The sequence below is a fragment of the Mercenaria mercenaria genome, chromosome 8 (genome assembly GCF_021730395.1).
Source record: "Mercenaria mercenaria strain notata chromosome 8, MADL_Memer_1, whole genome shotgun sequence".
In the NCBI taxonomy this organism is placed as follows: domain Eukaryota; kingdom Metazoa; phylum Mollusca; class Bivalvia; order Venerida; family Veneridae; genus Mercenaria; species Mercenaria mercenaria.
The window spans coordinates 28,715,668-29,004,025 of record NC_069368.1 but is presented as its reverse complement, the minus strand read 5'-3'; the positions used below and the strand labels follow the sequence as shown (position 1 = coordinate 29,004,025).

The 288,358-nt window shown below is 34.1% G+C and overlaps 4 protein-coding genes and 1 long non-coding RNA gene across 5 annotated transcripts; all 5 read right to left on the bottom strand.

The window, feature by feature from the left end:
- Positions 1-13,611: 13,611 nt before the first annotated feature.
- Positions 13,612-18,340, bottom strand: LOC128558866 (uncharacterized). Its single transcript, XM_053549095.1, has 3 exons — positions 18,122-18,340; positions 15,683-16,982; positions 13,612-14,078 (listed from the first exon to the last, which is right to left on the bottom strand). The coding sequence occupies exons 2-3, from the start codon at positions 16,758-16,760 to the stop codon at positions 13,612-13,614; spliced, it is 1,545 nt and encodes a 514-aa protein (XP_053405070.1). The 5' UTR covers positions 16,761-16,982; positions 18,122-18,340.
- LOC123566670 (uncharacterized) lies at positions 18,113-70,680 on the bottom strand. Its single transcript, XM_053549094.1, has 5 exons — positions 70,526-70,680; positions 38,246-38,807; positions 35,352-35,508; positions 21,714-22,040; positions 18,113-18,240 (listed from the first exon to the last, which is right to left on the bottom strand). Exons 2-5 carry the CDS (start codon positions 38,792-38,794, stop codon positions 18,113-18,115), a joined length of 1,161 nt encoding a protein of 386 aa, XP_053405069.1. The 5' UTR covers positions 38,795-38,807; positions 70,526-70,680.
- Positions 70,681-98,338: 27,658 nt separating this feature from the next.
- Positions 98,339-119,193, bottom strand: LOC128558995 (uncharacterized). Its single transcript, XR_008372011.1, has 6 exons — positions 118,996-119,193; positions 118,336-118,426; positions 117,688-117,758; positions 116,596-116,650; positions 116,026-116,241; positions 98,339-98,560 (listed from the first exon to the last, which is right to left on the bottom strand). It is a non-coding gene; the product is annotated as an uncharacterized LOC128558995 (long non-coding RNA).
- A 45,223-nt stretch (positions 119,194-164,416) lies between these two features.
- LOC123564723 (uncharacterized) lies at positions 164,417-198,670 on the bottom strand. The gene is made up of 8 exons (XM_053549634.1): positions 198,537-198,670; positions 188,216-188,789; positions 185,511-185,669; positions 176,571-176,804; positions 176,212-176,299; positions 173,542-173,675; positions 169,242-170,540; positions 164,417-167,965 (listed from the first exon to the last, which is right to left on the bottom strand). Exons 1-7 carry the CDS (start codon positions 198,542-198,544, stop codon positions 169,974-169,976), a joined length of 1,764 nt encoding a protein of 587 aa, XP_053405609.1. The 5' UTR covers positions 198,545-198,670; the 3' UTR covers positions 164,417-167,965; positions 169,242-169,973.
- Positions 198,671-223,947: 25,277 nt separating this feature from the next.
- Positions 223,948-266,405, bottom strand: LOC128558994 (uncharacterized). Its single transcript, XM_053549633.1, has 13 exons — positions 266,378-266,405; positions 265,054-265,317; positions 262,123-262,218; positions 247,127-247,237; positions 246,148-246,233; positions 241,019-241,244; positions 239,239-239,345; positions 236,198-236,440; positions 233,152-233,273; positions 229,466-229,626; positions 228,801-228,922; positions 227,568-228,165; positions 223,948-226,759 (listed from the first exon to the last, which is right to left on the bottom strand). The coding sequence occupies exons 2-13, from the start codon at positions 265,289-265,291 to the stop codon at positions 226,491-226,493; spliced, it is 2,379 nt and encodes a 792-aa protein (XP_053405608.1). The 5' UTR covers positions 265,292-265,317; positions 266,378-266,405; the 3' UTR covers positions 223,948-226,490.
- Positions 266,406-288,358: the final 21,953 nt, after the last annotated feature.

The following is a 288,358-nucleotide window of genomic DNA, read 5'->3' as shown; positions in this document are numbered from 1 at the left end:
ATCATCTCAACTTCAGTTTTATGAAATAAACTAATAATAATGTATATTCAATATTGATCTGTAAATTAAAATTTTATAACGTACAATGTTTGAATTAAATTTGCATATATCATATAAATTTACAGTTGTTAATTTCTAAAAACATCTATAATATAGTTCATATAAAATATTTTAATAGCTCTTTATTTTTATTAGTTGGGAAAATGAGAGAAAATAAGAGTGATCTTGGCGCCCACCATTGAACCATTTTTGAATGCTCTAAATTTCAAGACTAGCTCAAGGTCGAAATCTAGGTCAGAGTTCATTTTGGTACACAAAACTGTGAAAATTTGAACGCTGTAGATTGGGAAATGGGAAAGTAGGTCACTAGATCAATTACAAGGTCAAAATTCAATTCGGTACACAAAACTATGCATGCACTTCCTATTTGAAGGCTGTAGTTTGAGAAATGTGAAAGTAAGTACTAGGTAAAAATCAAGGTCAAATTTCAATCAGAACACAAAACTATGCATGTGGTCTAAATTTGAAGCCTGCAGCTTGAGAAATGTGAAAGTAGATCACTATGTCAATTTCAAGGTCAAATTTCAGTTCAGAACACAGAAGTATGCATGTGGTCCAAAGTTGAAGCTTGTACCTTCAAAAATGTGCAAGTAGGTCACTAGGTCAATGTAAAGGTCAAAGTTTATTTCGGTACACAAAATATGCATGTGGTCCAAATTTGAAGGCTGTAGCTACAGAAATGTGAAAGTATGTCATTGTTCATCTAGCCACTCAAAACTATACATGTAGTCTAAATTGAATGTTGTAGGCTATGGACAAGAAGATATTTAAAGTTTTTCCCTATATAAGTCTATATAAACCATGTGACCCCCGGTGCGGGGCCATATTTGACCCTAGGGGGAAAATTTGAACAAACCTGATAGAAAACCACTAGATGATGCTACATTACAAATATCAAAGCCCAAGGCTTTGTGCTTTTGGATAAGAAGACATTCGATGTTTTCCCTAAATAGGTCTATGTAAACCATGTGACCTCCAGAGCGGGGCCATATTTGACCCTAGGGGAATAATTTGTGAAATCTTAGTAGAGGACTACTAGATGATGCCACATACAATATATCAAAGACCTAGGCCCTGTGGTTTTGGACAAGAAGATTTCAAAGTTTTTCCCTATATAAGTGTATATAAACCATGTGACCTTCTTCGGGGTGGAGTCATATTTGACCCTAGGGAAATCTGAAAACTCTTTGTAGAGGATCACTAGATGATGCTACAGGCCAAATATCAAAGCCCTAGGCCCTATGGTTTTTGACAGGAAGATTTTCAAAGTAAATTATAAATATAAACAAAGGGCCCTAACTCACACAAAATTTGTTAAACCAGTCTGATTTTAGGGAACACAACTTGGGTACCAATACATCATTCTGACAAAGTTTTGTACCCCTACTCCTTACCCGCCCAATAGTTTCTGAGGAGATGCGATCACGAAAAATTGTTTACGGACGAAAGGACTGACGGACGGAAGGACGACGGATCACGGACCACGGACGCAGAGTGATTTTAATAGCCCACCATCTGGTGATGGTGGGCTAAAAATGTAATGAAAAGCTTTATCATATGATATAGTTTAAAAAAAATACTCCTAAAAATGTTCTGTTGGGTCCAGTTGGTTATGTTAAATATTTACACAAAGTTAAAATGTAATCTATGTCAACTTTTGACATACAAGTGTGACCTTGACCTTTCAGGCTAGGAATTTGGATAATGTGCTTAACAACGTATCTGATTATGGTGAATATTTGTGCCAAGTAATACTATCTAAATCCTTTTATGGATTTCAGAGGTATGGACTGGACATGAAAATTGTTAACTTCACCCTTCCAACGTAACCTTGACCTTTTAGCTAGGAGACTGTGTCTTGCGCATGGCATGACTTATGGTTATGGAAAATATTTGTACAAAAATATTAAATTCCCTTAATAAAATGACAAAATATTTGATCGGACAGGAAAAACCCCTCCAAGTTTAGCCTCGACCTTTGAGCTAGTGGGACTGGTGTTGCACATGACAGATCATTATGGGAACCAATTGTGCCAAGTGATATCATTATCCCTTAATGGATGACAGACCCTGTAAATACCATGTAAACTTTTGACAACCAAGTGTGACCTTGACCTTAAACTAAGGATCTGAAAGTTGTACTTGACACATTTTCTAATTATGGGGAACATTTGTGTCAAGTTAAACAAGGCAGTCCAAAAAGACAGCTATATACCCCGCCGCTCTTATGGATAGTGAAAGGGTTGACGGTACTGGCTGGAAGCATTGACGGATGTTGAGCTTACATGAACGCAAATGCTCAGATCTTTCAGCTTAAGTTAGGACTTTGACCCTGAGCCTGCCTGGCTGATTTATGGGTTTTGCAAACCATCTCAGTAAGGTAAATACTTGACCAAAGTTGCAAAAAAATCTTTCAAACTGTTTAGCAGAAGGAGGGGTGTGGGGGGGGGGGGGGTGGAGTAGAGGAAATGGAAGGCTCAAACTTTTGAGTTGTGACCTTGAACTTGGGCTAGCATGAGTGAATTTCGGGTTCTGCACATTGTCTTGATAAGGGGGATATCACAGCCAAATCATATTAAAATTCAAGGGGTTTAGGCGATACAGAACGGACATAAAACGGAAGGCTCAAAACTTTGAGCTTGATTAGTAACCTTGACCTTAAACCGACATGGCTGACTCATACGTTCTACGCATTGTCTTGATGAGATGATCATTTGACCAAAGTTTCATGAGAATCCTTTAAGGGGTTAAGGAGATACAGAGCTGACACAATATAGAAAACTCAACATTTGACCTTGAGTTGTGACCTTGACTTTCTGTCGACATGGCTGACAGTTGTTTTACATATTGTCGTGATGTGGAGATCATTTGATCCAAGTTTCTTGTAAATCCTTCAAATGGGTTAGGAGGTACACAGCGGACACGGAATGGAAGGCTCAAACCTTTTACGTTAAGTTGTCACCTTGTCCTTGAGCCGACAAGGCTGAGTCATAAGTTTTGCACATCGTCTTGATAGGGTGATCATTTGACCCAAGTCTCAAGAAAATCCTTCAAAAGGCTTAAGTTATATGAAGCGGGCACAATTGTCACGAACGGACGGACGGGCGGACGGATGGAAACCATTCATATAACCCCGCACCACTCGAGGCGGGGTATTTATTAAAATCCCTTCAGGGATGTTCAATTCAAAGACTATACAGAAACAACTATTCGGATCTCTGGCCTCCAAATTTGACCTTGATATCAGAACTAAGTGTCAGGTGTCAGGTGTTGCGCACGACACACCGCCTTAAAATAGGAAACATTTGTGCCAAGTAATAACAAAATCCTTTAATGGATGATAATTTTATGGACCGGTAACGAAAGTATCTGGTTCATAATTCTGAATGGTACAGAATGACGGATGGAAAAGCACAGTCCTATAGTTCCTGACACTGGTTTTAAACCAGTAGGAGACTAATAATAGTATATATCTAAATAAGTCAAGATATTTAAATGCGAAGTTGTTTATCCATATTCAAGCAAACATATAATACTACACAACATTTAATCAATAATTAATAAGTAATTAAGGTTTTTTGCATTTTATATTGGCATATGTACAGCAAAAGTTAAATCATATATTCTCTAGACCGTGACTCTCTGTAGACCTGGAGCGCCTGAGTGTAGAAATTACAGACTCCGGTATATGCCGGATTCCAGCAATTTGAATCTTTAAATTGATAATGTATATATTTTGTTATCTTGGTAATACTAACCCTAATTATAGTCAGTGTATTATACATATTATACACTAAATGCTTGCGAACATGCAATAATTTGCATTTTTTGCCGTCCGCTTCAACTGATATTCACTTTCGGACATGCACAGAAAACCGCTCAAGCTCTGCAATGAGCAACATCGTATTCAGTAACGTTCATCTATACCTGCAACAACTTTGTACATGTCCGTAGGAATGCTGATGTAACAAAACACATTCCTGTCTTTAAGGTATTAGATCACTAATAGAGAACCTCCTTTTTGAAGAGTATTCAATTCCTACCATAAACCTACTTTTACTGCAATTCTTAGGGGTGCGTAGGTTCAAGCCCTACTGGGACCAAATTGTTTTCCCCTTACTTTTCTTTTTTACTAGTAAGTTTTTACTTCTTTCAAGACTTATTATTGATTTGTTGTACAGAAATGGAAAAAGATGAATCTTATAAGCGATTTATTGGTGTTCAAAGTAAACTTACTACTTAAACAGAAGGGGTAGAGTTACACATCTCTAAAAATATTGAGTTACACGCGGTGAAAGTTCTCTTTTTTGCTTTCGCTCTTAGATTATATATTGTGGAAGAAATCTAGATAGGTTTTACATCTTCCCTAAGGTTATTTTTAAATGGAGTAAGCAAAATTCAAAACAAAAACACATCAGTCGGCCTTATGTTTTCAATGCTGAAGTATGAATTCTGTCCCATTAAATTTGTTTACTTGAGGCGCCATAGGAAAAATAATATCGACATTTTTTATTTTGTGTTTTAAAATTGTTTACCAATAGTTTGAAGCTTCTTCTATTGAAATTAATGGTAAAATGAGTTCTCTGCAAACGTTTTGGATGTTGGCTATCACTTTGAAATTTGTCTCTACTTGAGCTTAAGGAGATACCACAAGTTATTCAAAATTTATAAAAAATGACACGGTAAAAGTTGTTTAAAATTTGCAAAATAGTGCAAAACACGGTTACCTTTCAGAATATACCAAGCAAAGGCCATTTTGTAAACATTACTATTAGTGACCTAATACCTTAAATCAAATATTTACAATTTAAATAAAGTTAAATATAGTAAAAAGGGAAGGAATTGATTGTATGAGACACAAATTTCTTTATCTAATAATTAGATGTAGTACTTATTTTCTTTAACAAAGGCAAACATATTAAGAAACTGTAAACTCATTCAATATTATATTCAATGATTTTGGAACTTGAAGAAACAATATTTGCCATTATCTGTAAAAATAACAGACATGTAACAATATACAAAACAAATTAAAGCCAGGACTTCAAGATATTCTTGCATAAAAACTACTTTTTTTCACTGGATCCGCCCATGTATTAACGGGAGAAAAATCGTGTGCAAACAAGGCAATTCACGTGCTGTTAATACCCGATTTTTATTTTTGAAATGCTTTCCCAGGGCCGTATATGTATTTCTGCGCAGATTGACATCTAGTATCTGCGTCTTGTTTCTTTCATTAAAATCTCATCTTGAAGCATAAAAGATGCAATCTAAACCACATAGAATGTTTTGCTGTATCAGTAACTAACGCCAAGTACGCTGTTCCCAACAATGTTCGTACTCGTTTCTATCCTTGTTTACTCCCCTTTTAAAACTCGGCGTCGATTCAGATTTTGTAGACAACCGTGGATGTTAAAGAATCGCGTGTAACCTGCGCGATTCTTTGTTTTTAGGAATCATATTTATGATTTTGGTAAGTATCAGTCGGTATGTTTTTATCTAATTTCTCGAAGAGTTTATATAAACAGCTTGGAAGCTTGACACTACGTTGGTACACATCCGTACTCAAACTGTCTCGAAGAATTTATATAAACAGCTTGGAAGCTTGACACTACGTTCATACACATCCGTACTCAAACTGTGTCCGTACTCAATATAACTCAAAATTAAAGTTATTATTCTTGAAATTGTGCTCGAGTGCACCAAATTGTGAAGTGATATGAACAATTATTGGTAATTGTTTATTTTTGTAATAACGAGAGATAAAAAATGGTTTAAAAACCTTCAGGATGCGCTTTTGATAGTGTTGTTTATTTCTGGGCCCTGGATACGGATATTTAAAACATGTTTACCGTTTCCAATAACAACAAGAATTGGTAAATAAAAATGTACCGGAATCGCCAAGTCATCACATATGAAAACAATACACAAAGTCGTTGTGTAATTTTTTATGCAAGAATAGCTACAATACACGTTTGTTTTGTGTATTAACGTCTGCAGAAGCCCTTGGGGTATGTTTGTGACCTCGACCTTCGGTCTCGATCACAAACAATCCCGCGTGCTTCTGCACACGTTAATACACAGAAAAACGTATATTATCCCTACAAATGAACATGAACTTTCAACATCTATACAGTGTATAAGGTATTGCAATCTGAAAATTAATCAAAGTTTGTCAATTGGTTGTAAAAGAATTACACGAAATGTATATTTATTTCATTTTCACCTAGGATACAATTTTTTCAGCTGATTACATTACTCTAGTTTTGATGTGATATATGTGAATACCTGATCGTGAACTTTAAAGGAGATTAATCAGATTTTGGTCAACCAATTGATTTGTTCAAAACTTAATCATTTATATTTACTTGTGAATGTAAAATCAAAAATTATATTGCAGACAAAAGAAAAAATCCACCTTCTGGATACCTTGATATTAAGGGGAAGTAATTACAAAAAGTCATAAAAGTGATAGAATAAACACTTCCGGTAGGGATCTAACTCTATGTAATGGGTCTTTATAATCCTTAAATCAATATCCCAAACAGAATACAATGTATATAAAAACTGAACAAATGCCATGAAATGTTGCTAAAGTGTAATTGACCACCTTTAAGTAGAAATAAGACAAAAATTTCTTTCCATAAACTATAAGATTTGTTTACAGACAGTTTACTGAAAACTTATATGTGGGATTGTATTTTCTATTTGCTATAATGTTCTAACAGTAAGCCGATAAAGAATTTGAAATTTTATCTTTAAAACAACGCTACATTTTAAGCAACAACAACAACAACATATATTAGCATAATTGACATATACATGTCTTTGACTAATGAACAGTATACAGTACTTTCACAACAGACGTATAAATAATTCGTAAGCAAGATTTCAAACCCTTAACAAAAAGACTTCCTTCAAATATTTACATATATTCAATTGGATTTTTTTCTTTGTAGATGAAATTGTCAAACATTTTCAGATTTGGCCACGATATTTTTTGCAGATAATTTTAACGTAAGGTTTTATATTTAGGACACGTCAATAACACATGATACTCAGAGTCTACATCATTTAAATAACAATTTTGACATATTCTTTGATCCCTAGCTATACCACTATACCTTACAGTTTCGATAGCTAAGCAATGTGAAGACATTCTAAAACAACTGTATAATTTTCTTAAGTAGTCATTATCAGCATTTTATGAGATACCAGTTTGTACATCTGAGAGAATTGACATTGTTACACTGGTCTCTAAAATCATCAGTCATAATAGAATCAGCATTATTTACAAGCTTCAATCAGTATTTACATTTTAAAAATGATTTCAAAGATAATCAAAGATTAAAATGATACCAACGACTGTAAAAATCATATATATAATTTGATTCAAACAGTATTTAATGACATAATTGCAGTTGTTACAATTTTACAAATATATAAATATAAAAGATTGAATAGGAAGCTATAAGCTTTTTAAAAACTCTCTCCCTATACATAATGTAATTCTAACGGTAACAAAGTAAATATTCCATTGTACATGTTCTGCTTGCAGATTCTTCGTTTATCTATATGGTATATGACATAGATATGTCAATCTGTAATTTCCAAAATAGGTTGAAAGCAAACTTATTTTGGATAAAAAAATAAACTGTTAATATAACCTAAAATCTAAACTGTAAAAACGTTATTATGTAATGATATCTGAGGAAAAAGGAAAGGAAAAAACATAATAGACGAAATAAGGTTGACAGGTCAGGAATGCCACTATAGAACTTTGGGTTTTAGGACTTTCGTTGAAGCTATTTAGAAGCTAGAGCTAAAATACTAGTTGCAAAGAACCTGGGATACAAAACTATTATCAGAGTTGTAAATGTTCTAAAAATTGAAAACTATGTATCAAATTTCTTTGTTTCTGGATATATTTATGTTCATATTGAAATATTTAGAGTGCTTGTATTTGAGTTATCACAATGTAACAGTGCATGGTTACTGGCCTATTGTTATTTAGGAGACTTATGCGCTCTCTTGGGACAGCTGAAAAAGAAATGATATGTATTTTCTACCTTCACTACATACACGCAATGGACACTTTACAGTATTTTTATATATTTTTTGAAAATAAATGTTCATTAAGAGATCTGCCATGAAGAATTTGGAATTTACGTTTACCTGTATGATAATAACACGGGACTTTCTGCCTTTTGAGAGAGAATTTCTGTTTTCTAACGTTAAAGTTAGAATCATCAGCAAGTCTGATAGTTGAACTAAAGACAATCAATGAAAAGATGGGGACCAAGAATAGGACCTTGTGGCACACCCGAGATATAAAGGGTTTGAGAAGAACCTCCAGAAAGACCCATCTTCTGCTTTCTCTGAGACAAATAGTCAAGAAACCAATCTAATAGGCATCCAGGTATACCGCCAGATTCCAATTTGAACAAAAGACTTTAGCTGCAGAATAGCTGTTGATCATTTTCCTTAAAAACAGCATGTACACGTGCTAATTTCAATTTGGATTGCATTCGAACAGTGCTAATGAATATGTTTAAAAGGTGATAAACTGGTCTTGCAACCTCCTGTAAGAGTTCCTTCAGGATTCTGTTATTCACGTTATCAGGCCCTGCAGCTTTACCTACTGATGAGTGTTTCTGATGCTTCTTCCTCTGTGATGATAAATGAGTCAAGTTTTGGAGGGGTTGTATTTGTTTGCATATATGGTAGTGTTTTGTTATTGTCGTTTGATTATTTTTGAGACTGAAATAAATTGTTAAGTTACTATATGTGTAGGTTGGCAGCTCTTATAACAAGTGTTTTTGCCACTTTTATCCATTGAAATGAACAACATAAAGCTGTATATAAGGTAATGAATGAACTAGCACGCAGAAAAAAATGCTGTTTAGATATTCCAAATTAAATGAATCCACCGTGTCTGAACGTTCAAATGAAGTATGGATAATTGTATTTAAGTTGAGAACAACCATCCTCATGCACCAAGCATCACCACAATCCACAATTCTTCATGCAAAATTTCATTCAGAATTAACAGCTGCATTAAGACTGTATTTACTATATTCTAAAAGACTTCTTAAAAGTGTATTGAAATCTTTGAAAAAATATTTAAAGATGTATCATGCTTGAAACATAGTGTTATGTCCTTTTACTAGAAGATTTTTACCTTAACGTTATTTTAAGGTAGCTGTTTTATCTTTAAGGGAGTAGACGAAAGACAGCGATTTGTACATATTTTCAAAAGTATCAGTTTTAATAGAAAACGAAAATAAAGTAAAATAAGATGGCATACAGCCCTAGTCAGCACTACAGTCACTATCTGTTAAAATGTCTTTTAGAATACAGTAATACAGACTAAATAGAACTGTTAATTTTGAATGAAATTGTGTATGTAGAATTGTCGACTGTGGTGATGCGTGGTGCATGGGTGTGGTTGTGGTCAACTTAAATGAAATAACCCATACTTCATTTGAACATTCGACACGTTGACTTGTGGTGACATTTAAGTTTGAATATTTGAATAGCATTTTTTTGCGTGCTAGTTCATTCATTTCATTATATAAAGCTTGATGTTGTGTGATTCATAAATAATAATATCTGTCATGTGTATACGAATCGGATAGAAATATCCGTCCCGAGGGCACCTGCTCATTGGGCGGTAACGAGGCTTGCCGGGTTATATATTTCTATCCAATTCGTAAACACATGAAGGATATTTTTTCTTGCACATCGTACACATATAAGCTTTTTACATAAACAAGATATAATGATTGCATGAATCGAATCGCTAGTTGTCATTAACAGCACGAGAATCGTCTGACATGGGGGTGGGGGGGGGGGGGGGGGGGAAGGCAGATGGGTTTAGCCAGCATGGTTAAAATCACCGGAAACGCCAGTCCGGTGTGTAAGAAAACAGTGGCAAGAGCACTTGTTATGAGGGCTGCCAATCAACAATGCAAGAATTGTTAATATATATATTAGCATTTTCTATTAGTCGGACGTTTTAAGGTTTCCATTCTGTAGGTTTTTGACAGTTTTTATGAAAGTTGTGTTTTTGCATTTCATAATAAGCGTGGTTTTGTTTCTAAGTGTTCCAATGGTGCTCATTTTTGGTTTGTTTGGCATTGTCATATGCTGTCTTCTCTTTCTTAAATGTTTTAATATGTCGTTATGCGTCTGGGGAGGGTCTTATTGTCTTATTCTTACTATTTTGTTTGGAATGTGCTTTTCATCTATAGATGGGATTGTATCAACATATGTATCAATATCATCATCAGCTATGTGGTCCCAATTAATACAGGCTGCTTTTCATCTCAGATTATCCTAACACCCCTGGTCGAATTTCTATATATTGCGCATAATACGTTTTTCGAGCAATCGAGGCAACAATAGACGGGGCAGTTAAATCTAAAATTTTTGTCAAGAAAGGGGTTTCCTTCTCCAGATGTGTAAACATTACATGCAGAGGATACGAGAAAAAGGTCGATAAGAGAGTGAAATGGTTCAGTGAAATTAGTTGTCTCATTATGATCTTGTTCATGTTTTAATGTGAAGCTACGTCGTTTAGTTTCCTTTGTGTTACGGTTTAACACGTCTAAATTATACAATGATGATTATACTATTTATGTTTGTGTCAAAGGCAACGTCGATAGGGTTTTCTATATTTGACAAATGAAGAGGGGGAGTTTCGAAGATGATAGAAAGTATCATAAAGAACTTTTACGCATGATTCTAAGCACTATCCATATACACTCGACTCCATCAAACTCTAGATCAGACCTCCTAATAGCTGGTATATGACTTTTAACATAAACCAGAACGTCACCATGGTTGTCAGCATAAGTATCAACAGTGCTAGTGTTAGACTCAGTATCATTACCTAACCAAGTTTCAGTAAATGAGAAGATATCAAAACGCTGGAGTTCTCCTTGTAATATATCTTGTTTGTGAAAACAAAACTCTAACATTATAATGTACGAAAGATCATTTCTTACAATTTCTTTAAGCCGTCTACGAGATCAAAAATAGACGAGAAAGAAGATGACGACGAAGAAGAAAAAAGGTAGACTTCTGTCTGTGCCAGGTTCTGGGTTTCCGTGGACATTTTCCGCTAGAAAAAGAATCAAAGCCATCCAGGTTATCAGCTTAGATGTTATAAAGCGTCTTAGAACCTTTATCTACATAAAACCCTACCCTCGCCCTCTACAGACATTAAGTAATATCTGGGCTGAATAAACTGTGGGGTGAGGTAACTCAGAGTCAAAAGTGACCTATGGAAAGGAAAGAAAAAGGTAGGAGTAAATGTTTGAAAAGAAAAGTAATTAGTAAAAAAATTGTATCGCAAGTGAACATTTTATTGTGATGTAAACTTCACGACAAGACTGGCATTTACTTTACACCAGTAAGTACCTACGGTGAAACACAGCGAATTCTAATTGGTAATATAATGGGGTAGACCAAAATAACAAAATGGAAGCGCTTGGATAGTTATTGGTAACAAAACACGTTTCTAAATGGAATAGTTTACTATAGTGTAATTATGACTTAATTGTGACTTAGAAATGTGTTTGAAAGGTATTATGCTTGAATTTTAAGTGGACAGTCTGTACTAGCCCTGCTGTTACAAAATGAATATTCGAGATATAATTTGTGCATTCACATTAACAGTGCTTAAAATATTAAAATATCGGTGTTTTTCACTTGGGTGAAAGGATGTGAGGATATAAAGTGAGGATGCATTAGGAACTGGATATATAGACTAGAAGAGATACATATTGTGGAAGAATGACAAGGTGTTCGCCGATCAAGTACATGTAAGCTACAGTATATAATGTTCAGTAAGTAAAATCGTTTGAACATTATCATACTTGTTATCTTCCAAATATTTAATTTGTTTTGTTTGTTTGTTTTGGGTTTAACGCCGTTTTTCAACAGTATTTCAGTCATGTAACGGCGGGCAGTTAACCTAACCAGTATTCCTGGATTCTGCACCAGTACAAACCTGTTCTCCGCAAGTAACTGCCAACTTCCCCTCATAAATCAGAGGTGGAGGACTAATGATTTCAGACACAATGTCGTTTATCAAATAGTCACGGAGAACATACGCCCCGCCCGAGGATCGAACTCGCGACCCAGAGATCCGTAGACCAACGCTCTTACCTACTGAGCTAAGCGGGCGGGCCAAATATTTAATTTAGTTGCAAGTACTAATGTAATTATTAAGACTGCATGTGTAACATGTATTTTAATTACTTTTAAATCTTACAACCATTTAAAATGAACAAATTGCAAGCACAACCATTGTTTGTGATCCATATATTGATAGCTTTAAATTTAGTTTTTAATATTCTGCAAAATTCTAGTCTCTCAGAATATAACCTGAGACTACTATTTAGAATATAAGGCTAGTATGAATATTATCATAATTTCATGTGTATTAAGTACTTACATAATTAAAATATATACAAAAATAATATTGTGCATGTAACTGTATATAGTACAGAAGTGGAATGGTCCTATTACAAAATAAAAACAAGAATTTGTAACAGAGTTACCAACGTCCCCCGCCTAAGGGCATTTTTTCACAAAACATACTGCATGCCAATACAGCATCTTGGCATGAACAAAAAATAACAAGAGTGCCAGAATGTCGCATTATACACCCGTCATGCAGATGTTACAGTAAAACAGTAAGTTTTGTTTTTCTAAGACCACAAAAAAGTCCCTACCAGGAAGAGATACCTTAAAATACACATAAAATTTAAAAGTAACATCTATGTTGTACCACAGAAAAATGGTCTTGATGACAACTGTTTTTAACAAGTGTGACAAAGTAACGTATTACAATTTCCCTTACAGAGAAATGACTTGCTCACCAACAAGAAGACATCAGCAAAACTCTTCTTGAGTAAAGAACGTTAAAAAATGAATATATACTTAAACTAAATAACTTTTTAAATCTACAATTGAACTTCTACTTAAAAGAAATCATAGTGTACTTTTTGTGATAACGTAGAAAATGTCTGTTACGGACAAACAACCCAACGTTCAGATCTTAGAAAACAGTAAGCTTCACTACAGACAAAGTGTCTTTCAAAAATGGTTATGTAGAAAATTACCTATGGTTTGGGGAGGAGGGCTATTGGTGGCCTATAGCCTCTAGTTAGTTTTATGATGTCGTTCAAATGAGAAACTGCAAATGTCGAGTGTTGGCTCTACGTGCAAATGTCACAATAAGAGAGATCTAATGCAAAAAAGAGACCCGAAAAAGTAATCGTTTGACAGGTAGTTTGTTATGCAGAATAATTATGAGCGAGGTTTGTGTGTATGGTTAGGCTCCTGCTCTCTCCTAACTTTTTGATATTAGTCATAATACGGTCACCGTTATAATTTGGAAAATTGGCTCAAACTTCAATCAGTTATATATTTGATTTGAACGTCTGATATATATATATATATATATATATATATATATATATATATATATATATATATATATATATATATATATATATATATATATATATATAGGACGACCTATCCCTGCATTTTCTCAAATTTAAACTCTTTAAGTCGTAACTTCTCTCCACACTTGTTTTGCAAGACAGAAAGAATATTTTGTATAGGTGTGATCACGCCTGCACAGTCGTTTTCGATATTTCCAATTACCATGCCTATACATTTCAAGGAATTGTTCGCATCATCTTCAACTAAAAATACTGCTGAACCTGAATCTCCCTTTTGACAAAATATTTTTGTGTAGTAAGAGTCAACACACAACAGATTGTTTATAATAATTGGATATCTCCGACCATTGTAATCATACATCATTTCTTTCGCTCTCTCCCTAACAGCTCCATCCGTAGTTGATAGCGTACCTTTCGTTAGACCAGTAGCACTTCCAATTTTGATGATTCTTCTTGTAGCCATATCCTCTGTAGTTAGTGTTCTTGCATCAGTAGTTGCACCATCATCAAAAGTGAGTTGATGATTACTTCGGAAACCTTTAACAGCAGAAGAAGTACATACTGAGGAGATATTGTTGACATAACATGTAAGATTTAAATTATACACAGCCACAAACAAAATAAATTATATACATTGAAAATTTAAACGTTTGATGGTGCTTTAACTTTAGACGTATCGTAAAATATTGAAGAATCTGAACAATTATTATAATTGATAATTAAGAATATTTCTGTTCTAACATACTAATTCATTGCAATAAATTAGTACGAAAGTTATGCTTAAAATCATTTACATTTGTATTGAAGTAGTTAGACAAATGCTTCTATAAGTACAGTATGTTAAAATAAAAATAGACAAGGCCTACTCATGGTTTATCGTCTGATATTTATATGATTCATTGTTCAACATTTTGGTTATTACCAACTCCTGCGAATCTGAAAACGAACCTCTGAACAACGCTAAAGCTTAAGTGTTCTACGAACTACATTATAGCGACCAGGATTTAAGATATTTTTGAAATATACATGAAATTCTCAACGTTGATAATTTTCTATTTCCAAAACATGAATGAGAAAACCTGTTTGTAATTTCGTTGTACAGCAAGCAATCGGCAACGATACTCTTCAAAATTAAAAGAAAATCAAAATACAAAAGTCAGATGGCGAGTAGAAATTAGCGAGAAATAACGTAAACATATTTATTAACATTAACATATTTGTGGATATGTGTGCTTTTAGAATTCAGATTTCAGGCCACTAAACAAACAATATGGAACACAAGAAATTGATAGAGGAAACAGCATGAAAAATAAAACAATGCTACGGGAAGGATAGCACTGACGGCAGCTCGAAAAAAAATCAAACATAGAAGGGAAAATGCCATTGAAAACTTGTGCAGACTTTGTGTGAGAGTGTGTCAGGCAGTAGTATGTAATGCGAGGGTAGGGGTGTACTAAGCGGCATTATGAAGAAACACAAGCAATTGAAAAAGAAAGCGGCATGAAAACAGAATGAAATTTATCAATGGTGAAAAGATAACTTCTGTTGATGGAAAAAGTAGTGTATATAGGGATATCGAAATAAATATAAGGCAACATAAGGAAAGTGGGAGCGTTATATAAGCTTGAATAAACATCATAACAAAATATGCCTCCAGTGGCATTGATTTCTGGCATGCCTGACTCTTAATCAAATGGTGTCTGTCGTTTACCATAACCAAGCCTTACATTAATTTTGAAAATGATAGTTGTTTTAAATTGGTGAGCTTACCATAAACCTTACCTAATACTTCTATATCTGACCACATTGACTTTGATCTTTGCTTTACAGTGCTCATGTACATAAACGATCACATATAACATCATAAATGTGTTTCTAACAATCTGGAAACAAGTTTACAAAGAAAGCTAATATAAAGGCATCTTCGTAAATCCTTCTTGACCTCTAGGACACTTAACCCTCAACTTTTCTGTCACATACCAACAACTCTTTTTTATGTCAGGCTTGATAATTTTAGGGGCATCAGTTAACAAAATAAAATAAAAAAGCGTGTACAATCAAAATTAAATATGGAAGCTACGCGGACGATGAGACTGACGTCAGCTCTTTCCAATATAGAAATGGACCTATAAGCCACATACCAGCAAAGTTCAGATCATCTTCATCGACACTGATAAATTTTCCCCTCTGTGGAATTCTATCAGGGTAGATCCGTATAAGCGCGGCATCTGTTTCGCCTCCAACGTTACTAGTGACAACTATCCCGCATATTCTGTCATCACTGCTAGAACTGGGTGATATAACATCACCATCTGAGGGCTGAACAACTTCCGTACCTTGGATATGATTGTCAGGTTTAGTAATGGGTTCGAATAGATGTCTTACTGTCAGGAACCCCATATCGCCGTTTTTGACGAATTCAACCAGTGGCCCGAGTGTACCACAGGCGTTCACTCCCTTTTCTCCAATGCTACAGCCCATAGCTAGCTCCTGATGTCTTAATGTAGCCTCATTCAGGCAAGTTGTAAAATATCCTTCGCGAACATCTGTTTTAAAAGTCCTGTATGTTTTCGGGTGCTGTAGGGAAACAGGAAATAAATCTTCACCATATGGTACTAACGTTTTGCCCAAACAATATAACACGATACATGGCTCGGAATAGTCATAGCCTGTTTTTGTGGAACGAACAAAACTCACTCTAGCTGCTTCTAAGTTACTATGTCTTTCCATAAGTCTTAATACATGATGAGACAATGTTTCATTGACCTCAATGCCATACCGTCTAATCAAATCTTTTACATTTTCATCATCTTTATCAAGAACGTTTTCTGCCTCCAGCGATTCTGTCGATGTACCATCAAATGATATTTCTCTTGTACTGAATCGTTTGTACTCTGATAGGCAAGTTCTTTGTTTTGAAACACAAATGATCAATAGCTCGCCCTTGCTCTCTTCCAAAGCAGGATAAGCTTCTTCAATATCGACGTTTTCCATCACGCACTTACGACAAATCATATCTAAAACAATGTACGATGCGAATGACCTTGATTTTCCTTCCTCAATTCGAAAATCGTCTTTATCAAAACAAACATGTTCTGCATGTTTTGCTAAAATCATTGAACCCATTTTTCGAAATTCACTATCTGAATTTAATTCTTTCAGACAAGCTATATCTTTTTCTGTAATTGACATCGAAAATTTATGTCTCCCAATGATCATGTCCGTCAGTGTAAGATATTTAAGTTTTGGTAATTCCCGCGTTCTTCTTATAATTGTATCGAAAATACCATAATAGAAAATATGTTCAGGAGCACCATGCAATGTAGAGGTGCAATTGATATACCACGTTTCCACGTCTTGGTCATTTGCAGGAAAGGGAATATTTCTTGAGTCTTCGATTTCATGTAGCTTTGTGTATAGGGCTCGTTCGTGCTGTTTCAACTGAAATGTGCAAAAGCAACTGTAAAAGAAACGAACCGGTTTTCTTCAGTGGGTTATAAGTTGTCTTTCGTTAAGGTAATTCTGTACGTTTGATTACATGAAGTGACGGTGTTATCTGCCGTTATTCGGAAACCCTAGAATAATGTCTGGTAGCCGTCATACGTGAAGCATAAAATTTAATGTTGCCAGGAATCTATCCGAGACATTAAGCACATATATTGGTAATAAAATTTACCAATATATTACCTATTATGTATAAGTGTTGCATATTTTGCTTTAAATGGATCGTCTTATAGATTTATTTCATGTAAATGAAGAAGAAAATGATGACTTTTGAGAGTATTAACACTTTTTCATGACATGATCTGGTGACCTTGTGTTTGGCCCAATATGACCCAGTTTCAAATCTGAACTAAAAAGTTTTGATACCTACCGTATAGAAAATGTTGGCATCTGGAACTCTCACGAGACGGATCAGACGTTATGACCTCGATTTTGACCTATTATGTCCTTATTTCACACTTGAGTTCGTAAAGACACATATTCTGTTCAGGTGTCTTGTAGTTCAAATAAATTCGGCCACAGGAGTATATTAATATAATTCTGCACATTCGAATCAACATTGGTTCTAAAATTTAGATTTTGATTCATTCTGACCAGACTTCAGCTAGATCAAATAACCATCAGAAGGTTAACACTGTTTTCTATTAACCTAGTTTAAGATCTAAGCTAACCTAGTTTTAAACTGATCCTCGATTATGAGACAACGTTAAAACATAGAGTTTAAAGTTTTCACATGGTTTTTCTATGGTTTGACCTGATTACCTAGTTTATACTGCAAATGACCCAATTTCAAACTCGTTCAAGATTCTGTTCTGTACAAATGCAATGGCGTTTTTTCCCTTACCAGTGTTTCTAGATTCTGTACCAGTACTAACATGTTCTCCACATGTTACTGCCAACTTCTCTATATGCATACGAGGTCTTCTGTCATATCGTCACAGAGTACATACGCTTCATCACGACCCCGCGATCCGTATATCCCTATTAAGCGGAGTGGGTGGGCCTGAACATTTGTTTCAGGTGAGCTAAACATATAGATAAAATTTCTAAGATGTAAATATTTGATATTAGCTAACCTCTTCTGATTTGTCTTTATCTTTTAATTCCGGTCTGTTGACACCTGTTCTACCATCGCTGTCGTATTCAGAGACTATCGATTGCTCTGTATCATCTCTTGAAGTCTGTGTCGCTTTGTCTGCATATATAAATATACAGCTGCGTTAACTTATTATTATATCCGAAGTGATAACTTCCCAACAAATAATAGAAACTAGGATTTAACTGCTGTGTCGTTATGTCTGCATATATAAATGTACAGCTGCGTTAACTTATTATTATACCACAACTGTCATTTTCTAAGAGCGATAACTTTCCAAGGAGTAACAGAAAGTATCAAAACATGATTAAACAATATAACCCTTTTTGTAATAATATTTAATAGTTTTAATATGATAAAGAGGCTAGCAAAACACACTGTTTTATAACCTTAAACAAAACAAAAAAATGTATTGAACTTTAGGCTCTTGGCTGGATATGTATGACAAAAATGTATTATCTATTTTCTATAATATCTAAACTATTAACACCATTGATACCCAATTTGTTTATCCATTTTTCATTCTAGAATCGAGGATTGGACAGTTTGTATGTTTTCATGAATTATTTGCAATTTCAGCGTTTATTACGTTTTTGGTGTGTGGATTTATATATTAAATTGATTTTGTTTGTTCATTATAAGCCGGGACACAATTTCATTTAATGAGATGTCGGGACGTCCAAGTACTGTAATGATCGGGATTAGAGATTCATCTACCGGCTCCGTGAAACATTTTTGGTGAGATTTAAAAACCAATGAGTCTGCCTCTTACGGAGAGTCTCCCAGACCTTGCCGCTGGATTCGCACGTAATTAATTGATTGATTAGTATTCTACAATATCTCTTATTGCTTATCTGTGTTTTTGCATAATCAGTTAATACAATGCATCAATAGTACAAACTTCGATTGATGGTGCAAAATTACTTAGATATATAAATTGTAAAATAAATCCAATAATAAATAAATTTAGATATCAGAAAATGATTGCTTTTTTTCAAGAAGGCTTTGAAACTTAGAAACTGACTAATATGTTTCTGAAAATATAGCTGAAAAAAGATTAGTCTCATACTGGTCGCGATAAAATGCTGAGTCCGTTACCACCCCCAATGTAATCGGTAGTCTAGCCAACTTTTCTTTATTATCTCGCCTTAAACCCCCCACTTTGTTTACTAAAAAATGCTTGGAGCTGTCAATCTTATCCAACATTTTGCATTGATAACTGAGAGCGCAAATATACGATCGGACAGTATTAAAACTTAGTTTCTGAATGGACAAGTATGACAAAAACAGCATTACTTGGTCCAGTGAAGGTGGCCAAATAACCGGCATAAGAGAATTAGACCTGAAATAAGTGAATCGTGACAACCCTACCCTATTTGCATTGGTTGTGTTAACTGACGCCGCTCCCCTTAACAATCTGTAAGCTTCATCTCGGAGACCAGTAATAGGTATAACCGGGGAACCATTTTTGGTGTTTCTCAGTTCCTAGAACTATCTGCAAAAAACGTGACCACTGTTGGCGGGAAATAGCATCAGCAATTGCATTATTTTGTTATGAAATGTGTACAGCTTTAAACAAGATATAATATTTCTTTGCAAGCATGACAAATGATCGGATTTACTGCATGACTCTTTTTGAATTAGCAGGCTGTTTATTTAGGAATAACACAAGAGCTTCGTTATCTATTCTAAATGTAATAATTTTGTTCATCAACTCTCTATCCCATTAAAACATGGCTAAAACCATGGAAACCATTTCCAGAAAAGTTTAATCACCAAGGACGTCCTCATACTTCCAAGACTCAGGCCATGAAAAAAATGACCATCTGCCCTCAAAATAACATGCCGTCCCCATATCAGCCGAACCAGCACTATCCGAAAACAACTGTAATTGTTCACTTGTGTACCGATTTTTTTCCGGGATATATATTAAACTCCGTTAAACTCTTTCAAAAATGTCAAGAAGACCTCTATGTTCTCCTTAATTTCTCTTGTAACCCTTAACAGCTTAACTTGTTTGCTTTGGCCAGACATAATCATAAAACCGCCTAGTAAACGGCCTGCTAGATCTAATAGCCTGACCAAAAATATTCAGCTTACCAACCAGACTTTATAGCACTTTCAAACTGATTTTCGTTTTATTCATTATCCCCTCGGGCAAGCCAGCCAATTCTTCAACCTTATGTATTGGAATTAACACTAGCATTTCACTATTTCATTAGTGTCAATTTCCAACACAAAAATACCATAAATGTGTTCGACCTACTGATTTATTAATCCTCTGCAATAGGGACATCTAGGGTAGTGCATAACTCTGTAAATGGTGGTATTAAGGTATGACAGTCATTAGTCACTTTACTGCCAGCAAAAATAAAATTACCTAACATATGATCAAAGGTATCCATTTGAATTGTAGCACACAATGGCAAATGCAAAAAATGTTGAAAACTTTTCAAAAACGTTAGCACTCTGACTTATACCCATAGGCAAATATTTATCGACATATAAACATTCCGCTACTTTCAAAGTAAACAGCGGGGAATCACTTACAGCAAATAGCAGGATTCAAATCGAGCTTCGCGATTAACGCTAATTTCCCTAACTTCAATATCATATTAGTTACTTAATCAAGAGATTTATAGTGAACACAACATAGAGACTAAACAATCCCATCGTTTGCACTAGTGCCTCTGGGGAAAGGGAGGTGAGTTATCAATCTCCATTCCCCATTCGATTTTGGGACCAGACCGACTAAGTAAGTCCTAAGATTTGGCAGTGGTGGGTCCACGACTGGCCTGCTATACGTCCTAAAGCTACTTCCCCATCCATTTTCTCTTGAAGAGCTACGGGGTGAGCATATGCCGATTCTAAATTATTGCATACCATGGCAATCCTAGGGCCAGTGTAACCTATATTTAAAACTATACAAACTCATTCTTTAAAACATTGGCATCATTGTATCATCGTATAATTCTATGTATTGTACTACCTTTTAACGTTAACGGTAGAAACCCCAAATTGTAAAGATTTAGAATCTACTGCGGGGGTCTGAAACCTGCTCAAGGATGGAATGGACGGACTTTATTGAATTTCCGTGGTGCGCCCTGAGGGAATGCAGTGGCTCGCACATGGCCCGGGAATATATTGCCGCTGTCTGGTCTTCTAAACAACTTTGCAGGATGGTTAGCCCTTCAATATAAGCATACATGTCTTAAAGTACAGAAATGTTTACAACAAGACCTATGATTGCAGTCAAAACATTTTTTTTTCTGATTGATAGCGTTACTAGTCGTTTAGGACTGCACAATCAACAGAAAGCCATAACTCCTGATCTATGTAACCAAAAGACTGGGTTTGCAGCCATACGTAGCCTAAATTGCACGTCCTAGCTCTTCCACCCAGAGCCAAGATGCCTTTTGCTGCCGTGCGAATGCTATTAAAATATTCAAGAATTTTTTCCCATTATTTGATCTGAGTGGGCGGCCAAATATAGACTGGTTAATAAAAAGAAGACCGCGCTGGATGCTGCAGTAAGCTAGCGAGTCTGACATATTGACCCTCTATAATTTTACTTTTGATTGGTGTAGACACATGCAGCCCCATCCCGGCCCGAGCAGTCGGTACCATTTGTAGTTGGTCATTAGACATTGCATCAAAACTTAGTAACCGAAAACCTGTACCCTGATCAAGCACACATTGTAGATGTTCAATACCAACTGGAACAACTGGTGCTGGTACCACTTCTGCTGGATCTGGTTGGGGTGCTAGCGCTCGTTTGGGCGTCATCTGAGCCTGCTGGGGAACAGGTGCATGCTGGGGTACTGGTGCCGGTTGAGGTACTGGTCCTGGTGCCGGTTGGGGTGGCACCACCGCTGCATATTGGTCAAAGTTAGCGGGCGCTGTTGAAAGACGCACGCCGAGTACGAAAAAGTTAAAAAAAATAAAAAACAAAATTGACAAGGATAACCATATCTGTGTTCTTTCCGCAAACGTCACTTTTTTCAGATCCATATAAACTTCACTCACCATCCTCCATCCCTAAATTAATGACATGAGATTTGATGCTAACAATAATTGACACTTAAATTGACATTTATAGAGCCAGCCCAACAAGGGCCTATACGAATTAATTATTTGAGACATTACTTAATAAATAAGGCTACAGTGTAATGAAATTAATGTGGAATAAGGTACTGTAAATCAACACAAGTTAAAACTTTTGTAGCGAAAACAAATTTTGCCGTTGCTTAATTAGACGCTATTCACTTAGGTTATAAAATATAATACATTCTATCATGAAAATACAGTACTAATGTACAAAACCTATGCAATAACGTTCGGAAACACGAAACCTCCACCAGTCAGAAACACTGAAAGTTCTGATTTAACACTACTATTACACGACCAACAAGCCACCAGACAGCGTAGCTACCTGTTCGCAAAATTACGCAAGTCTGAGGGACATCCCAAATATGAAATAAGACCAATACACATTGAAGTGTGGTACGGCTTCAACAATACCATTGTTGGTAAAACTAATTCTAGCTGTAAATCGCGACTTCATCTACAATATTATGCGTGAGTAATAATAAAGGTACTTTTACAGCTCCCAGCTCCACCAGAAACAATTTAGAAAATGAAATTAATAAACACTGGGGATGGGTATGTCCCCTGATCACAATACAACTTGTATGCCCTAGAAAACCCAGACGTGGCGTGCAAGCAACCCCGGCCCGCCACTCATCATCCGGTCGTTATATTTGCAAAACCCACAACTAACTTATCTGATGTAATACATTTCTGAATACTGTTAATACATACATTGCTTTACACCGACGCATCCGCATCAAATGTACTTTTCTACTGTTACACCAGTTATGATTATGAATACTAAAGTTTGTTTCTCTTTGGAATTGTCAAAGGACAATCCGTTTATTGATAAACTAAGTGCATAACAATTGTAAAGACATGTATAACATAGAAAAATGTTTTCAGAAATATAAAGTGCATAATAATGTTTGTCATTCTTTCACACATGTATTACATGTATGTTGTTCTCAACATAAATTGGTCAAAGTACTAATACATTTTTTAGATGTAGGTTCTTTGATGTTGATATTCTTACTATTCTCGAGGTACATGCTTACAACAAGTAAATCAAAATATAATGTTCTAGTCATATTTAGACATTTCCTTCTTCGATCAGTCATAAATTAAGTTTATATATACAATAGGTTATATACTAAGTATTATGTTCATACTTTGATGTTCTTCTTCTTCCTTTTTGTATCCGATAACTAAATGTTCTAGAATTTTAAAAGATTTCGAGATATTATTTTTTAAGGCATCAGATATCTTTAGACAAAAATCAGTTAAGGAAGAATTGCTCATAGTCTTCTACATTATTAAAGTGGTAACATAAAGGGTTATCACTAACTTTCCAAGTAAAAAGGTTGAAGTTTGTACGATAATGCAATTGATAAGGTTATACTTAAATTGCTTGATTTTAGGGTCAATGGTACTTTTGTTCAGGACATAATAAAAAGAATCCCACTTAAGCATGTCTAAACCGCTGTTCCCAAAAACTACCTCGAAAATTCTTTTCAGAAAAGTATTATATATAACTTTATTTCTAATACCTTTCAACAACTTATTTCCTTCAAAAATCAATTAATTCTGTTTTTACATGTGTGTTGCCTGACCCGTGAGATTGTTTATTTAATTATTTTGTTTGGTTTTACGTCGCACCGACTAAATTATAGGTTATATGGCGACTTTCCAGCTTTGATGGGGAAGGAAGACCAAAGTCGTCCCTAAGTGCATTATTTCATCACAAACGGGCACCTGGGTAGAACTGTGGACCTTCCTAAGCCAGTTGGATGGTTTCCTAACATGAAGAATTTAACGGTCCGAATGAGGCTCGAACCCACATTGATGAGGGGCAAGTAATTTGAAGTTAACAATCTTAAGAACTCGTCCACGGAGGCCTCTGAATTTAATATTGTTTTCTATCTTTTGGATATTGTTTGTTTTAATTATGTTAGATTCAACTATCCAACTATCTTTACATTTCAAATTTCGAAATAATCGGTTGATATCGAGTTCCCCAGATTCAGACAACAGATCACCGATAAAGAGAATTTCAGAATCCATCCAGTCTTTAAATATTAAGCATTTTCCCATATCTTTAATGTAATGATTTGTTTTTAATTACTTGCTTCCTTATTTCACGGAAAGACTATATAATTTGATATTTTTTTATCGTTTTACCCTTTGAAGTTCAATCAATGTATCTATTAGAGTTTTATAAAAGGAAGGTAACGAATATTTAGTAGATAGAAGGGATTTGAAAGAATCTAAATTCATGTTGAAGATCAACAATTTTTTCTATATTGAGCTAAGGTAAATTCTGCACGTTTGATAAACCGGAAGTGATGGCGTAACTTCATTTATCCGGAAAACGTAGAATAACGCCTGGATTCGGCGTACGGAATTGAAAATCATTTTTTGAATTAATTGAAATCTGTGAGTAAATTTATTACAATGGCAATGTTGCTATATTTCTAAAGTCAAACTATGATATTAAAACATATCAAGAGTTAAAATAATCAAAGTAATGTCTTAAAATTAGCGTGAAATTTCCGGTTCACTTTAATCATGGTCAAATATCTCAAAAAGAAGCACACAGACATATACATTTTATTTCACCAAATTATAGGCCATATGTATATTTACAACTGTGAGAAGTTTCATCAAAATCTACATTGTAGAAAAAGTTCTATACGCGAAAATGTTATGAAAGTAATGATTTTCCCATACGCTCCCATTATGAAATATTGCGTGAGGTCTACATGTTACTAATGTATCTCTTGCTCCATTTCCACAGTCGCATTGAAATTCTATTATTTTATTATCCCAATTTCTGTTTGTTATTTCCAAAGAAAACGCATAACCACATGCGGTTATAAATAATAATGTACCACCAGACTACGTACCTGCCAGGCGTTAGACATAATCGTTAATGAAGATAGTTAGATTGGCTTTCAAACGAAAATAAAACAAAAAGACCTTAAAGTCATTTTCCCGTTGAAGATATAGCTGTATAAATTATGACCCTGATGTATCCAATTAACTCATCCATTTAGCCTCTTAATCGACTGCACTCCGTTTAACACATGAATTAAAACAACCTAGTTTAAAATTTCAATATGATATTTTTATTAAAAACATCTCTACAAAAATTGTACTTTGTTCGAAGTGGGTGCACGTAACTTTTACCAATCGTGATAAAACATTTAATAGCTTACACGACACTAATAAACGGGTATAGCCGCCAAACAACCAGCCCCGTTCTTTCGTGAATGTCACCCATTACTGAAACACATGGAAAGTAGAGATTGTTTTTTACATCAAACGTGTGTCTCCCACCACCTACCACACAGAAATTGCAAAATATAACAGTTTACAATCACTGAACCATTACATTCCAACTTTAGGTATAGGATATAAGACGAAAACGATCCAATATGTAAAATACTGGACTGTCCGTAGCGCGTTAGCGCTGACAACCGTCAAGTATTTAACATATTGGATCGTTTAAGGCTTTTATCTAATACTTAAAATATTATGATACAACCAATAAAGAAGTACGTATAAACAATTGACATGAAATATTCAGATATTAATTCGGTTTATATTTACTTTACCGCATTTAATTACAGTTGCTGTATGATTTTGCAATACTCTATAGATCCTGTTCTTCGCAAAACAATGATATTTTTTCACATTTTCATAGATTTAAACTAATGATAAATGTGTATTGAAATTCCGGCATAGAAATGGACACTGACTTTACATTAGTGATTACTGCGGTGTTGACGGCGGAAGCATCGGTCCAGTACTAAGCCTGTCTACGAAACCAAGGATAACGAGTTCTTTATCTGAAAATTACAAACATTAGGATCAGTGTTCAGTATACAGCTGAAAATAATAGATTTGCTATTTGCCGATAGACTGGCTTCCGTCCCTATGTTTGTTCTTATTTACATATATCAGTTTTCTTCATTAAGAGGGAAGTAACTCCAGAGGGTTGTTTCTACATTGACATTTTTTATTGCCCCTGGCTCCATCAGATAAAATTGTGCTATTTTAGAGGCTTAAAATTTTTTAATAAAATGTTTCCTGTATTTATATAAAAAATAACCATGCAGCCAGGGAGCCAGGCTCATTTGCCGAGTGCACACTTGTTTTCTATCGTCGTTAATATAAAGTAGACTACTAAATATTCGTACATATGCATAATCTCATAAACACTTATTTAATGTATGTTCTCTGAAATTAACAAATAACTGGCTCAACTGAGACACCATACTTTAAAGTAAATTCAGTTTATTCACCACGAGGTTCAAAATGCACGGGAGTCTCGTGATAGTACATGCCATTAATTTCACATGGTTGAAGTGTAAACAAATAGTTAAATTTGCTTCGTTTTATTTCTCACGGAAAAACTCCAACTTCTTTAAATTTTGCTCCAATCCTCTGATGTAAACTTTCGGGCGTATATTGCTCCGCTTGGCTGAGCTCTTGTTTTAATTGAATTACTTCCCTTTTATGCTACTATAAATAGCACATTTTGTTACTTTTTATTACTAATAGGGTTAAACACTCGGTTTTGCAGTAACTCTATGATTCCAGCAGGTATGCAAATTTTGATTCCACACCTCATGCTTTTATTTCAATGTAAATAAGATGTGGAACCAAAATTTGTAGTCCTGTTTGGCGCCATATAACCTATACTGTGTTGGTGCGCCATAAAACCCGAAAAAATAAATAAATTATGATTGATCGTAGGGAAAAAACGAGACCACTTTCCAGTGATAAAACATGGATGGTACGAGGGCTCTTCAAAAATAACGTAGACTTTTTCTTTGGCTTTTATATACTTGAATGAAGCCAAACAAAAATGATACCATCATAACTTGCGATCTTTCTTCTTACTTCAAGGCAAATTTGACGTGATTATGGCCATCAATTTAGAAGTTGAACCTCCTCGAAAACTTACACGGACCCGGCGCACGGCGATTATATTTAAACGACGTTAACGACGTCGTGCTTTCCTGATGATGCTTTCATTAAGTTTGCATTAATTCATATTTTTAAATTTATTTTATAAATTTTGATGAGTACTAAGAAATAAGAATTTGTTTGGTAAGAATACTAAAATTTTATGAACTTTTATGACGAGCATCTCGGACAGGGGATTCAACGTGAGAACTTGGTCTTTATCTACGGCGTCACACATTGGCATTTACAACCATTCGTAGTATTTCGCTGTCTTTAAGCAATTCTGGACCATTTGAGAATCATTTGTACCATTTGAAGATAAAGACTGCACATCGTTGTGGCATTTATTTCATTATTTTATGAATTTCAGTTGCTGTTCGCAAAACTTCTTCATAACTGAGCAGTTGTCTTAGTATCCGTGCGAGTCGATGACGACATTACATGCATTGGACACAGTAACACTCGCTTTGTTTAAACGTTGCTTTTTTCCGCCTCCCAAATCGGAATGACACCCTACTCTAGGTACATGTCGCCCTGACGTGTTGCTGCAGTTCTGAATATATTTGAGCAAAAAGAGTATTATTAGTTCGAACATTAGCGATCGAATTCAAATCACCACAGATCAAAAAGCGACTGCGTCGGTTATAGGTAGCTATGGTAATAAAAACGTTCGACGAGCTTCCTCTATCGGCAAAAATGTTACAAAAATATATGACAAAATCACAGAAAGATTCCGAATTACAACGATATATGTCACATCATTATTTACACAATATGCAACATTTGACAGAAAAAGTCTACGTTATTTTTGAACAGCCCTCGTACACGGATGGTAAACGCGCAATCCAATTTCCGCCGGGATTACGCTTTAAATGGGTTGCGCAACGTCCGCTGCTGGTGTTGAGCGTAAAAAAAGACGAAATTGAGGTATGTGAAGTTATGATTTTTCTAAGTACGAGACAAGAATAAATTTTCTCGAAAAAAGCAAAATGCTATTCGACACAAATATGATACTACATCATATGTATGTAAAATATCTGGTTTGTAATTTATGATTCGGCTCTATTATCACAAAAACTCAGGCGACACGAAGCGTGGAAAAAGTATGAAATCAACAAAAATGGGAGTTTCTGTCCTCATATGCCTAATCTGAGGACATCTGATGCTTTTGTGATAATTCAACTGTTATAAAGTAACGAATACCAAAATCATTTGCTTCAAATCCTACTTACGGGGACATAACTGACAAAAAAATCATCGGGAATAGGGTTGCGCACCGGGAATGGAGTTGCTCGTATACATCATAATGTATTGAATATATACGCACAGCTCGAGCCAACAGAGTTTTCGTGATTCTTAAATTAATAAGTTGGTATTTCACACATATGATCTTTATTCATTTTTGTGTCGAATAGCATTTTGCTTTTTTTCGAAAGCACTCGTAAATGTGTCATTATTTACAAAAACAAAAACCCACCTACCTCGATTTTGTATATATTGATGCGCAACACCAGCACCGGAAGTCGCGCAACCAATTTTTACCGTATTCCCAGTGAGAATTGGATTGTGGACTTAAAAGTTCTTTAAATTTTGCTCAGATCCTCCTCTGATATAACCATTCGGGCGTATATTGCCCTGCTTGGCGGTGTTTTTGTTTTTAGCTCACCTGTCACATAGTGACAAGATGAACTTTTGTGATCACCCTTCGTCCGTCATCTGTGCATCCGTGCGTGCGTCAACAATTTCTTGTCTGCACGATGGAGGTTTCATTTATAATTTTATTTAAACCAAACTTGCATACAACTTGTATCACCATAAGATCTTGGTTCCTTTCTTGAACTGGCCGGATCCCATTATGGGTTCCAGAGTTATGGCCCCTGAAAGGGCCAAAATGAGCTATGTTGACGTTGACTGCACAATAGCAGCTTTATTTATGATTTGATTTTTACCAAACTTGCACACAACTTGTATCACTATAAGATCTTGGTTCCATTTTTGGCTTTTGCAGCCATATTGAGACTTCATTTATGGTTTGATTTGATACAAACTTCCAAAATATCTTCAACAACAATAGATCTTGGATTTCTTGATGAATCTGTTAGATCCAATAGTAGGTTCCAGAGTTATTTTATGTCTGATTAACTCCCCTGATTGTAATTAAAATGGATTTATATCAGTAAGTACTACAGGACTTATTTGAAATTTCATTATTGTCATAAGTTGGACTGAGACAATCAGGGTAGATAACTATGGACTGATTTTATGTCAAATTACCCCCTTTATTTCAAATTAAAATAGGTATATCTCCGTAACTAAAGAAGATACTGATCTGAAATTAGCTGGACTTGGACAATCGGCGAAGATACATATTGGCTGAATTTATGACAAATTACCTCCCTTTATTTTTTATCTAAATGAATACACCTTAGCAGCTTCTAATGAGATTGGATTGAAAAGTTATTTATGTCTTCCATGGTAAGAAATAGTCATATTAGGTAACTCTTGATTGAACATTTATCAATATAAATACTTAACTTATATATTGTTGTATAGGCTTGTAATTTGTACCTTCTGCATGCATATACCAATGCATGAGTACCTCCCCTAATTTTAATAAAAATGGATTTATTTCGGTAAATATTTATATAACTCATTTGAAATTTCATATTGTCTTTTAGTTGAACTGAGGCAATTAGGGTAGACTGCTGTGGACTGATTTATGTCAAATTACCTCCCTTTGTTTCAAATTAAAATGGGTGTATCTCAGTAACCAATGAAGATACTGATTTGAAATGTCATTTGTGGTATTAGATGGACTCTAACAATCAGGGTAGATAACTTTTGACTGAATTTATGACAAATTTCTTCCCTTTATTTTATGTAAACAAATATATATCAGCAGCATTTAAAAATTAGTTTTAAATGTTATCTAAGTCTTTCAGGGTAAGGAATAGTCATGTTAGTAAAAAAATGCAGCATTTGAACCTAGGACGCTCAAACTCGGTATGGAAATTGGCCCTGACTAGGTCAAAAGGGACTGTTACAAGAAAATGTTTATCCTGATGATATTTTATGTGTAAGCCTATGTACTGTATGTCAAAACTTGATCATATCATTTTGAGCAATGGTACTCAGGTGAGCGATTTGTTTTTGTGTGCATACAATTGTAGCATACTTGGGGAGAGGTGGGGCACATTTGTCACCAACAGCTCTTGTCAATGACAGCTATTGTTTCATTTATGTTAGACTTTGTGTTATATTTGTTATGTTCATAAGTATTTTTTGGTATATTTATAAATAAATAGATTAAAATATTTGTTGAAACTTTTAGTGATTGTTGTATTTTTGAAATTGTATTAAGTGGCATTTGTTCGTACGTACGAACAATATTCCAAATGCATACAGATTCTTTCTCAGTTCTCACATTTGTTCATATTTGGATATTTTTCAAATGCATACAGTTCACAGATTTGTTCTGAAAAGTACTCTCTTGCATACAGTGCCTGGATTTGTTTGTACGTACGAACAAAATTCCAAAAAGCATTTTTTTCAAATACTTCTTCAGTTTTCTCATTTGTTCGTACGTATGAACAAATGATTATGAGAAATGAAACGGAAATTTGTTCGTACGTATAAACAAATCTGGGCTGTTTAAACAAAATGTCAGAACTGGAAAATTCATCTCTTGCATACAGACACTGGATTTGTTCGTACGTACGAACAAAATTCCAAATTGCATTTTTAAAATTAATTCTATTTCTGTTCTCCCATTTGTTCTTACGTACGAACAAAATGAGGGTGTTCATAGGTACGAATAAATGATTGTGAGAAATGTAAAAAGAATTTTTAAATCAATTTGGAAATTTGTTCGTACGTATGAACAAGTCTGGGCTGTTTAAGCAAAATGTCAGAACTGAAAATTTATCACTTGCATACAGTCCTGAATTTGTTCGTACGTACGAACAAAATCCAAATTACAATTTTTTAAAACTTAATTCTTTTTTCCGGTCTCGCATTTGTTCGTACGTACAAACAATTGATTGTGAGAAATAAAAAAAAATCAATGCAATTTGGAAATTTGTTTGTACGTATGAACAAATCTGGGCTGTTCAAACAAAATGTCAGAACTGAAAATTTATCGCTTGCATACAGACCCTGGATTTGTTCATACGTACGAACAAAATTCCAAACTGCATGTTTTTTAGAACTAATTCTTTTTCTGTTCTCTCACTTGTTCGTACGTACGAACAAATCCAGGCTGTTCGTACGTATGAACAAATGATTGTGAGAAATGAACAAGAATTCTTAAATGCAACTTGAAAATTTGTTCGTACGTATGAACAAATCTTGGCTGTTTAAACAAAATGTCAGAACTGGAAAAGTCATCTCTTGTATACAGACACTGGATTTGTTCGTACGTACGAAAAAAATGCCAAATTGCATTTTTAAAATTAATTCTATTTCTGTTCTCTCATTTGTTCTTACGTACGAACAAATTGAGGCTGTTCATACGTACGAATAAATGATTATGAGAAATGAAAAAGAGTTTTTAAATCAATTTGGAATTTTTTTCGAACGTATGAACAAGTCTGGGCTGTTGAAACAAAATGTCTGAACTAAAAAATTATCACTTGCATACAGCCTTGAATTTGTTCGTACGTACGAACAAAATCCAAATTGCATTTTTTTAAAACTTAATTCTTTTTCCGGTCTCTCATTTGTTCGTACGTACGAACAAATGATTGTGAGAAATGAAAAAAAAATGCAATTTGGAAATTTGTTTGTACGTATGAACAAATCTGGGCTGTATAAACAAAATGTCAGAACTGAAAATTTATCTCTTGCATGCAGACCCTGGATTTGTTCGTACGTACGAAAAAAAATCAAAATTGCATGTTTTTTTTAGAATTAATTCTTTTTCTGTTCTCTCATTTGTTCGCACGTACGAACAAATCCAGGCTGTTCGTACGTATGAACAAATGATTGTGAGAAATGAACAAGAATTTTTAAATGCAACTTGAAAATTTGTCCGTACGTACGATCAAATCTGGGCTGTTTAAACAAAATGTCAGAACTGGAAAATTCATCTCTTGCACACAGACCCTGGATTTGTTCGTACGTACGGACAAAATTCCAAATTGCATATTTAAAATTAATTCTATCTCTGTTCTCTCATTTGTTTGCATATACGAACATATTAAGGCTGTTCATACGTACGAATAAATGATTGTGAGATGGAAACAATTTTTTTTAAATCAATTTGGAAATTTGTTCGTACGTATGAACAAGTCTGGGCTGTTTAAACAAAATGTCAGAACTGAAAATTTATCTCTTGCATACAGTCCCTGGATTTGTTCGTACGTACGAACAAAATTCCAAATTCCAATTTTTTAAAACTTAATTCTTTTTCTGTTCTCTCATTTGTTCTTACGTACGAACAAAATTGTGAAATGAAAAAAATAATAAATGGAATTTGGAAATTTGTTTGTACGTATGAACAAATCTGGGCTGTTCAAACAAAATTTCAGAACTGAAAATTTATCTCTTGCATACAGACCCTGGATTTGTTCGTACGTACGAACAAAATTCAAAATTGCATGTTTATTAGAATTAATTCTTTTTCTGTTCTCTCAATTGTTCGTACGTACGAACAAATCCAGACTGTTCGAACGTATGAACAAATGATTGTGAGAAATGAAAAAGAATTTTTAAATGCAACTTGAAAATTGGTTCCTACGTACGAACAAATCTGGCCTGTTCAAACAAAATGTCAGAACTGAAAATTAATCTTTTGCATACAGTCCCTAGATTCGTTCGTGCGTACGAACAAAATTCCAAATTGCATTTTTTAAAATTAAATTTCTTTTTCTTTTCTCTCATTGGTTCGTACGTATGATCAAATTCAGGCTGTTCGTACGTACGAACAAATAATTGTGAGAAATGAAAAAGAAATTTTAAATGCAATTTGTAAATTCGTTCGTACGTACGAACAAATCTGGGCTGTTCAAACAAAATGTCAGAACTGAAAATTAATCTTTTGCATACAGACCCTGGATTTGTTCGTACGTACGAGCAAAATTGAAATTGCTTTTTTTAAAATTAATTCTATTTCTGTTCTCTCATTTGTTGATACGTACGAACAAATTAAGGCTGTTCATACGTGCGAATAAATGATTGTGAGAAATGAAAAATTATTTTCAAATGCTATTTGGAAATTTGTTCGGACGTATGAACAAGTCTGGGCTGTTTACACAAAATGTCAGAACTGAAAATTTATCCCTTGCATACAGTCCCTGGATTTCTCGTACGTACGAACAAAATTCCAAATTGCATCTTTTTTAGAATTAATTATTTTTCGGTTCTCTTATTTGTTCGTATGTACGAACAAATCCTGGCTGTTTATACATATTAAGTATTGATTGTGAGAAATGAAAAAGAATTTTTAAATGCAACTTGAAAATTTGTTCGTACGTACGAACAAATCTGGGCTGTTCAAACAAAATCTCAGAACTGGAAAATTAATATTTTGCATACAGTCCCTGGATTTGTTCGTACGTACATGTACGAACAAAATTCCAAATGCATTTTTTTGAATTAAATTTCTTTTTCTGTTCTGTCATTTGTTCGTACGTATGAACAAATTCAGGCTGTTCGTACGTACGAACAAATAATTATGAGAAATGAAAAATAATTTTTAAATGCAATTTGTAAATTTGTTCGTACGTACGAACGAATCTGGGCTGTTTTAACAAAATGTCAGAACTGAAAATTAATCTTTTGCATACAGACCCTGGATTTGTTCGTACGTACGAGCACAATTCAATTTGCATCTTTTAAAAATCTATTCTTTCAGTTCTCTCATTTGTTCGTACGTACGAACAAATACAGGCTGTTCATACGTACGAACAAATGAGTGTGAGAAATGAAAAAGAATTTTTAAAGCAGTTTGGAATTTTGTTCGTACATATCAACAAATCTGGGCTGTTCGAACAGAATGTCAGAGCTGAAAAATGATACGGAATATGGATTATTGTTTTACGTAGGAACAAACAGGTTTTGTTCGTACGTTCGAACAAATTCCAAATTGCATTTTTTTTAAAAATCAATTCTTTTTCAGTTCTCTCATTTATTAGTACGTACAAACAAATCCAGGCTGTTCGTACGTACGAACAAATGATAGTGAGAAATTAAAAATAATTTTTAAAGCAATTTGGAATTTTGTTGGGTAGTAGGAACAAATCTGAGCTGTTTGACGTACGAACAAATTCTGATTTTCTTTTGCTGTGGTCTGCGATTTCTTCAATTTTTGCTCTGATTTTCACCGGTAAAAATTCCATATAGCGGCAAAAAAGAGGGACAGTCCGGAAGATCCTCTTTTATTCCGGAAGCAGATTTGAGTATTATTTCATGCACGAAAGGGCACCATAGTAGAACCATCGACCTTCCATAAGCTATGGTCGGCTTCCTTACATGAATGAATTCTACACCGCGAGGGGTGTTTTAAACCTACAAAGATAAAAGGCAAGAAATTAGAAATCAGTACCTTAACCACTCGGTCACGGAGCCCACCCCCTCCCCACTTACTCCCAAATTTTAAACATGTAGTGTTGTATCTAAATTGATCTTTTCTCTTTTTTTTCCCACGGAATTTAAGCCAACCATCTTAGGCCGCTTGTACTTAGTGGGAGTGTAAGAATATAAAAAATAATTTAGTAATGGTAATCTTGGCTTTGAAATCGAAACTTAAGCTTTTCCAATGCTATCTATAGGCATTTTCATTTCTAAGGTTTTTGAGCGGGGAAACATTATGCTAATTTTATTTAAGGTGACCCTGACCTTACATCCACTGGTCCCACGTTATATTCTTGGACTGATTAAGAAGACTATAGGTCAAGGTTCAATATCTCATTCAGAGCTAAAGCTATAGAGCAAAACATGGTGAGTCAGATGCCGTCGGACCATTTTATAAATAGATATCGATTTGCCTATATTAGACCGATATTGGTAGTTTATGCTAACTATCAGCTAATTTTTATTCTAAAAAGGTCTGACAGCAAACAAATACAAATCCTCAATTTTATCCATTTATTTAGTACAAATCCTCAATTTTATCCATTGAGTAAATATAAACAGTGACAGTATTGTACCAACCTCTTGAAGTTTCTTTACAGCCTCTTTGGCGTCTTTTCGGTAGATCAGTTCCTTGCCATCTTGCAGCACAGCAATCATATCATCTATATACGTATTTGCATTTTCTAGTTCCATGGTGCTCGAGCGGAATATCTCGCTTCTGTATTTTCTCACCTGTTTCATTTATTAAAAAATACATTTATCTCTACCGAAGGCAGAAGACTAAGTCTGATTTATGTGATTTATGCCCTGACATATTAGATATAGAAGTAACAGACAACCGGGATATTGTGCCAGATTCTTAGGTTTTATACAAAACCAATAAAAGCAATAACAGAGACTTACACGTATACTGCTTGTTAAATTTAGTAATAACCTGTGGCCACTATCGGGAACTTACATTACGTCTTGCGATTTTCGTAAACGGTCATTAAATAAAGGTATTTGTACCAGATATTGCTTGTATCTCAGACGTCTTGTTAGTTACGACACTTTGTAAATTTCCTCAAAAGTTAAGGTTAAAAGTTCTCAAACCTAAAGTTTTCTTGTCTTATATTTCTACTCCTGTTAAAGTGAATGTGTTAGATAATTTCTCACTGTGTCACGCCGAAGCTGGCTTGAATATAGTTTTGAAGATGTCCATCCGTTCGTACTTTTCAACCGCCATGAACGAGCATGAATTTAGGATGAATGTCTGTTATATATAGATAAAATCTCGCAACACCTAAGCAGCGAAACAGATACATTTTTAAATACATTAACACATTACCATTTTGTCGAGGCCATGCAAGATTTATGCTGAATTGCTACCTACTTTCAAAGAGGGTGTTTAATTGACACAAAAATATAGAAATAGGATCAATAATTTGGTCGAAAAAGTCCAAAGTAAATAGATCCTATTTTCCCTCTTTTTGCGTAAATTCGTGTAAAACGAGTGTTTTTATTACACGTTTTAAATGCTAGGATACATTCTGCATGAAATGAGACAGTTTCCATGTTTATACACCCCATTTTGTAAGTTTTGCAAATCGAAACCGGAAATAGGGGTTTATTGAGCGGACAAGAGCAAAATAGCGCCATTTTCAGGGTAGCAGACCACAACTGGCTGGCATTTCACTAGGAACTATTCAACCTATTTTCTTTTCATTTTCCGTTAATTTATGATAGAACTTTCATGAAAAATAGGTAAAAATGATGTTCTATATAGAAAAATACAACCTAAAGCTGTATAGAAAATAAATGAGAAACTTAATATTTTCAAACCGGTTTCGTTTATTACTCATCAGGGCAAATAATACAATATGGCATCACAAAATGTGTAATTGCTAATTGAATATTCAAAGTACATATGTTATAGCACTTAAGGTACTCATATCACCATAAAGACTTAAAATGACTATTTTAGCATAACTGAAAACTTGCAAGTTTACCCAAAAATTTAACTGCATTAAGTAAAAGTAACCGTTTTTGCACTGACAAACAGATAAAAATTCAACAAGAATGGAAAACTTACAAACAGAAAATATCGACAAGAATGGAAATAACAACAATGTATATTGTATATTAAAAAAGAATCACTTTCACTATTAACTTTTTCGTGAATAAGTATTTCATACAAGGAAAAGAATCACGGTAAGGTTCATAAAAGCAAGAGCTATCACTATCAGTGACAAATGCCCGCGAAGCATGCCCAAGAATGCTACAATTGTCTGCGCAAAATATGCCAGAACAGTTTCGTTATGAATCATTTTGTAACATTAACACTAGAGACCCGGGGCATAAGCGCGACACCCGTTCCTAATATGGTAAATATTTGTGTCAAACTATTTTCAAATCCTTTGATAAATGGCAGAGTTATGGACCAGACAAGAAAAAGACAATGCTAACCTTTGACTTCTTAGTGTCACCTTTACCTTAGAGCTTAGACTCTGGGTCTTGCGCATGACATGTCATCTCACTATATGGAATATTTTTGCTAAGTAATGTTAAGATCCCTTCATCGATAACAGAGTGATTGACTAGACAAGAAACAGACCATGTTAAACTTTAACCTCTAAGTGTGACCTTGACCTTAGAGTTAGAGGTCTGCATTTTGCACATGACACGTTGTCTCTTATTATTATTAGTAATCTCAAAATCCCTTGATGAATGACAGAGTTACGAGCTGGACCCCTGTTAACCTTAAAACACTTCTAAGTTTGATATTTACCTTGGAGCTAGGGGTCTGGGTCTGGGTCTGGATCTGGGTCGCATTGCCTTATTATGGTTTACTTTTCCGCCAAGTTATTTCAAAATACCTTCATAGTTGCAGAGTTCGACTCTTTATTGTGAACATTTAGGCCAAGTTATTCAAAATCCATTTATGCTTGACAGAGTTACAACTCGGACGGGCGCATAAAAATATCACAATTTAGAAAAAGATGAAAATGTTTTAACATATTTAAAAACTATTAATGTTTTAATCCACAAAGCTCAGTTATTGATACGAACAGCTTTTCAAATATACTCTTCTAGGGTATCACGAACACTGAAGATGATAATTTTTGGCCTAAGACTTGAAAATTAAATAAGTCCGAATGGCGTTCCTCTTTAAACATATTTAGCTATGTAAAATGTATGTAATATTAAGCGTAATTGTGGCAATTTCTGTTACATTTGATAGTAGACAAGCAAAAATTATAAATATGGAATTCAGAAAGTACACGGGAACTTTTTAGTTACAACGCATGTATAAAACAGTTTTCGTACCTACACCATTTACATGTATGTTTAATATAGTAAATTTTTGCCATGAAACCAGTTCAGAATGCATGTATATTTTTTACCAATCTTGTGTAACAGAGCTAACCAACGTTTTATTTAAAACAGGCAGAGGTTTATGCAGAACTGCGTAACCATTGTAGAAGTTTACCTTTGAGAACACATCTGTTCCAGTGATGTGGTTATGAAAATATTTATTGTTGATAATCACATGCAGTAATCCCGTGCAGTCAATGTCGGCTGCTGATGTCTTCAGGTCATATCCAGAGACGTTGATGAAACATTTAGCTATACTCCACGGATCTACAGTCCACTGCTGAGACTGAGTGTTTTTCCAATTAGGAGCTGGTGGTACGGACGCATGATTAGTTATAATGTTGTCATAAATGGCGCCACATACGTTGTTTGGACAAGCAATTTTACCACCCTTACAACAGCAGTTACAATTAGCTTGACCTAAAGGACATTTATTCTTTCCTATTTTTACATGGTCTGGTTTGAGAGTTCTCACAGCACATTGACCACATGTCACAGTCGGTAGTATCTTTGTCTGTTTAATGTTATCTAAGATGTCTTTATGCTGTTGCTTGGCAACGTCCTCACAGAAAGGCGCTAGTCCTTCTTTCAAGTATCTTAAGCCAAGTCCGGCCTTCAACCATTGTCTGTACTTTTCATTCGATAAATAAAGTGGATGTGCCATCCCAATATTGAACCTAAACGAAACAAGTTGTGGTTATTAACTAGTTACATCATACGTAGTGTTAAAGTGTAGATTACATATTATGAATGTCAGTGTAGACTTTTCTATTACACTAAACTTTTGTAATTTTTGGATCACTTAATGCACAGTGTAGAATTAATTCCGCAATGGCACTGTAAAACGTCTGATTTTAGCACACGTTGTGTTGGCTTCGGAATACATAATGTGCAGAGTAAACTTCAAACTGTCATATGTCGGTGTAAAATGCGCATAACTATGCGGTAGTGCAAGCTTCAGATATTAGCTTGCATAGTGTTAAACTTTCGATGATTATATATGCAGTGTAAACTTCGGATTACAGCATACGCAGTGTATCACATCAGATTACAGCATGCGCGGCGTAGGCTTCAAATTATGTACAGCATATGCATTGTGAGTTTTGGATTACAACATATACAATGTAAGTTTCAGATTACAACGTCCATTCGGGATACACAGGCAGTGTAAGTTTCAGATAACAACACCTGAATAGAACCATACAGATTTTAGTATGTACATTGTAATTTTCAGATTACAGCATGCACTGTGTAATTTTCGAATTACATCATGCGAAGCGTAAGCCTTGGATTACATCATGTACAGTGTAAGCGTCGGATTTTAGTATGCGCAGTCGATGTTTCCGTTCACAGCATGCACAGCGTAAGCTTCTAATTACAGCATACGCAGTGCAAACTTCGGATTACGGCATGTGCAGTGTTCGTAAGGTAATAAAATACGAATAGTGTAAGTTTGAAATACGCAGTATAAATTCCTGGATTTAGTTTGCGCAGTGTAACTTTAGATTTAGCATGCACAGTGTAAGCTTCGAATTACAGAATGAACAGCGTAAGCTTCTGTTTACATCATGCACTATGTGTAAACTTTGGCCTATGCATGCCGAGTCTAAGCTTCGGATTACAGCCTGCATAGAGTAAACTTCGGATTACAGCTTAGTGTAAGCTTTGGATAACAGCCTGCACAGTTTGAACTTTTGATTACATCATTTACAGTCCAACCTACGTTAAAGACTACACCTGAACAGAGACCACCTGGCTCTAAAGCCCACATGTTTTGTTTCCCATTTTAACATTTACAGCGTATTTCAACCTATGAATAAAGACTACCTCCTGACAAGGGCCACATTTTTTGGCTCTCCTTAGGGTTATTTTTATAGACAGGTTTGACTGTTCAGTGTTACTTCGGATCATAGAATGTTCATTGAAAGATTCGGATTACAGGATGCACACTGTAAATTTTCAGAATACAGCATGCGTATTGTAAGCTTTTGATTACAACATACACGTTATGAGCTTCGATTTACAGCCTATGCAGTGTAAAACTTCGGATTACATTATACACAGTGGAAGCTTCTAATTACCACATGCACATTGTAAATCCGGGTTACAGCATACGCAGTGTTAAACTTCGGATTACAGCCGGCGTTTTGTTAGCTTCGGATTACAGCATGCACATTGTTTGCCTCTGATAAAAGCCTATACAGTGTAAGCTTCTGCAGCATGCACAAAGAAAAAACTCGGATTACAGTATTCGAGATGTAATATTCGAAATAAGCAAGCGCACTGTAAGCTTCGGATTGCAAAATAAGCAGAGTAAAACTTCAAAATATAGCTTGCACAGTTTAAGCTTTAGATTACACCATGCATGTATATTCAGACTACAATATATGCAGAGAAATGCTTTTGATTACAGTATGCATAGTGTAAGCTTCGAATTACTGCACGTACAGTAAGAACTTCGAATTACAGCATACGCAGTATAAGCTTCGGATTACAGCATTTGCAGTATAAGCGTCGGATTACAGCATATGCAGTGTAAGCTTCAGACTACAGCATGTGCAGCGTAAGATTTGGATTGCATAATGCGCAGTGAAAGCTTCAGTTTAGAGTATCCACAGTGATAACATCGGACATTATGCACTCTGTAAGCTTTGGACTACAGCATACACAGTATAAGCTTTGGGTGACAGTATGCTAAGTGTAAGCTTCGCATAACAGCATGCACAGTTTTAAGCTTCGGATTACAGCATGCGCAGTGTTATCCTTGGGTTACTGCTTGACAGAGTTAGCTTGGAATTACAGCATACGCAGTGTAAGCTTTGGATTACAGCATACGCAGCCTAAATTTTGGATTACGGAATATTTAGTGCAAGCTTTGAATACCAGCATGCATTTTGTAAGATTTTGATCACAGCATATGCGGTGTAACCTTGGGATTACAGCATACGCAGTGTAAGCTTTGGATAACAGTATACGCAGTGTAAGCTTTGGATAACAGTATACGCAGTGTAACCTTGGGATTACAGCATACGCAGTGTAAGCTTTGGATAACAGTATACGCAGTGTAAGCTTTGGACCACAGCATAAGCAGCGTAAATGTTGGGTTACAGAATATTCAGTGTAAACTTCGGATTACAGCATGTTCTTTGTAAGCTTGGATAACAGCATGCGCATTGCAAGCTTTGAATTACAACATACGAACATTGTATGCTTTGGATTACAGCATACACTGTGTAAGCTTCAAATTACACCATGTACAATGTAAGCTTTGGATTACAGTATAAGGTGTGTAATCCTTGGATTACAGCATACACTGTGTAAGCCTCGGATTATAGCACACACTGTGTAAGCTTCGGATTATAGCATACACATTATTAGCTTCTTATAGCAGTAAAAAGTACGCAGTATACAGAATGTAGTTTTGATATCTCAAAACAAGTAGTGAATTTTAAGAAGAATGGACATGAAGTTCTTTATAACATGTACATGTCCACACCATGTTGAAGATTCACAACATTTCAAATGAATGAGCTGAAATTGCTTTAGTTGTTGACTACATATGGTATATATGCAGCTGTAATTAGTAAAGTCCAAAATCGGTCATAAGTCAAGAACATATCGGGCATGAAATCCCTGTAAATGCTGGCTTGCCCACTTCGTGCTTATGCCACATTCCATTTGAATTTGATGGAAACTGTTGAAGGGATTAAGTACACGTGAGCGTGTGACAGTCGTTCAAACCGATGACAAGAAGGACGGACGGCTGAATGAAAGTAAGTGATCCTATATATACCCCGTAACCAGAATTAGTCCCCGGAATTAGTTGGAGGACCGGTAGTGTATTGAAAATATTCACTTAATCGTTATTGGATGAAGGACTATATTTAGGTCTTCTAACAGCTGTATCCTTCATAAAATATTAAGACAACAATTATAATATTATTATAATATTATTATAATTATGACTGCTTCATGATTAACTTTAATGATTCTGGTAACAAAAACAACAACAGCAAGAAAACAAGCATTAGCAAATAGCAACAAGAAGAAGAAAAACAAAAGCAGCAAGAAAGACAGTTGCAACAAATAGCAACAAGAAAAACAACAGCAACAACTAGCGACAAGAGAAACAACAGCAACAGTCATTAGCAGCAAGAAAAGCAACAACAACAAGTAACAACAATTAAAACTGCAGCAACAAGAAGCAACAACAAGAAACTGAAGCAAAAAGAATCAACAGCAGCAACATGAAGCAACGTGAAAAACAACAACCACAAGAAGTAACATGAAACAACCAACAGCAAGAAGAAGTATCATGAAATGCAGCAGCAAGAAAAACAGCAGCAACAAGAAGCAACAAGAAAAAAGAAGCAACGAGAAAAACCACAGCAACAAGAAGCAACAAGTAAAACAGCAGCAACAAGAAAATAAGAAGAATAAAGAATCAACAAGAAAAACAGCAGCAACAAAATGAAAAACAACCGCGGAAACAAGTAGCATGATAAACCTTTAGCAACAAGATATAACAATAAATACAGTAGCAGCAAGAAAAACAGCAGTAACAAGAAACAATTAAAACATCAGCAACAAGAAAAAACAGCAATAAAAAGCAAAAAAGTAGCAACAAGAAGCATCAAAAAACAGCAGCATCGAGAATCAACAAGAAAAAGAGCAGTAACAAGAAACAACAAGTAACAACAAGTAAAACAGCAGCAACAAGAAAAACATTAGCTACAAGTTGCATCAAGAAAAAAAAAAGCAACAAATATCAACAAGAGAAACAGCAGCAACAAGAAGCAACAAGACGCAACAAGAAATAAAGCAGCAACAAGAAGAAAAGTCGTGGGGGCTTTGTCTCACTTTGTCCCTCTGGGCAGATCGCTCTATGACTGTACTAGTAGAGGATTAATTATGCGCCCTGTGTGGCTGCATTTGAACTATGTTAAGCGCATTTGAACGTGAAATTGATCATGAAAAGGGCGCTATATAAATCTGGTATAATAATAATAATAATAATGAAAAGTGAAAAAAACAGCGACCAAAACCGACAGGAAAAATAAAAGCAAGAAGAAGAAACAAGAAATACAACAACAACCATAAAAACAGAAGAAATAAAAAAATCAACAAAAAAAAGACAGTAGCAACATAAAGCAACGTGAAAAACATCAGCAACAACAAGTAACAAGAAATACAGCAGCAACGAGAATCAACAGGTAAAACGCTATAAAAACCAGCAACAAGAAGCAACTAAAATGTAACAATAAGAAAATGAACGGCAACAAGAAGCAATAAGAAAAACAGAAGCAAGAACAATCAACAAGAAAAACAGCAGCAATATAAAGTAAAATGGAAAACAACAGTGACATGAAGTAACACGGAAAACAACAGGATCAAGAAGTAAAAGGAAAACAGCAGCAACAAGAAGCAACATAAAAACAGGAACAACAAGATTTTTTTTTTAAAAGCAGCAACAAAATGAAACATGAAGAACAACAACAAAAAGTAACCAGAAGTACCCCAGCAACAAGAAAACAGCATCATCAATAATTATAAGAAAAATAGCAGTTACATAAAAAACAAGTCCATTTCAACAAGCTAATTTTATTATTGTCCGAAAGATAGATAGACCTTACTTTGAACAAACACGTAGCGCTAACTACGAATATGAATTGTACCAAAATAACTTATCTTTTCTGCAATCATTTTTCACTAAAGTACTAAACATTTTTAAATTATAATCTATCATAAAATATAACACATGTTTCTATAACAATCAATTTTAGTTCCTTTGTATTCAAATTCTCAGACATGCCTAAAACTATATTCAAGAACCCCTATTAATTTATAAATGACCAGTTGGGTATCACAAGCAAATTCATGAGAAAAGCTAATCTGACAGTCATTCACTTCTACTATTTGTATATGTAGCAAACTGAAGGCAGCAAGAATTCGAAATATCTCTACTCTATTAACAGACGCACAAACATTGATCTCTGAGTCAACGCCAATGCACAGTATTTGTACAGATTTTACTTTTATTACGTTGAATACAGATTGAAGAAAATTGGCAGCTTTTATTTACTCATTTTCTTACATTTAGCATTTACAATAATGACCACTCCTGATGGCCACTTAAGGTCACCAAAGTTCAAGTTAATATATTACTCCGTTATTGAGATATGGCAATAAACATACCCCAAACATTTCCAGTGCTGTCTTACTTCGATAAATTGTATTTTTAAACTGAAATTAATGTATTTTCTCATAGAGATGAGCATCTGTCAGAGTCTAAAATGTCCTTAGACATTTAAAAACTAAAGTTTTAAGTCCCAGTGATTCCCAAGGTATGTATAAACGTATCTGAAGCATTACTTATCATATTAATTAGTGTCTGTAACCCAAAACATGCATTTTCCTGTTTCCCAGTATTCAAAAAATATCCACATGAATTACATAAAATATGTTTGCTTTGTTGTAACATGCAAGATGAAGAATATGACCTGAAAAGGGTTTACACAGAAAAGACCTATTGAGTTTGATGCACAATTTATATTGTGAAAGGCTTTTACAGGGCTGATATAAAAACAGTTCTTGTATCCCACTTATTTACTAAAATCTGTTCCCATTATTACGTTTGACTCGATTCTGAGTTGTCCGTGTCGGTGAAGTTGTCCAAAAACATTTTATATACCGTACCTAAATATCTCTAGACCATTTTAACATTTTAATAAAGTTTATTTTAAAGAAATAGTCTCACGTTTTTCTTTTTTCCCCATAGATCGTAATGCTAAATGACGTTACGTCGACTTTCTAATATGGCGTCGCGCTAAGCGCAATAAACTAGAGGTCAACTAATAATTAAGATGCCTCAGTTGTGTGCGGAGTCGATAGAAGGGGCATTTAATTGACACAGTACACGCCTGTGGTATGGAAAGCTTCTACATTTTTGTATATTTTGTTGTACTGTCAGTGAGATTATGGACACTATAGATTACAGAAAAGACTGCCTTAGCGATCACTTGCTTTCAGTGACTTTCTGTCTACAACGACCTTTTTATTTCCTCCCGATCCAATCACACATTAAATAGACTTGTTTCTAGCGACCCCTGTCTGATGTGTACAGCGACAAAGATTATTTTGGCCCTAAACCGAGACAGACTTCATACCTTCATAACGACTTTTTGACCCCTCCTCGTAAAGAAAGAAAACCTTGCTAATACAAATCATGGAGCGTGGTTCTTGTTTTTTATAACTGCATCACGTCTTATCGATGAAAATTAAGTGAAGCAGACTGAAAATTCATTAAAAATATTCCATGTTTAAAGGTCCTTTGATAAAACATGAAGTGTTTAAAGGTCCTTAATAAAATGTTAACTAGAACATAAATGTAGTATTTAAGGTTGTTCGAAATTAATTTATTATCAGAAGAACAACTCCGTTGCAGAAGAGAGCAGAAAATCATCACTGCGACTCAATAAATCTAAATTATTTTATGACAAAGATGCTGAAAAAGATGATGACAATGTAAAGAAGCAAAATGAGAAAAGCTGCTAAGACAATCTTGCGGACAAAGTTGTCAAAGCGAAGCAGGCTATAAATGGCATAAGTAAGGAAAGTAAACATGGTAAATATGGTAGAAGTCCTTGATGGGTGTGCAGCCCTGTACAAAGGGAAAAGGCTTTTGCAGATATCAGTCCTAGAAAGCAACCAAAAGTGGCACGAAATTACTTTGAAACATCTCATGACAAAAATGTATGCGATGGCTTGGGTGCCACAGTAAAGAATGATTGTTATCGCGCTGTTATAAGTAACAGAAAAGGTATTGGAAATACTGACAATGTGTAAAAATTTTGCCAAGAAAACTCAAAATGGAAGAAGCCGATAATGAGCGAAACACTGTGTCTAGAAGAGATTGAATTCATTGCAATGTAAACAGAAACAGACCAGAGACCAATGTTCAGGTATTAACAGGAACACGAAAACTGCACCTTGTTTAGTCCTTGAGCAAGGACTTTAGGCTGTACAAACAAAATCTTAGCTGCTAATGTGACGCTTGACTGTGTATATTGACAACATTTTGAATGTGAGAATGTTGATATTATTAGCAACTGGGAGTAAAGAAACCTTGACATTATGGGTAAACTCAAATAATGCAAAAGTAAAAGAAACAACATGAAAACATCTCAACAGTCAGCACGTGCAGATTACAAACCTGGTGATTTTGTAAATGTGGGACTGAAACCTAGAAAGAGGCCAATCTGTGTTTATATAGCAGAAGTTATACATATCAATAAAACAGAGTGTGGGCTACTCAAATATATGGAGAGATCTTGAAATGTTTACATATGGCCTGAGAAGCACGACCTGTCTCCGGTGTGTACAAAAATATCATTTCAAACTTGTTAACGAAAGGGGTCTTTTTGAAATTCAAAAGAGAAAAAATAAATAACATAAACGTTGATCTCAAAAAGATACACAGACACGGGTACGTTAAAGCGACTAACCCACAATTATGAATTGTAATTTTTAAATAAAAGTATCACCGAAAGTCAAAAAGACGCCACTATTTCACATATGTACATGAAACCAAGTGGTTAAAAAGTTTCTAGTTTCCAGATTTACGGGAACATTCGAGTTGGCGCAGTTTTTCTCACGCATTTTATAAACAGTTAAAACGCTTTATTTTGTAAACATTGGCTTTATTTTGTAAACATTGATGTTTGCGCAGCTACTTGCACATGCGATATAAGTTAAATTATACAGTAATTTATCACGCAACTACTTTGTAAACTGCAAAGTGCCTGATATCACTTGCCTGATATTCTATTTTGATATCAGGTCATTAAACTGATATCAAAATTAAGTTCCTCCCATATTGATGGACTAATTTTTACATCAGCTTTCTTCCACATCAAATTTAAATACAGATCCAGTTTTGATGTTGCATGACTTAAAAAATCTGTTATCCCAACTCATTTCCTTAAATATGCTTGTCTCCACATTTATCACACAGACAATATCACTTAATGACGTCAATGTGGAGCGTTCATCATGACATCACAATGTTTACATTTGCCATATTCTTTTCCATTGAAACTTTTGACGTTCATTTCGTACAAACAGCAAAAGGAAAGACGTGAATGTTACGTCATAGCTACTTAGAGATAACCGGCCGCTGTTTTGACAACGTCCGCGTATAGTCTGGGGGAACGTTCCTTAGATGACGTCGCAGTTGTTCCGTCTGGCGAACAGAATGGCTGGGAAGCTGATTTTAATGCTAAATGCTACAATATACAATTCATAATATTATATAGTTTATAAATGGAAAGGAAATATAATGTAAATATAAGAAATGAAATAATTTTTTTCGGTGTTCATGTGAAATGAACGACAGAATAGGATCGGCTAATTAAACATGAATCGCTAGTAGCAAAAATGTTTGTGTTATTATTATTTCTGGGATCTGTGTAAATTTAGAGATTACATTTTTAAGAATCTCTGAATGTTCAAAATCCGTATAATATAAATTATTTAATTTCCACTTCAGAAGTAAACCTTTACGAAATAAGAGATGAGAACATATGTTTTTCTAGGTAGGTTGTATGAGTTTCATGATACATTTTGTAAATAGAATAACATACAACTGTCTTTTGATATCAATGTTATCAGGCTCGGCAGATTTGGGCGGAAAGGATTCGATTCCCTCACCCCTTCCAGGTCAATACTAAGCATGCGCGAATCCAAGGGGGACCCCTGGAAAATCCAAAAAAGAAAATAAGAAAAAAAGAGAAGAAAGGGAAGAAAATGTTTTTTCAAAAAGGCAACAATAGGACAGCATTCAAAGTGTATGTCACTGCTGTTAAATATGACCACGACGTAATTCATATTTAGTCAATTATCTCAAAGAAACAAAGAAGTTTACCTTTAAGAAAACTTAATCTTGTTATTTTTCCCAAATGTAACTGGTGAGTTTATAAAAACGTGAAAATAAGGGGCATATTTTTATAACATTACAGTGGAAAATGTGTTCTTAAAAGCTCTAAAAATGCCTCAGAATGCAGGAAATGAAGCGCTGAATTTCAAAATTTTCAAAGGGGGTTGGGGGCATGCCCCCGGACCCCATAGCTGTTCAAGAAAAACTTATTGGCAACCCTGTACTTGTAAACGGCTAGCATCCGAACAAGTCACATCAAATTATTAAGTGTATAAAGACACATGTTTTTCATAAGTGGCAGTTCGGTCGGATCCCCTCTGAGAAAATTGGCTGGATCCTCGCATGCTAAGAACAACAGTGTGCTGACTTCACTTTATATTATTGTATTATTTATTTACATTTTCAAAACGTCATTACACTACGCGATATCTATACTTGTACGCTCTATTGATTATCGTGTTATCACTGTCACCTGATGGTTGCAAGATGCTCGATGAAGGCCGGGGATTCCGTTCTTTTATAAACCGGAAAACTCTTTATCAGAAATGGTAGACGAATGATTTTATTTGTGGTTCATTAGGAAAACACGATTTTGGACAAAATTCGATGAAAATTACATTGTTAGAAAATTAAATATGCCACTTAAAGATCAATATAGGTAAACGTTTGATTTTATAAATTTTCACACCACGATGTGTGGGTTAGTCGCTTTAAGTAGAAAATAAGTGGGACATGTATTGAGAGTTTTCTGGTGTAGTGTACATATAACCACAGACATTTCTTTTAGGTAGAAAAAGGTTAATAACATCCTGTGAACTGTAAAGGGTGACTGTAGTTTAATAATAGTATTTTTACCTGACAAAATACGTATTGAACATCGAGATACGTGGATGAAAAATGTTTTACTTGAAGCTGAATATTTAAGTCTTCTTATAAGGAAAGTCAACAAACATTTTGTTTGGAATATTTCTCAAGTGAGTACCTTTCATTACATGTATTTTGTTTGTATTACATATGTTGACATTTCTTTGTAAACGTGAATTCAAGAGTCGTGTTTCAAAACAAATGTAGTGGTGACCTGTACTTAAAAAGCTCCAAGAAAATGTAAATCTATCTGTAAAAGAAATGAAGAATTTACCTTTTGATAGTCTTACATGAATGTTTATTTTTTCACCCTGGTGAGACAGTTTTGTGCACAAATGCTGTGTTTTGCTGCTGTAGGTCGGACTAAAGAAGATCGATATTTGATAATATACTATGCCTCACAGAAAATGAAGCCACTAACCTTAGTTTGTCTGTTTTTCGTACAAAACAGTGTCGTAATTCTATAGGAGCGGAGGATCGACGGTGCTCGAATTGTCCGATTAGCAGCCGTGTATATATGAATTCCTGATAGTGACGATGAATTATGGCCAGCAGATATTTTTTACCTCATGCAACATAAGATATTCTAATTCTGTTCTATTATATACGAATTATTTCAACGCCAAAAGGTAGTAAACTATAATTATGATACCAAGAGGGTCGTCGCTCCCAAAGCGCTCACATGTGTAAAAGGCTTCAAGTGTGTTAGTATAATATGATTTTCTACAAGTATAGAACTTGATTTATATAAAAATCAAGGCTCAAGCTGAAAAAATATATTCGAAGGTTTTGAATTATATTAGTCTATGTTATATACATGACACAAACAAGTGAATGGTCATCTTTGAACCTATGCCAATAATTTGAACAATTACGGAAAACAGTAAGACATCTCACGCCAAATATCCAAGAAACGTTTGCATAGAATTGTTTTAAAATTGGACCTGCCGTTTCTGACAAGAACAGTTTTAAAGTTTCCAGTATATACATATAGGAAAAAAGTAACATCTCTCCCTTGTGGCCATGTATTATGAAAATTCCAAAAAAAAAAAATGAACAGTCTAGGTAGAAGGCCACACAAGGACCATTTGTGTAAACTTATGAAACTCATACAAGGAGCTTTTTCATATAATTTGCACTAAACACATGTGAATAAAGGGAGAAGTTACCATGCCCTCTGGCGGCCAAAAAAGCTTGAAAGTCGCAATATAACCTGTAATTGTGTCGGTGCGACGTTAAACCTAACAAAATGAATAAAAATCTGGTGGCCATTTTTTTCTGAATGAATCGGAATAATTGAAAAAACTTTGTAGAGGGTCACACAAGTACCACTTATGTAAAATTACAAATGTATTTTAAAATCATGTCAGTACTTCAACACAAGAAGATTTTTAACGCTTCCACTATATGAATATGGGGAAATTTGACCATTACCTCTGGTGGCCATTTTTTGACGTATAAAAATACATGTAATATGTACAGTTTTGATAGAAGGTTACATTGCCATAAGGACCATTGTGTAAAATTATTCAATATCAGACCCGCGGTTTAGGTGGAAATGTCGTTTAAGGATGTATTCTATTTTCATATATGGCGGCCCCTATGTGCCTTTGGTATAGGATCACCCAACGCAACTGTTGATAAGCCTTATTTGAAAATTCGATAATCTTGCAGCTTTGATCGTTATCTTCTGTACATTTAAGTTCATCTTCAAACAATTAACAAAGCGGGGGCCATAAACCATGTTATTCAATGAAATCGACATTTGAATTGCCTTTACTGGCTCAATCTTGTTTCTACAATGGAATCACGGTGGGGAAACCACGTGACTAAATCGGATAACGTGCACGCAAAAGTGCTAAAAATAGGCCCGCTTCAGGTATGTTTTTTCACTATAACTTTTTTGATCCGCAATTGTTTTAAACGAGATAACGTGCATAAACCCCACAATAAAAAGCTCTTTCAGCGGATATATGTAACTTGATGAAACTCCCTTCCGTTTTTACGTAATCCTTGCCCAGCCGATTCGAAAGATGCAAAATATTTTGGTAACGAACACGTCTGTTCACAAGTTACGCACCTATCACAGATTCTGCAGAGAATTTTCGCTGGAATGTAGATTTAAAATAAAGATTGTCATTGTCCAAAGTCCTGTACCAAATATTTAACATGGCTATTCAGGAATATTAAAGATATCGTAGACAAAGGGTGCGGTAACGTACACGTTGCGGGTTTTCAGGAGGTGACGTACATGTCATTTTTCCCCAGAGGGTAACGTACACGTCAAAGACTATTTATCACGCATGTAGAACATCTTTGTCTTTGAATGACTGAACTGTAAACATTTTGATATTGTTAAAAAAGGATGCAGATGCTGGGAATAGGCTATTTTTCATTCGGTAGGGTAGTATATCCAGAAATGCTACAGTGAAAATGAGTAGCGTCAGTCCTCATCCTAACTTGGAAATAATTACACGTTTACTGCTCTTTAAACGTTTCTTGTATATCTATACATAAAAAAGGTAAAATGATAAAATTTTGAAATTATTTTGCTCTAAATCCATCATATGCGCAACCGACCATGTATCTTTGAGGGAAGAAGTTGATAAATGCTTACGGGGAATGGAAGCCTAGTACTTGTTCTTTCGAGTAACAATGGTTAGCTTAGTTATCCGCACCATAAGATTCTGACTTTTGAAAGAGGTCGTAAATCAAAGACAAACAAAAAGAAGTTTTAAATACGCACACAGGTATCATTGTTGCACTCAGAGTAACAGCAGTAAAACTATCATATTATCTATTTATAGCATGGAGAATGAATACATGTGCCAGGAGTGCGGAAAGTCTTTTCGGAGAAAAAGTAATTTAAAGGAGCACGAGAAGAGACATTACCACTGTTGTGGGAAAGCTACTCTTCAAAGGCCCATCTAACCAGACATCGGTAAGTTCAGATATATTCAATTCATCAAAATCTGTTTTTAATTTATCAGTCTAAATCTAAGATCATAATGTATGGGTAGGGCGTTGGACTTGTAGCCCGGAGGCCGCGGGTTCGAATTACATCCGCAGAATGTGACTGCTACCATCACAATGCATTCGTTCCTCGCGAGTACTGGCAGAACTCCAGGAAACACTTATCGAGAGTGGACGATATAATGTGTAATTTTACTCTACAATCGATATAAAATTATACACTATTTAAGAAACCTATACACTTTGTGCTTTTTTTCTATCACGAATCGACTAAAATACCACAGTAAGTATTAGACCCATTTTACATAAGCAACTCAACTTTCCCACATAACGTTTGAACGTGGCAACATTGCATGGAAAGTCTTACAGCGCTTGTAATGTTATGATTTATCCTTAGCGTTGGAGTTCTGAAATTATGCTTGCAGTATCTAACTGATAAAATATAGGAACAGATCTAGATCTATTATTTCTTATTTAAACAATAAGCTGCGTTTTAAAGAAACATGTTGGTTTTAAGATGTGAAATTTAATGGCGAAGATCATATAATGGTCAAGGTTCATATATATCAGTCAGTCTGTAGGTCTTGCCACAAAGTTTGACGGGTGTGAGTATGAACTAAATTTGGCCATTTATGTGGGCTGTTGAATTAAACCTGTTGTTTAAAATGTTTCAAGTTTGTAGGTGAAGGTGATGTGAGGATGGAGGTCATTTGAATATGACCAAATATTTTGCTTTTTTAGGTTTTAAGTTTAAAGGAGGAGATCATGTGAATGTCAAGTCAAGGTTGTTTAAATATAGGTCAGTTTGCAGGTCTTGGCACAATGTTTGTTTTGCGTTAGTGTGACCTAAATTGAATCATTCGTGTGGACTGTGGGACCAGAAATGTTGTTCATTAAGGTTCTAAGTTTGATGGTGGAGGCCATATAAAGGTCATTTTTATTTGTATATAGGTCAATTTGTAGTTTTTGACACAAGGGTTGTTGTGTGTGAGTATGAACTTAATCGGTCATTAATAAAGGCTGCTGGTAATACGGTAGAATATCCCGCATGTCATTATTTTATACGTAAGACATCATAACATTCATTATGCTATTTTCACTGTCAAGTACACCTTTAAAGATTAGATGAATAGTTCGGTCAAATTGCCATGTGCGTTGATAAAGATCATTATTTTGAAATACAGTGTAAAATGAATAAGGTTAGCGTTTTGTAAAGCTAGTAAGCGGCGTGTTTGTTATGCTCAACAAACTGAGACTGAAACACAATACTGGTAATACCATCGAGCAGTTACACAATAAAATGAAAGCAGTTTTTCATGTAAAAATTGGGTTTATGTATTGCAATGATTGATTCGGAGCTTGCCAATGCGATTGCAAATTAGGCAATTTTATTGTCTTAACATTTCTCCCGCTTTAAAATCAAATTGATCTCGTTTTGTTTCGCCTCCTCTAAATGGCAACAGTTTTTGTTTAAATCTATTTGTCTTAATGTACTTGATTTTGATAGGTGTATTTCTGTAATTCCAGTTTTAATTTATACCCCAGTCACACATACGGCGCAGATAGCTACATCTAACTACGGATAGAAACGTAATAATCCGTATCGATGCGTACCTGGGTAAGGATTGATACGGATTACTACTTTAAGGTACGGCTCAGGTACGGATCGCTACGGATCGATACGGATTACTACGTTTATATCCGTGGCTAGACGTAGCTATCCGCGCCGTATGTGTGACTGGGGCATCAGCAAGGTATGTTCTTTCTGTACTTTTCCTTCGTCTTCTTAATTCAGAAAAACAATTGTTTCGTTCAAATATTACATTCGGTTTTTAGAGTTTATTGAAATCATGCAGAAACTGTCGAGTATTTTTAAAAACATATTGGTCGGTATTACATATTATGTTATTGTTAAAAATGTAAATGCATGATGTCTTATTACGAAAATAAAAATATAAAGTCGGTAGACTGTAAAACATACTTATAAACAAGTAAACGCCGGTGGATTTGAAAGTTGCAAAAGTATTTCGCACAGAAAATCTCAAAGGGATTCGACGGCTTCTGTCTTTTTGTTTCTTTAACACGAAAATCCTATCTTAATACTGACAAGTCGAGACGGATCGGAATAAGAATAACCTGGGTCAACTTTGTTCATGAAAAGCAATTTGATAAGAAAATGCATGTCTTTGTTCGTGTGTGTAAACTGAATTTCAATATATATATAATAAGATTACAAGCTAACAATTATTTATATAGATTATGCTCAAGCATATTTTTTTCTCTTAACTTCATCAAACTTTAAAAGACTATTTACGTCGGTATCTTGTGTTCTATTCCATAACACCAATAGTATTTCATTAATATAGATACTCTGGGCAAAGAGGGGATGCCTTGCTTAAATATGATTTTCTTCCACATTTGATATGTAACATACTAAAATGAAGGTAAAAAATTATGCTATACCATGATACTATTTGATAAGATTTTATGCATGAAGATTACGTAAAAATAAGCTCTATTGATATATTCAAACAGATTCAACTCTCCCATCGATATTTCAAAAGAACTAAAACGTTGTGTGCTGTGTGGCAGTCCCATACACAACCAAAGAGTATCTCAAATTCTCAATAAATTGTCAGAAAAGAGATACACAGAAAACAATTTTTTCAGGTCTTCAATTCCATCCCCACTGAATTAAAAGATATATAATTCAAGACGGGTTAATTTATTGCAAAACTGTGATACACTTTTATAGATCAATCTTTTTTATGCAATTTCCTTTATAAATAAAGGATTTTAATCATCTCAAACACTTCGCAAAGTTTAGAATTTCTGTATTGAGAAAAAGACGAAAATATGTTATACTTAGGCTCCTCCTTCATCAAACACTTATTTCCTTCAAGACGACGTGGAGTGTCGATCGTTTTCCGAGGGGGGCACCTCAGTATAATTTGAATATATTATGTGCGCCTATAACGGTTATTGGTAGGTATATATATGGAACAGAATTAGGGCAAAAACTGCATTGTGCTTTCGTACATCCAATCTTGCGATTTACATATATGCAGTTGTGATTCTGATGTTCATATGCATCCTTCTGATATCTCATTTTGCATTGTGACATGACCGTTTGTGCATCTTACGTTTACGTGTTCCTTTCTGACATTCATACATGCTTAATTGTTTCATTTTAATAACAATGTTAATTCTTCATTAGCCTATGACATTATCTTGCTTTCGGTCATGCTGCAATGTGATATGCATCCGGTGTATTAGCTTGTGGTTAACCCAGACACTCATTTCCCATGTGTTTATATTGTGTATGTGCTGGTGATATGGACAGAAATGTTACCGAACGGGATGAATGTGCTTACTCGTACGCATGAACAGCCAACAAAGTTTAAGACATGCATAATCCCCCTTGTCATTATGCAGAATGCAGCATAGCACTTAAGCATAATGAAATATTTCATCACGAACGGACACCTGGATAGAACCACCGAAATTCCCTAAGCCAGCTTAATGTCTTCCTCACATGAAGAATTCAATGCCCTGATTGAGGTGAGGGACAAGCGATTTGAAGTCAGCGACCTTAACCACTCGGCTACGGAGGCATTTTAAGACCTATTGAGTTACAGGGCAGACATCATAACCAACAGTCCAATATGCTACTTATTACTTCACATGTCATTTAATACAGAACATTTACATAGCAAAAACGGAGAAAAAAACTAAGAAATTTTGGGACAAGGTTGTTAAAATGCAGCATGCCATAAAAGACATAAGTATGGAAACTAAACATGATGCTGATATAGTTGTGGTCTTTGAAAATTGAGCCTTGGAGATACTAGAAAGCAAGGAGGTAAATATTGAGGAAGTTCATGAATGAGCAGACGGGTGCGCAACTCGGGTGTACAAAGGGAAAAGGCTTTTGCAGATATCAGGCCTAGAAAGCAGCCAACAGTGACACGAGTACATTGAAATATCTCACGGCCAAAATGTATGCGAGGGTCCTGGGTGTTGCGCATGACATGTCGTCTCATCATGGGGAACATTTACTAGTATGTCAAGTAATATTGTAACCCCTTGATGTATGACAGAGTTCTAGACCGGACATGAAACAGACCCTGTTCATGCCATGTTAACATTTGACTGCAAAGTGTGACTGTGAGACTAAAAGTGGTGCTCGACACATAATCTTATTATGGGGTATATTTGTACCAAGTAATATTAAAATCCTTTAATTGAGTTACGGACCGGACTAAAAAATACTTTTTGACCTTTGACCTCTCATAGTGACTTGAACTTTAAGCTATGTGTCCAGGTTTAGCTCAAGGCACGTCGTCTTATCATGGTGAACATTTCTACCAAGTAAAATGAAACACCCTTATTGAATGAGTTATGGACTGGACACGAAATGCCATGTTAACATTAGACTGCCAAGTGTGACCTTGACCTTTAAGCTAGGGGGTCTAAAAGTAATGCATAACACATCTCTTATTATGGGGTACATTTTCGCCAAGTTATATTAAAATCCCTTCATTGTAGGCAGAGTTACAGATCGGACATGAAAAACCCTGCTGACCTTTGACCTCCAATTGTGACCTTGACCTTTAAACTAAGGGTCCGGGTTTTGCGCATGACACGTCGTTTCATTATGAGGAGCATATGAAAAATCCTTGATGAATGGCAGAGTTATGGACAGGACATGAAATTGCGGACGGACGGACGGAATGACAGAATGACGGTCGGACGGAAAAGCGCAATCCTATAGTCTCCAAAACTGGTTTCCAACCAGTAGGGGACAAATAAAGATCATCGGATTTTGATTCTCCAGGAACTTAAAAATGAATTAAATTAGTTTAATGTCTGCCATTTTTACATATAGATGACATTTGAAATAAATCATAGACTCTCTAAGCATAATTAAACGGTTAAGTTGATAGTGATAAACGATCGTTAAACATATACGAACAAAAAGCTGATATTTTCGTAAAAGATATTTACGCATGCTGGTATAATTCACAGACACCAGTATCGGACCTGGGACAAAGAATATTGCCTTGTTTTCATCCTAAATGAGTTCAAAATGAAACATTTGTAATGAAATATGGGCCCCCTTCAGAAGATACATAAGTCTACTGAAGGCCAGAAACTCGAGAATCGAGCCTTTGAGCAATGGGTTCACTTCTCGGGCGGTTGTGAAATAAATTCTCTAGACAATTAAACAAACTACCTATCACTTTTCACCCGGATACATTTAGCTACAAAATGAGACCAACCCGAAGTCTCTAGCCCTTCCCATTCATGAAATATCTATCAGAAAAAGAGTGATTTCCTGCTGAAAGTCCCGTGTAGATAAAAATGCGGCACAAAGAGTTGGTACGTAAACATAGACTAAAGTATGGTTGTCCGTCGAGTACGGCTCAAATTCAATAAAAAAAACTAAATAGTATAAATAAATATATAAACTAAGGCCACTCACAATCGTCAGATGCATCTCAAACACGCGGTATTGGCGTTTTAAACTTTTCCACGGTCTTTCAATTGAATGCTACGCCATTAAACAGAATTCATTAGGTATTTTTAAACGCAATTTCTGATTGGCCAATGGCAACACACTTCCGACAGAATCGCAACGTGTCGTACAAAATTACTCGAATACTATCGTATTGGTTTCAATGGTGTAGAATACAATTGAAAGACCGACGGAAAAAAGTAAATATCACGTGTAGCAGATGCTACTGACGGTGGTGAGTGGCCATGATTTACATATTTAGTAATACTTGTTGTTAATGGCAAATGAATTTGACCCTTGCTACGCTGACAAACATTTTTAGTCCGTGATTTCGTACCGGTCTGTTATGCCACATTTCTATCTACCTAGAACTTGCAGCAGAAAGTCACTCGTTTTCTGATAGATATTTCATGAACGGGGAGGGCTGGAGACTTCGGATCGGTCTCATGTTGTAGCTAAATGTACAGGTAAAATAGTGAAAGGCAGTTTGTTCAAATGTCTAGAGAATTTATTTCACAACCGCCCGGGAAGTGAACCCATTGCTCGCAGGCTCGATTTTCGAGATTCTGGCCTTCAGTAGACATATATATTTATTTATTAGACCACATTTATATAGCACTCTTTTCATGCACATGTACACGTTCAAAAGTGCTTCACAGAAAAATTGCAAAAATACTAACAGATACGCATACAAAAATAATGCATTCCATATTAACAAAATTCATTAATGTAAAATGTATAGATTAAACAAGATAAACATACATACATATTTAAAACTATTTAAGTTACCTTAGGATGAAATACTGTTCTATGCCGTTTTAAAAAGCGTCAATTAAATCAGTTAACAAAATATTGTACAAAGAAGTGAGTTTTAGCAGGCTTTTTAAAGCAGCAAGCGTGTCAGCTTCCCTGATCTTGACAGGTAGGGAGTTCCAAAGCTTTGGAGCAGTGTAAGAAAAACTTCGATTGCCATATATCATGGTTTTAGTTTTTGGTATAATCAGTGACAGCGTGTCTTGTGATCTTAGGTTTCTGACCGCTCAAGACGCACATCTACTACCTTTTCTAAGATTTCTGAAATGAAAGGGAGGTTAAGCAGGGGTCTTATACTAGCACGTTTAAACCCTTTTGGTACATAACCTAATTCCATTGATGTATTTATGATGTTTGTTATCAACGGCAAGAGCTCATCGAGACATTTCTTCGAAAGCCATGTTGGTAAAGGGTCAAGTTCACAGGATTTGTTTGGAGATTTGTGTATAATTTGTTTTACCTCTTCTATCGTTGTAGGAGCCAAATCAATAAGACAGTTTGCTACTTCCTGGTGTTCTGGACAATGCAAGTCAACTGAATCACAATCAGTTAGGCTGTGCGAAATAATGTCATTACTAATGTTTTCAATTTTCTCGATGAAAAAGTCACTAGACTTCTGCGCAAGTTCCCTTGATGATGAGTTAGAGGGACGGGAAACATCATGGCTGTCTCCTAGTAGATTTTTGGTTATCTTTGCCAAACTTAAAGTTGATGGTCGATTGTTAGTTTAGATTTACGCCATTTCCGATAAAGCTTGAGTTTTAAGTGTTTAGCCTCATGAAGTTCGTCTGTGAACTACGGACAGCTAGGTCGAAGAACGTAAGGGGGCATGTTTATCTATCAGTAATGATAATCCTTTTGAATATGCATTTACTATCTGATCCACGTCAGGTCCGATACTGGTGCCTGGGGTATAATTATCAAGGAATAGGTTTGCGAACAATTATGAGACAAATTGCCAAGTCGTTTAATTTTGAGACAAACATTATACATATACTACAAACGTTAAAGGCTAATCATTTATTATCATGACTCTTAGAAAGATTGATTTCTTAACATACAAAAAAATTTAAATCATATATTTATATTATCAATACGCATAGCTACTTGACATTTAGCATTTGGCATTAAGCATTAAGTATTATACTTGGAGTAAAGAATTTGATTTGTAGCATATAGCATTTAATAATTGGCATCTAACATTAAATAATAGGCATTAAGCATTTGATATATGGCATTTGGCAATTAGCATGAAGAACCGGCCTTCCATAGATAAGACATTTGTTAAATGTTATTTGCCAATTACTATTTGCTAATTTCTATTCGCCCATTGGTCATTTACTAAATTCTATTTGCAATTTGAACTCGCAGCAAGGAAATAATTATTAGCTATTAGCAAATGGCAATTAGCAAATTGCAAATAACATTTAGCAAATAGCATTTAGCAGGTAACAGTTAGCAAATGGCAATTAACAAAGGAAAATTGCCATGTCCCAATCCGCATTCCATATTAACATATTATAAACAGCCACCAGGATATCTTTGCAAAACCAGAATTTTGGCAAACTTCACTACCATTTCTAAGTGACTTAGAAACTTCTGTTTTAGCTTGGATTGTAGTTTAATTAAACGCGCCAAATAGAGTTAAAACAAAAACAAAACAAAAACAATACGGAACAACTCGGTAATGTCCATGACCTGTCATCCTATTACAAATCGATGAATTTCTTAATATTTAAGTTAAGTAGTATTCTACATGATGATTGACATTAAGACCATTTCCTCATATTTCCGTGAATACTATGTCAGGATTAATTTTGACGAATTTGCGTGTGAATTAAAACCTGCACTAAGTTAAGTGGCAGGGGCCAATTTTGTGTTATGGTCTAGTACGATTTTTATACTACGATAGGTAGATGTTCAGTAAAAGCATTTATATTCAACTGGTTATTAATAATGTTTATAGAACTAAAACTCCTGCGTACGAGTAATTATTGTGTATAATTAACTAATGCTTAAAGCGCCATGTAGATGTCCGGGTCTAAAATCTTACCTGAGACATCGGAACTCAGATAAAATGGAAATGGTCATCTATCCATCCAGATTTAGCTCAAATTTGTGGAAAAGGTGCACGATTACAAGATTTTTGTCTGGTCGCACGCTTTATATGTATACATATGTTTTAGGCCAGTCATTTGCTGATGATAAGCTACAGGCCGCACAATGAGTGTATTTTGTGACATTTAGTCTCAAAATTTAGTGTACTGAAATTGATGTTTACTCGTCTTTATCATAGAAACAACAGAATCCATTCTACAGGCTGAACATGTCAAATGATGAAGCGCAACTACACAATTTATTTCTTCATATGATAAACAATTGTTGCGCTATAGCATAAAACGGAAAAAAGTTATATTTAGTCTCAATCTTGGAATAATTATTGGTTATTATATTTGTATAATAATTGAAAAAAAAAACGCTGGAAATATGCTCCAGAAATATTCGGCGACGTAATAAGCGGTACAAATTCCAGTTTTAAATTATAAAAACATTTAAACGCAATGCTGATAAAACTGGCGTCACAAATAATGTCGCATGCCCTATACGATATTTGGACGTCAACATAGAAAAATAGCTTTTAATAGAGACAAAGTTATATAACAAAGGCAGGTCAATGTCTATTCAAATGATGCATTCACACATTGATATATATTCAGCTCTTTTTAATAAGCACTTAGCAATATGCATTTAGCATTTATTGTTTCTCAATTATCAATACACAGTTAGCATATATCGCTTGACAAGTACCGTAGGGCAATCAATATCTAACATTAAGCATTTGGCAAATAGCTTTTTGCATTAACTATTTGTCATTTAGCATTTGGCAATGAGCATGGCGCGCGGCCTTCCATACATATCTGAACAGCTCGTAGTCAGTAAATAATTTTAGCCATTAAACACATAGCATATAGCATTCAGTAAATAGCAACTGGCACGTCCCAAGCCGTATACCATACATATACTTCCTGCAGGTATTAAACATCTATGATACCTTAAAATACTTTTTTTTATTTGTACAGATGTAAAGCGTTTTGCTTCTTGATAAACTGATTTACTTGCTTTGTGATAGGTAAGTTATAAACAGATTTACGGCTGTGTTGATTTATTTGATATTTAATCACGTGCGATTTTATTTGCAGTCCATCAAATAAACAAACGTGTTTGTAAACATGGATATATCCAAACGGAAAGGGAAAAAGCATTTTATAGAAATATTCCGATGGCAAAATATAATACATATTCATAGATAGCCGTGACCAAGCTATAAACCGGACAAGTCTATCTTACAAGTACATCAACACGGCTGACCCATTTGAACGAGCTGTAAGTATGTCAATATTTCGAAATACAACCCAGTGAAACACGAGCCAAATAATACAGATAAAGTATGGAAGGTCGGCATGCCATGCTAACTGCCAAATGCTTACTGACAAAAGGTTAATCCAAAATATTTGTCAAATGCTCAATCTCAAATATTGACTGTCTTACGGCAATTGTCAAATGTAAAATATAAATGTTAATTGCAAAATGCGAATCATATATAAATAATTGATAAATATTTAATTATTTAATAAATACATGTATATATAAATAGATAAATAATAAACTCTGTGAAAATATTGTCACTGATAACCAGTTTTCTGGTTTTAATACAAACGAGTCATTTCCTTTAAAATGCTCTACAGACTGTACTTATCATATATGCCAAATTCTTATTGCTAAGTGCTGATTCAAATAGAAAAATAAATATATCAGTGGATGAATGTGCATCCTTTGAATGCACTGACCTTCGTTACATAATTTTGTTTCTGTTTAAAACTTTTTTGAACATTTGAAACTAAAGCGTTTTGTACTCACGGTCCCATTGCCTACACAACGTGTTATTGCTTCAAATTGAACTAGTATAACATTATATGTTTCGAAGTATGTAAAAGTTACAATAATTCGTTGAAAAGCTACAGGTCATTGACTCATTAAGTTAAAATAAATTGACGATTAGCATTTTTCATTTGGCAATTGGTATAAGGGTTCGGCATTTGGCATTATGCATATAGCGTGTGGTAGTTCTACATAGCATTTAGAATTTGTCGCAATTACCATGGCGCACCGGCCTTCCATAATACAGAGAAGTTTTGCCAATTTTCAAGAGAAACCTTTTTAATCCCTTTAAATTATATTGCAGCAAAATACCAACTTAAAGAGAGCACCACGTCTCCACGCCTCGGTACTCCCCCTACACTAATCATTTAACATATATAATATTGTTTGGTACACTTACACTTTTTTCGCCAACAATACTGTCCTAATTTTATGATAACTAAAACTATGAGTTATCTTTATGTAGGAATGAACATATTTTGAAGTTTGGGGACATTCTGAACCCTTTCCTGATCAAAACACATGAATAAATTTTAAAAGAAATGTTAATGTGTTAAATATGGGCTCGTTTAATCATTGTCATTTCTTTTTGAAATTTTATCTAAGTCTCTTTCATGCTACCTTTACCAAAGTGCTTTACCTATCCAACAACAAAGAATTCAAATGTTCATATATATACCTCTATAATATGATTGTTTTGATCAAGAAAAAGAAGTAGCAAGATTTTAACAATATTCTTCTACATCCACCACCCTTACATTCCTACAAAAAGTTACCATCACGTTTTAAATGGAAATAGTGGGCCTATCTTTTTTATTACGGAGTTAAACGCGCGAGTAAATGTTAAATTTTATGTATTCAGTTTTAAGTAATCGAGGTTTGTCATTCTGAAAACAGCAGAAAGATCCGCTTTCAGAAAGTGACGCATACGTCCATCCAGAAAGAACTGAAAGAAAGAACTGAAAAAAAGGACCAAAAGGATACACACATGATTGGGGTAACCGTCAGATAGGAAGCACGCACCTTAGTTCGTATTTATTATTCCGCCAGTTAATTACACATGTATTCAATTTGGATAAACTATAGATGATGTTTATTTGTTATTATTGGCTCTTTGTCACCGTATTTGCCTACGAGAAATATAACAGATATGTATATTTGCTGCGCATGCGTTAAACCTGCTAAATAACATGTCGAGTGTGGCTCAAGACTGGCACTCCGAAAAAAATGAATATTACAAAAATGTTGATATTACATAAATGTTGAAGTTAAATACAGGCAGAACAAATGTATAACTGTAACGTCATGGTAAGCTGTTTTTAAAGTGATAATGATGAACTTTTATGACGTCATAGATTTACGACGTGAGGCGTAGATACTCAAACTGGATCTAGAAAACATCCATATTAAACAAGTAGAAAAACAAACTCATAAATAGGCACTATTCATTAGTAGCGATGACAATATTATATGAAGCCTTTTGAGATCGAATTAATTCAAAATGATTTCGTAAAGCCTGAATCGCACTGCCCCGGATGGGTTTACGGATGAGTTCCAGATTCACATCCCCCGGTTGCTCCGCGAATGTGTTAGAAAAAAAAGGTTTTACGAATTTGTTATGGTCTGTTAAGGCTGCATTTAGGATCTGATACGGATTACTGAGTTGAGAAGACGTAGGGAGGCTAATTGAGTACGCGGGTCTTAGGGATTGTTGCGGTCCACTGCGAGTCTTTACAATTGCAATACTGGTAGCTATAGATTAGATGAGGATTAGTTGCGATTTTCCCCATGTCTGCCGGATGTCAATGAAAATGCCTGCGGATCCTTAAGTGCCGCTGCAATTTCTTCCGATCTCTTACGATTGAGTTACGTTCTGCTGCGATCTATTACTGACGTTAGCTGAACATTTTCAGACATTACACACTTGGAACGCTGGTACTTCCAGTACCCGTTATCATTTAGCCAGAGTTCTTCAAACAGTACATCTGTTTACCAAACATTATTTAAATCAAATCTTACATGAGTTATTGTACGGAAACCACGAGATTGGCAAATTTTAAGTTGGAGAGGGCCCATAACTACGTCAAAAAAAATGGTGGTTTGTTGGCATAGCCGAAATTTCTACCTTTATTTTATAATGTTACGCCTGTGTACCAAAATTTATTTACATCTGCCAAGTATTTCATGAGTTATTGTCCGAAAACCATGAAAATTAACGGACCGACCGACCGACAAGCTCACGCCTATATAAAACCTCTAAACTTCGTTTGTTGGGGTATTAATATCAAAAGTATTAATAGCATTCTTTCCCTATTTAAATTTTACAAGAAAATGTTTCTAGTAACCGCCCCGTTTTGGAAACCGAATACTAAGATGACCTCTTGCATTGTGTGGGTAATAGTCAGGAAATGCACTCCTCGATTTTAAACAAACTAAATGTAATCGGACGGACAAACAACGACCCCAAAATAACTCACGACGAGCCTTTGACTCAGACGAGCTAGATCTTTTAATAAATAACGTCAAATGTGTTTAGTAAAACATAGAGTTTTATTTAGTTCTAACTGCCCCTCATTAAATAACAATAATAATATCAAGCAACATGATTTGCAAGATTCTTCTGTGAGTATATGGATTGCCCTTTGAAAGACATTTTTATTTTTGAAGTTCCAAAGTTCATACAAACATCCGGTCTTGCCAAGGTACTTTACCCACAGGTCTATTCAAGTAGTGCATGAGGTAGAGCTTCACCACTTTCGCCTACCTCGTGTTCAAATTTACGCCAATTGGCTGCAGGTCTTCCATGTCTACATTACTCCTCCAGGCTCCAGGGACAATGTTGTGCTCCTCATCCCCGTCATCAAATAGATAGTTGTGATGTCTTGGATACCGGAACCTCACGAGTTTGCAGAGACAGACGCACGCCTTGACAATCTTGGCTACTGTGTCAGGGTCTTTTGGGAGAGTGGTGCGCAAACATCTTAATCTCTGGATCACAATAAGCATTCTCACAACCCTTCTGTTTTGGGAGAGGCGGTAGTTGAAAATCCACTCCTCCCCGGTGAGGCCCCGCTTGGCGAATGGTTGAGGAGATAGGTCTTCATCCCACACGCATCAGCACCATTGACCCAGTACGATATTGGCCTGTAATCTTGGGGGAAAGAGTGCTGCAGGAGGATGTCCATCAATCTCTCTTCAACACACTGCTTGAGTTCACCCACAGGAATTTGTAGTCGGCAACCGCAAAGGCCATCAAAATATAGAAAACTAATCCACTACCTGGAGGCCATTCAATGGCCACGTGCTTCCGATCCAAAGGGTATGTGGGAACCTTCACCTGGTTTTCAACGTCTCAGCAACTGCCGACCATTGTTCTTGTGTCATGACAGTCTGTACCACCTCTGCAATAAAATGGTCGATGATGGCTTGACAGACCTCTTGGATGATAATTGATAATTGACACGGTGTTGGGTGTTGCCTGTCACCCTGAATCCATACATCACTGACTTGTAGCTTTCACCGGAAGCCAGGTAGCACAGTGTAAACGACAGTCTGACAGCCGGCTCCAGTGCCAGCCTAAAATTGGTATGATTCTTCTTAATTCTGGGACTCAGTCTGTGCAGGAGTTCATCAAACATTTGTGGGTCGAACATCATAAAATTTCTTAAGTCCCCTGGCTTCTTCCATTTTAGTTCATGCATGAGTGCCTCATACTGGCCATGAAAAAAAAAATGCGTCTGCGAAGGAACTTCCTGGTCAACTCAGTCCTTGTTAAAGGCCGGGCCTCTTTCTGAAGTCGCCGTCGGATACGCATCATTTGGATTATCACACGCGCGTGCTTCATCTGGAGGACAAGGAACTCCAGGATGATCTCTTCAGGAGTCAGGGAAGTCGTCCATGTCTCAGCAGCGTCCGTCATCTCAAGAATATCTTTATTGAATGTAACTACTGCTGTAACAGAACGAGAATGAGGGTTGACCTTGGGGCACGCCTATATATAGTCACGTCGAAAGTTGACAACTTGATTCTTAACCGCAGTGCATCCGCATCTAATTCTTTCTGTCCTTAACAAATCACAAGAAACCGTAAAATCCGGAGCGAAACTAATTTTAAAAAACCTTGATGTAATCGTAAATAACTGTGCAAATCCGCAAGAAACCTTTATAAAGCTTTATTGCAATTGTAACAGAACCATTATTGACCTTATTCGAACCAAAAGAAAGCCGTAATAGCTAGTATTGTTTACCACAATGATTGTCTTCAGAACTGTTACGATCTTTTAACATCTGTTAGGATCTTTTCAGAACTGTTACGGATTTATTACATATTATCCGTGGAAAAATTTTGAGCATGTTCAAAACTTTGCACCCTTGCCTCCAGATGCCCTCGATTTCTGAACGGATACACCGGATGACTTACGGATGCGTTACAGATGCTATCCGGAGCTCATCCGCAAGCCCGTCCGGGACAGTGTGATTATAGCGTAAGATATAACTATATTATTTAAATCGTAATTCGTAGCTTGTCTGTAGACAACGAACCGGTATGACTTTTAACAGCTCGTACGAACAGAATCTTGAAAACAAGAACAACAATGATTACAAAACTCGTTAAGCGCGGCAAGTAATTGAGATTAAAACTATAACAAAGATTGTCTCTAATTTTGACAGGACCGCAAGTCATTGTATTCTGTGTGTATCACTTGCATATGAATAACAACGACACATAAGGATTTTGTAAGACCTTTACCTTATAATATACCTTTACAAATCTCAACGAACTACGCACCTGAACTGAGCTGTAATTTTATACGTAGGTATGTGACCTTGCTTTGTTGTAAATACCTAAATACTCAAATTACTTCCTTGTTAAACCAATCATATCTGACATTCATAACGCTTGAAACAGTTTTTGTATTCGGGTTTAAAGTCTTTTTTAACATTTATTTTTCAGTCATATAAACAACGATGTCTATTTGTATCAGTGAGCACAGTTTCCAACTTTACAGTGCTACCTCACTGGAATATCAAGCCGTAGACACGTTACATGATACCGCACCCAGTTTTTTGAGTCGGTTTAATGCTAAACTATTGTTCAAACATAATACTTGTACTCTTTATTTTCTCCTTTTTCCAGGGCTCGTTCAGAACTGTGCGCATGCTTGGTGTTATATGTCATGACAATTGTTTCTATTTTGAAACAAGCCTGTGATGGATAATTCCGTATGTTTTATGAAATATTTTAATTTCGTCCTTGTTGTATTACCGTATTTCAAAAATATTTAACTATGTAACGTAAGATCGGCATCTGCAATAAGTATATCTTCATTGTAAAATTATATTAGTATTTTTCGTATTATTAAGAAATCATAGCAGTTCTATATTGCCAAATATTACATCATGTTGCTATTAAAACTGAAACTCATTTCGTGGCTAATTTTACATACATTTGTATACATGTATGTAATAGATACAACCGATTCTTAGGCCAATATTTACAACAAAGTTAAAGTACCTGTATCCACAATGAAAATAAGACTGATAAAAACAAATGGACTTTCTGTCATTTCAACTTCCTATTTGAAAGCTTTCGTGACACCGTACCATTTAGCATTGTCTGTAAAGGTTGAGTACGATTATGTAAAGACACTTGAATAAATTTATATATTAGGTAATTTATTTTCATACTTTATGAATTGTTAGATCTTATATCTTTAAGGAAATCCGGCCAGAATTGTTATTATTCAAAAATATTTATGATACAAATCAACAAAAAATTGTTAACAAATATATTTCTCATTTTTGTATTATGCGCGTATGCAACAAAAGACCACATGCTCCTTTAAACCTTTAAAAGTTTGATGCAACGACGTCAGATATTGCATTTCGCATTAAACACGATGATATCCCCTACTCAAATATGTCATTGCGGCCTATTGTAAAACTGCTTTTGATTGTAGACCAATATATAGTATATAATAATTGAATTATTTGCCAGTCAATTATTTAATAAAAACTATTTGCCCTCACTTAATAATAAGCAACTCTAGTCTAAGGAAGGATTTTATATTTAAGTATTTTTCCTCGGTCAAATGGTAAGACTTTCATCATAAATAAATGTTCAATGTTTGCTTTTCAAGTTTTGATAAATGTGTTGAATATATACCGATTAAATAACAAAAACTTATACAAGAATTCGTGCAATAGTGTAAGCAATTGCTGCAAAATTTAAAAATAAAGAAGACCATGTTTCATTTTACCGAAATCCTTATGCTTTTTACTTATGCATTTTTAAAATATAATGACGGAAACTTGCATCGTAATTATTTCAATATCGACATTCCCTCTGCTTTCAAAGACAATATTGGTGCCAGATGAGGAGGTAAAACAACGGACATAGCGGGATTTAAACTTGCAAACCACCGTTGACCTAGTCCGCAAAAACACTTCTCATAGCCGTTAGTTATTCCTTAAACTGGCAATTATTAAACCGTGTATTCCACTTGTTAATTGTATTATTACAGACTACTTGCGTTTTTTTCAGTAATTACTTATTTCAAACTAAACACTTGCATCGAATATACAAACAGTTTAAACATACGATGGCTTTAGCATTATAAAGTCAAAACTTATTTTTCAAAATAAGATATTTTTTGATAGTCATATTCTTTTCACCATTTCAAGAAGACATTATCTAGCAGTGTCTCTAGAGATGGGCAAACACGTGTGACTTAATACCAATGTTATCAGTGTAAAATTTATGGAGAAATTCGTAGTTTAATAAGTATAATATTTCTATATTTCAAAATTTTGAATCGCACAATTCGTACCATCTCTACTTATTATATTTCATTTATGTTATGTGGTAATGAAATTTGTTCTAGATATATGTCACTGCACATTCAATTATTGTAAATTTGGAGAGGGATATATTTAGAAAAGAAATTCTGCATTTTCGAAAACTCAGTTGTTGAATCATTTACTGAATAGAAAATTATTCTTCCTCTAACGGTTTTGATACGAAGTATCATATTATTTGTTATTGGGTTTGTTGCTGACACTCTACGGAAATATTTTGTAGGTCAGATAAACACTACCAGGTGGTAAGTGTCGGTCGCACAATTTCGAAAGATGTCAGAAACAAAATTTGATATGGGGATTTTATCTATAAGCCCTCCTTTTTAATAAAGTTATTTGTTGACAGTTACTACATACCTTATAATAGAACTTTTGACACCTTCTTGTGCCCTGAGGAAAACTAGCACATGCAGGAATATTAGTTTTTGCCATTCATTTACTTGTGGTGAAATAGAAAACATGGTAGGGGTGGTATTTTAAAGTTCCTTCCTTTTTATAACTTACTCCTACAAGAAGGCAGTCCGCATATTTACGTCCACTATTGGTCAACATTCAATCGAACACATTTCAGTACAATAGAAATTAATCGGTTAAAAATGTTTTGACTATAATTATACTTTCATGTGTTTTTGTGCCATTTGACTTGACTTCATACACTTCGGACATTTCAAATCAGTATGCTGATATAGTATGCTGATACGACAGGGTATGTATGTTAAGCCTGCTATATAAAAGTCTCTATTTTTTAGAATTTAGTATAATTATAGGATTATTTCTTTTCCCAGTCCCAGATATATTCTGTTATGATGTAGCACGACTGGAAATCTATTTATGATAAACTTTCTTATAATACACGACAGTTTACCAAAATAGTTGTACATTATGAGAAGTGAGTAAAATAATTTCGTTCAGAAAAGCTTAAAAAACAATGAGGACAGGACTTTTAACGATTCTATAATAGTGTAAGTAGCAACATTTCGCTCGAACAACAAAAGCGCGAGTCGAGTTTCGATTATTTACAATCGGTTTGCACATTTCAGCAGTGCAACTTTTTTACACTTCGTGAAATTCGTAATTAAGGGAAGGTTAAAATACCAATTATTAGGTAACACTGTTATTTACAACTTTAAAATCAGTTACCGTCTTAATTTATTTATTGAAACGTATACGAAAGGTTAAAATTTATTAAATTAAAAACACATCCACGATTTTCTTCTTTTGATAAATGTATTTCCGTATTCTAAACATGTTTACCTACATTTCTATGTTGGCTTGATCTACCTAGGGCCAGAACAAATCTTAACGGGCTCCGCGAGTTCGAGCGAATGAAGTTGAATTACAAATAACACCCTTAAGATAATTTGATTTAACGCGCAATTATTTCATACATGGGGTAGACACGATTTAAAAGATACATGGTAAATTACTTTGAGGCTAATATGCCCAGTTTATTGTATAACATTTCTAAAAGATACATTTTTAAAAAATGGTACCTACCCTTAGTTTCTCTTTATTCGCCTATATATCCAAGGCTCATTTCCGCCACGTTAACTTGTAGATTGAATGCGCTTGTATGAATGAAGTGTTTGGTGTGATTCGTCCTGCTTATATGTAAATGTCCATGACGTTATTGTTTACTGCGCATGTGTAAATATTCTTTCACTGCGCATTCGTGGGTGGGCATGATGTTACTGTCCGCACTTGACAGACTTTATAAATATATTTAGACATATTTTGACGGAGGGGAAATTAATACGCCTGCATCGTAAATTTTAGAAGATAGATGAAACAGGTACAGAAAAATTATTGTAGTTTATTCATGTTGTCTATTAAGATAACAATAATTATCGGCGCACATTTTGAAAAAGAGGGCACTTATCAACAGAACTCTGTAGTATGAAGTATACATTTACTGGATCATTGCTATTCTTGCTGAATCTTTTTCCTTTTCATAATTTTTGGACCGTACTTAATTTTGAGGTTATAGATGCCGGTGGGAATATCCGGCTCTAGAGTACTTTTTGGCAAAGCCTCGTTACCGTCAGAACAGTTACCCCCGAAACGGATATTCTCATATGCATCTTTAGCTACAATCTTACATGGCAACATAACGTGATAAAAGAAGACACTGCAATTTGTTTGATACGTATTTTGTCTAATGTTTGCGAAAATCGTGACAAAATATCTACTTCTGCATCGTATAATTGTTTTTTTTTTTGTAAACCGCGTCTGTGAAAACAGGTACTAGGTTTCAAAAACCTTGAAAAGTAATATCTTTTTCAACGATATAGTGATTATAAGCACATCTTAGACAGGAGACTATTTTGTTTATTCGTCTATGAGAAGAAGTGAAATTTAGAACTTAATATATCTTCTTCATGTATTAACATAAATATCCCTGAGTTAGCGTTCTGGTATTTGTATGGAAGACAAGGCTTCACTTTTATTTTCAGTGAAGCTGCAAGTGGATATTTTAGAATGCCCCAGATTTTTTAGCGGACAAATCATATCATAACATTCCTCTCATGAGATTGAACAGAGGAAACAGGTTGTTCTTATTGTAGTGATTGAAATAGGCTCATTTCTCTCCATTGGTGCACATCGTAGAACCTGTTGCCATCCAAAAATAGTATAACTCTACCTACGGTTTGTTTTAGATAATCATTTATCATATGCCTATAATGAATTTTGTCAAAATCAGGCTTGTATTTTACCAGTAAATACGAAACAACAAGCAGAAGAAAAATAGTATTATACCTTTTGTATTGCATGTTGCCGGACTATTTTCATTGAATATGCATGACTTGGCAGAGTTCTATAAACAGCTCGCACAAAAACTGTACCAACTTCTATTTTAACATTGATTAACTCTTAACCATTGAAGATTTCGTTCGATAACATATTGAAAAATATAAAGGTTGGGTATACGATAAAACGGTTATTATAACAGCAACTACTAATTAAAATATGGCTTATAATATACCATTTAACCAAACAGATTCTACCTTTTGCGAAAAAGAATTTCACTCTTACTTTTAGCTGGCATTTGCCTAAAGTTGACGTAAGATTTACAATAGGGTAGGGGTAGGTAATTTAAAATATCTATTAAAGTAGATCAGGTTTAAACTTGAGATTTTCCTGACTGATACATATTATGATAATTTATAACTGAAATAAAAGTTTTCAAGATAGCACTTTATATTATCTAGAACATGTAAATTAAAACAAAAAGAACAAAAAGTATCAAAATGCACCATGTTTAACAGTTTTTTCTAAAGTAATCTCTTAGATTATGGTGATCCCAACTCTTTTTTTTATTCCAATATGAAGCATTTTTGTATGTCATTAAAGCTGCAAAATATTTTGAAAAATCTTAACGTCAGATATTTTGTAGATCTAAATTCGTTTCTCCATTGAAAATAAAGTGGGTGGGGTAATTATGTCAACATGTAAAAATGAAAGAGATTTGTTAGTGACATATATATCACTGACATCACTTTGTATTCATATTAACCTGTAAGACCTGAAAGCCCTATAACATTAAATGGGATATTATATGTTTTATAAAGTACCGCATTTTTTTCAATTTTACATAATTTCAGAAACGCTAAAACAGTGGGTGAAGAAAATGCCCTATAAAATTAAAACGATATCGGTGACCTGTGTTTTTTTTTTTTTTTTTTTTTTTTTTTTCGTGTAAAAATCTTCCATATATATATCATTATCACTTACATAATAAATGTTTTAGCTCGTTTGATTTTTGAAAAGAATTTACGCGGAATTGTCATAACTTGATCGACGGCATCGGCGTTGATTAAGATTTTTGATTAGGTCAACTTGCATTAAGAAACCACCTTTCACTTGTTTCTGTTGTTTATGAATAAAGATGTTATAAAGAGAACGGTTATATTAGAGAACTGATATGATTGGTTTCATGCATTTTAAGAAGAAACCTTTTCAATGCTTCCACTGTTAACAGTTTAAAATGCTTTTACAGTAGTATAAGCCCACATGTAAAATTCGTAAAATATAGACGATTTATTAAGATAACGAAATATCAACGAAATTGCTTTGAAATATTTGTTTTACATAGTCAACCGCTTTGAAACAACATTTTATTTTTTTCGTTTCAGCTGTTGGGTGCTTAACTTAGGAACCAAAAATACCGTAAGGCTACGTGATTGTCACGCACGAGCATAATAAATGATATAAGCATACTGAATTTCCACTGTTGTTTTTGGTATAGAGCTACCAGGGGCCAACGCGGGATCCTTCTACTTGAAGCTAAAGATCCATCGCAGGCCTATACAGTCAGTAAAACATTAATCATGCTTCTCAAATGTCTGAGTCCTTTCGCTGTTTCCTGGGTTTTGGCTCATTCACTTTACAAACTTTTAAATGTTCAACACCGTCTGCTCAATTTTTCAAACAGCCTTTCGATAAGAAATACCAACCTGACAAATTACAACTGGTTCTCTTAATTTTTCCAGTGACCAGTGTGAATTCATGTGACAATTCGTACCATTGACCCATTAACTTGCGTGAGACTGAAAGGCCTGTGGCTGTACATCACCTAAAAATGATGGAAGCTAGTCATAATATCTCAGATTAAAATAGTCATTACTCAAACAGTTTAAATTATCACATATATGTGCAAAATATGTTTCAAAACAATCTGACTGCTAAGTAAGTGCGCCTTTCAGCAACTTTTCCATGAACATTTATATCACAATCGCCTTTCCCCAAACACTGTAAGTGTCAAAATATTATATAAAATCTTAAAATCAAGTCTTACAATCATATGTAAATTGTGACATAACATGCAGTTTAACTAATAAAAGTATCAATCACAAAGCAGTCTGTTCATACTCCTTGTCTAATTGACAACTAGGTCTAAAGAAATGTGTACTGTTATGAAGTAAAAGTGACTATAATCTGACAAGAAATACAGCATAGTGTACCAACTGTTATAAACAAAATCATGTCTAATTTGATGGTTACTGTTTAGAAAAGTAATTTCACTTCCACACTTGCTTAAGAAAGCAGTCATTATGGCGAAACTGGCTGAAATAAAGTTATTTTACTAAATTGTTGTCTGGCTTGTTTTTGTTTGCTGTTGCAATTTAACGAAATCTTTTAGCGTTATGTATATATGAGCTTGAAAATTAATTGTTACAGTATTAAAAATCGAAAATAGATAAAAATAAACGACATTGAATGTACACTGTTGGCCAAATTACGATCAGATACCTAAAACCTTGATGTAAAATTCGCAGTAGTACTTTAAACAATTTACCTCCTTCCATAACAATGAACGACCTTGGATGCATATTTGTGGTTTATTTGTGTTCTAATACCTAGAAACACGCTCCCTAGAAGTAGATTTTCCTCAATTGTCAAAAGAAGAGCGCCCTTGAGTATATCCTTTTACCAACTTAAAGCTATAAATAAACTGTTTATTTGCACGCTCTAGTATCTAACCGTACGTTGTTCTTATTGTTCTAAACGATATAACATGCAACTGTGAGATAAAAATCGGTGACAGTGTTCTGTTCTGATTCAGCAAGTATGTCTAGTAGGTAGGATAAAGGATAACATTAGCCAAACAACGATTTCTCAAGCGGAAGTCTATTACAAAGGTATTGAATGACCCAAAAGGATCAGAAAATATATGAACACTAATTCCAAGTAAGGGGAGACTTTTTATAATCGCCACAAGGCACTACAAATTGCTGTTGTGATAGTTAATAAAATATGTAAGAAGATCCCTTGGAAACTTAGAATGCAACTAAGCAGAGTAATAGCAGACTCGGTTTGATTGAGTCTATGATATAAAGTGTACTGTTAAGCTGAAGGGGGTACAGCATTAGTATTTAAAGTTTACTTGGTCTTATTGTGATTTACTCTTTGATCCACCAATTATGTAATACGATTTGTGTTAATTTTGACTTAATTTTGGAAAACCCAGAAAGAAGCTATACAATGGATATCATTTCCTAACCACTCCATCAGCAAATAAAACCAAACTTTAAAAACTTTCGTGTGTCCTAAATTGATTAGAATTACAATGGAAAATATGCTATCATAATTTGTTTGCAGCAAGTCATGACGTTTTTACAACTAAAAGGTTCATGTTACAGACCTTAAGGTTATGAAGTTATTGCTGTATTGTGAAAAGTATTGTCTTATATTCAAAGAGAAGTCATGCAAAACTTTTCTTACGGAAAAGGTTGATCATACGGTGGTATGTTTCGGACATGCAATTATTTTTTTTAGGATTAAATTATCTTAAGCGATCAACATCTTATCTCGTGCGCACGACATCTTATCTTGAGCGATCATTCTTATCTTGAGCGATCAACATATTATCTTGAGCGATCAACATCTTATCTCGAGCGTTCAACATCTTATTTCGTGCGCACGACATCTTATCTTGAGCGATCAACATCTTATCTCAAGCGATCAACATATTATCTCGAGCGATCAACATATTATCTTGAGCGATCAACATCTTATCTCGTGCGATCAACATCTTATCTTGAGCGATCAACATCTTATCTCGAGCGAACAACATATTATCTTGAGCGATCAACATCTTATCTCGGGCGATCAACATATTATCTTGAGCGATCAACATATTATCTTGAGCGATCAACATCTTATCTCGAGCGATCAACGTATTATCTTGAGCGATCAACATATTATCTTGAGCGATCAACATCTTATCTCGAGCGATCAACATCTTATTTCGTGCGATCAACATCTTATCTCGTGCGCACGACATCTTATCTCGAGCAGTCAACATATCATCTTGAGCTATCAACATATTATCTTGAGCAATCAACATATTAACTGGAGCGATCAATATCTTATCTCGAGCGATCAACATATTATCTGGAGCGATCAACATATTATCTTGAGCGATCAACATCTTATCTCGAGCGATCAACGTATTATCTTGAGCGATCAACATCTTATCTCGAGCGATCAACATCTTATTTCGTGCGCACGACATCTTATCTTGGGCGATCAACATATTATCTTGAGCGATCAACATATTATCTTGAGCGATCAACATATTATCTCGAGCGATCAACATTTTTTCTCGGTCATCTTATTAATATATATTAAGGACCTTTGTGTGAATTCAGATCGTTAGTAAAAACATACGGCTGCCACCGTTTTAGTTCTTGTTTCGATTATATTTATAACCGTTTCACATGTTTGCAGGGTTAGAAATTTAAATACGCAAACGGATAAAAAAGGCAGCAAAAAATCAGGGATGATGCAAAGAATAAATTTAAGTCCTTGACAAAAAAAATTAGTATGTAGGCTTCGCCAATATATTAAAGAATTTCCTTGTTTTCCCTTAATTCATGCATGCAGCTTTTCTGCGCGAATTTATCAGTCGAAATGAAATTTGTTGTTGCTATTCTAACATGCAGTATGCATCATTGGTTATGTTCATTTGATTTTGAAGATAGGATGACCAATTATATGCATTGCTCTCCCAAATGATGTGATATACTTGTAAATGTACTTGTGGGAAGTTCAAATAACAGCGGAATAGGCGGGACCCTAATTAACAACTTGTCCGTATGTTTTACAGATGACTTAAATGCACACAACTAGGGCCTTAATATATATAAATAAGATGTCGTGCGCTCGAGATAAGATGTTGATCGCACAAGATAAGATGTTGATCGCTCAAGATAATATGTTGATCGCTAGAGATTAGATGTTGATCGCTCACGATAATATGTTGATCGCTCAAGATAATATGTTGATCGCTCGAGATAAGATGTTGATCGCTCAAGATAAATGTTGATCGCTCAAGATAATATGTTGATCGCTCGAGATAAGATGTTGATCGCTCAAGATAAGATGTCGTGCGCACGAAATAAGATGTTGATCGCTCAAGATAAGATGTTGATCGCTCAAGATAATATGTTAATCGCTCGAGATAAGATGATGATCGCTCGAGATAAGATGTTGATCACTCAAGATAATATGTTGATCGCTCAAGATAATATGTTGATCGCTCGAGATAAGATGTCGTGCGCATGAGATAAGATGTTGATCGCTCAAGATAATATGCTGATCGCTCAAGATAAGATGTTGATCGCTCGAGATAAGATGTTGATCGCTCAACATAATAATTATGTTGATCGCTCGAGATAAGATGTTGATCGCTCAAGATAAGATGTTGTGCGCCCGAGATAAGATGTTGATCGCTCGAGATAAGATGTCGTGCGCACGAGATAAGATGTTGATCGCTCGAGATAAGATGTCGTGCGCACGAGATAAGATGTTGATCGCTCAAGATAAGATGTCGTGCGAACGAGATAATTTAATCTTAAAAAAAATAACATATGTCCGAAACATACCACCGTAATCAAACTGCAAAAACAAAGTACAAATTAAATTAAGTTACAGTGGGCACAAAATAATCTTAACATTTATCGTCCCCTTACGGTCTATAATTTGCAATTCAGAGGACAAAATATCATTTCTCTGTACATTTGCATAACCTTAAAATCTGTTTAACTTGTTGACAAGTTAATTTCAAAAGATATCGTTGGGTAAAGTTATGTTAAGTTTTGACAATCCATCATATGATCATCACAAATAAACGTCAGTGACAGGCAAACAAAACATTAAACTAATCTTGATGGCATTAAATGTAGAAAGGAATGTGTTGTTTAGTTTTAAATTTAAGTTAAAATTGCTGAAGTTTGCTGCAGGTAAAAATTTATTTATCTAATTTTGTTTGAAAATCAGATAACAAGAAAAGGATGTTATCATTATTTTTCATCAGAAACAGTCGCCTATTAAACATATCTTTTCACGCAATTTCGCATCTCTCAATTACATTTGTAGATGTTCGTTTGTCATCAGATTGCAAATCTTAACAAACAGGAAAATAATAAAAAGGCTGCATTCTTTTATAACGAACGTCACGACATTCTCAACTCATCGAAAACAATCCATTTTATGTCTTTCCCCGTGAAATGGTTTGGTGTCGCTCTTAATTAGGGTTTTGGGGCGCACATTGTATACTATAATGTAAGTATAATATACAAAGTCCCGATTCAACTCTTTTCCATGTGTATGTAGAATAAACTTCCGCTTAAAGGGAACTCGTGTTTGAAAAAAAACCAAAGCATGTTTGCATATATAAACAGTATTGCATGTTAGTATAAAAAGATCAAAATTAATGTATAACTACCCAAAGTGTGTATTCGTTCCACCGTTTTAAAAGTGGAGGATTTTTTTTAAATAATGCCTGTTATTACAGTTAGATTTGTTATATTTAGTCAATTGAATAGATATGATGCTGATTTTTACTAAGTACAAGGAACGACGACAACGACATTATTAATACGTTTTACTTCACCGCATTATACGACGTTTTGTTTCGTTTTGAAGTCTTAGACAGGTGTTCGTTAAAAGCTAGTTTATTTGATCATTATTTTATAATGAGAGCTTATTCGACGTCCGCGTTGGCGTCAGCGTTACAAAATGTTTGTGTGTAAACAGGTGTTTTAAAACTACTTACTCAAATGCATCATGTATGTCTTTAGCACGGAGACGTGATCTACGTAACTTTATTTTTTTTTTATAATTATGCTTCCTTTCGTTATCGCTCCTTTCCAAGTAGGTTTCTCTGAACCTACTGGGACATGTGCTGTCAACCTCGTCACAGGGCAAGTAACATAATTCTAGCAATTAATTTGTTAAGATACACATATTTGACAAATGGCAGTTTAAATATCATGATTGTGCTGACATCTTGGCAAAAAGTATGTCACTTTCATGCTTAACATTGCTAAACTGAGCTCCCGAGCACAATTCAGTAGCGTTAATAGGAACCATGTTAATTGTAGACATTAGGTTTAAAATAACTCTACTTCGATTGTAGTCGCCCATTATGATAATTCTTCCTCTGTCAATATACATGTAAATGATACATTCCAATTCTTCTAAACAATTAATATATATTTTGATGAATGATTTTTGCATGGTAAATATACATGTAATACATACATATAACAACCAGGCTGTGTCATGATCTCAATACCTATGACATGTCGATTATTTAGGTTTATTGGAGAAACTATATGATTTATATTCTTATTCCATATTATAGATAATCCACCTTTTCAAACTTCGCGCCTACTTCCTAATACTAAATCTGGTTCAGACTGCGCATGGCTTATATAATTGTTATTGATACAATTTAGAAAATGCAAATCATAACTATACAACCAATGCTCACTAATGCCGCAAATATCTTTACTAGTAATAAAAAATCACTAAGAAAACTTATGATGACATAATGCCTGTTACATTCAAAGTTGCGATTGTTAAATGATTTTGAATGGAAGTAATTAAAAAATATACTTGTAGGGTAAGTCTCCGATATCTCAGCTAAAACACTGTATTTGTTAGGAGACTCAAAATTATGTTCGTGGTTAAGTCTGTTATTCCATACATTGGATTTGTACTGCTTCCTATAACTGTTCTCATAGCCACTGTTCTTGCTTTTGTATGTATTATAGGATAGCCACGGACGGCAAACTACGCCTCTCGGCCAATAGTAAAGGTCATCGGTCATGGCATCAGTTTTCCCGTTATCCTCTACATTAACACGTATAGTCACATTTCGGTATTTACGGTTCCTAAAAATTGACACTTTTGTTACAGTAACCTGTACGAACTTTTACAGCTGTAAAATACCTGTATTTTTGTTCAAAATTACACTGATGATTATTTTAATTTAACACCTGTAGATTTTATATAACAACATTGATTTTACAGCTGTAAACTTCAATTTACAGCTGTAAAACGACTGTGAAACAGGTCGAATTATGCAAATGAGATACAGTTGTAAAAGAACTTACAGCTGTAAAAACGAAAAAAGTTTCAACTGTAAATATGCCTAAAAGTTACAGCTGTAGAAATATAACAGGTGTTGAAAAAGGGAACATTATTTTAAGGGTCGAAATCAGAAGTACAAAACGTTTTAGGATGAATTGTAATTCTCTAGAAAGGGTAGCAATTACTACACAAATGGCAAAATAAATGATCTAGTAAGTAAAGAACAATATCAAATATGTTTCTAGTATAGCAATTGCAAACTTAAAGAGTAGGATACAAAGTAGAAACTATGCATCATATCGTGTTTACAAAACTTTCTATGTCATGAAAACATATGACAATCTTGTAATTATTTCCTTTAAAGTGATCAGTTTTAAATAAAGAGTAAATTGTTAATGCATGTGCTTACACATGTCCTTTAACAACTGTATTAGATAATTAAACTTTTGCACTTCCTCCATAATGGCTAAAATTCCAATATTTTATATGTGTCTCTTCTGTGAATTTCAGCTATATCCCGCCAAAATGCATTAAAGACGGCTGACAGTATCATGTTTCCCTCCAAAAAAGTTACAGCTGTAATTTTGAGACATGACCATTTTACAGCTGTAACTTTAAACTAACAAAACATTTGTTAAGATACGCATATTTGACACATGACAGTTTAAAAACATTTGCTGACATTTTTGAACAAGTATTTCCCTTTCATGCTTAGCATTATTTGTGATACATTTGCTACTAAACAGATTCCTCAGGAACTTTTTACTGAATGTCTCCAACATACAGTTTGAAAAATTAATGAGAAAAATTTGCTGAATCGTATGTTGAAGTAAGATGGTAACGAGTGGTTTTATTTATTATAGGTTGGATTATCCAAGTGGTAATGGAAAATATAAAACGATTCAAACCACTCTACATGTCTTAATTTCGAAAAAATAAATCAAAGAAAACCATGTTGTCCATTACAAATGGCTGATTTGAGTAAGGAAGAGTTATCTCCTTAATTCCTGCACTATTTCAAATAGTATACGGCAGTTTTCTAATTTTATAAAGAATTGTACACTACGGTAATAATTATTTATCGTGTAAATTTTTAATTTAGGTAAATGAAATCTCCACATTTTTAATTTCTCTACGTATACCCACTAATCAAGCAAATATTTACAAACACACAGACACGTATAAATAAATTATTATTTTATGAATTTAATGGAGTATATGAGAAATTTGGCAACTGAAACGAGAAAATACATATAAATTTACCAGGTTACTGATACATATTTAAACAAAATTGGAATAGAGGCCAAAAACACCCCTTATCACTCATTGTGCTTTAACTTATTATATCATTAGTATTTATATGACATATAAAATTCTGATATTTTATAAAATCACCAAGATTTTCACATAATGATTTATCATATGATGAAATTTTAGGCATCAAAATAATTTAGATAATTTATCGTTAAATCGAGTTAGCGACTCGTTCACACAATTTAGGCAAACAATACTTTCTTTCAAATTCTTCAAAATGTTGGTACTGTGAAAGTGAACAGCGGTACAAGCATATTGACATGATATTTATGCCAGGCATCCTGATAAAAATATTGTAGTTTGGAGTGAAGCGTTGCAACGCATTTCAAACAATAAAGGAAATTAACACTCTTCTTGCCTGTGAATCATCAATGGCTTACAGTTTCATTCGCTTCACCATGTTTAATTGTCATATTGCAGTCTATGCCAACTTGATTAAAATGAATATTTTGAAAAAGTTCATCCCATATTTGAGCGAGAAGCTTTAAGGATAATAGAAGAGTATGTATTTAAAGATATCCAATATCATCCGATCAGTTAATATTAAATTAGTCGGTTCACATCATCACACAAATCATATGACACAGGGCCAATAACTCTCACACCAATTTTCCATGAATTATGACCGCTTTTTACAGAGAATTGTTGCATTGTCACTCTTTCTCTGTTACTACTAAATGGATTTGACACAAACTTAAAATAGTTGTTTCATATCATCTTCCAAATTACTTAATGTAGGGTTTATTAATCTTGCCCTAGTATTTCAAGAAATCTAACATTACAGGTTAAACGCAATTTAACCTTATATCTGTTAATACTAAATTTATTAGATTCAACATTAAAATGGTTGTCATATTAACTCACCGACATTGAATGACATATAATCCATAACTAAAGCTCAGACATTTAGTGAAATCCGTCCTCTTTACTTTGTATTTCAGCGTAAAGTTTTGATGCACCTACACTCTATCTCAGTTATCATTGAATGGATTTGATTCAAACTAGAATTTGTTTCTCCAAATCATCACTCACATCGCAGGACATAAAGGGCATCACACGGGCAGAAATAGTCTAAGAAATGTTTCCCTTTTATACATTCCGATAAATGTGTTGTTGCACATTAACTCTATATCTGTTATCACTAAGTTAGTTGGATACAAACTTGAAATACATGTTCAACATCATCACAAACATTTTAGGGCACAATGTGCATTACTCTGGCAGAAATATTGCATGAATTATGTCCCTTTCATACGTAGAAACTCTGGTTAATAGTTTGATGCACTTTTAATCTATCCACGTTATTACTGGGCGGCTTTAACTCAAACTGTTGTCCAACATCGCAATCCAATCCCAGTACTATAATTAATCACTACAGTGAAACCCCCAGTTTCCTAAAATATGCGTTTTACTACTATTGAGCCTCGAAAAAGTCGAGCGCATTGTCTCCTCTGATAGATCTTGTTAAATGTTTATCATTATGCTAAATAACATAATCTCGGTTTAGCAGACGGGATAGATAGAAAAATCAAATTCTAAAAATACCTCGAGTGAAACTCTAACATGTATTTAGCACAGTGCTAATGTTCATTTCAGACTGTTAAACTTTCAAGCAAATATGTTACTTGATCAAAATCTGATTAACCACCTTTAAATTTTTGACATTTTTATCAAGTCATAATGCAAGTTACTGTGTTAATACTTTTTGGACTACAAACTTTGATTCATTTGTTTTAAGAATATATATTACCTTAGGTTAATATACTGTGTATCTTATATTTATATGTTTCACAAAATGGATCATTTGGTTTCATACTACGAAATGATTGTATCATGTTGTATTTCGTTATAAATTACTAAATGACAATTTCAATATCAGTTAAATGTGTTGTTATCATTTCATGAATCACACGCAGAAAATGTTCACTGTACAAATTTATATATAAAAGCAAACCACTGCAAGGGAAACATTCAAAATTATTGAATATTTATTTATTGTAAACTAAATAGTTTCCTGTATTCTTTTCTTTTGCTATAATAGGGGCGATGGGTCGAACCAACGTGAGTAGGAATAGATCGTTAATATCTAGTCCCATATAGTGTAATAGTAGCTCTCTCTTGCTGATTTCATGCACGTTGTATTCCTATCATCCGCCATTTAGAAACATTTGATATACATTTACTGATTCTCACCCTTCCATCTCTTCCATTCTGTAAAATTTTGAGAATGTACTCAGCTACCCCTACAAGTTCCATCCAATTCAATTTTTATATGGATATGACCGATCCATTACTTTTCGTTTTCCATTCAAAAACAACTACCCTCAATTGTGCATGGAATTTAGTGATGAAATTTCAACTACTCTAGTAGTAATTTTACTAAATTGCAAATTTCAAAATCAAATGTATAACAATGCAGCTGTAAGATACTTCATATTGCAAAGAGAACAAAACATTACAAGATTGCAAAACTCCCCATGCCCCATAGGACCGCCTTTAGCGGAATTCTATTGATGTAACATGGAATGTTCTCCATGGTCCTAAACGGCACGGAAAATATAAAGAACTTGGATAGATTTTACAACGGTCACATTTAACAAAGTAACAAAGTAACTGATTAAACGCACAGTTAATGGCAGTGACTGGACAAATTTACACAATAACTCAAACGACTGCAATAATAACATAAAACTATCAAACCGTTATAAGCATACGTGAGGAAGGAACACATAAGTATACAGCTTTGGATCACGCACACAGTGACCAGGCAAAGGTAGACATTAACACAACCGACGGCGGTAATAATATAAAACTACCAAACTGTTATAAGCATACATGAAGAAAGAACGCATAAGGATACAGCCTTAGATAGGTCATTGGCAAAACCACCACTGGATAGTTTAAATAGTTAACAGCCTCGGTAGCTTAGTGGTAGAGCGTCCGCTTCGTGTTTGGGAGGTCTTGGGTTTGATCCCCGGCCGCGTCATACCACAAACGTGAAAAATGGTACCAGTAACTCCCTAGCTTTACGCTCAGCATTAAAAGAGAAACTGGCCTCTTCCCTCATACCCTCGTGGCGATGGATTCCGTCATGAATGAGATGTCGAGAGTGATTAATATCAGTTAGAACTTTCTTCACAATCGACCTAAAGTAAATTATGTATAAACTAAATAGTTAACTGGCGCCAAACCTCACTCTTAAGTTTTCATTTTTATATAGAACCAGACAGTAAAAATAGTTACTCCAAGTTTCAATTTATATACGTTACAGAGCCTTATGTCAATCCTACTTAAAATATGAAGTGAAATATATTTCCTAATTTAAATGACAACCATGAAACTTTAATTCTTATTTTTTATATAAGTCAAAAAAATATACGTTCGAAATTAGTTGTTGTCTTTAATTATTTGTATCATTTTCTTCATATATTATCATTATCATTATTATCATTAAACTTAAACACTAAACTTCTTCCTCACATTTGTACTTTATTAATACCTCATGAATGTACTTGCCGTTTGTCCATTAACGGGCGTTCTTCGTGAGAAATACTTGAAAGGTGCTTTTTTTTCTTCATTACATTAAAATGAATACCCGTGAATGTATACCATATAACCCATAATGTCCTGGTTACCTGGAAACATGATGTAACGAAATTGGCTTCCAAGAAGAAATTAGTAGTTTTCCTCGTATCGTAAATATCATCTTACCGCTGTTTCTATAAATATTTAAGTCAGCTTCATATTTCAATACAATACCATGAATACGTGGCTGTATGTTTTACCTTGACATACGATTTATTTCAGTCTAACCTAGTTAACATGTTAATGAATCATATAACGTTTATTTAAGGTGCAGCAATAATTTATACATGTATGCTGTTCAGTTTACAAATGTGAAAAGGAACTACATGTAGCAAATAACCCATGTATGATTAACCTATCTGTGATTATTTTAATCTAACTTATGCGTGACTATATTCGGTGTAGGTGCGAAGTTTTGATGTATACAAGATCAGAAAAATTAATTTTGTTGCTATTTTAGTAAATATGTTCCTATAGGAATGATTACAAATATAAGAACTATTATATTATATATATCAAAGATTTAGATTATCAAATCGAGGGCTAAGAGCGAAACTAGTCTATTCGTATATGGAAATACCAGCAGATAGATCAGTTTCGGTCTAAGCCCTCGAAATATATACTTAGCCAAAATTCATTAGAAAAGCAAGTTTGTAAAATTATAGTAGTACCGGCGTCAGCGGAATTCTCTTAATATAAAATTGAAAGTTATCCATGATCCTAAACGAGCCGAAAATATAAATAGCGTGGATATATTTTACAGCTGTCACACTTAACAAAGTAACTGATCACATGCAAAGTAACTGGGCATATGTATACATTAACACAAACGACTGCAATAATAACATAAAACTACCGAACTGTTATAAGCATATAATATTACGAAGAAGGAATGCATTAGGGCACAGCTTTGGATCACATGCACAGTGACTGGGCTTAAGTGTACATATAACCACAAACGACTGCAGTAATAACATAAAACTATCAAACTGTTATAAGCATACATGAAGAAAGAACGCATTTAGGTACAGCCTTGGATCTGTCAGTGGCAAAAACACGATTGGAAAGTTTGAATAGTAAACTTGTGCCAAACCCTACTCTTAAATTTTCATTTTTCATATAGAACCAGGCAGTGAAAATAGTTAGTCCAAACTTTTGTTCCATTTTATTTACGTCATTCGTATATCAACTCTACTAAAAAAATGAAGTGAAAATATATTTCCTAATTTAAATGACCACCATGAGGTCAATGATTTTTGGCGACAATGTATAAAGCTACACCTGTACTGAGTACATTTTAATATTGCTTATGTAGGTTTTTAAACATAACTGCTGTAGCTAGCTAACCTCGCTCATCAAAATGTGTTTTCTTCATTTTCAACATAATTTCTTATCCTAACGGATTACTGTGTGAGATTTAATCATATATTAGACAGTAAATTAAAATTAGCTAATATTAAGATTGAGATTTAAGACTATTTATACGATAAATACCGGCATTATAGAAATAAATTGTCTTTCAAATAGGTATCTACTGCAATTGCTGGCATGATGTGTTGGCCGCAAAGCCATAAAATCAAGGTCAAGGTACTGCGGATATCTGAGTTGCTCTTGAGCGTCTCCAACCTAAGAGACTAGTACTGATAGATAGATAGATAGATAGATAGGTAGGTAGGTAGAATAGAATAGAATAGAATAGAATAGAATAGAATAGAATAAAATAGAATAGAATAAAATAGAATAGAGAATAGAATAGAATAGAATAGAATAGGTAGGTAGGTAGGTAGGTAGGTAGGTAGGTAGATTGTAATTACATTTGATGGCAGTGACTGTTAGTGTATACTTTGAGCAAAAAAGTTCTCCTTATCAGTCAGAGAAATAGCATAAGAAACATTTTCCAAATGATTAATTTAAATGATGATAAATTGCCTGAAAATGTTGTTACACATTTGTGATTTCAGGTGGATTTTTAATTTCTCACATTTGATATACAATTTGCATTATAATTTATCAAATCCTTTAAACCAGGTTATAATCATTGAGAACGAACAATTACTTTAGCTTAAATGCAAAACTTAAATACCTTAGGTTATATTTCTTAACGTCAAATCTTGAAAGGAATTTATACATGATTTAGTTTTAGTTTTAAGCACTACTGAACTAGCAGGGCCTCTGCACGACTTATCAGATAGTTTGTATGCTGTATATCCAATACAAAGAGTTTTAGATAAATGTAGATTATATTTTATCTGCCTGATCAGTTGATGGGAAAATTGCCTAGTATTTAGTTTTTCTTTCATTTTTTTTAGTTTTTCTTTCCCTTTTGACCTTTGATTTATGTTTGCTTCAGTTTGTTGGTCAAATTCGGAGTTGTTTCCCTTAGTTTTCTTGGGTAGGTACCATCTCTAACAAATATGTAAAATAGTTGTAACTGTAAATAAACGGAAATATAGGAGGGGTGTTCAATAAATACGCGGAAATGTGCTCTCATTTCTTCATGTTTCATCAAAAATGAATGAAACTGCTACATAATGTAGATTAGGGAATACTGAGTTGATATGACAACATTTTGTTTTCTTTGGATAAATAATAGGTAAATAATAGTCCCCATGGCAACGTCATATGACGTCATTCGGCCCATTTTTGTCTCATTTTCTATACTACATGCGCTAAAACATTACTTGCCGCTGGCGTATTTTTCAAGCAACCTTTTCTTTAATTGGGTAAATATAAATAGGAAGTGTAAGCGCTATGCCAATAACGTCAAATTATAAATTTTACATCATTCAAATGTTTGGCAGGCATCCCGTGTTGGTCATCGCTTGAAAGGCATTGTTGAAAGGAGTCATGAGATAATACTTTGTGTTTTGAATCGAAAATCAAGAAAAGAGGCAAATGCAGTACTGCTTAAGATTTAATGGACAATGCACTGAAGTAAACAAAAGTTTATTAGCGGAACGGGACGTTTAAAAGTGGCCAGGTGAATATGGCTGACGACTCGTGGTATGGACATGAAAAATGACGTTCAGTTACGTTTTATCAATTAAAGAGCTCCTTGATACGGCATCGCAGTTCAGTGTCCCATTTCATCAGAACGACAGTTATATCATACGAACATTATTTATTTATTCGAAGGAAGGTGTAGAAAAGGCATTTAATTGCAATAAACATTGAACCAATGGTAATCACAAGTTGTATTGATTAAATGTTTGTGATATGACACCGTCTTAATGGTGTTTGGTCGCTTTTGGGGAAATGACGTTGCGTAGGAGACGATAAATAAATGTTATGCATGTTCTGATATTCTGATATCTGCTACTTAAATATTCAGATTTATTTTATTTATATCCGCAATATTTTCAATTTTCAGCAAAATAGGACCAGAAATAAAGAAATGAGAGCACATTTCCGGATATTTATTGAACAGCCTTCGTAATCTTTCCAAAAGTATCTAAACTTCTTTTGAGAGTTTGACACACTATTAGAGAATGGGAAGCATTAATGCATATTGTTGAACATATTATGTTTGCTATTAAGGATGCCTGTCATACTAACCTTGCAAGACATGATTTTGTCTAGCCCAAAATACCTCACTAAATCAGTAAAAAAGCTGCTCTACAAGCATGGGATTTTTATTCACTCGTAATATGTACAAATATGTCACAGCTGACAAGCATTTCTCTGACAAACTGAGTACTCAAAATTTGCTCGATTGGATTACCAGTTAAACGACAAAGAATATTTTGATCAAAAATACAATACTAGATGTAAAATATTATGCGATACCTTTTTTTGGGATATGGGTATACATAGCGGATATGTTATTACTTCCTAAGAAATGAAGATTTAACAAATAATCAGTGCCTTCGAGTTTACTTGTCGTCTTATCAACCACGGTTCAGAATTCAGATGCGTAGGAAATAAACCCTCGTAGTTTGAACGCCCTCGTGGTTAAATAACGCCCTCGTAGTTAATTACGGTAGCATCTGAACGATGCACCATGGTACATTTAATTTAAACGATAAATCACAAGAAGGCATTTATTGTTTTCATGATGACATGCTCCTTCAAACATTTTAATGCACGTCATGATGGACTTCATTTGTAAACCATGGGAATAATGAACCGGACGTCATGCTGCAATTTGACATCATTATTGACGTCATAATACTATTTTACCGATCCGCGCGTCAACCGGTGTTTCTCGCAGAATAGAAAAAAACTTGATCTTCTTTATTTAACTGGAAATCAAATCGGGCCATGTTACATTGAAACTTAACTTCTATTTGGTATTTGAAGCCCATTGGTTGATATACTCACTCCTCTCAATTCAGGTCGTTGTTACTGTACATTCCCATTTCTTGCTAACTGTCAATTCTTACACTATCCATTATTTCAAGAATGGAAAGTTATAATTAAAGGTTGATAATGGTTAGTTATAGTAACATAACCATGTGTATACGGCGTGTATATATAACCTTTATAATGGATAATTACGCATCAACCGTTTTAACTTCAGAATCTTTTACACACTAAGTCAATGCCAGTAGAAAATAAATCATCTCGTCAATTTATGTTGTCGAACAAATCTATATAACTTGGTTCATTTTGTAGATAATCCTATGATAACCTGTTTTTATATAAGAGGTCGTATTCATCAATGACTCCTTAGGAATCCGCGACAGACTGTTTCTTGTAACATTAGATCTAATTTCTGCACTGTGTAAATGTGTGTCATTGTTTAGTTAAATGCCAATACCTCATGTATACAGCCAAATCTGTGTTAAAGACCACCTCTGAACAGAGACCACCTGGTTCTATAGACCACATGTGCTGTTTCCCATTTTTACATTTACATTGTGTTTTAACTTGCGAATAAAGACCACCTCCCAATAAAGACCAAATTTTGGCTCTCCAAAGGGTGGTTTTTATAGTCAGGTTTGATTTTATATATATTTAAAATGATATCATTCAACTCTAATTCTGGAATTTAAAAACGTGTTATACTGTTAACTTTTAATGAACTTGCAAATTGCCCTAATTGGAAATAGGGCAGTTTGCGTTCAAAGTAATTTTCATAAATTCTAAGACCGGCAAGATTAATGTTTACGGCAATGAAGTAAGTCAGTTACACGATAGCATCTAATTTTTATTGGGTAGTTAATAGTCGTTTTACGGAATCGTGAAAAGTGCAAAAATCGCTAGATTTTATTATGTTACAGTTGTCCGGTGGATATGCATGTTTACTTTATTCAATATTTAAATATAACTCAAGTTTAATACTTAGAGGCTTTAGCATAAAGCGGTAATTCTTACTATCTATATTAGTCGAATAACATACGTTAGAAATAAAATTATTAGCTGTTGCCTTTTTCATATGTTACCATTATCATTATTATCATCATTTAATCTAAATACTAAACTTCTTCCTCACAGTTATACTTTATAAATTATGTTATTCTCTTAATGCTTCCTGAACGTACTGGCAGTTGATCCATTAACGGACTTTCTTCGCGAGAAAAAGATTTTTCTCTTATTTAAAAAAAGATGAAAACCCTTAAATGTATACCCATATAACCCAAAAATGTCCTCGTTAGCTGGAAACATGATGTAAGGAAATTGCCTTCCAAGAAGAAATAAGTAGTTTTCCTCGTTTCGTTAATCGTCTTTCCTGTTCTAATATTTAAATCAGCTTTATATTTCAATGCAATACATGGCTGTATGTTTTACCTTGACCTATGATTTATTTCAGTCTAACCGAGATAACATGTAACTGAATAATATAACGCTCTATTAAAGATGCAACAACTACTGATATGCTGTTAAGCTTACAAATGTGAAAACGAACTACATGTAGCAAATCTCCCCTATTTGTGATTTATTTCAATCTTATTAAGCTAGCATGCAGATGTTTATCAACATAAATTCAGTCATAAACTATAAAAATGATGCAAGGAAATACCCAAATCTATTTGTCACCACGATCTATTTTAAACGTGATAGGCAAGAAAAATGATCTTACAAGTCTGCCTGTGAAAGACAGCTGTTTTCCCAACCCTAGGGACAGTCTGGATAAAAACCTCGCTAACGCTCGGTTTTTCATTCCACACTGTCCCTCGGGTAGGGAAATACCGGTCTTACACAGGCAGACATGTAAAATCCAAAAGCTGTTTTTTTCAATTTTCATGCCAATAAGATGAACCCAATTATATCGTTAGCATGGCGGGAGAAATTCGTTAAATAAAACCTTTTTCATTGAAAATAAAACAGTAGTAAATTTTGTCAAAATGTATAATGAAACAATGTAAATGCTTTAAGGTAGAACGCGACACTTTGCGAACTATTGAGAAGCGTCTTGAAATTTTGCATGTGTAAAGTTGACCATATTTCAAACAAGATACAGTTATTTTATACCAATAGAGCCAACCAGTTTTTGTACACGAGACGTCAAAGTTGACCACCAAAGCCCGTTTTTTTTTAAACCGACGTTGCCGCGTATGCCTGGCAACTGTTACGGGTACTGCAACGGCACCAGCCAACAAATCTTCTTAAATTATACATTATTCGACGAGAATTATTTTTTCCTTTATGGTGATGTAAAAACCATTGTTTTACACCGACAAATATTTGAAAAATGGAAAGAAAATCGCCGTTTTTGACTAAAAATTGACGTTCAGTTTCGCAGCATTTTTCGGCTTTAAATCAGCTTATTACAAAATCCCTGAATTAAATTTGTGATTTTTTTCAATAAACGGTGTTTAAAATGTATACCGAGTCCAAATGACAAATAAAACTGGGAGGTCACCGACTTAGATTTTTCTGTACATGTGATTTTATTTCCCCCACCCCCATGCGTAAATTTTGTACTGTAATTCGACGTCTGCAAATACGTTTGAGACATCATGATTTGGCCATTGTGTTTAGCTTGTCAGCTGCACAATTTAGTGTTTTACTGGTTCTTAAAGAACTTTATACAAAACAAGAACAAACATTTTGTTCCGTGGCAAAACGTTTATATATAAACAATGATGAAAGTGTATTAAAAAGTACATTTCAATATAATTATATAACGTGCCACTCGTGCAAAAAATAAATCCGAAGCGTTTGGTATCTTTAAATGCGTCAAGTGGACACAATTTGCTATAATTAAGGTGGAATGCGCCTAAATTCAGAAGTTATTGGGTTCCGTTTCGACATTTTGTTTAATTTAAAATCCAGCATATTCCTCATATAATGCGTATTTTACATTTTTGATATTTCTGTAACGTTTTTCTCCGCAAACCTTATATAGACGTCCATTTTTTGATATACCGTGATTTCACGTCCGTCGGACTGTTGTCGTAAATCGTTCTGTTCAGTCAACAAGTATCTGCAATTAAAATGGTATATAATTTGTGGTGATCACTTAACCCTAGACTCGATATTTAAGTTAAAGTTACGTCAGAACGACAAATATGACGTTGAGTTTTGAATAAAAAATATGCTTTAATCTTGTCTAATGTAAAACCCAAGCAATATAATTTGACTAAAAAGTAATATGATGGTGAAAACTTTATTTAATCGCAATGAGCATTTGTTTCTGTAAATCTTCATTTTAAGATAAACTCTACTTTTAGATCAAAATAGCCTTTAAAACTCTGTTACCGTGGGCGAAATTATTACGCTGAATTACATTACTCTACCCCTACCCCAGATAAAAATACGTAATTAAACGGGTTCTCGTATGTCTTGTGATCAATTTTTAACCTATTTTAAGAAGAATTTAGTCAAAAGAGTCCTTTACAACTTTGCAAGGATTTCTTAAATTACCTCTTAAGTTCATGATTATACATGATTGATACACACGACATTGTAAACATTTACAAAAATAATAAGAAAAATTAAAAGCCCTAATATCGTTATGTCATCATATTGCAATAAACATCACACATTTATTTAACTTTATTATAAATTTTACGTTTTGGAAATATTACGATTGCTTCGAGAGTAGTTAGACACCCCGATTCCAAAAGTGCAGCCACGGGGAAACAGAATTTATATTGATTGTACGGAGGCTGTTGCTCTGAAAAGGTTAATTCATTAACAACGCTAGATAGAAACACCATCCTTTACAAAAAGGTTTTAGCTCTCCAGAGATGTGTTTTAAGAAAGATTATCCTTGTATTCATAGACACATAATAGAAACATATTCCATATATAATATTTTTCCTAATATTAGAGATCTATCAAACATAACAAGTACGAGTAAATACTCTGCTAAAATGATAGATATTCCATAAAATAAAAAAGAAAGAAAACTGTTTGTTTGTTTTAGGTTTAGCGCTGTTTTCTGTTATGATAGGCGGTTAACCCAACCAGTGTTCCTCAACAAGTAACTTTCAACTTCACCACATAAAATCGGAAGTGAAGGACGAATGATTTCGGACAGATACCTTCTACCAGACTGTCACGCCCTACCCAGGGATCGAAAAAGCGATTCACAGAACTGAGCTAAGCGGATGGGGTGAAAGAAAGAAACACAGAAAACAGTGGTTGTGATGGAAACTCGCTGTAACTCATCAGCAGTTAAACATGAATAAATCTATGTTGTAATTATCTATATGAGCGACTCAAGAATCGTAACTTTGTAAATAGGACCGACGGCTCAAACTTGCTAGTCCTGGTCTTGTATTTACGAGATACTAGGATTTGTACAAGTATATATATGTGTGTAAGCAGTTATTTTTTATTTATTTTTATTTTAAGAAGCGTCTGAGATGTCAACATTAGAATGTAACAATTTTCAAACAATTTAGCAGTTCACTCATCAGAATTTAATAAAGCTACGCCTATGCGTTAATGTAACTTTAGGATAGCATTCAAAGCGATACCTCTTATTGAGCCGTGCCATGGGAAAACCAACCTAGTGCATTTGCGACCAGCATGGATCCAGACCAGCCTGCGTATACGCGCAGTCTGGTCAAGATCCATGTGGTTCGCTAAGGGTTTCTCTAATTACAATAGGCTTTGAAAGCGAAAGCACGGATCATGACCAGACTGCGCGGATACCCAATATTATAAGTAAGTACCGATTCAACCGTATGTACGAAGTAGTAAGGTAGCTGCGTTCTAGATTTAATCATCAGATAGACCTCTACATCTCTTTATTCAGTAAACCATTCAACAAAAAATGGCTAACCAACAAAAGATGTTGTGTTTTCTGTTATATGCAGGTGGGGAAAACACTGTCACTGCCTTGTCCTCAAATGAAAGCAAATCTACAAACATTAACAAAAACCGCAACATTTTTTGACTATTATTTGTATTTGCATAATAAATTGTGTGAAATGTTTATCTACTCGCATTCCATGAAATCGACTCGCATTTAGCGTCAGTGCAAAATTTGAGCCCTTTGATTTGCGGAAGTAATTACATTTTCGGCATGAGACCAATAGATGCCATCACTGAAATCGTGAGAAGGTCACAGATGTGGTCTCTAGAGTGTCCACAAGCTCTTCCTTTGATCTGACCTACTGACTTAGTTTTTAACCCCACATGACCCAGTTTCGAACTTAACCTAGAGATCATCAAGACTAACGTTCTGACCAAGTTTCATAAAGATTGGGTCTAAAATGTGGTCTTTAGAGTGTTCACAAGCTTTTCTTTTGATTTGACCTACTGACCTAGCTTTTGATCCCACATAACCCAGCTTCAAACTTGACCTAGAAATCATCAAGACCAACATTCTGACTGAATTTCATAAAGATTGGATTACAAATGTGGTCTCTAGAGTGTTCACAAGCTTTTCTTTTGATCTGACCTACTGACTAGTTTTTGACTCCACATAACCCAGTTTCAAAATTTACCTAGAAATTATTAAGACTAACATTCTAACGCAGTTTCATAAAGATTGGGTTAAAAACGTGGTCTCGAGAGTGTTCACAAGCTTTTCCTTTGATCTGACCTACTGACCTAGTTTTTCAACCCACATGACCCAGTTTCGAACTTGACCTAAAGATCATCAAGACAAACATTCTGACTAAGTTTTACAAGGCAAATATTGATGGACGACGGACGACGCACGTCGACGGACGCCGGACAATGACCAGTCACAATATCTCACCTCAAGTGAGCACTTTGTGCTCTGGTGAGCTAAAAATGGTAGCCTGCATGGTCGAGGTTGTATCTGCGGCAAATCAGTAGCACAAGCTGAAATTATGTAGTCATTGGCTATTGAACTACCTCTAACTTCGAACACTGTGAATTCACGGTAAAAGCATGTATATATATGACTGGGACTCACTGACCTATTTTTAATTCAGATGTGCGAAATTACTGGTTTGAATTATTTCTTATAGAAAAGCTGATTAACGAGGTCAAATTTGTGTCCAGTCATGAAAAAAAAAGCAGTACATGCAAAATTCTGAGAACATGAAAAACGCCTTTTAAAATCTGTATTTTTTTCTATGTTATGTGCATGTTTTGCTTACAAATATACATAAATGGGAAAACTGCAAAACCCTCGAGTGTCACACCTGCTGCCCTACCCGCAGCAATTACAAACAGGATCAGTTTCTTTTTTAGCATATTTCCTCATTTTACCGAAACCAGGTATCATTACCAAAAACTAAGACTACAGGCAAGTATTTTTTGACTAGCTAACACATCATTAACTAATCGATTCAATGAACTGCATACTTTTCTCCTGCAATATTTATTGAAACAAAAAAATAATAAAATAATGTGAGCTTACCAAGGCTCCAACCACGATAAGTAAGTACGCTCAGCCAACGCCACATCCTTTTGGCCATACATTTGTTTGCATTCATCGATATTACTTATACCGCTTTACTATGTATCAAATATATGTTCCTACCATATTTTGGTGAATCAACTGTCCTGCATAAATTAGGTCATGGCTAAAAAAAAAACGTAGTCGAACTATATGTGTTACATGAACTTTGTTGTAAACAGCATTATTTATAATTCAATAAAATTCAAGAATATGCATTTTAATACTTCAGTATATTGATCTTGATTTAAAAAAAAGAAGAAAAAAAAACACGGAATAAACTTTGCTTGCATGACATTATCAGTTTCTCACAAGAGTTGGTGCAAGATGCTGTGATTCAGAACTGGTAAGGTATCCAAATGGGGTTATGCCATAACTTAATGGACACAACCATCATAAAATAAAAATACCATCGGCCACACTGTAAGTACACCAAAATCTGCAAGAAGCCGATCCGATTCCCTTTAAATTTAGGCTGAGCACAGCTTAGCGACAGAATCATTAGATCAACTTAATTACTGTGTATGCAGCGAGTCATAAGAAATAGTAATCTGAAAGGCCCATTTCAACTTTATAAATAAATAATAATGTAAAAATACTGAATTTCTATGCTTTTATGTGTGGAGTATTTGTTTACATTGGAAAGTTAGTTACTCACGTTTCTAAAATTGTCATCAGGTCCAACCATGCACATGCTATACTGGAGTGCCAGTAGTGTAAAAATAACAAACTCGCGGCCATTTTGGAACCGTCGGTTTACCGGTTCCAAGATGGCGGACACAAGTGAGCCGTCGCTTCTAAGATGGCGGACATTTTGAACAAATTTGTGCCTGTCAGTAAGCGGTTTCAATTTCAATCGGTCTTTACTCTTTTGTGTTTTAAAATTTGAAAAACCACAACGACCAATTTTGAATTAAGCGGCACCGGTGTATTGATTACACTAGTGCGCCCTTTTTAAAAAAATTGAAATGACCTATATTATGTTAACAATAACCTATCACTTGTGCTAGTATCCTTTTTGTTTGTATTTCTACAAGGATTGTTTAATGGTAAACATTAGAAATATGAATTTATACACTGAACACTGCAGGTAATGGATTTGAATATTATGAAAATAGACAGGAAACCTTTCATACATATCCAAAGTAGTTACTACCCGACAAATACCAGTTAGCCAGGGCTTGATTTTACTATACCAAAGAGGCAGATAGATACTGTAATTTGTTTCCATTACAGTGTTAGAATTACTTCATGGGATAGGTATGACGTTGCATGGAGGGAACATTTAAAGTGGTCACCTAACTGTGAATATCTTAAAGTGGTGGGGGGTGGAAAAATCGCCACCACGCCCACCAGCTGGCTTCGGGGTTGGAATTGGAGGCTTTGTTCCAAGTGTTACAAGTGCACAGTGAAACATTCATTTTTGTCTGATGTTTAGATAGTTTAACTTATTTTTACAAAATGGATTTGAGATCCATATGACAGGATGTTTGATTCTTGTTTTGACGCAGAAGGGAACAAACTGCCTTGGGTGTGAGATGATGATGAAGTATTAAGCATTTTATTGGTGGGCTTATGAAAGCCATATATTTATGTTGGGTATATTACAAAATTACCAAAATAGGTATACAACAGTAGCAAGAAGGTATTCAAAAGATACACACTGGCATGACGAACACTGTTTGTTTGTACATTTCCTTATGACATTTGAATTCAAACAAATTTTTTTGATAGAACTTTGTTTTCTTTAAGGTATTGCAACACTTGTTCTTTAAAAAGAAGTCATTGTTTAATCACCAGATCATATTTTGGAGTAGGACCACATTTTGATACAGGTTGCCAATGTATACATTGTGGACACATTTTATGGAATGAATATCATTAGTACTTTCGAACTATTTTCTTTACTTTTAATATCTTGTTGAGGAGTAACCTGTTATGAACCGATCGAAAGTGTTTCAAGAGTTAAACTATTTGGTAACCTTAAGATATTCAAATGGACGAACTCAACATCAATTAATCCAAAATTTAAGTTTGAGACAAATAGATGCCATCACTGAAATCGTGAGAAGACTATATAGACAATCTATCATTGTCTTACAACGAGACATTCCTATATTTGAAGACCATAGACAGGTCATTAGGACTTTAGCTTCCAGTCAAGTCAACAGATGAAGGAAAAAGAACCTTTTAATAAGATGTCATTCATTGCTTGTAAGAATACTTAGAGATCATTATAATTATCAAACTATAGCGGCGGAAATAAGGGACTATATTACGCAGGCAGGTGAGGAATGAAGTAAAAATATAAACTTCAAAACATACTTTAAAAATATATCAAAACAGACTAAAAGCATGGCTCAAGCACAGCTGCAATTTACAGAAGACTCGTTAGCTTATTTCAGACAGTGCGGCTTTAAAACTGTGAATTGGTGTCCATTGTCGAAACAGGTTTTTTGTCAACTAGATGACAAACATTTTCTTACTATTAAAAGAAAACGAAATAAAACTGTAATTCTACTGCGGAAAAGAAAATCTCAGATAATATTAAATTTAAATCAATTCAATTTTTTGTGTGATTTAAAGGAAAGAGTTTTGACTTCATTTTTAGAAGGATGGTCAACATAATGGATTATACTGGACTAGGTCCGGAGTTTCAATCACCAGAGCTGAAATTTGATGAAAACAGGCTAAATACATTCGAATCCTGGTCTCAGCAAATTCAACCAAATAAGTACAAGTTTGCATTTGCGGGTTTTTATTATACAGGAAAAGCGGATATTGTAGAGAGTTTTTTATTGTTCTCTTAGACTAAATAAATGGAAACCAGAAGACAATCCAATGAAAGAACACAGATTGCGTTCAAAATCATGTTTATTTTTAAAAATGGTTGGACAGTCAAATCAATATAAAAGTTCTTCTGCTTTTGACGAGGATCTGAGGAGTCCATGGAATTTGTCTACAACCCGGAGGTAGTTGTTCTGAAAATTTAAAATAACCATTAAACTGTTTATACAATGAGTGTCTTACATTGATAATATATTCGTCGGACACGTCTTACGTTAAAAATGAGTACCTTTAGCAACATTGCACTTCATATAAAAGAGTATTTATCAAACTTTTTTTAAGGAGGAAAACGAAGTTCAAGGTATGTCTTCAGAAACATCAGTCAGAAGGTTTTTAAGTCCTTTTGAAAAGATGTCCAGAGCAATATCAGAATTAGTGCCATTAGAAGCATGTCATAGAACATCAGATGAAACTGGACGACAGGATACCATTATATGGAAACTTTCATGTTTGATGACTGCAGACATCGAATCTCTCCGGTGGTTGTGTCATAATCAAAACTATAAGATTTAGGATATTGATTTGAACTGTTACATTAAAGATAAAATAGAAGACTTATATTTGTTAATAGCTGGCTGTTGATGATAATCATGAACATGGCGGGAAGTGTTTCTGATTTTAAAAGATGAAGATATTGTTCTACAATTGATGCAAAAATAAATAAATAACTAGATAAAGTATTTAATCTTCTTTTGCATTTTCCCTAAAAAGTTGTGACTACACGTTTTCATCATTTTGAAAGAGTAATTGCACATTTATTTTTTTCACCATTTCAAAAGAATAATGACTCCATTTAACTCATTTGAAAAGTATGTTTCCTCATTTTGTTTTCCAACAAAAGAAGTGCTACCTCAGTTATATTTCAGTAAAATGATGAAGATCTCAATTAGCCTCAATTAGATTGCTAGTAAAAACAATGACAAATACCAAACAGAGAATGCCACGTACCAAAATCGCAGCCTCCCCAAAACGAAACCTACAGCACGCAGACGCGCACACCACAAACACACACACACACACATACACACACACACGCGCACACACACAAAGCCAACACACGAGGACAAAACGAACAAACAAAGGAACACACACACACACACGCGCACACACACAAAGCCCACACAAGAGGACAAAACGAACAAACAAAGGAACACAGTGGGGCACCGCCTTGGAACGGTCAGTGGCAAAAACACCACTGGGGAGCTTAAACCGGTTTATGGTGCGCACCCAACCTCACTCTTACCCCCACCATGTTCAAAAGACACGGGACAGTGTAAATAAAAGTAATCCCCTCCAGGTGAATCTCTAACACACGTAATTGAAACAAAAAGGCCTTTTACTGATAAAGGAGTGTGTACTTTTCCATTTTTACCTTTTCAAATCATGTTATTGTATATAATGAAGTATCATTTTCTCAAATTCTTCTACCTATGTGTGGATATTGGAAAGGAGTACAGTCATCGTGACAATATGCTTAGACACAAGAACGCATCCCATGAAGACATTAATGATGACAATGACTCAAATATATCAGATGAGGAGGATAATCAAATTGACCCGTTAGAGCGCATCGTCGATGAAGCTGTTGATCAAATCCAGCCAGAATATGAAGATAGAGTCTTAGCTTTAATGAACCAGGAAAACATTTCTGAAAATGACGCTCGAGAAAGAACGTATAAAAGTATGAGAAGTATATATAGGAAAGCATTAACTGACATCTTCAAAGACAACGTACTGTGGATTCAAGCATTAAAAGATAATGATGTTTTTCAATCGATCAAGAAAACAGCTGATCTTGCTATGGAAAATGAAGATTTTAATAGAAAACAAGCATGGACATATGCTTGTAATAAAAGAAAATTTCTGCTCGAGACAGTTCTAGATGATTACAATCTTCCACTGCTTACACATGAGGGACAACAAACTGCATGAATTGTTACACTCTCAAGCAAAGGACTGAAAAAGACTGATAAAACTTTCATTTTTTATTTATATTTGCAAAAACAAAATTTAAAGATACCTTTGTTATGCTTATGTGATTTTAGTGATTTACTGAACTGGACTTGTAAAATAAAAATTTAAAAGAATCGTGTAGTTCTCATAATTTTTGCACCTGGATAACAATTTAATACAGGTAAACAGTAGCCTTTTCAAATACCCATGAAGCATAAACAGTTTCAATTTACATGTATCGTTGTAGTTTTTTATTGATCATCAAAGAGAAGGACAAGGTATGAAAATAACAGTATCACTTTTCATGTTTACATTATCAAACGCAGGGTAGTACGCGTGCCGAGGTCATAAAAGAATTGTTGAAAAATGTCACTGTTAATATTATATTTTGAAAGATGGTCTTACTCTTAGAGATCTGTAAATTTTGAGGAAGACGTTCTTTAATCAACATATTAAAATAGCTTAAGGATATATACCTCTCTGCTTTAAATTGTTAACACACTCATTAAAATTATAGACTTAAAGATATCCAAAAGCCATATTTCACAAAAATATTTTACCTTTAGATATTAACTTCAACTATATAAAAACCTCATTAAATGTCTTTAGCTTACTAAATATATAAATTAAGTAGCATACAGAGCTATATTCATAATTAAAAGTCTTGATGTATCAACAGAGCGTTAAAAACAGCTAGCTTTTCTAGTGGTAGTATACATTTATATTGTATTTACCTATACATACATACGATGTGTATTACTTAAACCTAATGCTCAGTACTGTCAGTACAAACGAACTTGTTAATTTCATGTTTGCATAAACTATCTGAAGTAATTGTTCATGTTTCTAAATACAAAATGAGCTTGTGATCACTCAATGTCTGTATTACAAATTTTGTATTACTTTAGCAATTGAATGTAGCGGTAAAATCTCAAAATTAGAAACACAAATGTATCTCAGAGTAAAACATGCAACTCTTTTAATAATGAAGAGAGTGTAAAGTTAAAATTGTTAAATAATACAATACTGCATGAACAAAACAAATATTATACATTAGGAGACTACATTCTGAGTATTCGTTGTGTGGTCTGTAACATTCAGTTACTCTATATTTAAAAGTTTAATATGCTCTAAAGGCTATAAAACAGTCATGTTTTATGTAAAACAAATATTGAAACTTACCTTTTGTGTTTTCTTATTGATAAAATCATTTATAACACAAATGAAAAACTTATTAATAAATGGTTCATATAAAAGAAACGTTTAGACATCCAGTCTATAACTATACAAGTTTATGATATGAAGATGAGATAGCAGTGAATGAAGAGAACGTGTTTCTTTTATTATTTTACCTTTCAGTCATGTATAGCTATCTTACAAATTTGCAATGAGCACTAGAAAAAGATGCCCCTAGGGGAGATCGTTAATGTCAGTTTTGTCCACTGTACTCTATTAAATTACAGTTTTAAGGCTCAAAAATTCCACATATCTTATACCAGATTGATAAAATAACCGTTTAGGAAAAAAACTTTAAGGTAGATTTTTTCTTTTACAAAAGCAAGATGAAAGGGGTTGTGAGTTCGATCCTCAGGCGGTGTACATGTTCTCTGTGATAATTCTGATAAAAAAGCATTAAGTCGTAAATCTTTCGCCCGCCTCTGATAATTCATGTGGGAGAGTTGGTGGTTACTTGTGGAGAATAAGTTTGTACTGGTACAGAATCCAGGAACACTTATAAGACTAGCTGTCCGCCGTAATATAACTGAAATAGTGTTAAACTCAAAACAGATTTTGTATGAATAGATGTGGTAATGACGACAATAAAAATATACTTGTAACGTGTTATGTGAAAGTATTAAAAACATTAGCAACATGATCCGTCAATAATCTCACCCTCATTGATGTGGGTTTGAGTCTCACTCAAGGCGTTGAATTCTTCATGTGAGGAAGCTACCCAGCTGACTTACGGAAGGTTGGTGGTTCTACTTAGGTATCCGCTTGTGGTGAAATAATGCTTGGAGGGTTAGCACCATCAAAGCTGGAAAATAGCTATTTGAGCTAATACTGTATCGGTGTGAGGTTAAACCCAACTAATTAAATTATATACTTAAAATATAACTTTGACATAGAGTCATACAATGTGATAATTTCATAGAGTATAGGTATACCCAATCATACATTGGATACATAAAATAATGGTTATAAGTAAAAAGTCAGAATCAAGCAGCATTGAAACAAACTTTAGGTCATGCACTACTTCATCACATTGGGTTTATAATGGCAAAACTCGCTCATTACCTGAATCAACAATTTGATTGCAAAATCTAAATTATACCCGATTTGGGTTAGGAATAAAATATCAAGGTATCTAACTTTTACAACATGAAATTGTATTTCTCTCAATCATCTTTTCACAAACAATTCAATCTTTGGATAGCTTTAAAATCGTGTTCTTATAGGACAAAATTAACTCTCACAGAATAATAGGTTTGAATGTTAACGTCTTGATCTTTTCATTGGTAAACATTTGAGCAGGAAAACGACCCAATTGAAAAGACATACAATGGATAGATAAAGAGCGCACTAGTGTAATCAATACACTTGACCCCTCGATAAAGTTTATTATTGCTCACTGTGGCTTTCAAATTTTTACACACCGACTAAAATTGATACCGCCATATCAAAACCGCTTACTGGCAGGCACAAACTTGTTCAAAATGTCCGCCATCTTGGAAGCGACGGCTCATTTGTGTCCGCCATCTTGGAACCGGTAACCCGACGGTTCAAAAATGGCCGCGAGTTTATTATTTTTACACTACTATAGCGTCCATATTCTATATAAAGTAGAATAATTCCATTAATCAGTCATGCCTGCAAGTAAAATCGCGGATGTCTTAATTTTTAAAATTCATTTATCTAGTGAGTAACAGGGAAGTTCCAAGAAATTAAAGTACCGGAAAGGACTTAAAATACAAATTGAAAAGCGACACAAAGGTGAATCTATTCTCTCATTCCCGAGCTGAAGAACTCGTTGGAGAAAGTTTCTGTTTTCTCAAATTTTCAAAATGTCGGCGCCAGTGTATCTGTATCTACTCACTGTTAATCAATGTGAGAATAAAAATGTTCAAAATGTCGCCTTTTAAAAATGCTACTCAGTAATTAATAAACCATGTTTGTATTACAATATCAGTGTAGTCATGTTACCGGCTGGTTAGCTTGTGACGCAACAAACGGACGCTTATTAACATTAACGAAGACCGTGATATCCCGAATTTCATCGGGGTCGTCGCACGCCATTGGTCTAAACCGGAACTCCATATTTTTTTATTTGGATATAGGTCAGAGACCGCCAATTGAAAAGAAGTACAGAGAACGTACTGGGAATGAAATATAAAATTACCAAATGCGCAGATTACTACGGAGTGTCATGTACTTCAAGCCTTGATGAAATTTAACTTGAAAAAACACAGAAAAACAAACATCAAATTTTTGCAGCTGTATAAATTATAATTTGATTACATGAAGTACAATGAAAAAGTACTGTTCAATGTTTAAAAGTTAAATCAAGCTTAGTGACAAGGTATACTTCATTCCTAGAGAAACGAAAGTATTTTTAAAAGTGCTTTAGAAAGATATTGAAACGTTTTTAATATTTGATAATATGAAACAAATATTTTTACTTATTTTTCCGTGACAACTTAAAACAAAATAACAGTAACATAATTTTGCTACTTTTTGAAACGAAAGAAAGCATCATACCTTACAACTTAAAGAAAAGAAACATTAGAAAGTCTTTTATTTAAAAAGGTATCTGTTTAATATATAATACACTACAATGCATGCCGCCCTGATTAGCCATTTCTTCTAATTTCAAACTGCCATTTATTTTACAGTGGTAATCCGATTTTAGAAAATCTTTTAGCGTTATGTACATGTGAGACTATAAAATTTTATTCAAAATCAAAAATACATAAGATTAAACGTTCTTGAACGAACACCGTTAGCCAAGTTACATTCAGATACCCAAAACTTTGATGCACAAAAAAACAAAGACAAATATCAAACACGTCACGTACCAAAAACAAACCGCTTTTCGCAGAAGCACTTTAAACAATTTACCTCCTTCTACTTGGATGCATGTTATTTTTTGTTGTTGTCTGTTTGTGTTCTGATACCTAGAAATGCGATGTCAGAAAACTAGCTTCCTAGAAGAAGTTAAAGATTTTCCTCAATGTACAAAAAACAAGCGTCCTTGAATATATCGTCTTACCAACGTAAAAGTATAAATAAACTGTTTACTTGCACGCTCTAGTATCTACCCGTTCGGTGTTCCTATTTTATAACCGATATAACATACGGATTTGTGATCAAAATAAATTCGGTGACAATGTATAAATCCCGCATGATAACTTAAACAACTTTCTTCATTCAGAAAATATTTTTGTTCAATATCACAGTATGCACTTAACTTCTATCATTGACAACCATTTTGAGTTCAACGATGCATGAGAGCCAAAACAAGTATATAAACATGCTATCGTTTAAATTGTCGTGCGGGAGTAGCTTTCCAGGGGGCGTAGGTTCAAGCCCCACTGGGATCAATTTTTCCCCTTATTTTCCTTTGTTTTCCTAGTAAGTTTTTACTATTTTCAAGACTTATTGATTTATTGTACAAAAGTGGAAATTTTGCATTTGATAAGCAATTTCTTGTTGTTCAAAGTAAATTTACCTCTGAAACCGAAGGGGGCAGATTTAGACATGTTTAAAAATACTGCGTTACACGCGGTAAAAGTTCTTTTTTTGCCTTTACTCTTTAGATTATAAATTGTTAAAGAAATGTAGGTAGGTTTTACTTCTGCCCCAAGATTATTTTTGAATGAAGTGAGCAAAATTCAAGACAGTCCCACAGGACTTGACCATAATTTTTCAATGTTTGAGATAGAATTCTGTCTCAATAAATCCGTTTACGTGAGGCACCCTAAAATGATATTGGCAGTTTTATTTTGTGTTTTATTATTGCTTACCAATACTTTGATGTTTCTTTTATTAAAAATAATTGTATAATGAATTCTCTGCAAACGTTTTGGACAGTGAACTCCATCTACTTCAGCTCGAGAAAATACCATAAATTATATAAGAAATATAAAAAAAATCGGCATGGTCAAAGTTATTTGCAATTTGCAACACAATGCAAACACAGTCAACTTTGAGAAAATACCTAGCAAATACCATTTTAGGGGTCCAATACCTTAAAACAGCCCCTTCAACTGGAAAGTTGCCTGTCTGTCTCACTTTAGTATAACTCAATTGGTTTAAAGTAGTCGAACATGTGGAATTATTTAACCTTTAGCGGGAACGTTGGGAGAATTTGAAGAACACATAAGAAGACATGTCAGTTTTACTGTTTTATAAATACACGAGATTCTCTTTTGCTCATTATTTTAGGCATGTACACAGCAGGTAGCAAATTCGCTATTTTGTGACATCTTTGATTTTATGATATTTTCTTTAATTTGTTTGATAATATTCTTCAGGTATCACAGTTTTAACTTATTATGTATTTAGTATTTTCTATGATATACAAGATGCTGATATAAAATCACCAGGTTCTATTACTAATGGACTTCCCTAGTTTTATCCCAGGTACTTTCAAAACGCTTCCTTGCACTTGGATGGTGTTTCCAACTGCTAAAGACATCCGTTTATTTCGTGCAAATTGCTTTTTAAATGATCGAGTTATTTCAAATTGAAATGCATGGAGTCTTATAGACTGATCAATTTCCTATGGACGAAATGACTGAAATTCGTACCTATATAAAATCACCGATATTGCATGACACAGAGTTCATAACTCAAGCTCAGATATTCAGTGAAATATGTCCTGTTTACTTTGTATTGCAGGGTAAAGTTTAGATGCGCTTTCTCTCTTTTTCGATTATCACTGAATGGATTTGATTCGAACTAGAATGTGTTACTCCCCATCATCACAGAACATAAAGTCCATTCCTCTAGCAGAAATAGTCTAAGATTATTTCCTTTTTGTACATAAACATTCTGATAAATGTGTTAATGCACGTCAATTTTAATTCTGTTATAACTAAGTGGGTTGCATTCAAACTTGAAATACATGTAAAACATCATTACAATGTTTTGGACTTTATTACTCTCGCAGAAATATTGCATGAATTATGTAAAATTCATACGTAGAAAATCTGGTTAATAGTTTGATGCACGTTTAAGCTAGCCCCGCTATTACTAGACGGCTTTGAATCAAACCGTTGTCCAACATCTCTATCTACACTGGGTATATTAATTACTCCAGCAATACCCCCGGTTTCCTAAGATATGCGTTATTCCATTCTTCAGCCTCAAAAATAGTCTAGCGCGCTGTCTTCTCTGATAAATCTGGTTAAAGATGAAAGGTATACGGTAAGAAGTTTTTATGGTTAAATATGGTTTACTGTATATTGATCTGGTTTGTTATATATCTATCTATTAAATTTTGCTCAGATTATTGCTTATTGATGCGAGATGAAATGTGTGCAGTTGGAAATATTCATATTCTTTTGTAAAACTTGTCTCCTATTGAAGAGGTTCAATCAAATTTATGCAACATTTTCAGACATTTTTCATTTTTAGTTTATTCAGTTAGAGGTTAGTTTGATAAACAAAACTATCTATTACGTAGATATAGCTCCATATTAGAAATACATGTCACACTATTGTTTATGAAATTATTAATAAGTCCCGTTTCATATTTTAATATGAAAGTATTCCAAGTGTTGACTGTTTGTTTTCAATATAACTTTTAGTTTTATATTTGCATTTGAAAGATATTGGAATAATTCAATATGAAACCAAAGGCAAATTTTAAAACAGTGCGTAGTTTCTAAATTTTACAAACTAGCATTTTTGATAGATTTCATGTAAATATATATTTGTTAATGTAAATATTATAATACATTAGGTATGATATCTCTATCCTTTCTTAATCAAAATATATTAATTTAATTTATACATATGCTGTTTGGCAACCGGGATAGATCTGAAAATCAAATTAAAACAAAAAACCTCGAGTGAAACATATTTAGCAATCAATGAACAAAGTGCTAATGTACGGTTCCCCTAAAGTGACATGTTACGCACTTTTTTTCCACTTAGGTAATGTGAGACTTTTTTATTTCGTTTAAACGAAATGATTTCGCTTAAACGAAATAACTATTTCGTTTAAACGAAATAAATCATTTCGTTTAAACGAAATAGTTATTTCGTTTAAGCGAAATCATTTCGTTTAAACGAAATAATTTCGTTTAAACGAAATCATTTCGCTTAAACGAAATAACTATTTCGTTTAAACGAAATTATTTCGTTTAAACGAAATAACATTTCGTAAAAACGAAATCATTTCGTTTAAACGAATTAGTTATTTCGTTTAAGCGAAATGATTACATTTCGTTTAAACGAAATCATTTCGTTTAAACGAATTAGTTATTTCGTTTAAGCGAAATGATTTCGTTTAAACGAAATAACATTTCGTTTAAACGAAATCATTTCGTTTAAACGAAATAGTTATTTAAACGAAATAGTTATTTCGTTAAAACGAAATGATTTCGTTTAAACGAAATAGTTATTTCGTTAAAACGAAATGATTTCGTTTAAACGAAATAAAAAAGTCTCGCATTACCTAAGTGGAAAAAAGTGCATACATGTCACTTTAGGGGCACCGTACTAATGCTCATTTGTTACACTTTCAAGCAAATATATTACTTGATCAAAATCTGATTAACCACGTGTAAACATCTGACATTTCTATCAAGTCATAGTGTAAGTTTTTGTGTTTACAAATTTTGGACTACAAAATTTGATTCATTTATTGTAAGAATATATATTAGCTTAGTATGGTGGCATATATTTGGAAACCACATATCCTCTTATTTTTGTAGACAGTTTTCTCTAAAATGTCACATATCCAGTTCTTATATGGCAAGTGGCAAAATTGCGTGTTATCCAGATGATTATGTTAGCAGGACAAAACTGCCTGTTAGTGCCCACTTCTGCCATCCACATATTCACATAAATAAGTGGTAAAGTCTTCTTGATATCCAGTTAATATTCTTACCCAAATTGGCGATTAACGGTTAGACTTTTCGTTCCCTATACGGAATTGTCACGGTATAGAAGCTGAATATTAAAAAGAAAAGAAAATGTATAGGCGGCCGCGTAGCTCAGTCGGTACAGCATTGGAACGGTATTCTGAGGCGTCCCGGGTTCGAGTCTCGGTCTGGCTTCACATTTTTCTCACCTTGTGACAGAATGAATTAGTGTATATCCACCTCATCACCTACCACCACCCCTATTGGTTTGTACCTATAGAGAGGATTTGGAATAATACACTTGCATATTTTTTATGCCCCTTTATAAAATGTAAGATAATAACTGAATAAATGACATCTTTGCAAAAATTTCAAGATATTAATAAGTGGATATGTGGTTGGCAGAAATATGCCACCATAGCTTAGTTTTGTATGTTTCTCAAAATGGATCGTTGGCCTTCATACTGATAAATGTTTGTATTATGTTGTATAATATCATATAATTTCGTCATCAAATACTAAATGACCATTTCATTATGAGTTAAATGTGTTGTTATCATTTCATGAAGCACGCGCATAAAACTTTCACTGAACAAATTTATTAAAAAGCCAAACAATGCGAGGGAAACATTAAATATTATTTAAAAATATATTTATTGAAAACTAAATAGCTTCATACATTCTTTCTTTGTGCTGTAATAGAGGCGATGGGTAAAATCAACGCGAGTACCATCGTTCATATCAAGTCCAATATAGTGTAATATTAGCCCTTTCACGCTGATTTCATGCACGTTGTATTCTTATCATCCATCATTCAGAAACATTTAATATATATTTTCTAATTCTCACTCTTCCACCTCTACCATTCTGTAAAATTTTGAGAATGTATTCAGCAAATCCTACAAGTTCCATCTAATTCAAATAAAACAAGGCATACATAATCAACATGAATTGCACATGCGCATTTTGTTTTGATCTTTCAGCAAAGAGTCAGTGCTCATACAAAAACAGACCAAAACAGAAAAAAGAAGGAGAGGAGCCGCGAAACTTGAGATGTAAACAATACCCTAGGGATAAGAAACACATATTCAATTGAACTGCTGTATTTTGTGTCCTAAGAGTACTCTTTAAATAACTTGTAATATGTTTGGTTTTAGCTTCTTCAGAAGTACCAGTTCTACAGGTTTCTTCAAATTTCTTGCAATGCGACATGGTTCAACAGTTGGTATATCAGTCTTTAAGATGTGACCATTTTCTCTACTGCCACAGTTAGTAAAAATTATGAAAATTATCATCATTTTTGGTACTTGACGTACATTTCTATATTTTTATAATCAGTGTCATCGAGGTTGGTCAAACTGTGATTTACCGTTCTATCTAACTCATTGGTGTTTTGATCTTTCGTATAACATCAGGTAGAAATCGAATGTGTTATTTCCTTATGCTATTTGGTCCCTTACTTTTCCAGGACAACAAATGTGTAACAAGAATGGACCTGCTAAAAGCTGAAATATAAGCACTCTTAACAGTTAATGGGAGGTAATTCACTTTTATTTTATGTACTATTACTTTAATTTCATAAACACTTTTCTGTCAAACAGATATACACCTGAAAATAATTCTTTTAACATATACATCATGTTAGAAAGCAAGTCATATACATGAATGTTAGTTCTTCCACAGAAATAACTTTTGTCGGACAAATCAAAACACTGAATAAAGTACTTTCTGAGCCCAAGAATATGTAAATAATGTAACTGAAGCTATGGAAACTTCATGAATACAAACGAAATAAAAATATTTTGTATTGACTTCCAACTGAACAACACAAACAGATTTTCTTAATGAAATAATTGTTTTATAGTAATGTCATTCATTAGCAATACAAAAGCCACAATTCAGTAACAAAATCTGTCCTAAAAAGGTTATAAAATTTCAATATTCAATATTAATGCACTGGGATATTTATCGTTTAAATAAACACAAATTTTTAAAGTAACAAATGGATTGCATTAACCTTCTTCCAAAATCCAAGTGTCTTGTTTCAATTTATGTGTAGTATGCCACAGCGTCTGAAGTCAACTGCAGCAGGGAGCTGGTTCTTTTCCCTCCAAATCCATCACAAAACAGTTATGCATTTAATGTCAACACATTTTGTCACCAAAGGGAATAACTAATGAATTTACTGAATAGTGAATAAACACTGGATAATCATTTGATGTAGAATACATTCTATTACTACTATCAATACAGTAATTTAGACCTTAAAATGTACCCGGTCTGTCAAATAGAAATCTATTGCAAGTATTTTATCTGAGTTAGGTCATTAAAGACAGCAAACAAATTTCAACATACTTTTATGAAGAAAATTGATATTGCTTTTAATAATTTACTCTGTCAGAATAATTTGTATTTTTGATATCTTGATAATGTAACACATAAGCACAGATAGAGATTGACTCCTTTTTCATTTTGTCATTGCTATAATGAGTAGTATTATGAACCTTCGAAGAAAAGAAAGGCAGTATTATAAAAGAGACAAAGCAAATTGTAGTTCCAACTCAGTTCAGAAAGAGGGTTGTGTCTCTAGCTCATGAATTAATAGTTGGAGGACACCTATCAATAAGAAAGATAGTTGATAGGATACAAACAAGTTTTTACTGGCCTGGGTTAACTAGTGATGTCATACGGTTTTGTAGGTCGTGTGATATATATCAGAAAACGATCCCAAAGTTAGAAAGTTTCCACAGGGAGATATGCCAATAATGGAGACACCATTTCATCGGATGGCTGTACATTTAGTAGGACCTATTGCTCCTATTTCAGAAAAAGGAAATCGGTATATTCTAACAGTGGTCGACTATGCCACAAGATATCCTGAGGCAGTCGCATTACCTAGGATTGAGACAGAACGAGTAGCTGAAGCTTTGATAGATATATTTTCTAGAGTAGGATTTCCATCCGAAATTTTGAGTGACAGAGGAAGTCAGTTTACCTCACAGCTGATGGAAGAAGTTTGTAGGCTGATCAGTCTGAAACAAATGTTCAAAACTCCATATAATCCTAAGTGCAGTTTTTGTGAAGGTATGAATGGTATTTTAAAGAGTATGTTGAAAAAGATGTGTCAGGAAAAACCAAAAGACTAGGATAGATATTTGTCAGCTGTGTTGTTTGCATATCGAGAATTTCCACAGGCAAGTACAGGATTCTCACCATTTGAATTACTCTATGACAATACTTAAAGAACTTTGGACTGAAGCTCCAGAACACCAGAAACAAGAAATACCTATGAATATGTTTTAGACCTTAGAAATCGACTAGAGGAAACTTGTGGGATAGGTAGAGAAAGTCTGAATGCAGCTCGCACAAGAAACGTATAAACACCATTATGACAAGAGTGCCAGAAAGAGAAATTTTAAGGTCGGGGACAAAGTACTATTACTTTTACCCACGAACCATAATAAGTTGATGCTCCAGTGGAAAGGACCTTATGAAGTAGTAGATGTTGTCAATAAATTGGATTATAACGTAAAGGTTGGTGACAAAATAGGGCTTTACCATATCAATTTAATCAAAAAGTATTTTGAAAGACAAGATATTTTTGCCGGAAGTGTTTCAGTGATCGAGGCCGATGAAAGTTTAGAAGGAGGGGTGGTTGATGACGAACATTTGCTTGACCTTATCAGTATAGTAGGTCGGAAACATATAAAGATGTAGACATTAATCCTCAGTTATCCGAAGATCAAATCTCTCAAATTAAATCTCTGGTGAAACAATATCAAGACATTTTCACAGAAAGTCCTGGGACTACAAATCTCGCAGAACATAAGGTCGAACTAACAACCAAAGAACCTGTTAGAGTCAGACAATACCCCATACCATATGCAAAACGAAATGAGGTTAACCAAGAGGTTCAACACATTTTAAAGGCTGGTACTGTCGGGCCTGCCTCCTCTAAATACAACTCCCATATCGTTATGGTAAAAAAGAAAGATAATACAAACATATTTTTATCGATTTTAGACGTTTGAATTCTGTAACGAAATTTGTTTTTTTTAAGTTTTTGTTGGATTTAACGTCGCACCGACACATGATAGGTCATATGGCGACCTTCTAGCTATTTAATGGTGGAGGAAGACCCCAGGTGCCCCTCCGTGCAATATTTCATCACGAGCGGGCACCTGGGTAGAACCACCTACCTTCCGTAAGCCAGCTGGATGGCTTCCTCACATGAAGAATTCAACGCCCCGAGTGAGGCTCGAACCCACATCGATGAGGGGCCAGTGATTGGAAGTCAGCGACCTTAACCACCCGGCCACAAAGTCCCCTGTAACGAAATTTGATACAGAGCCTATTATGTTATATACAGACATGTAAAGTAGAAAGTTCGAGAATTATGAGATGGGAATTATTTTTGCAGTGTTACAGATTCAAGATAGAATCTATTAAAGGTACAGAAAATGTATGCGCTGATTATTTAAGCAGACAGTAATGGATTATATGTGTAACAGATCTTTAAAAAAATCAAGAAATAGTAAAAATAAAAATAGATTTGTTTACAAATTATTCTTCATGCTTCTGAAAAACTTGAAGTATTTTCTTTTTGTCAGAATAATTTGTATATTTGATTTATTGATAATGTAACACATAAGCACAGATAGTGCTTGCTCCCTTTTCATATTGCCATTGCTATAATTATTGTTGAATTGATGTACACAATACAATTTGGGTCATTGATGGCTGATTTGGGTTCATTATGAGGATAGCTGGTTCCCAGCACTACACATTATGTTATATACAAAAGTTAAAGGGAATCAGATATTTGATAGAGCAAGTATTCGTTAAACGCTATGTTTAAATTTGGAGCAATCAGAAACAAGTTCTGAAAATAGCACGTCTGCTGAGGTATAAATAGGTAGATGGATGACAGAGAGGGCATTCTGTATCCAGCGATTCAAGAAGATACATCGAGAATTCAACTAATAATTTATCCCAGTACCTTGATAAGGAAGTTATTGCAACTACCCTGTCAGGGCGGATAAATTATTAAAAACAAGACGTTTGGAGTTCAAAGACTAAAGAAGAGTTGCAGAATTTTAACAAGGTTTCAGCATTACTGACGAAGTACAGCCAAGGCATCGGGGATATACATATATGGTAGTTGAATGCTACATATGACAGCATATAGGAGTCAGGGCAATCATATAGAGTTGAGAGAACAGAGGCCGAGCATCTATGCGATAGGACTCGTATGTTGTTTATTCAAAGAATTGTCTGACGGGAACTTCAACAAAAAGACAAGTCAAGTATAGAGTATCTAGCCTATAGGAGTTTGAACTTATCGGTATTAATTAAGATTAAGTTAGTTTGAAACATTTAGTGATTTGCCTGATCTCTGAAATTATTTAGCTTCAAATAGAAATAATTTACAAACCATTGGTACACGAATCATTTAGGCAAGGTAGCCAGAGGAAAATTCTATATATGAGATATTTGGTCTCACCAGCTCTACGTTTTAACAAAGCATCATTTCTCAGCTAGTCTAAGACATAGTCACCTTAGCGATTGGATCCATTTCATTGTTCAAGAAATTAAATGCGTAGGCACTTCCCTGGGTCATATAACCAGTATCCTGACATACTCTCAAATAAGTAAGTATTCATTTAAGTATATTGGAACACTATTTTAAACAATGGAGAGCCTAAGGGCAATAGTTTTAATATATTATAAAATTATTCCAGTCTTGCAAAACAATCCTTTTGCCTAGTCCAAAGTACTTAAATGAAGTAATTTTAGCTGAACAAGCTGAACAAGAAGAAATCTAAACAATCAATGGGAGGTAATTCATTTCTTTATTATGAGCCAACTTCTTAATTCTAATAACATCTTGGTTCGGTTTAAGTCAAACAGAACTGAAAATACGTTAAAAGCATGCTGCAAAGCAAATGAAATATGAGTGGTTTTCAAATAAAGAGACTTGTTTTTCTTTTCACTTACCTTACTTTAATGCAGTTCAGTTTTAGGAATTGCTATCTGGCAATTTATACCAAATTCAATGTACCCAGCTTGGAGGCCTAAGCAGTTTTAAAGTTATTTTAATTACATAGCTAGCATGTACCATGTATACCTAAACAGTTTATATTTTACATGAAGGTATGTCTGCAACTTATTTTAACCAGTAGTTATTGCTACAGCTTTTACTTTTATTTTTTGACGTAACTTAAATGTTACTCATTTCAAGCAAGATATGTTTTCCATATGTTACATTTCATTCAAACCAATATTTTACATATTGACATAGTTACCCGTCATGAAAAATAGTGAATTAAAATACAAAATATAAATGTTGAACACTGCAATGTGATAACCGAATTACTCTTCTAAAATCCTTACGTTTTTCTGAAACATTCAACCATAAGCACTGGACATTTCAAAATTCATTGTTTGGATCTCTTTAAGAGGCCAATGGTTGAAACAAAACTTGTATTACTTCTTATGTTTGAAATGTACCTACTTGTGTTAATGTTCACCAGTATATGCCATGTATATGAAATATTTTTATATTATGAACATGTTCTAGAAAAAATATGTTTGTTGCAATTTGTCCCCTGAGCACTTTTTCAATAATATTACGAAGTATATGTATTTTACTTTACCATTTAACATCAATGAGACTGTTAAATTTTTATAATTTGTATGAAGCAATACATGTCAGCTATGTGATTAAGATGTGTTACTTATGCTTTAGTCACTTAGTATTCATTGCGTGCAGTTAAATATTTTATTTTTTTTTAATTTGCAGTAATTTTGTGGAATACCCTTACAGTTTATTGTACAATATTTGTCCTTTGTACAGCTGTGAAATAATTAAAATTGAGTGGACAATTTAATAGGCAATTTAAAACACTGGGCATTCGGCATTTTTTCATGTGGATTATAAGTATGTTGAATGTGCAAAAAGCGTGTGTTTTATAATAATGTATTACTTTGTTTGCATTCAGCAAAAAGTTTTTCAGGGGATACTTTATTTTTATGTCACATGTGCGCAGAAAGAAGTTCGCTTAGTTTACGATTTAAGGTTGCAGTATTTTCTTACTAGTATTTCTCATCAAATCCCTAAGAGTTACTTTCTTGTAATTTGAAAAGAATTGCTTATCTTGATAAGAAATTGGTTTGAATTACTTTGGAAATCTCTTATGTATTTGAACTTCTCCAGGACTAATGTTTTACATAAATGACATATACGTTTCCTTTGCTGTCCGACAAAAAGTGCACAGTAAACTATTTTCTGATCCTCATAATGCCTAAATCATGTAACCGAAGCCTGAACACTTGATAACTAAAAATAATATAGCTAAAGTGGGTATTCTATCTGAATCACACAGATAACACTTTTACTAAATACATTATTCTATGAGTGTCATTCTTAGTGATTCTTCTAAGCAGGAAGCTTGAATATATTCTAATATTCAATATCATTCAGATAATGTGCATTTGCACGTTTTCTTTAATCATATAGAAAGTAGAACTTAATAAGATAAAAAAAAACTCACCGCAGGCTTACACTGCTTTAATGAAAAGAGTAAAAGCTTCTATTGATAATGTAGAAGGCTGAAAAGGCAAATTCAAATGTTTTGTCTTGATGTATGTACTTCTAGTGTCATTCGTCTACTAGTCTTCATCAATAACCATCCTCAGGCTGGCTCTATCACTCTTAATCATGTCTACATTTCTTCATGGATTCATAATTCGTCAAGCGTGTGCAGGGACTTAAATAAAAGAGTTATTGTGAACATCAATGACGTCATCCGACAAGCCAAACTTCACCATATCCTACTCACAGAGAATATTCTCACTCTAGGCAGACACAAATAAATGCAAGTATTAATTGGGCCACATGCTGTTAAAAACATCATTAATGCAAATTTATTTTGAGCACCCCTGGTCCTTATAATGAAAAAAACATTAAAAAGTGCCAAAATGCTTGAATGTCTAAATTCTTATAATTATGTTGACGAACAAAAAATGAGGCTTTGATACCTTTAGAAAATCTAATATAACAAAATCTTATTTCTATATCAGTTATTTCACTAAATTCACTAATAAAATAAAAGAATGCATACACTTTTATTGCTTTTTCCACAGACCTCCTTGAAAAGAAATGCTTCTGTCACATACCTAAAAATAGAACGTTGACTCTTGAATTGTGATTGTTTTAATAAAATAACATGTCAGACACAGAAAAATGATAATGTAATATAGACATCTAAGTTTTTTTTACAATTTCTTCAAACATATCTATCCCCATTTTGAATAGCATTTAGAGGTCATATGCGTATTGACACCTGCTGTACAGGCAATATCATATTTCTTTTTAATTACGGAGGGGGTTGGTGCGAGTGGGATGGGTTGTTTTCGGACCTTTAATGGATATTGTAGAAGGTCACCGAAGGAACATTTGTTTGAAATTATTGAATTTGAGACAGCTGTTTAAAAAGGGATTTTTAAGATAATTCAATACAGCCATTTAGAGAAAACTGACCGCACAGCTAGGCAGCCATATTTTGTGACAATCGAGATGGTTTGAAGGATAATTACTTTCAACTGATTTTTAAATCGAATCCACTGTTTGAGAGGGGAAAGATTTTCAAAGATGTTCATATAGTCATACAAGGAAAGTTAGCACCGCTACCTGATGGCAATGTTTATAAGGAAACATAATAATTTCACGGAATTTTGTATACCGTCACATGTAAATAAAAATTGCTGTGAACTTAATTTCATATCGAGCCTGCAGTTTCAGCAAGGAAGATTGTCAATGTAGCTGTATCCAGAATACTGATCTTGGCCCTAGACAGGCATGTGTCTTAAGAAATCAACATGGCTTGAAGAAATTTGGTACAGGGTTACAAAATAAATATTATTGTCATATGGTATATAACGTTTCTCGTGATGCATCCTCATTGAAAATAAAATCAAATTTCCTTCTAAGAAATGTTTTATTCACAAATAAATAGCCATCAAACATCTGTATCTAGAGTGTCATGTTAGACAATGGAAGCCTAATTTTTCAAACCATCTTTCCGCAATTAAATGTATTTGCGATACTAATGTTACAAAACAATTTGTATGTCTAGCCCACAATACCTCAAAGAATGAGTGAACTATAAGCATTCTAAATCATTAATGGGAGGTAGTTTTATTCTTTTACGTACCAATATTTCAATCCTGATAACACTTTGTTTCAATGTTGGCATTTGTTCCGTCGAAATGACAAACAACATCACTAAAAGTTGTAAAATATGTACATATAATACAGAAAAGCAAATCATATATGTATGGACTTCTTTAGAACGGAATAAGTGTATTCAAACAACACTTAATTTTCCTGCTCTATCAACTCCACAGCACATTGAAGTCTACTATCTAGTCTTTAGAACGCCTTCATGATATAACTGTAGTCTGAAAACTTGACAATACAGGAATAATGACTATATGCAAATTTAAGCACCTAGTCAACACAATTATTGTAGAGCAGTGTTTTTTTTTGTTAAGCCTAAACTAACATTTCATGACATTGTGCATTTTTACTTTTTTCCTGAGCAATAAGTATTTTACTCACGTTTTAATGTTATTACTGCTTTCATCTGAGATTTATAGAAACTCAATCAGAAATAGCAACTAGATATATGTAAACATAATCATAAGTTACATAAAAAGAGAAATAAAACAGATAAATTGGCACCCCACAAACTCTAATTGCTTCAAGGAGAAGAATATATCCTCCCATATATAATGTTGAAGGCTGTAAGAGCAATTTAAAACTTATGTCTGTATAAATTTATGTGTTTTTAATGTCATACCCCTACTGTTCTTCATCAAAAGTACTCTGGGAGTGTCACTGTCTCACAATCTTTTCTTAACTTCTTCGTTGATACCTAACCGGCCTAAGACCTGAATGAAAAAATATTAAAAAACAACACTGCAGTCATCCACAAGTACAGTCATTCTGTCATACTCACTGTAAAATATTACTCTTAGCAGAAACAAATGATAGTTTCACTTAGGTCACATGTTATTACTACCGTCATCTTAATAGTGCAAAGTTTGAGAACCCTGATCTTTTTATAATAATACTGACTTGCTTAAATTCGAATAATTGTATTAGTAAACAACATGGAAAGCTTTGATTTCTTAGGAAATCCGAACGAAGCATCTTAAACTATCAAAACATTTTACATGAGTTATTTCAGTACATTTACAATTGGAATTGAACTCCTTCAGGACATGCACTGTTACTTAATTTTACCTAAGCTTCCATTATAACAAAAGGCACTGTAATATATTCCAAGATATAGAGCTGATCATTGAAATTCGTTTCTTTCAATATGATGATATGTAATACAGACAAATAGTAATTTTATATACTGTGAACTCGATCATATTTGTAACAATTTTACATCATTGGAGGCAAAATGCCCCATTATGTCTAATATTCTAAAGCTACAATAAATAAGTCATACATGCAGCCAGTATGCAGCCAGCAACTGGATAAATATTCCAAACTTCGTACAATTCATCGGTATGCTTGGTTTTAACAAAACATTTATGATTGTGAACATTTCTTTTTTATTCAGTCAGCTGATGCATGATTCAATCCCACGGATTTTCTACACTTTTTTTCATCCAGTTTGCTATAAATAAACAACATCTGACCTACATGTACGAATTTGTTTTACGCCTATATTGATGTTTTACTGTCCATATCAATAGTAAGCGAGTGTATTACAGGTAGCAGCTTTAATGTTATACGATAGTGTTATTGATTTTACTTGAAGGTGAAATTTGATATATGAAATTTTAACATTACTTTATGCCATCGTAAACAGCTAGTGTAAATTTAAGGGATACAACTGTGGGATAAAACAACTTGTACAGTTATGTGATAGTCGATCTTGGTTTGCTTTATATACTGAACAATAGCTTTCCCACAATTTTCTACTTTGCCGATATCTAAATTTAAATTTACTTTTAAATTAAGAACATAGTTAGGTCGTCATGGTATTAATTACATTTTAAAAAGTCAGAACTATTACAATGCCAAAAGATATACATACATTTGTATTTTGTATTTTATTACTACATGCCATTTATTCTTGTTTTTTAGAAAACGAATGAATAACAATCATAAAGAAACGGAGGTGTAGATTTTGATTTTTTACTCGAAAATGCTTACAAATTACCCAATTTTGAAAATCTCTTTTTTGATATGGCGTGGCAAGGTCGTTATTTTTTTATTGTCGAGGTGTATAATTCAGGGCTTTTGTATTACATGTATATGATCTTAAGGGATTAAACATATATGTCATTGACGCTTTAGTATTATGCATCGATAAGATTGCATATGAAGAGCGGGAACTAGCATAATATCTATCCATCTGGTTTCATTTTTTCCTATAGAACAATAAGAACTTGTTTTGGTGCGTCGACTGAGCCATCTTAGTAAAGTGCCTTGCCGAAGGACAAATCGCAATGTGAGAAGCCACGAATTTGTTTGTTTTGGATTTAACGCCGTTTTTTCAACCGTATTTAACGGCGGGCTGTACAAGCCTTTTCTCCGCTAGTAACTGCCAACTTCCCTACATGAATTATCAGAGTTGGAGGACGAATGATTTCAGACACGATGTCTTTTATCAAATCGTCAGGGAGAACATACGTCCCGCCGTAGATCGAACTCGCGACCCCGCGATCCGTAGACCAACGCTCTTCCTACTGAGCTAAACCGGGCGGGCGGAGCCAGGAATCGAATCCAGAGCATTCATCTCCATAGAAGGCGTCTTAGCCCTCTCGACAAATGCATCCGCTGCGTGTCTTAAAGTTTGGACAATATTCTGTCAGGCTTTCATGCATGCGGGTGGACACAAAAGCCCAGTCCGAGAAACAGTTTTAAACACAGCTTAATTATTTACTCGCATACGTTTTATTGCAACAGATGCTCAATCTGGGATCCATGGTAATAGTAAATAATTCTGCACCTTCTAGGCCAGCTTTCTAAAGTCCAATTTATGCACGACTGCTCAAGTTTGTTCCATTCGTCTTTAAGAACCTTTTTAAGACCAGTCATGATATAGATCTTACGTTTTTGTAGCCTACATTTCAGTATGCCCCAAATACCAAAGTCTATGGGAGCTGCATCTGGGCTTCTTGGCATCCATTCTGCAGGAGTTATATAATTTACTTTGTGTTTGTTGAGAAAATCAATGGTCATTTTAGCAGTGTGACTAGAAGCCGAGTCTTGATGGAACACCATATCATTCTCTCTTCCAGGAAAAAGGCGCGGAACATTTTTATTCAGAAATGGTTTTAGAACCTTGCCTATGTAATACTTTGCATTGACTTTCACCCCTTTATTGATAAAAATCAAAGATGTCTTGTCGTAGAAACTAACACCGGCCCAAACCATAAACCCAGGTGCAAATGCATCTCGTTTTAGTTTTACTTCAGTTTTTTTAGGTCTGTCTCATTAGAACGAACGTAGCAAACACGACGTCGACCACAACTGTCGCCCATATAGAGCATAGCCTCATCAGTGGTGACTACGTTTTTCCATTTTCCACAGTTAAGACGGAGATATAGACGCCATGATCGAGCACGTCGTTTCAGAATCTGGGCCTCACTAAGCCTATGAACACGGCATTTTCCCTAAGTTTGGCTTTTATAATTCGGGCTGTAATTCTGTAAAACAGTGACAAGAGACACTCCACACGTAGCTGCCATTTATCCTTGTGTTGGCGGATTCACCAATTTAATCATATTACGGATTTTCCGTACGACGTCAGCAGTAGTTGCTGTACGACGTTTGGTAAAAGTTCCACTTTTAACTGTTTTGCGTTCGTTATTTCGAATAACACCTTTACCATGTTAAATGCGATGCAAAGTAGCAAGAGAAACATTATGTCCCATCTGTTTTACTTGTTTCATAATGTTTCTGTAGGACATTTTTTGCTTCAAAAGCCCTAAAATAATGACCTCAACTAATTTATTTATTTTTGGTCTAACCATATTGAATTTTGAATTCAAATGTAATGCGTATGTGTACGATACACTACTTTACATGAATTAATCGCTTTACACGAGGTTTTGTAAGCTGAAAATTTTTATAGATGTGTTTTGATAGTGTTTCATAATAAATTGAACACCTCTCGTACCCTAGACACAGAAGGAACGATGTATGTTTACAAACAGATAATACATCAAATGTAGTATGTCACATTGTAGAACGACCAAAAGCATGATAAGTATCATACTATATTATTTTTAAACATATGAATATTTTATAGAGGAAAGTGCATGTAATAATGCATTTTCTATTGTCAAAATGATGATGTGTAATGATGTCAATTTGTCCGAATAACTAATAGCTAATAAAGCAAGATGCAGTGTTTGCTTCAATGTTGTGTCATAAACTTATACATTAACTATATCTAGACAAACAAAAAGTTCTCGATTAAACTTTCGGTCTACATAGGACAACTAAGGACTTCGGACAGTATCATATGCTTCTAGCTTACATTTTGAATGCAAAATTCTCATCAAGTATTTAAACAATACCCAAATCGTTTCTAATCACATATTAACCAATGTGTAAGTTAACATATTACAGCAGAAACTGGTTTGTATCCGTTCTTATCAAGATATTCTTTTTATTTAATCTAGGCCAGGGTATATTTTTTTTGAAAAAATAAAATGTTTTATTTCCGTACAAATGTGATGTCATCACTTTACGGAAGTTTCAAATATATGAATTCTAATTAAAAAAGTGGCAAGATCTGTTTATTTAAGGAAAAAATAACATTTTAAGATTAAAATCCTACTAATAAATAAAAAAGAGAACGATATTTTAGCAAACAACCTGTACTTGATTTAAACTTACTTTACTTGCTTATCTCTGCACTGACCATAATGTAAAGTTATTGATGCATTACATGTGTGAATAGGAATGCTACATAATTCGTCGGGTTAGAGCAAAAACCTAGAATCATTATTTTTGAAAACTTTCCAGGAGAAGCAAAAAAACAGTATCATTTTTAAGTACCTTTTATTTGGGGTACAATTTTTTACACATAAACTGGAAATAATATATTCTATGTTCTGTTTAAGTGATTTGTTGGTAAACTTGGAGTTAGAAACAAAAATTGTTTTTGCACAAACAGTTTGTACATATTTCAAAGATAATTGTTGTGCAAAAACCACGTATATTGAGAAACAGTGTTTTTGTTGGAACAGTTACTCAAAAATGCAAACGAAATCAACGGTGCAAAAACATTGCAGTTGCAAATACAGGCTTTTTGCTGGCACATTTATATTTATTCTTTATTCCAGTCTTAATACATCATGCATAAACACTGCAGATGTGAATACAGGATTTTTGCTGTCACAGTATGATTATATTTATCACTAAATTGTTGCGCAAGAACATTGCTTATTAAACTGAGTGGCTTATGCACTGACCATACCCATAAGAGTGCTCGGTAAAAAACCATGTAGAAACATAATATGTTCAGATAAGATATTTTGCCATAACAATTATAGCAGATTTTGAGACAAAAATTATGACAATATATGGCATATACATGTACAACGTCTTTGCTCAATTGATTGTCTATTGAAAAGAAAACATAACAGTATCTGAAGTACATTACTTTAATAAAAAAATTATGAAAGCATAGAGTAATTAATATTATGCGAGTTATCTGGTATATTTCCGATCTTTATTCCTGGCATACAAAAATAGTCAGGGGGTAACTTCTTGTTTCGCTTCCTTCAATAATAGTTCATGCTAGGATCTGTGTCTCCATCGCTTCCCTCAAAGTCTGGTTCTGCAAGCATTTCATTAGTCAATTTACTTGTCGTAAAAGACTTGTATTAATCATGAAACTCACTGGGAATAAATCATTTTTCTTGCAAATTGTAAAGAGGTTTTTCTTGCGATTGATAAACAGCTTCGGTAGCTGGTCTTTGGCTGGTAGTTGACTATCTTTTGTGAATTGTGTCCTCTAAAAATCCTTATCAGTCATACAATATTTGAAGTAACAAGCCTTTGATTGTCTTTAATAAATCTGACCCACTTCATTTTTCGTCCAGTTTACTTTCACTCCATTGTCCAAATATGTGACCTTGATGTTGAGAAAGTTTTGTTTGTTTGTGTTGCGTTTAACACCGTTTTTCAACAGTATTTCAGTCATGTAACGGTGGGCAGTTAACCTAACTAGTGTTCCTGGATTCTGTACCAGTACAAACCTGTTTTCCGCAAGTAGCCGCTCCATATTTCCAAAACCCATTGAAGGATTTTCATGAAACTTGGGTCAAATAATCACCTTATCAAGACGATGTGCAGAACCTATAAGCCAGCCTTGTCGACTCAAGGTCAAGGTCACAACTCAAGGTCAAAGGTTTGAGACTTCCATTTTGTGTCCGCTCTCTATCTCCTAAACCCCTTGAAGGAATTTTATAAAACTTGGGTAAAATGATCACCTCATCAAGACGATGTGCAAAACCCATGAGTCAGCTATGTTGGCTCAATGTCAAGGTCACAACTTAGGGTGAAAGTTTTGAGCCTTCTATTTTGTGTCCGCTCTATATCTCCTAAACCCCTTAAAGGATTTTCATCAAACTTGGGTCAAATGATCACCTTATCAAGGCAATATGCAGAATCTATGAGTCAGTCATGCCGGCTCAAGGTCAAGGTCACAACTCAAGGTCAAAGGTTTTAGCCTTCCATTTCGTGTCCGCTCTCTGCCTCCTAAACCCCTTGAAGGAATTTAATAAAACTTGGGTCAAATGATCACCTCATCAAAACTATGTGCAGAACTTATGAGTCAGCCATGCCGGCTCAAGGTCAAGGTCACAACTTAGGGTCAAAGGTTTGAGCCTTCCATTTTGTGTCCACTCTGTATCTCCTAAACCCCTTGAAGGATTTTCATCAAACTTAGTCAAATTTTCACCTCATCAAGAACGCATGAGTCAGCCATGTCAACTCAAGGTCAAGGTCACAACTCAAGGTTAAAGGTTTGAGCTCGGTATCTCCTAAATCCCGTGAAGGATTTTCATGAAACTTGGGTCAAATGATCACCTCATCAAGACGTTGCGCTGAATTTATGAGTCAGCCATGTCAGTTCAAGGTCCAGGTCACAGCTAAAGGTCAAGGGTTTACCCATTCACTATCCATAGCTGTAGCGGGGGATTTAGCTGTCTTTCAGACTGCCTTGTTGTTTACTCGATTGCAGCGTGCATGCTGTCGCACTTCATATGTGTGCCAGATTCAAGAAATTTGAGATCTATTTGTTTAGTATTCTTGATTGGATTAACCACACACAGCAGACTTGATGAAATAACTTGATTTCTGTTCTGCCCTGTACATGCATTCGACTATCATACCGCAGTTTCATCTGATTGCAGTAGAGATTGTAGGTAAATGTATATACTCATAGAAATCTCACAGGAACCCCTCTTTCCATTATAACTTCGAACATAACATGAACCGTTGCCGTTTCCAAAACTGTAAACTGATAGATTAAAGCAACAAAACTTGCTCATACAGTACATTACACTGACTAAACTACAGGGTGTGTCAGCACCGATTGTAGGTCAAATGTGTATGTGTGTTGCGATTAGTCTGCTTTGCTTCCAAAGGATTTTGTTACAGATTTTATTTACTGTCATGCTTGGTTAGGTTTTTTTCTTTTTTTCTTTTCTTCCCGAGCTGTTAGTTTACAGTGTTGGCGTTTCTGGAACTATTATTTCATTTTTTCTATAAACACATCTTTTTCAGCTACATTGTATTTTGCACACAAATTGCAAATGATCATTTTTAGAAACATGGGACAAGACATAAAACTCCTCATTAAATATACGTCTGTACATATGACCATTTTGAAATAATACTGTCCATGAGTATGGTACGCTGCACTGCATTATCATTAATGCTTGTATTTCCCAGTGTTATTTCATTGTTTTCCCGTCTTCAACGTTAGTGTCCATCACTATGTTACTTGGCACTGCGTCATCATTATTGCTTGGATTTTCTGGTGTTATTTCATTGTCACATGCACTATTTTGCAACGTTATTGTCTATCATTATGTTTGTTTTTTTTTTGTTTTTTTTGTTTTGTTTTTTTGTTTTGTTATGCCTCAGCTTTATCGTTGTTTATTTGTTTGTATTTTAGGTATAATTTCTATGCTTTGTCACACACACTATTATGATGGTTGTTAACGTTTCTGTCCTTCATGTTACATTACACTGTGTTATTATCATTATTTGTAATCCTTATCGTTATTTCATTTTTGGACCATCGTCAGCGATATTATCCATCACTGTCTTATGTTGCTTATTGCTTGTATGTTCAGGTAAATAAACTTTTCATAAGGATCATTTCTAAATTGTGTGATTTCATCATTCACTGTTATTGATTCATTTTCACCACTATGTTGCTGATTTTCTAGAGCTGAATTTCAGCCTTCTGTGGTACAAACTCAGGACACCTTTGACTTTGCATGTATTTGTTTTCTGTTTCAATTTCATCTCCTATTTGTTGTGCTTCATTTGAAGAATCAGACCAATGAAAATTATTAGGTACTAATAATGTTACATTGATTAAATAATGAGTGTTCAGTATAAATGTTATACTTGATAAAACTAGAGCTATCACTGAAGGTGTTGAATGTACCCACGGCATGCACTGACACTGTACATTGCATTTTGACGCACAAAAGAAAGTAATATGCACCATGCACAACTAGGGTTGGTACTGATCACTTGTGTGAAGTTTCACTAAATTGTGTGCAAGAGTTCAGGAGATTAGGAACGCACAAGATTGCATATGCAGACTGTATGTATATAGTATATTAACAAAAAACAAAGTCTCATAACTGTGGAAATTTTTCTGAAAGAACCTAACATGCACAACTAGGGCTACTACTGATCACTTGTGTGAAGTTTCATTAACTTGTGTGCAAGGAATCGGGAGATTTAGCGCGAAAAAAATGCATATGCTGACTCGTTGTATATAGTAAAGTAACAAAAGAGAAAGTCCCGTAACTCTGCAAATTTTTATCTGAAAGAACTTAACATGCACCATGCACAACTACTCTTGTTAATGATTACTTGCATGAAATTTCATTATACTGTGTCAAGGAGATGAGGAAAGATGGTGTGCATAAGATTGTGTCTACAGACAGACAGATCGACGGACGGACGGACAGACAACCGGAAACCAGTATACCACCCTAACAACAAACACAAATACAATTTGATTTATATAAACAAACTAATAAAATTAGATATTCATATTAAATGTAATTGGATTTTAAGTAATTATTACATAAAAACTCGTTTTTCAGTTGCTATAATTAATATTGAATACAATCATGTATAGTAAAAAATTTTTTAAAATATAATAATCTTTTCTTTGCTAGTTTGCACAAAACCAGTCACAGCAAAAATGCAACATTTACCTTCCAAAAACTGTAAATTAAAACTTAATACTGCAGATTGAAATCCTAGATTTTTTTTTTTATCCTGACTTGATGCTAAAATTTTATGTATATTTGGCGCAAAACTGTCGTATCTGTTTATACAAGGGTTGGGCTGACATTTAAGCAATTTAAATGTAAATCTGTCAGTGCAAAAAGAAAACTGCAGTTTTAAATACTTGGTTTCTGCACCAACTGCTTGGTAAAATATTACGGACATGTTGCATTGCATCTTTTTATGCTTTGTTTTTGCTCCAACTGCATGGACAATGGCAACCGGTTTTGTTCCAGCAAAAAGCCAGTATTTCTAAAAACGTGTTTTTTTGCTCTAGTAAATGAGTTAAGTTTACAAGAAATTGTTCCTGCAAAGTGATAGTATTTTGAAATACGTGCTTACTGCTGGCTTGTTTTACTATATATGTGAGTGTGTAGGCAGCATATCAAAATACGTGGTTATGATCTTGGAAAATCGCTAGAAAATTAATACTTGATTTGGTCACAATCAATATCTCAAAAACGACATTTGCTATAGGTCTAAAAATTTGTGACGATGTGCAAATGACCAAAATACATGTATTTATTTAAAAACGTCATTTTACCAAAAATGTGTAGATAGTAGGTTTTTGCTGTAACCCGGCGATATATACATGTATAAGTGACCGGTTAGTTTTATTACAGTGGGCACTTGGTTAATCAAGTACATTTACATATCTGTATAACTCTGTTATAAGTGATGGCAGATATTTGTGTGCTGTATAGCATTAATACTAAGAAAAGGCAGTCATCTTATCAAGGTCGTAGGGTTCTCGCTGGGGATAATACCAATGGCACAGACAGTATTTGGCTAAAACATGTAATAAAAATGTATCCAGAATGACTGCAACCCCGATAAAGACAATGTTGTGCAAATTAGGGCTGAAGTTGTGGGCAGAACACATTCGAAATCTGCCATTTGTAATGCTAAAGTTAAAAGCAGGCCGCTGCATAAAATTCCATTTGAAGCTGGGCTGGACATTGAATATGAAACAGTCACTGATATGACCTGCAAAGAAGGTACTGTTCTTGATCTATGCATCACAGGAATATCTATGCTAAGCGTTATTTCTGTTGGATAGACCATAGTCAGGATCAGATTAACTGTTGTGCACATATTGCCTCTTTGTTGTGGTGTCTAGGCCTAGTCCGCCACAACGAACAATCTTCAGTTCAGTTTTCACAAAAGGAAGAACATGAAGTAATGCATTTATTTTGTTGGATTTAACGTCGAACTGACATAATTATATGTCAAATGGCGACTTTCCATCTTTAATGGCGGAGGAAGACCCCGGATGCCCCTCCGTGCATTATTTCATCACGAACAGGCACCTGGGTAGAACCACCAACCTTCCGTAAGCAAGCTGGATGGCTTCCTCACATGAATAATTCAACGCCTCGAGTAAGGCCCGAACCCACATCGGTTAGAGGCAAGTGATTTGAAGTCAGCGACCTTAACCACTCGGCCACAGAGGCCCCCTATGAAGTAAAGAATGCGTGTGTCTAAAAGAAATAAACATAAACACACAGAAAAAGATGGAAACATAAAGAAATGAAAAATATAGTTTAAAAAAAAATAATAAAAAGACCTGGAAAACAAATAATAATAGGAGAGAAGGCAGTAGATTGCTAGTATTTTACAGCATACATTTACCAATCTACTGCAACAAACAACCAAGATAAGTCAAACTCAATGATAATTCAACCTAACGAATAATAACGATTTCACAGTATTTACGTCTCTCATTACTATACATGTATAACATACCTTTGTGCACGCTTTGCAAACATTTGTATGTTATTTGAGTTATAAACAGTAAAAATATGTGACTATCAAATTATTTAAAAGTACTGCCAAACCTCACCCCCTTGCATCAACACAATAGTTACAGAAAATGTGTATAGTTAATATCTACATATGCTAGCCAAATATGGGTTTGATGCACGGTGGGGGGGGGGGGGGGGGCAATGTTGTATAAAGAAAAATAGCTTTTATATGTATACAACAGGGTACGTAACTCTATTTAGAGCAAAAACTCGTTTTACGAAACAAGTATTGAAAATTTGACTTTAAGAAATAATCTCAAGTATGTATTTTGATGGTGTTTGTAATCAAATAATTATTTCTGAGTATTTTATTTTTCACTCTTGGAAAAGGCAAATTCATATAGAAAGTGTCCGAAGTCCTTTACGTAAAGAATAGTTTAACGATTCATTTGTAAACGTTTCAATCAACATATTATCTTATGATATGTAAAAGGGTTGCAATGATGGCATTAAAGCACTGTATTTATGGAATAACTATAATTCGCATTTATCAAATTTGTTTATTGGTGCTTCAAACCAGAAAATAAATTCCAGTGAACAAATGAAGTTACTAATATTGTATCCTTTTATACTAATTAAACGCGTTCATGCCCTAATGAAAAAGCTGTGTTTGCAAAAAATGATGGAATGAAATGTTTTTGAACTTTGAATGTATTTGGAACATGTAGGTATTTATTACGATTGTTTGCAAGCATAACTAGCATAAAATACCCGTACATACGTATGGAAGATTATTTATGCAAAAATTCTATTATTGTATTTGATCAAACGCTTTATGATTAATGACAACTATTATTGCATTTGGTAAAGTGCTTTATTGTTGATGACAAACATTATTGCATTTGGTCAAATGCTTTATGATTCATGACAAACATTCAATTGCATTTTGTCAAATGCTTTATGATTGTAGACAAATGTATGTTATGTAACGCAATTTTGATGAATATAAACACTATATGCTTGGTGTTTGATAACACACTTCCTGCATAGCTCTATATCAAATGTTCGCATGCATATACTTCTATTAGTCTGATGCACAGAATAAATCAACTGTTTGCATGTATGACCATACTTTGATTTTGTAAAGTAGCTCTTCCATAATGCGTTTGCATTAATTACAGTTTTAAATAGGAAAAAAAGAAATTTCGACACTTGGCACAGCGACAATGCACTATCCACCATACACTAAGTTCCTTGACTTCAACGAAGCCGGGAACCGGCAAATTTTTATAAATTTTAACGCTAGGGGCGCCACATGTCCTAAAATTATAAGGACTGATCCCCAGGCTTGTTCAATTGCTATAAAGGAACAACAACGAACAAGTTCTTTTAAATTGCCAGTATGTTTTAAAAATAAAAATTGTTTCTTCACTAACTTGCTTACAATCTATCCAAACAACATATAGAGTACCTTCCATGTGAAAAAAAAACTTACAGAAAATGTCATAATCGTAAAGGAAAAAAATGTGAAAATGAAAGTAAGATAGATCTCCGGTTCTAAATTTAGCGCGTTCAAACGTGGTTATTATAAAACCCGGCCCGGCCCAAACCACGGAAATAGCCGATTCTGATTGTACGGAAACCACCGGAAACTTACGGACGGAAGGCTAATATAATTACGAATGATATCGTGTCGATATCAATTTACATATTTAGAATTTAGTAAAAAAAAAACACTGAACTTTATGATGCCCGCGAGGAACTTCTTTGATGAATGGGTTAAAAACTGCGTGTTCTTTCTGGTTGCAAAAACGTCTTAATATAATTTGTAAACTTGTACACAGGAAATCGTTATACATAGCGTTGTTTTGACGAGCCTTCTAATTAGTTCCCGATATTTTGTATCGTTATCATTATATACTATCTTATAATCACGTTTTGTCCAAAAAGTTGTTATATTTCGAAGAAAGGAATTCCTCTCGGGCCTCAAAGAGTTTTTGTTTCACCTGTGCATTCCCAAAGCCTAAATAATTCTCTTGTGTCCGGTAACATGCCTAAAAAAATAGGTAGTAAAAAGGCAGGATTTTTTATACTTTTTTGTTCAACGAGACTTTACGGAAATTATTTTTATGTCAAAAAAAATGAATACGAATAATTTCTAATATCACTGACAATTTTTAGAGAATAGAATGAGCAGTTTTTTAAAACTTTTTATTAAAAAGTCTTTAAAAAATCTCAAAGACCATAAAACAAATATATAGAAACAAATAGTGAGATAGGTTTGTTCACGCAGGATTCTGAGTATCTCTTGAACTTAGTCGACTGAATTGACGTACGATGAAAGTCACAAATTGAATATATTGTGGTACATTGCAGTTTGTGGCATAATCGATTTCATATTCGGCAGGTTCCTATAATGTTTTAATATATATATATATATATATATATATATTTTTTTTTTTTTTTTTTTTTTTTTAAGTTTGCAAGTGATCTCTGAATAAACTGACTTACTTAAGTTATATTCAAATTAGTTCAAAACTATATAGAGTAGAATCGAGATACAAATTTTACCTTTTTTCATTTTTGTACAGATGTCTCGTAAACCGGAGGTCGCGGGGTCGAATCCTGTCAGCGGATTTGACCGTGACTCCAACAGTCCCTTCTTTCGGTGCGAGTACTGGTTACTTTCCAGGAAGCAGTCATCGAGTGTATTTCACATTAGTTGGTGAACCAAAACTCGACGCGAAAAAGAAATCTTTTAAATGGGAACAAAATTACCATTAAACTGCACTCAATATACAGAACGATTCACACTGTTTCGTGAAAAAAGACCAAGTAAACTTGAACTTGTTAAGGTTCGTTTGGATATTTACCAATGCTCTACACTTTCAGATTATGAATTTAGATACTTCAAAATTAAACTTCAATGGTTAGACATATCTTGCAAAACCTTGCAATTTATTTAGGTTGATTTGATATATTATTGTATACAGAATGCCTTTTCAGTCAGTTTGCTAGTGCTCGGCATTTTTGATACATAACAACTGAAGGATCGTTTGAGCCCGCTAATCATAATTTACAAATAAGTCTCGAAAAAGCAAAATAAAACTTTGAACGGATGTTGTCTCTTCAAATCTCACAAATTTCTTCATTAAGATTTTTTTTTGTAAATTTATCAATATCACAATGTACTGCAGACGATTTACTCTAACACTGCTTACTTTACTATGGTTACGTGACCACACCGGAAGTGAACTGTACTTGGATCTATATTGAGCAGCTTTAATGCTGTCGCATTCTGAGACCTTACGTTTTGTGAGTTTTTCATTGGTAGAACCAAACCTATTGTAATTATGCAAATAAAATTGTTGCTCTTCTTTTGTATATACCGAGTAATTGTACGATAGTTTGCAGTTTTTTACGAAAGATCTGAGTGTAATTTTTCAGCTATAATTGGTTTGTTAAACTGCCCATGTGTGGCCAAATCCATAAAGCATCTCAGAAAAGTTTTAACCTTACAATTTTTTTTCAACTATTACGGTAAAGAAAGTGTATGAGCGGGATTTTCCAGAAACAAGTTGCATCCTTCATAACTTGTTTAAATAATAGTAAAAGTTGATCTTCACCCGATATTGCATTGTATTGAAACTCCTTACGCAAATCGCGTCGAGAAATCACATTTTAGCTCAACCCTAAATATATATAGTTGTGACGTTTCTGTTTTACGGAGATTAATTTATTTTTTGGGTTTCCATTATATCCAAAAAGTAATTATGTTTCATTTGGTATAGCAGGCCCATTATTAAAACCTATATGTTTTCAAATGGAATGACTAAGTAGTGTGTTCTTTTTTCACAAAAAATAGGCCGGGTTCACACATGTATGAACACAAGATAAAGTAATTTAATCCTATGTATAAATAAGCGCATCGTCTTTTAATCAGTACGAAAATATCGATCTCTCATAGGGAGACACGAAAATGTAATATCACATGCGCAGAAAAACAAAATAGCGTTGTTGCGCATGTGATATGAAATTATTGTTTTATCATTAAATCTATATTTATAGTCCTTTCCATTGTTCTAGATGTAGTCACATATTCAACGATAAAAAATCGTATTTTCTCGAAGGCGGAGCCAAACACACATATTGACCTCCAGCTGTGACGTCCACACGTTATTACGTTAAAACAATGCGACGTCGTATACAATTAACAACGAAAGATGACCTAAGGCTGCAGACATTTGTATCTAATGTTTATACTTATGAGTAGGCTGGATTTGATAATAAAACAATTGTCGTTTTTATGTGTGGTCGATATGTGGATTTATCGACCTGTTAAAGCGATATCAAGTCGATAAATTCGCTCGAGGTTGATATTGCTTTTATCAGGCCGATAAATCCACATATGAGCCAAGCCATGAGAAAACCAACATTGTCTATTGCGATTAGTTTTTAGTTTATACAATTTTTTTTTAGCTCGATTGTGATGAAAGCTTCAAGCTTATTGTAACCACTCTCGAGTCCGCTTCCTGGAAAAACCAGTACTGGTGTCATATGAGAAGTCATGGTCGTGACCCCGGTGGGGTTCGAACCCACGACCTCTGGATTGAGCGGCCAACACCTTATCCACTAGACCACCGCTCCCTATTGCGATTAGAGAAACCGTTAGCAAACAGCATGGATCCTAACCAGACTGGACGGATGTTGGTTTTCTCATGGCGCGGCTCATATCGACCTCACCAAAAGGCAATTATTGTATAATATCACATGCGCAGAAATTGAAAATAACGATTTTGCGCACGAGATATAAAAACGCTTATGATATATTATTCAAGTTAAACTAATGGGAAAAGTGCATTGGACATTGTGTGGGGTATAATAATTTAACATCTGAATTGCACACATTTGTAATCCATGCTTTAAATGTTCATTTTAAAAACAAAAAAGTTAACATTGTGTGAATAGTTGTATAAGCATATAGCAAAAGCATAGTTCGCAGTCCGACCGGACCGGTTTTTTTAATTCTGTGTTAAAAAGATATGCTAGTATTATTTCAAATATAAAAGAAAGAGAAATCAAAAATTAAATAATCTAAAAACAAAAATAACGTTAGCAGTAAATTGTTAAAACATGAAAGTTCATTGCTATCACTACCCTCCCATTATCCGTATTAGATATTTACCGTTTTTTATTGTTTTGTTTTAAACAGACTGAGCGGACATGTTTCGGGGTGTGTGTGTGGGTGAGGGGGGGGGGGGGGGGGGGGGGGGGTCCGGGTTTGAAACTTTGCGACCGATCTTTCATATTTTATACTCCAGTTCATTCATTTCTACAACTTACTGTAACTCCGGGTATCATCTCCATACAAAATCACCCGGTTTTGTTTAAAGCTAAATCATATGATTTATCATTTGAGCAACATTTTATGATATTTTTTTTTCAGTTTTCTTGTATTTCAGGAACAAAGACCTATTACATAGAGTTATACCTCTTCTGGAAATGTTTACTTTGATATTTTTTATGAAATTTTGTAATTGCCTCCCTTTAATATGAAAAAAAATGTAAAAAGTGGACTATGTTTTTAGATTTTGATATAATTTATTAGTTTATTTAGTTTTATATTCAAATTGAATACTTCAACAACCTGAAACAAATGGCAAGTATGAAAACAGCGCATAGCTTCGTAGTTCATCTATTTTCGATCCATCTGGTTGCGCAACCGAGATAGGCAAAAGGAGTATAATAATAATTTCATAAACTTACATTTCTAGTTTAATTTTCGCAAAATGTGTACTTACCAATGCAAATCTTTGACAACCTTAATATAAGAGTGTTTATATTCATATGTTCCCTAAGACAAGATATTTTCATTAAATTAAAACTTAATATGCTAAAACGCTATCTTGGTCGGGCAACCAAATTTTATAAATACTTCCAGCGCACGGTATAGACCCTTCGCCTTATGTCACATCGTTAGGTGTGAAATAACGACGTACATTTAACTAGCCTGTCCAGTTCTGTTGAAAGTATCCTGCAAACTGCTATCTCGTGTCTGTCCGGTACACAAAATGACACATCGACTGCCGAAACGTATTACTTCTTTGACTGAGTGTGATTCAAATATCTTGTATTTTAGGTCTTCGCTTATGTCAAGTGCAATACTTCATCAAACATAGTATCATCAATATCAAATACTTTGCTTCTACTTTTGTAATAATGAAATAAAATACACATAATGGCCTTGATAAAGATGACGGTATCACCATTCGTAATTATATTAGCCTTCCGTCCGTAAGTTTCCGGTGGTTTCCGTACAATCGGAATCGGCTATTTCCGTGGTTTGGGCCGGGCCGGGTTTTATTAATAACCCCGGCTACCTCTTTCTACGAGAGTTTCTTAAAGGGATCAGCTATTAACTGTATTCTCAAATAAGTAAGCTGGAGTTATCGTTCTTCATTTAAACGAAAATGGACCCAGCTAACAAAATATGAAGACATGAAATTACGTATATGAATAAGCATAAAGCGCAATACAGAAATCGTTGCTCTCATTGACATTACACAAGTACTTAATGACATTACAGTGTATGCATGTAATAACTGTAATAAAAACAGTTGATTAACAATGAGAGAACGTATTTGCTAACATTTAACTAGTCTCCAATAGCCCAAATCAAGTAAATGACTACCAGTTCTCTTTTGGCACTTGGCGTTAGAAAAAATACTTAGAAAAATTATCATGAAGCTATACATAAGATACTAAGGATTTTGGCATTTAAAGCATTAATTGGTTTACTTATATCCATATATAAGTGATCTAAATTGCAACATGTAGCATGCGTTTGTCATCAACAATAAAGCACTTTACCAAATGCAATAATAGTTGTCATTAATCATAAAGCGTTTGATCAAATACAATAATAGAATTTTTGCATAAATAATCTTCCATACATACGGCATTGAAATGGTGCTGATTAGCAGTGGAATAGCCACAGTGCCCATTGAGACGGTACATATGGGAACTCTGCACACTTCACCAGTATGGTGGATATATTAGCAGATACAGAGACTGGTCCAGGAATCTTATCTGGACAACAGAACAATCTTTAAGTGGACTTTAAATAATATATATAAACACCATTTCACAGGTAACTACTGAGGCTTAAAACAGGAATGTCTTTATACAACAATAAGGATGTACAGCACAATTTTTCTAAAGCTTGCATGGCTGGGAAATAAGGCGGAAATATGTTCATTGTAATTAAGTAGCTCTTTAGGTAAGAAAATATCTGCCTTTGAAAGAAGCGTTTGTTGTTTAGATTGTTGTTAACGTTGATCCATAATGACAGTCGTCGACAAACTACATATTCACCATACGTTTCTTTCGGCATATCTCGTATACTTACAGAACATGATGTGCGCATTTTGCTAAATTTTCATCCGAAGAATGCCGATTTGCGTAAAGAAAATATGTAATCTTGAAGTTGCAATACATCAAATAGAGTAGCGGAATATAAAAAGATCAGTATAAGCTTATTCGATAACAAATATGTTGTCCTTACTGAACAACTGAACATAACAGCAGAACAATTACTTCGTTATGGATTTAAAGATATGTTTCCTGCCTATTCAGCTTATACCTCACTTACTAAACATGCTATTAAATATCCTTTGCATTATTATGACAATCACTATTTGCATGCAGAAGAATTATTTAACATAGAATTATAATAAACTTTTGTTTTGCAAGAACGAACTCAAAATTATATACTGGTTTTATACCATGGCAATCAGTAAGTCGACTATTACCAGTTCCGTTGTTTATAGTATATAGTGATGTCACTTAAAGGGTTATGTTTTTAAAATTTATGACGGTGAACAAAATTTTTCTAACTAACGATTATATATTTATGCTGGCCTAAATAATTTGATTGGTCACCTCTATCATTCACAGTTTGAAACTTTAACTTACAGTAAAAGTAAAAGTTGATATTTCACATCAAAGTTACAATGTTATATAATTATGCAGTTTTAACTTAACACAAATCAAGGTATATTTTGCCGTTTATAGAAAATTTCAATTACCTTTAACCACTGTTTTCTTAACATCTCGTTTGGAACAATTTTATACCTGAAGGATATCGTTACTGTATATCGTTATTTGTTTTGTTTTTACCTTTGTGTATTATGTATTGAAAAATCAAACCTTGAAATGCACACAACTTTCTCATTTTGAAGAAGATTTTGAAAATTCTTTCACAAATGATTTAAGAAAACTCAGCAGACCGAATTAATATTACTTATGCCAAGCAATAAGATGAATACTGCAAAGGTTTACTTTTATATTTGAGAAGGTTCATGATATTGATTGACATGGTAAAGAATGCATTAAGAAATGAATATTAACAAAATGTGTGCAATATTAGAATTTTTAAATTATATCTATCTTTTTTTATCAAATCGTGTTTTAGTATCAAAAATAATAATCTAGTTAGGATAAATCACTTATTTACAATTTGCGCCACGCACAGTCTGATTTTAAATGCCAAATGGTAAGGAAATCCCCATTTTATCTTAAAAGATGCGCAATCTTATGACGGGTAGGATGGTTTATAACTCTTTATCAAATAAAGTGCAAATAATATTTACTCAGGGTTAATATCTTTTAACATCATAACTTTTACAAAGTACAGTATTTCTTAAACAGGGAATATCAAAAGGACACCTGGCACACTTTCAAGACCTACGTAGGCATGTTTATTTCCAAATACCTTCATTATTTTCCAAAAGTAAACAAACTGAAAGTACAGCCTAAACTTGAAATTGTATTTGGTGTACATTGATGGTTAACGCGCAGGGGCCACATTGTCTAAGTAGGCGCGTGGACTTTGTTTTATAGAAGCATTGCTGGGATCGAGAACGACATTTTCTGGAAGTAAAGAAAAACAATACCATTTGTATTTATCTGTATTTACGGTTCAGGCTCAGAGTTCACCCTGTCTAAAATTATGTGCGAGGACTTTCTTTTGCAAATGGAGAGATAACTGCTAGCACTTTCTTACGGTTTGAAGGCTATATACCAATAAAAGAAATTGTTCTTTGTTTCATATAAAATTCAGCTACTTCAGAACAATTTTGTTACAGTTTCTAGATTTTCACTCCGTCGTAGACCTATTTTCCACAAGATATCCATACATTTGCTTCAAGAAAACGAAAAGAAAAAGGGGTGTTGAATAGTATGCAGTGAAATGCAAGTCAACTGAAGTCAGGTACCCTCATATTGCCGCATTTCAGAAAGCGGTCCGCAGAATAAAAACCCTACTTTCGTTTTCATGTAAACAACTCGAAAACATGCGAATATTAGCATGAAAAGTGTCCTATTTTATGTAAAATTCATTCCACGAGTAAAATAATGCCCATTTGGCCCCCCATTTACGCGCAAATGCGCGAAAAATGGAAAAAATAGGATCTATTTATTAGGAACGTCTTTCGACTACACCACGGAAGCACATTTTTGACCGAATTACTGCATTATGACCTATAAGAAATATCTTTTAACAAATTTCATAACATTTTCATCCCTATTTTCAAGAAAGATGCAATACCGAACATGTTAACAAGTTTCATTGCGAAAATTCGAGATTTTAGAGAAATATAGACATTTAAGTGAGGCCACCCCCTACCCATTTTCTGGGCTAAATTTAGGCTCTATGGTCGCTTCATTGTAAATTTTGGTAAAAGTTTCGCCTGTATGCATTATTTTTCGCTTTGATTCTGAAATATCATTCATTCCGTCATGAATATGACTCAAATGAATGCATTTTGTGCATTTTCACACATTCTGGAGACAAAATATTGGCCTTTCTATTGCAAAAATAGGCGCATCTACTCAAAGTATGGTCAAAATTCAAAACTTTTCAAATTTAATGATTATTTTGCACTGAAAACATCATTTTATAACATATACAACCGATTTATGACTATTAAGACTAATTGTGATGTGTTTCGAGAAAAGTCTTATTTCAGCTCTTATAAAAACATATGAGATAGAGCACGACATGTCAGCATGTCGTTATTTACGAAACAATTATTTAGACGCGGAAAAAGCACAAATGTGACAGAAGTTACTGACCTATTTATTTTACCTGACTTTCGTGTGATTAACGTGCTGATTCTACGGAAGCGTGATTTCACGAGCCATCAGAATCGAACTTGTTTGATTACATTATAGGTGCGGATAGGATATGGAATAAGTGCCGTATTCATTATTTGCAAAATTGTATAATACCCCAGTCACACATACGGCGCGGATAGCTACGTCTAGCTACGGACAGAAACGTAGTAATCCGTATCGATCCGTACCTGAGCCGTACCTCAGAGTAGTTATTCGTACTAATCCGTACCAAAACGTGGTCAAAACGTATTCAAAACTTATTCCAAACTTGCAAGTTTCTCCAACTTTTGAACATGCACAAGTTTGAGCGAACCGTAGCCATTTGAGCGTGACTTTAGTACAACTTGGCTGAAACTTATTCATCCGTAAATAAACGTACCTAAACGTAGTTATCCGTGCTGTTACGTACCTCGCCGTAGCCGAATGTAGTTATCCGAGGCTGCTCGTACTTAAGCGTAGTTCAACGTAGTTTACCGCAGACCCGTCCGTGCGCTGGGCAAGTTGCAAGGCGCAGTAAAACGTAATTCAACGTAGTACCTCGTACCTATCCGTACTTATTCGCGTCCTGTATTGCTTTGTTTGTTTCCTGTTTCTCGCCATTTTTCCCGTAGTAAGACGTACTGCTCCGTAGTTATACACCCACAGACTAATCTTATCCGCACCGTACCTCAACGCACGGACATATCCGTATGTGTGACTTTAGCTTAAGGTATAAGTATGAAGCCTACCCGTCATAATCAGAAGTAATTCAGTTAAGTTGCAAGTGCAACTAACATTAAACAAATAATAGATTTGGAAATATGATATCTGTTAGTTATGTTTCCACGCATATTTAAAACTATATGTTTATTCACGTGTAAAAAGTTACGTCCTGTGCTTCTTTGTTTCGGAGCGGGCTTACATTCTATCAGACTGAGTACTGTTTATTCATGTGGTGTCGATTTTCAGCTCGGTAGAGGGTAAAAATATTTCAATCAGCGTTAATTCGCGTATTATTGCTTTTCGACCTAGTGTGTGGCATATGGACCTGTGTTTTTTTTTCTTTTGGCAAGGTGTAGGTATAAAGTGTTAATCAGTCTGCGTTTGTTCACGACATGCTGATGGTGGGTGGTATAGTATTTACTAAACTGCGTTAATTCACGTAATTCAGTCTACATTATTTCACGTTCGTCCTCTTGATCTTCATCCCGGCGCCGGGTAAAGCGGGAATCAGTCCTTGTGAAGTCACCTAATGTTGGTCTTGTGCGGGGTATATCAGTCCGCGTCAAAAAGTGATGTTTATAGTGGTTGGTGGTCATAGCATGCAGCTTATTGTCAGGTTATTAAGAATCATCGTTTCATTTGTTTTATTACCCAGTGTTTACTGGAAGCAAACATAATCATCCATTTCTAGCTTGACCATCTGGCCTATTGTGGATAGTCAGGAAAATGTACTATACATGTATATTACATTTTTGCAATGAACAACAAAAGTCAATGATATACCGGTAATTGTCAAAGTAGCCAGTATGTACCCAGCCAGAACGCATGTGATCAAGTACCAAACTGTTCACTAATATGCCAGATATTTCCATTTGTTTTATGCGTTTCAAGAACAATTTCTACAGAGACGAATAATTGTGTTTTATCAAAAATACATTTCCTCATTATTGCTAATTTGATTGTTCATTCATTATTTTCAATTACTCTGTTTTGAAAATATCATTCAAAATTGAATGGCAGTGTTCTCATTAATAATCAAGTACATGTAATCCTGTAATTAATACAGCTACAAGAATGAAATGTGAAATTTCTTCTTTTGAGGTGCATAATGACACTATTTTGAGAGCAAGAATATGTGATTGTTACATTGGTCTTTTATATTTCCAAGTATAGTTCAATACATTGTAATTGTATAGTATAATTGTAATTTATCAGAGTCCGAGTGCGGAATGTGGCTCTCAGATTGAATATTTACATCTAGACCAGGTCAAAAAAGGTTACTCATTTCAGTTTCAGTACACTTATAACATTTACATAGGTTTTTATTATCTACATTTGCAATCTTATACAAACAATAGCGCGACTTGTATATTTGAAATTTTAGTGTTTATTGGAAGTATTTGTTGCAATCCCGGGCCAGGGTTTATACCAACACATAACATGTTGTCCATTTTGAGTGTACTATGTATTGAATTCATGTATGTACTATACTGTGAGGAATTTATACTGCAAATTTATCTTAAATAAAATTCTTAAGACCTCACTTATTAAAAATTATAAAGGTCATAATAGAATAAAAAGGAATACCAAATAGTATTTCATTATTAACATGGACACGGAATCAAATGTCTACCAGTCGGCGTGGTTCAAATTCAAAGGTTGAACCGCCCCGTCTCATCCTTAAAAGAGTACTTATTACCAAATATAATTTAACTTAAAAATCATACGTAATATGGAACATTTGCAGACAACACACATAACATCAGGGCACTGGACAACTTTTGGGGACAGATACACATACTCTCAGGAATGGGAATTTTCCATCATTTTAAGACAAAAGGGGGAATTTTAGCCATATATATGTTACTGCTTTTTACACATACTAATAATGTTCAATAATTTCTAACGAATGTAACTATATTGCAACAGTAACCCTGAGAAAGAGAAAAAACAAACTATTTTATGTGAGGAATGGGGCCAATATTCGACCCCAAAAATGGCAAACGAGTACACATATAGTAATTTCATAATAAATTTAATAATAACCAACCTGGGGCCGTATTCATAAAGCATCTTAAGTGACTTAAGTTTAAGATTTTACTTAAGTTTGTGGTGACATCAACTTAAGTCTAAGTAAAAACTTAAGTTCTAGTCATAAAACAGCTAAAACTTAAGATACTTAAGAAATAACTTAAGTCAGAAAATATAATAGCGTGGTGAGTACAATTAAAGTGTTGTTTTCAGATAAAAACACTTTAAACATAATTGTGCATGTTGTATCTGTCTGAAATTAATGTTGATTTTTTAATGTTTTCGTCAACAATAAAAAACAAGAATTACTTATTAAGTTGTTTTATGAATAACAAATATACTTAAGTAAAATAAATTTCTAGCCTAAGTAAAACTTAAATCAATAATCAATTTCTTATACTTATACTTAAGATGCTTTATGAATACGACCCCTGGTGTTTGCAATTTTTCAGTATTCATATACTACTGACAAATTAAATCTTAGTGACAGTGACTACACGACCTCAAAGAATTAATAGCGAGAATGACATTGCAAAGTACATATCGGTCCTTGTTTGTTGCTCCTTGGCTTGGTGCTGGGAAGTGCATGTCAATCCGCGTTAATTCACATACTGTTGTTCATCAGTCAGTGCGTGGTAAAGTGTTTTCCACTCAGCGTTAGTTCATGTGCTCTTGTTCTTAGGCATGATGCGTGGTAAAGTATATTTTCTAGTCCACATTGATTCATCTGATATTGTTCTGCGATCTAGTGTGTAGTAAAGTGTATTCCAGTCTGTGTTAATTCACGTACTGTTATTCTTCGGCCTGGTGAGGGATAAAATGTGTACATCTGTCCGCGTTGATTTATGTAATATTGTTATTCAATCTGTGCGGAGTGGCGTTTATCAGTCCTCATCAAATATGATGTAAATGGATTATTATTGTGTCCCATTAGGGCCATCGCCCGAAACTGTGAGCCCGGAACAAAGATACTGCGATGTTTAAAAGTCGAAATAACAAACTATGATGGCGAAAAGTCGAAACTATGATGATGTAAAAAAAATCGATTTTCACCATCGTCATCTCGTTGTTTACTCTTAGTACCGCCTTTCTGATGCCCATGCGCACAAATACATTTACCATCACACGGAGTAAAACGTAATCATGTCGTCTGAAGATGAAGGTTTTGTACATATTTATAAGATATACAATAGTTTACATAGACATTTAGTTTGATCAATGTAAATCATTTCACGCCAAACAAAAGCAGCGTGCATATGTTTTACAGAATTTTGGCTGGACGACACGGTGCCGGATGCAGAAATTTTTATTGATGACTTCTTAGTTCAACGAAAAGAAATCGATAAGGCGGTGGTGGACTTGTCTATGTACGCAAAGATTTTGCTTTTAATAAGCGCAGCGATTTAGACCATGAAGATCTTGAAGCAACTTTGCTGGAAGTTCTATTGCCAAAATCCAAACCTATTCTCTGTGGAGTTATTTATAGACCACCTCATCAAACAATCTTTTATAGTATTTTAGACAGTGTGTGTGCATCATCTAGTCATTTTTCTGAGTATGAAACAATATTATAAGGAGATTTTAATACTGACGTCTGTAAGTCTTCAAAATCATGCTCTCTACTTTCAGCTTTTAGTTCTTTTATTGATATGTTTAATTTCACATAGCTGATAACTTATTTTACAAGAATAAGTAGTTCAACATCTTCTACGATAGATTTCATATTAGTGTCAGACCCGAAAAGTATTTCTCAATCTGCAGTCACAGAAACCAGTTTCAGTGATCACAACATGATATTTTGTACGCAAAAGGTGTTCATCGGATCGCATAATAATATTTCAACACGTTCCATGAAAACCTACACTGGTGAAGATTTTCAAGCAAACTTGTTAGCTGTGGATTGGAAGAGTGTTATTACTTGCGACAATGCATCTGAAGCTTGGGAACAGTTTAGGAACATGTTTATGTTAGTTGTTAACAATATTGCACCAGTTAAGCAACTGCGTATCAAACAAAGAACAGAACCATGGATGGATGCTTATATATTAAATGCAATAAACCAGAGAGACTCAGCTTAAGCAGCATAGAAAAGTCAGAAGTGATGAAAACTATTGTACTTTTAAATCTTAACGTAACAAAACACAATATTTGATTGATTCGGCAAAGAAAAGCTTTTTTACTGAGAGTCTTGGCCAATATCAATTTTATTCAACGAGACTTATAAATTCAATGTGGGGAGACACAAGTGTAATATTCTATTATCACATGTAAGCTTTGATTCTGCTAACACATCAAAATTTCTTCATTTTACCTTATATAGACCAGTTAAATTCGACAAACGTCTCCTATACTTGAAACGACGTCGACGTCAAAGCTTTATAACACTAGTGTATCATATCAAACTTCTGTAATAGCTTTATTTCACTTTCGTGACGTCAAACATGTGATAAAAATATGTGCAAATGTTGATATGTAGGTGCATGCTTATAAGGGCTTGCACGTTTGTATAATTTTACTCGTGCACGTCCATAGAAACGTACAAGCGTAATACGTGTACCTGTAACTGAAAGTATACAGATAAATTTACGCTTGAATGCAAATTTGTAAATAAACAAGCTCTAGGAATCAAGCGCGCACGCTTAAAAATATACGCGGTCAATGGTAAATATTACATATTTACTTGTACACTTGTAATGTTTAAGTTCGCGCGAATATTTATGTGCAGTTAGAATGTGCGTGCACGCTAAAAAACACATACATTCACGTGTATAGTGTTAATCGCAAATGCGTAAATATGTGGGTGAACGCGTATGGGACATCCACGTGTAAACTGATATGTGCATGCGCTCTGACAAGTGCATGTAGGTCCATATAAGCGTGCGACAACATGTTTACGCGTGCATGTATAAAAATACAAGTATTTATATATCGATATAGACAGGGGCAAAATAATTCCCCGGATTTTTTAGCTCTATTTGTTCGTTTGTTTGTGTTGGGTTTAAAGCCGTTTTTCAATGGTATTTTAGTCATGTAACTGGCAGAAAACCTAAGCAGTGTTCCTGGTTTCTGTGCCAGAATAACCTGTTCTCTGCAAGTAACTGTCAACTTCTTCGCGTGAATCAGAGGTGGAGGACGAATGATTTCAGACATAATGTCGTTTATCAAATCGTCACGGAGAAAATACGCCCCTCCCGAAGATCGAACTCACGACCCCGCGATCCGGAGACAAACGCTCTACCTGCTGAGCTAAGTGGGCGGGCTAGCTCTATTTGTAGAAGACATTTAATAGTTTTTATCAGGTAAGCATGACAGCGGATTTGCGTTGTGATTTGAGTATAGACTTTTATTATTTGCTAATGACATGGTCATAGTTGGTAAAACTCAACAAGACTTACAAAACAGTTTAAATACTTTATATGTTATTGCGGGGCTTAAAGTAAATACTTCTAAAACAGAATTTGTTGCACTTTGGAAGAGAGGACCAATCAAATTGTATGAGAAGTGGTACATGTATAATGATAGTGAACCATTAGAAGTTGTAAATGAGTTAAATTATTTAAGAGTTGGTTTTAACTATCCTGGTTCATTTGTTCATGATAATCAATGTATCGTAGGTAAATCTTTAAGGACATGATGTGATGGTTTTAATGAATAATATTAACAAATAATTATGATATACTCCATTTATATTGCTTCAACTGTGTGACTCGTTTGTAGGTTCTATGTTAAATTATGCATGTCCGGTATGAGGTGCCTTAAGTATAAAAAACATGTAAAAATTCATCTAAAAGTTTGAAAAAAAAAACATACTTGGCGTGAAACAGAGTGCAAGTGACGCTGCAACCCATGCTGAACTTGGGCGTAAACCCTTATATATAAATAGATATGTCGATATTATTAAGTACTGGTTTAAATTAAATACAGAAATACTGTCTTGAAAGGTATTTAACAAAATCCTTCAGAAAAGTGTAATCATAATGATGTTAAAAGATGGACATACGTGTATCATGTGAAATGTCTTCTTAACGAGTATAGTTTTTTCTGATTCTGGAATTTACCGGGTCAATTTTAAGCCAAAACATTTTTACTCATTTTTAAACAAAAAAAATATAGATTGTTTTAAGCAAAAATTGTGTGCCGACATTGCTGCAAATGATGTTTTAAACACTTTATATTCACATGTTAAAACAAATTCTGGTATATATTATTATGCAAAACTCCACAAAGTTGTTTAACGAACCTCCGTATATCTGCAAATAAGTTACGTATAGAGTCTGCCATGTACGACAGAGACAGACGACATGAACCCATTTGTCAGTTAGGTAATTTTAATAAGATTGAAGATGAATTTCATTTTTGTTCTTAAATGTAGAGTTTTTAAAGTATAAAGTATTACGTACAAAGTTCATTAAACGTTATTTCTGTACAAGCATATATAAATTCTTATAAGTGCTATAATGAAGTAATAAATAGAGGATATTTGTTTGTTTTGAGTGAATATGGAATAAATGTATATCTCACTGAGAAGTGAGAAAATTCAAATATTTTCATGAGCGCGTAGTGAGAGTTTAAAATATAAACATTTTCTCACTTAGAGGTGAGATATATTCCGTATTCACTAAAAAATAAATTTATTTTATTTTATGCTTAATAACGTTGCTACATGCATTTTGCAACAAATTCTAATCTCCGCACGGGAAATAGACGCGCGTCAACGAACATGACGTCAGACATGTTGTGACGTTAGAAAGATGTACATGACGCAAAGTACCATTTTTGGGACCAGTGCCCCCAGATTTAACAAACCGTCTTTCAATTTTCTTGTCGAGCTTATGACCAACCTGACAACACACAGAAAACAAGTTCCAAAGTTACCTAACATAACTTTCATTTTGCATTTTGCAATTATATTTTTGATCCAGATATGATTAAATAGATCTGCATATTTTATATTAACAACAGTATGTGAAGAAAACTAAACTGCATTATAAATATAAATTATAATAGATCTTCTTAGGCGTAAGAATAATAAAGACGCTTGATTTGATCACGTGACCGATTCTGAAACCGACACTTGTTTTGATCATGTGACCTATTCTGAAATCCAATAACTAGTTTCAATACGCTCAAAAAATGTGTTCATGATTCTGCGTGAAAAAAGCAACTACTATGGAATTGCAACGCCACTGATAAGCTGATAGATTATTGATTTTTCATCGCCGTGCCTCGACACTGTTGTGGATGTGTAGTTTGGAGAAACTTTATCAGTTTGCGGCGATCAGTACCGTTTATCAGTAGGCGAATCTATAAATATGCGGCAACATCCTATAGATCCCGATTCGCAATCTGTTAAAATATCTTTTCTGTGCAGGTGTTATTTCTAAAATATTATTTCAGAAAAACCAGTGCTGAAATGAAATACTTTTCGCACGTCTAAGAAAATATTTTCAAGAGATATAGAGGATATTTGTTTGTTTTGAGTAAATATGGAATATATCTCACTGAGAAGTGAGAAAATTTGAAAATGTGAAAATTTTCTCACTTCGAGGTGAGATATATTCCATATTCACTCAAAGCAAACAAATTTTCTTTTTATTTTATGCTCAGTTACGTTCAGATATGCATTTTGCAACTATTTTTAATCGCAGCGCGGAAAACAGACGCGCGTAAACAGACATGACGTCAGACGTGCTGTGACGTTATAAAGACGCATACAACATAAAGTTCTATTTAATTTTATTTTTTGCTGCATAACGTTATAAAATTCTCTTTAAGTAAATTAATTTGAATCGAGAAATTCACTATTATATAATAAAGAACCAAGTGCGACTACAATTTTCATCCTGTTTTAAGCAAATAATTTAAAATTCATACACAATGTAATGAGGGGGCGGAGGTATATTTCTCACAGTTTGAAAATATAGATTTCATATTTTCACAGTGTGAGTGATGAGATATGAAAATATTTAACTGATAGAATACAGTATTTCATTAGTTAGCATAAAATAAATGTTATTTATAAAACTTAATACTATTATAAAAGATAATAACTAGAATCGAATTATTTTATGCTAGCTGACGAAATACTGTGTTTTATCAATGAGATATAATCCATATCACTCACTGTAAATAATATAGCTTTGCCGGTCTACTTGTACATTGTGTATTAATTTTAAATTATTTGCTTAAAACAGGATGTCTGAAAATTGTAGTCGCACTTTGATCTGTATAGTATATTTCTCGATTCAAGTTATTTTACCTAATGAGAGTTTTATAACGTTATGCAGCAAGAAGTAAAATAATCAAAGTACTGAGAGGACTGATGGGGGCAATGCTTTGCAGTTTCAATACTTGATGTAACCCATTCATGTCAGGGAAGTACATGCAGGCATTATGCAATGCACTGGTGTGTGGCAAGAAATGGAGCGGTCACAACTTTAGCAGTGAACAACAATAAAATTTATTAACTTTGTGTTGAATACGCTTCTACATTTTGTTAAAAAGGTAAAGATAAAAAATCTAATCTTGTTCAATAGCAGTTGTTCATCGACAAACAAAACCTTTCATTGCCAGGTTTGATAAAATGAAAAAGATAAAGCTATACAATGTATTTCAATTTCTTCAATACTTCTGTTTGCACTCTATGTCCTGACATCATGTGTTCTTGACAGTCTAACAGAAACGGGCAAACTTTGTAACACTTTATGAAAGTTTGGAAAGAAAGTCAAAATATTCCAATATGTGAAAGTTTAAAGGAACAGGATTTCCGTGAACTGACATTGAAAAAATCTAGGCTATGTTTTCTAATTGTACAATGCTTATCAATTAAAAAAGTCAGGAATATTCAATTTTAGGTTATTTGATATACCCTGTATTTCAAACTATCAATATCATAATATAAGAAATACATTAAACACTATGCAAACCGTGATTCGTCATATCAACGAACCTACCAAACTGGCGTACACAGTTAGGTTCAAGTAAATTAGGATACGAAACGCCCGTTGAAAAAGAACAAGATTTCTAGTGGTTCTGACTTCGAATATCACCATCAGAAACCATTTGCACCCTAAGATAGATGAAATACATTAAACTGGTAACATAAATGTACATCTGCAGGGATGATTACCAAGAAAATGAGACCAAAATATAACGGGCACCTGTGGCAAGTTATCATCGCGGAATGGTGGATCACCTCCCATAGCAAAAATTACTCGGTCTGAAAAATGATGAAATACGTATATGTACGCGCAATTAAAACTGTATTTAGCGCACTTTTCACGTTAAACGATAATTTTCCTGCAGATAAATACCAGTTTGATCAGCGTATATGGCGTTTCTTTTTAAATAAAAATCTGGGAATGATTTTTTTCTTCTGTCCTTTTTCAAGGATTTCCCGAACATTATATGTTAAACACGTCATATACATAATGTTCTGATCTTTAGACTAAAGAATCGGGCATATGTTCAGTTTGGAAAATGCTGTACTTTCCCAGAATAAGTGCGTATCTATTGGCCCTATAGTGAGGTCGGATTTCAGGAAAAAAAGTTAAAAAAATATCTCTCCTGATTTGCTGTTGCGTGGTGGTTGCTATTGAAATTATTGCATGCCCGCAAGATTCTGATGCCATAACTTTTAACAACATCTCCATGGATTCAAACCTTCCCTAGTTGACATGTATATTCAGGATGCTCTCTCCAATTCACAGTACATATCCATATCGATGCACTCTTTGCGAAATCTGCTATATCGGCGGTTTCTTTGCGTCGGCACCGGCTATTTTTTTTGCTATAAACAGTGCCCAGGTTGGTATGGGAGGCGAAAAATCGAGCTGCCATCCATGATCATAGGTATGCTGCTCAAAAATAGGTAGAGCACGGAACATAAGATTGTCTTTTCTATGTTTTATAGTGTTTACTTTTTAATTATCAGCGATTTTGCTCGCAATTCGATGAAACAGGCAGGCTCTCTGCATTACGCACAGAGAGGCTCTAGGCTAATGATCATCTGGAAAAATTAAAGCTTAATTAATTTGGTGTGTTTATCTGACTTTTTATAACTGCCAACCTGTTTATAGCAAAGAATCGCCGGTGCCGACACAAGAAACCGCCGATAAAGCATATTTCGCAAAGAGTCCGCCGATATGGATACGCACCGTGCGATTGTATATTAAATTTTTAAATTAGTAACTATTTGAAATTCAATTCATTTTTATGCAACTTCTGTGGACAAGACATTTTGATTAACGATTTACAGCTGATTTCGAGATCAAAATATATAATTATACATAATATACAATCACAAATAAGGACGGTCCGACCAAGTACAAAAATATGCCTTTAAGCTTTAAAATGTTCTTAATAGTTGTTGTAAAACAGAAGTAACCTGTTCATAGTTGATTTTACGAATTCGAACAATGAGAGAAAAAATTATTAGATTAGATAATAATTACAAAAAATCAAACTGTCAAATTAATCCCCCAACCCTCATACCAAATAAGTCATAAATTCAAACTGACGAATGAGTAATGAATTTTTTCTACCTATTCTATTTCAAGTAAAACACTGTTTTTTATTTTATTTTGTATTATTATTATCTTTTATATAGTATTAAATTTTATAAATAACATTTATTTTATGCTAACTTATGAAATACTGTATTCTATCAGTTAAATATTTTCATATCTCATCACTCACACTGTGAAAATATGAAATCTATATTTTCACACTGTGAGAGATATACCTCCGCCCCCTCATTACATTGTGTATGAATTTTAAATTATTTGCTTAAAACAGGATGAAAATTGTAGTCGCACTTGGTTCTTTATAGTGAATTTCTCGATTCAAATTAATTTACTTAAAGAGAATTTTATAACGTTATGCAGCAAAAAAATAAAATTACATGGAACTTTATGTTGTATGCGTCTTTATAACGTCACAGCACGTCTGACGTCATGTCTGTTTACGCGCGTCTGTTTTCCGCGCTGAGATTAAAAATAGTTGCAAAATGCATATCTGAACGTAACTGAGCATAAAATAAAAAGAAAATTTGTTTGCTTTGAGTGAATATGGAATATATCTCACCTCGAAGTAAGAAAATTTTCACATTTTCAAATTATCTCACTTCTCAGTGAGATATATTCCATATTTACTCAAAACAAACAAATATCCTCTATATCTCTTGAAAATATTTTCTTAGACATGCGAAAAATATTTCATTTCAGCACTATATTTTCTGAAATAATATTTTAGAAATAACACCTGCACAGAAAAGATATTTTAACAGATTGCGAATCGGGATCTATAGGATGTTGCCGCATATTTATAGATTCGCCTACTGATAAACGGTACTGATCGCCACAAACTGATAAACTTTCTCCAAACTACACATCCACAACAGTGTCGAGGCACGGCGATGAAAAATCAATAATCTATCAGCTTATCAGTGGCGTTGCAATTCCATAGTAGTTGCTATTTTCACGCAGAATCATGAACACATTTTTTGAGCGTATTGAAACTAGTTATTGGATTTCAGAATAGGTCACATGATCAAAACAAGTGTCGGATTCAGAATCGGTCACGTGATCAAATTAAGCGTCTTTATTATTCTTACGCCTAAGAAGATCTATTAAAATTTATATTTATAATGCAGTTTAGTTTTCTTCACATACTGTTGTTAATATAAAATATGCAGATCTATTTAATCATATCTGGATCAAAAATATAATTGCAAAATGCAATATGAAAGTTATGTTAGGTAAATACTTTGGAACTTGTTTTCTGTGCGTTGTCAGGTTGGTCATAAGCTCGACAAGAAAATTGAAAGACGGTTTGTTAAATCTGGGGGCATTGGTCCCAAAAATGAAACTTTGCGTCATGTACATCTTTCTAACGTCACAACATGTCTGACGTCATGTTCGTTGACGCGCGTCTATTTCCCGTGCGGAGATTAAAGTTTGTTGCAAAATGCATGTAGCAACGTTATTAAGCATACAATAAATAGAATTTATTTTTTAGTGAATACAGAATATATCTCACCTCTAAGTGAGAAAATGTTTATATTTTAAACTCTCACTACGCGCTCATGAAAATATTTGAATTTTCTCACTTCTCAGTGAGATATACATTTATTCCATATTCACTCAAAACAAACAAATATCCTCTATTTATTACTTCATTATAGCAATTATAAGAATTTATATATACTTGTATAGAAATAACGTTTAATGAACTTTGTACGTAATACTTTATACTTTATAAACTCTACATTTAAGAACAAAAATGAAATTCGTCTTCAACCTTATTAAAATTACCTAACTGACAAATGGGTTCATGTCGTCTGTCTCTGTCGTACATGGCAGACTCTATACGTAACTTATTTGCAGATATACGGAGGTTCGTTAAACAACTTTGTGATGTTTTGCATAATAATATATACCAAAATTTGTTTTAACATGTGAATATAAAGTGTTTAAAACATCATTTGCAGCAATGTCGGCAGACAATTTTTGCTTAAAACAATCTATAATTTTATAGTTTAAAAATGAGTAAAAATGTTTTGGCTTCAAATTGACCCGGTAAATTCCAGAATCAGAAAAACTATACTCGTTAAGAAGACATTTCACATGATACACGTATGTCCATTTTTTTTTACATCATTATGATTACACTTTTCTGAAGGATTTTGTTAAATACCTTTCAAAACAGTACTTCTGTATTTAATTTAAACCAATACTTAATAATATCGACATATCTATTTATATATAAGGGTTTACGCCCAAGTTCAGCATGGGTTGCAGCGTCACATGCACTCTGTTTCACGCCAAGTATGTTTTTTTTTTTTCAAACTTTTAGATGAACTTTTACATGTTTTTTATACTTAAGGCACCTCATACCGGACATGCATAATTTAACATAGAACCTACAAACGAGTCACACAGTTGAAGCAATATAAATGGAGTTATATCATAATTATTTGTTAATATTATTCATTAAAACCATCATGTCCTTAAAGATTTACCTACGATACATTGATTATCATGAACAAATGAACCAGGAGAGTTAAAACCAACTCCTAAATAATTTAACTCATTTACAACTTCTCATGGTTCACTATCATTATACATGTACCACTTCTCATACAATTTGATTGGTCCTCTCTTCCAAAGTGCAACAAATTCTGTTTTAGAAGTATTTACTTTAAGCCCCGCAATAACATATAAAGTATTTAAACTGTTTTGTAAGTCTTGTTGAGTTTTACCAACTATGACCATGTCATTAGCAAATAATAAAAGTCTATACTCAAATCACAACGCAAATCCGCTGTCATGCTTACCTGATAAAAACTATTAAATGTCTTCTACAAATAGAGCTAGCCCGCCCACTTAGCTCAGCAGGTAGAGCGTTTGTCTCCGGATCGCGGGGTCGTGAGTTCGATCTTCGTCGGGAGGGGCGTATTTTCTCCGTGACGATTTGATAAACGACATTATGTCTGAAATCATTCGTCCTCCACCTCTGATTCACGCGGGGAAGTTGACAGTTACTTGCGGATCACAGGTTATTCTGGTACAGAAACCAGGAACACTGCTTAGGTTTACTGCCCGCCGTTACATGACTAAAATACCATTGAAAAACGGCTTTAAACCCAACACAAACAAACGAACAAATAGAGCTAAAAAATCCGGGGAATTATTTTGCCCCTGTCTATATCGATATATAAATACTTGTATTTTTATACATGCACGCGTATTCATGTTGTCGCTCGCTTATATGGACCTACATGCACTTGTCAGAGCGCATGCACATATCAGTTTACACGTGGATGTCCCATACGCGTTCACCCACATATTTACGCATTTGCGTTTAAAACTATACACGTGAATGTATGAGTTTTTTTAGCGTGCACGCACATTCTAACTGCACATAAATATGCGCGCGAACTTAAACATTACAAATGTACAAGTCAATATGTAATATTTACCATTGACCGCGTATGTTTTTAAGCGTGCGCGCTTGATTCCTAGAGCTTGTTTATTTACAAATTTGCATTCAAGGGTAAATTTATCTGTATACTTTCAATTATAGGTACACGTATTACGCTTATACGTTTCTATGGACGTGCACGAGTAAAATTATACAAACGTGCAAGCCCTTATAAGCATGCACCTACATATCAACATTTGCACATATTTTTATCACATGTTTGACGTCACGAAAGTGAAATAATGCAATTACAGAAGTTTGATATAATACACTAGTGTTATAAAGCTTTGACGTCGACGTCGTTTCAAGTATATGAGACGTTGGTCGAATTTAATTGGTGTATATAAGGTAAAATGAAGAAATTTTGATGTGTTAGCAGAATCAAAGCTTACATGTGATAATAGAATATTACACTTGTGTCTCCCCACATTGAATTTATTAGTCTCGTTGAATAAAATTGATATTGGCGTATGGTCCCAAGTAAAAATAATGGATTTTTCCTAAACGAGAAAACAATGGGCAGAACTATATAAACTGGAATTTAGAAAGCGGATCTGTGGTTTTGAAGCCTGCTTATCACAGGAACTGTCAAAAGACTATAAGGATCTTACATGCCTGTCTGTGTAAGACGGGGTTTTCCCTACCAGAGGGACAGCGTAGAACAGAAAACCGAGCGTTTAACATTTCTTGGATAGGGCATAAGATTGGCCCAATTTGGTGATATACTTTGCATTTGTTACAAGAATAACATCAAGTAACAAGATGTAACCTTAAGTAACATGTAAAGACGTTTAAGTAGTGTTCAGTAGCATGCGTAACATTTTTACTACAAATAGTCGCCTCTTACATCTATATAACACTAATAAAGACGTTTTTCAGAGAAATTTAAGAACTTAGGTGTAACATCTGTAAAATTTAACTATAAAAAGACGCGTCTTCTCAGACACATGTATCATAAGTAACATCCATGTAACTCTACTAAAGACGTTTTCGGCCAAATTTTAGAAATGAGGTGTAACATGCGTAACATTTTAACTACAAAAAGACGTCTCTTCTCAGACACACGTAACATCCATGTAACATCCTTGTAACATCTTTGTTGCATGTAAAATTTAAGAAATGAGGTGTAACATGCGTAACATTGTAACTGTAAAACGACGCCTCTTCTCAGACACACGTAACATAAGTAACATCCATGTAACATCCTTGTAACATCCTTGTTACATATTTATAACACTACTAAAGACGTCTTTCGGCCTAATTTAAGAATGAGGTGTAACATGCGTAACATTTTAAATGTAAAAAGACGCGTCTTCTCAGACACACGTAACATAAGTAACATCCCTGTAACATCCTTGTTACATCTATGTAACACTACTAGAGACGTATTTCGGCCTAAGTTAAGAAATGAGGTGTAACATCTGTAACATTTTAACTATAAAAAGACGCGTCTTCTCAGACACATGTAACATAAGTAACATCCATGTAACATCCTTGTAACATCCTTGTTACATCTTTATAACACTACTTAAGACGTATTTGGGCTAAATTTAAGAAATGAGGTGTAACATCCGTAACAATTTAACTATAAAAATACGCCTCTTCTTAGACACGCGTAACATAAGTAACACCGGTACATATTATGGGCCGGACCTTGAGAAAACCAACATAACTTGCATTTGCGACCATCATTGATCCAGAGCAGCCTACGCATCCCGTTTGCTTTCAAAGCCTATTGCATATAGGTTAGAGACCACCAGTTGTTTTCCCATAGACTTACATTGTAACATTATGGCGTGTACGGCCTTCCACACATCGAAACACATCTTATTACAAGTTTTTCAAGAACTATCTTAGTTCTACCAAAATATCGGACGAAAAACATATGAATAGTGATATTTTTTTGTCAGTACACATAAATTTTGTCAAATGTATAATAAAATACTGTAAATGCAGTGAAAAATATCAACTTGACAGTTTCGCTTTGTTTTTTATAAAATATTTCTCGATTCAAAAAATGTCATTTTTAATGCCATGAATATACTACCACTACCACTTTAGATTCCATGCAGTTCGTTAACTCAGTGCCGGGTAAAAATGATGAGTACAGCCAGTCTACCTGCGCTGACTCGTGGCATTCCGTGCAAAACATAGTTGTAAATACACGTATATTTAGTTATAAAGCCAGATTTTTAGGCATATTTACAGCTGTAACGATTTCAGTTTTACAGCTGTAAGTTTTTTAAAGTTGTATCTCATTTGCATAATTCGACCTGTTTTACAGCTGTAAGTTGAAATCTACAGCTGTAGAATCAGTGTTCTTATATAAAATCTACAGGTGTAAAATTGAAATAGTAATGACTGTAATTTTGAACAAAAATACAGCTCTTTTACAGTTGTAAAATTCCGTACAGGTTCAAAGTGCACCTGTCTCCCAGTAGATATTTGACGTCGGTTAGACGTCGTATAGACGTCGGACCCCGACCTCGGATTAACGTTGGATTTTGGTTGGATCTGCAAACCGTTTAGACGTCGGATCCCGACGTTGGCTAGACTTCGCAATCCGCCCATTTTCCAACCTAAATCTAACCACTTTTTAACCAAGATCTGACCAAATTTTCAACATAATTTGCAATCAAACTAGTAATTAACACGTGTATTTTAACATCTTTATTTCACATTTTGGCGACTTAAGTCTAATACAATAAGTCCAAAAAGTAATCCAGTAATTGAAACTTTCAGGTTTGGTCATTTTTGCATGATTCTTCAACTCCGCTTACATTTCCACCTGAAATATATAAAATTTGACAGTTTCATCATTTCATAAAAATCGAAAACTGATACAAATATACTAGTGTTATTACTAAGAGCATAATTACTACATGCCAAACAAATACGTAATATTTTTAATTCTATAAAAATCTTCTATAACTTCGTAAAATGTAATGAAGTTTGGTGTTAGGGTATGGGACTCGTAATAGAGTACCTCCTTTTTGAAGAGTATTCAATTCTTACCAAAAACCTACTTTGACAGCAATTTTCACGGGGGCTTAGGTTCAAGCCCCACTGGGACCAATTTTTCTCCCATATTTTCCTTTTTTCTAGTACGTTTTTACTTCTTTCAAGACTTATTATGGATGCATTGTATAAAAGTGGAAAATTTTCATTTTATAAGCAATTTCTTGCTGTTCAAAGTGAATTTACCTCTGAATCAGGAGGGGTAGAGTTAGACATCTTTAAAAATACTGAGTTACATGCGGTAAAATTTCTCTATTTTGCCTTCGTTCTTTAGATTACATATTGTGAAAGAAATGCAGGTAGGTTTTAGTTCTGCCCCAAGGTCATTTTTTAATGAAGTTAGCAAAATTCAAAACAGACCCACATGATTCGACCTTAATTTTTCAATGTTCGAGTTAGAATTCTGTCTCATTAAAACTGTTTACTTGAGGCACCCTAGAAAAAATGATATTTACAGTTTCATATTTTGTGTTTTATAATTGTTTAACAATAGTTTGGTGTTTCTTTTATCAAATTTGATGCTGTAATGAATTTTCTGCAAACGTTTAAAATAGTGGCCATCACATTGAAATTTGTCTCTACTTGAGCTTGAGGAAATACCATAAATTATACAAATTTTAGAAAAAAAAACGGCACGGTAAAAGTTGTTTAACACAGTGCAAAACATGGTCAACTTTATGAATATACCAAACTAATGCCATTTTCTAAACATTACTATTAGGGGTCCAATACAAATGCTTTTTTCTGGACGAAAAGTCGTTCATGTATATAAATGAACGATATAAGTTCATGGTCTATATATATATGTGTCCGATTGTTTTCAAACGTTTTTGGAGCAGCTGGTTCTAGTTCTCTAAAAAAAATTATCAGCATTATAAATTGTATAAAGAGACGAAAGAGGAACCAGCATTCAGATGTCACTGGATGTGCTATCGCTTCGCAAGTAATTTTGGATATATTCCTGATTTTAATGAATGTAAGTATATAAATTTATAGCTCTTCATGTTGAAAAAGTAGTGTCTTATGTTAAGCTATCGGTGATAGAGTAAAACATGCGTAAAAACCGTTGTTTTAGATATATTTTGGCCAAGTGCAGATGACCTAGTTTTTCATGCATATGAGATCGTTGCAGGTGTATAGCCGTACTGTTTGTAATTAGTTGATGTTATCGCATTATTAATGCCTTTAAACGACTGCGAAATAAAGTAAATACTTAAAAACACGTGCTAAAAACAATTTTTCAATAATCTAGAATTTTCGTTAGAAGAACCAAAATGTGAATAATACAAAACAGTACTGGAGAACTATAAAAATAATTAAAAAAGAAAATTCTAATGCATTCAACTCAGTACCAACATTAGTCGTTGACGAAGATAACAATGAAAAATATTATACTACTGATAACGAAAAAGCTAATTGTTTAAAGGAATATTTCACTTCAATATCAAAAATATGTCAATAAATCAAATACAGTACCATCGCGATCCTACGAAAAGCCAAGGGACCGGTCGTTTTTTCGTAATATCACATTTTCGTTCGAGCGTAGCATAGGAAATTTCGCTATACAAAACCTTAATATCTACACGTCGTAACCCGTGATATCTAAACATTTGATTTTCGTATCGGAGTGCATATATACCAATTTTATATGTACATCTGGGTTTACTACAAATCTTATTCGAATCTAAACTCAGATAGTATCTGGAATGTAAAACGGGTTGTTATTTTTTCTTCTTTTTTTATTCACTGTACATAAAACATAAATATAGTACATTGTTGCACGAGAACAAAAAATCGAATATGCATTTCCGATACCCCTCAGCTACCATTTACTGAATTGTTCGGAATATTAAAACGACAATATACAGACGATAAGTACTTAAACACCTTTTTTTAAAAAAAATTGTTATGCAGTGATTAACTGAGACGTATAGATATCGAAGCAAGTGTGACTGGTATGCCATCCGATCTGATAGTTATAGGAGAAAAAATTAACCACTAGCTTGTGTCATGGTGTACACCCTATGTGTTTCGAATTTAATTACTAAGTTTTAAACACTTTAATTACTGTTTATGCCCAGCTAAATGATAGTGACACTTTCCACTCTAAAGCGTTTTCACGCCGTTATGACAGGTGTGAAAACTTAGACGATGCAGGTATTCGTAAAATCGCAATTTAAATAAGTTGAAAACATGCTTTAAGGGCATAACAATACATTCGTAGGAGAGCATTTTTCGTAAAATTGCATTTACGTAAAACCGCGGCTTTGTAACATAAGAAATAAGAAGGAAAGCAGCCGGGACCACAACACCTTTTCGTAGTATACCGGTATTTCGTTAAATTACGATTCGTAGCATCGCGAATGTTTATTGTGTGCTATAACTTCTGTATTGTTTTGACAGATTTCACTATAAACAGTCAAGAGATAATAGATTTACTTTTAGCGCTACAAATGAATAAAGCTGTTGGACCAGATTAAATAAGTCATAAATTATTAAAAGAAACCCGATTCAGTATTAGTTATCCTTTAACTATTTTGTTTAATATGTCCTATTGCAAAAGTTATGCCACTTTTCGAAAAGGGAAATAAAAAATTTACCTTCGAACTATCGACCGATCTCACTGATTAGTTATGTAGGTAAAGTAATGGAAAGGGCAATATTCAAACACATTTACAAACACTTACATTCAAATAATTTATTCTATCCATTACAGTCAGGGTTTCTTCCAGGTCATTCAACTGTTTATCAGCTGATTGACATCATATATCATCAAATATGTGAATCATTCGATAAAAAGCAGTCAACATGTATTATGTTCTGCGACATCTCCAAAGCTGTTGATAGAGTTTGGCACCGTGGTCTCATCTTTAAACTCAGTCAATACGGTATTAATAATGAGCTCTTTAAATGGATCAATCACTATCTCTCTGAAAGAAAACAGTCTGTGTTTGTAGGTTCTGAATTAGCTGAAATACTTGATATCTCTGTCGGTGTTCCCTAAGGCTCCGCCCTTAGGCCTCTTCTATTTCTCGTCTACGGCAATGACATTGCCAAAAATCTACTAAGTGTAACGCGCCTCTCTTTGCAGACGACAGTTCTTTAGCTGTTTCATCTAGTAATACACATTATATCGAAACGACTTTAAACCGTGATATCAAAATCGTCGATGAATGGTCTAAACAATGGCTAGTAATTTAAATCCTAGTAAAACTGAAGTCATGCTTTTCTCAACAAATGTAAATAACAAGCCAACACTTTTATTTAATGACAACTCTCTTGATTTTGTAGATCATCATAAACATATAGGCTTAACACTATCTACAGACTTAAAATGGCATGAGCACATTGAAAATATAACATTATCAGCCTCTCAAATGCTAAGTACAATGCGTGCATTAAAATTTAAACTAAAACGATCAACATTAAATAAAATCTACATCTCTTCCAATATAAGAGTACGCTTTGGTTGTGTGGGACACTGGCACCAGATCAGAAAGAAAATGCCTCCGTACGTGTTATACCCTACCCCTAGGTATTCTATAAGAACCATGGTCATGAACGGGAAAATATACTAACCCGTTTCAATCGCGCATTTCATACCTAAAACACGCAGTGCGGTAAATGTGTACTATGGATATCAAATAAGTGGTAATTTATCTTCCATTGTGCACCGGTCACATTTTTTCAATACATCTTATCTTAGAAAAACAACGCGTAGTTTATAGTTATTTCAACGTTACACGAAAAACTTGCTTGAACTTCCCTAATGAAGTTCCGTTCTAGATTACAAAACCATTCTGATTGGCTGTTGTCAATCGTCATTTTACTACACGTGTTCGGTAAAAGTGAAAATGCAGCATAAATGTGCAAAATGAATAAAATAAACAGAATAGATGCAGACCAATGTACGATTTCAAATTAAAGATCATACAAGATAAATTTCATTCATCATTTCGAGTTTTAGTGTAAAATTGTGATTTTTTTAAATTCTGTTTTTGTTTGTTTACGTCTAGCCAAACATGTGCACACTGCCGTGACCTCTAGACCGGTTGTTCATTAGGGAAGGTCAAGCAAGTTTTTTTAGTAACGTTGACGAAAGCATAAAATATCTTGATAACCTCAGCAATATGGAATATTGAGACAATGTGACTGGTGCACGATGGAAGATAAATTATCGCTTGTTCAATATACTAGGTACCCATTCATCGAACTGCGCGTTTATGTTGAGAAATGTACGATTGAAACGGGTTAGTGCACTTTCCCGTTCATGACCATGGTTCTTATAGAATACCTAGGGGTATGGTATAACACGTACGGAGGCGTTTTCTTTCTGATCTGGTGCCAGTGGTGTGGGACTGGTGCACATGGTATGAAAAGCAATCATTAGAACAATTATAGTATGAAGCCGCTCGCGTAGTAACAGGTTTTACGCGGTCGGTTTAAATCAACTCTCTGATCAAAGAAGTAGGTCGGGTTTCTCTTTCAGACAGGCGAAAAATTCGGACGTTGGTTACGGTCTATAAAGCAAAAAAATGGTCTTCTTCCACAATATATAGAAAATATCTTCCCTTCATTAGTATCAGAAACGACAAATTATCCACTAAGGAATAACAACAATTTTACAACAGTAAATCGACGTACAGAGACATACAATAAATCATTTATACCTTCTGCTACCGAATTATGGAATACACTTGATATTATTGTTTGCGATTCAAATTCATTGAATATATTTAAATCAAAAATAAAAGAGATGTTTAAAGCGCCACAGGTATCTTAGAGGCATTGCTTTTTTCGGAAACAGACTTTTATCGGTTCTACATGCGCGCATAAGAATTATTGTAGTAATTTGTATGGTGATCTGTTCAGGAACGTTTTAAGGAAAACTGCGACGTGTAATTGTGGATACTCGTTTGAAGATGCTGAGTATTACCTATTTCACTGTCCCATATTTAAACCTCAAAGAATTATACTCTTGGAAGAAACTAGAATCTTTCATCCGCTTAATGTTAATCTATTACTTTTCGGTAGTGATTTGTTAGACGTTGAAAATAATCAAAAAGTATTATCAGCTGTTCAAAAGTTAAATAAAACTACGAAACGTTTTCACAACACTTGACTCTATTTACTATGTGTACGCTCTGCTGCCACTACTTTGCAAATGTATATGTGGGCAGAAACCAATCCATTGATCGTGGGTGGGGATACTTCTTGGCTGGATCCTAAAGCCTTATAAATAGTTATATGTATGTACTTGTTAAAGCTACTGAAAAATTATTATGTTTCTAACGCAACTTTTGCTTAATATGTATGCATGCTACTATTAGCTTAAAATAATGATATATATTTACTTTCTTTGTAGGGGAGGGCCGATCGCTAATGTTGTAAGAACTTGGGCCCAACCCTTTTGATTTTCAATGTATCGTAAATGTTTTGTCTCTGTTTATACATGTATATATAAGCAATACAATATGATTAAACTAATGATCGTATTTTAAGTTTCAATTGTTTTGTGATACTTCAGGACTATGCATTTCATGCGAAGAAGCTACCCAGCCGGATGACCGATGGTCGTTGAATTTACCAGCCTTCAATAATACTTTAATCTTTCTTTATTATTTGTTACCCAGCAAAACAAATTTTAACTACATCGTGGCGATGAAGGAGGTAAGTATTCCAAAATAGCATTCGGAAGTCCGATCTTAAACAGCTTAAAAACAATATCCTAATTCATAAGAGTTTTCCCTAAACCACGCGTAAAAAAGACGAGTGACTTCCGAGCAATATAATTGTTGGACTGAATAAATGCACAATGACCTAGTTTGATAACCTTACTATTATTACTTGGCATCCAACTGCCTCTCGTTAACGTATATGAAATAATAACACAAGTAGCCGGATTCCTCTAGTTTCAAAATGACAGAGAAAGGTTAGGAAATGTTGACGGGGCAGTGGTATATATATTACAGCATTTTCAGTGTTTTTTGGGGGATGTTTTTATTGTTCCTAATTGCTATTAAAAGATAGCTGGATCACATGGAATGTGAATCGCATAAAATCGATATAAAAGCAAAATGCAAAAGAAACGTCGACGTAAGGGCGATAACAAAAGCTCTACTACCTGAAAAATCTCAATCAGTCGAGCTCAAATTTCAGGTATGGACAATTGCAATACAACAACAACAAAACAAATAGACGCTGAACAGTCCAGATCTTATATAGACGCTGAACAGTGCAGATTGGAAGGCAATGGCTAAAAATACAATGATATTCATTTTGTGCTTGGCATGTTGCAGAACATATATTTTGTCCAGACTGGAATGGCCGGCCTATGTATTAAATGATGGATGGATATCAAATTTAGGACGTATGCTGCAGTTTTGGGTAAAAAAAGCAATCCCAGTAATAGAATTTGTTCGAACTTGTATATGAACCCAGTGTCATGTTAGAAACAAAATGTGACAAAAATCGAAGCTCACTATGCTTATTCAGGAGTTATCTGCCCTTAAATATGCAAATTTGAAGAAAAATCCAGATTTTGCTCTGAACGTTTACTACTTAAACCTTATCGAGGTCCTGGATTAATTGTATTTTTCGCTGACAAAACGGCTCCTCTTTGTAGTTCGACTTTCGTGGCGTGTTTTAATATTTAACTGTAGACTGTTCAGCGTCTATATCATTTTTTTCATTTTTTACAGTTTTCCGTATCTGAACTTTTAGCTCGACATAATTTTTGTTATTATTTGTGTGTCGATGTCAAACAACTTTGAAGAAAGCTAGTGTCTTTCTGACAATATTCTGACAATGTGTTAAACTGATATAATTTATCCTTTTGTTCTTCGATTTTATATCAAAGTTCACTTATTTTCAAGACTAACTCAATGGTATAAAATGCATCAATGTATGCATTCAAATAAACATTTCATTTAGGGAAGACTGCGTTCTTAGAATGTGGCTGTTCAGTTGGATTTTCGTTCTTGATTTTGATTTCAGATAAAGTAAATGGAAAGGTTTATTGATTAGCGTGTAGTCGACGAAACTTCCCACCTGGAATGGATAGCAAAACGTATTTCCAGTCGAGATTACAGCATGTGTTATGTTTACCAGCCCAGCATTCAGTCTAGGTTAATACTGCTAAATTTTAAAATAGATGCACTTTTCGCTAATCACTCAGCAATGTGTACCAATCGAGGTATCAAACAAACCTGGATTGCTGACGTTATATTTCTATCTGCTAACCACTGCACTACAGATTACCTTATGTTATTAACTGTAAATTTCTTATTCTTTACTTGTCACTTAATAGAAGAAACGCTCGAATATATAATTCTTCTTTTAAATTAGTTTAACAAAAGCAGTATGATAAGTTACAAGCACTTACTGTAAACCCCGTTTCCTTTCCAGTTGCATGGTATGGCACAGTTTACAGCGGGCATAACAGGGCAATATCTCAACAAGGACTTAAATCATATTACCTCACAAATGTCTTTTTGCACTTGGGTACTGGGATTAAATGTGCAGAATGACAGACACCACTAGCTTGTTTATTTCAATAAAAAGACAAGATTCCTTCGAAAAGCAATTTTTTCGTAATTTCCAAATTTTTATAGTGCTTAGTTCTGCAATAATAAATTTAATTATTATCACACCACTTTGGTTATAATAAAGTCAACACTAATGAAATGAAGACATAAGAAAAGGTCGAGTCATATAGTTCTCTATTTTTCACTTTTACATATAAATGCACATTCATAACTTCAAAATTCTAATACCTGTATATCTATCAATACACTTTTACAGTCACTGACGATAATTCAAATAAAACACAACGTCTGCAATTTCCTTCGTTTTATGTAAATATTTGCAGAAAATTCCACAATCTGCATAATTTATTATTACATTGTTCTAAATAGAACTCATATAGATTCCATTATATTCTGCGAGTACTAAAATTATGATAAAAGTCCAAAGTTCTAATTAATTTCCCTAATAAAAATGTTCAAAGTTCCTAAAATTTTCTCTAGATTTCCATACAATTTCCATTCCAAGAAAAAATGTTAAGTGCAAAAGGGCAAATAAAAATAGTAAATAAATAACTGGTAAACCACTATTTAAAGACAAGCACAGAAAAGCTGCGATCTGATTGGTCAATAACATTTTGCCAACTACGCAAAACTTGTCTCATCAAATGCAAAAAAGAAACATAGAATGAATGACAGCAAAAACAAATAACATTAACATAAAGAACAGAAAAACTACATGTGATCAGTATATTTTGATTTTAAAGTACTTAAATCAAGTGTCAATAAATTGACACAGAAATGACATAAAATATATCCAGTAATCCAATATGGCTGCAAAAATTAGGTCTGCACATCTTAGTGCCATTTTTAAGGATTAAAAGAGAACCAGTCTTCTAAAAATCTACAAAATTCAGTATAACTAAAATATAACATCCTTGTCCTGATGTCCTGAAAACTATCTGAAAAATGGTAATTAAATTATTTTCATTGGCCAGTTCTAGCTACACAAGAAATCGACTAATAAAAATGTAGACAAAGCATTATTTTCAACATTTCTTTAAAACTACGAAATGTCATTCTTAGATATGGTATGCAACAAGAGATCACAGAGTGATCTTGGCGCCCACCAATGTGCCATTTTGAAGTGTTCCAAATTTCAAGACTTACTGACTAGCTCAAGGTCAAATTTCATTTCCGTACACAACACTGTGCATGTGGTCCAAATTCGAAAGCTGTAGCTTGAGATATGTGAAAGTAGGTCACTAGATCAATCTTAAGGTCAAAGTTTAATTTGGTACACAAAACTATGCAAGTGGTCCAAATTTGAAGGCTTAGCTTGAGAAATGTGTAAGTAGGTCACTAGGTCAAAATCAAGGGTCAAATTTCACTTCAGAACACAAATCTATGCATGTGGTCCAAATCTGAAGCCTGTACCTTCAAAAATGTGAAAGTAGGTCACTAGGTCAATGTCAAGGTCAAAGTTTGTTTCGGTACACAATCCTATGCATGTGGTCTAAATTTGAAGCCTGTAGCTACAGAAATGTGAAAGTAGGTCAATCATAAGGTCAAAGTTCATTTCGGTACACAAAACTATGCATGTGGTCCGAATTTGAAGGCTGTAGCTTGAGAAATGTGAAAGTAGGTCACTAGGTCAAAATCAATGTCAAATTTTATTTCAGAATACAGAACTATGCATGTGGTCCAAATTTAAAGCTTGTACCTTCAAAAATGTGAAAGTAGGTCACTAGGTCAATGTAAAGGTCAAAGTTTGTTTCGGTACATAAAACCATGTATGTGGTCCAAATTTGAAGGCTGTAGCTTGAGAAATGAGAAAGTAGGTCACTGGGTCAAAATCAAGGTCAAATTTCATTTCGGAACACAAAACTATGCATGTGGTCCAAATTTGAAGACTGTACCTTCAAAAATGTGAAAGTAGGTCACTAGGTCAAAATCAATGTCAAATTTCATTTTGAAACACGGAACTATGCATATGGTCCAAATTTGATACCTGTACCTTCAAAAATGTGAAAGTAGGTCACTAGGTCAAAATCAAGGTCAAAGTTTTTTCAAGTGCACAAAACTATGCATGTGGTCCAAATTTGAAGGCTGTAGCTACAGAAATGTGAAAGTAGGTCACTAGGTCAAAATCAAGGTCAACTCATGTCAAGGTTCATCTTGCCACTCAAAAATATACATGTACAAATTTGAATGTTGTAGTTATTGACAAGAAGATTTTAAAAGCTTTTCCCTATATAAGTCTATATGAACCATGTGACCCCCGGGGCGGGGCCATATTTGACCCTAGGGGGATAATTCGAACAAACTTGGTAGAGAACCACTAGATGATGCTACATTACAAGTATCAAAGCCCTAGGCTTTGTGGTTTGGACAAGAAGATTTTCAAAGTTTTTCCCTATATAAGTCTATGTAAACCATATGACCCCCAGGGTGGGGCCATATTTGACCCTAGGGGTATAATTTGAATAATCTTAGTTGAAGACCACTAGATGATGTCACATACAAAATATCAAAGCCCTAGGCCCTGTAGTTTTGGACAAGAGGTTTTTCAAAGTTTTTACCTATACAAGTCTATATAAACCATGTGACCCCCAGGGCGGGGCCATATTTGACCCCAGAGAAATAATTTGAATCATCTTGGTAGAGGACCACTAGATAATGCTTCATACCAAATATCAAAGCCCTAGGCTCTGTGGTTTTGGACAAGAAGGTTTTCAAAGTTTTTCCCTATATAAATCTATGTAAATTATAGAAATAAACAAAGGGCCATAACTCACTCATAAATTGTTGAACCAGTCTGATTTTCAGAGGGACACAACTAGGGTACCAATACATCATTCTGACAAAGTTTGGTCAAAATCCCCCCAGTAGTTTCTGAGGAGATGCGATAACGAGAAATTGTTAATGGACGGACGGACGGACGGACGGACGGAATGACGGACGGACGGACCACGGACGCAGAGTGATTTTAATAGCCCACCATCTGATGATGGTGGGCTAACAAAAAAGATTATATCACTGGCTTTGGCTGCAGATGGGAATATCCGGTTTTCAGGTAACTGTTTACGCGGTAACTCGGCAGGAGCCTCCTTACCGCCTAAACAGTTACCCTCGAGGCCGGAAATTCCCATTAGCACCTACAACAAGTGAAAGAATCTTATAACATCACGGAAAAACGCATAAGATTTCCTGCGTTTTCCCGGCATTATTTGATCTGTAGAACGTCAGCTATATAGAACGAACTAACCCTGCATTTCCTCAAAATGAAATTCTTTTAGTCGTAACTCCTTTCCACACTTGTGTTGCAAGACAGGAAGAATAGTTTGTATAGGTGTGACAACACAGGCACAATCTTTTAAAACCATTCCAATAACCATGCCTATACATTTTAATGTATTGTTCTCATCATCTTCAACTAAAAATACCGCTGAACCCGAATCTCCCTGTTGACAAAATACACTCGAGTAGTAAGAGTCAACTAACAACTGACTGTGTATAGCCCGTGAATCTCTCCGACCATTGTAAATATAATCTAATGTTTGTGATCTTTCCCTAACAGCTCCATTCGTAGTTGAAAGCGTGCCTTTCGTTAGACCAGTTTTCATTCCAACTTTGATGATTCTCCTATTAGCCCTATTCTCATTGGTAAGTGTCCTTGCATCAATACTTGCACCATCATCAAAAGTGGGTTGTTGATCAATTCGGAAACCTTCAACAGCAGGAAAAAGACACAAATAGGTAGACATTGAGGTGGTATTATTAGCATAGCATGTACGTTTTAACTATGCACAACAACTTTACTATATAAATAATATACGTTTACAGTTTTAATGTTTTAAGATGCCTTTACTTTAGATTAAAAGAACTACACAAGTGACCGACATTGCACGACTACAAAATTATTCTGTATATATATAAGGCAAGCATATTCTTTTACGCACTAAATTTGTAACACCTTCGAATCTGCTGTAGTTTATGAAATGAAATGTGGAACTTTTCTCAACATGAGAATGTATAAAATTTAATGTTTTGCTGTTAATTATTATAAATAAAAGTAAAACATTAAAACATGACTTATTTTTAGATAATATTATATAGAAGCCTCTAAGGTTTATCATTTGATTTTCCACATGATTTTAACCTGGAGGGTGTAAGCCTGTGTCGTTAAATATCAAGAATCTGAATGATTATTAATAAGACGTTAAACGAAAAAGGAATTTTTGTTACAACATACTTTTTAATTGCAATAAAATTAGTATGAAAATTATGCTCGAAGCCATTCACCCAAGTAGTATCAGTCGAACATCATGCGGCAATTTGACCTCATAACTGACGTCATAATGTTCTCTCGCTACTACTCGAGTCAACCGTTGCTTATCGCACAATGTATACAACATTTGACCTACTTAAATCTATTCGTTTAACTGACAAAAAATTGAATCATTAAGAAGAAAGAAGTCATTTGATGTATATTCTGCGATAAATATAACGGCTGACGCACGAAAGGTAAAATAACTTTATGACAACAATTATTACGTCAAATGTCTCACGTCGTCCTCTTCATTACTACTTGTATGAATGAAGATCTGCACTTTTTGTTATACAAATGCTTCAAATAGCACGCAAGAATGAAAATAATCAAGGCCTACTCGTTTTTTATCGTCCACTACTTAAATAATCATTATTCAACATTTTAGTTATTACTAACTCATGCACATCCGAACTAACTCTGAACCAGAAAGCTTATAATAAATTCATCTTCTTAAATCCTTCTTGTCTTTTGGGCACTGACCCTCAATTTTAAGTTTTCTGTCCCTTACCAACATCAATTTTCATTGGAGGCTTGATAAAATTAGTGACAGAGGTTAACAAAATAAAATCGAGATGTATACAAACAAGTTTAAATCTGAAATCGACGCAGATCATGACACTGACGTCAGCTTTCCTTATTTTTTAATAAAGTAAAGGACCTATAAGCTACATACCAGCAAAGTTCAGATCCCTTTTATCAACTTCGATGAAATTTCCCCTTTGTGGAATTCTGTCTGGGCTGATCTGTACAAGCGCGGCATCAACTTGGTCCCCAATATGACTAGTGACAACTTTCCCGCATACTCTGTCACCACTACTAGAACTGGGTAACGTTACATCAAGATCTGAGGGTTGAACAACTTCCGTTCCTGGGAGAAGAATGTCAGATCTAGTCGTGGGTTGGAATAGATGTCTTACTGTCAGAAACCCTATTTCACCACTTTCGACCAATTCAACCAGTGACCCAAGTGTAGCAGCTTCTAGATGTCCCTTTTCACCAATGCTACAGCCCATGGCTAGCTCCTGATGTCTAGATGTAGATCTGCCGCGGCAAGCTATATAGTATCCTTCTCGAACATCCGTTTTGAAAGTCTTGTACATTTTTGGGTGCTGCAGCGAAACAGGAAATAAGTCTTCTCCATAAGGTACAAACGTTTTGCCCAAACAATATAACACGATACATGGCTCGGAATAGTCATACCCTGTTTTGGTAGAACGAACAAAACTCACTTTAGCTGCTTCTAAGTTACTGTGTCTTTCCATAAGTCTTAATATATGATGAGACAATGTTTCATTGACCTCAATGCTATACCGTCTGATCAAATCCTGCACATTTGTATCATTTTTATCAGGTGCGTTTTCTGCCACCAGCGATTCTGTCGATGTATCCTCAAAAGATATTTCTCTTATGCTGAATCGTCTGTACTCTGATAAGCAACTTTTTTTTTTGAAACACAAATTATCATTAGCTCGCCTTTGTTCTCTTCCAAAGCAGGATAAGCTTCCTCAATATCAACGTTTTCCATCACGCACATACGACAAATCATATCTAAAACGATGTACGATGCAAATGACCTTGTTTTTCTTTCCTCAATTCGGAAATCGTCTTTATCAAAACAAACATTTTCTGCATATTTTGCCAAAAACTCTGAACCAATTTTTCGAAATTTACTATCTGAATTTAAATCTTTAAGACAAGCTATATCTTTTTCAGTAATTGACATTGAAAATTTATGTCTCCCAATGATCATGTCCGTCAGTGTAAGATATTCAAGTTTTGGCAATTCCCGAGTTCTTTTAATAATTAGGTCAAAAATACCATAATAGAAAATATGTTCAGGAGCATCATGCCATCTAGAAGTGCAATTGATATCCCACGTTTTGACGTCTTGGTCATTTGCAGGAAAGGGAATACTTCTTGAGTCTTCGATTTCATGTAGCTTTGTGTATAGGGCTCTTTTATGCTGTTTCAGCTGAAATGTACAAAACCAACTGTAAAAGTAATCAACGGGTTTTCATCAATGCGTTATAGGTTGTCATCCATTAATGTAGTTAATATCTATTGTGTATAACAATAATGCTAAATTATTTCCACCGTGACGTGTCACAAAAACATATTTTAACTAGAGCTGCTTTTGAGAAAAGTTCATGTCTCCCACAACTGCCTTATCAGACTTTCTGTGTTTTGATTATCAAACAAGTTTCAAGGGCCATCATTCTGAAGTGCCTGGGCTAATCTAGCTAGTTATCTAACTTGGCCGATGACTTATTGGTAAACACATTTTGTTCAAGTTTGGTGAAGATCGGATGAGGAAGATTCGACTTAGAGTGCGGACAAAATTTGTAACATACAAACGGAATACAGACACACAGAGAGGAGTAAATCAATATGTCTCCCACACCACTGTATGGTAGGAGACATAGATACCACGCGGCCGCCGTGAAACTCTCCCCGTACTTGGACTCAATTTTATAATTTTGGATTCTTTGGGATCCCGAAGTTTTTCAAAGTGTATGTATAAAAGAATTCTACCTAGGTCAGTGCTGAAGGACGTAAGGGATGTTACTCATTTAATTACCTCTCATGAACAGACTCGATCAAACCATCAAACCGAGCCACTCTTTCATAGTTTGGCTATGTTACATTTTTTCATGTAGATTTAGAAGAAACTGATGACTTTTGAGAGTGTAAACAAACTTTCATGACTTGATCTAGTGACCTAGATATTGGCCCAATATGATCCAATTTCAAATTTGAACTACACACTTACAAAGAAAAACATTCTGACAAAGTTTTAATGCCATTCGTATAGAAAATGTTTGCATCTGGATGGATTTGACCTTTGACCCAATATGACCTGCTTTGACACTCGAGTTCATAAAGACAAATACTCTGATCAGGTGTCTTGCAGAACAAGTAAATTCGAACTAAGGAGTGTAGTTAAAATAATATAATTCTGCACATTCGAATCAAAATTTGTTCTAAACTTTAGAATTTGATTAAACCCTGATTTTTACAGGACATGCTTAGAAAAATCGGCAAATAAAAAGATAGGGCCTTGTATTATTTTTTCTTTTGCTAGACAGATAAGAAATATTTAGTCTTTCCGCAAGTTTTCATAATGGGCGTCTATGGAAAAATCACAATTTTGATAACATTTTCATGAATATGTGTTTTCCTACAATGTAGATTTCAATGTTGTAAATATATGATATATGAATGATTGAAATACAATGTTTAGGTCCGTATGTTTGTTTTTGAGTTATGTGTTGTAATACATGCTGATATCAAGACATCATATTGAATTATTTTATGTGTCAAGCAATTTCACGCTAGAAAGATTGTAACGTTGCCGTTTAGGTAAATTTACACAGGGTCCGGATACAGAGTCAAGGCTTAATTGTACGTTACACAATCGCACAGAACTACCTGAATAAACGTTTGTTTTATGACATGATCTGGTGTCTTCGAACCCAGATAATCCAATTTCAAATCTGACTTAGATTTCATAAAAAACAAGAGGGTCTTGATGACCCTGCTCACCAGAGTAATATGAGCTACATGTTTCAAATGTCAAACTAATGATTTTTAGAAGTTTTTGAAAGATTTTCCGATGTGCAATCAAGTAACCCCTGGGGCAGGGCCAATTTTACCCCGAGGGTCATGATTTGAACAAAGTTTGTAGAAGTCTACTACGCAATGTTACTTATCAAATATCTAAGATCTAGGCCTTCTGGTTTATTTTAAAATAAATTTGAAGATTTTCCTATGTAAAATCAAGTGACCCCTAGGGCGGGTCAATTTTGACCCCGGGGGTCAAGATTTGAACAAATTTTGTAGAGGTCCACTAGGCAATTCTACATGTCAATATCTAAGCTCTAGGCCTTCTGGTTTATTTTAGAAAATTTTTGAAGATTTTCCTATGTAAAATCAAAGGACCCCTGGGGCGGGGTCAATTTTGACCCCGGGGTCATGATTTGAACACATTTTGTAGAGGTCTACTAGGCAATGCTACACGTCAAATATCTGTGCTCTAGGCCTTCTGGTTTATTTTTAGAAAATTTTGAAGATTTTTCTATGTACAATCAAGAAACCCAATGGGGCGGGGTCAATTTTACCCCGGGGGTCATGATTTGAACACATTTTTAGAAGTCTACTAGGCAATGCCAAATGTCAAATATCTAAGATCTAGGCCTTCTGGTTTATTTTTAGAAAGTTTTGAAGATTTTTCTATGTACAATCAAGAAACCCAATGGAGCGGGGTCAATTTTACCCCGGGGGTCATGATTTGAACAAATGTTGTAGAAGTCTCCTAGGCAATGCCACATGTCAAATATCTAAGATCTAGGCCTTCTGGTTTATTTTTAGAAAAATTTTGAAGATTTTCCTATGTAAAATTAAGTGACCCCTGGGGCGGGGTCATGATTTGAACAACTTTAGTAGAGGTCCATTAGGCAATGCTACATGTCAAATAACTAAGCTCTAGGGCTTCTGTTTTTTGAGAAGAAGATTTTGAAGATTTTCCTATGTAAAATCAAGTGACCCCTGGGGCGGGGTCAATTTTGACCCCGAGGTCATGATTTGAACAAACTTGGTAGAGGTCCACTAGGCAATGCTTCACACCAAATATCTATGCTCTGGGGCTTCTGGTTTTTGAGAAGAGGATTTTAAAAAAAATTCCTTTCGGTTTCCATGGCAACCAGAGTTCAATATGGAATTCAATTCTTTGAATAATTTTTAAAGAGGACCATCCATGGAACATCCCTGTGAAGTTTCATCAAAATTGGCCTGGTGGTTTAGGAGGAGATGTTGTTTAAAGGAAAGTGTTGACGGACGGACGCCGGACGGTGAGCGATCACAATAGCTCACCCCGAGCACTTCGTGCTCAGGTGAGCTAAAAATCATTCTGACCAGACTTCTAATAGATCAAATAACCTTGAGAAGGGTGACAATGATTTCTATTATTAGCTAACCTTTTTTAATCTGTCTTCATCTTTTAATTCCGGGCTGTTGACACTTGTTCTACCATCGCTGTCGTACTCGGAGACTATCGATTGCTCTGTATCATTACCGGAAGTCTTCGGATTTAATTGTTGTGTCGCTATGTCTGCATATATAAATATACAGCTGATTATACCACAACTGCCATTTTCTAAGAGTAATAACTTCCCAGCAAATAACAGAAACTTCCAAAACGTGACTAGATCTACTTCTAAAACGGATAACAATATCTACCTTTTTGTTATAATATACGGAAGTTTTAATATGACATAGAGGCTATCAAAACACATGATTTTATAACCTATAAACTTAAACAAAACAAACAATCGTATTGAACTTTACACCATTAGCTAGATACGTATGACAAAATGTAAATATACTTTCTTTAATATTTAAAAAAGTTAACACCATTGATATCCTATTGTTTTGCCAATTTTCATTCTAGAATCGAGGAGTGGACAGTTTGTCTACTTTCACGATTTTATTTAAAAATTTCAGAGTTTATTACGTTTTGGGTATGTGGATTTATATGAATTGATTGTTTTTCACGTAGAACGTATATCTCTCACCACTTACCACACAGAAATTGCAAGTGCCGCATATTAAAATCACTGAATCATAACATTCAGTTTTTTTTAGAAATATGTTAAGCAGCGGTAACTACTGTAAAGTTTGGTGGATCTAAACAAGTGGTTTCGGAAAAGTAGCACGATGAGGTTTGGCAAAGATCGCTCCTGTTGTAAGCTTTGGTAAAAAATCAGTCTAATCATGTAAGAAAAGCGGTCAAAACATCATAAAGTTTGTTGAATCAAGGGCCATAACTCCAAATAAAAATTTTCAAGCCGGAAAATGCCGAAGATATGCACAACTAGGCGGTTTGGCAGTGATTACTCATGTGAAATTAGGTGTCAACCTGTCCAGATTATATTCTATGTTGTTCAAGAATTTTCTACCACAATACTGAAAAAAGGGGGGCTAATACACAGTGTAGCAAATGGATTAGGAGCTAACACATAGAGTTAATGTCAGAATTCATCATGAAACATTTTTACACAAAAAGAAAATAACGATATATATCAGCCCGCTTACCTCACACTTCCTTCCGTGCTAAAACCTATGATAAAAATATTTGTTTATGCTGCTTGACACTACCTAAAATGATGCTAACCATACATGTTTTGATTTTAATTTCTGTTATTATTTTTATCCGTTTTGAGAGAGACATCAACAATTTATTATATAGATTTTTGGAAAGCAGGTTGTTTAGCTTGCAATGTAATTAACATGCAAAACCTTTGTCATTCTACTACAGATGTATGAAGCATGTGAGGAAGCCGCCCAGTAGTCAAATAGTGGTCTATATGCATGCAGGTAAGAATAATCTGATATCATGTTTAATTTGTAAATAAAACTTTTGGTTTTTTAGAGCCAAGTGGTCTTTGTTCACTAATCGTTTGTATCATAGGTTTTAATGAAAATACCTTGCTCAGAAAGTTAAGTGGTTTTTATGCGCCTATGGTCTTTATTCACAGTTTACATGAACTGAAAAGTTTGATATCAAAATGAAGCTTAGCCTAATGGTCTGTACAATCAGGTGGGATATGTTCACACGTGATCCTTAGATAACATCGTGGCTAAAAATGCCAAAAATGGTTTTCATGTGCAGATGGTCTTTATTCATATGCTGTAATAAACTGACAAAAATAAGTTGATAGGGGTACTTAAGAAACATTTCTGTAAATTTTTGTCGGATTAAAACATCAGACCGGCACTTTAGGAGAAAATGTTGTGTTGAGATTTTTTTCAATTCACTTTTTTGCAGTATATCGGAACCATTGGAAAAGCCATGACAGAGAAGCATATAAAAACATCCCTGCGAAGCGTCATTAACTTGTAACGAATGGTTTCAGAGATGTCTTTGAAGAAGTAAACGACAATTGAACGAACGGACCGAAGGAAGATACTTTAATAAGTCAAAAATATTTGTTATTTAAGAACATCAGTTAAGGTTGTATATTGGATCAAAAGGAGTGTCTGATTCAATTAAATTTTTTACTTATTACTCTTGGCTAAATTTAAAAAAGGACCTTATATCACTTTAAAGACGTTGGTAAAATTACCAAATATTGCGTAAAAAATCTGGTAAGTTTCATCATTTAAAGACACTTGCTGCAAAAATTTCCCAATAATAAATTTTGTTCAAATTTGTATATGAACACAGTTTCATGTAAGAAACAGAAAAATACAAAAACAATCATACGTCACCGTACTTGTTTAGGAGTTACCAGCCCTTATAACTGGACTTTTCTTCAAATTTGCATATTCAAGGGCAGATAACTCCTGAGCAAGCATGATGACCTTCGATTCTTTTTATAAGTCTGTTTCTAGCATGACACTGTGTTCATATACAAAGCTTGAACAAATTCTATTATTGGGATTTTTTTACCCAAAACTGTCGCATGCGTCCTTTACATACTATATGTGAACCAGTGAAACGAATGATTATAATGATTGTATTCAAAAATACATTGTTTTCAAATAAATATTATAATTTATTCAATACCGGAATTACACTGATTAGGGATTCTGAATTCAAAATCGAAATAAATCGTAAATCAACATAGATTTTATAAACCATTTACCTTGTTTTTCTTCTACATAGCCGAACTGTTTCTGATCCTCTTGACGTATGGTGTCCGTTTTGTCTTCTTTACTCTTTGGCAATGTAAGCTGAAAAATAATGGCAATACTCATGGTTAGTAAAATGCAAACCTTCCTCTAATTACAATGTCGTCATGATCTTCAGAAATGAAGTTATCTATCAAATTTATTGTTATAATTTTACATGTACTTGAAGTAAAAAGAGTTAGCTATAATGTTCTTACGACTAATTATTTGCATTCGCTCAACATTTTCCGAATGGGTCATGAATATTGAAAAAACATAAAAGGAGTTTATCTATTTTGAAATTTTCAAACAAGTGTAATAAATGTAAACGTACTCGTTCAAATTCTTGCAGAGCATGTTGATCAAATTCTTGCAGAGCATGTTGTAATGCTACCTCCATCCTTTTTTCAATATTTTCTATAACTTCATTATGTTTGTAATCAATGTCATAGTTTGCCTTCTTAGTCGTATTTTCCAGGTCCTCTATTTTATTGCAAATTGAGACTAGGGCATTTTCAGGTACGCCTTTCCCTCCTTGTGTGGTAATGTTAAAGTCCCCGTTCTTCAACTAGAAATGTGTTTATTATTATTACTAATGGATAAAGAATTTCAAACATTACAAATTATTATCACATAAACAACCAAGTGCTCCAAAACTGGTATAAAAGATACGGATCACCTGAGAAACAATTTTGTTCAATTAATGAATTCAGATCAGCTGTGCCTGGGAAGATTGTCATTGGTTTCCAAAGAGTCATAGATTAGATTATCCAACCCTCCTTGCAATACGTTTTCTTTGATAAATCGAGTTGATTTTAACCGTTTTAGAGAACGGTCACCTAAGAAACACACCAGAGAGATCATTTTTATATCACACAAATGAGTTTTGAGGTGAGGACCTTTAAATATTGTTATTTGTTTTTCTTTTTCTTTTCTTTCCTTGCTTTTGTATTTATGTCGTTTTATAAAACGGAACAATTTCTACAATCCCATTAGATAATAATCCTACGTTCCTGTGATACAAATTTTGAAATAGAACCCGCGGCATGCCACTTGATGTTATTAAAAGATTGTTTTTCCAGTTTAACTCTGATATCGATATATTTGAGATATCAAAGCCTCCAAGAGGGCCATATAAGAACCATATTTATTTTAAAATATTGTACAATTCGGCGAGTACGTTACGACAAAGAAGGTTTTTACCACACACATATCGGTTAAAATGAGTACACCCTTTCATGTCCTTTTTGCTTATCAGAAGAACTTGTACACTCTTGGATGAGGGTAACCCAAGAATTATTTGTGTAATACCCAGCTTATTTTAATGGGAATTTGCACATCATCGTTAGTTGCTCCCTTGAAACTAGTCCGATAATCAATATCGGTTTCCAGAGTGATAAAATTTTGTACAATAGATTATGTCTGCAGTCAAATTCTGTATGTGCCATAAAAATCTTCAATTATACATATCCGGTACATTTGGATTGGGTGCTTCATAATATTGGCAATTAACTATTATATGACAACTGGTATGTTAGGGTGTTAGCTGCAAGGTCATTTTCAGATAATGTAGAGTATCAGACTTTTGCTATCTTTACACAGAGCCAATATATATGGCAGTTGCATCGTCAACAAATGTGTATATCAAGTTTCAGAAACCCAAATTGTTTGAATTAAAATTAAATTGCATGAAGTTAGATATTTTGCTTGGTAATCAAACATGTAAATCAACAGTCACCACTTCCGGAGAATGCATACAGCTACATTACATCCTTTTGAGTAACGTGTTGTCTTCCAAAATATAAAATCTCTTCAGAATAAATTGATATGATCCTTTGGAAAACCTCAAAAAAATAAAATGATAAAAATTAATATATTCTAGATACTTTGGTTTAAACAATATTTTATTCATATATATTTACAACATGAAACGTTACATAGTTACAGCTTACAGTTACAGGATTGAGTAGAAAGCCAAGCTTATTTGAAACTCTCTCCAAGATACTTTATTTAGGGATTAAGATATTTTAAGGACTTAGGAACACCTCACAAACATTAAATTGATAAAAAGATATATACTATTTACTTTTATTCAGAGTCAAGATATTATACCTTAGTCTACTGACAATACTTTGACGATATCATAACAACATTACAATGTATGCTTGATAGCATATGCTACAACATATCATCTGTTACACATACTTATACCGGTATTATCTGAAAACTACATTTTTATCAATTAAAATATTTCATATAGGTATAAATGTTAGTTAGACATAACAAGAGGGTCATGATGACACTAGATCGCTCACCTGAGTAATATGAGCTACATGTTTCAAATGTCAAGCTGATGATTTTTAGAATTTTTTTGGAAGATTTTCCGATGTACAATCAAGTAACACCTTGGGCGGGGCCAATTTTACCCCGGGGGTCATGATTTGAACAAAGTTTGTAGAAGTCTACTAGGCATTACATATCAGATATCTAAGATCTAGGCCTTCTGGTTTATTTTTAGCAAATTTATGAAGATTTCCCTATGTACAATCAAGTAACCCCTGGGGCTTGGTCAATTTAACCCGGGGGGGGGGGGGTCAAGATTTTAACAAATTCTGTAGAGGTCCACTAGGCAATGCAACATGTCAAATATCTAAGCTCTAGGCCTTCTGGTTTATTTTTAGAAAACTTTTGAAGATTTTGCTATGTAAAATCAAGTGACCCCTGAGCGGGGTCAATTTTGACCCGAGGGTCATGATTTGAACAAATTTTGTAGAAGTCCACTAGGCAATGCTACATGTCAAATATCTAAGATCTAGGCCTTCTGGTTTATTTTTAGAAAATTTTGAAGATTTTTCTATGTACAATCAAGTAACTACATGTGGGGTCACTTTGACCGCGGGGGTCATGATTTGAACAAATTTTATAGAGGTTAACGAGGCAATGCTACATGTCAAATATCTAAGCTCTAGGCCTTCTGGTTTATTTTAAGATTTTTTTTGAAGATTTTGCTATGTAAAATCAAGTGACCCCTGAGGCGGGGTCAATTTTGACCCCGGGGGTCATGATTGAATAAATTTTGTAGAAGTCTACTAGGCAATGCTACATGTCAAATATCTAAGCTCTAGGCTTTTTAGTTTATTTTTATTTAATTTTTGAAGATTTCCTATAGAAATCTATGTAAAATCAAGTGACCCCTGGGGCGGGTTCAGTTTTGACCCCGGGGTCATGATTTGAATAAATTTTGTAGAGGTCCACTAGGCAATGCTTCACACCAAATATCTTAGCTCTAGGGCTTCTGGTTTTTGAGACCAAGATTTTTAAAGTTTTTCCTTTCGGTTGCCATGGCAACCTGAGTTCTGAATGGAATTCAATTCTTTGAATAATTTTAGTAGAGCTTCACCCAAGGAACATTCCTGTGAGGTTTGGATGAAATTGGCCTAGCGGTTTATGAGCAGATGTCGTTTAAATTAAAAGTTTACGGACTACGGACGCCGGACAGTGAGTGATCAGAATAGCTCACCCTGAGCCTTTGGCTCTGGTTAGCTAAGAAAAAATCACAATAAGGAGTATCGTTAATCACTGATTTTGAAATATGTAGTTCATTTTTATACCTTCAATTTCTTTAATATATGAGTTGAACTGCTGTGAATACATATCTAATGATTATATTACCTCTTGAGGTACTGTCTATTCAATTAAAATACAATAATGTAAGAAACGTACATATGCTTTGATCAAATAATATTTTGATTTACGAAATTAAGTTATTTTGTATTTAGTCATACTGGTATTAGACTCTCAACAGTTTCCTGATGGGTAGAAACATACGTTTTCTTCACAAATTGTCTGAATTTAATTATCTTAAGGTTGAGAATTAGGCCTTGAGAAACAAAAATCAGACAACAACAAATCATAGAAAGAAAGAGTTGTTTGACATGAAAATTGAACAGCACGCAAAACATGTTACTTTACGAAACAATGTCAGTATACTGATATAAACAATGAATTTCGGAAAAGGAGTGCATAAAGGGGCCCCACTTCCGGACAGTCAAACGCCTTTAAAAACTCACCATTTTCAAAGAACTGTTACACATGTTGATGATGTTCGTTTTGATGCATTTGCAATGGCGTTCGAGTGGTGAAAATTCGCATAACAAGGTGGAACACAGTTTTCAGCAATTGTCTATCTTTATTTCTTTACAAATGGTACGAATATTTCAAGTACAAATGGCATTAATTTTCAAAGGGAGACAACTTTTTCCGAATGTTTTAAGTATTCGTCGAGGAAAAGTTGTCTCCATTTGAAAATGAATGCCATTTGTAAAAGGCCTAATTCTCAACCTTAAATATTGATGTCGTCTGACTTCATTTTTCTTTCTACTTCCTTTGTGTCATTTTAACTGTACGATCAAAAACTGTATATCTTTCTCAGAATTATATAACTGTGGTTGTTCTTTCGATCAAATTCTATACTTTGCAGGAATTAAGATAAATTGACAAAATGAGAAAAATTACACTACTTGTGCTCAATACTATGATGTTTACTTTGGGCATCGAACAAACTATTTCTGTTATTCAAAACCCTATTCTAGATACTTTAGTAGATATTAAAGTTTTTATTTTTTCAAGTCAAGTCTGTCCGTATCGTCCACTTAAAGCAAATTAAAAATCTTGTCTTTGTTGATCTCTCAACACAAGTGAATTCGCACTTTTTATTCTTTGGGTTTACGGTTAAACGATAATACAATTTTGTGACCTTTATTTACCGTGTTTCTGTACTGGCCTTTATACAAGGGCAATCTTTACCACATGTTTTAGTATTTATACATTTCATTTATATTCTAAAAACATGGAAATCATTCTTTGTTACAGATGCTGAATGTTAAACCAGGACCAGAAATTATACATGACAATTTAACTGACAACGATCTTATGTCTATTTTTCCTTATATAAGTATTTAGACTTTATCAACAGTACGGCATAATATCATAATACATGTATGCACTTAAACACAAAAATCATCATTCTGACTCAAACGTTTGGATAAAGGCGTTACACGTTTGATCCTGTGAATTGTTTGTTTGAAGGTGATGTTTCATATGTAAAAGATCACCCAATAAATCTTTAATGGCATTCTTGTCCCTGATAAATAAAGTGGTATAATATACATAAATTTGAGTTAGTTAGCAGTAAAATGATAAAACAAGACGGCCAAGATGCCCCTTCGTCGCTCACCTGAGAAACACACCATAACAGTGTAAGCATGTTTGACCTAGTGATTTCATGAAAACAAATATTCTGGCCAATTTTCATCAGGATTGGACAAGAAAATGTGGTCTCTTAAGTTTAAACAAGTATTTTCTTTGATATAACCTAGTGACCGTAGCTTTTGACCCCAGATAACCCATATTCAAACTTGACCTAGATTTCATCAACGCAATCATTCTGACCAAATTCCATGAAGATCAATTGAAAAGTATTGGCTCTATCGCATATATTTTTCTTTCTTTGATTTAACCTAGTGACCTATATTTAATCCAAGATAACCAATATTCAAACTTGACCTAGATTTTATCAAGACAATAATTTTGATCAAATTTTATGAAGATCATTTAAAAAATACAGCTTCTATCGCATACAAAATGTTTTTCTTTGATCTGACCTAGTGACCTAGTTTTTTTACTTCAAATAATCCATATTCAAACTCGACATAGGTTTTATCAAGACAATCATTCTGATTAAATTTTATGAAGATCAATTGAAAAATACAGCTTCTATCGCTTACACAAGGGTTTTCTTCGATTTGACCTAGTAAACTAGTTTTTGACCCAATATAACCCATATTCAAACTCAACCTAAACTTTATCAAGACAACTTATTTTGACTAAATTTCATGAAGATCAACTGAAAAGTACAGCCTCTATCGCATATACAAGGTTTTTCTTTGATTTGACCTAGTGACCACGTTTTAAACCTCAGATAATTTATATTCAAACTTGGCCTAAATTTTATCAAGACAAATATTCTGATTGAAGTTTATAAAGATCAATTGAAAAATACAGCCTCTATCACATACACAAGATTTTTCTTCGATTTGACCTAGTGAACTAGTTTTTTGACCCCAGATGACCGATATTTAAACTCGAACTAGAATGTATCAAGGCGATCATTCTCACTAAATGCCATGAAGAAAAGTACAGTCTCTATCGTATACACAAGCTAAATGTTGACAAACAGACGACAGACGCCGGACATCAAGCGATCACAACAACTCACCTGAGAATTGCTCAGGTGACCTAAAGATACGTAGAAATACTTGAAATATGTTTGATTACAATTAATTATCACATTGAATAAAGAAAATTATATTTTAAGTTCAGTTTTTATTCTTAATTTGCTAATGCGCAGTAGTATCACTCGAATGCCTTAGTCGTAACAAAGTTATTTGCTTATTAACACGCCTCTTATAACAGCAATTATCATTCAACTATGATATAATGGACACAATATTAGATAAGTTATACAAGTCATATGAAATAGATTGAGCTAATACCAAACTCAACTGAGCCAATATGAAAAATCAATGCCAATAAAAAAAATTAACAGGGCTCGATTCTCGAGATTCCGGCCTTCAGTGGACATATGTATGTTTTGATGGGGGCTCATATTTCACTACATATTTTTCATTTTGAGCTCATTTGGGATGAGAGCAAGCATATTTTTGTCCCAGGTCCGATACTGGTGCCTGTGATTTCTTCTACATAGCTTGTATCATAAAGTTCTTATTAAACAACGTAATTCTAGTAAAATTACTTTAATCATTTAACTCCTTATTTCCCCACGTGTAATTCCGTTATGAACAAAACGGTTATCCCGTTACGAATAAATGGTCAAGCAAGCACATGTGCCTACCATCAATTACACATTATCCACACGCTTTTCTGAATGAATAATCTGACCTATTTTTAACCTGTAACCCGTCTTAATTTGCTATAAATAGAACTTATAGATTCCGTAATTCGATAAAATTAATGTAGATTCTAATGGTGTGTGTGTTGCCCTCATTGATTTGCGTGACTATATGTAATGTTTTCTTTAATTACTTGTATTTGTCTCATGTTTTTGTATATATACAAACTGAGAATTTGTTGAATAAACTTGAAACTTGAAGCAAATATGGGATTCAAGTACTCTGAATGGTTTGCGTTAGAATTTTGTTTTACATCAGAATACATATTCTTATCAGTTTTCATATTTCGCGCAATATAACAAATATAATCGGACAAATGTAACGTTGATATCCAACTGTGCTTGAGCGGACGAACAATGCAGTGTCAAATCGTGAAAATCTGTGTAGATGATAACGATACTGTAGAGCAGGAAGCTTCGGTAGTGCATTTTCCAAAACTCCTGTCAAAATTTTCTAACATCTTTTTTAAGACATTTATAGAAATTCTGAGAAACTGGGATTAATTAAAAAGAGGACACTTATCTCAAACATATATTTTGATAGATTATTTGTGCAATTACAAACTAGAAAAAGGATTAAACATGGAAAAGCACACATGATGTTAGCTGTAACAAATTCGGGTAAGAATAAACGAGCCATGTGGTGTATAATATGTGCTCGTTTGTATTAACTGATCAACACATGTGTACAATTTTGTGTCTCGTTACCTGCGGCCTGCATGGAAGTAACATGGAAAACCGTTTTCATCCTAGCTCAAAATTAAATTATTCGTAACATCATTAGAGAAATAAAAGGTGGTAAGTTTCCATAATAGCTGTCACAATATCTGTAAAATCAATCACACTTATTTACACACAAACCTATCTTTTGTAGTAGATTAAATTAGAATGTTTTCAAAAATCAGGGTTTAATCAATAATGCTATAATAATTTGATACGAATGTGCACAAATGGCTTAATTCTTATCGCGTTATAGCCAGAATTGAAAAGTTGAATGATAATATCATCATTAATCACGTGATATCATATTGACATGGTTATTTGTCCACGGGTAGTCGAACTGGCCCGACAACCCTCGGGCAAATAACAAGGCCAATATGAAACCACTTGGCAAATAACATTATGTTACCGGCAAAGTCTAATTATATAACTTACTTTTTTGATTGAAGAAAGGTTTTGCGACTTTCCAGATGTGCTATTTTTAAGTCCAGTTTATAAATGCTGTATAGAAATTTCCTTCAAGGTATAATTATATTGTTTACATTCTGATGATTTATGTTAACTAAGATTGTTTACTACTAGATTGATATATAGGTTAACCGGTACCTGAATTGGACATGGAATAATGGAATATATAAGGTTAAGTGTTTTCTTTTAGTATGCAATGCATTCAATGTAATACCGTGCGAATCATAGTTACTTTTTTATTATTTGCTTTCTGTTTAACTTAAACTGGGGTTAGGGGCCAGGGGCGTGTATATCGTGATATAATTCTTAGGTAGGCCAGGGGTTGCGCGATCGGTCAGCATAGATCAAAGTTGTGTTTATAATTTCATATTTCTTACTACCAATTTCCTTAACTGTATTCCGTCCTTGACAATACTTTCTAAATTACAGGAACAGATTATCATCTTACCAAACATCACCAAAACCGCATCATTTGATGTGAGGTATACGTAATGAATCTGTTTATCTGTTGTATTTTTTGTTGTTGTTTTTTTTTTTGTTTTGTTTTTTCAAAGTAACGATTTGGCGAGGAGAAAATTTATGAGAGAGAAGATTCTGCCATTTGGATTGCTCTATAATTGGCAAACATTTTCTTCGAAACTGATCATCATTTATCAATTATATCGATATTGCTGTTTCTTTTACATCTTTCTTGTTACTTATGGATGCATGTTTCGGACACTTGCGTACTTTTTTACATTAAATTATCTCGGGCATTCAACACAATGTGCCGTACGCTTGAGATAAGGTATCGTAAGCTATCGTAGTGTCAAACACTAGATATAGTAGCTCTAAGATGTCATACGCTCGAGATGAGATTCTGTACGTTTGATATGTTATGCACTCGAGACAAGATGTCGTGAATTGAAAATATAATGCCAAGCGCTCGAGATTAGATGACAACATGTATGTCGTAACGGTTCGAGATAAGCTGTGTTACGCACGAAATGAGTGTCGTACGCTCGAAATAAGGTGGCACGCTTGAGATAAGATGTCGTGTGTTTGAAATGATATAAATAAATATAAAAAGAAAGGTCCGTCACATGTTCAAAACAGTATCAAAAATATTGTACCGACCTCTTCAAGTTTGTTTACAGCGTCCTGAGCATCTTGCCTGTTTTTCAGTTCTTCGCCATCTTGCAGCGCAGCAATCATATCATCAATGTAAGCATTTGCTTCTGCCTCCTCTAGCTCCATGGTGCTACTGTGGAATATCTCGTTTCTGTCTTGTCTGACCTGTTTGATTAAATAAACAAATAAACATTTATCTCTCAGGTTTGAATGTGGTAAAATTCTTCAAAAGACCGAAGAAAGCAGAAGACTAAGTCTGATTGATGCGACTTTTCCTTGAAATATTGAATATAGAAGTAACAGACATGAGGGATATTTTGCCAGACTCTTAGTGTCTATACAAACCAAAAACAAAAGCAATAAGATGGATCTACACGTACACTGCCTGTAAATTTAGTAATGATATAGCTTGTGGCCACTATCGGGAACGTACATGAAGTCTTTGAGATTTTCGTAATGGGTCATTAAGGTATTCGTGAGTTTGTTAATTAGTTAGTTTCTCACGCCGAAGCTGACATGGATATAATTTTGAAGCTGTCCGTCCGCTCGTTAGTTTCAACGATCATGAACGAGCACGAATTTACTTCGTACGGATAGTTGATTTTAGGATATTTGTTTGTTATACAATCTTGTAACACCTTAGCTACGAAAGAGATACATTCTTTACTATAGTAACACATTACCTGATTGTCGTGTCCATCTAAAATTTACGCTAAGTTGCTACCTTTATTCACAGAGGATATTTAATTTTCAAAGAAGATAAGAGTATAATAAAAATATAAGGGTCGGCTATTTACTAATACTTGTTCAAAAACTGTCCAGTTTTACAGGCGATGTTATTAAATGAAAAAGCGGTCGAAAAATATACAGACGTTTAGGTCGATCTAAAACTCCTTCAGTACTTTTTTTCAAAAAAAAATTTTTTTCAAGGTGTTCCCTACCTACGTCTATACACCTTCTCCATCTTTGCTGGAGCTTTTGTATTCCCTCTGAAAACCATGAAGTAGAGGTGCCGATTTACAGCTGATTCAGAAATCAAACCGCCCTCGTCTCATATTTGTTTCCAGAGAGCCTTTTTTCAGTTCTGGGAAGGTCGCACGGGGAAAGATCTGGGCTGTACGGACGGTGGGACAACAATTGCTACTTGAAGATGACAAGTTCTACTGTATATGATACAGCTTGCGAGGGGCATTGGCATGTAAAAAGAAGGACATGCCTTGGCTGGCCTGGAACTCGACTTTGTCAGATCTTCTTCTTCGAATAGTCAAAATGAAATTTATTTCTAAATAGTATCTAGCAGTCACAGTTTGACCTTTTGGCATGAAATGAGCCAATATTATTTTAAACTGAAAAACTACTTCCTGCAATGTCTCTCTGTGAGTCGTGTTGACAAAAACCTAAATATTCGCAACCATTGCATTAGCGGGTCTTAAACTGTAAAACCTAGTTATAGAACGGGATATGCAGGCTTTAGAGTTATTTTTCTGCGACCTTTGAAAAATGTGGCAAGGTTTTTTTTCGACCTCTAAAAGCAAGTATAATTACAGATCTCCGTTCCTCTAGCTCAGTATCCATGGCAAATCTAACACCTACCTTGTTATGATGCTCAAAACTTGTCATGAAAGTTTCGTTCATATATAGTAAGTGTAGATAATAGCTACACCTGGGAAGAGTAAGGAAATTTTCAGACCGCTCCTCAAATATTTAAAATACATATGTTATAGAAATTAAGGTAAATCACAAAATATAATTGAACTGTAAAGCATAACTTTTCTAGCATTACTTGAAACTTGCACATAAAGTTACGAAATGATTTGACTGATTTATGTAAGTTACCATTTTTTTTGCTATGATAAACATAAAAATATTGACAAGAATGGAAATGTGCTTACGTTTTTCATACAAGGAAACGTTTAAAGAAAATTTTGTAGAAAAAGAAGATAATATCTGATGAAAACATGTATACATATTCAGGTAATATTAATGCTGTAATACACAAAACTCAGTTATTGTTACGAATATTTTTTCGAGTAAATTCTTCCAGGGTAAGATGATGATGTATTGGCCCAAGACTTGTGAAATAAAACCGAATGACTTTCCTCTTTGAACGTATTTAGTTATGTAAGAGGTACGAGTGATATAATCTTTGGCAATTTCAGTTACATTTGCTACTAGACAAGTGAAAATTATAAAGATGGAAGTGGGGCCTCCATGGCCGAGTGCTTAAGGTCGCTGACTTCTAATCACTTGCCCCTCATCGATGTGGGTTCGAGCCTCACTCGGGGCGTTAAATTCTTCATGTGAGGAAGCCATCCAGCCGGTTTACGGAAGGTCGGTGGTTCTACCCAGGTGTCCGCTAGTGATAAAATAATGCACGGAAGGGCACCTGGGGTCTTCCTCCTCCATTAAAGCTGGAAAGTCGCCATATGACCTATCATGTGTCCGTGCGACGCCAAATCCAACAAAAAATAAATTAAAAAATAAAGATGGAAGTGTACTAGAATGCATGTATGAAAAAGTGTTTGTACCTACAACATTTACAGGTATATTTAAAATAGTAATTGAGATGAAACCAGGTCAGAATGCATGTATAATCGGCAATCTTGTGTAACAAATCTAGCCGAAGTTTTTCTTTTTTTTTTTTTTTTTTTTTGTTTTAAAAAAATAGGCAGAAGTTCATGCAAAACTGAGTAATAGTTGTACAATTTTACCTTTGAAAACGCATTAGCCATATTACTCCCAACATGGTTATGAAAATATTTGTTGTTTATGATTACGTGTAGTAATCCCATGCAGTCAGTGTCGGCTGCTGATGACGCCTGATCATATCCGGGGGAGTTGATGAAACATTTAGCTATACTCCACGGATCTCTAGTCCACATATGAGAGTTGGTGTTTTTCCAATAAGGAGCGGGTGGTTTGTTCGCATGGTAAGTTATAATTGTGTCATAGATGGCGCCACATACGTTTCCACAACAAGCCCATTTATCTTTCTCATACCAACAGTTACAGTTAGCTTGACCTAATGGACATTGTTTTTTTCCTGATTTCACATGGTCTGGTTTGAGAGTATTCAGAGCGCACTGAGCACATGTCACACTCTGTAGGTTCTTGCTTTGTCTAATGTTATCTAAAATAACTTCATGCTGCTGTCTGGCAACGTCGTCACAAAAAGGCGCAATTCCTTCTTTTAAGTATTTTATTCCAAGCATTGCCTTGGCCCAATGTCTGAACTTTTTCTTCTCTAAATGAAGTTGAGATATCATTCCAATATTGGACTGGAACCTAAACGAAGCAAGTTATAGTTAATACCTAATTACATATACGTAGTGTTATAGTGTAGATTACTTAATATGAATGCTAGTGCAAACTTTTCATTTTACTGCAAACTTAATATAAGCTTTGGTTTACTTCATACACGGTGTAAAATTTCTTACTTCAGCATACGCAGTATACAAATTCCGCAAAAGTGCAAAACCTCTTATAACAGTATACGCTGTTTGAGCTTCGGATAACAGCAAGTAGGACTAGAGCGCAAGCTCCAGATTAAAGCGTTCGCAGGATAATCTTCAAACTACCACATGTCGGTGTAAGTTGTACATTACAGTATGCGCATTGTTAACTTCAGATTACAGCACCTGAATTGAATCTTCAGGATTATAGCATGTATATTGTAAGTTTCATATTTCAGCATGCATGCACAGTGTAATTTTTAGATTACAGCATGCGAAGTATAAGCCTCGGATTACAGCATACACAGTGTTAGTTTGGAGTACAGCATATACAGTGTAAGCACAGTACAAACAGCATATGTAGGGTAAGCTTCGGATTACACCCTGCACAGTGTAAGCTTCTATTAACACAATGTACCATGTAAGCTTCGGATCACGGCATACGCATTGTGAGTTTTAGATTACAGCATAAGCAGCATAAGCTTCGGATTACAATGTACGTATTGTAAGTTTCGAATTACAGCATAAGCAGTGTAAGCTTCGAATTACAGCACGCGCAGTAAAAAGCTTCGAATTATAGCATACATTGTGTTTATTTAGGGATAAAGTAAGCTTCGGATACCAGCATATACAATTTCAGCTTAGATAACAGCATATGTAGACGAAAGCTTTGGATTAATCAGTATGCTCAGTGTAAGCTTTGGATTACAGCATGCGAATTTTTACCTTTGGATTACAGACTGTAAAGTGTAAGTTCAGATTACAACAAGCACAGTGTCATTTTTGGGTCATTTTTGCATTAATCAGTATGCTCAGTGTAAGCTTCGGATTACAGCATGCGAATTTTTACCTTTGGATTACAGACTGTAAAGTGTAAGTTCAGATTACAACAAGCACAGTGTCATTTTTGGGTCATGCGCACTGTAAGCTTCGAATTACAATAAACGTAAACTAACTTTTGGATTACAGCGTGTACACTGTAAGCTTCAGATTATAGTACGCGCATCGTAATCTTCCATTTACAATATGTACAGTGTAAGCTTCGGACTCCAGAAAATGACTGCCTATAGGGGCCCCATTTCCGGACATTCAAACGCCTTTAAAAACTCACCATTTTTAAAGAACTGTTACACATGTTCGTTTTGATGCATTTGCAAAAGCGTGCGAGTGGTAAAATTTCACATAACAAGGTGGAACACAGTTTTCAGCAATTGTTTATCTTTATTTCTTTACAAATGGCATTCATTTTCAAAGGGAAACAACTTTTTCTCGACGATTACTTAAAATAATCGGAAAAAGTTGTCTCCCTTTGAAAATGAATGCCATTTGTACTTAAAATAATCGGAAAAAGTTATCTCCCTTCGAAAATGAATACCATTTGTAATGAAATAAAGATAAACAATTGCTGAAAAATGTGTTCCACCTTGTTATGCCAAATTTCACCACTCGCACGCTATTGCAAATGCATCAAAACGAACATCTGCAACTGTTCTTTGAAAATGGTGAGTTTTTAAAGGCGTTTAACTGTCCGGACGTGGAGCCCCTTTAGGCTTTTCCGGAATTCAATGTTTATATCAGTATACCGACACTTGTTTCGTAAAGTTATATACATGTTTTACATGCTGTTCAATTTTCATGTCAAACAACTCTTTCTTTCTATGATTTGGTGTTGTCTGGCTTTTGTTTCTCAAGGCCTGATCTCAACCTTAAACATCTGATCGTCCCTGCTATAATTAGTGACCTTAAAAAGTGTGTTTCAGTTCTGTATCCTATGTTATTATAGTTTGATGTATATTGGCCCCATAGTTATTACAAAATGTATGATTGTTTTGTAATTGTGTGTATGTGTCTACATGCACATCTGTGCAGTCTGATCATGATCAAAAGTCTGCATTGTTCATATTTAGTCATTAAATTCACAATGAACATAAAAAATTGGCAAGGAAATGGTTACACTGTTGTAAAAAACAACAACCGAAAAATACATCTGCTAGTATAACGGTCCCAACAGAAAAGGGACATTGCTGCTCTCGGACCTGACAGAGTCAGTACATTTCAATACAATCCGTCCTCCAATATTTACAATGCTTTGATTAAAATTACGTATTATAGTGCGTTTTATTTGACCTCGCAGAACGGAGTTAATCTCGGTCTTATGCAAATAATGGTAATCAAAACAAGAACTGTCACAGGAGTGACTTATACCCCCACCATACGGTCATGTCACAGAAGAATGGCAACCATCAACCATAAAAAAATTTAGAAATACATAGAATAATTTAAAACGTAAAAATTTACTCGTCTTTGGAGTACTTCATCCTGGGCTTCCGTGGTTCATGCAAGTAATACTAGTATATGTGCCCAGTACGAGAGATGAGGTAAATATAAAAATCTCTAATATAAGAGATACACTAAAAATGAATACAAAAAAATGTCTTATCGACACATGTTACCACAGAAAAATGTCTTTACTTTTTACATAGGACTAATAATAAAAAAGTTAGAAAAATCCCTAAAATATTGAAAATCTAAAAATAGAATTTCTAAAAATAGAGTAGTTATTGGAATTTTAGGGGGAGTAACTCAGTACAAAAGTTAGAAAAAAGGTTACTTCCCTTTGGCTCTAAGCCAATCAGAATGATATATTGTGAAAATGCATCAAAATTAACTTTAAATTCTAAGCAAAAGGGGGCATAATTCATATAAAATTGGTGTCAGAGTTATGCATCTTGTGTCACATGATGTTGGTGATGAGGTGGAACGTCATCTATTTTAAGTTTGAATCAATTCCATTTAGTAATAACCGAGATATAGTGAAAATGCATTAGCTTCTAAGTAAAAGGGGGCATAATTCATGAAAGTTGGTGTCAGAGTTATGCACCTTGTGTCATAAGATGGGGGGTGATAAGGTGAAACATTTATTTTAAGTTTGAATCAAATCCATTTAGTAATAACTGAGATATAGTCAAAATGCATCAAAATTAACCTTAAATTCTAAGCACAAGGGGGCATAACTCATGAATATTGGTGTCAGAGTTATGTACCTTGTGTCACACGATGTGGGTGATAAGGTGGATCATCTATTTTAAATTTGAATCAAATCCATTTAGTAATAACTGAGATATAGTCAAAATGCATCAAAATTAACCTTAAATTCTAAGCACAAGGGGGCATAACTCATGAATATTGGTGTCAGAGTTATGTACCTTGTGTCACACGATGTGGGTGATAAGGTGGATCATCTATTTTAAATTTGAATCAAATCCATTTAGTAATAACTGAGATATAGTCAAAATACATCAAAATTAACCTTAAATTCTAAGCAAAAGGGGGCATAATTCATGAAAAATTGGTGTCAGATTTATGCACCTTGTGTCACATGATGTGGGTGATCAGGTGGAACATCTATTTTAAGTTTGAATCAAATCCATTTAGTAATAACTGAGATATAGCGAAAATGCATCAAAATTAACCTTAAATTCTAAGTAAAAGGGGGGGGGGGCATGATTCATGAAACGTTGGTGTCAGAGTTATGCACCTTGTGTCACATGATGCGGGTGATAAGGTGATACATCTATTTTAAGTTTGAATCAAATCCATTTAGTAGTAACTGAGATAATAGATTTCTAGACGCGACGCGACGGGACGGGACAAAACTGAATCCTATATAGCTCCTCACCCCAACATGTTTGATGGGGTATAACAATGAGCAAAATAGGTAGAGCTACAGTGGATACAGGGTAAGGTAGATGACCAGTGAATTAGAAATCAGGTTGCCGAATATACTATATATCCTGCACAATAATGCAGTAGACCATCGCGAAAGCCCGCCCCGCCAGGTCGATTAAAATGGACTATATAATATTGTTATTAGATACTACGCATACTATGGTCGCATTTTTCTGCCAAGAGATAACTAGATAGCTATTATGATAATTTGTAAACTTTCCAGGAAACGTGTGCATTTTTTTCTGGAAACATTTTAGCAATAAATAATATTTTCTAGATAGTTTATTTATTTCCTGAAAATGTTTTAGCGCAAAAGTTCGCGTTAATGCTTGAAACTTCCACGAATTGCTCGGTAACTATCACGATAATACTTTAAACTTTCCAGTAAAGTTGTGCATTTTTCTGATAACATTATCGCATTATTTTTTACTCTAGATATGCTTTTTATTTCCAGGAAACTTTAGGCTATTGCGAAAAACTTTTCAGAAAATTTCGAAACATAGAGATTATTTCTGAAGGTATCGAAAAAGCTTACCTAACTAACAAATGACAGGTGTTGACTCTGACACAAAATGTTTCGAGAAAATAATGTATATTATCGCAATAATTTTTCCAGGAAACCTTCCACTATTGAGAAAATCTTTTAAGAAAACTTCGCTTTATCAAGATAATTTTTTTTGAAGTATCGCTATGGCTACCTACCTATCTCTTGGCAGAAATATGGCATTATAGCATACAGTACTATATATGACTTAATATATAAACATTCATCTTGTATAAGATATGTGGTATGACAAGTGTACCGATTACTTTATGTTTTTACTGAACCGGCAAGTTATCTTACTAATAAAGTAAAAATGTGTTTAAACAGGTTGTGAATTGAAATAAAGTCACTCTTTAATTAGTATTCATTCTTTATGAAGAGTAGCATTAGGATATATGGAGTTATAGTCATTAAAAATCATGAGTCTAACAATTATAAAAGTAAATGTAGTCAAGGAGATAGATTAACGAAACGGAAGACATTAAAACTTCATTGTTTGGTGTCAGGAGATGCCAAAATCCTAATTTAGCAGGTTTATATCTCAGAAATTCTATTACTTATCTGAATACTAGTTATTTATATTTCGTGACATCTACATATACTGAAGTTGATTAATACTTTCCTATATTAACTGTCTTTTTTCCGTATTCCAGGGCTCATTTCAACCACGTTTACCTATAGGAGAAAACGGCATATAACTACGCATGCGTTGATGTTTCATTGCGCATGCCAAGAAAATAAACAAACCTCTAAATTAACCTTGCGTGTTAAGTTTAGATAATATGTCAAGGGTCAGTATAACGCTCTGATAACTACATGTGGACTATAGGCTGAACACGACTAAATCCGGCTGTTCTTTATTTCATATAAAATCCAGTTATTCTATTAGTAGGATACTAATATCAGAAGCGATTCTTTCACGCATGTTGTTTTAATCAGGTTGAGAAGTGACCTAGATTTAAATCATATGTCAATTAGAGTGGTCTGTTGCTTCTGAATATTGACAATTAACAACAAGACCGTGGCTTTATCATTGTAATATCATTACAGAAAATTAATGAAATATCATGATATCTTGTACGAACTGTAAATATCATAAAATGAATCATTAAATGTTGTTTTCTACTTAAAATGCATAGATTCAGAACAGAAAACGTTATATGATGCCGAAGCTTTCATAATAACTATATACTTGACAATGTAATAGAATGCAAAGTGCTAGGCAAGTCCAGCTACCGAAAATCCAAGGCTAAATGCACAACAAATATTCAACATAATGATGATTTTATCATTGATGACCTACACCATGCTACTTGTTATGTACACAATATGCCATACTGTAATATATCACATTAAGACATTTTCTAGCTTATACATTTATTAAGCATGCGGCTAGTACACTATCGCAGATTAAACTGAAGTCTTAGCAAAGCAAACATATTAAGTAAAAGTAGCAGAGTACACTTAGATTCAAACATTTTTGGCACGACATGGATAACATGTAGCTAGTCGCAATCGTAATATTGCACTTCCCTAATGTGCAGAATCAAAGTTGCCATTTATTAATTGTGAGCATACTTTGTGCTTTTAATTAATGACAAAATAAGGACTCTCGTACAAGAATATAGAAAGTTATTAAAACAAAAACCCATTTAAAATAACACATCAAAACCATCAATTTTGCGCTTTTTTGGAATGCCTGCAGGAACAATGTCCACTTATTGCGCATTTCTCAATTTAATTGGCTCTAATGTAATGAACTAGAGGATATGAATGATATTCAATCGGCCAAATCATTTCAGTTTTTTATTTGTTTTTTTTTTCCACAAAATAGCAAAATTGAACCTGATGGTCAATCAACAAATATGGAACTCTTCAAAGATTTAAATCCCCCCACCGATGATGACTCATAGATTCATACAAAGCCAGCAACAGTTAATTTTACAACTGACATCAGAATTTTACACGTTTCAGCTGTGTAGTTTTTTTGTTTTTTTTGTTTTTTTTTTAAGAATTAACAGTCATTATCCCTCACTGTAATTTACAGACATCCAAAATCACGAAGTTCTAATTATTACAAATATTGACAGGGATTAAAATTCGAAGCGTACCTTGCTACCTATATATTCACACATTCTTTAGTTAAACCAATAGTAAATGAAACATTACTATGGAATTTCATTCAGGAAATTTCTCATTCAGAAAATAAAGCGGTGTAATCAACTACAGTAACTGTTAACATACATAAGATTCTTAAGATAACTGATTAAGTAGTGTCTTAATCAGAAACAAGTTTAACTAAGCAAACTATATTGTCTATGTTTCATCACCACTCTGAACAAGTTTATGTTTAAAATTTGGGTTTGGTCCCGATAAGTAAGACCTATACTAGTACGTGCGAAAATATTATTCTAGGCTCTGTGTTTCTGCCGTCGAAAAAATCCCTTTCTTTTAATGAAGATGTTTTAAATGGTTTTGAAAACGAAATAACACAAATGTGTGGCGATAGCAATTATATTTTCATAGCTGGTGCAACTAATTCTAGAAGTGCAAAGTTAATAACCTTTTTTTTATAAAACGGAAGAATGTTTAGCGATAAAAATGTAGATAATTTTACATTCGGAAAACGCTCAGTTATTGATTATGTTATAGCCAAAACAGATTGTGTTGAATATGTAACACATTTTGACATTAGTAAAACAGATGCACTTTCTTTGGACGGACACAGTGCACTTCATTGGAAAATTAAGGTAGACAATAATTTTATCCCGGAAAAATAGAAATGAAAAATTTCGTCTTTCAAACCAATAAATCGCCATGGAACAGTAGCCTCGAAAATAAATTTAGAAATAACAGTAATATTGATAACCTAGAAACACTGTTTTACCAGCTACAAAACTATCCTTATTCTCAAAAACATTTCCAAATAAAACTAATTCGTATATTTCCACTAATAATAATAACAACATATAAATCCTGGTTCGGTCCAAAATGATATAAAGCTAGGAATAACTATCATGAAGCTTACAACAACTTTCGTTCATATCCAGCTGAAACAAATAATTACGCCTGTGCAACGCTAGTAAAATATACAAAAGAAAAAACAATGGATTTTTATATATATATAAAAAAATAATAATTCGGTAAAGTGGCGAAATATGAGTGAAAATTTCACAAGAAATAAAGGAAAGTATTTAATATCCTTAAAACTAAAAACAAAAATAAGTTAGTCTCCTAAAATTGCTGAATTTTATTACCATTTTAAAAATGTAAATACTAACACGATTTGTGAGCAAAATAGCTTAAATGAAAACATAACGTCGTCGCAGAACTCAAATATTTACTTAAATTCCCAAATGATTGAGGCAGAAATAGTGAAATGTATTGAAAATCTGAGTAATGGTAAAGCATCAGGTTCCTCAGACAATATTAGAAATGAATATATTAAGAGTACGAAAGATATTTTGTTACCCATTTATGTTAAGCTGTTAAACTGTATGCCAGACACATGCTTCATCCCAAATGCATGGCAAGAAGGAACAATAATTCCAGTGTTAAAAGATAAAGGTCAGACAAATGACCCAAACAACTATCGCCCAATTACAATTCTAAGGTGTTTGGGAAAGCTATTTACATCAATATTAAACAATAAGTTAACGAAATATCTTGTTGACAATAATATTGGACATGATCATGAAATTCAAGCCGGTTTAAGGGAAGGTTACTCGTGTGTGGACCATATATTTACATTATATTCTCTAACTGAAATATTTTAAAAGAAAAAGCAAAAACTTTTTGTATTTTTGCAGATTTTTCGCTAGCATTTGATAAGGTATGATGAGTCGGTGTCTAGCATTAATTGTTACAAAATTTTATAAATTGAAAGTTCTTTAAAGTTATTAAGAACATGTACAAAAATATATTATCACGTATCTTATATAATGGATCTTTTACAGACTCGTTCATTTCCGAAACTGGGGTTAGACAGGGTAACAATATGTCCCCTTTCCTATTTTCCATGTACTTAAACGACCTACTAATAGAATAGTGAAACTGTTGGAGTATAACTACTTAACTACTTAATTCCCAAGATTATTGCTTAAACTTCTTGTTCTTCTCTATGCAGATAATACTATTTTAATCTCGATCTCTTTAACTGCCCTTCAAAACTGCTTAATAAATATTTTCAACAATTACTGCACAAAATGGCATTTCAAGGTAACTGTAAACAAGTCTAAAATAGCTATATTTGGGGCTCGATAATTGGGAAATTTCAGTTTCTATTTAGGCGAGGAAAATATTTTGATTTCTGACAATTACAACTATCTAGGGTAACATTCTTCAGTAATGATTCCTTTCTTAAAGCTAGAAAACAGGTAGTGCAGCAAGCAACTAGGGCAATGTATTTATTATTTACTAAAATGAATAATTCAGATTTACCTTTAGACCTCATTATCAAATCATTTGAACACACCGTTCTACCTTTACTGACTTATGGATCATTTTGGAATCGTCTCATTACTGGCAAACAAAATGAAAAATCGTTGGAAATTTACAAATATATAGTCAATGACCCTAATCATGAATTTGGATGGTTTTCTAAGATAAAAATTTAACACATTTTGAACTTTTAGGTCGACCAGATCTCTGCCAGAACCAGGCCCAAATTAATCACGGAATCATCCATATACATATTAAACATTATTAGATCAATATAAACAGTCATGGCATGCACATCTTCCCCAGTCGAATAAAGGTCTAATTTACAATAGTTTGAAAGAAGATCATTGTTTTGAAGAATATTTCAAATTGTTAGACCAAAAAGAATGCATAACCTTATTCAGATTTAGAACTGCAAACCATAAACTCCCAGTAGAAATTGGGCGGTACGATGGTATCCCGTTTAACGAAAGAAACTGTACACTGTTAACTCGAATCAAACTGGCACTGAGCGATATTATTCATTTCATTGCAATTTTTTTCGAAAGACAAAGAGAAATTTTCATGCAAAACGCAGCACTTTCCCAAAGACGCGATCTTACTTTGAAATCGTTATTAGGATCGAACAACGCTCTAGTCTTAGACATTTAGTAAAACCTCTTGACGTTATTATGAAACAGTTCAAGACATAATCCCAACGCCTCCTTTTTTTACTTTTTTTTACATTTACATTTTCTTCGGAGTATCATCAATATTTTGTAATTCATAGAATGTATGTTCGTATTTCTAACTAAGTAGCATAAGTATACATGAAACCAGTTAATTGCCTTACTACTCAAATATTTATGTTTAAAAGATGTCACTTACATCTGCATATTTATCCGTAACTCTTATCTTCGTACAATAGTTACTTAAGTATTAAATCCGTCAGTGTTCTATATATGTAGCATTAGTTAAGCACATGTTTGTTATTTACTTTTGTTTCCATGATGGATTTTACATGATTTGCCTGAAAAAAGTGAGAAATACAAGTATCTACTAACAAATATGCTGTGAGATATTTAAGGCCAAGACAATGTGTTTAATGTCTAAACATTGTTTTGGATGAATGTAGCATGAAGAACAGAATTTGATATATTAAACTAAGTTTACATCAATCTTTGTTTCTACATGGCAAGATAATTATTTATCAATGTTTTTAAAATTATACTGAAAAGCGATTGACTGATTTAATTTGTAGATGAAGTTTTGAAAACATATTAATTCAAGGAGGGCCTAAATTACTACTCGCGCACGGTATTTGTAACGATAACATGTACTTGGACATTTCCGAATTAAGACGAAGGCGAATACAGAGGTCGGAGAACAAGACGAATTGGGGGCGTCTCTATATATTTTTATTATAGTATGAGTATCTTTATTTTTTACTGAATGCTGGAAACTCATTTAAAAAATAAACACCTTCAGTTTTATTATCTTTATTTATTACATTGTCAGGATTTGATGGTGGCCGGTGCGAGGCGTTACCAACGGTTAGGGAGGTAGTGTGCACCGCCTGACTATGGCTAATCTTTACTTTGGAAACTAGCACTTAATTGTTTCCTTATCTATTTTCGTGTGTGTATTTTTTTTTGTAGTTTTTCTGTATAGTTTCACTGTATATACATTATATACTTAAGCATGGTGACGTACTACTTACACCTAGATCAAACACATACCACAAACATTCTGTCTACAAATATAACTAAATTTGCACCGCTTTTCGTCAAGCTGTATCACCAGTGTGTACATACCACGTGGTTTGTGGCGTCATTTTCGGGTATTACGGCAAGAAAATTAATAAACAAATCCGTCGATCCAGAACTTAAAAACACCGTAAGTATTTCATTTTTTTCACCGATTTGAATAATTCTTTTACGAGGCTCAAGCCAAGATAGTGGGATATAAACACAAGGCAATGTTTTTCTGAAATTCTAAGCAGTTTTTGCAAAGGTCCTTTCCAACCTTGAAATTCGGCAAATTCTTGGAAGGTAATACGGCAAGAAAAACCCGTGTTTTACAATGTAATGCAGGATTTCATGTACTTTCCTTTGCATTTTTGTGTCTTTCAACGCTGTTTATTTCGGTTCCAAGAAGGCCTGCGAACCACTTTACTTGAACTAAAATGGTAGGTTTCTCTGTGAAAAATGTGTCTTCTGAAAAAGCTAATACGGCAAAAATGATATGACGGCAAGCAGATTCATGAATACACCTATTGTTCCTTTAAGAACAGTTTCGCGGATTATTGAGTTAGAGACTCGTTTCCACATGTATAATACCTGTTTGTAGATTTCTTTAGCTTTTAAGATATGATATGAAAGAACTTTTTTTTTCAATGCTTCTAAAAGATCGTTTAGTAGATCTATTAAAAATTTTCTGTTTAATTACTTGACTGCTATTTAATAATTAAGAGCTTTCAAGAGAAGTTTCCTAATTTCTACTTTATGATAAAGTAGAAATTAGGAATTTATCTGTAGTCTCAAGTCTCTAAATGAGTCCTTATATATTTATACTGCATCAAAATGTTATTTCCAAAATGTAACAGTTTACATTCGGGCTTGTGACCCGCGATATCTAACATGAAATTGGCAGAAATGACATCAAATACGTCCTTTTTAATCAAGGTTACCGTCGCGAAAACACGTGACAAACAAAACATTGCCGATTTTCAAGAGAAATATGGACTTCATTCGGTTTAAATATGTTCCATTGTGTCAGTTAATCATTTATGGTAATGAAAAATGACAATATCTGTCCTAGATTTTGAAATATTTGAGATCAAAATCGCCGCGATAGTACCGATTTTCGGATAGTCAAAATTTCGGTCGTTATCAAATTTCAAGGGCAGTGAAAATTGATAAATACAATTATTACAAGTTGTATTGGTATCTTAATTTATTCTATCACCCAAAAATTTCACGATTTTAATTCAAAAAGTGGTTTTGAAAAAATATAAACTCTTCCAAAACAACATTCAGTTAGGAAATGTACAGATTTATATAACTTAGTATGGAAATTAAACATATTTCTATTTCCCAGTTTTTGGAATTATCGCGCTTTTTCCCAATTCAGCGGGCATTTTCCAAAACAAATCACTGTATATATAAAGAACAAAAATATACATGTGTATGCAGTACTTCTTGTGTGTCATACTAGAGTGTAAAATGCAGATTTACCTTTAAAAAATGGAAACAATACACAAAAGGTAATGTGTTAAAATATTTTCTCAAATATCTGGAAATTTCAACGCGTAAACCAACGACTAGAAGAATATAATAAATTCGAGATTGAGTAAAACTTCTTCGTATCTCATAAAGACCACAACAAACTTGAGAGAAAGAATATATTACATGACCTTTGAATAAAACCTTAGTGATTAGCCAAAGAGCACACATAAGTGCGATATTGATCAGCTCCTGGGGTATGCCTATCTAACGTGGTTATCACAGACGGAATCAAGGGTCGGTGTAACATCTTCCAAATACAGATAATGTAAAGAAACAGTTGTCTATCACTAAATTATGAACCTAGTTACGGTAAGGGTCGCAGAATCATCATTACTGATGATAACTTGGGCTTATCATAAAACTTACAAATTATATACTAGTATCAAATCATATAACGGTGAAACCAGAAAGTGCATAAACGTTGTGCCCTAAAAAGGGGGCATAAATTAAAATAAAAGTATGGAAAGAAAAGGAAGTTTATCCTGTTCGATAAACGTAACATTATGAATTTGAATTTTCTTAAGATTTTGCATAATCTAATATCAAAATTGTACAGGCTATTACATGCATTCTTCAGACCCATATACGTATGCAGTCATAATATCAAATTATTTTTGACAAACGATAAATATCTTTTATGAACAATATTACAATCGTTAAAATATCGTTTCAGAATCATGGTCGTAAAATGGAATGTAAGACTATGCCTGTACAGTCACTTTACTTGCCAACATTATTCGTAAAAAGTATTTTCAAGTTGTGTCAAACAGGCAGGCTTTAAAAAATAATCTCAAAACGTCTACGACAGTCCTTTATCACTCACATAGTACAACTGCTTGTACGGCAAAGTTCCCCATCTTCCTATGGACTGAAAGTGCATGAAAAGGTAAAAATAATTTTGAAAACAGACCACTGAATTATTCTTTATAATAAAGGCATACGGAAAAATGTTTTGTCAACACGTCAAAAATGAAACAAGGCTTTACTGTTTATAAACGGTTCCGTCTAGTTCAGCATACCATGCATTAAGTAGGTAGGCCCTGTTTACTTACCTGCTGACAGAAGTAAGTAGTTTTAAAGAACCAAGTCTCAACTGCTGTTAGGGACAATATGTGTATTCTTTGAAACTGCTTGCCGTCATATCATTCTTGCCGTATTAGTATTTAATACTGTGTAAAAATCCATATACCTGTCAACACCTAATTATTTTGTCCACTCTCTCTCTCTCTATACTGCAGTGGTTATTTTATCAGCGAGGTTTAACAAATTGTATAATGTAGCAACATGTAAATACAGATAAACTTTTTTCTCTCTGCTGTTATAGCTAGTGTACAATATATATTTACACTTTCTGGTTTAACGCCGTTTTGCAACAGGCAGCTACGAATTATTCTGACAGCCCCCCACTCAAGGAAACACTCAACTGTTTTCCAAATACAAAGAATAATTCGCCACTGACCCTTCATGTATCCATTCTACTCAGGTAATCTGCACAGACGTTGTCTGTTTCTTGACAGCCTCGATTCGGAACTTGTAGTTCTGCAAGAACAAGGCCCATCTTATAATGCGACCGCTTTCAACTTTACATTTTTGAATGTAGGTCAAAGGTGCGTGATCAGTTTGCAGTTCAAACTGTTGTCCATACAAGTACTTGTGGAATATCTTAATTCCAAAAACCATAGCTAGGCATTCCCTCTCTATTACTGAGTAGTTCTTCTCCCGTTTCAAAAGCTTCTTGCTTGCATATGCAATAGGAAACAATCCGTCATCAAACCTTTGTAGAAGAGCTGCTCCAACCCCATTATCCGAAGCATCACACTGACAAACGGTTTGGAGAAGTCTGGCAAACGTAATATCGGAGCACGAGTCAATAATTGCTTCAGTGTCCTGAAGACGGTTTCATGGTCTGGTATCCAGACTATTTTGTTTGGTTGACCTTTCTTCGTAAGGTCTGTCAAAGGGGCGGCGATCTCTGCGAAGGACCCGATGAATTTCCTATAGTATCCCGCCAAACCCAGGAATGACCTAAGTTGCTTCTTAGTTTCTGGTCTCTCAGCACTACGTATCTTGTCCAACTTATCTTCCTCCATTTGCATCATGCCGTCACCTACAACGTGGCCGGCAAACGAAATACTACCAAATCCAATCATACATTTTGATGGTTTTACTGTCAGTCTTGCTTCCCGTATTCTAGTGAATACATTTCTCAACGTAATTACGTGTCTCTCCCAGGTTATAGTGTGTCCAAGGACATCGTTCACATAATTATCTGCATCTTTGATGCCAGCCAACAACTTTCTCATCATTCGATTGAATGTTGCCCCAGAATTTACCATTCAGAACGGCATTTTTCTGAACTGGTAACTGCCTTTTGGAGTAGAGAATGCTGTCAAATGCTTCGACTTTTCTTCTATTGGTATCTGCCAATAACATTTGGTCAGGTCAATCTTTGTGAAGTAGTTGTCTTCTCTCATCTTCGCCATAATATCCTCTACGTTACCCATTGGTTCCGTGTCGAACCTCGTGAAAGTATAAATGCGTCTGAAGTCTATACACAAGCGGTTTGTATTATCTCTCTTCTTCACAAGAACAACCGGGGAGTTGTAATCTGAATTTGCTTGTTCTATGACTCCAGCTTCTAACATATTCTTAACTTCAACGTCTTTTCTCTTTGCGTTAGGTATTGTGTACTGTCTAACACGTATCGGTGTCTCATCAGTCAATTCAATATTGTGCTCTTCCAGTTCAGTTGTACCTGGTAAATCTGTGAACATATCTTTAAATTCTTCAAGCAGAGCATACACCTCTGCTTTCTGCTCTCTAGATAACTGCTCATTTACACAAACGTCTCTGTACGTCTCTGTACCACTTGTGTTTACTAAGTTCAGTAAACTCTCATCATCAACTAACCCTGTTTCACTTTCATTCTCTGCTTCCATAACTGCTGCACTTGTACAGACCTTATCTTCTCTCTCCTCATATTTCTTCAAAAGGTTTATGTGATAAACACGTACTCTGTCGCCTATCTTCACTTTATAATCAAATTTGTTTACAACTTCAGCTACTTCAAATGGACCCTTCCACTGCAACATGAGTTTGTTGTGAGATGTAGGCAGGAGGACTAAAACTTTGTCTCCGTGCTCGAGACTTCGTGCTCTTGCCTTTTTGTCATAATGATGTTTATATTCTACTTGTGCATTGCTGAGGCTCTCCCTTGCAATTCTGCACGTTTCTTCTAGTCTGTTCCGTAGATCTAGCACGTATTGATACCTGTTCCTTGTTTCTGGAACTTCGCTTTCTGTCCAAAGTTCCTTCAGTGCCTGCAGTGGACCTCTCACTGTTCTACCATATAACAATTCGAATGGTGAAAATCATGTACTGACTTGTGGGACTTTCCTGTATGCAAACAATACAGCAGATATATATCGATCCCAGTCTTTGGGTCTCTCTTGGCACATTTTCTTCAGCATACTTTTGAGAATTCCATTCATTCTCTCACAAAGGCTATTACATTTCGGGTTGTAAGGTGTCGTAAATAACTGTTTAAGGGACACGAGCCTGCATACTTTTTCCATAAGTTGCGATGTAAACTGGCTACCTTTGTCGCTTAAAATCTCAGAAGGAAAACCTACTCTCGAGGATATGTCTAACAATGCTTCTGCAATATTTTCTGTTTCTATTCTTAGTAAAGCAACTGCTTCTGGATAACGTGTAGCATAATCAACTACTGTCAAGATGTAACGGTTTCCTTTTTCTGAAACAGGTGAAATTGGCCCAATCAAATCAACAGCAACCCGTTGAAATGGAGCATCGATGATTGGCATCTCACCAAGAGGTACCTTCTAAACTTTACCCTTCGGTACTGTTTTCTGGCAAATATCGCATGAACGACAAAACCTTGTGACGTCGCTTGATATTCCTGGCCAATGAAAGCTTGACTGTATTCTGTCTACAGTCTTGCGAACTGAAAGATGTCCACCCACTATAGATTCATTTGCTAAGGACATTACGAGGTTCTGGTATATCTTCGGGACCACTATCTCCTTGGTTTCTACTTTCTTATCGCCCTTCACTGTCTCAAAGATCCTGTACAATACGTCTTTACTTATTTCGTATCTATCTCGTATCTGTACTTATTGCCACCTTTTGTCGACTTTATCTTTTTCTCTTTGGCATATCTCCATAGCCTGTTCAATGACTAATCCTCTGACTGTGCTTTCTTAAGCAACTCAACCATAATTTCATCTTCTTTAACTACATGTACTTTTGTGGCTTCATAGGCTTCTTCTCCTTTTCTGCTTGTGCCCTTGTGACTACAGCAGCTACATTTGTGTCAATTGCTTCTATCTTACTGGCATCACGGCCAACCTATTTTTCATCTGGTTTATTTAGCACGCGACTGATGGTGCCTAAAACCAAATCACAAATTACGGTTTCTAAAACCATGGCCTCTATTCCACCCTTAAAGTATGGTGTGTCAATTTTAATCTGAGCCATAGGGACTAATCTGGCACGTCCTTCTATTGCTATCATTACGCAGTTTTTTTTCAACATTTGACCTTCTGTAACAAACTTCTTTCTAACAACTGCTAACTCACACCCTGTGTCTCTAAGTACTTTAACTTCTTGGTCTCCGACATAACCCTGCTTCAAATCTAGCTGCCTTTCACCTTCTAAGGATTCAATAGTACAACTACTAGTAACTACTGGAACTGAATTCCCATTAGCTAGCTTTAGCTTTCCCTTTTCTATGCAAGCTTCGTATGAGCTTTGCGGAGGAAGTGACATGCACATGCCCGATATTTTCTCATTACCTGGTCTACCATCACACTTATTTTCTGTCGGCCCCATGCGCCAATTCTTTGGTGACGGATCACGTATATCACGATAATTTCCACCATTTTGCCCTCTGTACATCATTCCAGCTGCGCCATATCGCTTTCTGTTTCGCAATGTGACCATGTCTTTTGCAAATAAACATGTGACTTTTTTATGCACTGCCTTATCATAGGACGGGGGCTTTGGGCTTGGCGACTGAACTGGGTGTGGTGTGAATTTATTGGGGTTATTATTAGATTTGGGATTCTTACTGTACGTAATCGTACCACCATGAGCTTCTATGTACTGCTCTGCCAGAGTAATGACGTCATTGCGGCTTTTAGGTTTCCTTTCTTTAAGGAAAAGCGCTAAGTCCGGTGAACACGTTCTAGTAAACTGCTCTCTAATAATTAAGTCTTTTAACTTGTCGTACGTATCTATGGCCTCCGCCATTTTCGTCCATCTGCTGAAGTATCTATCAAGACGAGCCATAAATTGAAATACTGTCTCCCCTTGCTCTGGTTTACCTTCTCTAAATTTAGCCCGAAAACCTTCTTCCGTAAGCTGCTTTAAGAACGGCTGTTTTCAATGCCTGGTAATCTGTAGCTTGTTCCGGGGGCATACTAGTGTATACTTCAAGACCCTTCCCGGTTAACAAAGAACTCAAACTTATGGCCCAAGTATCTTTCTATCCACTCTTGGCTACATGCAAATCTTTCAAACCTTTCAAGGTAAGCATTAATGTCATCTTTATGCTCTTTAAATTTTGGTAGCTTTGGCCTAATACCTCTGCTATGCGGTGCCCCAACAGAAGGCTTTATATCGGCTGACGCCCGTGCTTCAATTTTCAGTCGTATAAGTTCAATTTCTTGCTCTCTGAGTTTGAGCTCTATATGCTTCTGCTTCTCGGCCTCATCTGCCATGTACTTGCATTTTTCAAGCTCGAATAAGCGTTTCTTTTCCTCCATTTCAGCATCTACGCGCCGACGTTCCTGGTCGCACCTTTCCCCTTCGTTCGCCCCTCTCGAGACATTCAGCTTCTTTTTTCTGCACATATTCTAGTAAGGCATCTTCCTTTAAGCCTAATCTCTCGCCCAATGAAACCCATTTATCATAATCCATCATTAAAATTTCAGTATTCAACTAATACTGTTAAATTGAAAAACACTACGTTGAACGCCGTTTGAACACTTTTTCAGTACTTCAAAACACCGTTAAATAACACAATATTTTAACATGCATTCAAACAATATTTTGCTAGTTATTTGCCAATTTGTTAAAGATCCCGGACGGGCCCCTAGTTTGTCAGGATTTGAAGGTGGCCGGTGCGAGGCGTTACCAATGGTTAGGGAGGTAGTGTGCACCGCCTGACTATGGCTAATCTTTACCTTGGAAACTAGCACTTAATTGTTTCCTTATCTATTTTCGTGTGTGTATTTTTTTGTAGTTTTTCTGTATATTTATCACAGTATATACATTATATACTTAAGCATGGTGACGTACTATTTACACCTAGATCGAACACACACCACAAACATTCTGTCTACAAATATAACTAAATTTGCACCGCTTTTCGTCAAGCTTTATCACATGTACGCAGGTATATATAATATACAAAATATCGCAAGTATTTCAATACTTATTCTAGGCCAGCACAAGCTTTAACCAACAACCATTCAAAACCAAACAATTAATCTGCAAAACTCGGAGCAAAATATATATTCGAACAATACACCACCGAACTCCAGAAAATTAATTTATACACCTCTAAAACTAAAAAAACCCCATCAACACACAAATTCAAACAACCAACCAAATCATAAACTTCAAATTCACAAAAGAACCAACAATTCCAACCGCCAACAACCAAGTATCAACTTCAAAACAAAACCACAATTAAACAACCAAAATATTCGCCAAGCAAATCAACAGTTATGTACAATAAAATGTACGCCACCAATCTCCAACAAATAAATCAAGAAACAAATCTTTCCTTCAAAAATCGAGCCACCAATTGACTCTAAACAACATTAAAAATACTGCATGTATAACATGCGTCTTTCTCTCGCTAAGGCGCGACCAAAACTGATAAACTCTCATAATACTGTGTAAAAATCCATATGCCTGTCAACACCTAATTATTTTGCCCACTCTCTCTTTCTATACTTATCAGCGAGGTTTAACAAATTGTATAATGCAGCAACATGTAAATACAGATAAACTGTTTTCTCTCTGCTGTTGTAGCTAGTGTACAATATATATATTTACAACTTCTGGTTTAACGCCGTTTTGCAACAGGCAGCTACAAATTATTCTGACATACATATCGCATCTGAGTCCGAGTTTGGTACACCTTACTCCCGAAGAAGCTTTGGAATTTTTTTTCGGATGAAACATTGATAGTTTATTTGATTTTCACGAATAACACGACCAGTATAATTCTCCTTCGTCGCCATTTCGTCACTGGTTGTTTCAGTAGCGCTGGTTGTGGTACAGCTTCCTGCAGTGCTATTGGTTGCTGGCTTCTTTGCAGTTTGACGTGGTACTACTGGTTGCGGTACCACTGGCTGCCTTGCAACTTGCTGCGGTACTGCTGTCTGCGGTACCACTGGCTGCCTAGCCGCTTGCTGTGGTGCTGCCGGCTGAGGTGCCACTAGCTGCCTTGCCGGTAGTTGTACTGCTAATGACTTTGCTGTTGGCAGTGGTGCATCTTCTTCGTCGTCATCAGAATCGCTCGATAATTGGCTAGACCAGCACCATTTCTGACAACGGCTGCAAATGGCCTGGGTCATGGTGACCCTGACAGTCATTTTGAGATATTAATCGTCGCTCCAGTTGTTTGATTTCGCCTACCGCATTTCTGAAAAAGACAGGTTCGTATAACTGTTCGTATATACAATTATTTCATTTATGCAAAGGTGTATAACATAATATATTAAAGAACCAAAGATGTAATTGGTAAAATTTAAAGAGAATAAAAAGAGTAAATTACTTATAGTTTATTTGTGAATTAATTGAGAAATTTGATATGCAGACAGATATACGGAATAGATGCTGGATGCGGGACCAAGACCTTGAAATAAGTTACGTGCTTTTTGTATTTCTCTATGTCTTTGCATCTGCCCGTCCGTCCGGATGCGTAGACATAGAGAAATACAAAAAGCACATAACTTTTTTCAAGGTCTTGAATATTATCTTACCTTTGTTTAACAAGTCCGCTCAGCTTAGTAGGTGCAATAGATGGTACTTCTCATGAAATATACAAACCACAGGAGCAGTACTTTCCAGGTCATAGACAATACCATGCGATTCATTCCCAAGTCATCGTAGATAACTGTGTATTAATTAGGTACACTGAATGTATGTTTTTAGGTCATCAGAAAGACGCACAACAATTCCGGTTAATGCATCAAATCGGATTCAACATGCCATTTCCGAGCAATGTTTTCTTTTAGGGAGTGGTGGATAAGATATATACAAACGAGCATCCCGTCATGACGCCTTATTTCAGCACACAACTAAGACGTAAACGAGGACGTCAGCGGTGAAAGTGTCAGAAACTGAATTGTTCTATAAAACAGTATAGGGTATGTGTCGAGCAGGCTATCGCTGAACTGAAGTGTTATAAGGCAGTGTCATCTGTATGTAGACAGCGAAGGTCAGCATTACCATGGGTTGTTCCGTTATCTGTGCTGGCCTTCTTTGTCGACACAAAAGTATTAACTAATAAATATTTAACAGAAATGATACGCCCCTGTTGTTATATATTCACAAATATAAATGCTTTTGAAACGACCCCTCGTTATCACCTGTCTTCCGACCTCCGTCTTCGTCTTAATTCGGAAATGTCCATTATTAAGAAAAGCGGAATTGGGTAGTGAAACCATTATCCGTGACAAAGTAGTTGTACTACTGCTGAATTGTACTGACTATAAAGAAAATCCTGATTTACCAATAAAGACACAATCGAATTTTCCGATAACTTTCTCGTTATCGTTTTCTATTTATATCCATATGTCATCATGTAATATAGCTGCATTATTAGAAAGATTTTCACGAAGTTCTTTTGGGAGAAAAAATGAGGTCAATAGGTCGTGGTGGGTCTTTAAAACAAGCACCTCATATATCATCCAATTAAATATAACATAACTGTTACAGTTATGATTATCTTTGTAATTGTAATATGTTAACAGCATTTTTGTAGAAGATTTTTATTTATATAAATAATAAATACTTTGAAATAAAGGTACTACTTTTTATTCTTCTCGTCGAATTGATTGTGAGATTCGGTTACATTGACAGACATCTATTTATGTATTTTATTGACAATTAGTGTAGTTTAATATACAGGAGTTTCTATCCATTTATTAGTAAATGAACCCCTGCTGTCCATTTAGTTGATAAGTACTTAATACCGAATGTGAATTTCAAGTTCTCTATGTAAATGTTTATTGATAACTGTTTCATTGTTTAACATTATTTCTTGTGCCGAAACCATTCTATTGTTTATCTTAATATAAACTGTGATAAATATCCCTGTTGTATTGTAAAAAGTCTGGATGAAATAAAATAATATGTTTCTGTTCTGTACTTTTATGTTGTGAAGCTACTCAATGAACACACAGCAAATATATAAAGCAGATTATTAGGCTAAGCATATTTTAAATATGTTGCATATTGAAAAATGTTATAAATGTTGTCTATGTCTATATCGTCTGGAGTACTTGGGTTTCCCTCCTTTTATTTGGTCGCGTGTTCTCTAAGACAATTTCGTCATGAAGACTGTCTTATTCCAAACTACATGTATAACTTCACTTGTGACACTTTTCTGTCATTTATTACTCTTGATTTCTCCAGCGAAACCTGGCTTCCTGTTTTTAGCTAACCTGAGCAAAAAGTGTTGTGATCGCTCAGACGTTACGCACGAAGTTCATACGCTTTTGTCTTTTTAGATGATACACGGCCTAAATTCAGATGTATTGAGCGCTATACCCGACGCAATTTGATGACCAATACATCAAAATAAAGAGACATAAAATCTGTCTACTTTAAAGTACATTTAAGTCAGAAATTCACTGCACTTTATTAGATAACACCAAGTAAAGTGTTATATATTGAGTAAAAAGTTATGTAGACGGGTAACAATTTCAATCAGGCGCTTACTTATATTTGTTAATATCACCTTTGTTATCGCAGGAAAAAGTCAAATAACATTATCCTGAATGCCGTCTGCGGATGGCGTCAGTGACGAAGCTGAAAACATTTGACGTCCTGCGCACAAAGCAGATCTGAAACAAGATAACTTCAAGACTAGACATGTAGGCGATTGGATATTTTGCGAAATGTTTATAACGGTAAACAGGTTAATTTGAAAATTATATAAAATTATATATCTTATTTTAGATTTGTTAACATATTTTCATTGTTGCAGGCATAAAGTTCTTGCAAATAATTTTAAATGCTACAAACGTTGTTAAAAGTTGGAATAAATTTCAAAAGTCTGTGTCTAGTAATAATGTCATAAAGTAGAAAATTAATGTAGTCTTGCAAATTTTGGCGATGTATGTACTATTTCAGACCTGAATATTTACTTTATCGTGATAGATATTTCACAAATGTAAATACTTATACAATATTATTTTCAAGATTATTTCGAAATTGTATACGGTAATTAAATACATGTATATAGATATAGGAGAGATCGTGTTTGTAAACAAATCCATTGTATTTTCTATTTTTAGAACTGATAAGACAAAGACCGGGTGGGTAGACGCCGAGCGTCCATGTTTTTTGTAAACAGTGATGTTTTTCTAACGGCTTAAACTTTCTTAAAACACAAATAATATCAATAATTTTTTGATCAATGGAAAGTGTATAAAACAAGCAATTTATTGATTACTTTTGATTATAATTTCGAAATTAAATGGATTAATTATGAACGCTTAACTTACAGTTTTTTTTTTCAAAAAGTTTGGAGGATCGCTACGCCGCTATTAAAATCTTATGTCATTTAAAACGGTTATTCATTTTAAAAAGATATTTAAATGGGAAAATATGAAAATCGTAAGCATTTCAAAACTTTTTGAATTTTTAAAATCCATAAATGAGCGAAAAAGTTATTAAAAATTAAAAATTCAGATCCCATACACAAACGATGTAAAATCATTTGTTTTACCCACCACCAGATAAACAGGTATTTATGCGTGACGTCATGGCGATCTCTCCTATATGATTACTTTATCGTTATAATTGAATGTCCAGTAAAAATGTCACAAAACTGATGTAACGTCTTATTTCCTCGACGTTACAGTACTGTATGTAGCGTTTTTTTCTATAGTTTAATGATTATGTATTCATTTATATACATAGAACAATTTTAGAAAACTGTTCCCATGTATTTTGTCAAATATTGACATTGCTTTCTTTTCACTTAATTTCTTTAGATTATAATAATACACTGCATAATACTGCATTATTCAACTCTTTGCTCTTGGAAAGCTAGTATGACTTCAACGACAGAATAAAGGCAATAAATGACACAAAATGGCAGAGACGGAAACAACAGAAGCTCGACTCCTAGGGGGCATGGGCAGTGTTGCATTTTCCATTACTGCCAACGAACAGACTCAATCAACAGACTCAATCAAACCGAGTTTGCAATTTTCACTGTTTGCCTTGTTCTCGATGCTTCCGAGGGATCTAATTTCCAGATTTTATTTACTTGACAACAGCGGGTGTTAAGTGCTGTGTGTATGGCGGCCGTAAAATGTCGCCCCGACTTCATCTCAGTGTTGTTATATTTTCTGGTCCTTCGGGATCATTGATTTCAACTCATTTAGATTTGAAGATTGAATACTGCTTAAGCCGGTGCTAGGGGACGTGGGCAGTGTTGCATTTTCCATTACTGCCCATGAACAGACTCAATCAAACCGAGACTGCAATTTTCACTGTTTGCCTTGTTCTCGATGCTTCCGAGGGATCTAATTTCCAGATTTTATTTTTTCCTTACATAGAATCAAACAAACGGTACTGCAAGCCTATTGCGATGTTACGAAGGAATTACGTTACCGGCTCTGCTATTATATTTACGATGTGTGAAATAAGTTCGATAATCTTCAAAGTCGTCATATTAGCACTTGTCATTCTAGCGGCAATTGTAAAGAGCTGCCTTTGCTACCAGTGCAGATCAAGATCAGACTGCGAATCTGTGCAGTCTGATCATGATCTGCACTCTTCGCTATTCTGTCTGTACATTTTAATGAATACCTCTATGGACTATAAATGGTAATATCCAAATTGAAAGATGGAAAAGTTCATTTTAGTAACTTAGCAGGGTAAGGTTTAATGCGCCGCTATTAATCTCGCATTACCGATTTTAATGTTTTAATTTTGTAGACAACAGAGGAAGACATGTATCTGATGCGGCATTAGGGAAGAGAAAACAACGGGAAAGGGAGAATCATCTTAAGGATATGCGTAATAAGAGATTAAAGCGGTGGAGAGATAAACAAAACATACATCAAAATGATAACACTTTTTACAAATATTTAAGAAAACTACAAAAATTTAGAATACAAACTCATTCGTGGAAAGCATGCAATTTATTGTCTCTGATCAAATTTTATCTGTGACGTATATTCATACAGAAACCACATGTAAAAAGGACATACTTCGATTTAATAAGGATGAACTGCAGGACATTTTACAATGTTTGAACATGTGCAGATTGATTGCGACGTTGATGTGATGTGTGCATAAAATATTTATACATGTACCAGATTTAGTATTTGTATACATTACAAGACAGCAATTAAAGACATATACTTTTCTTAAATAATTATCTTATTAAATAATATCATTTACATTTTTGTTTCTATTACGATAACGTTTTTGCATAACCTTTAAGAACGTCTTTTTGACGTCAGATTTTGACGTTTTCGACGTTACCATTCGGTATACCAATATCGTGCGTAACGTCTCAACGCCCGGCGTCCGTCCGGTGTCCGTCGTCCTAGGGCTTTGGTATTTGGTTTGTAGTATCATCTTGTGGTCCTCTCCGAAGATTATTCAAATTATTTCCCTAGACTAAGTGTCAGATATGGCCCCGCACTGGGGGTCACATTGTTTATACTGACATATATAGGGAAAGACTTTAAAACTGTTCTTTTCCAAAACCACAGGGCCTTGGGCTTTGTTATTTGGTATATAGCATCATAGAGCGGTCCTCTACAACGTTTGATCAAATTATTCCCCTATGGTCAAATATGGCCCCGACCTGAGGTCACATGATTTATATAAACTTATAAAGGGAAAATCTTTTGTTCAAAATCACATGATATTATGTATGTAGCATTTAATGGCAGTCCACGATTGTCATATTATCACCCTTGGGTTAAAAATAAAATACTTATTCAAAACTGAATAAGAAAAATAAAATCACAAAAATTGATCATTGCTGGATTTCATTTGAATTAAGGAAGCATTAAGATGCATTTTCAGTAAATAGAAAAGGAATATGGACAGAAGGATTATACATAAAAAATACATTCGGCTACACCACGGGAAGGCGCCTCTAATCATTGTCCACATTGTTTTTGTTGTTGCTTTTTTAATTATTTTGATTTTTTGTTTTTATTGTTTTTGTGTTGAAATCAGAGTCCACATAATACACTTTATTTCCATTTGTGGCACATGTGTGGAATGTCTCTTAGGTTGGGAAGCCACGCCCCAAGCTTTTCTAAAACACATTTATGCAAATGTTCTCGTTCGTGCCGTGTTGAAGTTCTTGACGTTCTTGCAAGAGCCTTTTTTCAGATACTTTGGGTCCAACCAAGCCGCCCCACAGTTGCTAACCATGGCCCAGAAACGTTGGTAGAGTCTTCTTTCTGTACCACTGGATTGCCCTGGAGGAAGGCCATTGTCTAGCCACCAGAACTGGCGATGTTCGTCCGATGTAACGCATGGCGAATAGTAGCAATGATTACATTCTTCTGCACCATCCTCGTGACGCTCAGTAGGAAATGATAGATCAATACGAGTTTCATTTTTGTCGCTTTCACCATCAACATTATTGCTCCAATTGTGAAAGCTGATAAACTTTTGTTCTTCGCTTACTTCAAGTGTTAGCTTTTGAGGTGCCATTGTAACAATGATACTAAGACAACTACTTCAGGTGCTATATTTCATGAAATTTCCATCATTATGATAGCAGTGGACCGTGTTTGTTTTACACATGCCATTATCTGTAAATGTTTATTTCAATTGTTAATTTTGAAAACAAAATATCATGTTTCTTGTATATTTCGAAACCGGTCCTTGCAAAGTGTCAGTATTATTATACTACTTCTTGTGCATAAAAGGTTATGATGACATTTTTATTTATCATTCATTCTCAAGTTTATTTGAATAACTTATGTCTGTTGTATCGATTTTGAAACCGATAAATCATGAGCATATCAGCAAATAATCTGATGAAAAAACAAAAACTAAGTTTGTATGGTACCGATGAAAATTACTCTGCTCTCCAGAAGAAAATTAAACACATCAAACGGCAGTCTGATAACGACAAATTTAACTCGCCGCACATTTTGAATACTGCTCTTTTACAATATATTGATTCTAATGATGATAGTGTATGTAGTGTACATGTAGAGCAGACATGTAAACAGAAAAATGCATTTGAGCCGTTGACACTTACCTCGCAAGCGTCTATAAGCAATCTGAAAACAATGATAAATAACAACAATGTAAAATGTACAAAGAGACCCACAATTGAATGTGTAAATTCTGAGGAATGTACCAAGATTTTGACAGTACCGTGTGACTTGTGCCATTTTTACCAGCGGTGGAATTCTTCTCTAACACTACCTAAAGGAAAAGATCTTGTTTCTATGCGGCTAACACACGAGCGTTTCTGCGAGGCTTCTGATTTTGGTGATATATCTAAACACACTGTGCAGCAGCTTTGTGGTGAATATAGTGCAGCTGCTTTGACAGAACGGGATATATCATGCCATTCCGCACTTATAGAGGATAAATAAACAGAGTCTGTGTGATTCAGTAGACATGATGGTAAGCATTCCTGTTCAAAGTTTCAAAGCCATGTATCAAACAGTTTCTAAGACAAAATATTGCATCGTATGCGAAACTTAACTAATTTCTTTGACAAAAAGAGTCATAACGGAGCTAAAGTTCTTGTCCTAATTACATAGCCTTGCCTACATTTGTGTACTATGATGTTAAACATGTGATAAAATTTTCAAAGTCAGATGACAAACAAGTTTGGCAATATATAGACTGGTATGAAAACTTAGCTGATTTTCAAGTCAGAAAAGGCTATAATTCAGCTAGGATAGTTGACCGAATTATGTACCCTTGCCTAAAGATGGAGATCATAATCATGTGCAAGTTCTCAAAGTTTTACGTGTCAAACAACTACGACACAACGTTGACTTGTACGAAAACTGAAATAAAATAAAATTAAGTTTCTTAATGAAAGTTCTGGAAAATACAGGCGCACTATTTTTTTCCTCATGGTACAAATCGAATAACCTATTATTATTCAGAGTATGTTATAGACCAAACATCACACTTAAACGACAGCTGACCACTAAAATTCCGTGCGGACTTGCGTATTTTAAACTCATTTATATACTGAAACAAATGGAGTCTCTGGAATGCTTGATAATTCCAGGGGGCATATTTTCAAGAATGATTCGGATACGCATAGTTCTTATCCGACGGTGGGATGCATTTTATACGGTGTTAAACTAAATATAGCAACTGTAAATAACATACAGTATACGTTTTCTAACGAAGATACATAAGCAAGAAGCATTTTTTTCGAAATTTAACCCTTCATTAAACATACTGGAGAGTTCATGTATGTTTTGTGATACACATAAGAAGTATTCATAATTTTAACATGTCCAAAACATTGTGGAATGATAGTTTTACTTATTTCACTTGGGTAATGATTACATTTTACTCGGACTTTATCATAGACTCCCTGTGTAAAAATCTCAAACTTTAACACTACAATAAAGGTATTAAATCAACATAATATTTCAATAAAAATTCAAAGTTTTGTTGTTTGTAGCGTCATCTAGGACTTGTGCAATGAAAAATCTTAATTTGATTTCTAAAATTGTGTGATATTTATTTCTGAAATCACTATATATTCATTGTAAATATACTTCTTTATATCCAAGTGGAAACTGGCAGGTACTCGAAAATGCAGCTCTCTGACTGGTCAATTAGAACCCCTGATAATGTACTGTGATATTATGATAAAGTTATGAATATTTAGAACATTGTCGCCAGTGAGTACAGCTGATTCGAGCACTGTAAAGTTATGATTACCAGGAGTACTTGTTTTTTTCTAAAACACAGGATCAAAAGTGATTAAAATCAACTGAAGGATTTCATCGCATTTGAGCTACTTTTTATTTTCTATAGTATAATTACCATTCGTAATAGACGGATTCGAATGTGGAATAGAAAACTATTAGCATGGCATATATGACATATAAAGTACATGTATTTCGTCTTGCCTAAAATGTTAATCTTCAGTTGACGAAGAATTCATCGATTTCCTGATGGCCACTGGTCAGTTGGTTCAACGAATTACATTTTGTAATATTAGGAGAATAAACAATTTACACTGGTCATAAATGCAGCAAATATGTGAAAACATGTTAGACACGATTTATTTCTCTATAGAATATTTTCATACAATTATTTTGGAGAATCGCAGAGAAGGGTTCAAACAATGGCTTTAGAAATATGCAGAACTGTAAGAATTGTTACTCGACGACAACTATGTCTTCAGAGTGTCTTCACACGACACATTTACCCCCAACGTTCGTCTTTCAGCTGTCAGTTAGCGGACTTAATCTTAAAAAATAGACAGAACGTTGGTAATTAAACTGTTTCATAATTGTTGAAATCGGATTTGTGTTGACCTTTTCAGCAACAGAATTTTACTTTGAAATATTTCTGAGAAACGTGATCAAGTAGAAATTATAACTGCGATAAGAGAACAATCTCTAGTCAAGGAAAAATAAGTTTCAAAATATTTTCATTCATGGCTATGGGACATATTTTCTATTTTTGATGCCATATCTCTTATGAGTCCTTCCATACAGTTTTCAGTTATTTGCAGAGAAAAATTTAGTACATCTGTGGGACCCTTGGACGCTGTAAAGGTAAATTTAATGCCACATAAATTGTCATGCACTTTTATCAAATGAACAAACAGTCATTTGGCTTAAGATAAAGTATGCACAAAAAAATCGGAGAGACAAGAAGCAGGGATGTTTTCTCCTCGCTTTATACGATTTTGTAAAACACTGTCATTAGCATATTGGTCGATCAATTGATATGGTAAATGTAAGTATAAAATGACAAGTTTCGGTGGTAAAATATGGGAGAAGATCCTTTGTAAGCACAGAAAGCAGCCAGACAGCAAAATAGTAGAAGTAGTTTGGCAGTATCTAAGGTACGAAATGTGAAACATTTTTCTTGCGATCGCATTAATATTTACCTGATAACTTTAAAGTCTGCTGTAATGTATTGTAATTATAATTTATTCAAAATCAATTGTATCGCTGGGCTAATATCAGTCTAAATTATATGAAACATTCTACAGTGAACATTTGCTGGTAATCGGGAAATAACTGGACTTTAACATTGGACCTACTGAAACTTACTAATCATTAGCTCACTTGACTAACTGTATTAGGAATTTAGCAGGAGATGAAGTTTAAGCCCTTGTATGCAGATATCTATGTGGCTAATTAAAAGTATATTTTATCTGTTATAGGCATACAGACACTAAATAGGAAATAGCGCGAAAGAAAATGGTAGTCGCATAATAGCGGATACAAATAGTCCTCAGATTTTTGCTCTGTAGAGCTATTTTCTTTATTTTTGCATTTTTGTTTTGCTAAAATCACATGGCAGATGAAAAGTGGAAAAGAAATGAAGTTTAAGAGGAAATACCTACATAAAGACGCGTAACTCAAGAATAGGCTTTAAACTCGCCTAAGCGTGAAATAATCGATTATTCACGTTCACAATCTATGTCAACGACTTTGACTCATAAGGCGATCGACGATCGATTGTCGGCGACAATGGGAACATCACTAATCAAGACAATTTACCCCGTCACCGTACGTTGACGTGACGTCATTCTAGCGTAAGAATTTTTTAACAGAGACAAGCATGTTAGAATAAGAATTAAAGAATTCCATCATCCCAAAGGTCTAGGAAATATAACAACTCTTGTTGAAGTTACAAACTGAAATCAAAACCTTCATCAACAATATTCAAAGTAATTCTAGTTTGTCTGTTTTGGGTTTAATGCCGTTTTTCAACAGTATTTCAGTCATATAACGGCGAGCAGTTAATCTAACCAGTGTTCCTGGTTTCTGTACCAGTACAAACCTGTTCTCCGCAAGTAACTGCCAACTTCCCCACATGAATCAGAGGTGGAGGACTAATGATTTCAGACACAATGTCGTTTATCAAATAGTCACGGAGAACATACGCCCCGCCCGAGGATCGAACTCACGACCCCGCGATCCGTAGACCGACGCTCTACCTACTGAGCTAAGCGGGCGGGCTAAAAGTAATTCTAGTGTCCTTTAGCCTAGTAAGGGATCTGATATCTTTGTCTATTTGACTGAATTACTCTCCGCAACAAATCTCTTTAATACGTCTACTATCTAAGCAAATTAAATAGGCTATCATTACTGTTTGTTTGTGCTTTTATTTTTAACTTAAAAGATACTGTTTTATAAGTGTTTAACCACTTGGGTTTCAGTTTATCTAGGTATTTCTCAGATACCGTAAGAAGTTTGCGAAAATTTAAGAAATGACAAATTTCTCTGACGTATAACTATGGCTATGCATCTGTATGCACTATACACCCAGTTAAGAAAAATGTAGGAAGCGATGGTTTTGCCATCCCCACACCCCCCCCCTCCACCCACCCACACACGCACACACACACACACACACACACACACACACACACACACACACACGCACAAATTCTATCAATTTATTGCCGATGAAAAATGATCAAAACAGGTCTTGAAATAAGATATGACCACAATCCACTTTGACTAATCACTTAAAGAACCTATATTCATGAACGCGTTCTTATTTGGATGCTAATGCTCACTTCTTTCAACTGATATGCCACACTTTGTAAAGCAAGTCGTGGGAGCGATTGAAGATGGCATTTCCTTTTTCGCTTCAGCGCATTTGCATATACGAGGGCACACAGAAATAAACAAAATATTTTCAAAATATCAAACATTTCTTTAGTTTCTATATCAAAATTTATACTTTTTATCTTGGTCTTTGTCAGAACATTTTTCTTTATGTTCTTTTTTTACAGAGCTGTACTGCAATGTAATTGATTACCTTCTACTATATACTTTTTTGCCGGACATACGTGTTATTTAACCTGTTTTATTAATATATATCTTACATTACAATTATATATTTTATTCAAATTTACATAGGATATAGTTTAGCTGTAAATATGATTTAAAAATACTTTTTCTTATCCACTTTATTTTCTCTATGTTGACTTGGCTGTGCTTTATTTTTATCCGCCGTTAACTGTTGCATGTGTTAGTGGCACCGTCGCATAAATTTACCGAACGTATAACGGAACCTGTTTTATACGTTCAAGTATCCCATAATTCTTTACAATGTCAAGTAGCTGTGGTTTTCGTCGGGCTCGTTTCCTCAGAAGATATATTTATGATGATATACATATATATTAAACACTGGTGTGAAGACGACATTAAGTTGATAATCCGTAAGTTGACTTTATTGCATGATTAATAAAACGGAAATTGTAATTTATCATTTTACCAGACAGTATAGTTTGTATATTATGTTTACTATCTTGGTGTGAATTAAGATTTTAATGAAAACAAATAAAACTTGGTGAATCCAATTTCACTCAATGTTATTCAATATTGAGGTGATGCTATGTCTGTTTATGCTTCAAAGACGGAAATCCGTGTCGTTTAATATATTTAAACTTTTGGTGTTGTTGCATTTACCAGCTCAGCTTGTTTAATACAACCTGTCTAAATCCGAAAAGCTAAGGTACCACGGTCCACTTTGACTCACTGAAAGAGCATATATTTACGAGCGTGGTGTTACTGGGAAGCCAATGATCACCTCATTCATCTGATATACCAATCTTTCTAAATTAGTCGTGGGACGATAGAAGATGGTATTTTCATTTGAGGAAGTCATCCAAGCTGACTTACAGAAGGTCGATGGTTCCACCAAGGTGACTGCTCCTGCTTAAATTTTGCACGGAGGGGCATCTTGGGTTTTCTTCTTCCATCAAAGCTTGAAAGTCGTCATTTGTCCTATAACTGTCACAGAGCGACGTTAAACAAAATAATCAAATAAATAGTAGATAGCATTTCCCTTTTTAGCTCACCTGTCACGAAGTGACAAGGTGAGATACTGTGACCGCTTGATGTCCGTCGTGCGTCAACAATTTCTAAAAAAATCTTCTCCTTGAAAACAACTGATCAGAATTACACCAAACTTCACAGGAATGATCCTTGGGTGACCCTCTTTCAATTTTTTTTAAAGAATTTAATTCCTTGCAGAACTCTGGTTGTCATGGCAACCGAAAGGAAAAACTTTAAAAATCCTTTTGTCCAAAACCACAGGGCCTAGGGCTTTGATATCTGGTGTGTAGCATCATCTAGTGGTTCTCTACCAAAATTGTTCAAATTATCCCCCTAGGGTCAAATATGGCCCCGCCCTGGGGTCACATGGTTTATATAGACTTATATAGGGAAAACTTTGAAAATCTTCTCGTACAAAACCACAGGGCCTAGGGCTTTGATATTTGGTATGAAGCATCACCTAGTGGTCCTCTACCGAGATTGTTCAAATAATCCCCTTAGGGTCAAATATGGCCCCGCCCTGGGGGTCCCAAGTTTTACATAGACTTTTATAGGAAAAAAAAATCTTTTTGTCTGAAACCACACCACTTAGACTTTTGATATTTGGTTTGTAGCATTGTCTTATGGTCCTCAACCAAAATTGTTCAAATTGTACCCCTTGGGTGAAAAGAGGCCCTGCTCTGGGAGTCCCAAGTTTTATATAGACTTGTATAGGAAAAAGCTTTAAAGATCTTCTTGTCTGAAACCATACGACCTAGGATTTTGATATTTGGTATGATGCATTGTCTAGTAGTCCTCTACCAAAAGTGTTCAAATTATGCCCATGGAGTTAAAAGAGGCCCCGCCCTGGGGTCACTTAGTTATTATGTGAGTTATATAGGAAAAATACTTAAAAAATCATCTGATCCTATTTCCAAGACTGTTTAATTATAATTACCTGATGGCCCCAAGTAATATGATGTCACTTGACTGTGACCTTGATCTACTGACATACTTTCTTGTTTTTTAAGATACAGCCTTGAAATTTTGATGACATACACAGTTTCGCACATTTCGTAAAACTGAATTTCATTGACCATGAATGTGACCTACTGACTTTCTTAATATTTTAACATCAGTTTGACATTTGAAACATGTAGCTCATATTACTCAGGTGAGCGATCCAGGGTCATCATGACCCTCTTGTTTTTATTTTAGCACGTCTGCATCTAAAACGGCGCGGTCATGAGGGCATACAGGAAAAAGGAAAAAAGAAAAACTTTCAAAATACCAAACAGTTCTTTAATTTTTATATCATGCTTCATATTTTTTGTCTTTTGTCCTTAATCTGGACATTTTCTTTCGGTATTCGTTTTCATTGCTGTTCTGCGGTGCAGTTGAATCTCTTCTAGTATTTACTTTATTGCCGGACATACGTGCTATTTAAAATGTTTAATTCATACATTGCAATTAGATTTTTAATTCATATTTACGAAGGATATAGTTGAGCTTTTAATATTGTTGAACAACATTGTTTCTCCACTTTATTTTGCTTAAAATTGAGACAGAGTTGAAATATGCAATAAGTTTACTATATAAATATGTTTTGCAAATAGTGCTGATGTTGCAAAATATGGTCATTTAACTGTATTTAAATCGTCACTCTAGTCTAGTACAAAATGCTTGCTATTCAAAATAAACTGTAAAAAACAAAGTAGATTATATTTTCTTAAACTTATTTTTTTATGTATCAAATTAACCATGAACACAATGTTTTGGCCTTATTTATGATATCGCAGCATTTTCAAAATGTATGTGAAATGCTGTAACTTGGCTTCTTCACATTAAAAATTAGTGCAAAAAAGTCTGGTAACTGCACTTGTTGACTTTTTGCGTGTAAGAAATTTAGCGCAAAGAGTCATGTAAGTGGAAAAGAATATCTAATTACTTTTTATGGTCTAATAAATGATTATAATGTTTAAAAGAAGTTAAATTGGCCTGATAATTACTAACTTCACACTATGTTATGGTATTAAAAAGGTTTTCTGGAAATAAGCAAAACAGTTGTTTGTGTCTCCTGTAAATTTTTTAAAAAGCCAGTTACAGTACTTTTTGCGCCAAGGTGAAGAAATACGATTATTCTATTAGTAAAATTAATTGAATAATTCATCACTTGCAAAAAACTCAAAAGAATGCACAGAAAACATATTATTGCATACATTGATAATATTAATAATACCTTAATGCATTTTTATTATGCGTTTAATTCAATATATTGTGCATAAGTGATTCAATAATGCGGGCAAGTGCATGCTAAAATTGTCAACTAATAATCTATACTTTACAGAGATATGATAAGCAGGGAAAACTTCAGAAAAGATTGAAATGCTACATATGTATACAGTATGTTTAGTGGTATCAATAACGAAAATAATCAACATGACTTTTCAGATAAGAATACGATCGTTGTGCGTATAAATACGATCGTTGTGCGTATACAGAAAATAATCGGCATGACTGTCGTGCGAATAAAGAAAATAATCGGCACGAGGGTCATGTGGATAAGGAATATTCTCATCGGGTGGATATATCCTCGGCCTAAATTATATTGGTTTTTAAAATTTATGTGGGGATTTTTTTTTCAATAGATCTAGTTTACTGAAATGATACAGGTGGAACGTATTTATAACTGGCGTGAATGGGAGCAGTATAAATAACTTTCTCCTTTTCAAACAGTGGCACTAAAGGGAGCGGTTTATTATACTTTTTGCGGTTTCAAATAGTTGCATGAAGGGAAGCAGTATTACACATTTCATTGTTTCAAAAAGTGGCATACGTGGAGCAGTATTACACTTTTCACTGTTTTTAAACAAATGCAAGAAGGGAAGCAATATTACACTTTTCATTGTTACAAACAGTGACATGAAGGGGAGTTGTATTCTAACTTTCACTGTTTCAAACAGTGGCATGAAGGGGAACGGTATTATATTTTTCACTGTTTCAAACAGTGGCATGAATGGTTATAACTTCCACTGTTTCAAACAGTGGCGTGAAGGTAAGCGGTATTTATTACTCACTGATTTTAACAATGGCCTGAAGGGGAGCGTTATTATAAATTTCACTGTTTCAAACAGTTGAATTCATGGGACAGGACAGGTGGTCTAGTGGTTATGGTGTCAGCTGCTTAATCCGGAGGTCAAGGGTTCAAGCTCCACTGTGTTCATGGTAACACATTTCCATGACTTGTGATACAAGTATTAATTTTAAATCTTTCAGGGAATGTGAACTTAGTTTTTACAAGCAGAGATACACACTCAAACAAATTAAATTTTAACACAGTTAAAAATATTGTTGAAGGTACAACAATTTTTTATTCTATTTAATATTCTCGTTATTTTAAATGAAGCAACAACTTTAAAATTCAACAAGTTTGTGAAAATGAAACAGAAAACAACAAAAACCGTTAAAGCACAATAGATTTTAATGTATTTTATTTATTTTCTTTTTTTTAAAGAGGAAAGTCTATTTATATTTTCATCTGTGAAAAAAGAAGAAACTCTTAACAAAACTGTACCAGAATTTTGCATGAAAATGTTAAAAATGAAAGAATGTCGAAAACTACTTCACCTACCGGTATCTAATCTGTTTCTCTCTGAAGTAATGAAAAGTATATCCAATATTGACCTCTGACATTAATTTGCGAAAGTTAAATAACTTTTGACAAAGAGTATCCAATAAGTTTCCCCTAGATTGTTTGCAAATAATACATGTGAAAACCAAATGGACCAGAAGTTGATGGATGGCCTGGGTTGTAAACAACGGTGGAGGAAGGTTTTGTTGATTTATTTGATATCTGGCGACTTTGAACATTATTTAGTTTACTGTAATTGTTAATGTTTTTCACCTTTTGTGTCCCGAGATTTGCATGATCATGATGTGATTTGCAGGTATAGCTTTACCTCACACCAACACAACTGATGAATTTCTTTGCCTGTACACAAAATAAGAGGTGCAAACTATCCACATTGAATGAAGTAATGCTTTTGGAAATTTTGTTACAAGGGTATCAGCCTCATGCATTTTCGTAGTTAGGTCAGACATGTCATAGGTTACGTTATATACATGTATTGTTTGTAGACAATCTAGGGGAAGTCACTCGAAATGCATAGAAGGACAGTAACGATTGAGACAGTGTTTGAGGCACCTTAAGGGGAATTTATTCAAAGTAGTCCCACCTGTAGTACAGTGAAAAATATATTTGATATTTTTCACTATGAAATTATCAAATATATTTTTCACTTATATCTCAGGATTTCATCCGAAAAACATAAAATAAAAAGGTTTATTACTATTGTCATTTATTTAATTTACACGAAATTTTTGTCAGGATCAGAATTGCAACTTGAAATAATGATTATACACAAAAGCTTAAAAGAAAATATTATACATATAAATAGCATTTAACAAATAAAACTTGACCAAAACGTAACATTTTGTAATATAACATTCAATATTCAAAGATAGTACATACACTATTACCAAAATTAATATGATCATCTAATAGCCATATCCCATTCGAAACTTAACTTGAAACGATGTTCATGTTAAAAACGTGCTACATCATATAATTATTAAATTCTAAATAAAATTTCAAACTTCTTACATATGAGTCAAATTAAAATACTGCATGAAATCAAATAATCGAAACTGTTTTGAAGTAGACTCTAAGCACGTGTATTCAGTTTCTACGAATGCAACATCTTCAGTTTATGTTTGCTCAAAGGTGGATCATTTCGGATGCCAAAACATTAGACTGCCAGCGATTGTTGAAATGCATCGTCATGTGAAAAAAGTGCAAGCAAGTTTCCCATTCTAACAGCCGCCTTTTAGCGAAAATAGTGTCATATCATATATATATACTTTAGTCCAATTCAAACTATTTGATATAAATATGGTAACTACGTTACGATAATTTATACCTTGAACAGTACAAAACGATATCCATTTTCAAAACATTAGTATGACGACGACATACATTTACAATTTACTCTGCACAATAATCGCTTCTTTTACCTTTTGGGCAAATGTGAAATATTTCATATATCAGATAAATCTGTGTATAGTTAAGTATTTCAGCAGTATGCTTGTATTTATATGGCACCGATATATAAAGATTGCAGTGGAACGACAAACAAAAATGTTGTAAGTCATGATTCACAATTTATATTGACCCACCGACGCATATTGGATATTGGCTGGGCTTTTCTAATTTCCGAAAAACATGATGGCATAGCGCAGTAGTGTTATCGAAGAACTTCAGAAGGATCTTTACCAATATCCGACAGCGCCCGTCTCAACTTAGAAGCTGTTGCCTCGTCCGCCATCTGTTTCTTCCACTCGCAGAACATTGCTACTATTCTGTCCTGTGTAGTCCATCTATCTAATCGAATTTGATCAAGTTTGGCTTCTGTAAGGCCTAATTTCCGTCCAAGTTGTAAGTATTCCTCCCCAATCCTACTTGCAAATTTACTAAAGTCCTTTTCAGTGAGACTGGTATGGTCGCTTTCAAGTTCTAACAATTAAGATGACAAACATCAGGAATTACACAGCAATAAAGGTCTAAAGATAAATAGTATTTCATTAAATAGGACTTGAAAAAAGAAACGAATAAAATAATCCAACTTTTTATTTGCTTTTCCTCAAAATTATGTCGGTTCATTTTAAGTTGATGATAGAGTAAATGAATATTATTCTTAGTGCAAAAGAAAGATGGAAACTGAACGTAGTCTTCGTGGGCACTATCGGACATAGTGTAAAATCTACGTTTGACCAATCTGAAATACAGAGTCAGTCGTATTCATTTAACTGACGTTTACAAATGAAAAGAAAGTATCGGATTCACTGACACCTCGGAGAAACACAAATGTGTCGGCTTCCTTTGAATACAGTATTAATGAAAGGGCGGTCAATTGTATGCATGTGCATTCAGTCGACGCGCTTCAACGTGTAAAGCCGTTCTTCGAAAATTATCGCTGCAGTCAAATTGGTCTTCAGAAATAAGAAGTCGTATTAATTTGAATAAATATCTTGCTCAGGTTGGAAAAAAAGAAGATTGCACACTATGTCTAGAATATGTAATACTTTCACTGGCTTGCATAGTAACTCATGTATATCATTTTTTATAGCGCTAGCACCATGAAAATGTCATGGAACGATTCCAAGATTTACAAATGTATGACCTTACCCTTTTTTCCAGACTACGACATAGGGTTTTGCAATTCTTATGATATAAAAGGGTACAGTCACATAAACGGTTCATGTGTGTTCATATTCGATTCAACACAAGTAATATAATCTATTTTCATTAAAACTGTACTAACCTGATAAGTTATTTGAATCTTGATCATGTAACCAATATTTCGCCAGATTATGGTACCGTATGACATGTTGGTTATCCTTGCAATAGCAGACAACCTCCTTTGTAGAAAAATCTTCCGTCTGCTCAAGTGGAAACATGTTTTCGTTCGAGTAAAAATTAGCTGTTTGACATTTTACAAACGGGATGATCTTACTGTGCATTCTGATGTCTGTATCTAATACAAATTCGATGCTGTCTTTGGTTTCAGTACACAGTGAAATATTTGGAAACTGCCCATCCGAACTTAACCGAGATATCCAGATCTGTATCACATGCTCGTAGAAGAATATATAGAGGAAGTGATTCTCTTTCAACTGAAAAACAGCGCCTCCACAGAAAATCATGGGTTTTCTGTTTGGTTTTGACAACGGCCATTTTTGTAGACATGCAGCAAGAAGTTTGTTGAATATTGTGGCTGGAAAAAATCTTCTCTCAGGCTCTACCGCTGTCGTGTAGCAGAGTTTACTTGTAGACTTGCGATCCAGAAAATCACAGCAAGAAGTTGTTTCCATTGGGGGAGGATCTTTTAGCATGCATGGGACAAAATACCAGTTTTCCCCCTATGATAAAGAAAGACATTTAGACAGATAAGAACTATGAATCAATACTGTACAGAAATTGGCTATTTTTTAAGGATGTCTACATACATCTGCTGCACCCACTCACTGTTATTATGCAGTCATTATGTTACTTGCTAACAATGCAAAATAGGGTAAATATTCTTGTTATCTCAGGGCTGGGTGGAAGCAGTGAGGTGTATAGGTAAATACCAAATAAATTTTGAGTTTCAAAACTTCACGTGCTTAATTACATTCTATACTGATTAATGACAACACAATAAATCATTTTTAAGTTGTACAAGGCACAAATTTGGAAGAAAGGACAAACGAAAGCGCGAAAAATATCAGACAAATAAAGTGCGCCCTCGACTACCCCCGTCCTCATTACAAGTTTTCTGGCATGAAAGATGTAGTACACTCTAAAACAACTTAAGGTAAAAACTTGCGAAAGTATTATGCTGGAACCATAATACTGTTTATAATGAAAAGAAATCGATAGAATATTCATATATTCATATATGCTGATAACTAGTTTATACAACATCAGTCATGAACATACTACAATTATCAGAATTGATAGTAGAAATAAAAGAATGTACTTTTACATTGATTTTCATTTACGTACGTTAACTGACCTTCACGGAGTGCTCCTCCTGTTGTACTGGTCTAGCCACCAATCCTAGAATAACCATGTATGTCAGTAACAGGTCTCTATAGTTTTTGAAATCTCTGTTTTCGGGTTTTTCCCAGACGGCATCTAATATGAGAAACACGGAAGCATATTTTTTATTTATATTAAAGTACACTGTCTTAATAACCAGTGTCTATATGGACAGTTTCTAGTACTATAACCCATAGATAATGGAATTAATCAAATTATTTTATTCATATTTTGAAATTTACATTTGTTTTCATGTTGATACTCTTCCAATGTATACATATTCATATACGCAATAACCTTAAAATCGATACATGTCCAGCGACTGTGCTAATTTCCGATAAATAAAATGCTACTTAATAAAATACAAAAAGTAAACCGTCTTTAAAAGCCCTAATGATAAGATATTACACCTAATTTACGTTTGAAACTAAGTCAAATCTGATGGTGTGCATTCAAAACACAGTAGTGATTGTTCAGTAAGTAAAAGCATACATACCACAAGTTGTATTTCATTGATTTTCGTAACTTTATTTCCCTCTATGGAGAGAATCAAACAATACCAGTGGCACATGTACATTTATAATTAAATGAATTTTCTAAAGCTGGATCAAGCAACATATTTTAAGTTATAAAGCGTACCAATCAATACTTGTTTTAAAACAGCTGTTCGCTGGAACTCCATCCATTCGTTCTTTATATTTGTCCGGCTTATGCAAAATGATTTGGCAGTGATCACGCTCTTAAAGGCATCAATTAACCATTGTGGGTCTAGAAGGATGTAATTTGTCACGTCATCTTTGCTGCAAAAATTAGATGTCAGTATGCTAACACTAACAAACAGTTGATGCAAAGTATACACTATGGCAAGAATTTATCAGACTAAAGACAAGCTGTACAGCTTATGGCAGAAATGACAAACGAAAGGTGATTGGGAAAGGGAAAGTCGAAATATTTCCTGCGGCCAGAAGTTATACAGACCAGAAATTGTTACGGATGTATGTGTGACCACTCAGCCTAAAATATAACTTATGAGCAAATAACGTGCTTGTTTTTTGTTTTTTTTATCATACCATAACGCTTTAATGTAGGAAATATTACTCCATTTTACATGATAAATAAGTAGCTCTATGTTATATGTGAAAAATATTATTTTGAGCAAAAATAACTATAATTCCCTTTCATCCTTACTTTTAGCTCAACTGCTCACATTTCTTGACAATTGAAATACTACACCAGAGCTATCACTAATGTGATTCATGCATTCACCTGGACGTCTTTGACATACAGAGCAAGACGATACAGGACCATAATCAAATTCAAGAAAATTTAAAACAAATTTCTTATGCACATCTAGGTATCAATATTGATCATTGCTGAACGTTTGAATAAATTATATAAAATAATGAATGAGGAAACATTTCTCTATATATCATATAGAGTGCAAGCTGTATTGCAAAAACGACGTTCCATAAATGCGATAAGCCAGTCGCATGTCGGTAAAATGTCCCGTGAAATCACCCAGTCCCCATGTGCTACATTTCTTGTTGCATTCCAACATCCAGGTAATAAACATACAGGTCTTGTGTGATAGCCTATCAATGGTTAATATCTGATATCCAATTCTTTGTCAAACGATTCCCAAACAGCAGTGATAATCTGCTTTCAACCAGGAATCCTTATATATAAAAAACTAAACGTACTAGGTATATGGTAGATCTACTGACCACATGCATTTCATGACCAAAAGACAAATCTGTTCCATTTACTGGAATTTGTATCACGATTAACGCCATGCCATATTGATTTGTTGCTCTTCAGACAGACCTCAATAAAATTTCACTCCTCAGAGAAAAAATATATAATTCACCCGCTCGCAAGTACAGCAAAAAGGGGATTTTGTAACTGCGCTGCTGTTCAAGAACAGAAAGATAGTAGATGCAATATTCTAACATGACATATATGCATGCTAAATATATGACTCTCATCTTTGGTTTAAGCTACTTTCATTCTCTAAAAAGGTAACAATTTCTGAGTTCAGTTCAACTAGTATTACCCTAAATTGTTCTCCTTTCACAGTCATTCTAAACCTTGTAGTTATCATAATTTTACAAAACTTATCATTTTGTATCGATTACTTCGTCACTGAAGAGCTAGGACTCTGCTGAGACATTTCTAGATAAATATATACTAAAGTAACAATAAAACTTAGGAACTATTTATCAGGACAGAATAACGACACCTGCCTATTCAGCTTAAGATTTCATCAGTAAGAGATAAACTTAACTGAAAAGGGCTGAAAGAAGTTTTTGTTGCAGTATACACTTATTTACCAGAGAAAGTTGTGTACGTGCATACATGGCATCGAATTCAATCAGATCAGTAAGGACAAACTTAGTTCTCTTGCATTTGCAAATGGCAGTTATGTTATATAACAAATTCTTGCCATATTTCAGCAGTAACTAAACATTCTATGAATTAATATTTGTCTGTTTCAGTCGTTTCTTTTGAATACAATTCTACACCAAAATTCAAAAATGGAGAACTAAAGTGGCTGAAGTCACTGACGATTTTATAAGTAAGAATACCATAAGCAAGACATTTTATTTCAATCCGTGATATTGAGGACAATGTAATTTTAAAAGATTCCTTACTGATCTATAGCTTATACCCTACATTCAGAGACCTGTATAAACTACCACTGTTATGTTATTTGATAACGTGTCAATAATATAAATAATATAAGGATAAAAATATGACAATATTACTTACGGACTTACTTACTGACTTATTTACTTACTTGCTTGCTTGTTCGCTTACTTACTTACTTACTTACTTACTTTCTTGTTACTTACTTATTTTCTTACTTACTTACTCACTTACTTACTTACTTAATATCACCAAACATAAAAGACACATGCATATATTCAATTTGTTAACAATATCTGTTTATCGTTTACTGGACGATTTTTGAAAAACAAGGATGAATATCCAAGAGAAAAAAATCAGAAAACATAGCCTCCCTAAACCGCAACTAACAGTGCTTGGACGTGAGACGACCAAAACATATAAAAGCGCTATCATACAAAGACGCATCCATGCGCGCAAGTGAGCACACAGTGAAAAGAAAAAAAATAAAGGAACACAGTGGTGAAAGTCAGTAGCAAAAACATCTGCCTAAAACACTTTTTGAATTATTAGCATTTTAAATTTCGCGCGGGTGGATGCAAAGACGCACACTAACACGGACGGACAAACAGCCGGGTCAAAAACGCCAGATGTATATCCATTCAACTTCGGTGGGTGATAACAACAAGAAACGTCAGACAAAATTAAAGAGGAGTTCCGTCCAACTGTAAAGGGTTTGAAACGAAACATGCGGGGAGTCTCAACACAGACTGGTTATAACCTATTTTAAAGGCGAAAAAGGGTCGTAACCTTTCACATATTCAGGCAAGAGTGGTGTAAAAGTTGTGATTTGTTCTCATGTACAAACTCAAATCGTTGCTTTCTATAAGCTGATATCGACATCCAAACTCGTCATTCAGTCAATCATTATTTTGATATTCTCATTTTAGATAAAACATAGTCAAATAAAGCTTTTTAAAAGTATTAATAAAATAGTAATTAGTTTAACGACTACATGTTTATAAAAAAGAATTCATGTAAAAAGTTAATAGTACATTTTTTCAGACTTTATCTATTCAATGCTCGTTTCTACATTATATAGAATTGAAATTGGCAACCTGTGACGAGATATAATAGTACTAGGCCTCGGAATTAAAGAAAATAAAACATGATGAATTAAAGATAAATCACTTTTGTGCTCAGAAAAGCCATAACGTCAAGAAACCTTTTCCAGCAGTTACAAAACGAACATAACCGAAACATTTGTCGTCATTAATTGTCTTTTGCTCGTGTTACTTTTCTGTGGATTTATAAGTTATGTTGATATGGTCTACGTGGTACTCGAAACACCATTGAGCTAGGTGTTTTTATTAAGCAATTCATTCTTAAAGATTTAATACAAATCACTTATTTCAGGTACCATTCAGTCATCTTACAGAAAGACAGGAAATCGCTACATTCGTTGGAGAACATAAATTTGATGAATGGATACAAGTATCACAACAATCGATCGAATTATATCAATAAAATGAAAATAAACAAGTCATAATTTTTCAGTCACGGGGTATCAGCCGCTACCGACAGCAAAAGCGACAAAGTTTTTTGGCGTTATATCCTGTGCAACTTCTCAATTCTAGCAAGTATCAATAGACTCGTTACGAATGTTTAATAAAGTTAAACTCATATACATAATTGGCAACCTGAAATATATGATGTTTCCTATTTCATGATGAAACTGCAAGAATAATTCAAGTTCCTCGTCAGTTTTAATGGGTACAGGCAATGTCATATTCAGTTCCTTCAGTCTGTCTTTTCGAAGTACCTGAAATATAGTGGAAATTTGTATTCAAATACAGTTTTCAGGGGTTATAACGACTGAATACGGCTTTAGAAGCGCTCGTTGGTCTGTCCGTAGATTGTTTTATTAGCTTTGCCATAATTGTGACATAATTTGTATAATTTTGATTTGATTATATTACGTACTAAATGTCAAAGCTCCAGGCCCTGTGGCTTTGGACAAGGAATTTTTCAAAGTTTTTACCTATATAAATCTATCTAATTTCATGTGACTCCCAGGGCGGGGCCTTATTTGCTGACCTTAGCGGAAAATTTCAACAATCTGTATAGAGAACCACTAGATGATGCTAAATATCAGATATCAAAACCCAAGGCCCTGTCGTTTTCAATATATAAGTCTATGTGAATCATGTGACCCCCCCCCCCCCCACCCCCCATTTTTGGTCATATTTGACCCGACTGGGATAACTTGAACTGATTCGTAATCTAAACAAAATAAAAAACACACATAATTGCAAGATATTAAACGTTTTAATAATATTACAGATTGAGATGTTTATAGCATCTGTGCATTTTATACATACACATAAAAGTCTAGAAAATAAGAAAAAGTTACAACACAATAAACGTTTAAACAGGTTCCAATGCATCGTGGCTAAAAAGGCTTTTTTTAAGATTTATGAAAACCATGTTTGCTTGTTGCGTTTTAAGTCACACAGACAAAAAAATAAGTCAAATGGGAGGTTTCCAGCTTTTGCTGGTACATGTTTGAACACAAAGGAATGGGTGACCTAGGCATAATCTTCCATAAGCATCCTGGACGATTTCCTTGTTTCGAACCTACAGCGCCGAGGGGCGACTGATTACAAGTCAGCGATAACAGCCACTAGGCTAATGACAGGAGCTTTCGAAGATGTATTAAAATGCCAGGATGAAAAGCTATTCCTGAGTTTTTGAAGCAGTAATAATGCATGTACATACGTAGTATTTAACTTTTGAAGAACAATTTAGATGCCTTTTGGCTTGAATATATATTTTTACATCATTTACAAATCTATATTGGTGGTTTTATTTATAATAATCCGTTGTGCTTGGTATGGTGCAGTTTTACTTTTCTCGCTTGCATTTGCTTTATTGAAGTCGCCTATTGTAAAAAATCAAAGAATACAGCAATACTAGGACACTTGTAGTAATGAATGTTTTGATGTTGTCTTAATATTACTGCTTCTAGAATATGCTTACAATGTAAAATCAATATGCTATTGTTAGTTTATATAAAGTTGATACAATCATGTATTAGAACTCATATGATAGTATTTTGTGGATGATAAATCGTACAAATTTCTATAACATTGCTACCAAATGCAAATTAAACACTTCCTCTATTATTTTATGCCTGCATTTTTACACATTTTGATAGGATTAACCTGTTCATTCTTCCATTTCTAACATGGACATAGATGATAGTGCTTTCTGAAAATCTCAGAACTGTTTCCCTGATCGTTGACGAAATATTTCAATATCTCATTGAAAACAAACTAACTTTCTTTTTATCTTATGCTTATTTGTGAAGATCAGGTAATTTTCTTTTTATTACAAGTTTACATATTCAAATAAGACCGATACTTTATGACAGAATTCGGATTGATTAAGGCTACCGTTTTACGTATAATGCATTTTGAAAAGCTACAATTCAGACCTCATAGTATTTTAAAAGATATGTCTGCTCTCTACGCTGAAATCCAGGAGAGGCCCTACAACAAACCCATTATACTGCTTCTCTCTTTTTCTACTAATCACACTACTTGTTCCTCGCGTTAGGTTATAACTTTTATTTACCTTAAAACAAGTATTATGAAAACACATAGGTGAACCTATTCAGATATATATTTTCTTGAATGAATTTACATCAGATGCTAAAGCCACGCAGATCCAAAGGCGGGGGCATGCGCATGATTTTCATGGCTACAATTTGTTAAATGAAACGATTTCCAAAAGGGGGTTGATTGTATATCCAAGTATACATCAAAATGCACGAGAGAGGAATTCTACAGTTCATCTTGTCAGTGGGAGCATGCCCCCGATCTCCTCCTTATTTGTCCCTCAACATCTATTATAGGCTGCCTATGCCCCTTTAGACTCATTTACCATTTAGATACGAATTCTATATTTTTGTACATTTAAGTTTTAATTATTTTTGCCAAAAGAAAGTATTTGAATGTGTCCAAAATTAAGAGATATAATTTGTCCAAAATTAAGATCATACTGTTTATTATTTAAGGCTTTAATCAAAGAGACTTGCGTTTAGCTATTTTATGAATTATCAAACAAATCATTCAATAATGGAGTATCATTTTGAAAATATAAGATACATACAAAAATTAAAATTTTAAAATCACTTCTAATTTTATTTATACAATGTATTTAGTTTAGTAAATAGTGCTGAGAAGTCAGCCATAAATGATTGTGAGAAATACTGCAATTAAAACTCTCTTATATGTATTTTCAATTCAGACAGTTGTGAAAAAGTACAATTTTAGCTCACTTATTGCATTGAATTAATCGCAGATCAATAAACATATTTTGAAATTAAAAAACAAAAATTGTACTTCAGTATAAACAGATCTAAAGTTATTTGAATTCCAAAACGTTTCTTACAAAGATTGCATTTTCATGGCATTTCGACGTATAGTCACCAAAATCTGTCGGAGGACAGAAATGTGACTAATATATTTATCAGTGTATATTAAGTCCAAGATGAAGTACTTTGAACTTCTTTGACCTTCCTTTAACATTATGGGACATTTAAGATATATATCATTGTAGTAACAAAGCGATAGACGTTATCGCTTTTTACCGAGTTAATCAAAGCTGGCATTAGCTTAAACAGAAAGAATGACTAAGATAAGTTAGCAATTTCATAATAATGTTACATATATAATGGACAACCTTTGTGTTTTCCTCCTTGATTCCTATAAGGACGTCTTCCATAATGACCCATTTTGCTGGGATATTCTCTCCCCAGTAGGACTGTTTCGAAGCTTCATCAAAGATATGTTTCCTAAGAGACTGAATATTTTCATCTTCCACAGTGTTGTCTAATAAAAAGTTCTCTGTGGTTAAATGACAACTTGCTGCCTTTTCAACCAGGAACTCTCTCAACGAACTGCAAGCGTCATCTGGGGAGATGTCCTTAAATCAGACAAACACTTTTCTTCCCTTTCGTGTAAGTAAATATGATACCGAAGATATATTAAATAGATTATATATACATTGTTTTGTGTATGATACCAAGAGGACCAAATGGTCCTATGTCGCTCACTTGAGAACAGCTGGAATGATCTTCCTGAAAATGACTGTAAACATTTTAGTAATGTTTCAAGAAAGAAACAAAAAGTGACATTCTGGCTGTTGCATTCTTTACCTTAAACCTACTGATCTGAAAAGTAAAATGTGTTGTCTACTCCATTTCGGCCGGTGTTGATTAACGGCTTCTCAACAAATACTCCGGGAACATTTTTCAATGTTGAGGCCTAAGTGACCTTGACATAATAGACATGGAAAGCATCCCCTAATCCAGGTTTTTCACAAGGTACTTCTTTGATTTGACAGGTTGACCTATTTTATGACCCAAGATGATTCTATTTGAACCTGGCCTAGAAAACAATTAGCAGGAACAAATTGCATGAATATCCAGTTTAAAGTGCAGCCGCTAACGCTTACACAAGGTATTTCTAAGATTTGAGCGGGTAACCAAGTTCTTGATCAATAAAACCTATATTTAAACATGACCCAGATCTCATCAAGACAAATATTCTGATATAATTTAATGAAAATCCAGTAAAAAAAGCCCATAATGCATAGTTTTTTCTTTCAATTGAACGAACGGGTGACCTAGTTTTTTATCAAAGATGACCCATATTTAAATCTGCCCTAGATTGCATCAATAGAAACATTTTGACCAAATTTAATGAATATCCTAGATTTCATCAAGGCAACCATTCTGATCAAACTTTATGAAGATCAGCCGAAAAATACAGCCTTTATCGTATACAAAAGAGATTTTCTTTGATTTGGCCAGGTGACCTAGTTTTTGATCCAACATAACCCATATTTAAACTTGACCCTTATTTCATCAAACCAAACATTTTTATCAAATTTTATGAACATCATGCCTAAAATGTAGCTCCTATTACATTCATACTTTTTCTGATAAAAATGCAGTCCTTATTACATACACAAGGTTTTATTGCATTTAACAAGTTGACCTAGTTTTTGACCCAAGATGATCCATATTCAACCTTGACCTAGATTCCATCAAGACAATTATTTTTGACTTAATTTCATGAAGATTAATTAAAACGTACAGCCACTATCGCATTAACAAGGTGTTTCTTTTATTTGACGTAGCGACCTTGTTTTCAATCCCAGATGATAAATATTCAAACCTGACCTAGATTTTATCTAGACATTCATTGTGATAAAATTTCATGTGAATCCGGTGTAATATGCAGTCACAAGATTTTTCTTTAATTTTACCTAATGACCTAGTTTTTTATTACAGATATCTCATATTCAAACTGGACCTAAATTTTATCAAGGCAATTGTTCTGATAAAATTTTAAGAAGATCAATTGAAAAATACAGCATCCGTCCTATACACAAGGTATTCCTTTCACTTGACCTAATGACCTAGTTTTGACCCCTGTTGACCAATATTCCAACTTGACCTAGATTTTATCAAAACTATTATCTTGACTAAAATTCATGAAGATCAATTGCAAAATACAGCCTCTATCGCATACACCAGCTAAATGTTGACAGACAGACGACGGACGCCAGACATCGAGCGATCACAATGGACATTGCTTAAGGCATCAAGGGCGATTGTTTTATCAAACTTATTTTACTCCTTATTAAATAATTTTAATTCGTATCATTATTGTTATAATTAAACGTAAGTTATCAGCGGATGAGACAAAATGAGAACATAACAAATTATGAAACTACATGTTATAATGTTATAGAAATCCATTTCTCTTTTGTAGCTTTCCTCGTTAGGACAATATGACGTCATGATGTCGTCTGATGGTAGTTGTACCAAATGTGTTAAATACTACTTAAACCACTGAAGATACAGACAATGCTTATTTCACATTTTAAATTCTAATTAACATTCATTCGTGAATATTGGATTTTACGTTTTCACATGTGAAAATGTTGCATATATTTTTTTGAATTGGTAACAGAAGGTTTGATTAACAATGGAACAAACGTCTGTCCCCCTTGAACATTTTGTATCATAACCGTAATTTTCCTACTGCTTTACACACGATAAAAAGAAAATATTCGAAATGGATGAGATGACACACATTTTTGCATAATTATGCACGATAGTAGTGTAAGTAACCTCCTCGACCAAACTGTTACTTGTTCGAGTGACATAATAACCGAACAACAAACAATACTTTTATTTTAGAGAAAACTGCTTAAGATATGTTAGTTCGATTATAACATAATATGAAAGGATTATCAACTACAACCGTAATGAATTCAAGATAATGAATCAATATATCAATAAAATATGCAAAAATAGATCCTTTAGAAGCAAAGAATGTAACCAAGAAGAACAATAGGAGACTCCGTTCAAGAGAGGTAATGAAATGTGCAACAATTCTTACGCCCCCTATTACCGGCTTAAGCGGAAATACTTTCAATTAACGAAGTACCAGATGTTTTCCTCGCAATCTATTGTTTACGTATTTCTTTTGTACGTAGTAAATCTATATATTCTAGTGTTTGGAAGAATAATTCGTCCAAAATATTCGCAATGTATGTATAGATATAAGTTAAAGTTGTAACAGGTGGTGATGAAATGCAAGAAATTATACGATGTACATAATGCAGTTAGAGTGCGCGTTATTCCTGGACCCTGAACAATACCTTGACCAAAAGCATATGAATGAATATTTTTAATAAACTTCGCATACCTTTTTTAACTGATCTGCAAAAGTGCCAACCAAAACAACAGGAGGTCCATTTTCTCCCTGATTACTACAAAACTCGTGTATCGAATTCAACCAGAAGTCAATATACTCTGAAATGTAGTTTATATTTTTCTGGTCTTGCTGACTTATGAAAATACAAAATCTCCATACTCTTAGCACGGGTTTAAATTTTTTTATATTATTACAAAATGAAATATGTTGCAATTAAAATCCAAAATGTGTAAACGAAATTTTTCTTTGGAAACGGATAAGCCACAATAACAGACGAAAATAATCTATATTAAACTAAGTTTTACTCTTCATTATCATACTCATAATGTTCTCTTCAAAAAGAAGTTGCCATGACTAGCTTTATAAAAAAAAAGAACTAGTGAAATTTTAATTTTGATTTAAAAGTCGTATTTAAGCTAATAGAAAACTTTTGTCCGAGTCATATGCATATAAAACTAACAAGAACTATAGTCGGCATATATCAATCAGTAATAAAATAAAACAGAAATCTGTAAAAAACGAGGTTGTGTGTTTACTTCCATAAGTAAAAACTCATACTGAGCAAATAAGTTGAGTTACCTATAACACCGAGCTAGAATATAAATTAGGTCATTTGCAAAAATCACCTGGTTGTTAGTCAACTTTATTAAGAGCTTAAACTAATCAACCAAGCACTACACAAATAATTACAAATTGTATAACATGTATTACTAAGTATTACATCATATAACTATATTTCAATATAAAATGAACTTTTTTTCCAAAAATATATATTTATTATTTATACCATTTGTTTATCTAGAATGTAGTATTCGGACAAATACGGTTGTGCCGTTTGCAGTCGGGCAAATTTAATTGAGGATGGTGTGTAATTATAGTAGAAAAAGTAACAGTGTTCCATCGATAGAACAAGTGTACACACTTATCAGCTTTGAGTCAGAAACAATTGTGTTGGTGCTGATTGGCTGTTTACTTTATAAACGAGAAGCACTTTTCACGTAAGCCTGAAAGCACAACTGCATTCGATTGCCATTTTTGATGCAATATCATTTAATTAAGAGATGCCTTACAAAGCTAGTTTCCTTATCTATATATAACCTTTCTGTCAAAATAATGTACAACGTTTTCATTGGCAGTCAATAGCTTGCCGATTTAAGGGCAAAAACGAGCTTAATACGGCTTCACCGAAAAAATGATATACTAAAGCGTTTAATTGATGTCGTACATAAAGCAAATATATGCCTTATATCGTTGTCATAATGCTGTTCGGTTTGCACTGTGAACACTCCGAAAACTGACGCCTGTCGGTCCGGTTTTCAGGCGAGTCAGGCATTCAGAGTCTTTACACACAGAGATACGGAATGCGTTACATGAATACATTTTTCTTGCACTGAATATTAATTTACACTAATTTAGGTCTAATAGTTTAAGAAATACTTTAAAATTTGTATAACTTATCTAATATTTTTGAACATTACATACATACCATTTTGTTTCGGAAAGTTGAAGCAAATATTTCGATCTAACGATTAATTGTTTGCTTGATACCGAAATGCCGAAATCCTGCATAACAAAGAATCCAAGTATATTTAATCTCTCAAAATAAAGATCGTTTTTGTTTCTTTCCATACTTTGTTAATGCCAACTTCTACACCAAGAGTCATTGGTGGATAAGAATCGACATCCATTTTCACCTATTCGTGTCCGTTTATGGTCAACATACATTGTTTACTTTTAATTCCAATACTACCTATATACAAAATCCTCTAACCTGAGACTTTGCAATTTTTCTCTCCTCTGCAGTCTGTATGCCAAGGATCGTCATCAACTGTATCATCTATGTGCTTGGAAATATTTGTCACTAGCAGGTAGATCGCTCGGCGAGAGAAAAAAGCCTGGTGGGTTGCATAAAACACATTCTGTCCGGCAAAGTCCCACAAAGACAGGTCGGATGCTTCCAAATGCTCTTTGTCGACTTGTACATTTTCTATCAGTTTCTTATTTTTGAGGAAATAAAAAAAGCAATATATTACAACATAACAATATTTTGACACTGGTTTGGAAGAAATGCCCTTTTGAGTGGCAACAATAACAGAAATAAAATGAAAAAAAAAGAATTTTTTTTTCTACTGACAAATAGACATATCTTTCATAAGCCTTATAAGGGATAATAATAACAATCTTTGAAAGGATTACCGGTCAGGAACAAACCTTACTCCTATTCAATCTTGACCCTGAATAAAACATTACCGACATTTTTCCAATGCAAACCTAACTTTTAAAAATTTAACAAGAGAGCAATGTCCTTCTACAGCTTAAATGAATTTTACAGCACAAGCATGAAAACCAAGCTCTTTACAGTTAAGGCAGTTGAGCAGTTTAAGAGGAAATTTTTAAATTAAATTCAACGTATTTAGATCTACGAAATAAATTCTGAAGTTAAGATTTTAAAAATATTTTGCAACTTTAATGGCAAAAATACTTCAAAATAGAAAGAACAAAAGTTGGGGTCACCGCGCACCTGAGAGATTTGTTAAAAACATGTTGAAAACAGGTCAATTTTGATATGTTTTTCGTTTTGTTTTAATTTATATTATTTAGATCATACAAAATGTTATCTTGAAAACTTTGTAATAGCTTATCATTATATGTATCAGTCAGTAAAATATTAAAACCAAACCTGATTTACTTTAATAGATATTTGAAATTACCTAACCCTACCTCATTGTAATTTAGCCAAATGCCAGCCAAAATTAATGATGATTTTCTTTTGCAAAAAGGAAGAATTTGTTTGGTTATATGTTACATTATTAGCTATATTTTGATTATTAAGCATTAACTTTTGGCAAAACATTTGTTAGAAAGCAATAATTGAAGAAACATTATTTTTTCAAAATGGCAGATATCCTGAAAAAAAACGCTTGTACATCCTTAAGCTACTAACATATGTGTGATCGCACTATCTGCTTCTAGTACTGAAAATCAGCTGGAAATACTTGCACTAGACACTAAACAAAAGGATACTTGCACAGAACCATTGGGATAATGTTGTCCAATATATCTGATGTATGTCAGTAGGAAAGTTTTCATCAAATCTAATCACATTCACAAGAAATATTGTTTTTGATATAATGACCACCAAAACAGCACAAAACAATGAAAACCTAAACTAGGACAAAGGATATTTAACTATTGTCAAATGTTGTTGGTATCGTTTTAATCTGTCACGTTAACATCGTTTTGATAATTTCAACTATAAATGTTTCTTAAGTTGTAAAATAAAATTTCCGTTTAAGAAGGTGGTTTACTTATTCTTTCATTACAATTACAATCAATGCTTTCTGATACTTTTTAAAATTATATGTAACATATGTATCAGCCCATTTGTGACCCTAAAGTAGGGCCCGATAACAGTTCATTATATAACACATAAATCTCTGATGGAACTATATTACTGACTTTTCCGTCAGTAAAAAAAATGACATCTGGAAGATGGTCGAAAAATATAGACTACAATTTTTCATCTCTATGCCTGATAATTATTGATAGCTACGTATGTATAAATGAACTGGTGTGAAGCATTTAACATATGCTAAGATTAACATATGCCAAGATATGTAAATAATGCAGTGAAATACTAAACATTTTGTCTACTGACTACTGTTGATGTCTGCTGACACTTAATGCTATTTAAGTATACACTGGGCAACTTCATTAACAGGTACCATTAAACACACACTTTATCAAGTAGCGTCCATAACGTATGCATCAATTTGCACCATTTTGATGACTGGAAAATGTTAAACAGTAATGTGCAAGTTGCAAGTATGGCCGTGTACACTCTTGCTTCATGAATTAGATATTTAGATAATATTCAACGGTGCTCACTATGGAACACCCATATATGCAACATAAGTGACATTAAGTGTTCAACATTTTATAAAAGCTAACTTACCTTAAGCCTTCTTTAATGTTTTTCATAATATGGAATTATTATTTCTTAGCCATGGCCTATGAGATATATGAAATTTAATACAAACTTTACTTTATTCTTAGTTAAAGTGTACATTCATGTATAGTGTAAAAATCACCAAGAAAAAGTGGAGAACAGTATAGATCAAATAACGCAATATTAGCTTTAACTGTAAGGAATTTCAATTTCCCTACTCACTTTATGTACACTACTGCATCATGAAAAGCCACAAATCGACAAAAATATGGCATATACATAAATGCCCATACACTATATATTAATTTCAAATAAAAATAACTTATGACTGTGTGTTCTATTTACAATGTAATAACAAACATGAAATTGCTTATCTCAACCGTTATTTTTCAAGATTGATTTAGTATATTTCAGGTAAAAAAATAATAATACACGATAAAATAGTAACAAAGTAACATAACAAAGGACATCCATTGTATGCGCTCGTGAAAATATTCGAAATTTTCTCACTTCTCCATATTCACTCAAAACAAACAAAATTTCTGATTATTTTATGCTTAATTACGTTGAAATGTGCACTTTACAAACAAATTTTTATCTCAGCGCGGGAAACAGGCGCGCATCAACAGATATGACGTCAGACGTGTTGTGACGTTAGAAAGACGCACACAACAAAGTTCCATTTAATTTTATTTCTGGATGCATAACGTTATGAAATTCTCATTAAGTAAAATAATTTGAATCGAGAAATATACTAGAATGAACAAAGCACGACTACAATTTTCATCCTGTTTTAAGGAAATAATTCAAAATTCATACAACATGTACAAGTAGATCGGAGCTATATCTCAGTGTGAAAATATAGATCTCATATTTTCACAGTGTGAGTGATGAGATATAAAATATTTAACTGATAGAATACAGTATTTCATTAGTTAGAATAAAATAAAACTTCTTACTATTTAGATGATGTAGTTTGAAACTCAGTAATGTTAAGGGAAATTAGCGAATATTAATATTTATATTTTGGCGGCCATCTTGGACGTGAAATCTTGGATTTCTCAAACTCTGCAACCAGATCGAACAAAAGTTCCTGAAACTAGAGACCCTGACAAACATTTTGGTATATAAACCGTTTTGTTGCAATACGTGGACCAGTTCGGTGCTCTTAATCTCGATAGTTTTGCAGCACTATTCCTCATTAGAATTACTAAACCGAAATATTACTATTGTTAGTAACAGTGACCCCTCTTTCAACCCAGAGCTAGTTCTTGATATATATTTAGATGTCATATGGTCTAGGTCAGTTACTAATTCTCGTTTATGGATGAAAACATTAGTAAGAATTGACGTACAGTCACCAAAGTTGTAATAACAAGAATATATTATTTAGGCCGAGGAAGGCATTTACTATTCAACCTTGCTAAGTCAAAGTTTGTTGTATTTTTCTAAGAAGTTCACTAAGTCATTTACAAAACTTTCTAAGGTTTGCATTGACAGTCTAAACATGTAATTAGAACCGTAAGAACTGACTTGTTTAGCAAAAGTTTTTCAAACAGTTCTTGGTGAGAAGTGTATTAGGTTTTTTAGCCCTAACTCTAGCGGTCCCTAAAATGGTTTAGAAAAAAACACATTCTAACACGACTGAGAGAGAGCTTGGCCAAGAATGCTATATGTTGACTTTAGTTAAGGACGCATTAAGCCATTCAAGAAAGAAGATTTGTCTACGTTTTATATTTGTGGCAATGCTAGCCCGTGAAAGAGGTCAATTGTCTTCATTTGAAAACAAATTAAGAGATGATTTGCACTTGGCAACGCAAAAAACATAATGTGAAAAAATTACCCATATCTACAGAAGAGTATTAGTGCCAGGTACGATTTTCTATTAACTCGAAATTTCGAGTTAGTAACTCGAAATTTCGACTTACGTAACTTGAAATTTCGAGTTAGAGTTAATAAGCCGAAATTTCGAGTTAATAAGTCGAAATTATGAGTTAAAAAGTCGAAATTGCGAGTGACATAAGTCGAAAATTCGAGTTACTAACCCGAAATGTAATGGACGACATTTGACTCTTCGAAGTGGGATCATCTCTCTGCACATCCATATATTGTATCGAACATGTAGGGACTTGAACATGTACTACCATACATCAATGTATGTCCTATTATAGCCTCTAGAGCTACTCCAGATTTCAAACTGTATACAGGATATATACCCTCATTTACATGTATAGTATGTTCATGTGGTAGGGGCTCGAACTAGGTCGAAAACCTTCCAGATATGGTCAAAATAGTGAAATGTTCTAAGTTTGAATACTTCCCGGTCACCTCGTATGACCTCTCCTCAAAATCTAGAACTGTCCAGGTACCAACTCTTGGTCAGACACATAACTACACTTTCATTTAGGGTATGTCTATATGTCATTTACATATGGGCTAAAACTAGGTCGAAAACATTCCAGACTTAAACATGATTTAGGCACCTGAGGTCTTATGGGAAGTCGCCATATGACCTATAATTGTGTCGGTGCGGCGTTAAACCCAACAAAGTCAATAAATTAATAAACATTGTTTAAATAGTGATATTTTCAATGAGCAAACGCTACCCGGTCATCTTAATTATATGACCCTTTAGGGCTACACAATGGATACACCAGGTAGATAATCTTGGCCAGGAACTATACATCAACGTGAACTATTGTAGTTAGTTACTCGAAATTTCGAGTAATTAAGTAGAAATGTCGAGTTAATAAATAACATACACCTAGCACTAATGCTCTTTCGTACATATCGGACATTATGCGTTGTATATTGAAATGTGCATAAACTACAGCATTGCAAACTTAAATTTAGGTTTTATACTTGCATTCGTGGAAAACCGTTTTTAAAACAATTCTATTTCTCTAATTACAGTGTCATGATATAGGAAACCGTAAAACGTGAATGCTCACCTTCAAATGACTCATGATCTGTGTATCCTCCCCTTCAAGTGATTCGGCATTTTTTCTTACAGATTCAAGGTGAGAAACTTTGCTCACTGATGCATAAATATGAGAAATGTTTAATATTTCACATGCAATTTAAGATACAATTCATCGGCAATTGACACTTGTTGTTTGTCTCGTTTAATTACTCATGTTACGTGTCAAATGAAAATAGTCACTAATTATTTATGTTTCATGTTCATTATACATTTATAAATCATTTAAATGTTTATCTTCGATGTTTCAGATGTATGTGTTTTTATGTTTAAACTGATACAGTTGATACATCAAGGACAAGTGAAGACGATTTCACTAAACACATTGAAGCAGGGTGAGAAAGCTACATATCATTTAGGATAAATTACATGAAAAGTATCTAGCATTGAAATAGCTGTCTTAACCAATATCAAAATCAAGTTTTAGGAACAAAAATTTCTTGAATTGTACTACAATCACAAAACCGATATATCAGACTATAATAAAGGCTAAAATCAGTAGTGTAACCACCAAACTATAAATAACAGGAATATTTTATTAACAAATAGCAGTTTCTATAATGGTAAAATGTATAGGTTTTTACCTAGCTTTTGCCTAGCACCTAGTTCGTAAGAAGATCTTACCTTGGTTAGCTTATGATAATATATCGGGTAAATTTTTAATATTCAAGGCAGCCAGGATGAAGAGATTATACTTTAAGTTTGATAAAAATTGTAACTTCGAATCGGTAAAGAAATATATCTTAATAGCACTGTAACATTCACTATCAATTTGGATCTGTCATACTACACAACATCAATGCATATATACCTATAAGACATGACAAAAAGGGTGACCTACAACGTAAGACATAAATACATTGTGTATATTAGGTAATTTTCTAGAAAATGTTTTAGCAATTTGCTTTTACAAAGTTAAATAAGTGCTGAAAATAAGTTGTATGAAATACCTGTTTGAATTCTAGAATAAATTTCTACTTCTACACTGTCTTCTATTTCGGCAACTGGATGTTCAGCAGGTGTTGTTTGTTCATGCGCCTTATCTACATCCAAACTGGAATCTAAATTTCGTTATGGAGAAATAAGACGCAGTAACACATCGTTTTTTTTTCTTCGATAATTAGTTTTTAAAAATCGATTAGCCTGACATCTGTGTATATTTATTACTTGTTATGATTTATCTAAAATAATGTAAAATAAATGCAGATTAGTCTTAAAGATTAACCATGAAAATAAAATTAGTAAATTTTCTTTGATCTTGGTCTTACATGTAAAATTTGTTTTTTCTTAATTCTATTTTTACTCCTTAAAGATTATGTTTATAACTAGATGCCCACGGGCAACATGTCGAGCCCGTCAGCTGTCAAAAGGACTAGGGGGTGCTCATGACACCCTGTCTCAATGAGGCAAACATTTATGCCAAATAAAAAATGATTGCAAAAAGTTACAATATAAGTTATTTATAGTAAAAAAGGGAAGTAAGTCTTTTAAAATATCTAAGTCCACACAAAAATCCTTACCAGTAGAGATAGGTCAAAATACACTCAAAATTGGATGTAACATGTACATTGTACTACAGAAAAGTGGTCTTGATTTTTTCCTACGACCAGTAATAAAAAAAAATACAATATAAGCGGTTTATAGTAACAACAAAGGGAAGTAATTCTAGGTTCTTAAACATGACACTTTGTCTCATGATGGTGAACAACTGTGCCAAGTTACATCAAAATCCCTCTATGCATGAAAAAGAAATGCTCCGGACAAAGTCATTCTTGTATCTGACCTTTGACCTCTAAGTGTGACCTTGACCTTATGCCTAGTGTCCTTGTTCTTGCGCATGACACTTCGTCACATGGTTGTGAACATTTATGTCAAGTTACATCAAAATCCCTCCATGCATGAAGAAGAAATGCTCCGGACAAAGTCATTATTGAATTTAACCTTTGACCTCCGAGTGTGGCCTTGACCTTTAAGATAGGAACCTGCGGTTTGCACATGACACTCCGTCTCACTGAGGTTAACATTTATGCCAAATATAAACAAGATTGTTTAATGCATGTCAAAGTTATGGTTCAGACAAACAAATCCGGACGGACGCACACGCACGCACGCACAAACGCACGCACAAACACCCAACAGCCATTTGGACAACTATGTCCTCGCTTCTGCAAGCTGGCTCGACAAAAATCGTTAATTTGTTAAGAAGACTTAGATACATTTAAAGAACTAACACATTTATTGTTTCCTTACATGAACGTTTTAAATATAGGTATCTCACTTGCGATGTACATCTAAATGTCAAACTTTATACAACGTATGACATCGCAAATACAGTACACAATACCTCGTCTCTGTTAAGCAATTAATCGAAGCTTTCTTTATGAAAATTCTTTCAGCGCTTTAAAAGATTGGACTGCAAGTGGACATGACAAAAAGATATTTGACCTTTGACCTCCAAGTATTATCTTTATTTTGGGCCTTGACTTGATGAGGTAAACAGATATTTTCAGTTCGGCATTTACTATAAAGCTGACGCTAAAGAAACGGTAATACCTTTGGTCTCCGAGTCGCAACCTTAATGGATCACTGAATCGATCCCATATGTTAGCTTGCAGTTATTGTCATATTTTATGGTGTAAATTATATAACACCTGTTTATACAGTACTTTTTTAGATTCTGAGAAAGTAAAATTTACATAAACTTTCATTTTCCGCAAAGTCCATTTTATTCTCTTTTTTTTCGAATCTTCAATGCAATACACAATATAAACTTTTGTCCATATATTTTGAAATGTTCAAACAATTATATTATTGTACATGGTATCTGAAATGTTTTTCAAATACTGATGAAGGATGAGCATGACTGATGAGTTGTGAAAGATGAAACATGACTGATGAATGTTGAAGGATGAAGAATGACTGATGAAGAATGAAAAATAAACGATGAAGGATGAAATAACGAAGTCTCATTAAAGAATAAAGTAAGCGAGCGGTAACTATTTTGAAAAAGGGGAAAATATTTTGTCATGCTTGGGTGTAGTAAAGAAAAATATACAAAGGAGGGGGAATGAAAGAAAAAGGAAAGAGAAAAATGGGCTGCTCTGCTCAAACAAAAATTCTATGTTGATCTACATCACCTTGAAATTCAGTTCATTTTGAATGGTATACATCTAACTTGTCCTTCGAGCAAGCAACGGTATCTTTTATATTAATTCGTTTTCCAAGATAAAGCTTATAATTAAAACCTGGAGGCGTTTTACTAAATTTTATTTTAGAAATAGAATCCAGAATAAGTATATGATTAATGACACTATTTTACTATACCTTGTTATTCCAAAGAACTTGAATGTCTGACGGGGTTTCTAATATATGTTTCATACTAAGATATATTCCAATATCCCTCCAATTATATAACAAGTATTATGTGGTACTATTTTAATCAGACATTTATATTGGATTGCTCTAAGTTTAGTATCAATTGTACACTTTATAAATAAGTGTACTTCTGTTCCAAGTAAGACTTTTTGAGAGAAATAATGTTTCCCATTTTTCTTTTTGGTTTATTGGTTGAATCTTTTTTAAGATGCAAAATGTTAAGCATTTTATTCATTCTTGTTGGACCATTTTCAATGAGGTAATCTGGCTCTTTTAAATATACAATTAACTATCTGACTCCGTGCGAGAAATGCTTTGAGCTGTATGGACATGACATAGATCACACGTTCACCAAGGCATTACAATGATATGATTTTAGCAAAGGGTTATTATTGGTCAGTATTTTATTACAACTATTTTCACCATTGCAGTCCCCTTATTCCTCAAGATAAAGCCTTTATATTCAAGCAGAAGAGATAAAGATAGTCATTAAGTGAAATATTCCTAATGGTGTAAAAAAGAGGCAAAGAGACTGTTAAAGACGACCAAACTTACGAAACAAAGCAGACGGGCACTGTCAGAATCCTGCGTCAAAATGCGACGTTACCCTTAGACAGAGTGACCTTGGTCTTATATATTCGTCAACATCGTCAATTTTGCTTCAAGTGTAATGTTCAGCGTAGTCTGACATTTGTACAAAATGCTTTCAACTATCGTGAAACTGGATATTGGAGGTGAAAACCAGGATTTCAAAGGTAATTTTCAACCTTGCAAATTTTGTTTGTTCGTACTCGTAAAATCACAACTGAGGTTATGAGAATGGCATGTCCCCCAGCATTAACATCGTTAAGATTATCGAAGCTGTTTAAAACATACATTTTATTTAAAAGTTTAGTTTGACAGTTCGGTAAACTTTGGAAATTGACGATGAATGTTGTTTCGTATTTTCTCGGGACACATTTTCTCGGTGGTCGTAATCAAATTAATTACATTGGACATACATGTAATTAAGTTGAATCATTCTACATGCCATAATTTAGACAAAAAATTGCATACTCTTTAATGTAAATGTCCATGCCCGAGGAAATGTGCTAAGTTGTCGTTTTAGTCAAGTTGTCAGAATATGTCTATCCGAAAACTTGCTAGTCAGATAAACACGCGAAGTCTCGTTGGTAAATGCCTGTTGGAAAAATGTAGATTATTGTTCTTATGTGGGATAGGTATGGGTTATATAATTAGATACGGTATGTTTTCCAATTACGTTGTGCTATTATCTATCTAAAGCAAATGTTGTATCGATTAAAGTTGTTTTTGGTCAACAATTGTTGTTGTTTATTATAATAACCACAGGAAAGATAACTCTCGCAAACGCTTGTTAGACACTGTTCAAGCCAGGATATAAGTATTTAAACATGGATTAATACACAAACATAACAGTGTAATTGCCAGGCAAATGTATGGATTTAAATTTCATTTAAGTAATTGTTAGTGGTATACTCCGTGTATCTAGAGTCTAAAAGAATGTTGGTATGGAAATACTGTAGTATTTATTTATAAAGAAACGAAACAATAAATTATTATTGTGATTGCTGATATAAATGTTGCATATCGAAGTACTCTAGGGTCAGAAGGTACAACGATCTAATGTAAATATCAACATCGAAGTTTTTAATTGACTATCTTGCTTTTTAATTTAATACACGTCCCACATGTCCTATGCCTCTATTAAAATCAATGTCATATGGCGGCTTATACAATATCAATTTCACATGGGAAAGTTTCAAATAATATATCATATAGCAACATAAATGAGAATAGCGCTCAGACATAATTATATTCTACAATAATCTGGCAGATAAGTACTTGCCTTGGAATGAAAGTAATTCAATGTTTTTTATTGCTGAAAAATATAATTTTGTGTTAATAAAATAATATTAATTTAATACAGTAGATAAATGTTATTTGTGGTCAGTAACTGTGCACTTAATCATTGCAATCGGCATCTAGAAAGAAGGGATTGTAATTGCACACAAGCAGTAATTTTGTCAGCAGTTATTAAGCCAAGTCTCTTAATTAATAAATATCTAGCATGATGACTTGGTTCTAATGTTTCTTTTGTATATAGTTTTTAGAGCTACATAGCATATAATATTATGACTGCAAAGATGGATGGCATGGTTTAATAAAGCAGTCGCCCAGTTCAGTTTTTATATTTATGAATAAAAGCATGAAGAAGCCGAAACTTTTTGAGTTCGAAAAGTCTTTCCTATTTTTTGTCATGTTACAATTAGTCAAAATTAACTGCATTATATATAAGCAGGATAATTGAATATTAACAAATTTCTTATTAAGGATATCATAAAATACTGGAAATGGGTTGAACTGATTGGATGTAAAAGTGGGATAACATTAATTATAATTGCATATATTTAAGCTGAAATATTTTTCAAAGTTTTCAATCAGAAATGCATGAAAAATTGACAAACTATGCTTAGCTTTAAAACAGCTGCATTATGGTAATAAACCAGTCGGTTCATTTTATAACAGTGCAAAGATTCTCAGCTACTAAGGTATTACAGCTGTAATTAACATGGTACCAACATCAAAGTTATATATTGGAAGACGGGTAATAGAACTTGCAAAATCAGTTTTGTACGAAAGACCCGTGGTGACATTTCAATTTCACTATTTCACGATTTCTGCTTCATGATTTCACGATTTCCACTTCATGAATTCAAAAATTCCACTTCATGGATTCCCGATTTCTGCTTCCTGATTTTACGATTTCCACTTCACGAATCCACGAAAAAACTTCTTGATTTCACGAATTCACGATTTCTTAATTTCACGATTTCATGATTAAACTTCACGATTTCTTGATTTCACGATCTCCACTTCATGAATTCACGATTTCTGCTTCCTGATTTCTCAATTTCCATTTCACGAATTCACGATTTCACAAAAAAACTTCACGATTTCTTGCTTTCATGATTTCATGATTAAACTTCACGATTTCACGATTTCTTGATTTCACGATTTCACAATTTCACCATTAAACTTCACGATTTCATGATTTCTTTATTTCACTTTTTCCATTTGGCCAATCCATTCCGTTACTCTTCAATCAATGAAGTGTAAACGTAATAAATGGTTTGGGTTATAGAGGATGAGTTCTGTTCATTTAACAGGGAATGCTTGCATGGATTGAATTTATATTTTGTATATATTTTCCACGCCTATAACGTAGTAAAACGTCTAAGCCGCTTCTTTACGTTTTAAACGGCCCTCGTGGTAAGGCCGTACTCTTTATCAACTCAGTTTGCATAACATTTACACAGCAGGTGGCAATAGCTTACATGTGAATAAGATGAATCGCTTTTCATTTAATACAACAAAGATGGGGAACTTACTAAAACTGAAAAAAGGACTGGAACAATTTCACATTTAAAGCAATAATGCATTCTAAAAGTATTGTTTTAAGTCTATTTCCTCATCAGTTGAGGCATTTTCGGCCAGTTTTTACTCTCAGTACCTAAACCTGGTTGTACAAATATATAACACGCCATCTTACATATAGAAAATATCACCCGTGTTTTTTTTACGTCATACATTAGTCATGTAACTGATAAAATCGCAAAAAGCTGAAATTGTACTGTAATTATGAAATCGTGAATTCTTGAAGTGGAAATCGTGAATTCGTAAAATTTAATGGTGAAATCGTAAAATCGTGAAGTGAAATCGTGAATTCGTGAAATCAAGAAGTGGAAATTATAAAATCGTGAATTCGTGAAGTGGAAATCGTGAAATCGCGAAATCGTAAAGTTGAAGTCGTGAATTCATGAAGTGGAAATCAGGAAGAAGAAACCGTGAATTCATGAAGTGGAAATCGTGAAATCATGAAGCAAAAATCGTGAATTCGTGAATTCATGAAGTGGAAATCGTGAAATCATGAAGCAGAACGCGTGAAATAATGAAGTTGAAATGTCACCATGGGTCTTTCATAGTTTTAAGTGCCTTTCATTTGCAAACATATCAGCTTGATTCACATTAAATGGGGATTATTGTGCAAAGAACTGGTTCCTGTGGTCTCCTGCTCGCAGATTAAATAATATATATATATTGTTTTTAAAAAAGAGTAAGATTTAAGGTATATGGCGGAAACGAGAAAATCCATTAAATCTAAAGTTGCGAACAAATAAAATAATAATATATGCAAGTAACTAAACAAGAGTATAATGCTTAGAGTAAGGCTCGAATTGTGAATGTTTTAAGTGTGGCAATTATGTGAATATTTATGGAAAATTCTGTTAAGATTTTTTATATTTTCAATTTGTCCATAATCTTTTTTATTTAATGAGAAAAAAGGATCTTGTAGTAACAGGTCAGATCTTGAAGCCCACATTTTGGCTTTACTATTTAAACACAAACTGTTTCACCACCAATGGTAAATGTATAAAATGGATTTGACTAAAGAACTTTAATAAACAGAAATGATTGAATCATTGCTTTACTTTAATTTTAACTATTTGCTTGCATGGAAAAGAAGCAGTAACACAACATTACGAAAAACATTGAGTGCAAGAAATATTATTTAAGGCCTCAATTGTGCGGCAGACATATGTCTTGTCGTTATGTCAGTCAGTACATCCATAACTATCATTGAAAGAGGGAAAAAATGTATAATGAGTATGAATAAAGTTAGTACAGGTTCAGGTAAATGGGCAAGAGCCTGATAATGCAAGATAAAAGATGTAATAGTAATCGTCGTATAAAATAAACTCTATATATTACTTTTAGTAAGTCATGAGGATAAGTCGTCAAGGACTGTAAGTTTCTAAGACAACTTAAATTAGGCTTGTAGTACATGTAGTAGTCAATAGAATTTTGGAGGAATATTTTTTTCAAATATATTGTGGCGACAAATGCTATTAAATGGGCGAGCAGACAGGCGCATGTTCTCGAAGGATATAAGTCAAATTTAATGTTACAATCTTTTGATGGTTGTATGTTGTTATAGTGATGTATTCCGCTAGGTCGGTTGACAGTAAATCGAACCATTGGTTGCTTGTCTGTCGTTAAAGTATGCTAACAGCTAGCTCTGTTAACACTTTCGTGTGTAAACCTCTAGGTCAGTAAAATTGTGTTAACCACTAGTCGGTGCGCTTGCTAACTCGTCCGTCAGTGGGCCTGATAACATGCGGCCTTTTCTGCTACTTATATATACTATTAATACACAATTGTGTTTGATACGTTTGATACCCTTCGGTGTAACTTGTTTGTATATTGAAGTATTGACCTGGAATATAGTGAGATTGCTTATATGCCTTGGTAAGTCCTTAAATAATACTTATTATCTTATCAATAAATAATAATATTTATTTTGGCACATCAAGCTTGGTATGTATCCAAAGTTACCAATTTAAATTTGATATTTGGATACACTCGGAATTTTCCGTATCCAATATCATTTGCATGTGACCACTGATCATTCGATAGTCGGTACGTGTACAAGTAACAGAAAATGAAATGGTTGCAATTTTTTGTTTCTTTTTTGTAGAGTAGCTGGTACATATATGGTGATCACATAATTTGTTATTTACAATATTATCCATTTATTTTGCAGTATTTTGCCGGGTTGTTTATATATATATTTCAGGCTGTTTATGCAGTAAAGGGAGGAACATTGTTAACAGACAGTAAATAAAAGTGAACAATATACCAAGCACAAATTGTATACCAAGCACGGATGGAAGGAGAACAATATTTGAAATTATTATGTGACATCAGTTTAACATGTATATATGCAACAAACCAAATTAACTAAGCCAGTCAAGTGCATTGTATAAATCAAATTTAACCATGGCCTTCGTGGAATAGAAACTTGAAAGTAATAAAATTTAGAAAGTTTAGCTATCAACACCTACTAATGTCACACTCATTGTTTTAACATGAACATTTCAGTATCTTATGATGAGTCACTTCATCAGTTACAAAGCTGAAAAATTGACAAACTCTGGAATCGGACAAGTTTTGTCTATTGGACAGGCATTTTCACAGGCAAACAGTAATTGCCTTTAACAAAACTAGGAGACATACAAATAGGGAATCATTAAAAGAAAGTCGGCTGCAGTGGCCCTTATCAGGACATTAGCTTAGTATGTCACGACAGGACAGTGAATAAGACAAACAATATTACAATAGAAAGAGGAGAAATATAAATAATTATACTCTCTTGTAGTTATTTATATTACTTTAATTTGTAAAACGTGTTTAAATAACTTATACCACTAATATACGTAACAGCAAAACAGTAATATACGAAACAGAAACAATTAAGCCTGGAAAGACGTTTGTTCAAAGGTAGTTTTATCAATAGACTTGCTCAAATGGAAACTAAGAAGCGGCCTATTCCTTAACAACGAAGAATAACTAATCAATGGATGTCTCAGCAATATCCTTAGCATGAACACAATGTATTTTTTCAGCAGAGTGAAAATAATATTCCATGATTCATTTCGGAGATATTCAGTCGCAATTATACTTTCGTATTGTGTGAATTAGCAAATGTTGTTCTTACATGTTGAAACTTTCATAAATAGTGCGATGAACTTAAATCAATATGAATTTGTGTGGTGTAACAGGGTCTAAGGGTTCACGCTACTAAATATCAGCAACAACAACACCTGTTCACTATAATAACTATTATTTAATATTTTCTATATGCTACGATAATATATTTAAGTCATCAATGTGTATCTTTATAATACATTAATATAGTCTCTAACATAAACTCTATTATTTCAAATAATCTCTAAACTTTAACAATAATATTTCATCATTAATTGCCTCGGTCCTAACTAACTTATATCGTGTGGAGTATCAGCTTACGTAACTAACATTCGGACGAGCAAGTTTGATACTAAAGTTCTACCTAAATATTAGCGGTATTTAAGGTAAACCGGCCATAGGAGTGACTAAATTGTTTTCTTAAAAGGGCACGCAAAGTGACCATTATAAAATAAACATGTCATTATTTCCATTTAGTCATCTTGTCAAAGCAATTAGAACATGACAAAACAAAAATCATAACGTGGCCAGAGTGTAGTTAACCTAAGTGAGATATCACGACCTGTCACTTTCTGTTATGACCAATGTTGAAATTATTTTATTATGTAGCATCCCGGAATTCTTTTAAGTATAACCTATAACTGACCGAAAAACAAGATGAATAATGTTTAACTAATAGTAGTTTAGAAAGTAAGGGTTTTTGCGTTTTGGCCTCATTTTGACCTTACCCTTGGCCTAAACTGACCAATGCTGACCAATTAAAAAAACCACAGGTTTTGACAAACTACCGTGAAAACATTTGGTTTGACAAAGTTAAAAAACCACAGGTTTTTAAGTTAAAAGAAAACATGTGTTTTACTTTTAAAATATTTTAAAAACCCCTAACGAGAGCTTTACACCCGGACTGAAAACAATTTACAGAACAGTTTTAGCCTCCAGTTTAAAGCCTGTTAGCTAGTTTTGTAATCATATCAGCAAGCATGAACAAGTATCGGTTTTCCAGCATTTAAATATAGCATTTATGAGAATAATTTAAATATAGCTTATTGCATCCGGTTTTTCCTGTATTTCGCAAACAACTTACCACTATAGATGATTAATAACACCGGAACATTCGTTTGCATAATAAGCAAATAAGTTTGTAGGCTATATACGACTGAAAGAAGGAGAATTTAAACAACTAAAATGTAAGTTTTATTTTTCGTTCTTTTCACTAACTTCAGAAATAAATGCGATTGTTTTTATTTCAGGGACAACATTACAGCAACAGAACTTTTGGGAGATTTGATAAATTTATCTCGGGGATAATTACAAACAAGACGAAATATGTGTAAAATGGACTAAAATATTTTTTACAAAATATTACACCAAACTAGCGGATGCAACTCGACCTCGACGTAAACAACAGACAAGAAATGATTTGAAGAAAGAATTAAAAGAAGAAATTACAAAATCATTTAGACAAGGAGAAGTTCACGTTTATTTTTAGCATTAGTGGAATTATGTCACTTCCGTGTACAATTTTCACATTTATTTTCAGTAACGTTTACAGTGTAAACGCTTATTTTTAAATTACTTGTTGTATTGAGATGTGAAATAGGAAATAATTATTTGTTCATTTGTTTTTTGATTCTTAACTTTTAGTTTTTTGTTTGTTTTTTTTTTTTTTTTTTTGGTTAAACGCCGTTTATCAAAGGTATTTCAGTCATGTAACGGCGGGCAGTTAATCTAACCAGTGTTCCTGGATTCTGTACCAGTACAAACCTGTTCTCCGCAAGTAACTGCCAACTTCCCCGCATGAATCAAAGGTGGAGGACCAATGATTTCAGACACAATGACGTTTATCAAATAGTCACGGAGAACATACCCCCCGCCCGAGGATCGAACTCACGACCCCGCGATCCGTAGACCAACGCTCTTACCTACTGAGCTAAGCGGGCGGGCTCTAACTTTTAGTATTTTGTACGATAAATCATCAAATTTTATACCATCTTGTAACATTTTTTATGAAGATAAACAATAATAACCACACAATTATAACTTGTTTTGTCTTGATATTGTATGCTGCTATACTTTACTCCAGGTATATATTTGATTACTTCTTTTGGCGGAGGAAGTCCAAATGGGTCAAATTATCTTTTATTTACATACATACCCAGTGTGTTCCGGATCCGACAGAGTCGTCCAAATTTATAATTCCACATTTAACATTCGGTCCTGTTTTTGGTAAATTGTTTCTACTAAATACGCCCCTAAAGTTTTTAATTTTTATTTTTTTTACCCATTGTTCAATTTCAAAGTTAGAAATAGGTTTGTTTATATTTTTTTTAATATAGGAATTCCTCTGTAAGGTCCCGTTGAGAATCATTTTGTATACCTTGACCTTGTCGGTTGCTTGCAACCCCCGGGGACTGTGGTCCTTCCTTATTACTTAATCACTTAACCAAGATGTACATGTAATCAAAGGTATTTCGAGACTAGCAGCCAGCATTCCTGTTTTTGTTTTTTAATTTGTTTTATTTCACCAGTTCCCCTTAATGGTTTTCTTTGATAAGGTGTAAGATATGGTGATATCATATTTCTTTTAACATTAGCTGACGAAATCATACCATTTCCAAGTATTTTACTAACACCAGTACTGGCAAGACCGAACAAAGCTCCGACGCCTAACGGTCCTAATATTTTTGGAGCTATTTTTGCAGTTACCGGAAGTACTGTCCGACCTAACAGATCAGCCAAAGCTCCTAAAAATCCTCCATTTTGACCTTGACTGGACATTTGACTTTTTGAAATTGTAATTTCTAATCCCTTCTCGACCCTAATAGACTTTTCAATTTGATGAGTCTGTGTTTTGTTAAAAGTAAAGGAAAGTTTCCACGCAATTGTTCATATTTTAATCTAAAAGTATGTGGAATTTTATTATTGTAAGCTTTTGATAAGCTTTTCTTTTGTCCATCTGTTAAATCTACTTTATATTCAATATAATTTGATGTCATTATATATTTTATATATATATTATTTAAACAATAACAAGTTCACTTCCAATAGTATTTATTTCAACTGTTTCTTCATACAATACATTTGCGTAAACACGGATATTAGCTGCTGGCCGAACGTTTAATTTAGCTGTTAATGTAATATGCTTAGGATCTTCTGTTATCCCTTCCTTTTTAAATTCTAAGTTAAAATGAACAAATCCAAACAAACTTTTAAAATTTCCGACATTTAGGAGACTTTTAGAGTTTTATTAATTTGTTTATGAATATAATTAAGAACATCATTATAAATTCTTGATATACATGTACTTGTATATTTGGTTTCGGGATAAAAATACCATTACCAACTTCAAGACGGCAAGATTCCAGCCTACAATCATTATCTGCTGCATTAGCTTTAAATGTAATTAATAAATGTGGATTATGTTCGTGTGAATTACTTTTATCAGGTCGTTGTAAATAAACAAACACATGTTTGTTTTTCTTTACACAGGCTGTTGTTCTGAAAGTTATGTTAGTCTGTTGTGTATCTGTTGACTGTGTTATCGTTTCTCGGAGGTATTTCTAACTTGTTGCTTTCATATATTTTTCAGAAATTAAATTAATTCCATATAGATTAAAAATTAAACGTGGAACCCACAAAATTAATTTAGTTACAATAATCCTACCTGCATCAGCAGAATTAGCTCTGTAAATTAATTCATCATCAATTGTTAATTGTAATGTCATTTGAATTTGAATTGGGGTTAACATGATTTGTCCTGAAAAAATGAATAATTTTTTAACGGAATTTTAACATTTACCTTCCTGGATTAATCCCTTTCTAATTTCAAAACCTTTATTATATCCAGCTTGATTGAAAATAAGCTGATTTATATATTGTATCTGTTTTACTAATTTTTAAAAGTTATGTCTAAAACAACATTTATTTTCATACCTTTAATAGTTTTAAGTTCAGATTTAAGAATATCAAATGAGTCTTCCATATTTAAATATAACTGCTTTTTTGATCTTCTCTATATATAATTTCGATTTCAAATTTCTTAATATACTGATTTAAATACCTCTCAATTTCTCTAACAGCCATCTATATATTATATTTAAAAAAAATAATCGTTAAGCAAAAAAAAAATAAATAAATAAAGTTTAAGAAGAGGTGGATTCCAATCCCCGGCTGCTTGCAGTAACTGTTGTTAAATATTTAAATTTATATCTTTTTCCATTAGTTTTTGATATTCCACTTTTTACTCGGTTTTTTCCTTCACAGCACATTTTTATTAACCAACCCAGAATTAATATCAAGGTCTTGAGATGGTGCGTAAGTGCTTATATATATTTTTTCTTCATTAGTGTCACAATCGGTTGCAATTATCTTTTTAGGATTGTTTCGATGATTATTTGGTCTTGGGCAATCACATAATCTAATATTATTTTGCTCTTCTGTTAAGGGCACTGACATTAAACAACCACAATCCCATTCAAATAAATTTTTATCCCTTTGTATACTGCCTTCAAAAAGATAAAGATCTATAACATTTTGTAATTTATCAATCACATGCCTTTTATAATCAGCGCTAACTATTTGATCAAGTTTTGATTAAATAACGTTTCTTCTTTTTAGTACATTTTTATATGAATTTCTATCTTTATTTGTTATTTCTTCTAAAGTGCTAGATAATTTTGGCATAATCATTCTATCTACCTTTCTATTACCCATTTATATAATATACTTAGAGAAAAAAATCTTTAAAAAACGCACGTAAAAATAAATTCAGCAATCTAAATTTAATACAACTCTTCTTCCTTTTTATTTCTATATCCGTTAAGTTTAAATTCCTTCATATGCATTTCAAGAGGCATTGAATAGTTTTTTTCTTCTTCCTTCATTTCTAACAGTATTGTAAAAATATCCTGAATAACTTTTCTGTAAGCAGAAGCAAGTTTAGTTAAGTAAATAATTAATTGATCTATTGTTTCTAATTCATTAGAAATTAGATTTTTATTACTCATTTATATAATATATTTTTTAAATTTAATTAAATTTTTTTTAGTTCACTAAATGGCAGCCAGCTATTAAATTTTTCAGTATAACCTTTCCGTTTTACTAAAGCTTATTTTTTATCTTATAGTCTCGTCTAGTAACTTTTTTCTATTCTAAAAACCTTTTGTTTATTTATACAGTCAATATTCACTGAATAAATTTTTTGTTTCATTCATAGGTTTACAGCCATACAAACACAGTTAGGATCATATTGCAACTTTCCAAACTTTTATGGTGGAAAAATTCTATCTGCATTTCCAGGCAGTGTTTCATGCATCAGCGGAAACCTGAGTAAAACTTAAGACATCCGTACGCCAGCTGGATTGCATCTTCTTATGACGTATTCTAGACCTATGGCAGGTTCAGAATCTACGTTCATGAGAACAAGTGATTCAAAGTAAGCCACTAAACCACTCAATTAAGGCAGTCCAGCCCTTAGATATAAAATTACATTTACATTAAATTTCTTCAATATATAATAACAATTTGTATTACTTCTTTTGGTATTTAACATTATTTTAACTGTGTGATTATGTATTACAACAATTATCAGGGTAGTTATTTAGTTTTCAGGCTGTGCAAGCTTTTTTAAAATCAAATAATACACAGTTCATATTAAAACGCTTTTATTTTAGTTGTATTCACAATTACTAGCAAAAATATATTCATATCTAAGACTATCTTACTAACAGTATTAACCATATTTTTCCCTTTTTACACTGACTTTTAAAAAGTCAAAACGTTCTCAATTATTAAAACACAATCAGACTTACTTATATGCAGTTAGTAAATGTCAAGGCCTCGTTTTCGAAATAACTAAGATATAGCTAAGTTGACACTACAATTTATTCATTTTCTTATCTTATGTAAATCAATTTAACCAGAAGTCATGTAAACGTGATGCTTTACATTTATCTGAAAAGGGTATTTACGAGAGGTTAATAAAAGGTACAAGCAACATCATTACCGTCTGATACGTTCATCTCCGTCTGAGTCTCTGCTTGCTTGCCATCCTTGTCAAATAACTTTGCCAGCTGATGAAATATCGCCTTTCGAGTGTTATCTGGTTAAAAAACTTTTAATCAGTATCAGCATTACTGATATAATCAAAGATGTTTGATAACAAAAATAAAAAAACATTATTGAAAACAAATGTCTATAAATATGTTTGAAATGATAATTTAGTTTTTTCTTGATTTTTTTTTATAAAATTCAGAACTCCATTCTTAATATAGATTTTGTTTTTCAGTTACGTACCCGACGCCTAATCGTAGTATCTTTACTAACGACTGCAGCAAAATGTAACAAGATATTAGAATCTACTGTAAACGGTTTAGTGCAAATAGAAAACAAACAGCGACCTAGCAGATACACAAACAAACATGAATGCAACAGCAAGAGGGTCATAGCTTTAAATTGCAAAACCCAGTTTAACAGCTGTTTTGACTATGCAAAAATATATGTATGAAATTTGTTTAAAATGGGAAAACTGGTTTATGAAAGGAAGAGTTTATTATTCCAAAATCGGATTGGCAGATTAAGAAACTATCATGTTTTAATAAAATTTTCTTTTTCTAAACCCGGTGCTTTTGTATACTAATGAATCAAACGATTTTAAACAATCACGAACGTTTGCCATTATTATAAAAGAAGAAGAACAAGATATTTCTATGTTTAGTTCTTGGGACCATGCTTTTTTCCAAACAGAAAATTTACGATTTAATTTGGTAGATGTATCCAAGAAATATTTCTAAGAAATCATGTCATAATGTGACAAGTGGTTAAAGTAGATGTCGTTTGAAGTTGTCCTCTAATGGTACCTTAGCAGCTATGTTTCTGTACAATCTGGACAACATTGGTAGATGGTCAATTAAGGAGCACTAGTCTGTAAATATTTCAAAATCGGATCTAAAGTTTTTGAAAAAAAAAAGATGTCTACCGAAAGCTAGTGTTTTACCGAAGCGGACTAATCTGAAGGAATTCAGTAGAAACATTTCTTTGAAATTATGTCTAAAAGAATATTCAAAACAATTTAATTGTAGCATATAAGAAAAACCTACCTCCAGCCGTGAACTCGAAGTAAAATTGATAGAAAGTCTCTTAAAGTATATTTAAAAATGTTTTTATTGCTTAACTGTTTTCAATGAATTGCTTTTACAAATCAACACGATTTAAAAGAATTTGGCAAATGGTCACATAAAAATCATTTTTCAATGAAATTAATTTGTAATCAGACCGGCGGTTTTAGAAGAGACTTACAACATTTTCCGCATAGCCATATTATAAACAGACCTAGCTATGTCTGAGAAGTTTTCATGTATTCTTTTTTTTTACAAAATAACATTACTTTAAGGGATTAAGTAGTGTCACCAAAGTAACATTTAGTGAAATTATTCTAAAATGAGACCAGCGCTTTAATTTAGGATATTTGCAATGTTTTCCGATGTAGTCACAAAAAAGTTAACCAGGTCACACCCCCACCCTCTCTCAGCTTTGACGAAAGATGATGATTGTAAGGTAAACAAATATGTACACGACGGACGGACATAAGACGACCAAGAAAAGTTATCATTGGCATTTCGTATTTAGGTTGAGCTAAAAACAAAAGTAACAAATAGACACTAATATATATATTATGAGAAATGAAAATAGCAAGATACCGCTGTAGAAAAGTCAGTTACAAAACAGTTGAGTAAATCGATTCTTAACATGTTTGATTTAGCTGTCTGTTTAATGAAGAAAAACGTCAAGCTTGTAAAACAACAATTAAAGCTCGCGAAACGGCGAGATGATATATTAACATCTACCATGACGTCTTATTGACGCATTACGTCCGGTTTATCTAAGATTTTAAGATAAACATACAGCATAGGCATGTTTTAATATATCGAAATAATACAAATACGTTATACTCCTGCCATATATGTTCAAGAGGGCGTAGAGTGGAGTAATTATGATCGATTCGCTTTCTTGAGATATATTGTAAACGGTACTGCTATATCATTTTGATTCTGATACATCTTTTATTTAACTTAAAGTAAGTAGATGAAAAGGGAGAGCACTTATTCATGGCGTATGTATGGGGCGAAATATAGTAAGTAGATATGACGGCAGTGCGTAGCATTATTTTAACTGTGTTTAATACGGGATTACTACATCCCGTGGAGATATATTGAATCGATCCTACTATGTATTTTATTTTAACAGTTAGAGGAAATAGGGAAGCACTATTTAATAGTGCATTAACAGCACAAAATATAGTAAGTCAACGTGACGTCAACGTGTAACTACGTTTTAACAACGCTGTAAGACGAGAAGTAACACGTCTTGCTGAATAAGTTAGGGATGCATAAACATCTAATGAGTACAATTCTTTCATCTGAGTTCGATTCTAAAACGCTTTCTATGTAAAACAATAGTTCAACTGTTGCTGCATTCTTTCTCGGCGCCTGTCATGTATTTTAACGGAAATGTGCAGTTAGTTTTCATATTAGAATACGGAATACCTCAGCATACTCATCATTCAATTAAAATGTCAAAATGAAAATTGCGGCTTATTGTCTTATTTACCACCGTACATAGTTCAGGTATCTAGTAAGTCAAGTATTCGGGCTTTGGTCTTTCCGGTTTAATTCAGTTTTTAACCTAAGTAAACAGGCAAACAATCAGAAGAAGTCTTGTTCATCTGTACATGTTGTACAATTTAGTTAAAATTTTGACATGTTTTAATAAGACATGTTTCTTGATGTAGGATGTACATATATTTAGAAACGTGTTTCCTGGACCAAATGGTCGATACTTAATATCCCGACCTGTTGGGTTGTCAGGTGCGAAGCCTTATGTTTCCTTTTAGACACAAGTTAATGATACTCATATTAATTAAATGTACATTACCCACAATTTTCTGGACAAATCCACGCCCTATCTTTGAGAGAGATCTTGCATCTATCAACATGAACTTCTATGCCATTTGTACTGGCCCGTTTTGTAATATCAACTGGCTCCCCTAAGAGACGCTTCGTCAACGTTGTTTTCCCAACATCATAATGACCAACTACCATTACGCGGATATTGTGAACGGAAACCTTTCCATCTTGTAACGCTTTTTTGTACAAATCTACTGACTTCTTGTCCATATTAAGAATTTCCTTCGGTAGATGACCTTTAATAAAACTCACAAATTAATATAACATCTATTTTATTTCTAAAACATTTATTTCTACAAGTAGTGGTCTCATAAAAATATCCTTTTAGCTTTATATCGATTCAATATCAAAATAAAACAAAGGAATGTACGACGGCTCTGCATCGATTACCCTACAAAAGGTTTATAATAAGATAAATTAATAAGATTTTGTAATTATTTATTGTTAGTAACGGAAGCCATGACTTTTGGGAACACTGTTTTCAATCCGAAATTATGTCTCTACAGAAGCTTGCTTTATCCAAAGGTCATTACATTATATCAATCTGCACAAAGTTTATTTATCAAAAAAAGTAAAATGTTCTTTATCTTTGGTAACAAATCTGACCTTGTGTCAGCAATCCCTTAAACAATCCATCCGAGGTATACAAATAAACATGTGTTACATTGTTCGGATAGACTGGAAACGAGTCCGTTGGATAAGGATGACTTAGGATACAGAAGTATGTTTATTGTCAGTAATGGTACATTGTAATAAAGACCTTTGACCTAGGGCTTTTAATTCATGTAAGGGAGATGACGCTTTATTATTAAAGTACTAATACCGTGCTATTTGAGCAACCCATTTAAGTTATTGGCTGGACAAGAAAATTGACTAAGATATTTGAACATGTCCTTTGGACAAAGGTTCTTATTCGTACACGTGACATCTTACCTTGACGTGGTGTATATTTTGTGAAGCTGTTTTAGTGCAAATTTATACATTGACATACGAGCTAGGTGACAGAGTTTTGCATGTAACATATTGTCTTACAGAGGTGAATGTTCATGTAAATTTTTATACAGAAATCTAAAAATTAAAACATGATTTTGTTATAAAATATTCCGCTTGAGTGTATTATCAAGATTGTTCCCTTTTATTTAGAACATATTAAAATAAAATCAACGCGAAAATTTAGATTACATTAGACAGATAATGTTTCACATACGTTGCCTCTCTCTCTCTCTCTCTCTCTCTCTAGCCCTAACACAAATAAAACAACTGCGAAGACCCAATAGTAACAAGGTAAAGGTGTACCTGTCTGAGTTATTGATTCCTCCCTCCCCTGAAATGACAAAAGAGAATTAAATATCAGAGACATGTATATAATGAAAACTAAACCTGTAACGTTTAAAAGTTATGATACGGTACGATAGATATAACAGTATAATACAGGTAATCTTGCGGCACTTTCGGACTAACTATGGCGGAAGGTGGACCGGTTTGTTTGGAAGATGTTCTAGTTATTTACTACGGAAAATTAAACCTTATTAAACCTAATTCTTAATTCCGTTACATATTTGTTTAAAATGTAGGCTTATCAAAATAGGATAAAAGCTAAAATTGTAACGCACATTGCATGTATGATAATTAACCCTTCTACACTTTCTTATTTGATGGTCAGATGACTAATTAATTGTAAGACTCCATGATGCTCTTCTCTTACTTCCTACAAATACACGGACTGACGGAGTGAACTTTGTCTGGTAGCTTGCTTACAAGTTAAAATCTTGGTACATTTGTACTGTGCCTCAGACAAGTTATCGAGTACGTTGGTGTATTATACCTTAGATCTATCCTTCTTATATATTTAACTTTATGTAATCTGGTTCGAGTAGTTATATTAATTACTCGGTTTGGAGGCGATACATTGTCTCGTTTGTTTGTGTCTTTCTTTCCGTATTCCAACTCCCCACATTACCCCCTTACATTCAAGCGACCTCTCTTTTTTTAATATAAGTGAGTTAAGGTTTCATCATAAATTTGCCACCGGAAGTCTCTGAGCGGTTGAGTTTTCCGGCTTGTCTGTCCGTTTGTTTTGCGTTCGCGCGCGCGTGTGTGTGTGCATGTGTACGCGCGCGCGTGTGTATGGTGAAAACCCCAGAATAAACAACTCTCCCACTCTTTAATAAACGCATCTTTACCTCTCTTATTTTTAAAAAAAACTAATTTTAAAACCACATTCAATTCATTTATTGCAATTTCATAACAAAGTGCGGTGAGACCCTTAATTAATGGCCCCTGTTGCAAATTGCGTATACATCTTTTAATGTAAATCCAAGGTTCTTGAATTTACTAATGGTATAAATAAGACGAAGAGCAAATATAACTGAGGCCTGATTAAAACTTTCTACTTATATCTTCTTTTTGCAATTAATCTTACTTACCATACATATATTTGGATTCTTTTATCGGATAAAGTAAAATCGAACATGGTAAAAACCGTGCACGGAGAGAGTTTCAATTAAGCTTTCAGCTGCCTACTCAATCCTGTATGCCTTTTTGATATAATTATGTACAAGTTGTAAATGAACTGCGATTGCTTAAATAATGTTTAAACTAAATACCATAAAATTTATGTTTTTTATCGCAACTGGTACAACTACATTTTCATATTTAATATCTTTTCAGATGCTGTAAAGTTGTGGCCGGTTTATCCAGCAAATTCAGTATCACTTTATGTGGTCCCCAAGTCTCATATAGAAAAATTAAAACATTTTGGGTTTTTATCCAAAAGAATCATCTGAACATTTCTTTTACGGAGTCAGTCCATTCATATTCCATGAAACGATATTCAGCGCATCCCTGGTGTATCCCTATTTTTCTGCTGCCACAGGTTTCCCGTCTACATTTAACGTAACGTACGCTAACCAGGAACGTTGTCTCCGTTTTTCACTTCTTTTAGTTGTGGGAGAAAAATACGCGTTCAGTAATAATGTACGGTTTTCCCTGTTTCCCATAGCTTTCGTACAAATTCACGTTCTTTGAAAAGTGTAAACTTCGAAACTATTTTTCTATGTCTGTCTTCTTTTTGGCACATTCTATGCACTCTTCGAATTGCATTTGATCAACTAGATCTTGCGCTTTTTCCATTTTCTTGACCATAAACATTTTAATTAATTTTCATATTTTTCTCTTTAGGTCTCCGGGATATTCCCGAACACTTAATTGTTTTTCATTGAATGTGATTGTAAGTACTCATTATCGTTTTGTAAACTGTTACGGTCTTGTTCTAAATGTATATCTTGTCACTCACTAGACCAAAGAAAAATGTCTTTATCAGTTTTTATCAGTATATATTATTAAATAGTTTATTGCAAAGCATACGGGGATTTTCGGTATTTTTACCGGTGGTGAAAAATCCATCTTACACTACGGGATGTAAGATGACTATTTTGCTGTAAATGACGTATTATGAACAAAATACATGTATAATTATGTAGAAAAAGTATGCAGTAGTTTATATTTGATTGTATGAAACAGAATAAAACTCCAATACCTTGACCGTTCCTCTTTGTTTCTGATAATAATTTCCTCGATTAAACAGAATGTTATTCTATCAAAAATTAATAACATTTCGCGGCAACTTATAAAACGAAACAAAAACATAAACATTCATTTGTTATTTGTCTTTGAAAGGTCATGACGTCTTTCCTATTTAGGGACGTTGGATTCCAGAGCTTTGTATAACAAGCTGCTACGAGAAATAGATCGGCAAAGGAAGCAGTTCGATTTATTTTATTACTTTGAAAGTTTCATTATTTTTTGAATATGGAGTGCAAGAAAAAGATTCCATCGCTGGCTTTAGCCGCAAATGGGAATACCCGACTCTCACATAACTGTTTATGCGGTATTCGACTGAGCCTCGTTACTGCCTAAACAGTTACCCTCGAGGCCGGACATTCTCATCTCCATCTAAAACCAGTAAAACTCTTTATTAAAATCTTCTTAGACACAAAGAAACCAGGAAACTTAAGACCTTTCATAAATTAAAAACCTCTTAAACATTATTTCCGGAAGAAACACTTGATGGATACGCTTACCAAAGTGATTGACCTAGTTCAGAAAGGCGATTGTCGAGCTAAAAGATGCATATACTTCATTATAGCAATTTCAAGAAAGTAACGTAAGTATCTCAGATTTTGTTGAAAAGGACAAGTTTGTAAATTTCGAGTTCTTTGTTTGGGCCAGCTGTTTCACCTCGTTTTCTAACAACATTGTTTCAGCAAAAGTTGATGTCCAAAGTGGTTGTCCAAATCAATTCTTTTGACTGGAATGTCTTTAGAAGGCTTTCAGGTGGACATAACGATGACTTGAGATTTGGCCAAACCCGGAATGGGCAGGTATGTCAACAATCAGGTAGTTCAGAGCAATAGGTCAGAGGACACGACTTCACAGCATATAAATTTCATGGAGTTAGAAGCTGTATACAGAACTCTGAATATTTTTCTGCAAGGTATGCAGAGGAAACAAATACTTTGCGCCTTTTTCTAATTTGGTCGGAACCAACATTAAATCGAAATGTTTTCAACAGCAGAGAATCGACAATATCACTTGCTCATGGTAACAACACTCGAACGACTTAGCAAAGGAAGCACTATCGATAAGTTGGGGAAAATGCTAGAATGTGTAACAGTTTGTCTTCTACCCAAAATTCTAGCTAAAATCATGAGATACTGTTGCAAAGTCTTTCTATTCGCTCAAGTGTAGCTTACCAACTTTTATATCTAACACTTCTACAACTATGAGTAGTCACTCTATTGAGACTGCCAAATTATTCTAATCTCAGTTTACGGACTAGACTCAAAGAGTTGAAACTATACTCGCAACCTAGGTAGTTCGATATACATGGTAATTCGGTTGATGGCCAGTTTATAAAAGCAGAAAATTACATTTACAGTGCTGAAAAGGAGGTAAGTTACCCTGTTACCAGGGTCGATTCAGATAAGTTGAATCAAAACAATTTATTGTATTTCTTGTAAATTGATGTTTTAGCTGCTACAATCACTAGTTCGTTTATCCAGGTTCAAAGTCCATAAACCTCCATACTTGTTATTTTGGTATTTCACATTGAAAGAAGAAGAAAACTAGAGCTATCACTAAAGGTGATGAATGTACCCCCCGCATGCACTGACACAGTACATTGCAATTTGACGCACACAAGACTGCATAATTATGTGGACTGTATGTATATAGACTGTATGTATACAGTATAGTAACAAAAAACAAAGTCCCATAACAATGCAGAATATTTATCTAAAAGAATGTAACATGCACCATGCACAACTACTGTTGGTACTGATCACTTGTGTGAAGTTTCATTAAATTGTGTGCAAGGGTTTGGTAGATTAGGCACCCACAAGATTGCATATGCAGACTGTATGTACATAGTATGTTAACAAGAAACAAAGTCCCATAACTCTGCAATTTTTGTTGCTGAAAGAATCTAACATACCCCATGCACAACTACTGTTGTTACTGATCACTTGTGTGAAGTTTCATTAAATTGTGTCAAGGAGATGAGGAGAGATGGTGCGCACAAGATTGTGTCTATGTATATAGTATAGTAACAAAAAAACAAAGTCCCATAACTCTGCAAATTTTTTTTCTAAAAGAACCTAACATGCCCCATGCACAACTACTGTTAGTACTGATCACTTGTGTGAAGTTTCATTAAATTGTGTCAAGGGGATGAGGAGAGATGGTGCGCACAAGATTGTGTCTATGTATATAGTATAGTAACAAAAAAACAAAGTCCCATAACTCTGCAATTTTTTTTTCTAAAAGAACCTAACATGCCCCATGCACAACTACTGTTGGTACTGATCACTTGTGTGAAGTTTCATTAAATTCTGTCAAGGGGATAAGGAGAGATGGTGCGCACAAGATAGCGTCTACGGACAGACGGACAGACAGACAGACAGACGGACAGACCGACAGACGGACAGACAGACAGACAGACAGACAGACAGACAACCTGAAACCAGTATACCCCCCCTCCTTACAACTTTGTTGTCGGGGGGTACAGATACGGGTATTAAACACTTTTTCAGCGCTTTTTGATTTCACTGGTATCCGTAGAAAGCTGCATAGTTGATTATTTTAATAATATACGCGTTAGATTTCTAGTATAAGCTGAAAATGAATATGTTTTAAAATACAGATAAAAAGAAGATGCTGCATAAATAGAACAGTGCCAACATCTGTGAAATTTAGATTGAGATATATATATAGGTTCTGGGATTCATTTCGATAGTAATATTACTTTAATACAAAAAATCACTATTTTCTACTGAAATCTGAACAATTCTAGAACATAGTTTAAGTATATAAGTACTACATTATCAAATCAAACTGCAGGATTTTCGTTTGACAATGACTGGAATAAGTTATCTTTTACACAAACATTTTCGCAATGATGTCAGTTAGCCTATATTTTAATTGCTAAGAATTACGTACTTTCAAGATAAAAGCTATTCACTTTGCGTCGTAACTTTTAGGTAACGTCATGACGTCGATGGCGTCATTTTAAGAAAACAATATTCTAAATAGTTTTCCTGCTGTATTGTGTTCGCTATTTCACTATTAGTGAACTAATATGAAGTAAGGCAAAGCCTCCAGAAGATCTCAATATATATATAGTACGGTAAAGTCAACTGTTCTGAATATAATTATATCCCTTAATGCAAACTATCATTATATATTCAATGTATCCTCGAGATCCAGTTAACTTTCGGAGACAGGACAGAAAACATAGCTTCTCTGGTCCCAATCAGTTAAAAAGATTAAAATGTCACTACTGATTTGTGAGACATGAAAACAGAGATTTGAGTATATATATGCAAATGTTGTATGTGTAGTACAATACGGGCTTGTATATAAAGCAGCATCGAAACTAATCTTATTGGGTTAGTGGATTTGCTGTGGCATGTGCGTGTTCGTTTTTACTGCTAGGCGCTTTGCCGTAATTGGTCTGGTATATTGTGGTGGTGATTTAGTTCGTATAAATTCTCTCTACTATATAATAATCTATAATACGAACTTGTATCCTAGCGGATCTTACCTATGGTAAGTCAACTGTTCTGAATATAATTATATCCCTTAATGCAAGCTATTTCTATATATTCAATGTTTCCTCGAGATCCAGTTAACTTTCGGAGACAGAAAATATAGCTTCTCTGGTTCCAATCAGTTAAAAAGACTAAACTGTCACTACTGATTTGTGAGACATGAAAACAGAGATTTGATTATATATATGCACATTTTGAACCAGTACGAATGTGTAGTGCAATTCGGGCTCGTATATAAAGCAGCACCGAAATTTACCTTATTGGGTTAGTGGACTTGCTGTGGCATGTGCGTGTTCGTTTTTACTGCTAGGCGCTTTGCCGTAATTGGTCTGGTATATTGTGGTTGTGATTTAGTTCGTATAAATTCTCTCTACTACATATATATATATATATATATATATATATATATATGTATGTAGTAGAGAGAAGAATTAAAATAATTGAAAAACACAGAAGTCTTCTGCTGTTAATTCCTTGCAAATTGAACTTTTATATATTTTATACCCGCACAAGGATTTTACTGACTTTTTTTTAATATATATATATATATACACTAGGTAACCCGATATGTTCGGCGCAGGATGCTATGTTCGGCGCGGGATCAATACATAGATTTGAAAATTTTAGTGGTGTTAGTATTCTCATTATTTCGGTCTATAAAAACAAATATCCAATAAAACCTCCTCACTAGTCTTATCACGTAATAAATGAAGTTTCCAAAGCTGATTTAAAATCCTGAAAAGATGCTATTTTAAGCAAAAACGGCGAAGTTAAATGTGAAACTTTACGCCAATTTCAGCAATTTTAAAGTTTATAGCCAATATCTTTATGGACTATATTTATCAATCTTTTCCCTGTCGTCCTTCCAAATCATAATGTCTAAATCGGTGTTTTAGCGAAGATTTTTAAGTTTGAAATACACCATATGCACGAAAAAAAGGATGTTTGGCGCAGGATAAAACTTTTGCGGCGATGTTCGGCAGGTTATTGAAAACTTCATCACAAATATCGCAATGACCGTTTTTGATGCTGTCAAGCAAATTTTTGATATCTTTTAGATTTTGCTGTATGTATTTAACGGTTTAGTTACGATGTACAGGCTTTTATTTCGAGACGTGTTCACATTCATACATTATAACATACATACATACATGCATACATACATATTTAGCAGATATAGTGCAGTGATCAATTTGGACACTGTCAAGCCATTGTGTCTATTGTTTTTATCCGATTTCTTTATGATTGGCCCTGATCGTTTTCAGACTTCCGATGCATGTAAAGATGCATCCGGATATTTTTTTTTATTTTTTAAAAGAAACGTTATTTCTTTTTTAAAAAAAAAATACGCTAATGCCGAAAAAAGTTCAGTATTTGCACATATCATTTATTGCGAGAGTAAAAATGTAACTGTCTAAAAATATGGAAATGAAACTAGATTACCGTACTGGACAACTTGGATATCGGACTAAACTATTTGATAATGTAGGGATAATACACTCGCGGGATTGTTTGTGACAAACATATCCCAAGGGCTTCTGCAGACGTTAATACACAAAACAAACGAGAATTGTCGCTACTCTTGCATAAGAAAACATTACACGACGACTAAATGCATTATTTTTATATGTGATGACTTTATGATTCCTGTGCATTTTTTAATTACCATTCTGTTGTTCTTGGAAACGGTAAACATGTTTTAAATATCCATAACCAGGGCCCAGAAACCAACAACAAATCCAAAAGCATGTAATGAAGGTTTTTAACAATCTTTTTTTAATCTCTAATTATTACAAACATAAAATAATCCATATTTTTACATATCACTTAAAATCATGGTAAACAGGAACACCATTTCAAAAGTAATAACTTTACATTCGAATTATTTTGAATACAAACACATTTAGACAACGGATGAGTACGAAACAAACAATTGCGCAAGTTACACGCAGTTCTTATACATTCACCGTTATCAAATGAAAAATGAATCGACACCGACTTCAACCGAGTCTCAACGTAAGCGTTGACCGGTGTCATAATTACGTGCGAGCAGGGCGCTTTTTGCGGTGTTTTTCACCAGTCAAGGTAATGTTTTCCTTTGTAGTTTTTTTTTTCATTACTAAAGCTTTGTTATTGGGAACTGGCCGAGGATGACCTACAATGAACACGCGTTTATGGTGATGTATCGAAATTTTCATATCATCAAGTATGAAACCTAAATATTTTAAAATGACTGTGCACAATGAAGAAACATGAAATGTTAGTCTACATATTGATAAAAATGACTTTTGTCCCCTGTCGTATCCTGAAAACTCGTGAAAATAACGTTTTTCATAAATTCCACCTGCTCGTACTTACCGACCGAACCACCGACTCGGACGTAAGACAAAACCTTCGCCGACGACCGGGTTTTGCCGGGCTAAGAATTTTTGAAACTGCATACAACGGTGACCGATCTGTTAAAGTGAGTATATCGTACCTGTATGACGAAAATACGAGACATTTTAACACTAATTTATCCATTTACAACGAGAAAATAAAGGGGCGGTAGGCAAATACGTGTTTTTCAGTGAATATGTCCTGAATGTTAGAAAAAAAACTACAAATGATATGAAAATTTCGATACAAACCCATAAAAGCGTGTTCATTGAAGATCATCCTCGGCCAATTCCCTATAACAAAGGTTTAATAATGAACAAACTGCGAAGGAAAACATTACCTTGACTGGTGAAAACCACCGCAAAAATCACCCTGCTCGCACGTAATTATGCCACCGGTCAACGCTTACGTTGAGACTCGGTGGACTTCTAAAAGGAGACGTTAACCTGTTAACAAGGATGTAACGAGTACGTACATTTTTGGGGGTAGTGCGTTTGGTTTTGGTAACAGATACAGCAAAACATACTATGGATTAGATTGCATCTTTTATGCTACAAAAAGAGAATATTATGGAAGAATCAAGACGCAGATACCAGATGTCAATCTGAGCAGAAATACATATAAACATCCCTGACAAAGCATTTCAATAATAAAAATCATGTATTAACTACACGTGAATTGCCTTGATTGCACACGATTTTCCTACCGTTAATACATGGGCGGATCAAGTACAAAAGTAGTTTTTATGCAAGAATACGCGTTTTATGCTAGAATATCGTCAGCGCATGTTGTTGTTTTTGTTTTTTTGTTTTTTTCGTGTTAAAACATGCGTTATCCCTACATTAGCTGATAGTTTTGTCTGATACCCCAGTTGTCCAGTTCACTTCCTTTCGTTTTAGACAGTCACATTTTTACTCTCGCCATAAATGATATATGCCAATGCTGAACATTTTCCTGCATCAGCATATATCTTTTAAAACTAAAACATTTCTTTCAAAAAATAAAAAATATCCGGATAAATCTTTATATGCTTCGGAAGCCTGAAAATAATCAAGGCCAGGGCGGAGATCTTAAAGTTTGTATAACAATAAATGGTCTTACTAACTGGCTGACACAACTCTTCTTGTAGGCCTCTATTGAATTATGGACACAGACAGATGCATGAAAAAAATTCCTACAGAAATCGGGTAAAAACAATAGACACAATTGCTTGACAGTGTCCAAATTGATCACTGCACTCTATCTGCAAAATATGTATGTATGTATTTATGTATGTGAACACGTCTCCAATGGAAACCAGTACATCGTATACTAAACCGTTGAATACATACAGCAAAATCTATTAGATATCAACAATTTGCTTGACAGCGTCAAAAACGGTCATTGCGAAATTTGTGATAAAGTTTACAATAACCTGCTCCAGAACATCGCCGCAAAATTTTTGTCCTGCGCCAAACATCACCTTTTTTTCGTGCATATGATGTAATTCAAAGTTAAAAATATTCACTAAAACACCGACTTAGACATTATGATTTAGGAGGTTGACAGGAAAAAGGTTGAAAAGTATAGTCCATAAAGATATTGGCTTTGTTTTGCAATATTTCAATAGAAATGTGGCTATAAACTTTAAAATTGCTGAAATTGGCGTAAAGTTTAACATTTAACGTCGCCGATTTTGCTTAAAACGGCAGCTTTTCAGGATTTTAAATCGGCTTTGGAAATTTCATTTATTGCGTGATAAGACTAGTAAGGTGATTTTACTGGTTATTTGTTTTTAAAGACCGAAATAAGGAAAACACTAACACCACTAACGTTTTTAAATCTATGTATCGATCCAGCGCCGAACATAGCATCCTGCGCCGAACATATCGGGTTACCTAGTGTGATATATGTAACAAAGAAACTATTCATTTCGCGAGAAACTATTCACTTGAAAAGAGTGAGTCAACATTTAGTATCATCATACCTGTAACAGCGAATATCACACGTTGCAATATTTATGGGAACTCGGTGTCACGGTGACGTCATTATACTTTTTTGCCGCGACCCCTTGACTTTATGCTTATTATTTACATTTTTTCCATTTTTTGGCCAATGCTTGATCTTTTAAAAGAAAATTATTCTTTTTCAAACAATTTGAAATCTTTTTTGCATTATTTTTTTAGTTATGAATAGTTTTCAGCATGAATTCCGAATGAAGTTCTGTCTTCACGGCAGAGAGAAGTAATTCCTGTCAGCCTTTGTCCGCTAGGGTGCGCTTTTGAACAACTTCCGAATAAACTTTTAAAATCCATCACCAAGTGTGAAAGTATACTCGCGTTATTGTAAAGCTCGATTCTCGACCAAGCCCTCTTCGAGCTCGCTATAATGCCTCAGACCAGAGACAGGTAAATGGATTTGTTCCCAGAAGAATAAATATACAAGCACATTCGTTATTCATGAACGTTTTTGTAAATCGTCTTATTAGCTTCTGGTTTGGCATGCGCATATACAAATGGTAAGGTAACCTACCTCCATAAGCAAAGGCCAGAATTTCTTTGATGCAGGAATTAAATTACATATATAAAGTGATAGTGTGAAGGCATGTGCATATGTATGCATTGCATATTTTTTCATGGAACTTGATATATTGATATAAGGCAGATTTAAAAAGAAATGTACACGTTAATCAATTTTGTGCAAAAAATAGTTAAAAACCATGAAAATGAAATGGGTCATGTCATATGAGTATAATTCAAAGTGAAGAATATATTTCATCATGAAATTTTAAGGATAATTAGAATACAATCTATGTTATTTCCTTTTCTCCGTGAGAATGCCTTTTCGCCTGTCTGCCTGTCCATCAGTCAAATAAGGTTGATCTTGCTACGACTTTACAAACCGTTTTACATGAAACCTATTTTATAAGACGACTGCAGTCTGAACAGTCTGAAAAATATACCATTATATTTCATCCATATGCTGCGCCTGTCTGTCTGTCTGTCAATAACGATGGAAGTTAATCGTATATCTACGTAATGGAAAAATATTCTGTGGCAACTAACAAGAGCTAAAAAAAAATTTCAGATTAGGCCAGATGTTGCTCATTATGCATGACGAGTTTTTAATAAAATTCTGTTCTATTTTGTTCTGTTAAAATGTTCAGAGCATTATTTATAGATTTTGACCAAAGAAGTTCCATATTGATAGGAAAGTTAAACAAAAAAGTTGCAGTTTTAAATATGTTGCTATGATAGTAGACATGGTACCTAAAAAAGTCAAATTCATCTTTACGTATTTTTTACAGAGTGAAATGATAGCTAAGTGCACCAAATTACTAAACATATTTATGGTCTTCCTCCTCTACATGTAAAAATAGAAATATTTGATATTTAAACTAGAATGTGTCTGTAGGACACAGGGTGTGCCCCCCACTGGTACATTTGTCACAAATAAGGGGCAATAATTCAAATGTTTGCAGTCTTAATGGGGTAAAGCCTCAACAAACATTTTATGAAAAGGATTCATTATTATAGGCCATACACTTTTCGAGCTATGAGCATCATAAACAAAAAATCCACTATTTTGTCTATATCAAGGGCCATAACTCTGTAATAAGCACTAAGATTCTCAAGAAGAATGCCAAATGTGCAAGGTCACATCATGATAAAGACTCAAGCAAGGTTTCATGAATTTACATCAAATACTTTTTGAGCTAGGCACATACTTAGGTGAAAACGGCATTTTTTTACTATTTCAGGGGCCATAACTTTAAAAATAGATGGAGGAACCAGCCAAAAAAAAAAGAGGTGTGCAAGTTTATATCATGATAAAGACTTGTGCAAGTTTTCAACAATTTATATATCATACTTTTTGAGCTAGGTGCCTCACAAGGTGAAAATGTGCAATTTTGAATATTTCAGGGGCCATAACTCTGAAAATAGGGTCAGACCCAAATGCAAAATAGGAGGTGTGCAAGTTCGTATCATGATTAAGACTCAAGCAAAGTTTCATGAATCTATATCAAATACTTTTTGAGCTAGGGGTGTCAATAGGTGAAAATGTGCATTTTTGACTTTTTCAGGGGCCATAACTCTGTAAATAGGGGGCGGAGCCAGACGAAAAATAGGAGGTGCGCAAGTTCATATCATGATTAATACACATGCAAAGTTTCATGAATCTATATCAAACACTTTTTGAGCTAGGCGCGACACAAGGTGAAAATGTGCCTTTTTGACTATTTCAGGGGCCATAACTCTAAACATAGGGGGCATAGCCAGATGAAAAATAGGAGGTGCGCAAGTTCCTATCTTGATATAGACTCATGCAAGGTTTCATCAATTTATATGAAATACTTTTTTAGCTAGGCGCGTCACAAGGTGAAAATGTGCATTTTTGACTATTTCAGGGGCCATAACTCAAAAATTAGCGGGCGGAGCCAAAGAAAAATAGGAGGTGCGCAAGTTCTTATCATGATTAATAAACACGCAAGGTTTCATGAATCTTTATCAAATACTTTTTGAGCTAGGCGCGTCATAAGGTGAAAATGTGCATGTTTGACTATTTCAGGGGCCATAACTCAAAAAAAAGCAGGCGGAGCCAAATGAAAAATAGGAGATGCGCAAGTTCATATCATGATAAAGACTCATGCAAGGTTTCATCAATTTATATGAAATACTTTTTGAGCTAGGCGGGTCACAAGGTGAAAATGTGCATTTTTTACTATTTCAGGGGCCATAACTCTGAAAATAGGGGGCGGACCCAATGAAAAATTAGAGGTGCGCAAGTTCATATCAGGATTAATACACATGCAAGGTTTCATGAATCTATATCAAATACTTTTTGAGCTAGGCGTGTCACAAGGTGAAAATATGCATTTTTGACTATTTCAGGGGCCATAACTCTAAAAATAGTGGGCGGAGCCAGATGAAAAATATTTATTTATTTATTTATTTTGTTGGGTTTAACGTCGCACCGACACAATTTTAGGTCATATGGCGACTTTCCAGCTTTAATGGTGGAGGAAGACCCCAGGTGCCCCTCCGTGCACTATTTCATCACGAGCGGGCACCTGGGTAGAACCACCGACCTTCCGTAAGCCAGCTGGATGGCTTCCTCACGTGAAGAATTCTACGCCCCAAATGAGGTTTCGAACCCACATCGATGAGGGGCAAATGGTTTGAAGTCAACGACTCTAACCACCCGGCCACGGAGGCCCCAGATGAAAAATAGGAGTTGCGCAAGTTCATATCATGATAAAGACTCATGCAAGGTTTCATCAATTTATATGAAATTCCTTATTGAGCTAGGCATGTCACAAGGTGAAAATGTGCATTTTTGACTATTTCAGGGGCCACAACTCTGAAAATAGGGGGCGGACCCAAATGAAAAATTAGAGGTGCACAAGTTCATATCATGATTAATACACATGCAAGGTTTCATGAATCTATATCAAACAGTTTTTGAGCTAGGCGCATCACAAGGTGATAATGTGCATTTTTGACTATTTCAGGGGCCATAACTCTAAAAATAGGGGGCGGAGCCAGACGAAAAATAGGAGGTGCGCAAGTTCATATCATAATAAAGACTCACGCAAGATTTCATGAATTTATATCAAATACTTTTTGAGCTAGGTGTGTAACGAACTTCGGACGGACGGACGGACGGATGCATGGACAAGACCAAGTCTATATGCCCCCACCACTCATGGGGGGGGGGGGGGCACAAAAATGGCTTTCTCAAAATATCTGAAGCAAAATGGAAACTTTTGCATTGACCATTTTTCAATGGTTTTAGGACATCCCCAATTATAGTCTGTATTAAAAGTCTCCACATCTATATAAATTCAGTAGACTATAGTGTAAGTTTAGTCTACTTTCAACACTTTGAAAGAGCCTATACTGAACTTCCTTTTGTCTTTTAATAAAGTCAAAATCCAAGACTAGCCAAGAGACTAAAACTAATAAAAAGAATCTGAGTGAAAGAGAAAGACATTCTCTTTATTATAAGCTTACCATACCAAAAATGTACCTGACAGAAAATATTAAAGCTTTATAATGTAAACAAACCCCTACACCATTTTGCCATCAATATTTTTCGTTCATGAAAGCACTCAGTTCAGGTGATAATTGTTGATATATTATAAATGAGAGGCCCTAATGAAATCTTTTTCTCAGGTTGTGTAAGCAGTTTAAGTTGTAAATTAATGTTGATATCTGAAGTTACCAACTTACCTTGTTTATAAGAATTAATAAACACCTTGTAGTTTTTAAGGGTAGTTGACCAGTAACAAAAACCATCAAAGTAATCTCCATAGTATTATGCTTTTTCAGCATTTATTCGATTTTCATGGAAATCAATGATCGTGAGAGTTCCATCCAGAAAATGTTGAATTGCTAAAATTCTTCAACATGACTAAAACATAAGAAACAATTCCAAAATGATAGATTGAAATGACAAATATAACCAGTCTGGCTACGTTGTTACACAAACTTGATACCAATTTAACTTTTTTTGTAATTTTTCATTGTTGGATATATAAAATTTATGTTTTTAAAAATTAGAATGTAAATTTTGAGTAAGCCAATGTATCATCATTGGGAACAATAAATAACTTTGGCTTAAAGATGAAATCTAAATAAACGTTTCTTAATGTCGTAAAATTTCTTTAATGGAATTTATGCATTATTTTACTTTATTTTCATGCACTACCAAACGTTCTATCAGGGCCTTACTACAATTTATAAAATAACTGTCAGTGTAAGCCATGAGAAAAGTGTGTATATTGTATATTGAATACAATGAGATTCAAACAAATGTAGGCCATATTTTGTCTGCCTGATCAGTTGTTGTTAAAGGGACCTTTTTTATTTTTCTTTCACTTTTGACCAATGGTTTATGTTGGCTTCAGTTTATTGATCAATTTAGAGTTGTTCCCCTTAGATTTTCTTGTGTAGGTACTATCTCTATGCTATGTATATCATCAGAGAGTATCCAAACGTTCTGAAAAGATTGGTAAAGCGTGAATATATTTTTGTATGTTCTATGTAATTGCATTTAAAGTGAGATCCATAAATGCAATAGGATTAATTGTTTTACTCTTCCTGCCTTATTGCAAACCATTTGTGAAAATTTTTCATCCTGCTTGATCTTTTAAAAAAAAATGAATGTTAACGTTATTTTAAGATGTATTCAAGTTATTTTTTTATTATTTTTGTGACCCCTTGATGTCCATCGTCCGTACGGCAACAATTTCTAAAAAAATTCTGGACAGATTTACATCATAGGTACGATCTTTTGTTGGCCCTCTTTCAAAATTGGCCAAAATCAAAATCCTTTAAGAACTGAAAGGAAAATCTTTACGAATCTTCTTCGCAGAAACTACTAGTCGGGGAATTCAAAATATTTGATAGAAATGATCTCTAGGTGACTTTCTACCAGAATGGCTTAAGCATTTCTATTTCTTTAAAAACATGGCTGCCAGAGGGCGAGGATCATTTTCCCTATATGACGTCTTCTCCTCTGAAACCTGAATGCCTAGAGCTTAGATATTTGGTATGTTGCGTTGGCTAGTGGACTTTTATCAAGATTGTTCAATTATTGATCCCGGGGTAAATACTGCTCCCTCACCGTGGTCTCTTGAATTTACATGAAAGTTCTTTTCGAAATGCATAACTCTGAAATCGTGAGGCTCAGAGCTTAATTATAATAATTTTGGCATTGTCTAGTGGCCCTTTTCTAAGATTGTTCAAATCGTGACACAGGGTCCATTTAAAGCCCCGCCCCGTGGTCACTTAGTTTTTGCATGAGTTATGTAAGGAAATATTTTAAAAATTATCTGATCAAATTTCCTAGTCTGTTTGATTATAATTACTTCATTCCACAAGCAATTAGGTGTCACTTGACAATGACCCTGATCAACTGTCTTGCTTTTTTAGGATAAAGCCTTGAAATGTAGATGACATATATGTATATGTCAGTTTTGATCACCGATCTTAAAACTGAGGTAGAAGCCGTTTCTGTAGCTTATGGTTGTACAGTATTTGAATGATAAGCTGTGAAACCGTATACTAGTATGCATATATGCATATTTCAATAAATTTTGACAGTAGAATAACGAAAGGTATGTATACAGTGTAAGTAGGTACAGAAGAGGGATTTTAATAAAGGAATAAAATAAATGGAAAATATATGTTGGTAAGCAGAACATTTTACTGACATCTCAACCAATATTCAGGAGGAACTGCTTGGGAAATCGAATCCTATAGTTCATATGTCAGGTTAGCTGATAATTAAGGAATTTCAAATAATCATTTTAAACATTTATAAAAGCCTGGTTCATGACCTATAAGGAGTTATCAGAGGAGTAAAGTATGTATGCGCCTGTTAATGATTACGTCCTGGTGTCATGTTAACTGATGTCATGACGGCATACATATGTTTGTATATATTGATACATTGTATGTTTGCCTGAAGAAGTATCTTTATACGAAACGCGTTGCAAACTGAAGTTGTCTTCTTTCATTCACAATTTTACGCCTATTAAAGTCATCAATGAAAGATTACAGCAGTGAGCTAAAATATGTTACTATACAAGCACGGATATATAAATACTTACGAAGTTCCATTCTATCATCTGTATTGTGTAACCAAGTTGCTCTTCAAAATGGCGCAAACACTTGTTTATATATGTTTCCTAACAAAAATGCTGACTCTCCAACGAGTTCGCCTAACAATATTCCTACACAATGCAAAACGCTTTGTTCATCTATTGTAAAAACAGCTGCTCCAGCATCTCCATTTTCAACAAATTTTTCTGTTGTAGGAGGTATTTCCATCTTTAATTCAGTATTTTCAAAGTCTTTTGTTGTAGGAAGTATGCCCATCTGATTTTCACTGTGGAGTGGAGAAATTCGTCCTTCTGACATGCGCACGCTCTCGGCAAAAATAACTAATTTTATCATTCCAGATGTTTCTCTTTTGTTTATTTCTTGGAAAGGTAGTGCACTCACACCTATGAATACAACAGAACTATAAGTTACTGAGGATTTTATTGACATAAATTTAAGATATAGAAAAAAACGATGTCATCTCATTATTTTACATTTCCAATTATAAAATAGATTTGTTATAACTCTACGTTTCATAGAGATACTACGTCAGCGCAGCAATAATTAAGTGTTGAGTAGTGCCTGTTAAAGTCATCCGGGTTTTCGGTCCCCCGTCTAAACATTGAAATAGACTGCGTTCTTCCGTCCGTCCGTCCGTCAAACCTCGTGTACTCAACAATTTGTCTGGAATCAGAACCTAAATTTTAACGGCACGACTAAGAAAACTGCAAGACAAAAATCAGCTAAATCCGTCCATTGTATTTACGATTTGGGAGAAAAGCATCACGGAGTCTTACGCTTTATTAGTCATCGCACTATAAAAATGGAAAGCGTAGCGATTAATTGTAGATGGGTCAATCACTAAACATGCAATATGCTTCACGATTTTCGCATCCCTATTGTGATTAAAGGACCGGAGAAGCCTGAGCCAATGAAGGAAGTAGGCCAGCGCCAAGCTACCTATGGTGGTGAAGGGTCGGACTGGGAGGCGGATGACGAGCCGGTCTTCAGTTTTCAAGGTGTCTTTCTAAGAGAAAAGGCCTTCAGTATTGCCAACTTGTCGTGGGATGCACTAGGTTTTACAGGCCTTCCAACGTAAAGCAACAATTATTTTCAGGGCTTCACACACCGTTCAGAAAAAATACCTACATTATATTGTCAAAAAAAAACAATTTTCAAAAAGTTGTCACGGTCCCCAAGGATTGTTTAGTAAGGCCTTCTCCAATTGGTTAAAAGCCAAATGTGTAAACATTATCAGGAATAGTCCTTTGTTTTTCTACCCAGTTCATACATTTTCTTTACAATGTTGCTAAGGGATATACCAATCACTATGGGCTTACGAAACCTTCGTTTAATACGCCGATTTGTAAAAAATGATCGGATCCCTGACTGAATGTACGAAGAAATTGAGAGAGACAAAGGCATTCTTTGCAAGACGTGGTGTGGAGTTGCCTTGTCCGCTGTAGAGACTCAACCTTAACCACTTTAACCCGGATTGACTGCCTTTCAACCTCAACCAGTCAAGCTCAAAATCTTTATCAAGAATTGTCCTTGATTCTTTTATTGAGCTAAAAGTTTTAAAAAAGTCATTTTAAGGGCCAAACAACTATTTTAGAGTAATAATTAAATACCTTATATCATCAGTTGAGAAAAAAAAGCAGTTATCTTTGTTAAAGTCAATGTCAATGATTTATACTTTGTGCTGTTTCTGCTTGGGTTCTCTCTGACTCTTCTTACCACAAGCATTTCGTTTGGGTATGAAACGCTTCTTACTTTCCTTCTCAGCCTTCTGTTCCTCGGTATATAGTGGAGTATCCTGATTCTCCACCACACTGCTATGGGGTACAGTTGGTATGATCAGATCGAATGCACCATGTGCTTTAGGCGTACCTGTTTTCTGAATACCTTGTATACCTGCATTCATATTCCATGGAAATAAACCTTGTTTCGGCACATTCTGAACGTCCTGAGAGGGACAAAAGCCAAAGCTTACGCCACTTTCCTTAAGGTCTGTAATATGTCTGATAATATGTGGTGGTGTTGGTGATATGCTGTCATGGAAATAATGGTCTATCTACAGAGCCTAAGCCAAAAACATTTTCTTTTGGTGTTGGTGGTATGCTGTAAGTGAATTTACCCATGTTTTATACCACTTAGGTCGTCAATGTGTCCTTGCTATCCTCTGATTGTCAATTGGGGCAATTGTAAGAAAAGTGTCCAACATCGCTACAATGGTAACATCTTAGATTCTCTATGTAGCGTTGCTCGTTGGGACATTGACTAGCGCAATGTCCCCCTCCTTGCAATTGTAACATTCTTTCGATTGTTGAAGATCAACCAGTTCATAGCCTTGATATCTTTCTATAATTTCTCCAACTACACACCCCTTGATTGTTGATAGTACATAGTATCAGTCCTATCTACTTTCCCTACAGGAGCATAAGTTTCGTTTTCCACCTTGACTCTTCAGATTTCAGAGATCAACTGACGGCGATGTGCTGACAATAAGCGTATTTATAGGGTTTTTTTTTTCAAGGTCATCACGTCAGCTTGGTTTCTGTCAGTATAAAGGATTTGTACCATTTTTGCCTGAGCAAAATATGGCAGTAAGACGTAAATAAGTGCCTTACCCACTTTGAGTAGCAGCGAAGATTAAGAAGAAGAACTAAAGAAGCACCGTTTATCATTAATAAAAACAAACAAGTAATATTAGCTAACAGAAAAGAACGACGTGAAAGTTTAGAAGAGAAATGTACCCAAACAAGGCAAGATCAACACGACGAGAAACGACACGTCCTACCAAACAACTACTTTAGCATTACACAAAGAATGGAAAGAAAATCAAGAAAATTCAAGACGCAAAATGTAAGATGTCATATTCAACCGTATGATTTTACCTACGAACTATTTGTCACAAACTGACACACGGGCCTCAATGTATCTGTAGTTTAAATGCAGGTATTGCATCATCTTTTTTTTTTACTTATTGAGGTAAATGTCAGGTTTAATGCATAAAAATACCTCTCATGTTTTTCTGTATTTCATAATTTAAATTTCCATGTAAATTTTATTAAATTCCGTTCAGTAATAAGAAAGTTGATACTTTTTAAACTTCAGTAATTTATGTTTTTATCCTCAAAACCACTATAACGGGCCTTAAGTTGTCCAATTCACATCCGCGCCAAAGCAATTGAATTTCTCGGCTATGTCGTGATTCCCGTGAAAATCCAATATTTGGCGGGACATAACCCTACAAATAGACTGGACTAGATATCTTTAGTGCACAACATTTTTGACAATCAGACGAAATTATGTCACTTTGATTTTCTTGGTAGAAATTTTGCTCGATCGAGGTAAGAAATTTATTGTTAGATTTTTGTATAATTTTTGAATTGCGATTTTTATTTAGTACATGTAATTGTTTGCTCATTCTACAGAATTTTGTAAAGCGTTTATTTTTGGCTAGAGATTAGCTAGTTTCCGTATGTCAGTCTAATTTATTTAATTTTTCAGACTTCTGTAAATAATTTATTTCGAAAGAGGAATCTAAACTGTTTCGTTAATTTAATTTGTAAACTTTATTTTGAAAATTGTGTGACATGATAATTAGAAAGTACTTTTTGTATATGTCAAACTTTTTGTTGTAAATTATGGAACGCCAGTACTGCATTGCATTGTTATGTATAAATGTATGAGCTGACAAGTCTAGTACCGTTTATTTAATATAGTATTGTAATTTGAAATTATTATGTGCCAGTCTATAGCATATCTATACAATGTCCGTTTTGTTGTATGGTAGTTGATAATACATTCATACCAGCTATTGTATAACGTTTAATTTACATTGCATTGTGTTATTTTATCGCTGTAAATAATAGCTGCAGTTTATCATTTCCTCATCTATAATTTTTCATCATAATCTTTTTATATCTTTTCCATACTTAAACTTTAGTCTAGTAAGTAATCAATTTGAGAAATAATGAAAGAAATAGGTAACGTATTGTACTGAGCTCAGATTTTATTTCTGTTTTTTTCTGTTCGTTCTTTACTTCTAATATTTTTTTCTTCATTCATTGTAAATAATCATTTTCTGTAAATAAACTTGTAAATATTGTGATGAGTGTTAAATTGTTCCGATAGTTGCTGTCCCCGGTTCGTCCATAATGTCACAAAGGAAACACCTGTGATACATCAAGATAGAAATGAACTGTAATTAACAGGACTGCATATCTTCTAGAAAACAGACTCTGAGCTCAGATTTTTTTTTTAAATTTTCGTTCTTTTCTTCTAATAAGAGTTTTTTTCATTCATTGTAAATAATCATTTTCTGTAAATAAACTCGTAAAGATTGTAATGAGTGTTAAGTTGGTCTGGTAGTTGCTGTCCCCGGTTCGTCCATCATGTCACATTGTGTACGAAGTGGGATGGTCGACCAGACACAGTAGCTATTTGAACATTGACACTCATTAAACTACAGCAATAGTTTGTAACGATCCTTCTTGTTTTGTTTTATTGTTGTTATAGTTTCATCCATTCTTCAGTGTGACGACTTACATCAGACAAGACAAGACAGGTCCATAGCTTTAACTCACCGACTGATAGACAGTTGCACACGACACGTGGAATCTGGGGTGAGTTCGTTCCTTTTATTTTTCTTTTGGGTTTATTTAGTGTCACTCTATGAGGAAGCCACCATATACCTGTGCTGCGAGTGACCGCCCTTGACAAGAAGATTTATCCTACTCACTCTTGCTTATGCAGCGCCCTACTTCTCCCATGTATTCTATTATGTATTAGTGTTCTGTATACTAGTACATACTAGATACAGTATTTTAATGTGTGTGTCTTAGCAAAGTTGTTTACTTGCATATACTGTTAACATACTCTTATGTGTTAGTGTTACATAGTTGTGTTATACCTACACTTTATCATAGGATAAAGCATTTTGGTTTAGTTTTTGTTTTATTTATTACACGAAAGTGTTAACACTACTTACAGTTGATCATCACTTGGTGATCAAAAGTATGACAGCAGTTAGGTATGAAGGAGAAGAGTTACGTAACTTTGTTAAGGAAGAGCAGGCAAGGGAACGTGAGGAAAGACATAGTAAATTAGAAGCAGAAAAAAGATAGATTAGAGGCAAAGAAATTAAGAGTAGACGCAGAAAAAGATAGATTAGAAGCAGAGAAGGAAAGATTAGA

What these genes read in the sequence shown, in the direction of transcription:
- LOC123566670 (XM_053549094.1), bottom strand. Translation starts at nt 38,794, where the DNA reads ATGGCACATCCACTTTATTTATCGAATGAAAAGTACAGACAATGGTTG. An exon ending in AAAGAAACTTCAAGAGGTTG is followed by an intron (nt 22,041 to 35,351) that starts GTACAATACTGT and finishes GTCTTTCAACAG; the next exon opens with CGCCCGCTAACTTTGACCAA. An exon ending in TGTGTCTACACCAATCAAAA is followed by an intron (nt 18,241 to 21,713) that starts GTAAAATTATAG and finishes TTATATATGCAG; the next exon opens with ACAAAGCGACACAGACTTCA.
- LOC128558994 (XM_053549633.1), bottom strand. Translation starts at nt 265,291, where the DNA reads ATGGACAAGAAGTCAGTAGATTTGTACAAAAAAGCGTTACAAGATGGA. An exon ending in TTGCAGATCAGTTAAAAAAG is followed by an intron (nt 236,441 to 239,238) that starts GTATGCGAAGTT and finishes GTCTGATTTAAG; the next exon opens with GACATCTCCCCAGATGACGC. An exon ending in AGGAGGAGCACTCCGTGAAG is followed by an intron (nt 228,166 to 228,800) that starts GTCAGTTAACGT and finishes TCTTTATCATAG; the next exon opens with GGGGAAAACTGGTATTTTGT.
- LOC128558866 (XM_053549095.1), bottom strand. Translation starts at nt 16,760, where the DNA reads ATGATCATTGGGAGACATAAATTTTCGATGTCAATTACAGAAAAAGAT. An exon ending in AGATGATCTGAACTTTGCTG is followed by an intron (nt 14,079 to 15,682) that starts GTATGTGGCTTA and finishes CTGCTGTTAAAG; the next exon opens with GTTTCCGAAGTAATCATCAA.
- LOC123564723 (XM_053549634.1), bottom strand. An exon ending in CTGTAAACAAACTTGAAGAG is followed by an intron (nt 176,805 to 185,510) that starts GTCGGTACAATA and finishes ACACATTTCTAG; the next exon opens with TTGAAGAACGGGGACTTTAA. An exon ending in ATGAAGACAGATTAAAAAAG is followed by an intron (nt 170,541 to 173,541) that starts GTTAGCTAATAA and finishes TGTACATTTCAG; the next exon opens with CTGAAACAGCATAAAAGAGC.